Below are 221,826 nucleotides of genomic sequence, written 5' to 3'. Positions count from 1 at the left end.
ACTTTTTTATTCAAATCTTTTTATTGAAATCCAATAAAATATACAAAACAATTGCTTGGTCTATATTTTTTTCCTTATGCACATCAAGCCACATGAGCAACGCATAACACTATTCCCCAGTCTAAGATCATTCTCCCAACTATCGGCACTATCAAGAAACCACCAACTGATACAATGTACCTCTCTCCACCCCCTGCCAAAAATCTAAACCCACTTCCCCCTTTTGCCAAATTTAATAATATATAATATTAGGCAATTGTATTTCTTGCTCCATTCATTTTGGCGGTTCACAAATGAATGGTGTGCACATATGTAGTCGGCAATAGATGAACACACATACCGTTCATTTTGTGCACCTACTATCCATTCCTGTGTAGCTCCGAAACAAATGATACAAATGGAAAAACAAATGCACATCCATATAAAATATTAGGGATAAAAGAGAGTGAGTGCACAGAAATGTCTTTATCACTGAGCTAGGCATGATCATGAAACCCAAACCGTAACAAAAATATAACGCTGTCTCCTACATATATTACTTTGGGCATTTCATATAAATTACCGACTCCCTTTCCTTCTCCACTACTTTGTTTTCCTTTCTTCTCACTGCAAGCCGTTCCATTTCCATCATATTACAAACTTCTTCATGCCAATGGCGTATCATAGGTGAATTCTCTTTTTTTTCAGTTTCTTAGTACCACCCTCTAGCACTAACCTCTTTGCTATCTTCACTTTCCCAGACCTCCCATACTGTTCAAGAAAATGAGACAACACACTCTGGGTTCATTAGGTATATCTATCTCCAATATTTCCTTAACACAAATCTTAATAATGCTCCAGTTATTTTTAATGCTGGGCAAGAATATACGATATGCAACAAGTCTCCCCTTTGCCCACAATTTCTCCAACATGTCCCCAGATTTGCAATATTTATAGCTTTCAGTCTGTTAGGCTTTAAATAAGCTCATATATATATATATATATATATATATATATATATACACACACACACACATATATACACGAATTGTTGTTCTACTATTCCTGCCAAAATTGGACTTTTCCATAGGTCATCTACTACTTGTTCTCACATCTCTGGATCAGTTTTACTACCCAAGGGCTAGATTTTAAAAACCCTGCGTGCCTATTTTGCATAGGCCGCCGGCACGCACAAAGCCCCGGGACGTGCGTAAGTCCCAGGGCTTCGTAAAAGGGGCGGGAGGGGGGCATGTCCAGGGGGCGTGTCCGAGGGTCAGGGGCGGTCCGGGGGCGTGGCGACTGTTCGGGGGCAGACCGGGAGGGCGGTCCCGAGTCCCCCGGCACTGTGGCCTGTGCTGGGGGATGCCGAGGGGATGCCGAGGCGGCGCGGGACTTGCACAACAAAAGGTAGGGGGGGGGATTTAGGTAGGGCTGGGGGATGGGGTAGATAGGGGAAGGGAGGGGAATGTGGGGGGACGCGGAAGGAAAGTTCCCTCCGAGGCCGCTCCGAAATCGGAGCGGCCTCGGAGGGAACGGAAGCAGGCTGCGCAGCTCGGTGTGCGCAGGCTGCCGATTTTGCGCAGCCTTGCGCGCGCCGACCCCGGTGACGCGACCCCGGTGGCACGAACAAAAGTACTCGCGCGCGTATGTTTTTAAAATCTACTTCCAAGTCTTTATCTCAGATTTTCCAAACATTTGGGGGCTTCTCATCCTGCAGCCACTGCATAGTCTTATAAATCCTACTCATCCTGCCTCTACAGGTTCCATCCTTCAACACCCACATTTCTAGCAATGTTCTCTTAGGCTATCCAATTCTTCCCTTTTCAAGGGCATAATCTCAGACATATTAAAATTAATCTTATATCTTGAGAGTACCCCAAACTGATTCAACTCTGTCGACAATGTTAGAAAGATATAGCAGTATATAAAGACATTTTCATTAGATTTGTAACATAGAAGTTTATATTGTAAGCTTGATCTCTTCATATTTCAAGGAAGTTGTGATTGTAAATAATAGATTCAAATAGTAAATTTTCAAGTATCATGTTAAATTCATTCAGTATTGTTGTCTTGTAATTTGATATGCACAGATGAGTCCTATGTACCAAGCATTTCTACTATAGATACAAAATGGGAGAAAACCTTTAATATATAGGCCTTTTAAAATTGTAATAATTAAGAGCTGAATTTTCAAATCCATTTACACACATAAAAATCTGTATTTTATACATGTAAATGAAAGGAGGCATGCTAGACAGCAGAGTTAATTTCCATGCATATTTTCTGGTTTTACAAATTATGGGCCCGATTTTCAAAATCATTTACACGCTTAAAAATGGGTTTTATTTGTGTAAATGCATTTTACCCATGCATGTGGGCTTTTGAAAAAATTGCTACAATATATGCCATTTAATTGTCCATAGGATTTTCCTGAATAAGTGCACTTTACGCAAACAAATGACTTTTGAAAATTGCTACAATAGTAGTTACATGTATACACGTAAATCCTTTTGAAAATTTTCTTCTGGGATAGTAAATTTGGTACAGTCACACAGGTGCACCTGTACGTGCGTATGCTGGCTTGCGCCAAAGGATGCAGCCATATTATAACATAAGCACATATATGTGCGCATGGCATAAAATAAGCTGTACACGTGTACATGTGCGCACAATTTTATATGAATGCGCGCATGTGCACACAAATGATGCCTCTACCGCATAAGTGGAAGGATTTTAGTAGATACGCATGCCAATGCAATTACCAGTTTCCCCAGTTCATTCCCAGATCGCCCAGGTAAAGGATAGGACTTCCTACCCCCCCTAGTTAATTAGCCTCCCTTTTACCCTGTTAGCCTCTACCCTTAAAACCCCGCTGACTAGCCTAATTTTTTGGTCCTGGACTTAATGCCATCCATAGCAGAAATAAAGTTCTGTGATAGGGGACCCTGGCGCGCACTTGTGCGCGTAAATACCTACATGCAGATTTCATTGAGAAATCTAGGAATGCCCACGCCCCAACCCTTTTATGCAAAAAAGGTTTTGTGCGCACACTAAGAGATGCGCACGTACTAGCACCCTTTTTAAAATCTGTGCAGCACACGCCAGCCAAACCTTTGCACTTATTTCCTGGCTTTGGCGCACATAAGGCTTTTAAAATTCACGTCTTAGTGCATTAGTTAACATGGACAAGTTAATACCTCTGAAGAGCAGCTGTAACTTTGTACGAGTTACTCTGGGCGCATAGCAGGCCAATTACCTACAAATTTTCAAAAATGTTAATAATTCAGGGTAAAGTTTGCGGATGGAAGTTACACGCAGACTTTACTGAGCCATACACAGTTATAAAATTACCCTACCTATGCTCAAGAATTTGAATAAAAAGAAATGGCATTTTAGAGAAGTAATTTTTTAAACCTATTAAAAATATTTATTCTGTTTAAAATATCGAGATGAAAGACTCAGGGATTAGTAATAAAAAAAAACACATTTCTTCCTGGTCTATTTATTAAAAAACAGGCTAGTGAGATTGAAAATTATGCTCCAGTTAAGCATTTCCCTGGGCTTCTATTAAATATTTGTATTATTCTAAAAAGATTTGCTGGCATCTTCACATTTGTTTATTCTCATTGAAAGACAATGATAATGTTTGCTAAATACTTTGGATAGCACTCATAAACATGGGGGTAAATTTGTAACATCACATATGAGTTAGTCAAAATCTGCTTTGAAAGTTATCCCACCAAAATCAATCCACACACATTTTTTGTGAAAATTTTAAAAAGCACATACATTTAAAAATTCAAAATGTATGCACTTAAGTCCAAACCCCTCCCTAGCTCCGTCCCCAGAACTGCTCTGCTCAAGCCAGGTAAATTTATGCACAAAGCTGCCATTCACACCCAAGTTTACTCACATATCAGGTGGGCAGTTTTACAAAAGGCTGTGGAAATGCTTTAGAAAATTACACTCCGTATGTCTGTAGTGAAGGCTTTTCATTTTATTCAAAAGAACATGTGTTTATATATGCGGCACCGGGCTGGTACGTGGATGCCGCCAATAACATGGCTAGTGGGCGGGCGGGGAGCCAAGTCACGCACTCACCAGGTCCAGGGGACCATCCTACATATCTCCGGCAGGCCACATGGCATCGACAGCATGCTCGATGATGTCACTGGTGCAATGGCAACATCCAGCGCCATCATCGCCGCAACACCCCCGGAGCATGTGAATAGCCCGCTTTTTCTGGGAGACGACCATGTTACATGGGACATTTGGGGGAAGAGCTGGGCCGGATGGCAGGTCCGGAGGAAGCGCCAGCTAAAGTTGTAGCAACCTGGTAGCTCAGGGAGCACTTTGAACCTGTGGGGTGGAGGGGGGCTGGAGCCTGTAGCGCAGGGAGGTTAGGCTTGGGACTCTAACTTAAAGCCGTCCCTTTTGTTCCTGCTCCCTGCACTGCTGCTGCCTCATTTTGTCTGGTGAGTGTGCTTCTCCCATTGGCTGCCTTAGAATCACGATTAGCATTTAAATAATTTTCTGCAAGGTGATTCTTGGCTTAGTTAAAAAAGAAATTACACATAGGGAGGGGAAAGTGTGCATTGCAGCCCTTCCTTTAAAAAAACAAAGAAAAAAAAAAAACCCCAAAAGAAAAAGAGACTAACCGGCGAGCAGGGTCATAGACAGATTTGCAACCTGTCCCAGAGCACCCAGCTGTTAACACGAGAGGCAAGGCAACCATGGTCACCAGATGGTGGCCTTGGCCAGTTGCTTATCCCAGCAGGGGGGGGGGGGGGGGGGAGATGAACTGCTGAGGAATCAAGGAGTGTGCTGCCCATGGCTTCCTCTGGAAGGGGTGAAGGGCAGGGAGAGTGCAGGCCTGCTGGAGAGAAGGTAGGGATAGGCCCCCGTGTTCTTGCAGCCGGTATGGCTATGGGGGGAACATGCTCAGACACGGAGGGCGCAGCAGGAGGAATGGGTCTGAGGCTTAGCAGGGAGCTGAATCCCACGAGTGGCGACTGCAACCCTCAGCCCCAGTGTCCGGCCCTCTAGCCAGCCAGTTGGATGCTGTTACCAGGGGAATATGCCTAAATCCAACCCAGGAGTTTCACTTCATCAGAGAGTGGATTGGGAGCCCAGCCGTGCAGCTATCCAGCGTCCCATTACTTGATGCCATCTGGCCAGACCTCAGCTTAGAAGCCAACTGAGGCCGTGCTGCCCAGTTGACAAGCCTGGGCATGCACTAGTCCCCCCTTTGTTTGTACATTAGCCTCCAATCACAGGGTTAACAAATCAGGGCTATTCTTAATTCTGGGTCTTGGTCTGCACAGATCAGGTGGCCTCAGCCCCAGTGAGGGGGGGGTCCCTTGACATCTGATCCACAGCTCTATGGGGGCCTCATGGCATCCACTCCGCAGCTCTCTGGGGGTCCCAAGGTGTCCACTCTGCAGCTCCTTCTGGTTCCTGTCGCTCCTGCGTCATGCAAGGAGGTCCTCACTGTTCCAGCCCTGGGCCCGGCATCAGGAGTATCTGCAGGCCTAGGGGCATCTTTGACCCCAGATGCAGTTCCAGACCCCTCAGCTGATCCAGAAGTGGCGACACAGGCAACAGAGGCCAAGTCTCATGTCACTACTGCTGGGGTTGAGGGTGTCGAGTCTCAGGTTGCTGCTGCAGTTGTTTAGGGTGTTAAGGGTACGGGGTGCAAGCACAAGCGCAGAGGCAGGATGCTCTCCCGCTGCTACAAATCAGCAGAATTCCTCCTCAGTGTTCTCATCTGGTTCCCAGGGTTCCTCGGTGGTGGAACTCTGTTGCAGTAGGTGCGGGGCTGCCTGTACTAAGCACCTTGAAGCAGTTGTGGCAAGGTGTTCCATGTTCCCTCCGGCACCGCATCAAGCGCTGTCAATACCTAGACATATTTAGTTTGTTGGAGAGGTGCAGAAGGGAGAACTCTTGGAAAGGGCGCATGCGGCATGATCCACCAGCAGATACGGAAAGGGTAGAAAGGAACATCAACAACTGGATACATTCTTTCACTCACTTGGCATTGAGAGTGGGCAGGGCCAATCCCACTCAGCACATGGCTCTGTGGTCCTATTTGGACACAATTGTTAGCACCCATTCGGCATACAACGGATTTGCCTGGCTCAACTATGATGAGTGGTTCATGCCATGGGGCTCCCAAGATGTGGAGTTATGACTCATTCACATGACTACAAGGAATGTGGATGTGATGGCTAGTAGCTAGTCCTTTCAAAAGCAAGGTAACTCTCAAGGTAAAGGGTACTGAGGGATGAAGTCATGCCGTGGAGGCATGTTGGTTCTTCAATAAAGGGGGCTGTTCAGCACAAGATTGCAAGTATAAGCACATCACCACTTGTACCACAGCCACCCAGCCACCAAATGTCCCAGGAAGGGCCCTGGCAGAAGAGGGAACTAATGCTTTCAAGAAGGCTCCAACCCCACTCCAGCGACCCCCTTCTGGAGAAGAGCCTAAGGTTTTACCCGGACCAGCAGGCCGCACTACGGGAAGGTTTCAGGATATGTTAAGGGGCCTGCAGAAATGCGCTTTCTGCAACCTGGTTCACTCCTGTGGTGAACTAGAAGTTTGCACCTGAGCTGAGCTTGGGCAGGATAGCAGATCCATTCCCATGGCCACCCTTTTGGAGATGGTTGTGTCACTCTTGCCATGGTTCCCAAAAAAGAGCTGGCTAATATAGGTTGATTCACAACCTCTCTTACCTGGCTGACAGAGTTGTCAATGACTTCATCCCTCAGGAGTCATGCTCGATGCAGTACGCATCATTTGATAGCACACTGGGCCTCCTCAGGGGACTTTGGGGAGGGAGCCCTCATGGCAAAAGCAGACATAAGGTCTGCCTTCTGGCTCCTCCCCATGTAACCAGATAGCATTTCATTGCTGGGCTTTTCCTTTGACAGTGCAAATTATTTTGATAAGTGCATGCCGATGGGCTGCCCTATCTCCTGTGCTTATTTCGAGACTTTCAGCACCTTCCTGCATTGGGAGCTGTTTCATTGCATAGGCTTGATGAGCCTAGTCCACTATTTGGACATCTTTCAAAGTATGGCATGGGTCCTTGGTGACAAATTGGAGCCACTGACCAGGGTTTTTGTTTTACATTTCTTGGCATAGAGTCGGAATCCATCCAGATAATTTCCAGACTCCCTGCTAACAAACTCCAGAAGCTGTCTGCACCCCATGCCAAATCTGCAAGGTGACTCTGGCATTTGCGCAGACTCTCATTGGGAGTTTGGCATTTGCATGCAGGGTCATGCCTATGGGGAGAGTGTTTTTGCACCTTTGGGCCATTGGAACGAGGATGCACTTGAGCTGCTGCACCAATCCATTGCACCATCCACTGGGCAAGCCTATGTGAGAGGCTACAATGCGAGCATGGAATTCCTGGTCACCACGGATCTGCTGCAAGGTCCCGTACATTCTCACTAGACAGTGCAATATGTTGTACAGGCCCAGCAAAATGGGAAATCCAGGGGCACGGTTCAGGCCAATCTAGTGGGCTTTGCCTTTTTCACCAAGGCGCAAGGTTGGCCCAACCTGGTCAGACTTCATGGTGAGGTGAGTTCTGACAGGTTGGGCTAGGACAAGACCCTGTGCTCCGGACGACAGACCAATCCAGCATGATCACTTGCTGGAGGCTATGGTGTGCTTTGCCATCAGTAGTGTCCAGCCCATTTGAGGTCTCTCTATTTCATGCTTTCACTGTGTTTCTTTGGGGGGTTTAGAGTTGTTCAGAATTGTTAAATCACAAGAAGATTGTGATAAATTGCAGGAAGACCTTCTGAGACTGGAAAATTGGGCATCCAAATGGCAGATGAAATTTAATGTGGATAAGTGCAAGGTGATGCATATAGGGAAAAATAACCCATGCTAAAGTTACACAATGTTGGGTTCCATATTAGGAGCTACCACCCAAGAAAGAGATCTGGGCGTCATAGTGGATAACACATTGAAATCATCAATGCAGTGTGCTGCGGCAGTCAAGAAAGCAAACAGAATGTTGGGAATTATTAGAAAGGGAATGGTGAATAAAACAGAAAATGTCATAATGCCTCTGTATTGCTCCATGGTGAGACCACACTTTGAATACTGTGTACAATTCTGATCGCCGCATCTCAAAAAAGATATAGTTGTGATGGAGAAGGTACAGAGAAGGGCGACCAAAATGATAAAGGGAATGGAACAGCTCCCCTATGAGGAAAGACTAAAGAGGTTAGGACTTTTCAGCTTGGAGAAGAGAAAGCTGAGGGGAGATATGATAGAGGTATTTAAAATCATGAGAGGTCTAGAACGGGTTAATGTGAAACAATTATTTACTCTTTCGGATAATAGAAAGACTAGGGGGCACTCCATGAAGTTAGCATGTGGCACATTAAAAACTAATCGGAGAAAGTTCTTTTGCACTCAACGTACAATTAAACTCTGGAATTTGTTGCCAGAGGATGTGGTTAGTGCAGTTGGTGTGGCTATGTTTAAAAAAGGATTGGATAAGTTCTTGGAGGAGAAGACCATTACCTGCTATTAATTAAGTTGACTTAGAATATAGCCACTGCTATTACTAGCAACAGTAGCATGGAATAGACTTAGTGTTTGGGTACTTGCCAGGTTCTATGGCCTGGATTGGCCACTGTTGGAAACAGGATGCTGGGCTTGATGGATCCTTGGTCTGACCCAGTATGGCATGTTCTTATGTTCTTAAGTACACAAGCTAGTGGTGGCAGCAAGCTGCAGGCATGACAGTTCTGGCCTCTGCGCATTGGATGTCTCAATCTGTGATGGTAGGTGACTGCTCATAGGAGGTCCAAAATAGATCAAAGGGGTCACAGTGCATCAGTCACCTTGGCTGCCATGCAAGGACTGCCCTCATTCCCGGTGATGAATGCCTTATACTATACCGTCCTTAGGTCGGCCGGAGGGAGGGGGGGGGGCAAGTTCCTAGTACATGCAAACTTACTCCCACTGAGTAGGTATCAGTTCAATGTCATACTCATGTGTGTGCTGGGTGCGGCTGAGATGCAGGTGTAGTAGTTCCTTCAGAATTGGGGTCACCTCTAGCACAGCCACATCTGGTCTCCCTAGCTCCTTGATTCATTGCATTTCCAGGTAGCATTCCACCACTTACTTGTCCTTTATCAGACAGGTGGACGGCAACCCGGGTCATTGTCCATCCTAAGAAGTTAGTTTATGGCAGCAGTGTTTCGGGTTTAGGGAGCGCTAAATGCTCATGGTTGCACATATTAATGTTGTCATGTTATTTTGGGTTTTTGCTGGCAACAATGGATGGTATGGATTGCAGGACACTCATTTGTGTTCTGGGCAGAGCACTGTGCAACGAAAGGTGTTCTTGGCATGCACTTGGGTTTCACACTCCAAGATATGATGGTTTGATGGCTGGGCAGAAGAGGAATGCATTGGAATCAGCTCGTCCCATTTCTGCAGCATCTGCTAATCAGATCCACTCCATCTGAGGTGCTAGTCATTCACCTGGAAGGCAATGATCTGGGGGACATTCCCGACCAGCTCCTAATCGACAACATTAGGAATGACATCGTTCAAATTTTTTGCTGATGCCCTGCAAGAGGGTTATGTGGTTCAAAATCATCCCCCGTTGCTGGTTTCTACATGCACGGCTGGGATGTGTAAGCTGAACAAGTAGATAGGCAACTTCCCAGATCATCACAGAGATCATCAAATTATCTCATCTGTGTTGAGTCCAAAGACCTGGTCCACAAGGACAGAGTACACTTATCGGACATGGCTCAGGACCTCTTTTTGAGTGCTTTGAGATGGACCATTCATAAGATGCTGTTCAGGGCTTGAGCCAGAAATTGCAGCTATATGGTGGGGAGGGTCCTAGGGAAGCTGCTCCGGCTACCTGGGCCCTTTGGTGGGGGTACCCGAGCTGGGAGGGTTGTTTTGTTTTGTGTTTTTGTTTTTTTTAAGAGGCAGTACACTATATGGCCAGTACGCTCAACTATTCCACTAGGGACTGACTGCAGTCAGGGCTGGATGGCCACGGTTTGGCAGCAGACCAGATGTTCCTGTCCGATTGGGCAGTCACCTTGCTTGTGCATGTCAGGCTGATAGGATTGCCCATGAGGAACACTTCTCAGAAGGCCAAGGCTTTGTTTGCCAGTGGCGAGCCTGGAGGTCCCGAGATGACACACTGCCTGCTGGCTGATGTTTGGTTAGTTTAATCTGTTAAGAACATAAGAAGTTGCCTTACTGGGTCAGACCAACAGTCCATCAAGCCCAGCATCCTGTTTCCAACAGTGGCTAATCCAGGTTACAAGTACCTGGCAAGTACCCAAACAAACAGATGTCATGCTACTAAAGCCGATAATAATGGATGGGTAAGAACATAAGAACATGCCATAATGGGTCAGACCAAGGGTCCATCAAGCCCAGCATCCTGTTTCCAACAGTGGCCAATCCAGGCCATAAGAACCTGGCAAGTACCTGGGTCTTCATTGTATTGCTGTTACCTACGATAAAGCTATAGCCATTTTACACCAGTTTGTTGTCAGTCTCAATTGTTGCATATGATTCATTGAGAGTGCATGGCCTCTACCTTTGCAACAAGCTGGTCATGGCTACACAGGTTAATATGTTTCTAAGTATTTTTTGTGTTTAGTAACAGGGTTTCAGATTTGTAACAGCTAACCTCATGGTCATGGTAAACTTGACATTTAACTAAGCTTATAAATTAGGACTTTTAAAGGAATCTTTAATAGTTCAACTTGCCATAAGAATTAAAAAAAACTGATAGGAAATCCTGATATGGTAGTAATTTACCTAAAAGTATTTTACAATCTCTCTCTCTATGCAAACCTCTTTTAACTTTAAATAATGAGGTAAAATCACTAGCATTAGAATACAGCAATTCAATTTCCCAGAGCCAGTCCCAACATTATTCAGCTGTTGATAATTTGCAAACAGCAACAACACAGAACTTTCTGCTGGATGCACAGCCAAAACTTTTGTAAACCTCCAAACCTCAGGCTATCCCTTCCATATACTTTATGGCTGGTGATAAACTGAGTAAAACAAAAGCAGCTTTTGAGATGTTGCACACTGTCAAAAGGTCCCTCCATCACCACAAAAAAATGACTGCTGGCAGGGAACCTGAAACCTCACAGAGTTGCAGTCCCTGAAGGTATTAAGAACAGAGAATTGTCGTTCAACTAAAGAAATTAAAATGGAGGTGGCTTCCCTTGCATCACAATTCTCTCTTTTTAAATGAGTGGATGAACTGGAGAAAGGGACTTCCTTACTGGAAGATACTGTGACACTTCTACAGAACAAAGTCAAAATCAGAAATGAACAAAAAAGGGACTTGATGCAGATAATAGTTGGTGAAACAATCTGAGAACTATGGCAATTTCAGAGGAATTAGAAAGTGATAGTCCAGTGAAATATACATAAGACATTTTTGTCAGAGCTACAGGAAATTCAGTTCTCGAAGGACTTCGAGACTGAGAATGCAGTGTGCCTTCCCATACCACCACCAAAACATTTCTTGATTTTTGATTTGTACTGCAATTATAAATCGCAATAAAGAGTCTGTATATGAGAGTTTGAGAATAAGTAAGATTAGAAATTACAGTTGTACTGTGAAAAATCTGTGAGTATCTGAGAGACTTAGTTCATGTGAAGCTTGTATAGTTTGAGCATTTTGGGTCTGCAGGTACATTTTTCATTGGAGACTGTGAAATCTGATTATGTGCAAGAATTTACTATAAAAAAACCAAAAACAAGAAAAAGCCCTGTAGTACCTCTATCCAATGTGAAAAATCTTCCAGAGATTTCCTGTAAAACTTAATGGGCATTAAGGAATATATGGAAATTTTGCAGATAGGTACCGATACCTCATTTAACTTTAAATGTGAACAAGTTAGTTCTGCCAATGATCTTTACTAGATAAGGAGATGAAGATAGGAGAATACATGAAGTACAGAGATCATCCAGGGGAATCTGTGTATGGTACAAGGATGTGAAAATACGTGCATCGACCTAAAAGTGATCATCTAAATGGGTGTCAACCATTATGGAGAATCATATTTTATAAACAGAGGAAAAGGAGGCAATCAGAATTCCAGAGAGAGAGAGAAAATCAGTCTTATCTGAGTAGTTAAATCACAAGTGGATTGTGTTACATTACAAGAGGATCTTGCAAGACTGGAAGATTGGGCATCCAAATGGCAGATGAAATTTAATGTGGACAAGTGCAAGGTGTTGCATATAGGGAAAAATAACCCTTGCTGAGGGGGGATATGATAGAGGTCTTTAAGATCATGAGAGGTCTTGAATGAGTAGATGTGAATCGATTATTTACACTTTTGAATAATAGAAGGACTAGGGGGCATTCCATGAAGTTAGCAAGTAGCACATTTAAGACTTATCGGAGAAAATTATTTTTCACTCAACACACAATAAAGCTCTGGAATTTGTTGCCAGAGGGTGTGGTTAGTTCAGTTAGTGTAGCTGGGTTCAACAAAGGTTTGGATAAGTTCTTGGAGGAGAAGTCCATTAACTGCTAATAATCAAGTTTACTTAGGGAATAGCCACTGCTATTAATTGCATCAGTAGCTTGGGACCTTCTTAGTGTTTGGGTAATTGCCAGGTTCTTGTGGCTTGGTTTGGCTTCTGTTGGAAACAGGATGCTTGGCTTGATGGATCCTTGGTCTGACCCAGCATGGCAATTTCTGATGATCTTATGTTCTTAAGGAGATTTAATACCTAAGAACTGTATTTTTTAGGGAGGTTTCTCATTTATTTGGGGGGGAGGTTGTATTAAGAATACTGGTAATCTGAATGTTACTTGTAAACAAAACTACTGTATTTCAGAAGTATGTTCTAAAATATACATCACAGGCACAGATATAGAAATATATCTGTATATCTATACATGTACCTGTGAGATCACTGCTAATGGACATATGAGTATTTACATGATATATACATGTCTCAGTGTGTAGCTGAATATCAATTTTCTAACAAAAACAAATCAGTCAAAATTAATTTTTAAGCTTTCCAGTAATCAAAGCATCCAGCTGCTGGTATATGCAGATATGGAGATGACTGGAAGGTGTGTAAACCCATCATATTGCTTTTTCTATTGATTTTTAGATTCATTTTATAACAGAAAAATGTGCTGGTGTGGATAGACAGATTAGATGGATTGTGTGATCTTCATCTGCCATCAAGTTCTGTGTTTCTATCTTTTACTAATTTATTTGGAAATTTTTTTATGCAATGCTCTACATTACATCACTTCAGGAAGTTAGCAAATGTTTTGGATAAATGACTCTGTAGTTTAGTCATTCTTAACAGATAAAGCAAAATGCATATTTAAAATAATGAATTCTTGAAGTACTTTATTTCACATTTGGAATGGGGCCTGCAACATTGTTATCAAAGCACTTAGAGGCCAGTGTGATAAAAATGGGTAGGAAATGTGCTCTAAAACTTAGCACGCTTTTTAACTTGCGTATTAAAAAACACGTCAACTCCAGATACAGTAGGCGTACTGTTTGTTAATGAATTGGGGGTTTAAAAAAAAAAAAGCAAAGACAAAATGTGCATTAAAAATGGTAGTAAAGTTAAAAAAGTGCACTGACTCTACTACCTATCCCCCCAACCCACCCACTCACTATCCTACCTACCTATCCCCTCCCAGCCTAGAGCAGAAGGTCTCTGGATACCCCAGTGCTTTGCCTATTTTTTTTTTTTAGGCTTGGACCCAGAGGTAGAATGAAGTTAACTCACATCTCTAGGGCCAGTGTTTAGTCTATGGTGCTATGCTAGCAATGGCTCCAAACCTAGGGTTCCCAGGAGTGATGGTCCATCCCAGATCCAGGAGACTCAAGGCTAGGAGCCCCATACTCAAGAATTTCAGGTCCGGGACCACGTCGGTACAGCACGATAAATTAAACACTAGCCCCAGAAATGTGAGTTAACTGTACTCTACTCTGACCCAGGAATTAAAATTCCAGCATTAAACAAACATGAGCTCAGCCTTCAGAGCTTTAATGCTCTCCTAGCATTGGGGAGTAATAGTTAATACCTTCATTTAAATGGGATTGGCATAGAGATGCAATCATTTTAGTACACATTTTTTTGAGTACTAAAAACCTTATAAAAAAAACTGTGAGTATAGTTTAGCTCACAAATATGTGCGCTAAAAAGTGAGTAAAAAGATGCACTAAGCTTATCAAACCTTGGGGCTAATGCAAAAAGTGTGCTCAGCAGAATGCACAGTTTTGCCTGCAGTTGTGCATGCATTTTTTTGAGCATAAACTTTACTGCCAGTGCAGCAAGGAGTTTTACATGCATAAAATGTGCATGTAAAACTGTGCATCCTGCTCAGTACCCTTGCATGTAAATCCCCCAATAATGGTTAAGGAGCTGGCTTAACTCTTGTTTTCTTAGCACTGGTCTGAGATGGACTAAAGTTTCCAGTGTAGTTATGCCCTTAAGCCCGAATTTTCGATGGCCCGCGCATAAAATTCAGGGGATTACGGGCGTGGCTGGGCCCTGTGCGCATTTTTTAAAGGGCCCGGCTACCCGCATAACCTCCGATACACACAGAAGTGCTGGGCCATCAAAAACGGGTAAGGCAGTGTCTGGGCTGGCCGGGACAGTGGCCATTAGGCCCTGTCCTGGGGAAGCACGCGCAGGTAGCCGGCTGGCATGGGTTAACTTATACCAGCTCCTCGGAGCAGGTAAGTTAAAAAAACCAAAAACATTCTAGGGTACGTAGGTAGGGGCATAGGTTAGTTCCCTCCCAGTTCACTCCTTAATTGGAGCGGACTGGAAGAGAACTGGGGAAGCCCTACTCACGTCACTGCGCTTTGGTTTATAAAATCCCCCCCCCCCGCACGTACGACTCCCAACCCACCCGCACATGCGTGCGTGGATTTTAAAATCCAGTGCGCATGTGTGTGCGGGAACCGTATTTTATAATATGCGTGTGCTGACGCGCGCATGATATAGAATAGCCGCGTCCATGTGTGTGTGCCGGGAACTGTGCGCATACGGACGCATGCATGCTTCTTTTAAAATCGACCCCTTAATGAGCCAGCGTGAGAGCTTTGATCCTTTGTGCTTTTCCAACCTCTAGGGAGTGCTCTCAGTTGATTTAGGGAGGATGAGAAATATCCTAGAAAGAACTATGAGCGATGCATAATCTTTTTTGTCAGCATTTTCTTTGTCTGAAAGTGATTGTTTTGGATGATTATGCAGAGCTGTGATTCATGTGTAGTGCTCAGATCTTTCAAGGAATCCACAGGTTTTTGAGGCTGAGGGATAAGGTGCAGACTGGCCATTCTTTCTCTGTGATATAAACTACTGCTGCGGCATTTTAAAGGGTGGGGTGTCTTACCGGTCACCAGGAGTGGTGGCGGTACAGGGTCTACTCACAAGCCTGCCCTCGGGGGATGTGCTAATAGCTCCTGTGCCCTGAGTTCTCCAAAGCCAAGCCTTGGTCTGGACATGTCTATTGGAAGATGTAAAGGACCTTAGTGCCATACACATTTAAAATGTGTTTTCAGCCCATGCTGAGTGCACTTTTTTTTTTTTTAAAGTCTCGATATGTAAGCATGGTATTAGCTTGCTGCATCAGGAGTTAAAAATACATTTAACCTGTGCATTAAGAAATAGTTTTAACCCACAGGTTACTGCATCGTCCCCCTTATTATATCAGCCTCAGTCAGCTATACAAGGCAGCATACATTACGATATTAAAATATTCCAGTTAGTAGCTTGTGGAAAATATTTGGTAAGCTAGGGAAAAAATAAATTAAGAAATGTGGGTAAGAATGAAAAACTTTATTTTTAGGAGATGCTCCAGCACAATTAACAAGGGCTCAAACTCTTCCATATTATTTTATTGAGCCCACTATTCCGTAGAACTGATAAACTCTGGGGGGCGGGGGGGGGGGGGGGATGATAAAAAGGGAGGGTGCAGGGACCCCTTTTCAACACCTAAAAGTTTAGGGACCCCATCCCATTCCCAACAATCTCAAGCCCCTCCTCCCAGCTTCTCCCCTCTAGGATCTCGCTCTTGCCCATCTCTTTCCTCCAACTCCAGCCAACCCCTCACCACAGTCCCTTCTCCATCAGCATCTCCTAAGTCTCTCTCTCACAATCAGACTTCCCAAGTCTCTTTCTCTCCACTCCTAACCCACCAGTCTCTATTTTTCATCCCAGCACTTGCTTACTAATCTCTTTCTCCAGCCCCCCCCCCACTCCACCCGCCTCTCTTTCTCCAGCCTCTCCCCGCATTGCACAGGAAACTGATATGCTATTATGTACTGCTCCTGCTGCCGGCGTGAGGGGAGAAAGAGAGAGGATTGAGAAGACAGGCTAGACAGCTGGTAGAACCAGGCACCTCTTAAAAGGTACAGTGTGGGATCAGGCAGCAGTGTTAGAATAGACAACGATCTTTTTTTTTTTCCTCACACAACTGTACTTCCGGCAGAGCCCTTGGGATGGTCTCGCAGACGTTTAGGAGTCCGTAGACTACAGGTTGGGAACTACTGTGACAGACTACATAGGATGTAGGATAGCTCGAACAAGATTTTCCTCTGCCCCCTTCAGAAAAATTGGTACAAAGGGCCTGCCCGTAACGCTGCTCTTTGAGAAACTGTCCAATTTAAGAGCCTGAAAAGTGGGCAGGTATACTAACACTGGCACAGTTGATAGAAAATATGATCTTCTTAACTGGAAGACCGGGTATTACAAAGTTTGAACCCTACACATTAAACACACAATATTCAAATATTTACATGCTGTATAGTAGAGCTGGACTTTGTCCCATTAAATGTAACATTATATCAGTACTGTAAAGTATCATTAGGGTTATGCATTTATTGCACCAGAAATTAACCAATTTCAGACTCTAGTGTGCCATGTCAGACCATAAATCTGTCCAGCATTTACCAAAGTCACCATAAGCAGGGCACTTTGCATCCCCTGCAATGTTCACGCCACTCATGCCAAGCACCGGGCCCTAATTTTCCTATACTGCACAATGGGTTCAATATGAATAATTTCCAATAAGTCAACAGGTGACCATGTAATTCTCTCTCATCCTAACACTATACAGATATGCACCTTGGGTTGGACTTATAAAAATACATATAATAAGAACATTTCGAGAAATCAAGTACTATCAGTTTCTTACAGTAGGTTGCAAACTTTCTAGGGATTTCTCCCAGTTAGTACTCAGTGGAAAATCCCTAATAAGACAGAAAGTCCTATTTTAGTCCCTAAAAATAACATTTCAGTAGGGTCCCTTTTAATAGATCTTAAAAACTGTTTACTTGCATATGTAATATTTCATCAACTACTGTAAAGTGTGTAAAAATTATCTTCCTTGCCCCACACTGTACTCAGTTGGTACTTCTTTTCCTGGTGTCTCATGGAATAGCAGTTTTCTGAGAATATTTGCATAGAATGGTCCATACACTTGTTTGTTGAAATTCACAATGCTTGCGTACTGTGCTCCAATTGACTCCATTTCTATCTGAACTGGTGCAAGGCCTCCCGGAAGAGGGGGCAGGTTCCTTTGAGCACTTGGACGACAAAGGAAACTTTTCATGTACAGCAGAACTCGTTTATCTAAAAATGAATGAAAAAAAAAAAAATAGGACAGATTACATAACCCATGGTATTTCAACTTAGATTTTCAAAACTACAGCAACTCATTTTAAAGACATTAGTTCCTTTGGTTGAAAGATGATCTAAAATCTGTTGAATTCAACATAGTCTAGGCCCCAGGATCAAGAACTTTAATCCCGGACATAAAATGGGAGAAAACTAAGAAAAATTAGAGAGCTCTAGCCAATAATGTTCCTAAAAAAAAAGTCTAATTCAAAAAATGCAATCTAAATAAATCCCAAGATGAGTTCCTGTTCCATAAAATAATGGTGTCCAGTCCTTTATTTACATGAAATTCAAACATTTGTAGAAACCAAAACACAAATATTAGAACATTTCGTCACCCAAAATGTTATTACTACTACATAAACACTGTCAAACTCCTGAGATTTTTCACATTCCATATGGTATTATGTTAACTTTAACAGATGGGCAGGGATATTCATCTGGACATGTGTGGTGGTGAAAAGATTTTCCATATGATTTAATGATAGGCCACTTGAGCAGAACCACTGTGTACCACTGAGGACATCAACACACGTAAGAGAGACCATTCTGAACAGTACTTGAAGATACATAAACCATGCTTTCATTTCTGTGGCGGTGTTTTCCTGCTTCCCTAGCATTCAAACTCAGCTGGAACTTGCCTCATCTGCAATGACAATGCCATGAAGACATTATTTGTAACGACCCATTTCTTCTTCCATTCTCTTTTTTTGCCTGCCATCCAGCCACAATGACCATCCTCTGATAAGCCTGGATTAACAGATCTCTCTCTCTCTCTAGATCCCCATACAAATATTGGTATGCTCTTGAATTAACTAGCAAGCAGGGACTCTCTCCCAAGAGGGGTCTGTGATTCTGCAGCATTCTTAGTCCCAGCTGGCTCAGAAAGCAGGAGCTGAGTCCAGAATCAAACCTGGTCTCCTACATTAAAAACCCCACCCATCAATATTCTAACAGACTACTCTGGGCCAGCCAAACTGCATTAATCCATCTTGGATCTATCTTACATATATATAGTTAGCCAGGATCACTTCCCAGAAGAGGAAGACTGAAATAAAGAAATAAGAACTTAAGAAGACATCCTCCTGAAGAAGCAAGAAACTGACTTTAGAGACTGCCTGTAATTGCAGATCTCATTAAAAAACAAAACAAAAAAAAAAACAAACCACTCTTGAAAGGCTTTTTAAATTAAGACCTGGTGAATTTAAGACATTGACTTTTCTATCCATATTTTTTCTCTTTTACTTAAACCAATGGTAGATGCTCTTACAAACCTTGGGCCAGATTCATTAAGGCTTTTCTCCCATTTTGTATCTATAGGAAAAATCCTTAGATGGTAACTTTGAAACAGCCACGCAGGCGCGCATGTACGCGCATTTGCCAGCTCGTGTCCACCGATGTCTATTTTATAACATGTGCATGTATTTGGGCGCATGGTATAAAATACGCTGAACGTGTGCACATGTGCAAGCAATTTTAAGTGGGCGCACGCATGTGTATGCAAATGCCACTCTATCGCATAAATGGGCGGATTTTAGTAGGTGCATGCAGATGTAATTACTAGTTTTCCCAGTTCGCCCAGGCAAGGGATAAGACTTCTCACCCCTCCCGGGTTTAATAGCCTCCCATCCTCCTGTTATCCCCCAACCTTAAAACCCTGCTAACATACCTAGAATTTTTTATTTTATGACTTACATGCCCATCCATAGCAGGAGACCCTGGCATATGCTTGTGCACTTAAGTATTTACGCACAGATTTCATTGAGAAATCCAGGCACTCCCATGCCCCGCCCCTTTTTTCAGAAAACAATGTTGTGCCCGTAACAGGAAACAGTGCATACTTGGGCATCTTTTAAAATCCGCTTGGCGCATGCCAGCCCAACTTGTGCACGTATCTCAAGGTTTTTGTGCACACCAGGCTTTTAAAATTCACCTTTTAGTGAATTAGGTACTTTAAGTGTTAAATAACACAAACTTATAAAGAAAAGTATGAATACAGTATGGCACTTTCACATGCACTATCTCCCCCATGAAAGAGCAGCTGTTTATACAAACCAATCAGGTTGCAGATAGGATTGTCCTCTTCACCAATGCTGCAAATCTGACCCATTAGACTGGCCTGAGTCTCATTGGTAAGTGTTGGAAAGCCTTTTTCAGTTAAGAAATTGTTGATTTCAAAGCACATCTTAACACTTATGGTATTTAGAGTCCCTTTCAGATCAAACGTTCTATAAAAAAATAAAATACAAAAATAACTATCCACGGGCACTACTAAATCACAAAATCAGAAGGCTAGCATACACAGCCCAAGTCTCATACTGCACCAGTCTCCTGCTTCATCAGGGATCAGATTGTCTAGGTAAATCAGCGATGAGATAATCCAGACAGCAGCCTGGATACAAAAATATAATCAATAAATTATCCTATCTTGCTGTTTGCAAGGTCTTATGGATTATGGTATATCTTAGGTTATAAGGGTGAAATAGTGAATACCATCATTTAAATGGGATTGGCATAGAGGTGCACTAATTTTAGCACTTTTTTTGATTACTAAAAACCTTATTAAAAATTGTGAGTATAGTTAGTTCACACAAATGTGCACCAAAACACGAATAAAATGGTGCACTAAGCTTAGCAAACCTTAGTGTGATGTTTCCCAACCTTTTCAAGCCTGAAGCCCACATGCACTAAAAAAAAAAAAAATGTTGAGTGGCACACCAACCTCTACGGAGCAGGTGGTGCAGACATGGAGAAGACTCATTTGGGCTAAAGAAGAACTAGTAAAGAATTGAAAGACTTCAATCTCTTCTAAATTTTAAAACAAAGGGAGAGAGGGGATGAGACACATTATGAACCCATCACAATGAACCACTTTCCTCTATATAGATACAGTAGAAGAGAGAAGTCCATGTGATGGGGGCAGCTGGTTCGGTTAGTTACCTTGACTGCCACAGTTGTTCCACTTCGCTGCTCCTAGTATTCAGAATGAGTCACATCCAGTGCTCATTGCATACAATCCCTATCTCATTCAGCCTAGGGATAAGACAGAGACTGGAAGAACTCAAAGGAGGCGGCTCAGGAAGGGAAACACGAGTTGGCGCTGTGTATATTATGTGTGCTGCACAAAGCAGGGTCCAGCTATTCATGCCCTGCATGCTGCCCGTTAATTACCACACGATGCTGTAGCTAGGATGAAGAGGCATGCATATTATGCATGTTCTCAAAAAGGAGTTCCTGCATGTTTAAGAGCCACTGCTGGTGTCTCTTGTTGCTTCGAGTTGCTGAGAGCAGAACCCAGAGGCTGGTCTTGATCTGAGCAGCAGGCAGGTGAGTTTTTTTCCATGGCACACCTGATGATGTCTGAAGGCACATTGGTTGGGAAACAGTGCTTTAGTGCATCTTCCTCAAACTCCCAGCAGTCTATGTATTTCAGAAATCCATTATTTCCCTGGCATGAGTCTCTGCAGTAAATGGGAATTTTTTTTTTTTAATGTAATCACTCACCTTTCCAAATCAGAGCTCAAAGCGAGTTACAAATTCAGGTACAGTCCCTGCCCCAGAGGACTTAAGTCTAAGTTTGTAGATGTGTAGGTCAGAAACGTTGTTTAAAATTTAAATAAATGGATTTGTTTAACTTTATTTTATTGTTGAAGTCTCTAATAGTAATAAGGATTTTCTGTTTTAGTATTTCCTGTGGATTATATCCTGGCGGAATAGGAGCCCTCAGTTTTGCCTCAAATTCTCCTCTTCCCTCTGGTGCTGTGCATATTATATATGTATCACGTAAATCACAATTTCTGTAATTTCTTGATGCAACAATATGGGAAAATTGGTTCTTACCTGCTAATTTTCGTTCCTATAGTATCACAGATCAGTCCACCCTCCTGGGTTTTGCCTCCCTTCCAGCAGATGGAGACAGAGAAGGTTTCACTGACACTGTACATAACCTGGTGTGCCACCTGCAATCCATCAGTATTGACCTGTACCCATACCCAAGCCAAGATGGAAATGTCTCTAAAAACACAATCAGGCCGACACAGTAAAAATCGCGGGAGAGTCACTCTCCCGGCACGCGCATAGGCCACTCTCCCGGCACACGCGATTCAGAAAAAAAAATTATTCAAATTAGGGCCCGTGGTAAAAAGAGGTGCTAGGGAAACTACCGCGTCCCTAGCGCCTCTTTTTGGACAGGAGCGGCGGCTGTCAGCAGGTTTGACAGCCGACACTTAATTTTGCCGGCAAAATTGAGCGTCCGGTTTTCAACCCACGAGCCGATTTAAATTTTTTTTTTTTTTTTAATTTTTGATTATTTTTAACTTTTGGAACCTCCGACTTAATATCACCATGATATTAAGCCGGTGCTGGCAGAAATTAGCGCCTACCTTTGGGTAGGCGCTAATTTCTGAAAGTAAAATGTGCCCTTAGATTCTGCGAGTAACTTCACCAGCTGATCCAGTTCCTCCCCAAATAGTAGCTTGCCTTTAAATGGCAGATTGCACAGCTGAGACTTAGAGGACAAATCCGCTGCCCAATTCCTCAGCCAGAGGAGTCGGTGCGCTGAAACCAAAGACACCATACATTTTGCCGAGGTCCGCACCAGATCATAAAGCGCATCCGCCACATAAGCAATTCCTGCTTCTAATTGAGCAGAGTGTAAAGCCCTGCCGGCTGCTGTACCGGGGCTGGCAGTAGTCTCCTGTACCCAACACAGGCAGGCTCTCTGCATCAGGCTAGCACAGATTGCTGCTCGCAGGCTCAAAGCTGAGACTTCAAAAGCCCGCTTTAGCTGGATCTCCAGTTTCCAGTCCTGCATATCCTTGAAGGCAGCCGCTCCCGCGACCAGAATCGTTGTCTTCTTTGTGACCGCAGAAACCGCAGCGTCCACCTTGGGAATCTTTAGCAGATCCAACACCTCAGACGATAGGGGATATAATTTCGCCATCGCCCAGCCCACCTTCAGTCCTGCATCAGGAGCTTCCCACTCCCGAGTCACCAGTTTACGGACTTTCTTCGGCAGAGGGAAGGCCGTCGAAGGACCCCTAATGCTATCCAGGACGGGATTAACGCCCTCATTATCAGATTCTTCCTGAGCAATCTTCAGACCCAGAATCTCCAGGACCTGGGGAATAAGAGGTCTGAGCTCCTCCTTTTTAAATAGGCGCACCATGCTGGGGTTGTCTCCCTCCACCGGGAGGACATCGGAGTCATCCGGATCATTTGTATCCATGTCCGGAGTACCATCGTCTGCCCCCGCATCCAGCCCTGCAGGAAGATCTGCTCCCGGTCCGGCAGGTGAATCATGCGGCCCCCGGGAGCCCTCTTCCATCAGAGAAGGAGGAACCAAGGGACATTGAACAGGTTCCGCCCCTCGAACTCGCTTCTCAGGCGGATCTGCCCAGTTTGCTGGGGCCCCGGGGCCCTGCACCGCCGAGCATTTTCGCTAGAAGAAAGCCTTGTGCATCAAGAGAACGAACTCCGGGGAAAACTCTTCCGGGTCCCCCTCCCTTCGCGGGAACTCCGTTGGAGACCCCCTAGCCATTCTTCCCAGGGGAAGCGCTCCCCCCCGATCCCACCACAGGAGGCGCAGCCTCTACCTGTGGGACAAGGCCCATATCGCCCGATTCCCTCCCCAGGGAGGGGGTCAGCATCCCCAATGAACCCTCCATCCCCGGGGCACAAGCGACACATAAACCATCGGTATTCAGGGCCTGACCGCATTTCCCACAGGCGCGGCAGGCCTGTGAAGTTGAACACGGCTCCATCGGGGACGCGCGTCGCCATGCAGTACAACGGTGCAGGCACAGGCCTAATCCCAGGAACCGTTACCACTGAGACGCGGGAAAAGGTTCCTAGACCGCCCGGGACGAAGGAAGTCTGTGCCGCAAAAAGTGCGCGCAGCCGCGGCGCTGTCAGAGCAGAGGAAAAAAAAAGGGCGCAATCCCGGCCTAACCGCCGAAGGCCCGGCCAGGCGAATTGGGAAAGCAAATGTTGCTTACCTGATGTAACAGGTGTTCTCACAGGACAGCAGGATGTTAGTCCTCACAAATGGGTGACATCGAGGATGGAGCCCTGTACGGAAAACTTTTCTGTCAAAGTTTCAACAAGCTTTGACTGACACTGGCACACTGGGTGCACTGAGCATGCCCAGCCTGCAATTATCCCTGTGAGCCACAGGTGTCTCCCTCAGTCTCGTCTTATAGCTAAAAAGCGCAAGCGAAACTAAAATAAAAGTATACAGACCCAACTCCGCGGGGTGGCGGGCGGGTTTCGTGAGGACTAACATCCTGCTGTCCTGTGAGAACACCTGTTACATCAGGTAAGCAACATTTGCTTTCTCACAGGACAAGCAGGATGGTAGTCCTCACAAATGGGTGAGTACCGAGCTGAGGATGCCCGGGAATGCACCAGATACACCGCAGATGCGCAAAGGCGTAACGACTGAGGTGGAAATGGGAACGGAGGGCATCCGCAACACCATAATGGGTTCGTGGAAGGATGTTGGGTAGTGAATTGAAAAAAGTAAGAGTAGGCGGACTGGCCAAACATGGAGCATGCCGGCTAGTCAAATGTAAGCAATAATAGGCTGCGAAGGTATGGAGAGGACTCCAGGCTGCAACCTGATAAAAAAGTACAAGCAGCAGTAACCAAAGGGAAGCTGTTAAGGCTAAGACGGACACAACAGTATGTGGATACCCACAGTGTTGTAGTGAAATGTCTGCTTGTTGGTAGGAAAGGAAATATAGACCACTTAATCAGAAGGATTAGGTCTGTGTGGCCACTGGAAGTAGCAGCTTGACCCTTGCATGAAGGAAAGAGTCAAGTGGAATTCACATGGAATGCAGTGCAATGTAGATAGAATGTAAGCGCAGCATTACTGTCCAGGAATGTGGAAAACCCAGTCTCTCCCTAGGGCGAGAGAGAGAGGTTAGGAAAAATTAATAGAGTATTTCCTGAGGAAAGGAGATACAACATCTACCTGAAAAGGATAGAAAGTTGAATGCGTAGAACTACTCAGTGGCAGAGGAACGGAGTCAGGTGAGTATGGAAAGAGTGCATAACTCACGGACCCTGCTGGCAGGAATGACATTAAGAGGGAAAGAAGTTCCCTTGCCAAACTGTGGAAGAGAGGAATGGAAAGGCTCAAACGTAGAATGTATGAGACTTATAAGGAGAATATATATGTTCATTCCGTGATTAGAGAAATAGAGGCGGCTTGATCAGTGGATAATCCATGGTAAGCCGACTCAGAGAGGATTACCGAAAACGGGAACCCAACTCCCAAAACGATACACCTCCTAAGAGAAAGGTGTATCTATGTGGAGGATGTCTAGAGAACAGAATCCGAGGGAGTAAGAAAAAATGGTGGAAAAGTAAAAGGGGTAATACCTCTTTTTTTTTTTTTTTTTTTTTTTTAGCGTCAGGAGGTAAAGCCTGCCATATTAAACGGCAAGATTTATGTTTAGAAGGTTTTGTGACGCTACCAGAACCTAAGAACATCAGTAAGTCTATGATTTGGGACTGACTGGTGAGAGAATAAAAGGTTACTGATATGATGGATTGAGAAGTATGGGAAAGCATACTGATCTCAGTCAGGGAGTGGGGAAAAGAATACTGAACCCCATCCCAGTTCAACATTAGAAGAATGCTGGCTACGAGAGGCAGCAGAAGAGATATATTGAAGAGGCCTTTGATGGAAGAAAAGGCATCTAAGGGAACGCATAGGAAACATGTGCAGGGAGCAGAACCTGTGCAACGTATGGAATGATGCAGACGCCGAGGAAAGTTTAGTTAAACTCAGCGTTAAAAGATTTGCCCTGTACACATGTAATTGAGACCATTCGAGAGGATAGAACCTACGTGGAGAAGGTCTGATAGAGCGTTCATTAAATCTCTTAGATATGTGGCCCAAGGACGCATGAAGTGAACAAGGGCCAAGGGTAGAGCTGCGCAGCTGTCTAGCAGAGCAGCTAAGAGGTAATGCGTGCTTATGAGTTGGAAAGCACATTGTCCCTATGCTGTCTGTCTGTATGCACAAAGAATTGTTGCAAAAGCAGTATTGGAAGGCATAAGGGCATAACTCATGGGTGCAACGTCCAGGAAGTTTATGAGAAACTATGCTGGAGTGCAATAGATGCATAATGGGTTGACAGCTTTCAGGAGAAACTTTATAACCCTAAGGAATTGCGAGCATGAGTCGAAGGAGACTAGGTCCTAGTTCGAACTGGGATAAGAATCAGGGACGAAAGCAATGAAACCACTTAGGTCCATTGAGTATAGAATGTCACTGAATATAACCCATAGCAGTTTTGAATTATGAGAAAAATGCATAGTGGGAAGAAACCCCATAGCCCAACCATGAAAAGTTGAAAGGCTGAGGTTATGGAAAATATGCGCAGGGACATATAACAATGTATCAGAATGTCTGTGCGCATGCTGGACAAGAGGGTCTTAAGACTGTGGTGTCCAGAAGTGTTACAGAAGGGATTTATGGCAGTGACAGTAATCCCAGTTAGTAAATGTATAGTGAGTCCTGAAAAAAGTGAGAGCTCCTTGCATGTACTGAAAGTGGTTAGCAGTAGTCTATGCAAGGAAAGTGAATGATGTTACACTCCGCAGAGAAAACAGCATTCACCAACAGTGATGCAAGAGACAGTTCACTTACCGAAGCTGGTGCCAGCGGCAGAGCTTGGGGTTGTAATGTTGACTCACCATAAAGCACATAGAAACATTAAAATAATGTACTTACTGCAGTATGGAGTGATGGTAACCAAAGATACCATTGTACCTGTGACGTCTAAAGAAAGTTGGATTTTCTTAGGTCCAGGATGTGCGGAGAGTAACTATTTTCTGTTAAAAGAAAGAATAGTGCAATTAAAACTCCCCAACCCCCCTCCCTTCTCCCCTCGTAGCGCCTGGGGGAGTGTACCGGGACTTTGGTACAAGGTGGGGTGGCCGCTCTGATATCTGACCAGATGGGAGACCAGGAGGTGTCCCAATGGAGGATATCATGTAGGCTCCTGCAGGTGTGTGAGCGGTAAGTGGTACCCGCATTTCTGTATGCTGTACAAGGAGACACTGAGACCTGTGGCCAGGCCTCAAGGTGGACTTGTACATGGGGCAATGGTTGCTGAATCTCATGTTTAGCAGATCAGCCAATGCAGCTGGACCTTGGTTGGGAGGGAACCAAGAGTCAGAGCATTGGTCGGCACAGGGACTTGTTACTGACAAGAGAAGAAGCCCTGCTGCAATCCCAAGAAGATAGAGGGGTTCTCCTGATATTGTGGCTAACATAGCTAACATAGCGATATGTGACACTAATACAGTTCTAAAAGGCACATGACCCAGAACTTTTCGAACCACGGTCCGAATGGGAGAACACAACTCTATGGGAATGCCGCCGAAGCGGGTACTTACCATCCGACGTGGATCGCCGCAAGACGAGCCGGTGAAGATTGTTGACTCAGACGGTCTCCGGAGTCCTCGAGGGTAAGGCCGGGGACGTAAACGTCCATCTCGCTCTGAAACCCGGTATGGTGGCACAGGTACAGAGGAGACAGGCCAGGCGTGAGTGGCGTTTAGACTGCTAAGTGTAACAGATGGCCATAGTCCCACACCACTTGACGGTGGGGCACGCCAGGAACAGAGGAGCCCTAACGGAACTCATGTTCCCTTCCCTCGTCACAGCGGCTCGATGTGTCGTGACGCCAATGCAGAAGCTGTCGGACCTGGATCCGGAAGTTCTGGATCACCAAGGACTGCCAAAACTGTAGGAACAGTGCTGATGGCAGTGGTGATGTCGCTCTGCCCGAGCGTTGTCCAGCCTGGAGAAGGATGGCACCGATGTGCTGGATGGCGTCAGCGGCGGACGATCACGATGTCGGCGATGATGGGTGCCACGGTGCTCGGCCCGGTCTTTCCCCAGCGCCGAGATGGAAGCCCTCGTCGTCCTGGAAGGCGATCGATGACGAACTGTCAGCACGCCTGCTCTGCTCCTGACACAATGGAGTGTCTTAAGCTAATACGGGGCTTAAAAAAGAACCCAAAGCGTGGAGCAATGTGAGGAGGCGAGGGTATTATGTGGCGGTGCTATGTCGGTATTGACGATATTGAAGGCAACCTAAGGGGCTTCGAGGATATCATCAAAATGGGTATGAAAAATCGTCGATGACTGGCCAGGAGAATGATGACAGTGACGGGCACTGACAGCAGTGGCATAGGTATCTTTGAAACGATGTGGAATCGAATAATCGAAAAACATTGCCGTTATTGAAAAAGATACCGGCATCGACTGAGTCGAAGTCGAATCAATAGGGCGTCAAGGACACCGAAGGAAAACGGAGGTGTCGAGGGCATCGATGCATGGAGGCGGGCATTTATGCCGTTTGTGGCATGGCCACGGGTATCAACTATAGGGCCACAGACGTTGACGGTATCGATTTGGACAGACTCAGATTTCCAAGTGTACATGGCATCGGTGCCCCAGACACGTGTGTCGGTGGCATCGATATGGACACGTATGGAATCGATGGCATGGATCTCCCAGTCGATGAATTCCATCCCGGCATCAACGCCAGTCCTGGAATCGGCATGGGCATCGATGCCAGCCATAAGGCTGGCATTGGCATCAACGCCCATCCACGGAATCGAGCCGGCATGGATACCCACCGATGGGACCCACCTGGGCATCGAATTTCACCGATGGGAGCAGCCTGGCATCGACTGCCCTCGATGGATGCATTCTAACATAGATGCCCATGGATGAAACACCTGGGCATCGGTGTCCATCGATGCAAAAGGACCTGGCACCGATGCCATCGACGGACGGCCATCCGGCACCAATGCCATCGACGGACAAGCCATCCGGCACCGATGTCCATCGATGGGGACCATCCGGCACCGATGTCCACCGATGGGGACCATCCGGCATCGATGCCCACCGACGAATCGATGTGGCACCGATGCCCACCGATGGAAAAGGGCTGGACATCGGTGGGGAGGATGGGGCATTGATGGCATCCCCAAAAGGGGGGGTGGCATCGATGAAGTGACCCTGGGATCGTTAAAAAGTGTCTCGGGCAGCGGTGGCGGCGACCCGAGTATGCATGGCAGTGACTAACAGCGTGTGCGTCAATGGCATGCATCCGGGTAGGGACGGCACCGAGGAAGCCCAAGGAAAAAAAACAGTGCGTAGGAGGAAAAAGCCTGGTAGCACTGAAAGCAAAAAACATGGATAAAGGCATCAGGGCACCGTGGGGGGAGGGGCGCTGATGACATATAAAAGCCCAGGGCGGTTTAGGAGGGTCCCGGTGTAGCGATAGAGTATCGACTGCGTGAGGGTACCAGGGAACGAAGGACTTGAAGCTACAGAGGTCCTAAAGTTAAGGAAAAAATCCCTACCCCACTAGCATAAGCAAGCAGAGTGTCACAGAGATACTCGCAAGCTGTTTAAAGCTAACTGAAAAATGGGGGAAGGGAAGGCTTCAGTCAGTTAACAGCCTTAAGATAGTGACAGGAACCGACCGAAAAATAAGAATTAGTACTCACCGAGCGTCGTAAAAACGTACGCGGAGGGAGACCTGTGCAGGGAAAAGTGTTTTTTGAAGTGAAAAGTTAAGTGTTTCCATGAGGTAATTAGTTAAAAAATCCTCACAGAGCTCCAACCGCTATGCTGACTGCAGAGCGGAAAAAAGAAGACTGAGGGAGACACCTGTGGCTCACAGGGATAATTGCAGGCTGGGCATGCTCAGTGCACCCAGTGTGCCAGTGTCAGTCAAAGCTTGTTGAAACTTTGACAGAAAAGTTTTCCGTACAGGGCTCCATCCTCGATGTCACCCATTTGTGAGGACTACCATCCTGCTTGTCCTGTGAGAAAATAACTTACCACGTTGCCCCTGCCCTACAAAGTACCCCGGAGCCCCGGGAACTGAGGGATCCGAGTTGGCAGGCTCCCCACACGGCCCAGTGGGTCCAGCCCTTCGCACCGATTCCTTACCTAGACCCCAAAGCAGTCGGCAGATGCACAGCTCCACAGCTGACCTTTTTTTTTTCTTTTTTTAAACTTTACTGAAGAAATCAAAAAAATCAAGAAAGGCTCTTGCAAAGGTGGAGGAGCAGCTGCAGCTGTCTTAAAGGGGAAAAAAAAACCAGGAGCCCCTGGCCATCACCCTCTAAGTCGTGGCGGATGAGACCCTGCCAGGGATATCTAATCCCCTGGACGTCCGGCTTCCACTGAGGGATGGCCCACGAAGGTGCCTAACACCTCAGGAAGCAACAACGATGAAAAGAAAAAAATGCTATCTACCTAGCTGAAAAAATTTGAGTAAAGACTGCAGGAGTGTATCTCTACTATCTGCAGGGACTGCAGATGGCACTCTAGTATATATGGCAGTAGGGATGTGAATCGTTTTAGGACGATTAAAATTATCGTCCGATAATTTTAATATCGTCTTAAACCGTTATGGAACACAATACAATACAGATTCTAACGATTTATCGTTATAAATCGTTAGAATCGTGAGCCGGCACACTAAAACCCCCTAAAACCCACCCCCGACCCTTTAAATTAAATCCCCCACCCTCCCGAACCCCCCCCCCAATAACTTAAATAACCTGCGGGTCCAGCGGCGGTCCGGAACGGCAGCGGTCCGGAACGGGCTCCTGCTCCTGAATCTTGTCATCTTCAGCCGGCGCCATTTTCCAAAATGGCGCCGAAAAATGGCGGCGGCCATAGACGAAAAAGATTGGACGGCAGGAGGTCCTTCCGGACCCCCGCTGGACTTTTGGCAAGTCTCGTGGGGGTCAGGAGGCCCCCCACAAGCTGGCCAAAAGTTCCTGGAGGTCCAGCGGGGGTCAGGGAGCGATTTCCCGCCGCGAATCGTTTTCGTACGGAAAATGGCGCCGGCAGGAGATCGACTGCAGGAGGTCGTTCAGCGAGGGTTCCGGCGCCTCGCTGAACGACCTCCTGCAGTCGATCTCCTGCCGGCGCCATTTTCCGTACGAAAACGATTCGCGGCGGGAAATCACTCCCTGACCCCCGCTGGACCTCCAGGAACTTTTGGCCAGCTTGTGGGGGGCCTCCTAACCCCCACGAGACTTGCCAAAAGTCCAGCGGGGGTCCGGAAGGACCTCCTGCCGTCCAATCTTTTTCGTCTATGGCCGCCGCCATTTTTCGGCGCCATTTTGGAAAATGGCGCCGGCTGAAGACGACAAGATTCAGGAGCAGGAGCCCGTTCCGGACCGCTGCCGTTCCGGACCGCCGCTGGACCCGCAGGTTATTTAAGTTATTTGGGTGGGGGATTTAATTTAAAGGGTCGGGGGTGGGTTTTAGGGGGTTTTAATGTGCCGATTTTTCGATTTTTCGATTTTTAACGATTTTTAACGATTTTTCACGATATTTTACCCCCCCAAACGGCAACAATACGATTCCCTCCCCCTCCCAGCCGAAATCGATCGTTAAGACGATCGAGGACACGATTCACATCCCTATATGGCAGTGCCCAAAGTTTTGGTTTTCTGACTCCATCTGCTGGTAGGGATACACAACCCACTTTCCTGGACTGATCCTGGTACGTACAGGGAAAACCCTTTTCTCTCAGGTGCCTCCTCTCAAAAACCAAGCAGTGAGAGAGAAGCTATCCACCCAATCCAAAAATATGGAACCCTGGCACAGTAGATTGTGAAGATGAGCAAGATGCAGCGGCCCATCTACTGCGAGATTGATTAAATCCGCGAACCACAGCCAATGAGGCCATTCCAGCGCCACCAGAATTACTTGCCCCGGATGAACTTCTATCCGTCGCAAGACCTTGCCCACTAGCAGCCACGGCGGGAACACATATAGGAGAATTCCCTGTGGCCACGGGAGGAACTAAAGCATAGACTCCTTGTGCCCCGTGCTCTCTTCCTCAACTGAAGAACTGTGGAGCCTTAGCGTTGTTCCGCGTTGCCAACAGATCCATGCAAGGGACACCCACTGGCAATGAATCAGGAGCATGGCCTCCTCTGACAGCTCCCACTCTCCGGGATCTATCTACCGGTGACTGAGGAAATCCACCTGCACGTTGTCCAACCCTTCTACATGGGAAGCAGCCAGCACTTTCAGATGCCGCTCTGCCAAGTGCACTAACCTCTGGGCCTCTTGTGCCACTGCCTGACTCTTGGTACCGCCCGCCCTGTACAAGAGCAAAAGGCTTGCAATACTAGATGCACCACTCTCGTCTCTAGATGGCTGATGGACCACGATGCCTCCTCTGGAGACCAGTGCCCCTGCTTCACTTGAGTTTGATACATAGCCCCCCAACCGGTGAGGCTGGCATTGGTTGTGACTACTATCCAACTTGGGACTTCCAAGGCTACCCCATGGCTCAAATTGTCCCAACACAGCCACCAATCCAGACTTGACCTGGCACTTTCCGTAAGAGGCAGCAGTAGATGAAAATTGTTCTGATACTGAGTTCCACCTGGAGAGCAAGGTTGACTGAAGTGGCCACATATGAGCAAACGTTCAAGAGGCCAATTCCAACATGGAAGCCATAGACCCAAGAACCTGCAGATAATCTCATACCCTGGGAACCGTATTGCTCAGCAGTCTGCAAATCTGTCCCTGGATCTTGCCTATCCACTTCTTTGTAAGAAGCACTCACCCGAGCATGGTATCGAAGAATGCTCCCAGGAGATCAGTTGTTGGCAGTGAAGAGGCAGAAAAATAATGGCAGTACAATAAGGTTGAACTATAGAAACAGCTGGAATGCTAAACTATACAAAACTCAGAGTCAAGCATTGAATTCATGAAAGAAATACAAGATAAAGAGCATTCAAAATAAGATTCAATTGCTTTTTTCAAAAGAATAGCAGAAAGGTGGACCATCATAACATCCATGTTGAGGATTTTTTAAAATTTTCTTACAACATTCTCGGGTCATGAATATTCATTGGTCCATAGTAGTAAAGTGAATTTATTTTTTTAAGAAGATTTTTTTTGCTTATTAGCAATAATGGTTAATTTCCTTTCCTTATTGCTAATTAGTGCTTAATATGAATATTTTTATTTGCAAAAATATCTTCTTGAAAAAATCATGACCTACAAGAATTCAGTAACATTTTTATTGTAAGTTGCCAAAAACATTGGACTGCTGTGACATATAACTATTTTAAATAAATATGTTACAGTTACTAAAACTAACTAGTCAGATTGGAACGGTCAGTTGGTCTTTTTCTGCTGTTATCAACTCTTGCTATGTTTTTTTTATTTTATGCTATTAAAAACAAGCAAATTTATATCAATAATCATATTAAAGAAAAAAACAGAATTCTAATGCTTACTTTTTATTCATGCCTTCAAGCAGAATAGTCGTAATGCTTTTTAACCTTTCCACAAACTTGGGTATGGCTGCAGTTGCAACACCTACAGTGTTATGAGTTATTAGGGAAATGCAGGCTACAACCTTCACTTGATTCAATTTTTCGTTCAGTTCTTGAAGCCGTGTTTCATCTGTCATCAGTGTCTGGGGAGAGAGAGAGAACAAAACAAAACTGCAAATGAATAGCAAGTATGTTGTACTACAGATCTGGAAAAGCTGCTTTAATAGCATAACAAATCAATCAATAATGCTTGCTATTATGCATAAGAAAATATCAAAGAAATATAATGAAAAGTTGTACATTAATCAAGACAAAGTTTACTATTTGAAGTATCATTTAACAAAAACCTAATCACACACGCACATATTAAAATGAGTTTCACACTTTTGTCTCAGGTACCCATTTAAGACTGTGGCTAGGACTTTTACCTGTCTATAATTTGTTGCTAAGTGCCCTGGTGTAATATGCTCAATAAATGGCAAAATAAATATATTTTAAAATAAATCTCACTCCACGTGCAATTACCCGACTCTCCTCAGTTAATGTAAAGCATATATGTGAGGCAAATAGAGAAGAGAAAACAGATAGAGATAGGATGAAGGAAAAAGCTGTCCAGGGAGGAGGGTGGAGACCCATGGCTAAATCATCCTGCTATCTATAGAAAACACAGTTTACAGTAAGCAAACTTGCTCCCCCCCCCCCCCCCCCCGGATAAACTGGCTGAATCAGCCATGGTCTCTGGGAGTCCCCAGCTAATAACTTCTAGAGCACACCTTTAACTGCGATGTCCTTTGAAGGGGTAAGGAATGGTGTGGACAGCTTATGTATGAGTAGCGAAGTGCAATATTGCCTCTCGCATTGCTGCATCTGATTTAGTCTGCTGCTGGAGGCAATAGTTCGATGTGAAGGTGTGCAGAGAGGACCAAGTAGTTGCCCTGCATATATCCAGAATCTGTACCTCTCTGAAGTGAGTTATGGAGGTTGCAGTGGCTCGGATTTGATGTGCTTACACTCCATCTGGGAGTTTATCCTTGTGCCATGAGTAACACTGGAACAATGAACTCGCCAATGTGCATTTGCGCCATGCTTGCCAGTCTCTAATCAGGTTGAACAAGACAAACAGTTGTGAACTAGGTTTCAGGGACTGAGTTCCTTGAACAAAATAAACTAAAGCTCTTTTACAATCCAAGGTATGAAGGGTTTTTTTTAACTCTCCGTAGCATGCAGCTTCGGGAAGAATGTCAGTAAAGTAACTGTCTGGTTCAAACGAAAGGCTGAAACTATTTTAGAAAGAAAAGTCGGTTTAGTTCGCATGGTGACTTTATCATGGTAGAACTGTAAATAAGGAGAGTAGTGAATTAAGGCCTGTAGTCCGCCAACTCGTCTGGCTGACGTGATCGCTACTAGGAACAAGACTTTCCATGTCAGAAATTTTAATGAGGTGGCGTGGAGTGGTTCAAAAGCCAAGTGCATGAGTCTCTCCAAAACTTAAGTTGATATACCAAGGAACTGCTGGTTTGGTGACCGGGGGATGGAGTCTTATAGCCCCTCTCATGAATCAAGATACCAAGGGATATGTTGAGATAGATTTCCCATGTGAAGAGAGGTGGTATGCTGCAATAGCTCTGAGGTGTACTTTAAGTGATGACACCGCCACATCAGAAGAATACAACCAATGGAGATATTGAAGAATTTGTTCTGGAGAGCTGTGAAGCGGGTCTATCGATGATATGGTACACCACTTGGAATATCTTTACCTGTATAATTGCTTCTTGTAGACGGTTTCCTAGCAGAAATGAGAATATCTTTAATGTCTTTCAGTAGTAGGTGACCTAAGGCTTGCCTTTCAACCTCCAAGCCATCAGATGCAGAGAGGAGTGGAGGGGGTGAAGAAACGTGCCTTCTTCCTGTGATAGAAGGCTTTCCCAGTTCCCTAGATGAACCAGTGCCTGAATGGTTCAAAAAGGATTGGATAAGTTCTTGGAGGAGAAGTCCATTACCTGCTATTAATTAAGCTGACTAAGAAAATAGCCACTGCTATTACTAGCAACAGTAACATGGAATAGACTTAGTTTTTGGGTACTTGCCAGGTTCTTATGGCCTGGATTGGCCACTGTTGGAAACAGGATGCTGGGCTTGATGGATCCTTGGTCTGACCCAGTATGGCATGTTCTTATGTTCTTATGAGGTAGGCATACCATGGTTGTCAGAGCCATGCTGGTGTAATGAGGATGAGGTCTGATTCGTCCGCGATGCATTTTTGTATCACTTGCCCCAACAAGGGTATTGGTGGGTATGCGTAGAACAGGTTCCCCGACTAAGTTAGAAGAAACGCGTCCTGGAAGATCCTGTATTTGCTGGAATAGAGGGAGCAAAACCGTGGTAGTTTTGGGCTGGTCTCCCATGCAAAGAGATTTATGCAGGGTGTTCCCCACTTCCTGAACAGATCGTTCTCTACCTTCTGATTCAACACCCACTTGTGGGGGTGGAATATTCTGCGGAGCCTGTTGGCGTCTGTGTTCCATATCTCTGGCAGATATGTTGCTTGCAGCTGGATGGAATGATTTAAGGCCCACTCCAGGATTAGTACTGCTTCCTTGCAATGAGTCCTTGAACTGGACCCTCCTTCTTTGTTTATATAAAACATGGCTAATTGGTTGTCCGTGTAAACTATCACCCACTTCCCTGTGAGGATACGTATGAAGGTATAGATTGCATTCCAGATAGCTCTCAACTCTAGTACCGTGTTTCTCCGATAATAAGACAGGTCTTATATTCTTTTTTATATCCGGAAAATGGCTAGGGCTTATTTTTAGGGATCGCTTATTTTCAGGGAAACACGGTACTAGGTATCATATGGCTGACCGTGTCGATTTTATTTCGGCTGCCTCCCCCCCCTGAAACGATACCCAAAACCCACCCCAACTCTTCAAATTTACTTCATTGCACCCCCCCCCAAGACTTACCGAAAGTCCCTGGGGGGGGGCCCGAAACCCAGGGGGGGCAGACGGGGGGGGGGGGGGCTGTAAAAACAAAAACAAAAAAAAACCCCAAATCCACTCCAACCCTTCAATTTTACTTCATTGCACCTCCCCCACCCACCCGATCCCCCCAAAAACTTGCAGATATTGCCTGGTGGTCCAGCGGGGGGTTCCGGGAGCGACCTCCTGCTCTCAGGCCGTCGACTGCCAACAATCAAAATGGCGCCAATGGCCCTTTCCCCTTTCCATGTGACAGGCTATCGGTGCCATTGGCTGGCCTCTGTCACATGGTAGGAGCAATGGGCGGTCCAGGCACCGATAGCCTGTCACATGGAAAAGGCAAAGGGCAGCCGACGGCCCGAGAGCTGAAATCGCTCCTGGGACCCCCGCTGGACCACCAGGCAATTTCTGCAAGTTTTGGGGGGGCGGGTGTCGGGAGGGTGCAATGAAGTAAAATTGAAGGGTTGGGGTGGATTTGGGGGTGTTTTTTTGTTTTTACAACCCCCCGTCTGTCCCTCCGGGTTTCGGGTCTTGGGGGGGGGGGGGGGTTGGGCAAGTCTTGGAGTGGAACCATGCATCCACTTAAAAGCTAGGGCTTATTTTTGGAGTAGGGCTTATATTTCAAGCCCTACTCCAAAAATCCTGAAAATCAAGCTAGGTCTTATTTTCAGGGTAGGGTTTATTATTGGGGAAACACGGTAGGTTTTATCTGGAGATTCTTCTCTTGTGGTGACCACACCCATTGGGTTTTTATGTGTAGCACGTGCGCTCCCCAGCCATGAGTGGATGCATCTGTCGTCATGGTGATCTGGTACTCCGGATTTTGAAATTTTGCTCCCATTTCCAGAAATCAGGAGGAAAGCCACCAATCTATGTCTAAGATCATAGAGAGAGATATGAGAATTCAACAAGACATTGGCTGGCTGTGTTGAGACCATTGCGTCTTCAACCTCCACTGAAGGCAATGCATATGAAGACAGGTGTACAGTACGACATATAGTGATGCCACCATATGACCCAGTACTTTGAGAATTTGACGGGCAGAGACTTTCACCTTTAAAAGTAGAAGCTAGTTTGCGAAAAGTTTGGATCCATTCTGCCGGCAGGAAAGCCCTGCAGAGTTTAGTGTTTATCAATGCCCCGATAAACTGGAGGACCTGAGTGGGAATTCAGTGCGACTTCTCATAATTGATTATGAATCCCAATTTCTCTAAGCAGGCTATGGTCTGCTGAAGATATAGAACTTAATATAAATACCCAAAATATTTAACATGAAACAAATTCTGAGTAAATGTATGACCTGTTATACAAGGAAATTCTGTGTGAGATCAGGTGTACCTTCATACGATGCTATTAGTAATATAGCTATCGTGTCTGTAAGCCATACCATTGGGCTTCAAAAATCATTAGGTACCTGAGTCTCTTATCTCTTGTGCTGATTACTGTCCACTTCCACTCTCAATGCTGCTCTTGCATTAAGCCTGGCCAAAATAATAAGGCCTTTTACATCCAATTATGTCACTTATCTTGTACTGCTATTATGGTCCGTCTTGTGCAGCCAACATCTAGACATTTCGGAGCTGCTAGGCTCCTTCTTCAAGGGCTGGATGTTGACAAGAATAACCTGTGGAACGCTGTATATATACGGAAGTGGCACTGTACTGTAGAAAAGGTTTCCTTCTGGCAGATTATGAACGATGTGCTGTCGCTGCGGTCAAATCTGCTCCGCAGTGATTGCTTGTGTTAATTGACCAAAAGTCTATTCAGATGGCCAGAAATTGCATTTCTATGAAAAATAACTATGCTTATATCACTGAAGTTCTGGGTGATGTTCCTGGCTGTCGCCTACAGAACGTGTGCGATTGGTGGCGGCTCTCAGTGGCGAAAAGTGCTACACCTTTAACTGGCCTAGAACTAGCATCATTGGTTTTGAGGAAACCAGGAGCCAATCATCCAGGAACCAATCATCTTGATGCCTTTACTGCGAAGATGGGCCACAGCCACCACTAGGCATTTTATGAACACTCTGGGAGCTGAAGATAGGTTGAATGAAAGTACTTTGCACTGGTAGTGTTTCATGTTCATTTGAAAGCAGGTACCACCATGAGGACGGGTGCATGGGAATATGGGCATAAGCATCTTTGAGATCCAATCGTTGGGCTGAAGGAATGATAGAACGGTTTTGAGAGATGTCATCTTGAATTTCTCCTTCCGGATAAACTTGTTCATAAGAAAATAAGAACATAAGATATGCCATACTGGGTCAGACAAGGGTCCATCAAGCCCAGTATCCTGTTTCCAACAGTGGTCAATCCAAGTCACAAGTACCTGGCAAGTACCCAAACATGAGATAAAACACAAGCTACTGCTGCTTATTAATTATCGTAATAGTTTATGGATTTTAACTCTAGGAACTTATCCAAACCTTTTTTAAACCCAGTTATACTAAATGCTGTAACCACATCCTCTGACAATGAATTCCAGAGCTTAACTATGTGCTGAATGAAAAAGAATTGTCTTCGATTTGTTTTAAATGAGCTACTTGTTAACTTCATGGAGTGCCCTCCTAGTCCTTCTATCATCTGAGAGAGTAAATAGACAATTTACATTAACTTGTTTAAGTCCTTTCATGATTTTGTAGACTTCTATCATAACCCCCCTCAGTCGACTCGTCTCATAACTGAACAGCCCTAACTTCTTTAGCCTTTCCTCATAGGGCAGCCATCCATGACCCTTATCATTTTGGTCGCCCTTCTCTGCATTTTCTCCACTGTAACTATATCCTTTTCGAGATGTGGTGACCTAAATTGCACACAGTATTCAAAGTGTGGTCTCATCATCTAGTGAAACAGAAGCATTACGACATCCTCCATTTTATTTGCCATTCCCTTCCTAATAATTCCTAACATTCTGTTTGCTTTTTTGATCGCCACAGCACACTGAGCCAACGATTTTCAATGTACTATACATTATGACACCAAGATTTCTTTCCCGAGTAGTAACCTAACATTGTGTAACTACAGCAAGGGTTATTTTTCCCTATATGCTTCACTTTGCACTTGTCCACGTTAAATTTCATCTGCCATTTGGAAGCCCAATCTTCCAGTCTCGCAAGGTCCTCCTGCAATTCAACACAATCCACTTGAGATTTAACATAATTTTATGTCCTCCGCAAATTTGATCATCTCACTCATCATACCCCTTTTCAGATCATTTATAAATATATTAAAAAGCACTGGTCCAAGTACAGATCCCTGAGGCACTCTACTGTTTACCTTTTTCCACTGTGAAAACTGACCATTTAATCCTACTCTCTGTTTCCTGTCTTTTAACCAGCTTGCAATCCACAAAAGGACATCGCCTCCTATCGCATGACTTTTTAGTTTTCTTAGAAGCCTTTTATGCTGGAATTTGTCAAAAGCCTTCTGAAAATCCAAATGCACCACATCTACCGGTTCACCTTTGTCCACATGTTTATTTACCCCTTCAAAAAAATGTAGATTTGTGAGGCAAGACTTCCCTTGGGTAAATCCATGTTGACTGTGTACCATCAAATCATGTCTATCTAAATGTTTTGTGATTTTATTCTTTATAACAGTTTCCACAATTTTTCCTGGCACTGAAGTCAAGCTCACCAGTCTATAGTTTACCGGATCACCGCTAGATCCCATTTTAAATATAGGGGTTACGTTGGCCAACTTTCAGTCTTCAGGTACATTGGATGATTTTAATGATAGGTTACAAATAAATAGAAATAGGTCTGAAATTTCATTTTTTAGTTCTTTCATAACCCTGGGGTGTATACCATCCGGTCCAGGTGATTTACTGCTCTTCAGTTTGTCAATCAGGCCTACCATATCTTCCAGGTTCACCATGATTTGGTTCAGTTGATCTGAATCATAATCCATGAAAACCTTCTCCGGAATGGGTATCTCTCTCCAACACCCTCTTCAGTAAACACTAAAGCAAAGAAATTGTTTAATCTTTCTGTGATGGACTTATCTAAGTGCCCCTTTAACCCCTTGATCATCCAACTCGACTCCCTCGCAGGCTTTCTGCTTTGCATATATTTTTAAAAGTTTTTATTGTGAGTTTTTGCCTCTATGGCCAACTTATTTTCAAATTCTCTCTGAGCGTGTCTTATCAATGTCTTACATTTAACTTGCCAATGTTTATGCTTTATTCTATTTTCTTCTTCTGGATCCTTCTTCCAATTTTTGAATGAAGATCTTTTGGCTAAAATAGTTTCTTTTACCTCACCTTTTAACCATGCCGGTAATCATTTTGCCTTCTTTCCACCTTTCTTAATGCGTGGAATACATCTAGATTGTGCTTCTAGGATGGTATTTTTTTTTTAACAATGTCCATGCCTGTTGCACACTTTTTACCTTTGTAGCTGCACTTTTCAGTTTTTTTCTATTTTTCTCATTTTGTCAAAGTTTCCCTTTTGAAAGTTTAGCGTTAGAGCCGTGGATTTACTTGCTGTTCCTTTTCCAGTCATTAATTCAAATTTGATCATATTATGACCACTATTGCCAAGCGGCCCCACCACCATTACCTCTCTCACCAAATCCTGCGCTCCACTGAGAATTAGATCTAAAATTGTTCCCTCTCTCGGTTCCTGAACCAATTGCTCCATAAAACTGTCATTTATTCCATTCAGGAACTTTATCTCTCTAGCATGCCCTGATGTTTCACTTACCCAGTCTGCCCCCCCCTTTCTTGGGGTTGAGGAATTATTGAGAGTAAACCCCTCCCCGATTGCACTGACCCTGAGGCAGTTGTTGAATGACATGTTGTTCGAGAAGTGCTTGTTCTTCCTGCCGAAGAAGAATCTGATTTGATGATCTCCAGGAGACTGAGATTGGGCAGGTGGGGGGTTAAGCGGAAATTCAGTTGATAACCATTCTGTACCTCACTGAGAACCCAACGGTCCGATATTATGGAGGACTATTCCTGGTAATAGAAGGAAATTCTTCCACCCATCGCTGCTGAGGGCTGTAGCCTTGTCTTCCTCAAAAATTTTTGCTGCGGTTTTTGGTTTGGGCCCTGTGACTGCTTCTGCTGTCATGGGGCTCTTGGGCAATTCCCTGGCTATGATGTTGAGGCTGTTGCCTCAGGGTTTGATGTTGGAGGCTGATAGGGAGGAAACAACCTGTACTGGCACCGTTGGTAGAATGGCCTTTTATCGGTCTGATAAAATCGTTTGGAGGGATACTGTTCCATAGGAGACGTGAGCGGAGAAACTTCTGTACTTTGTTCTTTTAGCTGCGACACTATTTCACACAGGCTGTCTCAAAAATTGTCAGAACGTTCACATCCCCTTTTGAGCCTGGTGGACTAAGATCTTGGCCGGTGGTACCCTCTACACCCTCATCCCCGAGGGGGGGGGGGGAAGGGGGGATGGAAGGGATCGCGTGGAGACATTGTCCTCTGATTTGTCCGAGGGAATGTCACTCTGAGGGGTGGCTGGCATAGAAGCAAGGAAGTTCTTCAGGGTATCTGAAATCTGAGACATAGCCTGCGAGGCTGCTCCACCACCCTTGGGAAGAGGAGGATGTCTGTCTGTCCATGTGGCCTTGGAGCTTGTGGCCGGCTAATCCCAGATGGGGTCTTCCATCCAGTTGTAAATGATGACAGTGCTGCCAGAAGGATGGAAGAATCTGGTCCCCTTTGTCGTGATTGGACATACAGCCCTGAATGGAATTTGTTCTGCTTCATCAAGAGTTCTTGCAAACTGAGGCCATTCACATCTGCACTGGGACACCTGCAACAGGCCTGTACATATACTATCCCTTGATGAAGGAGAGGAAGATCTCCCTGAAACCCTGAGGACTTCCACCTTGGAATTAACTTCCAGCTCTTCAGGAGTGACTACCACTTGTAGATTTTGATGCCACTGGGTCTGGGTATCACCTTTGGAGTGCCTCTTATCCTTATGTTTCATATGCATTGGTGACTTCGATGAAGGACAGTCCGATGAAGAGCAGTCATCCTACTTTTCGACTTATGCGTCGATGATAATTTTTGGATCAGTGCCGAATTGTGCTTCGTTGTTCTTCCTGCGCCGGACGCTTCTTTGCGTTGTGTGCCAAGCGACTTGGCACCAAGCGTCCCTTTAAGTCATGCGTCGATCAGCGCCGTACTTGGACTTTTTTGGTGGATCCAACTCCAGCACTGCTGTTCTGGATTTCGACTATGCAGAGGGTCATTTGGGGGTTTATCTCACGAAACCATCATACCCAGATCCTTATTAGGGGTTTCCACTTGGCTACATTTGACCACGGGTTCTAGCGATGTGGATCTTTTACCTGGTGCTGGTTTCCAGGATTTCGATGCTGTCAATGACTATGTGGAGCGGTGAGTCAGGGCATACGATCCCAACGGGTCACTTCTCAACTTGGCTATTTTTTCAGCTCGCTGCCACTGGGCTCGTGGGGACATCCTGCCGCAGTCGCGACAGGATGCCTGGTCATGGTCCAGTCCCAGGCACAGGTAGCAATAATTATGTCTGTCTGTGACGAGCATAATTTTGCCACACTGACAGTATTTAAATCCTAGGGCTTTCAGAGCCATGTTAGCATTGAAAATGCTGTTTGGGATACACAAAGCATGTAGGAATTAGAGAAAAAGCCAGAAAAGAGGCACGAGAGAGATTTAGCCGTGACAGTGAGCTGCGCAGGAATAACGAAAACTGAGGAGAGTCTGGTAATCGCATGGGAACAGCCACGCAGGTGCGCAAAGCACAGCTCTGTATTCTTGGAGAGAGTTTCCGCTCAGGCCGCCAGGGGGACATCCCAGAGAGCATGGCTAATTCAGCCTGATTATCTGAGGGAGAAATAAAGCAATATATATATCTGTGGCACTTGCTGTGTGTATGTGTGTGTATATATATATATATATATATATATACACACACACACACACACAGCAAGTGCCACAGATATATCCAGAAGATATCAATACCCATTCACTCACTGCTGTATATATATTTTTTTAATGTTACATGTTTTTTCTTCCTAGACAATTATATTTGGGGCAGGCCTGTGGTTTCCTCTGTTTCTGTCATTCTATTTACCATTTCCTGGGACTCCTCCCTTCCTCTGCCATATTTAGATAATGGAAATTTTCATTCCATAAATAGATGAAAGAGTTTGGCTACCAACAGGGGAAAAAGCAGAGTAATACCCTGATGACCATATTTTAAACTACATATTGCAAAACTATTTTTAAAAGCATTTTCTATTAATTCTCTAAACTAGAGAGGTACAAAAAAAAAAGTCAAATTGATTTCAGAGTCATTTTAAAAGAACATTAATGAAGACCTTATTCAACTTTGGCATTTTATTTTAATGACCTTTTTTTTTTTTTAATTATAAGCATGAACTAGTAACAATGAAACGTTCATAAAAGATGACGAATGAAGATATATAAATACAATTTATAGACAATATACAATGTATTTATCTAAAGACAGCCTATAAACCTAGGAAACAAAAGTTTAGCAGTGTCTGAATGTAAGCTGCTTCTCAAAGTCTATTTTGTTACCTCTGGTAGTGCTTTTTTCTGATAATCCCCCTGCAGCAGTTTCAAATAACCATTATTTAGCACCTGTGTTGGACTCAAGTTGCTACCAGAGCTTTGCTCAGCACCAGCAGATGGCAAAGTTGACAATACATCTTCTATAGATTCCTTTATCCATTCAGTTGTTTGAGCAAGAGCATCTGAAAATGAAAGAAAAGTTTACTGCTTATATTAACCAGGATCTGTGTGTTCTCCGAGTATAAGTATAACCTGCCCTCCAGAAATGAAGATGCGCCAAAATATTCTGTATTAATCAGAAAAGGTCCTTAAAAATCACAGTCTGATAATCACTGGGTGAGAACACAAAAAACTAACATCAATTGGGGAATACGTGTGAAGAGGTTTATAAATCTTGAACCATGGATATGAAATCTCAGTTTTTATTTTCTGAATGACATAATATCACTTAGCACTGATATATTTCTGATGTGTGATCTCCACATCCATTTTAGAAATGACAAATCACGTCTGAAAAAGTATAAATTGCAAGGTGATGCTCCTTCCTCCTATTTTTACTATTCTCTTCACCCTTTCATCTGCACCACCTTGTGGCCCCTTGGTCTCCCTCTCCATTCTCAGGTCAAAGTACAGATGCACTAAGCTACTGTTCCCTCCCCCAGTGAGGGCCAAAGACCACAGATCCTTCTCGCCCACACTCAGTGGGGCTAAGGGTCCCAGAACGAGAAACAGCTGGCAGTTTGCTAAAAACCCAGAATTAAAGCTTTCAAATCAGAAATTCCCAGGTCTGCCTACAAGTAACTCAATAAACCACGTTTCATGCTACGAAACAAATATGAAGGAAATTGATTGTGGAGGTAAGGAATGGGAAGGAGCCCTTTTTAATATAAGGACCAAAGTCTTGGATCTCATGAGATGTGCCAGCAATGAAATGCTTGCATTCTACAGTGAACCAGAGAGACTTCTTGGGCATTCAGCCTCTTCAGGCTCGATATTATACCTACTTGGTGTTTTATCTAGAATTTCCTGGAACTTTGTTCTTTCATATTCAATTATTTGCTGTTGAAGATGGGGTCGAAGGTTCTGAATAGTATAATTGATCATATCCATTTTCATTAGATCCAATACTTGAAAAATGTCTCTGAAAGGTAAAAATAAATATTTCAAAATATACAACAGTGACCTGGAAACACCTGACCTGATTTTGAAGGGATTTACGCACGTAAATAAGCTTCTGAAAATTTCCTGGGGGTTTGTGCGCGTAAAAGTATATGCAGAAACAATTCAGTGTGTACTTTCCTCGCACTAAAAAGAGGCATTTTGGAAACGGAGTTGCAGTGTGCAGAACTTTGATTTTTGAAAATGAGCACATATTTCTATGTCTACCCATTTACACTTGTTAACAAGCAGGTGCAAATATGTGCATGCATGCAGCGTTGGGTTCCACAAGGATCTGCTAGTTTTCTAAGCAGCCTTATTCATGAATCCACTTGGAAAATTTGGGCTACATCGTACATGCAATCTTTAGCCCTCCGCTAAAATCAGAATGCTGTACACAGCCACATATAAACTAAATTAATTGCATTATCCGTAAAGTCTCCTTAACATGAAGATGTTTAGGAATGTGGTTCAGAATTATATAACTACATGCTTTTATTTTTAGTTATTTATTTTTTTAGTATTTATGTCATAAAGCGGTACTTCACAAACTTTTCAAATTCACGGCACACCCACATTAACAAACATGTTGTGTGGCACATCAGCTTCCACAGAGCAGGCATTGTGATCATGTGGAGGACTCGTACGGTCAAAAGAAGAATTACGGAATTACTGTAAGCCTCACTAACCTTTCTTCCGAATATAAAAATAAAGGGAGAGAGGGAGCAGAGATACACATATAGACCCGTCATAACGAAGCAGTGTTCAAGTGATTTTTGAAAGTAACTGATAACCTTGTGTCAGGGTAGGAGGTTCTGACGGCTTCCCCACACTACCAGCTTTAAGCAAATACAATTACATACAATGTTTCTGCTTTGTCCTGCACACAGAAGGAACCGGAGTCCAAGAGTGGGGCACGTCTAGATTTGCCAATAGGCACACTAGGCCTAGATGGATAAAAATCTGGGGGACAACAGAATTATTGTCTCCCAGTTGTGCTGAATCTCACTCAGCAAGAACAACCCTCTGCATCCTGCTCCCTCGCCTTCCATCTCAGGCAGTGTGCAGGGAACAGGAGAGGACGAGATGAAGATGGAGGACAGGAAAGAGCAAAGAATAGCTCTTCTGCTCCTTAATCCAACCCCACCCCTCCCAGGCAGTATGCAGAGAACAGGAGGGGAAGGCAAAAGCCCAGGCAATAAAGCAGAGCAGGGAAAAAAACCCAAAAATTATTCTGCTCCCTAATCCAGCATCATCTCCCCTCCTGTCCCATTACTACCATTGTGCTCCTTTACCCAGATGACTTTCTCACTTGCTGGCTTACTTAACATGGACCTAAATTTTTATAATTTAATGTAAAAAATGGTAATCTTTTCCAATTCGTCCTGCAGAATCTACCACTGAGCTGTTTCTTGAAACTGTGGGGCTATGCCTTAGACCTCTTTTCTGACTCTGGGGTGGGGGAAGGAGTGGGGACAGTTCCAACAGTGTCTAGGCCAGCCAAAAACCATTGCTGGAGTGGGAAGGTCTGTTTACGGCGAGGGACTGAGGGCATGGAATACAGAGAGGAGTCGTCCATCCATGGTGAGGAATCAAAGGAGCAGAAGTCTCCAGGCAGTGAGGAAGGGAAGGAACAGGAAGATCTGCATGGCAAAGGAAATGTATGGGTAATGAGTGGGGGAGCAAAACTAATATTTATCTGCATATTATGATTCCTCTAACTACACCTGCTTAAAGCTCGTAGTGTGGAGCAAATTGGGGTGGGAAGGTCACCAGAGCCTCCTATCTTGGCTCACACATGCCAGTTAATTTCAGAAATCACCGGCATGCTGCTCTATTGTGATGTGTCCATTTATGTCTCCGCTCCGTCTCTCTTTCTCCACATAATTAAATTTGAAAGAAAGATTGATAGAGTGTCCAGTGCTTCGTAGCTCTTTTTTTTAGCCAGAAAAGTCCCCTCCATGTTCACTCCGCCTGCTCCGCGGTGCGGCACACAACATTTTTGTTACTGAAGGGGTGTGCCTTGGACTTGAACAGGTTGGGAAACACTGGTGGAACACAAACAGTAAGCCACGGCCCCAGTTTACTAAATATGGTAAAGACTGGCAGTAACGCTCGTAATATACACTACCAGCTTTACTTTTAGAGCACTGGAGGATGCCACTGAGAGCACAGCAAAGACACTAGAGGCTCCCCGCATGGTCTGGGGGGAGGGGTTCCAGGTAGGGTGTGAGGGCGGAGTTAGCAGTGCCCCCCATATATAGGGGGGAGGCATCGATCACTTTGGCCCTTGATATTTTTTTCAGTTCTTTTGGGGAGACTCGATGGGGAGTGAGGGACTGGGTGTTATGCCCCCATATGCTTTTAATTCTTTTGGGGAGGTGAAAAGTGGTTGGGCCTGCTGACTGAAGCTTTTTCCTTTTTTTTGGCTTAATTAGCTCTATACTTAATATAACAAGTTAAATTCTAAGTTATTGAAGTAAATACCTACCCTGATAGCTTAGGACTGCTCTCCACCATAACCAGACTGAATGCCAGCAGCATTACCTGTCTAAGTTTAAGCCCTGCCTTCTAATTGCCCCAGCATTGCTTCTTTTTTAATCCGGCTACGTTTTAGCCAGGTAATGACTTATCCAGCTACAACTTAGCCAGGCAGTGGGTAGAAATCTTAAATGCACAGTTTTGTCCAGTTAAGTCACAATAGCTTAGTCAAACAAATCCTTTTGAATATTGACCTTTATGCATACATATACATGTGTGTGTTTGTGTATGTATATATACACACACACATACACACAGTGTGCAAATTATTGTTGCTAGCTGGATTGCCCAGGGGTTTGTATAAAGACTTCTGCAATTTAGCATATTCATAAATGATTTGAAGAAAGGAACGATGATGAGGGTGGTGACCAAATTTGCAGACGACACAAAACTGTTTAGAGTTATTAAAACAGTAGAGGACTGTGAAGAATTTCAGAAGGATTTTGTCAGATTAGGAGACTGGACTTCTAAATGGCACATGCAATTTAATGTGGACAAGTGCAAGGTAATGCACGTAGGGAAAATAATCCCAACTACAGGTACATGATGGGGTTCCATGTTGGGGAATCACCACCTAGGAAAAGGATATTGGAAAATACCTGGAAATCTTAGGTTCAGTGTGTGCTGGCGGTCAAAAAGGCAAATAGAAAATTACCGGTAGGTACTTTTTGGAAAGGAAGAGAGAATAAAACTGAGATCATCATAATGCCTTTGTATAGATCCATGGTGCGACTGCATCTTGAGCACTGTATACAGTTCGGCTCACCCAATCTCAAAAAATAAAAAAATAAAAAAAGATATAGCAGATATAGAAAAGATACAGAGAAAGGTGAAAAAAATGATAAAGGGAATAGAAAAGCTCCCTTATGGAGAAAAGCTAAACAGATTAGGGCTCTTTAGCTTGGAAAAGAGATGACTAGGAAGGGATATGATTGAAATCTAGAAAACCACAAATGGGGTGGAATAGGTAAAAAGGACTAGGGGGCATTCCATGAAAATAGCAACCAGCAGATTTAAAATAAAATTGTAGAAAGTATTTTTTTCACTCAGCGCACAATCAAGCTATGGATCTGTTGCTGGTCATGGTAACTAACATACGGGCCGATACAGTAAAGTCCGCGGGACAGCGGACAAACGCCTGCTCTCCCGGCGTGCGCACTGGCCCCTCGCCGTTGCGCGCGATTCACTATGCAAATTAGGCGGCGCGGTAGAAACGGGGAAAAGGAGGCGCTAGGGACACTATCGCGTCCCTAGCGCCTCCTTTTTGACAGGAGTGGCGGCTGTCAGCGGGTTTGACAGCCGACACTCAATTTTGCCGGCGTAGGTTCTCGAGCCCGCTGACAGCTACGGGCTCGGAAACCGGACGCCGGCAAAATTGAGCGTCCGGTTTTCCGCCCGACAGCCGCGGGCCGAATTCAAATTTTTTTTTTTTTTTACTCTTTGGGACCTCCGACTTAATATTGCCATGATATTAAGTCGGAGGATGCACAGAAAAGCAGTAAAAGCAGAAAGTGTGCACTTTCCCGGTGCTGGAAGAAATTAGCGCCGACCTTTGGGTCGGCGCTAATTTCTGAAAGTAAAATGTGCAGCTTGGCTGCACATTTTACTTTCTGTATCCCGCGCGCATACCTAATAGGGCCATCAACATGCATTTGCATGTTGAGGGCGCTATTAGGTGCCGCGGGTTGGACGCGCGTTTTCCTCCCCTTAGCAGACTAACAGTGCGCTCCGTCGGAGCACACTGTACTGTATCGGCCTGATAGTGGGGTTGAAAAGAGTATTGGACAAGTTCCTGAAGTTCATAAACAGTTATTAGCCAGATAGTCTTGGGAAGGCCAGCATTTATCCCTGGGAGGGAGAAACAAGGAAGAGATCAACTATTCAAGTTTTGATGGGTGCCTGTGACCTAGACAGAATGCTGAGTCAATGGGTTATGATTTGACCAGGGGCGTAGGGTGACTGGTGAAATTGGTGCTGCATCAGAAAATTTACTGCTGCCATGTGATCAACTCTCTGAGCTGCCCAGCCTGACATCAATAAATGCCAGGCTCAAAATGACTCCTTTGTCATGCTAACAAGAGCAACATTGAGCCAGCCTTTGATGATGCTGATGTCAGTCTGTGGGAGGAAGTTCAACTGTTGGCAGCCCAGAGAAGGAGCAGAGCTTTACTTTATTGGAAACTGATGCCAGCAGTTAGGAAAAGCTCAGGGCAATCTGTTGACTGAGTAAGGGATAGCACAGGATGAGATGCCTCCCCCACCTCCGTGCCACCCCAGTTAAGGTACCCAAAAAGGAATGCATTCTTTTTTACTCAACGCACAATTAAACTCTGGAATTTGTTGCCAGAGGACGTGGTTAGTGCAGTTAGTATAGCTGTGTTTAAAAAAGGATTGGAAAAGTTCTTGGAGGAGAAGTCCATTACCTGCTATTAAGTTCACCTAGAGAACAGCCACTGCCATTAGCAATGGTAACATGGAATAGACTTAGTTTTGGGTACTTGCCAGGTTCTTATGGCCTGGATTGGCCACTGTGGGAAACAGGATGCTGGGCTTGATGGACCCTTGGTCTGACCCAGTATGGCATTTTCTTATGTTCTTATGTTCTCCAAGAGACAGCCCACACCAACTCACCATACAAAAGAAAATTCAAATTCTGGTATCACCTCATTAACAGCCACATACACACCTCTCACTGCCAGAAAACTTTGAAGTAACACCTGGGAACTTTTGATTTTCAGTCACCCTCAGATTGTTGTGGATTAGTGGTGAAGAGATGGCGGGAAGCAGGAAACACACACATTTTCTCCTCTTCCACAAAACCCTTCTACCCTCTCTTCTTCTTCTTCTTCCCCCTCTTCGACTTTCTCATTCCCCCTTCCCTCTCAGTCACTCACGGCTCCCCTCCAAATCCTTCCCTCTCTCTCAGGAATACACATACTCATGCTGGCTCCTTCTCTTCCCTCCCAGTCACTCACCCCTCCCTGCCAATCACCCCATACCTTCCTTCACAGTTGCTCAACCCATCCATCCTGCTCACTATTGCGCATGGCCTCTTCTCACTGGTTATGTGCTACTGCGCAGAGCCAGTGCTAGTTTTTTTGCTGCCCTGTGCAAATAATTACCATGCTGGCCCCTCCTCAACCTGTTTTGGTTTTTTTTTACATTTAATTTATATTCTTTTTCTAATCAGGGCAGTGCAAGGGTATTAGGCATACTAAGTAAATCTTACTACTTTGTTCCCAGGCCCTCTCCACACACAATTTAAAATTATGCATTTATAATACAAGATTTTACATGAAAAAGGACATTTTTTGAAGTAAAAAGATTTTTTTTTTAAGTAAAAATATCACAACAACATATATATTATATTTACATGCACTGCTGTGGTGTCAACAAGAAAACCCTGCATAAAATCCAAAAAAGACACTTGGAACATAAGTATCAGGACTATTGTAAAGCATATTGGTTGTGGGCTTGGTCTTCAGAATCCAACAGCAAACTAAAATGGAGTGAGTGGTTAGAGCAGTGGGCTATGAACCAGGAGACCAGGGTTCGAGTCCTGCTGTCGCTCCTTGTGACCTTGGGCAAGTCACTTTACCCTCCATGGCATCAGGGTCAAATTTAGATTGTAAGCCCTCTGGAGATAGGGAAATACCTACAGTACCTGAATGTAATCCACTTTGAAGCACTGAAAAAAGTGTGAAAAGCAGAATATCTAAATGAAATACAATTACAATATAATAAACCTCTCATTCCAAAACAATACTAACTGCCAGCACTCAAACAGTTAACAACCTTACCTATGAAAAAGCAAATATTACACCAGGCCTTAAAATACAAATATACCACTTATCAGGAAAACAGAACAAACCAAGCTGCTATAGATCATTACACAGAAACTACACGCCAGCAGAATACCTCACCTCACTCACATGAAGAACCCAGACAGATCCTCACTATAATACAGAATAAAGAGAAGCATGCAGACAAAAACTGAACTGGAGATTGCAACAAGTACATACAAAGTGCACCAATGGAAAAGCAGAAACATCACTATTACTTAGAAAATATCAAGCAATAAAATCTTGAAATTAATTATAATGGTAAAACCATACTAATAAAAAGAATTAATTCAAAACAACTGATGAAAAGAATAACATCCAATAATTTAACACACAGATAGATATACATTTTTTTTACATTTTCCAAATACCAAGCAAATATTTCATAACATCATACGGATCAAACACCACCCAATTAAAATCAATAAGAATAAAAAAATCACTCACTCTCTATACCTGGGAACCTTTGACTTCCGGCTGCCCTGAGATGGTCATGGATTTGTGGGAGGAGAAGGGAGGTGCACAAACTTTCACCTCTCTCCACACAAATGTTCATTCTCATCCTCAGACATACACAAACACACTTTCAAAACTCACATAGACTCACAGATATACATGCTGGCTCCCTCCCTTTCTCTTAGGCATTCACACTTCTCTTTTAGACACACACATACACATGGGATCCCTCGCTCTCAGGTATACACACACACACACACACACACACACACATACACGCTGGCTCTCTCTCAGGAACACAGACACACACTGGTTCCCTCCCTCTTTCTCAGGCACACACATACATGCTGGATCCCTCTCACTCAGGCACACACACACACGGCTCCCTCTCTCTCAGGAGCACACACACACACACACGGCTCCCTCTCTCTCAGGCGCGCACACACCCGGTTTGCACTCTCAGGCGCACTCACACACGGTTCACGCTCTCAGGCGCACTCACACACGGCTCACTCTCTCTCAGGCGCACTCACACACGGTTCGCGCTCTCTCAGGCGCACTCACACACGGTTCGCGCTCTCTCAGGAACACACACGGCTCCCTCTCTCTCAAGCGCACATACACACACACACTAGCTCCCTCTCTCTCAAGCACACACACACAAGCTCCCTCTCTCTCAAGCACACACACACACAGAGGTTCCCTATCTCTCAAGCACACACACACACATATTGGCTGCCTATCTCTCAAGCAAACACATGCTGGCTCCCTGTCAGACACACACACACTGGCTCAAGCACACACACACATACACTGCCTCCTTGCGCTCTCTCTCTCTCTTGCACACACAAATGCTCCCTCTCCTCCAGTTGGGATGAGATCACAAGGGCCTCTTCCATTTCGGCTGCCGAGCCTGGTGCGATCCTTTGGCAACCGCAGAGCTGCTTTCACTTTGGCTGCCAGGTGGGATGGGATCACCTGGTGGCTGTGTGGACCTCTTTCACTTTGCCCGCCAGCCGAGTTGCGATCTCCCGGCAGCCGCACAGGCCTCTTTGTGAAGAACAAGGCCTTGTCACAGCAGATCCCTGAGAACTGGTAATCAGATAGGAGGGTCCACCAGGAGCCTTTGCAGATCTGCATACCACAGCATCCTGGGCCAATCTGGTGCCACCAGAAGCACCATCCCTGTGTAACTCTCAATCCTCCAAATGATTCTGCCCAACATGGGGGAAAGGCACATAGGAGCTTGCCCACTGGCCACTCCTGTATGACAGCATTGATGCCCAAGGACTTTTGGTCTCTCCTGCGATTGAAGAATAGAGAAAACTTTGCATTGTGAGATGTCGCCAGAAGATCTAGATACAGGAGACCCCAGTGGTCCACAATGAGCTGAAACAACTCGTTCCACAATTCCCATTCTCCTTGGTCCAGACCCTGTCTGCTGAGAAAATCAGCTCTTGTATTGTCTTTTCATGCAATGTGGGAAGCTGAAATCTCCTGAAGATGCACTTCTGCCCATTCCATGAGTTGGCCTATTTCCTGCAACACATGCTGGCTCTTGGTTCCTCCCTAGCAATTAATGAAAGCCACTGTTGTGGCAATGTCCAATATCTGGACCACTCTACCCTGCAATTGGACAACAAATCATAAGCATACCAACTGGATGGCCTAGGTTTCCAGGTGTTTGATGCTCCAGAGAAATTCCTCTGTACTCCAGCACCCTTCTGCCATCAATGCCTGTCAGTGGTCCCCCAACCCTGGAGGCTCGCATCTGTCATGAGTACTAACCAGTCTGGTAATCGTGGGGAAACCCACTTTCTTAGATGGTCCACTTGCAACCACCACTGTAATTGTATGCCAGTTTTCACCAGAAGGTGAAGCCAAATCAAATAGTTTTTTAGACTGAAGACTCCATCGAGCCAGCAGGGTGTGCCAAAGAGGATTCATATGCACCCTCATCCATGAAACATCAATCCAAGCACCTGTAGATAAGACCACCAAGTAGGACGCATTGACTCTATCAATAATCGCACCTGCATCATTAGCTTCTGAATGTGGCTATCCAGCAGGAACACCCTGCCTTGCTTCGTGTTGAAGCGAACACCTAGGTACTCCAGCGTTTGGAATGGCTGCAGTTTGCTCTTGGCCAAGTTCATCACCCAGCCTAGTTCCTGCAATAAGGAGATCACCTTGTGTGAGACCTGAAGGCTCTCTTCCAGGCTCTTGGTGCAAATCAGCCAATTGTCCAAGTATGGGTGAACCAGAATTCCATCCTTTAACACTGCCGCAACCACCACCATAACTTTGGAAAAAGTTCTGGGCATGGTGGCCAGATCAAAAGGTAGTGCCCTGAACTGATAGTGTCACTCCAACATAGCGTAACATAGAAATTGCTGATGCTCCAGTTGGATGGGAATATGAAGGTATGCTTCTGACAAATCCAGTGACGCCAGAAATTCCCTCAACTGTACTGCCACTATCACTGAGCATAAGGTTTCCATGCAAAATCGAGTCACCCACAAATGACCGTTGACTCCCTTGACAGGATGGGGAGATAGGAAGCTTCCTTCTTCGGCACAATGAAGTAAATGGAATATCAGACCATATTTTTTTTTAGACCTGGGCCCTGGAACAGCAGCCCGCAGGCTGAGGAGTCTTGATAATGTACACTCCATTGCTTGTCTCTTCTGCAGACATTTGTATGTTCCCGTGGAACACTGAGAAACTCCAGAGCGTAACAATCTCTTATCACCTCCAGCACCCATTGATGACATAATCTCGACCCACCTCCGACAAAATAGAGAGAGGCGACCCCCTATCTCCTGTTCCCGGGGGTGGGTCTGCACACCTTCATTGAGCGGCTTGGGGGGGTACCACCACCTAAGCCTGCACTTCTGGGTTGTCTGGGACAAAAGGACTAAGACCTGCCCAAGGGCCGAGTCCTCTGAGAAGCTGCTCCTCTATGGGGAAGAAAATGTCTGAAACCCCTCGCACGACTCTCATACCAAAGGAGCATGGCATCTGCTTCTTGTCCTCTGGCAACTGAGGAATCTGGTCTTCACCTCACTTTTGGCCATTTTATCCAGCTCACTCCCAAACAAGAGGGATCCTTTAAAGGGCAATTTAGTAAAACTAGATTTTGAAATTTTATCGGTCGACCAATTCCGCTATTACTGAAGTCATCCCTCTGGCCGAGGTGCGGACCAGGTTGCAGCCCGCATCTGCCAGAAATGCGGCTGCTGGTTCCATCACTGCCCTGGAACTCACACTAGATTTGTTGACTGCTTGAGAGAAAAGTAAGCAAGAGATAGCCATCAGGGTGCAAGAGAAAGCTATCTGCAAATTCATTGCCATCACTTCAGAGGCTTGCTCAAGGATGGCCTCAAGTCTTCTATCTTGAGCATCCTTCAATACCACTCCCCCTTCCATGGTAATAGTTGTGCACTTAGTGACAGCACACACGGGCGCATCCACTTTCAGAAAACACAACTGCTCTCTCGCAGCCAGATCCAAGGGGTACACCCTTCCAAGGTTCATCCCCCTTTAAAATTAGCTTCCGGGGTGCCCCATTCAAGAGCAATCAATTATTGAATAGTCTCCATAATAGGAAAGAAACACAAGGTTTTACACAAAGAAGGCAAAATGCTATCTTTCTTTGGCTCAGACACGGAATCATCCCCCAGTACTCCTAGCATCTTCAATGTCTGGGAAATCAGAGCCGGTAACTCATCTCTATGTACAGCTCTAGCCTCAAGGACATTTTCCCATCTTCAAGGAATAAGGATCGGTTTCATCATCTGTGCCATCCAGGCCCTACTGGAGCGACCCATGGCAGGCCTAGACTTATTCCAATGCTTACCTGCAACACCAGGTGCGTGGGGATCGGAAAACTGCATTCTTGAATCGCTATTAACTGGGGCCAATGACTGTGCCTGAAGAAAAGATAGCAGCCCTTGAAAAAAATGCTACTCAAGAAAAGGTAGATGGATCCAGGTCAAAACCAGGTGGCTTTGGTAGTGCGCCCACTGAGCTACCCTCCCCCACTGAGGAACCAGTTAGGGGAGTCCTAATTCCAGGTAAGATCTCTGGCAACTCTTTTCCCACTCCTGCAGCAAGCTGGGAAGGCCCAGGCTTAGGAAAATCAGAGGGAGACAAGTCCCCTTGGGCCTCCAAACAGTGCTGACACAAATTATTGGGATTGCCAGGCTAAAATGGCCAAATATGGCAAGCAGCACACAGGACAAGGCACTTAGGCTTCTTTGCTATTGGTGCCATAATAATTCACACACTCTAAACTGACTGAGAAGAGTGCATGCCCGGCTGAACTCATCGCTTGAAAAGGACTGGACACCCAGAAATTAGGCGTCCAAAAATTAGGCGCCCAATATATCCAATTAACTGGATGCCCAATTTCTCGTGCGTCCAGCTCTTAGGCGCCCTGAAGCGCACCACTGTGCGTCCAACTAGGTGCCTTCAGGCGCACTACCAAGCGCTTCAGAAGGCATCCTATGCGCCCAACTGGGCACCCAGCTATATGCACAACCAGGCATTGAGCATGAACCAACATCCTGAAAAGAGCAGACTTACAAGCCGTGGAAAAGCATGCGAATGCCATCACAGCGTACCACGTGGCAAAATTCTGAGCCTGAGAGCAGGGCCTAGCTAGGGTGACCAACTGCCCAGTTTTGGACCGGACAGCCCAGTTTTACAGGCTGTTGTACTGTAAATTCCGATCGAACAAAGGGTGAAGTCGTTTGCAGCTAAAGAAGTTTGCAGCTGAAGATGAGGGAGGCCCCAGTGGGCTGCGAACGGAACCCATCCTGTTCATGGCTGAAGGAGGCCCTAGTGGGCCGCAAATGGAACTCATCTCGTTTGCAGCTGAAGTCGAGGGAGGCCCCAGTGGGCCACGAGCAGAATGCCGCGAAATGGAAGGAAGTCCCAGTGGGCTGTGAAGCCCGCTCAAGGCTGAAGACAAGGAAGGTGCTGATGGGCCACAGCCGAGGAGCAGTAAGCAGCTTATGACCTTGACGCGGCCTGTGAGTGTGTGTGTGTGTGTGTGTGTGTGTGAGCGACGAATGACAGGCACAGTGACAGGAGTGTGGATGTGTGATTTAGAGCTTCTGTGCCTGAGTGAGGGTGTGTGTTTGTGTGTGAAAAATAACCCATGTGAAGGGGGGTGTATGAGTGAGAGAGAGAGCCTTTGTGCAGGGGTGTATGAGAGTGCAAAAGAGAGAAGGAGCCTGTGTGAGTGTGTGTTTGCCAGAAAGAGATGGAGCCTATCTGAGGGTGCATGTATGTGTGTGAGAGAAAGGAAGCCTGTGTAAGGATATGTGTTTGAGAGAAGGACAGAGGGAGCCTGTGAGGGCTAGGGTGACAAACTGTGATAGAGCAAGCCTGTGTGTCAGTGCATCCATTGAGAGAGAGGGAGTGTGTATATGAGAAAAGAACGTTTGTGCATCTCCCTCGTCTCCCTCCACTCCCCAGTAATCCATGACAATCTCAGAATGATTGAAAATCAAAAGTTCCCAGGAATAGAGAATTGGAGGTTTTTAAATCCTTAACTATTGGGTGTTATTTGATTAGTTTGCTGTTTTAAATATTTTATTGGTGGTTGGGAAATTTTATAAAGTTTTTAAGTTTAAATGAGCTTTTAAATATTAGAGGTTCTGTTCATCAGATGTTTTGAATTATTTACTCTATTTATTAATATGGTTTTACTATTACAATTGATGTTTTATATTTCTTGATGTATTAGTTATTTTATGAGAAATTGTGATGTTTCTGTTTTTCCATTATTGCACCGTATGTAGAGTTGTGTTTCCAGTTCAGTTCTTGTCATATGTTTTTACTTATACTATGGTCTCTTTATTCTGTTTCTGGCAAGTGTCTGACTCTGCATGTGTGACTGAGGTGAGGTAGCTAGCATGCAGCTTCTGTATAGCAATCTATTGCAGCTTGGTTTCTTCTTTTTCCATAGGGGTAGATTTTCAAACCGCGCGATTTGGCGTACTTTTGCTGGCGCATCAGGCGCAAGCAAAAGTACGCTGGATTTTAGTAGATACGCGCGGAGCCGCGCGTATCCGCTAAAATCCGGGATCGGCGCGCGCAAGGCTATGGATTCTGTATAGCCGGCGCGCGCCGAGCCGCACAGCCTACCCCCGTTCCCTCCAAGGCCGCTCCGAAATCGGAGCGGCCTTGGAGGGAATCCTCTAACGCCCTCCCCTCACCTTCCCCCTCCCTTCCTCTACCTAACCCACCCGCCCGGCCCTGTCTACACCCCCCCTTTACCTTTCTCCGGGGATTTACGCCTCCCGGAGGGAGACGTAAATCCCCGCGCGCCAGCAGGCCTGTTGCGCGCCGGGACGCGACCTGGGGGCGGGTACGGAGGGCGCGGCCACGCCCCCGGATCGCCCCGGGCCGTAGCCACGCCCCGTACCCGCCCCCAAAACGCTGCCGACACGCCCCCTAAACGCCGCGATGACCGGGCCCGCCCCCCGACACGCCCCCCCTCGGAGAACCCCGGGACTTACGCGAGTCCCGGGGCTCTGCGTGCGCCGGTAGGCCTATGTAAAATAGGCTCACCGGCGCGCAGGGCCCTGCTCGCCTAAATCCGCCCGGTTTTGGGCGGATTTAGGCGAGCAGGGCTCTGAAAATCCGCCCCATAATAGGAAGTGTGTTTTAGGGTCTGGTATAATATTTGTAGTGTTTCCTTTTTATGAGTAAGGTTGTTACTGTTTGAGTGCTGGCAGTTCATCCTGTTTTTGTCTGGGAAGTTTACCAATTTGTAATAGCAATTTAATTTATTTATGGCTTTCTGAGGGCCAAGCCATGAGGCCTGATACCATGAGATCAAGGTGGATGATCTAAAATGTATGCAAATCACTGCAAATGAGGGGGGAACAAACACACTTCCTTGTGATTCCTCTCCCCCCCCCCCCAAGAGTACTCAAGTGTTCAGTTGTGGTCTGTGGAAAAGTTGGCAACCCTAGGCCTAGCCCAAAAGACTGCTAAACCCGCCAGGCTGCCAGAGTTCCCAAATACCCCAGAAGCAGGAATGGACATTGGACTGGCGCACTGAGCACAGACACAGGAGGGGAGAGGAATCCCTAAAATCAACTCCCCCTCTTTCACTTCCTTTTTTTTTTTTTAATTCTTTACCTAAGCTCAGCCTGTCCCAGCTGAGAATGGAGTCTGTATCTGGCTGTCGGGGAGAGGGCATGTACCTTGACTGTTGTGCTCGGCTTCCTGTACCTGCTTGCCTTTCAGCTGTTGCTTTTTTTTTTTTCTTACAGCTAAGTCCACGCTGGAAAAACCAGCTACTGGACCAAGGCACTCATGTGAGGGAGAATCCACCAAAATCACCTCAGGAAATCTTGACTAAGTGAGGGACCATAAGGTATTACCACAGAAGAGCGAGGCAATGAACTTCTATCCTTCTTTCTTCTATTAAACTTCAATGCAATCCCCAGTAGGGCGATGCACGTCCACTATCTGCTAGAGACAGAAAATACTGGCAGGCTGTCAGTGCAGGGGTATATATACTGTGACGTCAGCTTTGCTCTGTCTCCATCTGCTGGTAGAGATGCATAACCCACTGGTTCTGGATCCACCTGTCTGAATGCTAAGAAACACTGTCTTATAGGATATCATGATCCCATTCCAAAACACACTAGTCTTCTGAGAACATATTTTTCAGCTTTCATAATATCTTGTTGCACTGAAATCCAAACAAAAGTGGAAATCCTTAGCATATCATTTTCTTGTTACTGAATATAGCCTTCTTACTCCCCTCTACCTCAAAGGAATAGCACAAGCCATGAAGAAGTGGAAATCCAAAGTTCCATAAGGTTCAAATGTAAACCAAACAATATCCGAGAACTACCTAGAAAGTAAACTAATGATTTAATTCTAAGTTTTTCAGAGATCAGTTCTTTTCCTCTAGAACCTATTCATCCTCCTCCTTATTTTCACCCCTTTTGCAGCCCCATCTAGTCGGTTGGCTGCAAGTTTTCCTCTGTTGCTGTATCCATATTCTGTTTCTAATGCCTTCACTCAAAATAAAGTAAGACACATTTAATACGTATTTCATTCACTAGCTTGCTTTGTAAAACGAGGTTTAAAGTAGGCAAGCACTTACCTTAATAACTGCACAATGCTTCCAGTTGTTTGTAGCTTTTTTACATTTTCATCTCGTACAGGTGCACACAACTTTCCCATAGTGTTAATAACATAATTAGCTAGTCCATGTATGTCTACAGCATTGTGCTCAGCCTGCTGTCTTATTAAATCCATATCTAAAACTTCACAGATTTGATTTCGAAGTCTATTTGCTCCAGGAGTCAAAAAGGAAAGCAGAATCTAGAACAAGAAAAATTAATACAAATAAATAAAATGTAAAAAAAATAAATAAATAAAACCAAGACAAAATCCCACTCTAAAAAAGTAGTGTGCCTCAACTCTTTAACAAATAATTTAAAATGCAATATCACATGTTCACTCAATTTTATCAGGATTTTATGTCTGAAGTAAATATTGTTTTGTATTTTTGTGTTTTATCTTTACATATTTGATTAATCGTGTTCCCCACTTCTAACCTTTGCATGGAAAAGAGATCTATAAAAACCCATAAATAAGGATTACATGCAAGGCACAGAGACTTGTTAACAATACGAGCACCCAGCTACCATGTACCATTAATTCCACCTTTTTCCTAGCATTCTAGTTGCTCATGGTTAGGGACCTTCTTTTCAATTTTTATTTTATTTTCCCTGGGAATTTTAAATGTCATAACAAAAAAAAAATCTGTAGAAAAGTGACATAATACAGTAGAAAAGTCATTTTTCCACAGGTTATTTTTTATTTTTAATCATAACATTAAAATCCCCAGGGATTTTAATGTTATGATTAAAAATATACTCATAGTATAAGGAAAAGAAAGGAAAATTGGTTCTTACCTGCTAATTTTCGTTCCTGTAGATCAATCCATAGATCAATCCATAGATCAATCCAGACTCCTGGGTTTTGCCTCCCCTCCAGCAGATGGAGACAGAGAAAGTTTTACTGACACTGCCACCTGCAGCGGCAGTGTCAGTAAAATGCAAGCCCAAAAATCAAAACAAATACCAAAAACCAACTAACATCCCCTGAACGAGTAATAGGAAATGGAAAAACTGGAACAGAAAACCGAGCCCACACACAACTCTGTGTAGGACTAAAAAAATCTGTGCAATTCTTCAGAGTAATTACAAAAAAACAGATTGAGCGGAGTCTCCAAAACTCCCTTTTCTCCAGTGGGCGAGATTCTGGACTGTCCTATGGTACTACAGGAACTAAAATCAGCAGGTAGGAACCAATTTTCCTTTCCCTGTATGTACCCAGATCAGTCCAGACTCCTAGGATATACCAAAACTTCCCTAGATTGGGTAGGACTGCGAGAGTCCTGCTTGAAGTACAATTTCACCAAAGTTCATGGCTTCTGGAGCCTGGACATCCAAATGGTAGTCCCTGGCGAGTGTGTAATGATTTCCAAGTAGCCACCCTGCAGATCTCTTGTAACGAAACTTGCTGACACTCGGCCCAAGAGGGCACCTGGGAATGGGTAGAATGTGCTCATAGCCACTCCAGAATAGGGCGACCTCAACAGATATACGCAGAGCTAATAGCCTCTTTCAACCACCTCGCAATCGTGGCTAACACTTTATGCCCCTTTTTTGCACCACTCCAAAGCACAAAAAGATGATCTGACAAGAGGAAGCCATTCGTGACCTTCAGGTACTGTAGCAATGCACGCTTCATGTCCAAACAACGCAACTCTCTTGCCTGAGGCGCCGAAGGATCCACAGTTGGAAAAGATGGGAGTTCCACTGACTGCTTTAAGTTGTTGTGGGAGCGCTAGGGAGCGATCCCGCTTCCGGGGACAGTGGTGTGCCCTTGGACCATGACGCGACTGCAGAGAGGAGCTCCTTAGAAGCGCCGAGGCAGGTGAGATGTATCCCAGCATAGGCGGACAGGCAGAAGACCAGGGACTCGCACCTCCGCCGAACCTGACGCATCAGTAGAGACCCAACAACGCAATTCTGGTCTTTGGGATAGCCCTCCGGCCACTCGATAGCCCTTTCAGACCTGCCGTACGGGAACAGCAAATGCGCCAGGACGGACGGAGGTCAAGGGCAGACAATGGAACTGGAACAAGACGAGACTTGAAGACAAGGATAAGATGAGAACTTGATAAGGATGAGGCAAGGCTGAAGAGAAGAACATCAGGGACACTGATGAAGAATGAATGCTGAATGAAAAGACGACAGAAGAGTTAAAACTCAGTATGAAGGTATCCGACCATGACTCGTAGCAGCACCCATCCTAAACTGAGCTTCGGGGACCAGGCGTAAATCGACGCACCTGACAGGTCAATCGAAGGAAGACGAAACTTCCGACCCGACATGGAAGATGCATCCGAAGGTCATCCGAAGTTAAAATGAAGACGGCTCACTAGGGGGTAAAATCCGGAACCAGGACATCCAAGAGGACGGCTAGCCTGACGAGGGTGCCAAAGAGTCAGAAGGCCTCCTTGACAAAGGAGCCCAAAGGGTCTGAACGCTTGGCAGCGAAAAGGACTGAAGACGAGGACTACTTGATACGAAGACGTCTGGAACATCAGGACATCTGGACTTTAACCCCCAGGTCACTCAACGAAGAGCAGAAGGCGGCTCTGAGAGGCAGAACAACAGGATATTGGACTTCAGGAAGGACAGGACATCAGAAGATAAGGACTTCAGGAAGATCTGAAGGTGAAGACATCAGGAAGGTCGGAGGACAAAGACTCTGAAGACAAGGACTTAGGATCCGGTGAGAGACTAAACATGGAACGAAGTTGCAGCAAAGGATCAGGAACCACAAAGGAAGACAAGGGAATTCCTACGAAGAACAGAGTGCCTTGAAGAAGCGGAGGAGGACATCATCGGAGACTCCTGGACCGAAGAGCTGGAACGGAGGATCCAGGCGCAGTCCAACTCCAGAACTGACTCCTTGTGAAGGCGAAGAGGAACTGAAGGCTGTGGTGACCGTCGCTGCCCAATGTCCTCACTCTGCCCTCCGGGTCTGATGGACGGCTGGCTGCCGCGGCGTCTCCATGCAGTCTCCCTCCGGCGTCCCCGGACCGACTCGACGTTGCAGATCCGCCATGTTGCCTGAAGACTTAGGGCGCGCGCTCTGATTGAAGTACCAGCAAGGGCGCGAACCTCAGGGGCATCCCCCTGAGATGACGTCATCCGCTTCCAATATTTAAAGGTCTCTATTTTGCTGACAAACTGAGTTAGCAAGGACTCGCTTTGGCTATCCAAGCTACTCTGCCTCCTCGGACTTACCAGAGGTACCCGCTCCTCGGGGGCCTCGCTCTTTTTCTTCACTTTCAGATTACAGATAGGTACCGGTACTCGCTCCTCGAGGGTCCATGTTCCTGCACACTCTGAAGATTCTCTACTGCTTGGAAGCTATCGCTGCTACAAACAATTGTGAGTTACCACCGCTCTCTCAGAGCTTTCCCTGGAACCAGGTACTCGCTCCTCTAGGGCCTAAACCTTTCCAGCTCCTGAGCTTCCTTGAGACCTTATGTGAGTTTTGTCATCTAGCTCTGTTCATGAACTCTGCCTACTCACTTTTCTACAGTTTCTCAACAGCTCAGCCATCCTGGATCGCTGTTCCAGTACCTGAGGGACTACAGCCTTGCCAGGCATATCAGCTCACTACTGCCACCTCTGGTGGTTTCAAAAACCTGTTTAATAAAAGAACTAATGTGTGTCTGTCTCCATACTCAAGCCTAGCCGGTGGTCCCTCTCGGGATATCCTCCCGGGGGTGTGGTCATCTGCCACTGGCCCAGGGATCCACCCACAACTATAACAGAGCCTGCTAACCCCTAGCAGTTTCTGAACAGATTACTAACCCCTATCTGTTTGCTCCTTCCATCAGACAGCAAAGTAATAACAGATTGCTAACTCCAGTGGATCCAGCTTAAAATATGGGATGTTGTTAACTCCATGGACCCAGCACATCTCTGCCTTGCAGGCTATTCCGGGCCTGGCCCAACGCATCTCAGAGCAGCAAGAAACTTTAGAGAAACTTACTACAGCATTTCATCAGCTACACACACAGAAGATACAAGGCACAGCTTCTAACCAAGAAGGTCAGTTACAGGAGGTAACTTTAAAGACTACTGTACCACTGGAGGCTCCTATCCGCTTTTCCGCAGAAATCCAGACGACCTGGGGCTTTCTGAACCAGTGCTGCATGCACTTCACCTTACAGCCAACTTTATTTCCCACGGCTCTTTCAAAGACCACCTACATCCTGTCATATTTGGATGGAAGAGCTCTGTCGTGGGCATCTACCTTGTGGGAACGCAAGGACCCTATTTTGCAGGACATAGAAGGATTTATGGACTTGTTTAAATCCGTCTTTGATGACCCTGCTCGTATTTCTGTTGCCGGGTTTGCTTTGGTGGACTTGAAGCAAGGCAACAGATCACTGGCTGAATTCTCCAAGGAATTTAAGACTCTTGCAGCGGATCTTCGCTGGGACCCCAAGTGTCTCAAGACTCTCTTCTGCAGAGGCCTGGATACCTGTTTAAAGGATGAGCTGGCCACTCGCCAGACACCTGACTCGCTGGACGAATTAATAGCCTTGGCCACTCGAATTGATCACCGGCTCCGAGACAAGGTGAAGGAACTCCGGCCTAAGGTGTTATTTGGGTTGAAACAGGCTAGTACTACCACTGCACCTCAGATGATTCCAGTAACGTCTGCTGCTGATAAAGATGAACCAATGCAACTTGGTCATGGACACTTGACCTCCAAGGAGAGAAGATTTCGGAAGAAACGCAGCTTGTGCATGTACTGTGGTCAGCCTGGCCATGATGTCCTTACATGTCCCATTTTGTCCGGGAAACGGATGGGCCTAAGTCCCGCGGGAGGACTGTTCTTGGGCCATACTGCGTTTTCTCCTCCGCCCTCTCTTCCAGTTTCCGTGATCTGCGAACCGGCTATGGTTCAGATTCCTGCCCTGATGGACTCAGGGGCAGGAGGCAACCTTATTCTCAGACGTCTAGTAGAAGACCTGAGGAGTCCCTATGTCAAATTAGAAGATCCATTATTGCATCACAACTTGAAGTGGGCTTTTGGACGTTCCTTTACATCGCCACTTCTCCTGAAGATCTCAGTGACGTCCACGGCAGTTCAACTCTTGGCTGCTGATATTCATAGCGCCTTCTACATTCACTTTGGCTCAAAAGCGTTCAACATCTATCCGCATTCACGGATTATAAACATAGAGATATCTGTCATGTTCCAGCCATTCGGAGGATGTGTCTGATGAGCTACAGCACATATAGATCCGAAGAAGATATCTCTGGCAACCAGCTAGTTTGTTCAGCTGGTAATGCCATCATCTTTAGAAGTGGATCTTGGACGTATCCTACATCGCCACTTCTGCTGAAGCCTCAGTGAAGTTCATAGCAGCTACTTATTACTGCTGAATTCTACACCATCTCTCATTCAGCAACTTCTACTGGAGAGTCATCTTTAGAAGTAGATTTTGGACGTACCCCAACATCGCCACTTCCGCTGAAGCCTCAGTGACGTCTATAGCAGCTACTTATTACTGCTGAATTCTACACCATCTCTCATCCAGCAACTTCTACTGGAGAGTATCTTTAGAAGTGGGTTCTGGACATACCCCAACATCACCACTTCTACTGAAACCTTCAGTGACGTCCACAGCAGCTCAATCCATTGCTGCTGATATCAATAACACTCTGCAAGATTCTTCCAAATCTCAAGATCCACCTATCATCAATGCAGAAGATGACTTAGAAATTAAGATCAAAGAGATTCTGGATGTTCGTAACAGAGGCAAGACTTTTGAAAACCTTCTGATTTTGGAAGGCTTCGGCCCCAATTTAAACTTTTGGGAGCCTCAGACCAATATCTTGGACAAAGAGATGCTTCATCAGTTCCACCTTGCGCATCCTTCCAAACCTAAACCTGGTACCCGAAGAGATTGCCCTTTGAAGGGGGGTACTGTTGCGACCGTCGCTGCCCGACGTCCTCATTCTGCCCTCTTTTACTCTGTGGTGACTCCCTCCGGGTCTAATGGACGGCTGGCTGCCGCGGCATCTCCATTCCGTCTCCCTCCGGCGTCCCCGGACCAGCTCGACGTTGCAGATCCGCCATGTTGCCTGAAGACCTAGGGCACGCGCGCGCTCTGATTGAAGTACCAGCAAGGGCGTGAACCTCAGGGGCATCCCCCTGAGATGACATCATCCGCTTCCAATATTTAAAGGTCTCTATTTTGCTGACAAACTGAGTTAGCAAGGACTCGCTTCGGCTATCCAAGCTACTCTGCCTCCTCGGGGGCCTCGCTCTTTTTCTTTACTTTCAGATTACAGATAGGTACCGGTACTCGCTCCTCGAGGGTCCATGTTCCTGCACACTCTGAAGATTCTCTACTGCTTGGAAGCTATCGCTGCTACAAACAATTGTGAGTTACCACCGCTCTCTCAGAGCTTTCCCTGGAACCAGGTACTCGCTCCTCTAGGGCCTAAACCTTTCCAGCTCCTGAGCTTCCTTGAGACCTCATGTGAGTTTTGTCATCTAGTTCTGTTCATGAACTCTGCCTACTCTGACTACTCACTTTTCTACAGTTTCTCAACAGTTCAGCCATCCTGGATCGCTGTTCCAGTACTTGAGGGACTACAGCCCTGCCGGGCATTTCAGCTCACTACTGCCACCTCTGGTCGTTTCAAAAACCTGTCTAATAAAAGAACTAATGTGTGTCTGTCTCCATACTCAAGCCTAGCCAATGGTTCCTCTCGGGATATCCTCCCGGGGGAGTGGTCATCTGCCACGGCCCAGACATCCACCCACAACTATAACAGAGCCTGCTAACCCCTAGCAGTTTCTGAACAGATCACTAACCCCTATCTGTTTGCTCCTCCCATCAGACAGCAGACATAACAAAGGCTGAGCCCTTTTGTAGGGCTGAAGAGGAACACCCAGGATGACATCACAAGGAGGACTGGCCCTTTACTATATATTACTATATTGTTATGTTATGTTCTGTTCTTGTTTATTTTAATCTTTCGCTTCCATACTGCCTCTTGTTTATCCACCCCCTTGTTCATTTTCCCCTGTTAATATGTACTTTCAATTTCTTTTGTTCAACTGTAAACCGGTATGATGTCCCCACTAATACCGGTATATAAAAGTTTCTAAATAAATAAATAAATAAATAAATAAATCTGAAGAGGAGGCGTGACCCCATGCCTAAGGAGGCAGGACCAGGGACAGCGACAGCCCACTGCAGAGGAGTAGGCCCGAGGCGTTAGAGGTGGCTCCTGCCGCGAAGAGAAGCTGCAGCCGGAAACTTCCCACGCAGGGGAGGATTCGGCGTCGGCGGCCTCCAGGCCACAAAGAGGAGCTCCGGAGCGGCCCAGCCACGAAGAGGGAAGCAGTGGCAAATCCATGCTGCGCTGGGAAGTACAAGATGTCAGCAGCCTCTGGGCCGCATGGAAACGGCATCTGCAGCCTCCCGGCCGCGGAATGAAAAGGAGACGTCACGGCTCCTGCTGTGGAGACAGGATAATGGTGGCATCGGTATACCGGCAGGCTGGAGGTGAGAAGCTGCTCGCAGCCTAGCCGCAGGTAGAATCGTAGCATAAGTGGAATGATGACACCACCTTCGGCAGAAAGGAAGGAACCGTTCTCAAGGAAACACCTGACTCCGAGATTCTCAGAAAAGGCTCCCTTACAAGATAAGGCCTGAAGCTCCGAGATTCGCCGAGCAAATCGCCATTAAGAAAGCCATCTTCAAAGTGAGATCCTTCATCGTCACCCGTCTCAGAAGTTTGAATGGGGCTGCACACATGCTCTTAAGGACTATGTTAAGGTTCCAAGAGGGACAAGGCTTCCAAACCCGTAGGCCGCAAATGTTTTGCTCCCTAGAGAAAATGCACCACATCCAGATGGGCAGCTATTTTGGCTCCAATTTTTGCAAAATCGATTAACATTTCTCTTAGCGAAGGTTACATTCTTCTCTCTTTAAAAAAAAAAAAAAAAAAGCCATCGTCCGGCCACTACTGAAAAAGAGCTCACTTGACCCCTCTGATCCTAGTAACTACAGGCCCATCTCCTCTTTACCATATTTATTCAAAATTCTAGAATCTGCTGTACTCTCCCAATTGACTGAACATTTGGAATAATTTGAACTCCTAGATCCACATCAATTTGGTTTTTGACATTCTCTCAATACCGAAATTCTTCTCCTATCTTTCACTGATTTTTTTGAGAAGAGGTTTGGAATCTGGCCAACAGTTTTTACTCATTTCCCTTGATATTTCTTCAGCTTTTGACACCACCGATCACAGTATCTTACTTTATTGATTACAAGAATTTGGTTTGAATCGTATCTTTCTAAAGGACTCACTCCATCAAATTTAATAATAAACTTTCTGCCATTTCTGCGATTAAAACAGGTGTCCCCCAGGGGTTTGCATTATCGACTTCTCTCGTTAACATCTCTTTCTCTCCTATATATAAAATTCTCTTGATTCTAACAGGTTGCTATAAACTATGTGCAAAGGCATCCAGGCTTATTGGTTAAGGGTAGTAAAGCAAAAGTTGCTTACCTGTAACAGGTGTTCTCACAGGACAGCAGGATGTTAGTCCTCACATATGGGTGACATCACAGGATGGAGCCCAATCACAGAACACTTTTGTCAAAGTTTCAAGAACTTTGAATGGCACTAACGCTGCAACCAGCAGGGGTCCCCCTTCAGACTTGTTTAAAAGCTAAAGTGCAAAAAATAAAATAAGAAAACGTAATGAACCCAACACCATGGGGTGGCAGGTGGGTTTCGTGAGGACTAACATCCTGCTGTCCTGTGAGAACACCTGTTACAGGTAAGCAACTTTTGCTTTCTCACAGGACAAGCAGGATGGTAGTCCTCACATATGGGTGAGTATCGAGCTAAGGATGTCCTATAAATGCACCAAATGTACCCAAAACGTGCAACAGGCACAAAAACTGGGGCGGAATTTGGTAAAGGACATCCTGAACCCTAACGGGTAGGTGGAAGGGTGTTGGTACATCAAGTTGCAAATAGGTTGCGCAAGACAGACTGGCCGAAGATGGAATCTTGTCTGCCAGCCTTGTCTAAACAATAATGGGCTGTAAAGGTATGGAGAGAACTCCAGGTAGCAGCCCTACAAATATCAGGAAGCGGCACCGAGCATAGGTGCGCTACTGAAGTTGCCATGGCCCTGACAGAGTGTGCTTGAAGTGGAATGCCTGCTTGCTGACAGCAAAAGGAAATACAGTCCGCTAACCAGGAGGAGAAAGTCTGCTTACCCACAGGTTGACCCAATCTGATGGAATCGAAAGAAACAAACAGTTGAGTGGATTTTCTGTGGGTAGCTGTGCGGTCTAGATAGAATGCTAGAGCTCGTTTACAGCCAAGGGTATGCAGAGCCTGCTCTCCTGGATTGGAATGGGGCCTGGGAAAGAAGGTGGGTAGTATGACCTGCTATATGACAAAAAACCTAATTTTATAGCAATAATAGAATCATGGCTAAAAAAAATCAGATCTAGTCTTAAAAAATCAGTTACCAAGCAAAAGCTATGAGGTCTTCTCGATCCCTAGAATAAATAAAAGAGGGGGTGGATTAATACTGATCAATGAAAAGAAATTCAAAACTAAACTGCTCTCAATCAAGACTCCAGCAAATCATGAAATTGCCTTTTTTTGACACCAACCATTTTCAAATCTGTCTGATCTACTGCCCACCCAGTCTACTCGAACTAAACATCTCCCCACTAATAGAATTTTTTACAACACATCTAAACCCAACTAAACCTACATAATTTTAGGTGACTTTAACCTTCACATGGACGTTCACCCCTTATCAAATACCTGCCAAATGCTAATTGATGTAATGACTGCACTAGGTTTCAAACTTATCACAGATAAACCAACACACAAAGCAGGCCACTCATTAGACCTAACATTCATTAAGAGTAACCTCCTAGAAAATATAAAAACTGAATACAGACAAATCCCATGGTCAGACCACTTCCTCATTAATTCTCAGATCAAACACACAGGCCTAATAAAGCAACAAAGCATAGAAGCAGCTGAATTCAAATACCGCTCACCCTTTAACACAGATATTCTAAAAGACAAATTACATGAGGAATTAACACACGTCAATTACACAAATAGCCATACTGCAATATCCGATTGGATAAACAAAACGACGACTTTGGCAAATGAAATAAACCCCCCAAAAAAAGGTCCACATTAAAGAACCAACAGAAAAAACCATGGTATAATGAGCAAATCAAAGAAGGGAAACGGATCCTTAGAAAGAAAGAAAAAGAATGGAATAAAAACAAAACAACTGATAATTTAACAAAATACAGAAAACAACTGGCTTACTACGAAAAGGTAATTTTAGAAACCAAAAGGAAATACTTCAGCTCAAAAATAGAAAAGTTTGCAAATAATGCTAGAATTCTATTTAACATAGTAAAAAACCTCACCAGTGACAATACAAACAATCATCAGAACCTACAAGAAAATCAATGTAATTAAGTAGCTCAAAAATCCCTAACACAACCAAACAAGAGATTAAGATGCCCAAAAGGGATGTCAACATATGGTCAGAGTTTGAAGAGATATCATACATTGAAGTCGAGAACATGATAAAAAAAAAAAACTGAACCCTGCTCCTCACTCAATTGACATCATACCCATAATGGAATTTAAAAAACTAGCCAACACAGTACCTCCAATATTAACTAAGATCATCAACCTTTCCCTAGATGAAGGATCAATGCCAGATATACTGAAAGGAGCCATAATCAAGCCAATCATTAAGAAAAAGAATATTGACCCCCTAAATGTGAGCAACTATAGATCAGTCTCCAACTTACCCCTAATATCCAAACTAATTGAAAAAACAATTCAAAAACAACTATCAAACCACTTAGAAAGTAATAATATATTATACCCTGCACAACATGGTTTCTGCAAACACTACAGTACTGAGACATTATTACTAGCTTTATCAGACAATATCTTAAGAGGCTTTGATACAGGAACACATTACATTCTGATTCTATAGGATCTCTCTGCAGCATTTGACACTGTAAATCACAAAATACTAATCAATAGATTAAAGGAAATAGGACTCAATAACAAAACAATAAACTGGTTTGAGTCATATTTAAACAACAGATTTTTTTCAAGTACAAATCAAAAACACACTATCAGACAAAGTTAAACTACAAACAGGAGTCCCACAGGGTTCAGCCCTGTCCGCAACACTCTTTAACATTTACCTCCTCCCGGTATGTCACCTACTCGCTGGACTTTTAATAATACACTACATATACTTGAATGACATACAACTACTGTTACCAATCGTAAACACAATCGAAGAAACAATGAAACTGGCTAATATGTATCTTGAAATAATCAAACAACTCCTAAACCAAATGGAACTGGTAATAAACATTGATAAAACTGAATTCTTACACCTAGAACGAAAAAATATGCACCTTACACAACCCACAATCGCAATCAAAAATAATCAAACCGTAGAGTTAGCAATAAAAGTACGGAATCTAGGGTAATAATTGACCCTGAGCTTAACATGAAACAACACATTTCACGGAAATTAAAAGAAGGTTACGCCAAACTAATGGTCCTTAGAAGACTGAAACCCTTGCTAACACTGAATAATTTTCGCACAGTCCTACAGACTACTATAACTCTCGCACAGTCCTACAGACTACTGTAGCTCTCTGCTATTAGGACTACCTCAAGTTACTATTAGACCACTCCAAATATTGCAAAATTCCGCTGCTAGAATTTTGACAGGCAAAAAGAAAAGAGACCACATCACAGGTACACACTTGCTGAACTACACGGGCTTCCAATTGAACAAAGAATACAATACAAAGCACTGTGTATAATTCATAAACTAATCCATGATGAAAAGGCCGACTGGCTTAACACAGCACTGCGCATACATGTACCACACACACAGAAGCCTTAGATCTGCTAATAAAGCTCTACTAAATATTCCTTCTGTTAAATCAGCACGCCTCACTCAGGTAAGGGAGAGAGCACTGTTGCTTGCTGGACCTGTTCTATGGAACTCCATGCCACTCGAAATAAGGCTACAGAGAAATTTGAAACTATTTAAAACTAGTCTGAAAACCTGACTTTTTAAACAAGCTTTTTATAAAGACAAAGAGAAGGAGGAAAACAGTTGAAAGATAAGGATGCATCAAGTAATCAGTTTTTTTCCTCTAATATCTCCAATTGCATATTAATGCTAGATTTGAACCGCTTGACAGTTTTTCAACCGACATATAAGCCTTAATTAACACATAGTCCTTTCTTATTAAAATGTTACCGTTCTTTGTTGGCACATGTATAATTTGTAATTTATACCAATTATAGTTTTTCCTTATTGTGCCTTTCTGTAAACCATTGTGATGGTGAATTAACTTAATGACGGTATAGAAGAGTTTTTAAATAAATAAATAAATGATTAATGTGAAACTCTGACACTACCTTAGGCAAAAACTTAGGGTGAGTGCGGAGTACTACCAGGTCGTGCAGAAGTTTAGTGTAAGGCGGGTAGGTGACTAGGGCCTGTAACTCACTAACTCTGCGAGTGGATGTGATTGCCAAAAGAAAAATCACTTTCCATGTGAGATAGCGAAAATCACAGGATTGGAGAGGCTCAAATGGTGGTTTCATGAGTCGACCCAAAACCAGGTTGAGGTCCCAAGAGGGGGCCGGAGGGAGCAGTGGAGGCTTGAGGTGGAACAAGCCCTTCAGAAAACATGTTACAAGGGGTTGTACTGAAATGGGAACATCTCCAACACCTTTATGGAAGGCAGCTACCGCATTGACATACACCCTGATGGAAGAAGTTTTTAGACCTGATTCTGACAAGTGCCAGAGATAGTCTAGAAATTTCATAGTGGAACAAGTGAAAGGATCAAGGGACAGGGAAGAACACTATAACTTAAACATGTTCCATTTGTAATAAGATTTTCTCGTGGAAGGCTTTCATGAAACAATCAAGACATGGGAAACTGGCTCTGAAAGGTTGAGTGGCTGAAGAATTAACCTTCCAAATTCCAGGCAGTCAGGGACAAGGCCTGAAGATTGGGGTAGATAGGCACCCGTCATTCTGAGTGATCAGAAGCTGGTCCATTCCCAGGGGAATGTGCCTGCGAATGGAGACGTCCTGAAAAATTGGAAACCAGACTTGGCTTGACCAGTGAGGGGCTATCAGGATCATGTTTCCCTTGTCCTGACGTAACTTCACGAGAGTCTTTGATATAAGTGGAAGTGGAGGGAATGCATATAGGAGACTGGTGGCCCATGAGAGGGAGAACACATCTCTTGGTAGCGAGTGTTGGCTGCGAGTGAAAGAGCAAAAGTTCTCTACTTTGCGGTTTTGAGGTGACGCAAAGAGGTCTATGTGAGGGTAACCCCAACGTTGGAATATTGAGTCCGCTACTGTGGGGTTGAGGGACCACTCGTGCAGCTGAAAGGTGCGACTCAGCTTGTCTGCCAACACATTGTCTACTCCCGGCAAGTAGGTGGCCTTGAGGTACATCGAGTGGGAAAGGGCCTCTGCCCATATCTGTGCAGCTTCCTGAGACAGGAGGTAGGAGCCCGTGCCCCCTTGCTTGTTGATGTACCACATGGCCACCTGGTTGTCTGACTGAATCAGGATAACCTGGTTGGAAAGGCGATCCTGAAACACCCTGAGAGCATATCTGATTGCTCTTAGTTCCAGGAAATTTATTTGGTGTGTGGCTTCCTTTAGAGACCAGGTCCCTTGAGTTTGTAGATTGGCAACATGTGCTCCCCCAGCCAAGGTTGGAGACATCAGTTGTAAGGGTTATTTGAGGATCTGGAGCTTGGAAAGGAAGGCCTTGGAGAAGATTGGACTGATTTTTCCACCAAGCCAGAGACAGGCGAAGTGGGTTGGTGATGTGAACAACAGCTGACAGTGGTTGAGATGATTGAATCTACTGTGACCTTAGGGTCCACTGCATGACTCTCATGGCGAGAAAAGCGATTGGAGTGACATGTACCGAGGATGCCATGTGTCCCAGCAAAATTAGGAAGTGACGTGCAGTTGAGCGTTGTCGAAACTGCAGTTGATGGGCGAGAGTAGTGAGAGTGAGAGCTCGTTCACAAGGAAGAAATGCTTTTGCTTTAAAGGTGTCCAAGTCTGCTCCTATGAACGACAGGGTTTGTGATGGGACTAAGCTGGACTTTGGGTAATTGATGAGAAACCCGAGGGAGATCAGGGTATTCAAGGTGAGACGTAGGGACATCAGAGCAGCTTGCTGGGTGGGAGCCCTGATCAACCAATCGTCGAGGTAGGGGTAGACGTGGATACCTTGAGTCCTGAGGAATGCTGCTACTACTACGAGGCACTTGGTGAAGACTCGTGGTGCAGATGCCAGGCCGAATGGTAGCACTCGGTATTTATAGTGCTTTGGGCCTACCAAGAATCGCAGAAATTTGTGATGAGATGGAGTTATTGTGATATGTGTGTAAGCGTCCTGGAGGTCTAGAGAGCAGAGCCAGTCTTCCCTTGGCAGAAGGGGAAGGAGGGAACCCAAGGTTACCATCTTGAACTTTTCTCTTTGTGGGTGCTTGTTTAAGGCACGAAGGTCTAGTATCGGGCGAACGCCACCTAACTTTTTTGGGGTTAGAAAGTACCGAGAATAGAATCCGGGGCCCTGTTGGGAGTAGGGCACTGGTTCGATTGCTCTGGTTCAGAGGAGGAGGGAGACTTCCTGATCCAGGAGTGGTGAGTGGTCGTATATTCCCCAGGTCAGCTGAGGTGGGGAGTCCGGCGGGATGGAGAGAAAGTTGAGGTGATAACCTTGAGTGACTATGGTAAGTACGTAAGAACATAAGAAATTGCCATGCTGGGTCAGACCAAGGGTCCATCAAGCCTAGCATCCTGTTTCCAACAGAGGCCAAACCAGGCCACAAGCTCCTGGCAATTACCCAAACACTAAGAAGATCCCATGCCACTGATGCAATTAATAGCAGTGGCTATTCCCTAAGTAAATTTGATTAATAGCCGTTAATGGACTTCTCCTCCAAGAACTTATCCAAACCTTTTTTGAACCCAGATACACTAACTGCACTAACCACATCCTCTGGCAACAAATTCCAGAGCTTTATTGTGCGTTGAGTGAAAAAGAATTTTCTCCGATTAGTCTTAAATGTTCTACTTGCTAACTTCATGGAATGCCCCCTAGTCCTTCTATTATTCGAACGTGTAAATAACCGATTCATATCTACTCATTCAAGACTTCCCATGATCTTAAAGACCTCTATCATATCCCCCCTCAGCCATTTCTTCTCCAAGCTGAACAGCCCTAACCTCTTCAGCCTTTCCTCATAGGGGAGTTGTTCCATCCCCTTTATCATTTTGGTTGCCCTTCTCTGTACCTTCTCCATCGCAACTATATCTTTTTGAGATGCAACGACCAGAATTGTACACAGTATTCCAGGTGCGGTCTCACCATGGAGCGATATAGAGGCATTAAGACATTTTCCGTTTTATTAACCATTCCCTTCCTAATAATTCCTAACATTCGGTTTGCTTTTTTGACTGCTGCAGCACACTGAGCCGACAATTTTAAAGTATTATCCACTATGATGCCTAGATCTTTTTCCTGGGTGGTAGCTCCTAATATGGAACCTAACATCGTGTAACTACAGCAAGGGTTATTTTTCCCTATATGCAACACCTTGCACTTGTCTGTATTAAATTTAATCTGCCATTTGGATGCCCAATCTTCCAGTCTTGCAAGGTCCTCCTGTAATGTATCACAATCCGCTTGTGATTTAACTACTCTGAATAATTTTGTATTATCCACAAATTTGATAACCTCACTCATCGTATTCCTTTCCAGATCATTTATATATATATTGAAAAGCACAGGTCGAAGTACAGATCCCTGAGGCACTCCACTCTTTACCCTTTTCCACTGAGAAAATTGACCATTTAATCCTACTCTCTGTTTCCTGTCTTTTAACCAGTTTGTAATCCATGAAAGGACATCGCCTCTTATCCTATGACTTTTTAGTTTTCTTCGAAGCCTCTCATGAGGGACTTTGTCAAATGCCTTCTGAAAATCCAAATACACTACATCTACCGGTTCACCTTTATCCACATGTTTATTAACCCCTTCAAAAAAATGAAGCAGATTTGTTAGGCAAGACTTCCCTTGGGTAAATCCATGTTGACTGTGTTCCATTAAATCATGTCTTCTATATGCTCTACGATTTTGATCTTGAGAATAGTTTCCACTATTTTTCCCGACACTGAAGTCAGGCTCAGTGGTCTTTAGTTACCCGGATCGCCCCTGGAGCCTTTTTTAAATATTGGGGTTACATTGGCCACCCTCCAGTCTTCAGGTACAATGGATGATTTTAATGATAGGTTACAAATTTTAACTAATAGATCAGAAATTTCATTTTTTTAGTTCCTTCAGTACCCTAGGATGCATACCATCCGGTCCAGTGATCTGCTACTCTTTAGTTTGTCATCTGGCCTACTACATCTTCCAGGTTCACAGTGATTTCATTCAGTTCATCTGACTCATCACCCCTGAAAATCATCTCCGGAACTGGTATCTTCCCAACATCCTCATTAGTAAACACAGAAGCAAAGAATTCATTTAATCTTTCTGCAATGGCTTTATCTTCCCTAAGAGCCCCTTTAACTCCTTTGTCATCTAATGGTCCAACCGACTCCCTCACAGGTTTCTTGCTTCGGATATATTTAAAAACGTTTTTATTATGAGTTTTTGCCTCTATGGCCAACTTCAATTCAAATTCTCTCTCTGCCTGTCTTATCAATGTTTTTACACTTAACCTGACAATGTTTATGTTTTATCCTATTTTCTTCAAATGGATCCTTCTTCCAATTTTTGAAGGATTTTTTTTGGCTAAAATAGCCTCTTTTACCTCACAACCATGACATTAATTGTTTTGCCTTCCTTCCACCTTTCTTAATGTGTGGAATACATATGGACTGCACCTCTAGGATTGTATTTTTAAACAATGCCCATGCCTGTTGAACACTTTTAACCTTTGCAGCTGTACCTTTCAGTTTTTTTCTATTTTCCTCATTTTATCAAAGTTTCCCTTTTGAAAGTTTAGTGTTTGAGCTGCAGATTTACTTATTGTCCCCCTTCCAGTTATTAGTTTAAATTTGATCATGTTATGATCACTGTTGCCAAGTGGCCCCACCACCATTATCTTTCTCACCAAATCCTGCGTTCCACTACCCACTAGTCTGAGGTGATTGTGTGCCAGATGTTGGTGAAGTGGCACAATTGACCTCCCACTGGTACATGCAATAGTGGAGGCTGAATGCTGCTCTCTAGGAAAGAGTCAAAAACCAGATGCTGGACCTGGCTGAGGGGTTGTCTGTGTTTTTTGCCTACAAGGTTGCCTGGACTGCCCTTTCTGGTAAGGCTTAGTAGAGCGACCTTTGGACGGTGGAGGATATGACTTCCTTTGGCGGTAGAAAGACTTTTTGGAATCCTCTGTGAATGTTTGCTTAGCAGGATATTCAGAAGGCAACAAGGAGAGTTGGTGAAGAGTCTCATGGTGATCTTTGAGCTGTGCCACTGCTTGCTGTATCTGTTCACCAAAATGATTGTCACCAGTGCAAGGCAAGTTGGATAGTCTGTCCTGGACCTCAAGTCGTAGGTCTGAAGACTTTAGCCAGGCCCACCTCCTCACAGAAATAGCTGCTCCTGATACTCTGGAAGCGGTGTAAAAAATGTCATATGCTGATCTTATTTCATGTTTGCCCACTTCTAATCCTTTTTGAGCCAGGGCATGTAATTGCTCTTGGAACTGCTGAGGTAGAGACTCAGCAAAGTCCTGCATTTGCTTAAAGAGGACCCTGTTGAACTGGGTCATATAAAGTTGGTAAGAGGCAATGCGGGAGATCAGCATTGAACCGTGAAAGACCGCCGACCTATTGCATCCAGGAATATTTGCTCCTTCCCTGGAGGGAAAGAGGAATGAGGCTTGGAGCGTCTGGCCTTCTTTTGGGCTGACTAAACAACCAATGAATGGTGATCCAATTGAGTTTTCTGGAAACCTGGAGTTGACTGGACTAGGTATGTGGTGTCTGCTTTTCAGTTGACTGGTGCTACTGAACCAGGGTGCTCCCAATTCCTCTTTAGAAGATCCAAGAGGACATCATGGATAGGGATAGATGTGATTGTAGAAGTTCCATCATCTGGTGTCTAGCATCCTGTTCTATCTGAAGTTGGAATGGAACCAATTCAGACATTTCCTTCACAAAATTAATGAAGGACAAGTCCTCTGGAGGCAAACGCTTCCTGCTTTCAGTAGGCGAGGGTGGTGATGGCAAGTCACTGGTATCCTGGGACGAGTTATCGGTCCATGGATCATAGGGTTCATCACCGGCCCCCCTAGGATCATCAGGGGGACAAAATGTTGGCACACGTGAAGGTCCTGGTTTAGGCACCGAAGGCATCGAGGGAGTCACCGGAGGCACCGAGGGCATCGATGGACAGATCGGAGGCACCAATGGCAGCAAAGACACTATCGGTGACATCGATGGCTGAGGCATCGGTAGGACTCCTGATGGAGGAAGGAATAACAGTGTTTCTCCTTCTCCTGTCAATGAGAGAAGAATTGGGGAGGAGGGCACCAGGGCCATCGGTGCCCCCGGATCCATCGGAGAAAAAGCAGTGAGCAGCACTTCCATCCTTGTTAGTAGCGGTACCAGCGCTACAGGAACTGGATCGGTGGCCGGTTCAGGAATCGGCACCGGTATCTGAGGAATCTTGAAGCCTTGCATCGCTCTGCCGATAGCCTCTTGAATCATGAGATCCAATTCCTCATGGAAACCTGGAGCGTGAAAGCCCCGATGCCAGAGGAGGCGGAGGCATAGCCGGGACCACTGTTGAAGGTGGAATCGCAGCTCCCAGCACCTGTCCAGGTGGGGGTTGACTCGGTGGCCCGGACTCAGAGAGGGCGGTGCCTTCTCTGGACGGGCTTTCTTCGGTGGCGACTCAGACGATGGTAACGTCGAGGGCTTGCCTGCGTCGATGGTCTGAGGTTTTCGGTGTCGATGTCGATGTTTTCCTTGACGATCTCCTCGGTCCTTTTACTGAGGAGGAACGGAGGGGGTCGACAGCCATGGAGTCGTCGATGCTGGTCGGACACCGGTCGGTGCATGATACTGGTGCGACATAGATGGTGTCGGCTCGGACGACGTCGAGGCAATGGACGGAGTCGGGGTTTGTGACCGAAAGAGAAGGTCCATTTTCTCCATTCTAGCTTTGCGACCTTTTGGTGTCATTAGGGCACATTTGGTGCAAGTAAGGACATCATGCTCGCGCCCTAAGCACATTACACAGACCGTGTGAGGGTCTGCAATGGACATTGTGTGAGTGCAGTCAGGGCTCCGACGGAACCCCGATGCCATGGCCTCTCAAAAATTTAGCCGCGCTAGTCGACAGCCAGTAGGCCGTGAGGGCAGAACTCGATGGGAATCGACCGGAACCGGGTAAAAAAACTTTCCGGACCACTGTGAATGTGAAAAATCAATAGGGGGACCCCTGTGGGGTATCAATTTACGAAGAATAGTGAAGAAGTTCCATGAGGAAAATTCCTGTCAGAAATCTCTTTAGAGCTCCTTAACCCGCGTGGCTACTGCTGTGCGGAAAAAAGAAGACTGAAGGGGGACCCCTGCTGGTTGCAGGGTTAGTGCCATCCTGGTCATGCCCAGTAGGTGCCAGTCAAAGTTCTAGAAACTTTGACAAAAGTGTTCCGTGAATGGGCTCCATCCTGTGATGTCACCCATATGTGAGGACTACCATCCTGCTTGTCTTGTGAGAACAGCCGCATCAGCAAGTTACTCTTTGCTTATTAGTTTCCCCAGACTGTAAAAGTCAGGGTTCTTGTTGGTTGCTGTCTGAATAGACTTATCTAGCTATCTTACATAACTGGATAAATCATAAAAGCGCTACTTAGACAGACAAGTAGCGCTTTTCAGACTTATTCAGCTAAGTAGTGCCTATTGCTACTTAGATACATTGGAATTAAGCCGGATAAGCATATACCCTAGGGTTGCCAATTTTCAACTGAAAAATTCCGAACACCGACTGGCTATAGTGCAACTCAGCAGGGGGCGGTAGTGTTCCTCCCTGGAGTGCTGCAGTGGATCTCCTTCAGAGGTGCCACAGGGACTGCACAAGTTGCAACCCCTGCATCCTGCCCTGTCTGAACAAATGGAACTGGGTGGAGAGAGGGAATTCATTCTTCATTTTGTGGTACGCATGACAATCATGGAAACTGCTGTGTAAACTGCCACTTCTGCATTATCATATGTACCAGAAAACACAACAATCTCACTTCTATGCTCTGACAAATTCTTCTTCCTCATCACCATTTCCTGCTTCCTACCCATCTTTCCACTGTCTTTTCTTTCCCTCTGCAGCTTCTCTTACCACATTCAGGTCTGCTTGTGTTCCTCTTCCTTCATCTTTTACATTGCTCCTTAGCTTTTCCTATCTCTGCTGCTTTTTCTTTTTCCCTTTTCTCCATGTCTCTCTCTCTGTCCTCTCTTTTCACTAATAACAACAAAGAAGATTACCGCACCAGGGTACAAGAAATTGGAAAATTCTGGAGAAAAGATTCAGAAAAAGACTCTAACATAGATGAACCCCTAATTAGTAAAGAGAAGCTGAAGGGTCTATATTTGAATCACTATTACTCCTTATGCGTTTGGCATTTCTATCAAGGTTGGGACTATTCTGTTGTCTTTTCTCAGTTCTATCATAATTATTATGCATCCTGTTGTCAACTTTATTCGCATTATCATATTTCTGTTTGTGATAATTGGATTTATTCGTGTATTGCCAAGAGTACACACGATTATTACTATAATCTCCCTCGTCACGTCTAAATTTCTCAAATTTTGTTGCCTTTAAATCCTTGGTAAAACTTTCCACATTGCTTTTATAATCTTTATGAATGATATCAAAGCATAAATCATGTTTCTTTAAATAATCCAAATGTTCATCTAGTTCACTTTTTAATTTCTCTTCTCTTAGTCTAGAGGTCTTAATAATTAAAATCATTAAGTCCAAGGAACATTTATTGAGAATTGCTTCCCAGCAATTCATGAATGTGGAATCTTCTCGAAACATACTTGGAGCTTTGTTGACCCGTAGACCTCTCGGAATTCTTTTAAAACGACAATAATCCAACAGCGTGGATGCATGCAGAGAGCTTCTAATCATACTCTTACTGATGCTTATGGTTTGTTCCCATTTCTTAATGAAATCGTCAAACACTTCATCTTGTTTGAAGAAAGGTTCTGAAGGCAAAAGTTCATTCAACTCACCATCCGTGAAACTTAATACATCTTTCCAAGGCGAAAAAGACATGGCCCTCAAAAGGGATGGTCCAAGAAAACAAAGAGGTAGGCGATCTATGATAGCCGTCAGGAGAACAAAAACACAATAGATGCCTCAGTCTTATTTCAGTATTTATTAGAACAGAGATGTGCTCAATAAATGCCCGACTCAGGCCGAGTTTCGCAGCTCGTTGGCCGCTGCCTCAGGGGCTTGAACACTTCAAATTCTAGGTGGAACTTCACACAACAAGTTTCATCAGACGTACAGCAAATGTATGATCAATGTTTCGGGTGGTATACCGCACTCAGTTTCACATTGAACCTCTAGCACCCAACAGTCTGAAGTAATCCTGGTCCATTCTATGTAAAAGTTAGACAAGTTGCCCCCTTTTGGCTTCTATGCCCTCCGTCGATCCAGCTGCCTCGTGGGGCCCCCCAGACCCCTCGGCCGCTGACACCGACGTCCCCCTGAACAGCAGGAATTCCGCTTCCCTCGATGCGCTCCTGCTGAGGAACCCTCCTCTCCAGAAACGCAACCAGGACAGAGGAAGCGAGAATTCAAGCGTGTAGACTCCAGCCCACATACACAGCACACTTCGCTGCTTGGTTCGGGCGCCATACCACATGCTCCTGCACCGATGGCCACCCTGTGGCCTGCAAACACAGCCGGCCTGAATCGCAGCTCTGATGCATGCCTTTTTTTTTTTTTTAAACCACGCTGCGCCATTTCCTGTAGTGTGGAAAAATCAGCCAGGCACCACCGTGGAAAAGACTGCTGCTCTCCAGCCTCAGCATGAGGCTGGAGAGCAGCCTCATGCTGCTCTCCCCGAGAAGCAGGGGAAAACAAATGCAGCCGCACTAACTGCTTCCATGCGTCCTCCGCTACAAGCCTGGCCACTAATGCCGCTCCCCTGGGGCCCCCTGGACACACTTTCTGTCTGCCGAGGCCTGCAGCCCTCACTGCCTCATGGCCGTGCCTTCCGCCCCCCAGAAACCAGCTGTTTGCCTTTCTGCTTTCTTTCTTTTTCTTTTAAACTTTAAAATCACAGATACAAAGGCAAAAAACACACACGGGGTACTTCCCTGATTCCGGGACCTTGCAGAGAGAGGCCTTGGAGGCCCTGAGGGAACCAGTCCCCTGGCTTTCAGGGCCCCAGCACGATGCAGGCGACCATAAGGCAGTGGTTCCCAACCCCCCGGATGCCCGGCTCAACCTGAGGGATGGTCCACCAAGAAGCCTAACATCTCCAAAGAAATTCTCCTACTTCAATTTCTCATCTTTCTTAATCTCAGTCTACATCGTTGCACTTCTACCATCTGCTGGAGTCAGAGAAATACTAATGGGACTGCAGGTGGCACTCTCTGTTATGTAGCAGTGCCTCAAAGTTTTGTTTCTCTGACTCCATCTACTGGTAGGAAGGCAAAACCCACTTGTCTGGACTGATCTGGGTATGTTCAGGAATCAGTTGTTTATTCTTTCAAAAAGTACAAAAATTAGGGGACACAGAATGAAATTACTAGGCAATATATTAAAACTAATAAAGAGAAAATATTTTTCACTCAATGCATAATTAAGCTCTGGAATGCCTTGCCAGAGGATGTGGTGAAAGCTATTAGTGTAGCTGTGTTTAAAAATGGTTTGGACAAGTTTCTGTAGAAAAAGTCCATAAACCATTATTAAGGTGGCATTGTACATATTCACTGTTTATTCTTGGGATAAGCAGCTTGGAATCTATCTATCCCTTGGGATCTTGCCACATACTTGTGACATGGATTGGCCACTGCTGGAAACAGGATACTGGGCTTGATGGACCCTTGGTCTGATCCAGTATAACAAGTCTTATGTTCTTATTGAGCAGGTCTAACTTGTCCAGTTAACATAGCTGGATAAGTCCGAAGATTGCTACTTATCCAGCTATATTAACTGGATAAATAGTTCCTCCCCGAAACGTCCAGTTCCCCCCCCCCCCTATTTATCCAGATAAGTAGCAACCACTAAATGCAGCCAGATATAAGTTCTTACTTATCTTGCTATATGGCATTGAATATCAACCTTATTATTTCCCCAAACTAAACCATATATGTCAGAAAGTCTATACCATATTTAAAATCACTTTTACATTTCTCATCTTAGGAGCATAATCTTTTAGTTGCTTCTACAAAGGACACAGATGTTTTGCAGCACATCGATCAGCATATGCAGTAGAAATCCTCATACAAACATGTTACATCATTTGAACCCAAACTACTTCCATTCCACTGCGGTGATATGTTTGCTTGAGGATTTCTACTACACATGCTGAGCAGTTTGTTGTTCATGGTTTATCATCATCACCAATTACAAAATGGTACCCACCCAGTAGTGCACCTATAGTTTACATTTAGGCTTGGGGATGGCCTGCACAGAGCAGCAACGGCTACTACCCTAAAACCAGACTAAAAAAAAAAAAAGATAAATAAAAAATAAATTGTTGGGTGGACTGGATGGGCCATTTTGTTCTTTATCTGCTGTCATTCACTATGTTACTATATATACACTAAAATTCAACAGTTTCCACTATGAAAACTCCTGTACTCTTCAGTACAGGAGTTTCAAAAGTGGAAAAGACTGAGACTTAGCACATCTATTGGACCAGGAAAGTTGCTCAGCACCTCTTCGCTGCTTAAGTCTTTTTCCTTGGTATTCTCTACTTCATGAGGCTGCATGGGAGTAAGGGGTGCCCTGGCCATGGTTGTGATGGCTCCTCCATGGTACAACCTGATACCAGATTATTCTCTCCCCCACCTCAATCCTAGATCCTCTCCTCTCCTCACATTTCCTGGCTAGCTGCCACCTACATCTCAGGTCTTCTAGGAGCACTCACTCTACAGCATATGGGAGGGGGGGAGAGTAAATGAAAACTGTATGGGACTAGGAGAGCAGGGGACCATCAACAGTCCACCTTCCCTGCAGAAAGCAGAGCTCTGGACCTAGCTCTGCAGAGCCCCCAACACTTACAACTAGCCACCCTCATTGTGAGTCAAGCCCCTGCCTACCATTCCTATCTGAGTAATGGACACTCTTTGGGCCATATTGTGGAGCTCAACAGCCTGCCCTGCTTGGCCCAGTCACCTTCAGGGCCTGGCTCCTCTTGGTGTTCCCAAGGCAGTTTGCATTGCTCCTTGCCATGTTCATCTATCCCCTACCGCATTTTATTTCCCCCTCAACCCAAGCTGGAACAATCCCTCTGCACTCAAGGTTCTGAACAGGCCAACAATCCCAGCAGTGCTCTCATCTCCCATCTAATGCTAATGCAGACATCATGTATGCAAAGCTCCTCTATGCTTCCACTCTCAGGCCTGCCTGCAGTTCTCTAAATCTGAGTCTCTGGCAGGCTAAAGCAAACAATTCTGCTAGCCTGACTATGGTTTGAACCATACAGGAGCTCCCTAGGTGAAAATACAGTTTCAACCACAATGTGGCTGCCAGAATCTTTTGTTTGAATATGACTCTCAGGCTCCTTGAGGCTCACCACAGACGGAGAAGTGACGATGCAGTTTTGTTTAGTAAATAGTTTTATTTTCCTTTTTAATGTGAGCAGCAGGTTAGCACAACAGGAGCAAGCGAGTGAGGTAGGTGTGCTTTGATCAAGTGCACAGTTGCGGGCAGGCAGCAGATGGCCAACGGCAGGAGTCTCCTGCTGCTTTCAGGAACTCACAGGAGGACATGGGCATTGAAAGAGGTGTCAGCCTCGGCATAGCTGAGCGTGTCCGGGCAGGCACCCAGAGCAGGAGAAAAAAACCTGGACCCCTGTCCCGACATGTCAGGCTCTGTCTCCAACTCCTCCATTGGAGAAGGCATTGGGGATTGGGAGGGTTACAGGCAAACTGCAGCATACCAGCAGCAGAGCACAGCTAGAGGGAACTTCCACACATATTAAAGGCACACATGATCTGTGAGTGTGGCTTGCATATGCAGCATGTACACTACTATAATCAACCTATCGGCACACAGCAGGTGCTGCAGTGCCAATAAATCATTGGTTGAGCTGTTCAAACCAGGGAAGGTTTAGACATGGGGACTGCACAAGTTGCAGGCTGCAGTCAGAGCAGGACTCTTGAGAATAAAAATCTGGACAATTTCCAGTTCTATAGAGCTGCTTCTAGCTTCTGGATAGAAAAGCCAAAATCTCAACAGTCCGGAAAAAATCCAGACAGTTGGCAACCCTAACATACCCGCATCATTTTACTACAAATTTTAAAGGGATACGCGAGTAGATTTTACACTTGTTATTTAGCCACATTTAGCCCCCTGTAAATCAGCTTTTAAACTCAGACTGAGTATTGTTCGATCCTGTTAAGCTTATGTTTTGGGTTTTTTTTTACCCCAAGCTATGTATAGCAATGTTGCTTTTTAGTTGTTTTTGGCATGTTTATGTTTTGTGTTGATTAAGGTTTTGTTATGCTTTATTATGTATGCTGACTGAAATCCACTGAGATTGGTGGCGCAACAGAATAGAAATTGTGGAAATAAATAAATGTATGAACTAATCAGTTTTACCAATTAGTCTACCCTGCCCATCTGCAGCTCGTGAAGATCCTTCTGGCTCTTCAGCCAGAAGTTCTCCCATTTCATCCCAACCCCTCACTCTTATTTAACACCGTAAAAGTTAAAAATGATCACTTACTCCAAATACTGAGCAGGAGAAAATATACGCAAGTAAGGCACCAAATTTACATGTGTAAATTGCTTATAAAATAGCAACTTATTTGCATAAATGTTGGCCCCTTCCTGAACGCCCCTCATCCAACCTTTTTTTTTACTTGACCCCTATTTCCTCATATATGTTGAAATTTCTAAAGTAGCATATACTTGAGTACATGCTATTTTATACACGTACAACTTTTGAAAATTCACCTTTAAACCTTTAAGAGAGAGTGGTCCATTCGATGCCGCTGGATAAATCACCCAACGTAATGGTTAATTCAGCACTGTTTATCAATGGAAAATTTAAGGAAGTATTTCTTTAGAGAGAGAGTAGTGGATACATGGAACAGTCTTTCTGTGGAGGTGATGGAGACAAGGACAGTATCTGAATTCAAGAAAGTTTGGGAGTGAGGATCTCTGTAGGAGTGGTAGGAATTGCATCAAAACCTGAGACAAGTCCCTGAAACAGGGCTTTCCATAATATGTATCTTTACTTGATTTATTACCATTGTGTAATTTCTTTCCTTTTTTTCCTACCATTTTATTTTAATTATTCTGTATGTTACTTTGGCAACACATGTAAAATTGTCATGCCAATAAAGTTATTTGATTCTTGATTGCAGAGCCAAGTAGTCAATGTGGCCAGGCAGACTTGATAGGCCATATTGTCTTTTTCTGCCATCATTTTTCTATGCTATCTGCTCCAGGTTCACTTCCACCTCTGTTCCTTACAGCTAGATAAGGAAGCAGAGAACTGCTCCTTGTTGAGTAAGAGTCAGCACAGCAGGTGTCCTGTCCCCACAGATGTTTTCCTGTTTACTGTGTCCTGCTTCCACAGCAGCTTTGTCTGATCTGTTTGCTAATGCCCTGTTCATGCTTTTATTCTGCATAAAGCTTCTTGTTACTTGTTATACTGACAACTGGTGGTCAGCCTGCACATTCACTGCTTCTCCTGTATTCATTGCAGCTGGCTCAAAAGAGTTAATCTCAGACTTAAAGGAAACCTCACCGGTTTTCCTTTGTTCATGTGCTGGAAGAAGACCGAACAGCAGTTCCAGGGACAGCACCAGCAGCAAGCCTCTGGAGAAGGTGATTAAGAGGAGTAGGGTTAAGACTAGCTGAGATGGGATTGGGAGAACCTGTGGGAGAGATGGGCTGAGGGGGAGAGAGTTAGCGGGGGGCATCAGATTTTTATAGTTTTAGTTTCACAAGTGTGCTGTGGCTGCACCTGAGTAGCCAAGCAGGGCCACATCAGAGAAGAACACCTACCTTCCCCAACCATGCCAACTGCATCATTGGAGGGGGGGTGGAGACACCATCCACCCCTTCCGCACCATGCTCTCTTCTGCGACTGAAGAACCGCGGAGCTTTTGCGTTGTGGGAGGTGGCCATGAGATCCAGGTGAGGGGTCCCCCAATGCTGGATGAAGAGCTGTATCGCCTCCTCGGAGAGCTCCCACTCCCCTGGGTCGAGACGTTGTCGGCTCAGGAAGTCCGCCTGAACGTTGTCTACCCCTGCGATGTGGGAGGCTGCCAGCCGAGAGAGGTGGGCCTCTAACCACGCCATCAACTTGCCTATTTCCAAGGAGACATGACAACTCCTCGTGCCTCCCTGGCGATTGATATACGCTACTGTGGTCGCGTTTTCCAAGAGAATCCTGACCGCTCGATGATGGACGAGAGGGAGGAAACTTCTCAGCGCCAGACGAACCGCTCTGGTTTCCAAGCAATTGATTAACCAAGTAGCTTGAGACCTCGTCCACTGCCCCTGAACCGAGCTCATTTGGCAGACTGCCCCCCAGCCGGAGAGACTGGCATCCGTGGTAACCACCACCCAGTTCGGGATGTCCAAGGGCATTCCCTGCGCTAAGTGGAGCGGGTCCAGCCACCAATGCAGGCTGTCTCTGGTGGGCTGCAGGAGTGGAAGGATGGCTTGGAACTCTTGCGACAACGATTTCCAGCGGGAGAGTAACGCTCTCTGTAGAGTTCGCATATGCGCAAAGGCCCAGGGTATGAGGTCGATCATGGATGCCATGGATCCCAGGATCTGTAGGTAATGCCAAGCCGTGGGCGAGGGGAGGCAAGAGAAAGCAAAATGTTGATTACCTGTAACAGGTGTTCTCATAGGACAGCAGGATGTTAGTCCTCATATATGGGTGACATCATCAGGATGAAGCCCAATTACGGAAAACTTCTGTCATCCCGTCCCTTGCCGGTCTACGGCCTCGAAAAGGACGGGACCAAGACTGAGAGCTGGAAGAGGGCATCGTAGGCATCGCCTGTCTAGTGGTGCAGAAGCGACGTTTACTGCGGAACCGGCTTCTGGAGGCAGTGAACGATCTGGTAGTTCGCGGCCGATCTTCCGGGAGCCTATGTACCATGTTCTCTCCGAGAGCTTTGATGATCTGGTCCAGATCGTCCCCGAAGAGGAATTTCCCCTTAAAATGGAGGGATCCCAACCGTGTCTTGGAGGAGGAATCCGCCGACCAGTTGTGGAGCCAGAGGAGACAGCGGGCCGAGACTGCCGCTACCATTGATCTAGCCAGCACTTGGAGGAGGTCATAAAGTGCATCTGCTCTGTAGGCAATAACGGCCTCCAGATGCTCAGCCTGGCGCGCTTCCTCCAGGGGTAGATCGTGAGAAGTGAGGAGCTGCTGAACCCAGCGAAGTCTCGTTCTTTGCGCCAGCGAGCTACAGATAGTTGCCCGGACTCCCAGCACGGAGACCTCGAATACCCCTTTTGAGGTACATAGGAACATAGAAACAACGGCAGAAGAAGACCAAACAGCCCATCCAGTCTGCCCAGCAAGCTTCGCACTTTTTGTTTTTCTCATACTTATCTATTACTCTTGGCTCTTAGTAACCCTTTGGTTCAATTTCCCTTCCACCCCCACCATTAATGCAAAGAGCAGCATCTAATTGAAATATCTAGCTTAATTAGTTAAGGGTAGTAACCGCCGCAATAAGCAAGTTACACCCATGCTTGTTTACCCAAACTATGTGATTCAGTCCTTGTTGGTTGTTGTCTGTATATAGATCCACTTTTCTACATTCCCCCTGCTGTTGAAGCAGAGAACTATGCTGGATATGCACGAAGTATCAGACTTTCTCCCCTGCCGTTGAAGCAGAGAGCTATGCTGGATATGCACGAAGTATCAGACTTTCTCTCCTGCTGTTGAAGCAGAGAGCTATGCTGGATATGCATTGAAAGTGAAGTATCAGGCTTATTTGGTTTGGGTATTAACCGCCGTAACAAGCAAGCTACTCCCCGCTTTTTGTGAATGCAAATCTTTTTCCACATTTCCTCTTGCCGTTGAAGCTTAGAGCAATGTTAAAGTCGCATTAACCGTGTGTATGTTTATTGAATAAGGGTAGACCTCTAGCTTTCTGTCCTGTAGATCCCATAGCGCTGTGCCTCCCATCACCGGAATAGTTGTTCGTTTCATGACTGCCGAAACCGCCGAGTCAACTTTCGGGACCGTAAGCAGCTCTAAGAAATCCTCAGGGAGAGGATACAGTTTTTCCATTGCCCTGCTGACCTTGAGGGAGGCTTCGGGCGAGTCCCATTCCCTAGCTAACAGTTGGAGAAAGGTAGGATGAGTAGGAAAGGCCCTGTTCGGAGGGCGGAGCCCCGCCAGAACGGGGTCCCCCTTCTTCCCCAACGGAGTGGGACCAGGTGGATCCAGAGGCGGCTCAATGTCCAGTTCTTGTAGGATATGAGGGATAAGAGTGTCCAACTCGTCCCTTTGGAAAATCCGCAACACTCTGGGATCATCCCCTTCCAATTGCGAAGCAAGCAGGGGATCCTGGGGATCATGCAAGTCTGGGTCTGGCCCCTGATCCAACCCCCCCCCCCCCACAGGGGGGAGGTTCAAACGCACCTGAGAGGACCCCCGAGGGAACCCCGGGGCCTCCACCCCTGGGGCCCCTACTCCCTGGGGGTCTCCCACGGGAGGAGGGTCAGCCATCCTGGGGACCTTGGGCGGCGGGGGCCCAGGGAGAGGATCCGAAGGCTGTGACATCCTGGCCAGATAGGCATTGTGCATGAGGAGCACAAAATCTGTAGAAAACGGGGGCGGGCCCGAGGGGGGCAGAAACGAAGGACCCCCCGCAGGTAGGACGGGCTCTAGAGGGGAAACCGGTGTTAGAACCGGGCCTGCCGGCTCTGCATCCAAGATGGCCACCATTCCCGCGCTAAGCGGGATCGGGGCCTGCTTCTGCCTGTGCGAGTGTGCTTGGCTGCGCAAAATTGTACTTCCTGCCGACTGCGAGGTGCCCTCCCCTCCAGGGAGGCACCTCATGCAGATCCCCTGAAGAGAGATCCATGACCCGGGCTCTCCGCATATCGAACATTTGAAGGCCCTCGGCATGACTGGGGGGAGGGGAGGGGGGGCCGCGAGGAAAAGGCAGGTAGTGCCGCGGAGGATGACCTCCGCTTCAAAACTCACACTGACCCTAGGAGCTCCTGCTCCCTTCTGTCAGGCGCCGCAGAGGAATGTGACATCTCTGCGGCTGGCAGCCCTGGGGAATGCGCGTCTCGGGGCCGCGGGTCGGAACGCGGCAGGGTGGGGAGAGATTGAAACCTCCAATGTGCATCCCCGGTCGGGCTGTATCGGGAAATAACCTGTAGAAACCAAAGTATATACACTTACCCCGTACAGCCAAAGATGAAGAGAAAAACAAAAACCAGACAGAGGGAGAAGGAACAAATCTGTCTGCAAGTCTGAAAGAAGAAAATATCTTCTTTTTTTTTTTTTTTAAACTAGAGAGCTTGATCCATCCAGAGAAGCTTAGTAGAGGTAAGAGAAAAGAACAAGTACACTGACAATGTACTGGGGAAACAAAGGTTCCCCTGCTCCTATCTGCTGGAGTCAGAAAGATACTGAAGAGAAGCAGAGGGTGCACTGGTTTATAAGGCAGCACCCTCCGAAGCTTTGTCTGACTCCATCTGCTGGACGGGGTACATAACCCACCATCTGGACTGATCCTGGTACGTACAGGGAAATGAAAAATATATGGATACAAAAAGATACCTGACCCTCTAGCTAGACAACTAGATAAATTCATGCAGCATCAACTCAGAGTTCTTCATTTCCTTGGCAGTAATGCCTTCAGCTGGGTCTATCCTTTTCTGCTGTCAGCCTTGGTGTCAGTCTATATACTATCCTTAAAAACTACATATATCATGGAAGGCTATAGCAACGCACTGCATCTTGTGCCCCCATTGTTGGGTACATGGTAATTATACCACTTACTCATATCTACTGACTGAAATATACGATATTGGAAACACAAAAACTTGCCTCTTTAATTTCTTCAAAAAGTTTAATAGCATGCTCATATTCTGGAGGATCTTCATTCAGTTCTGATTCCAATTGATCCCAGAATGCCTTATGAACAATTTCCTTCACTCTGCCTTCTATACTGTAAAAAGGAAATAAAAGGGATTAACAAAAAGGTCATTGGAAGGACTTCACCTTACTTGGAAAAGATATTATGCTGTAGAAAACAAATCATAGTATTGCATTAATAGAACTCCTTGCTGTTTCTAGCACAGATGCTATCAACAAGGATGCAGTCATCTTCTTTAAGTGGGTAGACTCTCTTCCACCAGTCTCACTCTTGCTCTCTCCCTCCTTTTCAGCCCTTTCCCCCCTGCTCTCTCTTCTTTCTCTTAGGTACGCAGCACGATTTCTCAGTTCCTTCTCTTATCTCTATCCCATAATCCATCCTGTCTACCTTATTCACTCTCTCCCAGCCCAGGCCAGTTTGGCCCTCGATCTTTCTTCCTCTCTCCTCGGCCCAGCATGTCCCTCTAACGTTTCTCCTCTCCTCCCTCTTCCTTCTCCCAGTTATCACTCTCTTCCACTCCCTGGTCTGCTTTCTTCTATCCCATGGCTGGCTTCCTTCCATCTTCTGCTCATCCCCTGCAGCCAGATTCTTTCCTTATCTCTTGTTTTACTCTTTTGTTCACTCACTTCCGTTTCCCTCCTCCTTGCTTTCCACCATAGCTCTGCCCTCCTTCGCAATGCTTTCTTCTGCAAGTCTGCCCTCCTACTTCCTCCATCAATTGGTTCCCCTCTCATACTAGCCTCTCCTTTCTGCTTACCTATCAGCAGTTCCTAAAATTGTATAGCTCAACAGAATAAGGCTGAGTCACATTCTGTGCTGGTCTTGCGATGCCAGCTTATTTCTTCAGAATGGACATTCCAGCACTGCAAGTCTAAAATATATTTTAAAAATTATGCTGATCTGGGGGTGTGAGGAAAATGAGGGAATGGTAGGAGACAGAATGCGTCGAAGAGGTTACAGGAGAGTGGAGAAGGGACATGAATCAAGAAGGGCTGCTGGGGGTGAGGAGGTACACAAAAGAAATAAAATAAATTGAATCTGTCTGGCAGGGGGAGAAAAGAGTAGAGAAGGACGCCGAACTGGAAGGTGGGAGAGAGGGGGAAAAGAAGGTATATTGAAAGAAAAAGAGCTGCACCAGGGAATGGAATGGAAACTGGCTGCAGCAGCAGCAGCAGCAGCATTAGAATGACCTCACTCTTGGTTCATCTTCTTTTCAGGATGTGCCAAGCCAAAGTCAGTTGCTTGGCTCAAGCCTTCTAAAGCAGCAATTCCCAAACCCGTCCTCAGTTACCCTCAAATTGGTCAGGTTCTCAGGACATCCACAAGAAATATGTATGAGGCATTTGCATGTTCTGTCTCCATTGCATGAAAACCTGACTGGCCTCCGGTTACATCAGGCCAGGTTTGGGAATCACTGTTCCAAAGGTGATCCAATTCTATCACCTTGAAGTCTGTAGGTTCACCTACTTTGGGAAAGTAAGCATGTGGATGCCCACATCTGACTGCAACCCTGATTGCTATATGAATCTCACTTATGATGCTTTCTACAATTTTTAATTTTTCTGCAATGTAAACAAACTGTTTTGATAAGCTCAACTGCAACAACTGTAGTGCACTAAACAGTTTGCATACTATACCTATAGTATCTTCTCTAACCTATGCTAACTGCATTTATCTGAAAACTGTTATTATAAATGTGTGAGGTCTTAAAAGGAGTTAGCCTTACCTCTTCTCAGGGAGATCCAGATGTTCCAAATGAAATTTTTCATTTACAACAATTTCATGAGCAAGAATTAGGTTTGAAAGGTCACTAGCAGCTGCCATTAGTTCATCAAATGTAACCATTTTGGGGGGGCTTGCTGTTAGAACAAAAAGCACAGATTCATAATATGAATTACTCTGTATTGCATAAAATCATTGACTATGCTCAAGTGCTTTATGATGACTTTCCTTTTAACTACAAACAAGTATATACTATGGGAGAGAACATCTGTCCCCTAACCCCCAATTTGTGTCTTAGCAGAATATAAACATCTCATAGTACAGTAAAATTCACATACATGCATGTCTAACTGCGTGATAATGAATGTCATATGTACAACTGAAAAACAGGCAGATGATGATGAAAGTTCAGAGAGGTTGAGTAGCTGAAGAAATTGAGAGATGGTCATATCAGCAGAGTGGTGGTGGACCTTGGTCCAAGCTCTGTGTGTTTCTAGCACTAACATACAGACAATTCACATTCTAAGAGAGTTATTCACAAAGCCGCGCCAAGGCTAGAAAGTGCAAAAAACAGCATTTATCATGCAATATCCCCATATCGCAGCAATATTACGCAACAGCATGTGATATTTTGTTATAAAATCTGCCCCTATTGAAATTAGCTGCTTTGCATGCATAAAACTAATGTATGCAAAGCAGCTAATGCATAGGTAATCCTATGCTAATAAAATAACATGGATTGCCACAGCTATGTTATTTGATGAAAAGTTATCTACAACTTAGGAGTTGTAGTAATTTTTCACTGGGAGCACTGGGATGTTAATGCAAGTCCAGATGTTCCCATATTGAAATTAAAGGGCCACATGGTTCAAAACATGCTCCCTCTAACCAATTCCAAAATACCTTAAGGGGTCTATGCAGACCCCTGCCCACCCATCCACCGCTGCCTGTCAAGGCAGCCCTATAGTTATTAAGATATAGATATATATATATTTGTATATGAGAGTATCTCAATCAAAAGCACATTTGTAATATTCAATATACAAAAATCTTATTATAAAGTACACTAAAGCAATAACATAACACACCATATTAAAACCACAAGAACAGGTTCTCTGTATTACCAGTATTTTCTACACACCAACCATAATGTGAGCTCAACACGCTATTTACTCATTCATCCACATAAAAATATATTACATTCTCTTCCTAGTTTTACAGAAAATTATCATCATAGCTGTTTTACCTATGGAACAGGAACTGTTATATATTTTTCATTGTCTCATTTTCCAACCACATATTGTAATAATTCACTTTTCATAAGCAATCTCATCAACATGTTGTACCTTTGCCAAATCTTATAATTAATATTGTAAAAGAATATTAAGAACCCTAGTAATGTTTCTTGAATCAGTTCCCCATATATATTTTAGGTCAATTCCCAACAAGATCTTTGTTTCACTTCTAATAGGTATCATCAGCGGATTCCTTATGTAAACAACAAAAAAAAGGATCCGTAGACGACCTGTAGTCCTTTAATAGGGTTCTCCTCAAATTTAACATATTAGATATGGTGGGTGTCTCCAATCGTAAATGGTTTGGGCTGGTGTTTATGTCTCATGATGTCACTATCTTTCTACGTGTTTGTTATTCATAAATGTTTCACTTCACTTTCATATGTTCTTGCCTCCCCTTCAGATCCTCCTGATAATTTATTCTCCAGGACTCCCCTTCAATTCCTGGTGTCTAGTGCCCCCCAGCCCACGCCCTGGATCCTCCACATACCTTTAGATGTAATCCCTGTCTGAGGCAGTCCGGGCCGGTCGACATCATCTTTCAAAATGGAAGTGATCGGCCTCTGCCCCATATGATGGGAGAGGGGGTATTTGAAATAGGGGGATGGAATATTTTATTTAAAGAGGAGCAGTTTTGGAAAGGAGGCAGAGCATTGCCATGCAGCATTAAAAGTTTTCATTTCTTTTACTGCAGGGCTGCCTCGAAAGGCAGAGGAGGGGTGGGCAGGGGTCTGCACAGATCCCCAGAGTGTATTTTGGCATGATGAGAGGGAATATTTTGGGCTGATACTGGCTCTCTTAGAAGATGTTGGCTCCATGTGAAAGGTGCCTCCATTACACATTTTTGCCCTTTCCCTGTAATATATTTTCTCACAGAATTTTTCCATGAGAAAAAATATCGCAGGGGACCCTGAAATATTGCAGAAACTCCCCCTACACACAATATTTTGCACACATACCCTCCCCCCCCCCAATAACATATCACAGCTTAGTGGCAGGATTTCAACCCTGTTCTTCCTTGTTCTCAGTCCACTGCTTTAAGCACTAGTCTACTCCAGACTTACATAACTCTGCAGAAATATTACCAACACACGTGATTAAGTTATGCAATGGTATGTACTATTCCACAGAAAGGCCCAACAAAAGAAAAATTGGGGTCTTTGTACATTGTTGCCTCCTAGAAACTGACTTCATAACATAAGGTCCTCAACTAAGATAAAGCATCAAGCATTCAATTTAGAAGATGCAAAGTAGAAAGAATATTTGCAAATACAAACCCAAATTACTGAACAATCTCCCAAAAAACATGTTAATACACTATCTTTTTATGTTGATATGGGTTGCTCTCCAAAAAGTGCATAATGCTACCACATATTAAATAGCGGAGTGGAGGAGTAGCCTAGTGGTTAGAGCAGTGGGCTATGAACCAGGAGACCAAGGTTCGAGTCCCACTGTTGCTCCTTGTAACCTTGGGCAAGTCACTTTACCCTCCATTGCATCAGGTACAAACTTAAATTGTAAGCCATCTGGGGATAGGGAAATACCTACAGAACCTGAATGTAATCCACTTTGAAATGCTGAAAAAGTGTGAAAAACGGAATATTAATTAAAAGAAATAAAAGAAAACTAGATGCTAAAGTACAAAACATATGATTATGTATTTCCCACTTCTCTGCTGGCTGAGTGGAATCCTGAAAATGTGGTGACATGCTACAGTGATCCTATAAATCTCACATTCAAAGGAGCAGGTCAAAAAGTACAGAGGACCCATAAGAGCCCAGAGAGATGCTGGCAGTTTCAGTGTATTTCTTTTCCAGTTATTTCCAGTAGCTACGATATCGTTCAGAGAATTAGACAAAAGGAGAAGGCTGGCTGTACAGGAAATCAGGAAAGATGAGAAAGTAAAAACACGTTTGCTTACTGTAAACGGTGTTTTCTTAGATAGCAGGATGAATTAGCCATGATCTGTGGTAGCAGCAATTAGAGTTTTGCTCTACTGAGCATGTGTGGGCATTCCTGCATATGGGCATCATCAGCATAGCTCCTCAGTCCATTCCAAAAGCAGTAAGAAGAAGGAAGAGTCTGCTGTCCAGGGAGAAGGGTGGGCATCTCATGGCTAATTCATCCTATCTATGGAAAAAAAACATTTACGTAAACAAACTTACTTTTTTCTATAGATAAGCAGGGCTGAATTAGCCATAATCTCTGGGGAATCCCATAGCTGAGGGTTGATATAGAATTATTTCCCCTCAATTTCTCCAAACTTTTTTTTTTTCGAAACCTGGACCATGCTCTGGAAAGCAGATTACTTGAGCGGCTAGGAAATCCAGACAGTAGTGAGCAATGAAGGTATGCACAGAGGACCAGGTGGCAAATATCTTTGATAGGCACCCCTTTTAAGTGGGCTATGGATGCAGCAGTCATTCGTACCTGATATGCCCTGACTAGGCCAGCAAGATCTAGGGCAGCTGCTGCATAGCAAAAGTGAATGCAAGCTGTTATCCAATTCGACAAAGTCCTCTTTCAGCCAAGTCTAATAGGATCATAGGACATGAACAGCTGAGGCGTCTTACAATATGTTTGTAGTATACTAATGCTTGATTGCAATCAAGCATGCAGAAGTTTCTCACCCTCATGAGCATGAGATTTGGGGTAGAAGGTAGGAAGAGTGATAGCCTGATTCAAGTGAAAAGCTACCACCTTCAGCAGAAACCTTAAATGTGTTTGCAACACCTCCTTGTCATGGTAGAACTGTAGGTATGGTGAAAGGTGAACCAATGCTTGAAATTCGCTCACTCAGCATGCTGAAGTCACTGCCATAAGGAACAACGCTTTCCATGCGAGATATTTGAGAGAGTCCGATTCCAGGTGTTCAAATGGTGACTTGGTAAGAGTCATAAGTACAGCATTAATGACCGAGCGCACCAGAGGCCGTAATCATATCAATCCCTTCATAAACTTTGAGACCAAAAGGTGACTAGAGATGGGATAACCATCCTTCCCATAGATGATCTGCTGCAATGGCACTCAGCCTGATACTTTACTTGGAATAGATATCCAGTGCAACTCACTGCTTCAACGGCAGGGGGGAATAAAGGAAAGAGGATTTATATTCAGACATCAACAGGCAAGGACTGAATGGCACAGGCTGGGTAAACAAATAAACGTGGGAGTAGCTTGCTTATTGCGGCAGTTACTACCCCTAACCAATTTAAGCTAGATACTTCACTTAGATGCAGCTCCAGCACTGCTCTCTACATCAATGGCGGTCGTGGAAGGTAACTAAAACCAAAAAGTTACTAATAAGGGCCAAGAGTAACAGATAAGTATGATGGGAAAAAAAAAGTGTGAAAGCTTGCTGGGCAGACTGGATGGGCCATTTGGTCTTCTTCTGCCGTCATTTCTATGTTTCTATAGATGAACTATAACTGAAGAAGTTGCCAATCTGGATTGAAATAGGTGAAACAAGTAATTTAGCAACACCAGTGGCTCACAGGTAAAAGGATACATCCTTCGTGAAGAACACTATCATATGTAATGGTCCCATTTGAAGGAGTAATTATATCGGATTGAAGTACTTCTTGAATTGACTTCAATATTGCAAAATGACTTAGGACTGCATGCTCAACCTCCACGTTATGTTGAAGAGATTGCAGCATTGAGTGTAGGTGTTGTCCATCCTCCTGTGTCAAGAAAGTGGGGCGATAAGAGGTTTGACAGAGAAAATAATTAGAAAAGTGAACCACGGTTGTCTAGGCTATGTTGTGGTGATTAGTACTATTTGGGCTTGATCTCTGATGAGTTTTTGAACTATGCAGGCAATAAGTGGGATCAGTGGAAAAGCATACTCAACACCCTCTCCCCAGGGCAGCAGGAAGACATCCAAGGTTTATCTCCATGGACTGAATATCATGAAACAGAACCAATCCAGGTACCTGTTGGCATCTATCTACAGTGTTTCCCAACAAAGGAAAAGATGGTTGACCAATCGTGAGGGCGGAATATTCTGCTAAGTCTGTCCACTTCCATATTGTGTATCCCCTGGATAAGCATCGCTTTCAGACGACTATAATGTCAGATGCATAGGGTCTTTTGGCACAGGCTTCAAGACCCCATGCCTCCTTGCTTGTTCACGTAGAACATAGCCACCTGATTGTCCATTTGTATCACTATACTCCTTCCACTAAGCACATGGCTGAAGGCTCTGAGGGTGTGGTGAATCGCTCATAGTTCCAGTAGATTTATTTGCAGCTGCGACTCTGATACCGACCAGAGACCCCACGTCTTTAAGAGTCCGGTGTGAGCTCCCCATCCTGTCATGGAGGCATCCAGGTAAGGATCAGCTGATAAGGGATGGGATGCAGGAGAGCACCCAACTCATAGTGGCTTGACTGCGGCCAGCAACAAAGCTCCTAAGCTATCTCTGCAGACATTTATTTTGATCTGGAGGGTTAGAAATATTGGCTCTATTCAGTCCCCAGCCCCCATTATAGTCATCACATATGCAAGCGGGTGAACAGCACTACATGAATTGCCACTGCAAGGTGACCCAACAATCTGAGAAGCAGCCGGGCCGTACTGTGATGAGTGTTTATTTATTATTTATTTATTTAGGACTCTTATATACCGATATTCTTGTAACAAGTTACAAATCACTTCGGTTTACATTATAACAAAAACCTATGCAAAAGAATGCATTACATTAAAACAAGGATGAGCAAACTTGGATCAGTAACATGGTTTAACATGTGGGTTTAACATGGGGATGTTTAGCAGAGAAGCAGCCAAATCTGAAGATTGGAAATTCTGTCCAGAGATAGAAAAGTGCTGGATAGGGAGGTTTCTACGAGAGATCCTATGAATTGAAGCCTCTGTGTCAGAACCAGGACCATCTTCTCAAATTTGATTAGGAATCCTTGTGACTGAAGGAGGGCAACCATGGAAGCCATGCGGTTGCGGAGGGCCTTTTGTGACAGGCTCACTATAAGCCAAATCATCCAGGTAGAGAAACACTCAGATCCCTTGACGTCTGAGGTGTGCTGCCACCACTGCTAAGCACTTTGTGAAGACTCTTGGAGCAGAGGAGCAGCCAAATGGTAGTAACTTGCATTGGTAATGGTGGTCTGCCAATAAGATGGCTGAATGGGAATATGAGCATAAGCATCCTTTAGATCCAGGGTGCACATCCAATTTCAGAGTTGAAGAAAAGAGAAGATTATTCCCAGGGAAAGCATTCTGAATTTCTCCCACTAGATATGCTGGTTGAGGCTGCGAAGGACCAATATTGGGCACAGCCCCCCTCCGTCTTCTTGGGGATGAGGAAGTACTGTGAATAGAATCCCATGGGGACTGGCAATACTGGAACCTCCTGTATTGCATCTTGGTGCAGGAGTTTCTGAACCTCAAGACCCAGGAGAGGCATCTGGCTCAGGTCGACCAGAGGGAGAACTTGGCGTGGAGAGGTGGGGTCGAGTTGAAATCTAGCCGGTAACCGTGCTCCACTGTGCTCAATACCCATTGATTGCTGGTGACTAGCTTCAAGGCTGAAAGGAAGAAGCAAACCCTTCCTCCCACTTGAGAAGTTGGAGCTGGTGGTAGGGACATTAAAAACTGTCTGCCAGCTTTGTGGGCTGTTGCTGGTGTGGCTGCCTTTGCTGTCCGCGTTCCCTAGGATGAGCATGGGGTGCTGGACCTTGTGAAGGTTGCTGGTCTGGGGTAAAGGAGAAAGCTGATATTGCGGATATGGCCTGTATGGCTTTCTGGAGAATTAAGGCCTCTTGTAGGAGAAATATAGTTGTCTGGCTGAAGCCTGAGAGTCTCCAGAGGATGACAAGGTTTGGGCAGCCACATTTTGCTCTTTAATCTGGGATACTGTCTACCTGAGTTTCTCCCCCAAGCATGGAAGTTCAACCAGCGTTTTGTGAATGTTCTCATGGATGGTGCTGGCCCGCAGCCAGGCCATGTGGCGAGCACCTATGAAAGCTGCTGATGCTCATGCAGATGTGAAGAAGGCCTTCTACACGGAAGACAGCAAGTGCCATACCGCCTCCTCCAAATCATGTAAGGGCGTGGGAGTTATTGGCTCACTTGACTCCCCTCTGATGAAAGACTTGATGTTCTGTATTCATTTGTATATGTACTGGACCATGTAGAATTGCTGTTGAGTTATCCGGGCTGTAACCATGGATCCTTGGAAAATCTTTTTGCCAAATTTGTACAGCAACCGGTTTATCCTTCTCCAGAGGTGTGTTGAAGTGAAGTCAGACCTTTTTTGTTCACTTCAAAGTGAATTCGCAACCAAAGAGTTATGAGGGAGTTGGATGATCCCGTACTCGAGACTTTTTCTCATGTGGAATTTTATGTTGAGTTTCCAGGCCGCTATGGACCCCATGAAGGGTGTGTCTCACATTTTTAGCAGCACTGTATCAAGCAACTTATGGGTGGGCAGCACTGTCAGCTCCGAAGGGATATCCAAGGTTTTAAGGATACCCAAGACCTCCGACCTTGGGTCTGGATTCTTGCGAACCTCTGCCTTCAGCGCCGCACCCATCTTTTCCACAAAGCAGGAGTAAGTGAGATCCTCTGGTGAAGAAATGTGATCAGGCAGCTCCGGTGCTGGGTTCAAAGGGATCCCTGTGGAGTTGCTTGGGGACTCCTTGGGCAAAACTGGAACAGACCACATGGGTAAAGGTGATCTTGTTGGACTTCACGGAGAGGGAAGATGAGGCGGGTAAATTTTCGGACCTTTGTAAGAAGATAATTTTAGGCAGCTTAGCTAGATCCCTGGAAGACACTATACTGTGAATAGAGAGCTATGGACCAGAACAGGCTCTAATGATTGATGAGTATGGATCAGAATTTTGCATATAATTTAAGTACAAAGATTGTATAAAGGCATGACACTATCACATCTTTCCTGGGACATCCTGGCAACAGGAGAGCTGGGATGGCCTCATCTGGTGTCTTTGAGGACATCAAAGACTAAGACATTTGATATCTTTTAACACCTGGGAAGATCAAATGCTAAAGACTAGTACCAATACCAATGAGCTGATAATGAGTTAAGACATTTGGTGTCTTTTACCAAATGGGAGATCAAAAGACTAGTACTGAAATACCTTCCTGGATAAAGTGTAAATTTATTTTATTTATTTATTTAGTGCTTTTCTATACCAGCATTCGAGATAAGGATCACATCATGCTGGTTTACATTTATCAGGGGGTGAAAATGCAAAGAAACTCAAACAGTAACAAGTGAAGGGAAAACTGAAGTTACAATAAAACAGGGATGTTCTAAACTGGGAGGAGAAGGAAAGGCAAGAGGAATTTAACGGAACGAGCAATTGTTTGCAATGTTCAGAGAGTGTCTAACTGTAGATGTTGGTGAATTAATGGTCAGGTGGGGTCTGGAAAGGCTTGCTTAAACAACCACGTCTTAAGCCTCTTTCTGAACGTTAGAAGACACGGTTCCTGTCGAAGATCTGGAGGAATGGAGTTCCATAACGAAGGTCCAGCGGTAGAGAGGGCCCGGTCTCTGAATGTTATATGTTGAGAGGTTTTGGTGTGTGGAACATGAAGTGAATCTCTGTAGGCTTCTCTGATGGGTCTGATGGAGGTATGTTTTCTAAATGGGATTTGTAGGTGGAGTGGAGCAAGTTGATGTATGGATTTGTATATAATGGTGATCGACTTATGAATGATTCTGTAGTGAATTGGCAGCCAGGGTAGGTCTTTGAGAATGGGAGAAATGTGGTCTTTTCTCCTCGTGTTTGTCAATATTCTGGCTGCCGTGTTTTGGACCATCTGGAGAGGTTTGGTGTAAGACGAGGGGAGACCTAATAAGATAGAGTTGCAGTAATCTATTTTAGAGAAGATTATTGCTTGCAGAACCGTTCTGTAATCATGAAAGTGAAAGAGTGGTCTTATTCTTTTAAGAACATGCAGTTTATGAAAACAGTCTTTCATTGTTTGGTTAATAAATGATTTTAGGTTTAGACAATTGTCAATGATAACTCCTAAGTCTCTTGCTTTGGTGATGTGAAGGTTGGCTGGTGAATTCTTCGTGATGTTACTGTTTTCCGGTGATATGAGAAGGAGTTCACTTTTTGATGAATTTAGTATTAAGTTTAGGCTGGTGAGGAGGCCGTTGATTTCTTGAAGGTAGTTTCCCAAAGTTCAAGTGTTTTTGTGATGGATTCTTTAATGGGGATCACGATCTGGACATTGTCTGCGTATAAGAAGTGTTTAAGGTTCCATTTGGTTAGCAACTGGCATAGTGGTAGAAGGTAAATATTGAAGAGCATGGGGGATAGGGAAGAACCCTGGGGAACTCCTATGGAGGAAGGATAGCGAAGGGATTCTTTATTGTGGATTTTAACCTTGAAGCCTCTGTTCCCAAGGGATGTTTTGAACCAGGCCAATGCCGTTCCTGTTATGCCGATGTTCGCCAGCTGGTTGAGGAGGATGGAATGATTGAGTGTGTCAAATGCTGACGAGAGGTCGAGGAGAATCAGTAAGAAGGCCTGACCTTTATCAAGGCCCATGATGAGGTAGTCTGTACTTAATGCTTTTCGGAATCCATATTGAGTGGGGAACAAGATGTTGTGGTCTTCAATGTAGTCTGATAGTTGAGTATTAACTAATTTTTCCATGACCTTGGCTATAAATGGTAGGTTGGATATCGGACGGAAGCTGTTGGGATCTAAGGGATCCAAGTTTGGTTTCTTTAGGAGAGGTTTGATGGATGCCAGTTTGAGATTGTCTGGATAGATTCCCTGGGATAAAGAACAGTTGATGATGTCCGCCAGTGTTTTGGCAATGGTGTCGGGGATTAGTAGTAGCAGTTTAGTCAGGATTTGGTCGAAAGGGTGTGAAGATGGTTTAATTTTCTTCAGAACTGCTTGGATTTCTATGGATGTGATGGTTTCAAAGGATTGGAGAGATATGTCACTGTTGGGGTGGCGGTATGAGCTGGAGGGCGATAAGACTTTGGGAGTAAGCTGTGTTAGGAGGTTATTGACTTTATTACGGAAGAAGAGGGCCAACTCCTCTGCTTTGGATTGAGCATGGTTAAGTGGGATGTCTGGAGCGTTGATTTGTGTTAAATTGGAAATGTATGTAAAAAGGGCTTTAGAGTCGAAGATGAGGTCATGGATCTTATGAGCATAGAAGTCCCTTTTTGCTTTTAAGGTGGATCTCTTATATGTTTGAAGGGCGAATCTGTAGGCAGTGATGGTATTGGGGGGATGGTGCTTTACGCCATTTACTTTCTTTCTGTCGTAAACTCTGAATTTTCAGAGTTCATTAGTGAACAATGGTTATCTTTTGGACGAGTTGTGGTTGAGGTTTTTTGTTGAAAGTGGACATAGTTTGTTTGCTAACGCCTGTTATTTTAGACCAGGAGTGGATGGCAGAGTTGGGTGTGGAGACATCAATGTGTGGGAGTTCTAAGGCCAGATGTTCACTGAGGGTGTCAGAGGAGTAGGATTTCCTGTAGATAAATGGTTGTTGAGGTGGTTGGATGTTACTCTTATGAGCCAGCGTGATGGAGGTAGAAATTAATGTGTGGTCTGACCAGGGGACCTGCTTGCATGAAGGGAGTGAGGAGTGTGAGATGCCAGAGTTCACAAAGATGAGGTCGAGGGTGTGACCCGCTTTGTGGGTGGGTTTGTTGATTATCTGCTTGAAACCCATGGCTGACAAGGCAGATAGGAAAGCTTCGCAGCTAGTTTAGAGTGAGGGGTTGTCGACATGCAAGTTAAAATCTCCTAGGATGATGGCTGGAGAGTCCAGATTAAGGTGTGACGCTATTATTTCGATAATGGGTGAGGCATCAGATTCTAGGAGGCCTGGCGGTGCATAGGCAAGGAGGATTTGTAGATGGTCTGATTTGAAGAGGCCTGTTTCTAGTTTGGGATCTGTATTGACTGGGTATTGTGTGAATCTCAAATCTTTTTTGGCTGCTAAGAGGATGCCCCCTCCCCTTTTTTTCCTTCAGGGGATGGAGAATAAATCATAGATCTGAGTTGGTAGTTGATTTATTAATACTGTGTCCGTGGGTTTAAGCCATGTTTCTGTTATGGCGCAGATGTCCGGGTTCGTGTCTAGGAGAAGGTCATTGAGGATCAGGGATTTCTTGATGAGTGATTGTGCATTAAATAATATCAGTGAAAATAGAGCGAGGCCTAGGGTTTCGGTAATTGGTGAGATCAGGATAGGGAGGAGGGATTTGTAGTTGTGGTGACGGGGTAGTATGGTTGATTTTCCTTTGAAGAATGAACTGTGATGGAGAATCGGTATTGGGAGACCAGGCTGCATTGTGGACTGTTGAGTCAGAAGCGTTGGTTGTTATGGTGAAATTTATTGGATCTGGTTCAGGATGGCTGAAGGCTGGGGTGAGAGGTTGCTAGGATGAGGTGGATGAAAGGCTATAATGGATGAGTGTTTATCTGGTTAAATTGAAACACCCAACTTGCAGAAGAATATATAAAAGGCATTGCATTTGCTTATTTTAGCTGGATTAGCTGAAAAAAACAGAAAGCAACTCGTTCTTTTTCAGAGTCCCCAGGCCCATGTCTTCCAGGTTTCTATAAACACTGGCTTATATACAAGGAGGACATATAAGGGAAGTGTTCTTTTGTGTTCTTTGTTGTCCTATCTTTATTTCTATCTGTCTCCTATTTACCTGTATTGATTTATATACAGCTTACTGTGTTACTGTATTTAATTTTGATATTACTTTGGTGATTTATTATCCATACATTTACAACATTTAGTAAACTACGTTTTGCTTTACTAGATTGTGTGTAGAGTGTTCTATGACATAATATAAAACATACTCCCATACGGCCACTGTGCACAACTTTGGAGGGTGAAGAGCAAAGTTCTGAGCAGGGGTTGGGCATCCAAGGCGGATCCCCAGGCATGACCCATTCTGGAGATGCTGATATAATTGGATAGGCTGGAGGGAATGTTGGAGGCTCCAGAATTGGAAACAAGAAGGAAAAGAATGTACAAATGATGTCCGTGATCTGGTCCAGGGCCTATTGCAAGTGCTGCCCCAGGGTTAATGGCAGGGCATCCTCCTCAGAGCCCAGTATGTGCTCTCCCTCCAGAGACAGGAGTAGCAGTATACAATGCAAGAGGTCCAGAGTTTGCAGGCAGAGACCCTGATAGAAGCTACAGGAGGTCACTTCAGGCTTGCACAGTGGGGCCATATAGCCCTTCATGGGCAAAGCTGCCCAGAGAATCTCTCTCACTGCTTCCTCGCTCAGGTGACCTGGCAGTACATGGTAGCAGAGGTCTCCTCGTCATGATCCTCGTGATATCCCAGAACGTGGTGATGAAGGAAAAGGGACCTGAATCATTGTCTAAACTGGTGGCGATGACCAGTGGCAGTTCAGGAAGTTGTGGGTGAGAGGCCAACTCACTATCTGCGATTAAAGAGAGATCTGTCATGAAAAGAGCTGAGGGCTTTGACATTTGCTTGGGGTTCACTGTGGGTTTTGTGGATGAGTGTGTCACTTGTTTTTGCGCTGATTGCTTCGACGATTGTGTCGACTTCAACAAGGTACATGGCCGCACTTCGATGTGCACCAGTGCATGGGTCTTTGACGCCTTCAGTGCCTCATACGTCGGGCACATTGATGTTTCATGCTTTAGATGCTGCGAAGGTTGGTGACATGATGCAATCTGTTGTTGTGGGCCCTTTCGAGTAATGTTGCAATGACTGTTTTACCTTTGCAGTTGGCATAGACACCATTTGCATAGGGGCATTCCTATGCTTCGACTTAGTAGGTGAATTTGAATCCACCCAGATGCATCCTGATGAAGCATCAAGGATGTGTGGGTCCTGTGGTTCTGCTTCTGGCCGCAAGTGTCACAACCATTGAATAACTTACTTTTCTCACTCCCAGATGTAGAAGGAAACTGGGGCTGGAGTTGCAGAAATTCGATCTTTGCACCCATGGGGACAACTGTCCCCGGGGGCCACAAGTTGCCTGGTTGTGGTTGGGATCGAGGCACAGGTAGCAGAAGTCATGGCCATCCATCAACATTATTATTTGGCCGCAAGAGCAGGCCTTGAAGTCACTGGCAGTTCTCTTTGCCATTTGTCTTCTTTTTTTTTTTTCCTGATTCCATCGGGAGTAGCACTGAAAAGTACTGTTTTGGGGCTCACAGAGTGAGGGAAAAAAAGCAACACCTGAAGAAATCAAGAGAGTCAGCAAAATACCATTCATGCAGAACACAGACAAAAAGAAACCAAGGAACTACGCTGATGATGCCTGCATGCAGGAATCCTCGCGCATGCTCAGTAGAGCAAAGTTCTAATAGCTTGGAGAGAGACAGTTTCCGTCCAGTGCTCCCAGGGTGCATACTATCACAGATCGTGGCTAATTCAGCCCTGCTTATCAATGGAAAAATAGCTGAAAAATACATAACAGTTTATTGGTATAGCAAACCAACTGATTTTGTTAAATATGCCCAAGTGCTGTGACATATCTAATATTCTGCAACATGCTTAAGTTGGACATTTGCTGCGCTACCATTTCTCTTATTGAGAATCTCAGAATTTGGACCTGTAGCCTTCCTGCTTCACACCAGCCAAGCTAGGAGAACTCTACCTACTGTAGCCTGGTTGCTTACATCTTTTTCCTTATCACTCTACTCTGACTAATAGAACCCTGTAAAACCTTCACTCTTGTAAGAATGGATTCATGTACATTCTCTTAATGTGAACATCATGAGTTTAAGCTAAACAATGCTTGTATTGAAAGGCAATGGATTAACTTATTCTGATCAGGATAGGAATCTCGTACTTCACAGTGTGCTAGAGAAGCTTGGATGTGGAGGTACAAAGGTCAGAAATAGGAAAAATACTGATGAATTTCTGTCTGTCTGTTTCCCATGACCAGTTATGACAAACTCTTATAGGGACTGATTTATTAAGAATTTTTCCCTCCAATTCTGTCTCTATGGGGAAAATAGTTTAGCAAATCAGACCCATAGACATATGAGGCTCTCAACTATAAAGTGCTCATGTTTTCTGATCCATCAAAAGAATTCATATTATAGATCTGAAACAAACACAGATCCGCCCAAATACAGATGTTTATGACTAAAAAAAAACTTACAGGCAGGAGAGCTGTGTTTGCTTGAAGAGTCACTATTAAAACTCTGCCTGGAGCTGTCATAATCACTGGACGATGCTGCACTTTCAGACAGTCCCGATGAGTCAGAATCACTAATCAGGTCATCACTTACAGAATTCTTTTCGTTGCTGAGGGGCATTTTGATTAACTTCACTTTGGTAAGTATATGGAACCTGTGAAGACAGATGCAGTTTATTTATTTATTTATTTATTTAAATGCTTTTAAAATATACCGACATTCATAGGACATATCATGCCGGTTCACAATCAACATTGTAAAGGAGGAAGAGGAAATTACAAATAACAGGGGGGGGGAGGTGGAGCAGTGAAGGAAAAAGGAGAGGATGGGGGTCAGGTGACAGTAAGCGCAGAGGTTGCGGGAAGGAGAAAGGTAGTGAAGTGCTAGGGGAGTGCTATAAACATAACAGTAACAAAGCTGAGCCTCTGAGTTTAAGTGAGCATACTTGGGATTGTTTTCATATAGTGAAATTACTTCTTACCTGATAATTTCCTTTCCTTGAATCCAGTCAGACTCATCCAGACAAATGGATATGCTCACCGACCAGGAAATGGAGACAGAGATCAACAGGTTCGCCGACGTCATTCCTTATATGCATCCGTGCTTACCTTAGCCTGCCAGTATCATCTGTAACAAGCCAACTATGGACAATGTCAAACCAAATCAGGTAACATTATCTTTTTTTTCCTTCTTTTACCAATGACTTCCAAAAGAACAAGAAAGCAAAATAGAAAGTTTGATAAATATTTGAAAAATCATTCACTTGCTTAGAAGCAGAAAAAAAATTTCCTCAGCTCTTAAGAACATCTCACATTGCAGAGAAATGCAAGTTTGGCAACACAGGGAGAGTCCTGGATTATGCTGACTGGACTCAAGGACAGGAAATTAACAGGTAATCAAGAAGTAATTTCATGTACCTCTTCATCCAGTTGGACCAATCCATATGAATGGGGTGTACCCAAGATACTCCTGAATAGGGCGGAGTGCTGCCAAACCCTTTATCACATTCTCAGAGATGAATGGAGACTTCCTTCATAACATTGACATCCAAGCAATAATGCTCAGAGGTGGCGCAAAGATGACCAAGATGCTGCCTTACAAGTCCACAAAGGTGAACCCAACTCAATTCTGCCCAAGAAGTAACTTGAGCTCTCTTGGAACTAAACCTCACCAACCTAGGCAAGGGTCTGCCAGACCTACTGAGGCATCATAACAACCTCATCAATCTAATGCACCACTGCAGCTTTAATTGCCACCTTAATTTTCTCTAACATATAGTACAAAAAGATGACTGGACCTCCTGAAGGCAATATCGACCATGATGTATCTCAAAAGTATACCTCCCATCTCCAAGGCATGGAGGAGCCTATATTCAGCCCAGATCGCACATTGCTAACAAAGGTAAACAGACTGTCCAGTTCAGAGGGATGGCTTAAGCATTTCAGAAGACAAGAAGGAAACAACCATATCCCAGAAGACCAGTAAAAAATAAAAAAAAAAAAAAGACAGACAAGAAGTGTTTGCAACTCCAAAAGTTGTTGAGCAGACCCAGTAACAACTAGAAACAACAGTTCTTGAAATAAGAAGCTTTAAGAGACCTCCATGAAAAGCTCAAATTGCGATCCCACCAATTACAAAACCAAATTTAGGCCCCAAGATGAAAAAAGGAAAAAATCTCAGCAGAAGCCCATTAGGTTTGACACATCAAGATGCGAAAAATATGTCCCGAGCTGCTACCAGAAGCTTCAAGGTAACACGATTCGAGTGCAGGAGGTCGTTCCCGGACCCCCGCTGGACTTTTGGCAAGTCTTGTGGGGGTCAGGAGGCCCCCCCAAGCTGGCCAAAAGTCCCTGGGGGTCCAGCGGGGGTCCGGGAGCAATCTCCTACGCTCGTGACGTCGGGGGATAGGAACCAAAATGGCGCCGTCGCTACCTTTGCCCTGTCATATGACGGGGCAAAGGTAGCGCCGGTGCCATTTTCTATCAACGCACCCGTAGCCCGAGAGTGGAAGATCACAATGGGACCCCCCCCCCCCCACTGGACCCCAGATAATTTAAGACATTTGGGGGGAGTTCGGGAGGGTGGGGGATTTATTTTAAAGGGTCGGGGTGGGTTTTAGGGATGTTTTAGTGTGCCGGTTTTCCCGCCCTCCCCGATTTACGATTTACACGATATTTACAAAAACAAAACCGCGACGATTCGATTCCCTCCCCCCCAGCCGAAATCGATCGTTAAGACGATCGATCACACAATACACATCTCTAATCGATAGTTTAAGTAGGTAAGCGTACAAAGATTGCCTGGGCCATGCTGGTGCTATTAAGATGAGGTTCGCCCTGTCTTGTATGCACTTCTGAATGGTTCGAGTGAGAAGAGGAATTGGTGGGAAACCATACATTAGCTTTTCTGTCCAAGGAATCAGAAAGGCATCTTGGCAATCCTGTGAGGACTGTGTCGTAGTGAACAAAACCAGCGCACCTTCTTGTTGTGGTCCATGGCAAACAGGTCCATGGATGGTATGCCCCAGAGTCGGAAAATCTTGTCTGAGACTTGCTGGTGCAATGACCACTCATGTGGATGGAAAATACGGCTTAACATGACTGCCCAAGTGTTGACTATTCCTGGTAGGTACGTCGCTTGGAGGTGAATGGAGTGAAGTGCTGCCCATTCCAGAATGAGGATCGCTTCCTTGCAAAGGATCCATGAACCTGACCCTCCTTGTTTGTTTATGTAGAACATGGCAACTTGATTGTCCGTGTACACCATGACACGTTTTCCCTGCAATTGTAGAAGTAATGTTTTGAGGGCATTCCTGATGGTTCTAAGTTCTAATAGGTTTATTTGGTATGTGCTCTCTCACTGGGACCATTGACCCTGCGTTTCGAGATGAGCTCCCCAACCCTTGTGGGACGCGTCCGTTGTGAGAACCGCGTCGTGAGGCAGTGTTCGGAAAAGCGCTCTCTTGGTGAGTGTTCGCTTCCATAACCACCAGTCTATATCCATAGTCATCTTGTGCGTTAGCGAAATGACTCGCGATAGTGGCTGATGGTGTTGTGACCATTGTTTTTTCAAACTCCATTGTAGCCTGCAGATGTGGAACCGAGAATTGTGGACTGTATAGATGGCTGCTGACATATGTCCCAGGACAGTTAGAATTTGACGAGCTGTCGGCCGTGCTGTGATCTTTAGCTTTCTTCATAAGAACATAAGAACATAAGAAAATGCCATACTGGGTCAAACCAAGGGTCCATCAAGCCCAGCATCCTGTTTCCAACAGTGGCCAATCCAGGCCATAAGAACCTGGCAAGTACCCAAAAACTAAGTCTATTCCATGTAACCATTGCTAATGGCAGTGGCTATTCTCTAAGTGAACTTAATAGCAGGTAATGGGACTTCTCCTCCAAGAACTTATCCAATCCTTTTTTAAACACAGCTATACTAACTGCACGAACCACATTCTCTGGCAACAAATTCCAGAGTTTAATTGTGCGTTGAGTAAAAAAGAACTTTCTCCGATTAGTTTTAAATGTGCCCCATGCTAACTTCATGGAGTGTCCCTAGTCTTTCTACTATCCGAAAGAGTAAATAACCGATTCACATCTACCCGTTCTAGTTTTTTTGAGCGTGGTTTTCCTGTCCTGTGGAAGAAAGGCCCTGCTTTGATACGTTACCAGCTGAGCCCCAATAAACTGAAGGGATTGTGATGGGGTGAGGCTGGATTTTTGGAAATTTACTACCAGCCCCAATGTTTGGAGACACTGTATTGTTTGGTGAACCTGGGACCGAAGAGTCTCCGGGTCTGATGCTACCAGAAGCCAGTCATCCAGGTATGGAAATACTTGGATCCCTTGTTTCCTGAGGTGGGCCACCACCACTGCCATGCATTTTGTGAAAACTCTGGGTGCAGCCGCTAGTCCGAATGGAAGTACTCTGTATTGGTAGTGTTGGCCATTGAATTGGAAACACAGGTATCGCCATAAAGTAGGATGCATCGGAATGTGAGTATGTGCATCCTTCAGATCCAGTGAACACATCCAATCATTGGGCTGGAGGAGGGGGAAGGATGGATTTTAGGGAAACCATCTTGAATTTTTCTTTCACTAGATATTTGTTCAGTTCGCGCAAGTCCAAGATAGGACGTAGACCTCCCGTCTTCTTGGGAATGAGAAAATATGGGGAGTAGAAACCTGTGCCCCATGATGCATGGGGTATGCCCTGTATTGCGCATTGTTTGAGTAGTTGAATGATTTCCTGTGCTAATTGCAAGTGGTTTCTCTTGCCTCCCTTGGCATAGGATAGGGAAGGAAATGTTGGGTTGGATGAAAATTGAAGGCGATAGCCCTGATGTATTATATCTAACACCCAGCAGTCGGAAGTGATCTGTGTCCAAGCATGGAAGAAGGATGTTATTCTGCCCGCTATTATATTGGGTGGTGGTGGCCTTGCTATATTCCATAATAGAACGGAGTTTTAGGAACAGATGCAGTTGCTTGACCTTGTGTGCGCTGGACTCTAGGCCTTCCGCGTCTGTTCTGTTGTTGAATCTGCGGTCACTGTGGTTGTTGATAGGAGGGTACCCGATATCGAGGGAATGGTCGGAATTGCCTCCTCTGGTATGGCTGTCGACGAGGCGGTGCATAAAAATGCCTGGGAAAGGTAGAATATGCTAGAGGGTTGACTAGTGACTGAACTGCCACTGATTGCTCCTTTAATTGCGATAGTCTCCTGTAAACGGCTTCCGAAGAGATTATCACCACGACAGGGAAGATTCACTAATTTGTCGGGCACATCCTCCCATATGGCACTGGATCAGAGCCATGCAATTCTATGCACCATTATTGCAGATGCGGAATTCCGGAAAGATGCTTCGAATGATTCGTACACCGTTCTTAGAAGGTGGCGCAAAGCTTCTTCTATATCCTGTATTGGTTGAGGGAGACCTAAGGTTGAATCGGAAGTTGAAATTAGGGTCTTAACCTGTTGTAAACAGTCGTATAAGTACTGGATAATGTAGAATTGGTGTTGCCCAATACGAGCTCCCAGCACTAATGACTGGAAAGATTTCTTGGCAAAATCATCCAAGAACTTATGGTCTTTCCCTGGGGGGGGGGCATTGGAGTGCACTCTCGTCTTTTTTGCAAGTTGCATTGCTGACTCAACCACTATAGATTGGTGCGGTAATTGTGGGGATGAATAAAATTGTGACTGCTTCATCTTATATTTAAGGTCTATCTTCCTAGACACTGAAGTGATGTTAAAAGAAGTTTCCCAAGATTTTTCTAGGAGAACGATGGTAGGCTAGTAGGCTCAGTGGGAAGGTCAAAAATCTTTAGTAGACCTAGGATCTCTGATCAAGGGTCTGGTACCTTTGTATCTCTAAATGTAGAGCTGAACCCACCTTGTCAATGAATTTTGGGTAGGTAAGATCTTCCGGTGGTGAGTATGGTTCCTGTGGTTCCTCAGCAGGATCTGATGGATATCCTGTTGAGGAGGTAGGAGAAGATGGTATAGAAATTGGTTGTTGAGGCACTATTCAAGGACTTAGCTGTGTCGGTTGATCTGGCGCCGGAAAGGTTGGAGCAGGTGACAGTGGAGAAGTACTTCTGGGCCATTGAGGAGACTTTTCTCTCGACTGTGATGGAGGCCTTATCGCACTTTGTGGCGGAGGCTGAGGAAGCTGACATGCAGATTGTATTGAACTAAAAAGACCAGTGAGTGCAGTGGAAATCTGTGCTATCGCTTGTTGTGCCATATCCAGCATCTGAGGAGGTAATTCTCTAGGTGGAACTGATCGAGGAATGGCTGCGAGTAAGATATCCGAATCCAGAGGTTCTGGTTTGTCAGGTTGTGGTAGTATCCTGTCGTCTAGTCTCCGGTCCCGGAGAAGAATGTGCTTCGGGGGGGGGGGGGGCATAAGAGCCCCGAGCTCGTTTTAAGTTCTCTATTTTCTCTGTCCTTTGGCGTCGTGCCCTGGGTGATATTCTGCCACAGTGTTTGCAGGTTGCCTGTTCATGGTCTGGGCCCAGACACACATAACAGGCAGAGTGGCCATCTGTTATAGACATTATTTTGCCGCAGGTACAAGGTTTAAACCCCGATGGCTTGGGCACTTTTCCCTCTTTCATTTTCTTACTGTTTTACGTTTTTGTCGCTGAAGAAATTATTTCCCTGAGAAGATCCGAAGCTCCGCGTGCGTACCCGCACGCGTAAAAAAACAGACTGAGGAGAATCTGCTTTTCCTGCGCGGGAACTCACGCGCAGCCGCATAGAGCTGAGCTTTGTGTAACAGCCTTAAGAAGCTCCGCCTTCCCGGGCCTGACGGACAGCCCAGACAGCATGGCTGATTCAGCCCTGCTATTGACGGGAAATACGACCTTCCAGTGCCCCAGCTCTCAAAAACTGTTCCAATTCACATACAAACTAACAAAGTGGAACTTTATAGCCTGTAGTGAAGCCACCACAGCTCAGAATATTCTTCTTTAACAAGCAAACCCTGTCAAGGGCCAGTCTGTAAGGCTTAAACGATATGGGCCTTTGAGCAGAACTGAATCCTGTAAAGTAATACATCGAGGAGCGGAAGCCTTAAAGCCTTTTGAGCTTCAAACATATGAGATCTGCCTATCAAGGAGGCTACAGGCCAGCTAGAGCTACCAGAACCACCAGGCCTGATGTTCTGAGATTGCTGGAAGCACTCCCCCCACCGAGAGTCATGAAGAAGGGGCATACCGGGCTGTTCCTGATGGCCAAGTCAGACCAAAAGCACCTCTTCCACAAGGAAAACCATCTTTTCAAGCGAAAAATGTGCTGCACCTCCATCTACTTAAAGGCCATCAGAAGATCCATCATTGGAATTTCCCTCTAGCCACTATATAATTAAAGGCTATTTGAGACATAAACCATTCCCGAGTCAATCCCATTGCAACTGAATTAGTCTGCTTGAATGTGTATCGTTGACAAGCCTTCAAATTCTTCCCTAATCAAGTGAAAAGAAAAACCATCTGCATACTTTTGGTTTGGTTCCACATGAATGACTTATATAGGCCACCACCGTGGCAGTATCGAACATTATCCTGTCTAATCCATTAGCAGAGGTGAAAATTTCCAATTTTCCAAATTTCTCTAGTTTCTTTTTTTTTTTTTTAATCAAATTTAAAAAAAACAAACACAAGATTAATTTGCACCAGTAATTGAGATACAATCAACAACAATTACAATTACAGCTTATATAGCAAGAAATATATAAATATATCTCTTAACCTTCAAAGGAAAATAGAAGGGGAGAACAAGGGATTTTATGAGCGACAAAGGAGAACATAAGAAGAAGAAATCCTTTACTAAACAAACTCCCCCCCCTATATTAACAATAATTGCCAAAACCCCCACAGAAAGCTTTAGGAATGGGAGCCCAGGAAAGCTCTTAACTGAGACGGCACAAAAAACAAATATTTGGAAGTCTGAAATTTGATCAGACATTTACAAGGATATCTTAAATTGAAACTCGCTCCTTGTGATATTACTTCTGATCTCATAGGAAGAAATTTCCTCCGCCGTTCTTGAGTGGCTCTTGTAACCTCTGGAAACATCCAGACTTTTTGTCCATAGAATAACTGAGATCTATTCCTAAAAAAGAATCTCAAAACCGTCTTTCTCTCTGGTGGGAAAGCAAAGGTTACCAATAATGTTTTCCAATTATTGATGTTAGTTTCTTGAATAAGTTTCAAAATGTCCGATATATTTAAAGAAGTATCTTGTATAGCATCTTCAGAAATTACTTCAGTAGAGGAAGGTAGGTAAAAGATTTATGTTATTGCTGGAATAGCTTCCAACGGAAACTTGAGAATCTGAGTCAAATAATTCCTTTAAGAATACCAATTTAAGGTATGGAAAATTCAAAACCCTCAGGTTCAAAAGTCTCAAGGAATTTTCCAGATTTTCCACCTTCTTTGAGTAAATAATATCTGCATGAACCAGTTTATTTTGAACCACTTCAGCAGTTGTCCATCGCGCATCCAAATCTCTCATTTTTTCATCCAAAGTAGAACTATCAGTCTCCATTGTCTGTGATCTGGTATTGGTCTCTGTCAGAACTGCTGTTAAGGAAAAAATAGCTTTTTCTAACATTACCAGGGCATTCCATATGGAGTCTAAGGTAATAATCGGTGGTTTAATCAGAGAGATTTGTGATAAAGAGCATACCTTAGAATCCCCAGTTCCTCTTTCTGAGGGTTCCCAATCCCCATAGCAGTAGAAAGTGTATCCAAAACACCCAGGTGGCCTGTAGAGTCCTGCAAACGAGGACTCTCTGAAGGCAATGCCAAAATGGTATCCCTTCTAGGGGCTTCAGACATCTGATTCCAGGTCCTTTCTGCCTCAAGAGAGGTCTGCTCGGCGAAATTAACATCAGAAATTGCATACGTAGGTAAGGGAGTCGTCGGCACGCCAGTACTTAATGATATTTCATCGGCCTGTGGGTTCACTGCTCTTCACTGACATCCACTGCGGCCATAGTATCCGATGGCGTCTGCAGGGGGTCCGCAAAGAATGGCTCAATTTGCTATTGTCGTTGATTAGGTATAGGAGATGAAGTTGAAACTTCTCTTAAATTTAGCTTTCATTTTAGTATACGGCATTATCAGGAAAAGGAAAATTGCTTAAGAAGAAAATTGTGGAGAGAGCTTCTAGGCGTGTTGTTTAGACGGCAGACATCTTGTTCTCCCTGAAAATCTCTCTAGTTTCTAACTGATTGATAGCCCATTCTGTTACTTCAGGCTACCCCTGCTGCCAAGCCAGCTGCTTCAGATAGCGTGGTCCCCAGACGGTTAGACTAGCCTCCACCCTTACCATTGCCCAGACCAGGATCTCTAGATCCGCTCCCATGTTCAAGCTTCTGCAATATAACCACCATGCCAGAATAATCTGACAGATTCTGGCACCTGCAATGGTTCTGAGACTGGATTCCATCTGGAGAGCAAGCTCTTGAAAAAGACCTCTGAGTATCCTTGCCCAGGGTCTCAGGTCAAACGCCACTGCCAATGAGTCAAGAAGCTGAAGATAAAACCATACCTTTGGACTCCTGGAGGATAAAAAATGCAAGGATTTGGAAGCCCAGTTCCTGGATTCCTTGCTCTGGTAGCCGAAAATAGCCTATCTTGTATCAAACATGCTCCCCAATAATCCAGAGCCGGATATTGTTGCAGACAGGTCTTGGGGAAACTGACTCACAAACATTGAATTATTCCTGAACAGCCAGCACCTTGTCATGCAGTGACTTCACCTTTATTAATCAGTGTTCCAATGAAGAACACCTGCAATTTCGAAAGGGCTTTTGGGAGATTCGATTCAAGGAAATTAGAAATTCTCCCTTTCCCCCAATTATAATTAATTTTGCTCTTAGCCCGTTGGAAATCCAGAATGGAATAGAAGAACCCTTCCTTCTTTGGAACTATCAAGTAAAAAGGATCAACACCTAAATCCTTCCTGGTCCCATGGCACCAGAACCAGAGCCTGCAACTTAAGAAACCTGCATAAAGCTGTTCCTACGGCTACTTTTTTCCAGGTGGGCAACAGGGGAAAACCATAAAAGCGCCTAAAATGGCTGGAAGAAGTTTCAGAGCATAACCATCTGGCATAACATCCAGTGCCCTCTGATCCAATGCAAGTTGGCACCAACTCGGACATAATTGGAAACAGAATTCTGGAAACAGAAATAGGGCCCTCAAGCACTTGTTGCATGGCTTGAAAGGATCCCATCCCTTAGGATCTTACTTTGTGTCCTTTCATAGGACAAAGGATTGGTATTCAACCAGGTCTGAGATCACTAACTACCAGAATTTCTTTCTTGTCGAACTTTTGCAGTTTTGAAAAAAAGCTTTGGGATAGGAAATTATGAAATGGAGCCTTGTTTGTTCTCTCGAAGTCTCAGCAACTTGGACTGACCCAAAAGGTCCTCACCAAATAAGGGTTACCTTTTAGAGGGACGTTTTAATAAGACAAACTCAAAGATGAACTCTACTGACCAGCTCTGCAGACAAAGTGATTGTACTAAAACAAAATAGGCATCTGCTATCACACTGCTCCTGGTTCCAGATGCGATGAGTCCTTCACTGAAAATCCCTCTTACATGCTGCATTAGTTGCAAGCCAGGCCTATTACATTATAACTACAAGCTGCAATCCGCAGTGCTCTGCTAACTGCCTCCAAGGCTCATTTAAAAACAAACTGAATGTTTGGCCTGAGAAACCATAAATGCAACACCTTCATATTCTAGAACTAAGGATCTCTTGGTCCCCAAACAGACCAACATGCCCATTCTGGGCAAAAGGAACCTCCCTTGTCTAGGAGGATCTTAGGATATGTTTTGGATAGTTACAGCTTTCCTGAAAAACAACCCCTGGAAACATCCACACCAGATCAATCAATTCCTTACAAAGAAGAAGTCAGTCGACTTTCTTGCACTGACCATAACAGGGTCCTGTGAAGAACTGGGAAACTCCCCCATTTTCTCCTCTGCAATGAGAAACATCAGCAGAGAAGGGAAATGGAGAAATTACTTACCTGATAATTTTGTTTTTTTTAGTGTAGACAGATGGACTCAGGACCAATGGGTATAGTGTACTCCTGATAGCAGTTGGGAGACGGAGTCAGATTTCAACCTGACGTCAGCCTACATATACCCGTGCAGGAAGCTCTGCTCTTCAGTATTCTCCTCAAAAAGCGATTGTGTGTTTTAATTTGATTAATTTGGCTAACTTGATTAACTTGGACTGGCTGAACTTATTTCCAACTGGAAACCGCCAGTGCACAACGAAAAACATCAACACCCGGCAACTATGGGTGTCAAACTATTTTCTTTTTATTTTTATATACCGACATTCAATCTCAATTGAGATATCACACCGGTTTACATTCAGGTACTGCAGGTATTTCTCTATCCCCTGAGGGCTTACAATCTGTTTTTGTACCTGAGGCAATGGAGGGTAAAGTGACTTGCCCAAGGTCACAAGGAGAGACAGCAGGACTTGAACCCTGGTCTCCTGGTTCATAGTCCACTGCTCTAACCACTAGGCTATTTCTCCTCCCTTTGTTGATGTAGGTAACTAGAGGTAAAGCCTTGTTTACCAGTGCTTGTCCTGCTCTTGGGGATTGTCACCAGAGGTTTCCGGATTCTGGAGCAGCCGTGGGCGGGATGCTGATTCCATCTGTCTACACTAAGAAAAACGAAATTGTTGTGGTCTTGGTCGCAAGACTTTGTCCCCGGGGCGCCGACGTCGGGCTCTGGTGTTTGGACCTGCTCCTCCTGCCCCACTGCAGCGACGACGAAACCCGCTGCTGGTTGGGCCTGCTTGGGCTGCCTCGCGGCGGCGACTCCGCAAGGGAGATGCTGCCGAGTCTCGAGGCTTGGCTCCTCCCCTTTTGGACGCGTGCGCACGCGGGGAGGGGTGTTTTGAACGGCCTTTACTGTTTGAATGTGGGCCGTCCTTTGAGAGTGACGTCAGATGCCGGTAATGTTTTAACCCGGCGTCTGACTGAGTCTTGTTGCTTGGCAACAAGATTTCTGCCGGTACAGGCTGCAGCGTTTTGATTCTGCTTGTCAGGATCTTCAGTTAAAATTTTTTGTTGTTCTTGTTCCACTCCAGTTTAGATTTTTTGGCTTCAGTTCCAGCTCAGAGTCTTCTGCTTGTTTACTTGGGTTCTGACGCTGGCCTGTTTTTGTTTCTTCACACTTGCTGCTTGTCTCGACCAAGGTTAGTCATATTCATCCATCTTTCTCTCATTGATCTCCTAAGTCCCAGCGGTCCGGTACCTCAAGGGCTCCTCCCAGGGGGTTCTCGGACTTCCAAGGTGAAGACGTCTCTTCAGTTCCTTTGGTTTCCTAAGTCCCAGCAATCTGGGATCTCACGGGCTCCTCCCGGAGGGTCCTCGGACTTCCAGGGTGAAGATTTCAGCGCTACGTTCAACTTGGCACCGCCTCCCAGCCTGCGTTTCTTCAGCAGAGTGTACTTCTCACACCATCTCACTCTGCTAGGCTGGCCCAAGGGTCCACCGCTATGCTTGCAACAGAAATTATCAGGTAAGTAATTTCTCCATTTCCTTGCATGTAGCAGATGGACTCAGGACAAATGGGATGTACAAAAGCTACTCCCAAATCAGGTGGGAGGCTGCCCGTGGCCCACTTAGTACTGCCCTTGCAAATACTATGTCCTCCCGGGCCTGAACATCCAGGTGGTAGAACCTCGAGAAGGTGTGAATGGAGGTCCACGTCGCCACCCGACAGATCTCGGTGTGTGAAAGCATCTTGGTTTCTGCCCAGGATACTGTCTGGGCCCTTGTGGAATGGGCCTTGACTTGTAGCAGTGGAGGCTTTCCTGTCTCTATGTAGGCTGCCTTGATTACTTCTTTGATCCAGTGGGCTATGGTTGCCCGTGAGGCCGCTTACCCTTGTTTCTTCCCGCTGTGAAGGATGAATAGGTGATCCGTCTTTCGTACGTATTCCGATCTTTCCAGGTATTGGAATAGGAGTCTGCCGATGTTAAGATGGTGAAGAAGGCATGAGTCTTCCGAGTCCTTATGCTCGTCTGGAGATCGCAGCGAGATGGTTTGGTTTAGATGGAAATGAGAAACCACCTTTGGAAGAAAGGAGGGGACAGTGCAGAGCTCTATGGATCCCGGTGTGAATCTAAGGAACAGTTCCCGACATGATAGTGCTTGAAGTTAGGAGATGCGACGGGCTGAACTTATTTGCCACTAGGAATGCAGTCTTCAAGGTAAGGAGCTGTAGTGACAGACCGCATGTAAGTCTGAAGGAAGCTCCTGCCAGGAAGTCTAGTACTAGATTGAGATTCCATAGGGGCACCGGCCACTTTAGTGGTGGTCGGATTTGCTTGACCCCTCTCAGGAAACGGGAAACGTCTGGATGGGATGATAGACTAATGCCGTCCACTCTGGCTCTGAAGCAGGCCAGCGCGACCACCTGAACCTTGATGGAGTTGAGAGACAGCCCCTTCTTCAAGCTGTCCTGCAGAAATTACAGGATCATGGGGATTTTGACTGTCCGCAAAAGGATGTCGCGGTCCTCACACCGGGCTTCGAATATTCTCCATATTTGTATGAAAGTTAGAGACATGAAAAACTTGTGTGCTCAGAGCAAGGTGTCAATCACTGTCCCCGAGTATACGCCCTTCTTCAGGCGAGTCCTCTCAATGGCCAGACCTTAAGAGAGAATCGAGTTGGGTCTTCGTGGAGGATCGATCCTTGCCAGAGCAGGTCCCTGTGTAGGGGTAGACACAGAGGGTTCCCCACATGTCTGTGTACCATGGCCTTCTTGGCCAGTCCGGGGCCACTAGAAGTACTAGCCCCCTGTGGTGCTCTATCGTGCGGATGATCCCACCCAGTAGTGGCCATGGGGGAAAGGCATACAGCAGGTCTTCCTGTGGCCAGGTCTGGATGAGGGCATCGATTCCCTGGGATTGTGGTTCTTGCCTGCGGCTGAAGAACTTGGGAACTTGGGCATTGGACCGGGTTGCCCGAAGATCCATGGCTGGTGTTCCCCAGCGGTTTACTATCAACTGGAAGGCTGTGGTCGACAGCATCCATTCCCCTGGGTCTAGACTCTCTCTGCTGAGGTAATCCGCAGTGACTTTGTCTTTTCCTGCGATGTGGGCGGCTGAGATCCCTTGTAGGTTTGCTTCCGCCCATGCCATTAGGGGATCTATTTCCAGGGACACCTGTTGGCTTCTGGTTCTTCCCTGGCGGTTGATGTAGGCAACTGCTGTGGCATTGTCAGAGATGACTCTGACCGATTCGCCCTGGAGTCTGTGACTGAATTGAAGGCAGGCTAGTCCGCCTGCCCGGGCTTCCAGTCGGTTGATGTTCCACCCTGACTCTTCCTTGTCCCATTGCCCCTGGGCTGTCAGTTCCTAGCAGTGGGCTCCCCACCCTCGTAGGCTTGCATCCATGGTGAGCAAGACCCAGGTCGGTGGGGATAGCCTTACTCCCTTGCTCAGATGGTCTTCTTGTAGCCACCATTGGAACTGGATCTGCACCTCTGCCAGTAGCTGGAGGCGAACGTAGTAGTTCTGGGACATCGGGTTCCATCGCGACAGTAGGGAACGTTGTAGTGGTCGCATGTGGGCCCATGAGACGACTTCTAGTGTTGATGTCATGAGGCCGAGGACTTGGAGGTAGTCCCATACCTTGGGACGAAAACAGGTCAATAGGTCCATCAGTTTCCTTCTCCTTGTAGGGGGTAGAACGACCTTGTCTTGTTTGGTGTCGAACCGGACTCCCAGGTATTTGTTACAACTGTCGCTGCCCGACATCTACACTCTGCCCTCCTTACCTCTCTGGCGACTCCTCCCGCGGTTGACAGATGTTTGGCTGCCGCGGTGTCTGCCTGCCGTCCTCTTCGGCGTCCCTGGTCCAGCTTGGGCACTACCTTCCGCCATGCTGTCCAGCTGCCTTAGGGTGCGCTTGCTGCGCAGTCCTGCTTCAAATACTTTCTTTGGCGCAAACCTCAGGGGCGTCCCCCTGTGATGACGTCACACATCCTGGATACAAAAGGCCTACACTACTGCTAGCTAATAGAGTTAGCAACAGGTATTCATACTAGTGAACTCCTTAAGGATGGGATTCGCTCTCCATTACTGGACTTACTCTATTTGGGGTACCCGCTCCTCGGGGGTCTCTCTCTTCTCTTTCAGATCGCTGTCTGGAACCAGTACTCGCTCCTTGAGGGCCCATGTTCCCGGACTCGCTTCTGCCTGGAAGATACTGCTGCCTACAGCATCAGTGAGTTACTATTTACTTCTCTCTCAGAGCTGTTCCCTGGAACCAGGTACTCGCTCCTCGAGGGCCTGCCTCTACTCCAGCTCCTGTGATTCCTACCGAGAAAAACCACTGTGTGAGTACTCAACCAATGAGGCTCTATTCCAGAACCCTGAATACTTCATTGTACTCACTATCTCAGTTTCTCTTCACTACAGCACAGCCATTGTGGGATCGCTGTTCCAGAGACCTGAGGGACTACAAGCCCAGCCGGGCTTCATCTCTGCTCACTACTGCCACCTCTGGTGGCTCCTCAATACTGTTAATAAAAGATCTACCTGTGCTGTGTGTCCTAAAGCTGAGCCTGACCTGTGGCCCTCACGGGACTTCCCCCGTGGGTGGGGTCAGCAGCCACAGTGTCCAAGGGTCCACCCAAAACCTTACAAACAATAACAGTATTCTAGTGATTGGGAGGGCTGCAGGCAGCTCTTGGTTGTGTTGACGACCCACCCGAGATTCTGCAGTAGATTCTTGATTCTGGTGGTCGCCTGGTGACTTTCCTCTGGAGATTTTGCCCTGATCAGCCAATCATCCAGATATGGATGTACGAGGATTCCTTCTTTCCTCAGTTTCGCCGCCACTACAACCATGATTATGGTGAAGGTCCAAGGCGCAGTAGCTAATCTGAAGAATAGCGCCCGGAACTGGTAGTGATGGTCCAGTATCATGAAGTGTTGAAAGTGCTGATGGTCGTGATGGACCGGGATGTGGAGATAGGCTTCTGACAGATTCAGAGAGGTCAGAAATTCTCCCGGCTGTATTGCCCTTATGACCGAGCATAGAGTTTCCATGCGGAAGTGTGGAACCCTCAGGTAGCGATTGATGGACTTGAGGTCCAGGATGGGCCAGAACGTTCCCTCTTTCTTGGGGGCGATAAAATAGATGGAATAGTGCCCAGTATTTTGTTGGTGCGTGGGCACCGGTGTTATCGCCCATAGAGCGAGTAGTTTTCTCAATGTGGTTTCCACTGCCGTCCTCTTGGAGGGGGAATTGCACGGTGATTTCACAAATTTGTCTGGAGGGATACTGTGGAAGTCCAGGTAGTATCCCTCTCGAATGATGGTTAGGACCCACTTGTCCGACGTTATCTCGACCCATCTTTGGTAGAATAGGGCAAGCCTGCCCCCTATGGCTTCTTCCTGTGGATGGGTCTGTTGATTCTCATTGTGGAGTGCGGCTGGGGCCTGGACCTGAGCCAGCTCCCCTCTTGTTGTGTCTGTTCCGAAAGGACTGGCCCCTGCCTGTGGGACGAGGTGCTTGGTATGTGTTTTTGTATTGTCTAAAACGCTGGGATCATCTGCCCTTGGATCTTCGGGGAGAGGGGCATTGGTTTCTTAAGTTCCTGTCCTCCAGTAACCGAGGTACTGGGGATTTGCCCCATTTGTTGACTAACTTCTCCAGTTCGCTTCCAAACAGGAGGGCTCCTTTAAAGGGCATTCTCGTGAGTTTCGTCTTGGAAGTCAGGTTGGCTGACCAACTTCTGAGCCAGAGTTGCCTTCTGCTGCCACTTTGGATGAGACGCCCCTGGCTGAAGTGCGCACCAGGTCGGAGGTCGCATGCATAAGTAAAGATATCGCCGGTTCTAATGTTTCGACGGACGTGGTTGCATCCCTGAACAGAGACAAGCAGGCACGTGTCACCACGGCACAGCAGGCAGCAATCTGCAGGGACATAGCTGCGACATCAAAAGACTGTTAAAGGATGGATTCCTGACGTCTGTCCTGGGCATCCTTGAGTGCAGCTCCTACTTCGTCTGGAATGGTAGTGGGCTTTGAGACAGCGCAGACCATGGCGTCCACTTTGGGGAACCCCAAGAGTTCTTCGGCTGAGGGTTCCAGGGGGTATAGGGCTTCTAGGGCCCGTCCTCCTTTGAAGCTGGCCTCCTCGGCATTCCATTCCAGGTCAATCAGTTGTTGTACGGCCTGCAGCATTGGGAAATGGCATGAGGCTTGTCAGAGCCCGACCAAAACAGGGTTCGTCTTTGGCTCCGCTGCGGTGCTTGCTGGGATGGCCAGCACCTTCGAAACGTGCTCCCAAAAATTCCAAACACTGACTCGGAACCAGCTGGCTCTTTGCAAAGTTGACTACCCAACCTAGCGACTGCAGTTGCTGAACCACCACCTGGACTGCTCGCTTGCACGAGTCCTCCGACTTCGCCCGGATAAGCCAATCGTCGAGGTAGGGATGCACCAATACTCTCTGACGGCGCAGGAAGGCTGCGACTACGACGAGAACATTGGTAAACACTCTCGGAGCTGTGGCTAACCCGAATGGGAGGGCGCAAAACTGAAAGTGTTCCCCGAGCACCATGAACCTCAGGTACCTCTGGTGGCGCTCCCTGATCCCAATGTGAAGATACGCCTCGGCCAGATCCAAAGAAGCCAAAAATTCTCCCCTGTGGACGGCCGCAATAACAGATCGAAGAGTTTCCATGCGAAAACGGGGAACGCGCAAGGCCCTGTTTACTCTCTTCAAATCCAAAATTGGCCAGAACGTACCTTCCTTCTTTGGAACCAGGAAGTAAATGGAATACCGACCTGTTCTGGTCTCGTCCGGCGGAACGGGCACCACTGCCCCCAGGGATTGTAACCGGTTGCTTTTCCGGAGGACCGCAAGGAGATATCATAAAAAGATCCCGGAGGGGCCGAGCAAAATCCAACTCGTAACCGTGACGCACCACGTCGAGGACCCACTGGTCTGAAGTGATCTTGACCCATTCCTCCCAAAACTGGGATAACCGGCCTCCGATGCGTGGGAAGGAGGAATGGGTCCGCGCGCCTTCATTGCGCAGGTTTGCCTGTGGCCAAACCCTGCGAGGAACCCATTCATTGTGGTCGTCTGCCTCGAAAGGAAGGAGTCCAAGACTGAGACCTGGGGGGCCCTGCTGCCTTTGGGGAAAAGATCCACCCTTTCCCGTGCAAAACCGGCGTTGCCCTCGAAATCGGGACCGCGTGTTTCCGAAAGACCGCAATTGTCGGGGCTTGTCCTCCGGCAACTTATACACCTTATTATCTCCCAAGTCTTTGATGAGTTGATCCAACTCCTCACCAAACAACAACTTCCCCTGAAAGGGAAAAGAAGCTAGTCGTGACTTAGAAGAGGCATCTGCCGACCAACGACGGAGCCACAATAGTCGTCTGGCCGCAATAGCCGAGGACATAGTGCGGGCCGAGGTCCTTAGCAAATCATACAGGGCATCCGCTGTATAAGCAACCGCCACTTCCACACAATTGGCCTGCTCCGCCTCTACCGGCGGGCGTTCTTGGGTGGTTAGTAATTGTTGCACCCAGCGCAGTGTGGCCCTCTGGACCATACTGCTACAAGCCACAGCCCGGACTCCTAAAGCCGCTATCTCAAAAATGCGCTTTAATAGGACCTCTAACTTCCGGTCCTGGAGATCTTTCAAGGCTACTGCCGAGTCCACCGAAGGGACCTTAAAAATCTCTAACGAATCCGAGGGCAGAGGATATAATTTATTCATTGCCCTGCTAACGCGCAGGGATGCCTCTGGAACCTCCCATTCCTTAGATACGATCTGTAATACCTTAGAGTGCAAGGGAAAGATTTGCGGGGGGGGCTCTCAGACCCGCCATAGCTACGTCCCCAGTGGAAGTATCCGTGTCCTGCTGCGGCGCTGGGATCTCCAGCTCCTTCAAAACATGAAGAATCAAATAGTTCAGCTCGTCCCTGCCAAACAGGCGTAAAACCAGGGGGTCGTCCCCTTCGAGAGACTCCTGAGCGTCGGAGATGTCGGCCCCTGCCCCATCCGGTGAGCCCTGGGTGAGATCCGGGAACCCCGGATCGTCGGCACCCCCAAGGGAACAAGCTCCTGATTTGCCCGGAGCTTCAGCCTTTTCCTGGTCTCCCGATTTGTCCTGCACCGAGGACACCTTAGGCACTTTTAGAGGGGGGGGGTTCGTCTGGTTCCCAGCCTGCTTCTGCCTCCAAAAAGGCCTGCTGCATCAACAGCACAAACTTGGAGGAGAAAGGCACCTTCCTTTTAATTGATCCCCCCACGGGATGCACCGGAGGGGGGGGGGGGGCTCTTGGGGCATCAAATTCGGAGCCACTATGAGGACTCAAAGCCGGCGGTGAAAGCGGAGGAAAATCCTCCTCCTCAGAGGCAGAATCAACATGCTGTCTCGTGGACAAGATGGCCGCCGGCTCCCCCTCACTGGGAGGCGGGGCCAACAATCGCGGCGCCGACAGCCTCCTCAGCCGCGCCGAGGAGGACGGATCCGCGCCGCTGTGGGCTGCGCTCGGCCCCCGGGAGGGTCCCTCGCCCCCGGGAATGCAGCGGGAGCAGAGACCCTCCCGGGAGAGTCGCGCCCCGCCCTACCGCAGGCCGTGCAGGCCGAAGAACGCGGCATCGAGGAGGCAGAAGAAAAGCGCACCAAAAATAGGAGCCCTGTGCAAGCGCCTCTAACTCCGGGTGAAAACCTCCACCCCCTCCGGAGTCCCTGGTCAGGCTAATTACCAGCGCGGCAGGCTAGGGCTGGAAATGAATCACTGCCTGCTACCAACAGGGCTTATGTGTCCTGCATCCACTTTTTATTCACTCTCTTTCTTTTTTTTTTTCCAAGTAAAGCCCTCTTCAGATCAAAGTCTGGAATCACTGTACTTCTGGGGGGAAGAGGGTGACCGGCCCACCAGTAAACTTTCCCCCAAGACCAAAAGGGACACTAATCCGGGTAAAACAATGAGAGCCAAGCTCTCAGTGCCTGCCTGTACGCTGCGCTAGCAAAACCAACAAACAACTGCTACAAAAATATCAACTTTTTTTTTTTTTTTACACTAAGCAAGGAAGAGAATAAAACCAGGTGATCTAGCCAGCACAGTTATAAAAATAATAAAGAACACCTGAAAGATTGTTTTAGTCAGAACAGACAGGACCGCAGGTTATGCCTCTCAATCTGCTGGAGTCAGAGGAAATACTGAAGGATGGCAGGTGGCACACCAGTATATCTAGGGGGTGCTTTCAGTTTTCTCTCTGACTCCATCTGCTGGAGGGGAGGCATAACCCAGCAGTCTGGACTGATCCTGGTACATACAGGGAACGTACGGCTCTCAGTTCCAAGAGGTTGATATGCAGTGTCCATTCATATGAAGTCCACTGACCCTGCGTCTGTAAGTGGTCTAAGAGTGCTCCCCATCCTGTGGAGGATGCATCTGTGGTTAGTATGATCTGATGTCGTAAGGGGCGTAAGGGGAAGCCCACTTGTAATGTTCCTGGAAGTAGCCACCACTCCAGGTCCCGTTTCATGCTGTTGGTCAATGAGATGGGAGTAGACAATGGTTGGAGAAATTGGTCCAATTGATTCTTCAATCCCCATTGCAGATGGCGCATATGTAGGCGCATATTTGGAACCACGTAAATGGATGCAGCGATATGTCCAACAGTGAGGACCTGGCGCGCTGGTACTGTCGTGATGCGAAGAAGAATTGTAGCTAGCGTCAAAGGGTTAACGCTCTCGGATGCGGCAGGAATGCCTTGTCTTGGACTGTGTCTATGAGGGCTCCTATGAACTGTAGAGTTTGAGTGGGTTCCAGATTTGATTTTTCGTAGTAGATAAGAAGGCCGAGATTGTCTAGGCACGAAATTGTTCGAAGAAGATTGTCTCGTACTAGTGCTTGATTGCCTGCTACTATCAGCCAATCATCTAGATAAGGAAATATTTGCACCCCCTGTAGTCAAAAGTGTGTCACCACCACTGCTAGGCACTTGGTGAACACTCTTGGGGCAGAGGAGAGGCCAAATGGAAGGACTTTGTATTGGAAATGTTGATTTTTCATCTGGAAACAAGGTAACATCTGGAATTGGGATGCATTGGTATGTGTGCATATGCATCCTTCAAGTCCAGTGAACACATCCAATCCTTGGGCTGAAGAAAAGAGAGAATGGATTTGAGAGAAGTCATTTTGAATTTCTCTGTCTGAAGATATTTGTTGAGTGAGCGGAGGTCTAAGATTGGCCGTAGTCCTCCTGATTTCTTGGGAATTAGGAAATATTGGGAGTAGAACCCTAGATGTTTCTCCGGGTAAGGTATCTTCTGAATACAATTGTTCTGTAAGAGAATTTGTATTTCTTGCAGAAGATGAGATTTGTGAGATGTGAAAGGTTTTTGATGGATTCGGTGTGGAAGGGTAGGAAGGGAGGAAAAATGGAGAGAATATCTGTGTTGTATTATGGATAGTACCCATTGATCTGATGTTATTTTGCTCCAGGCTGGAAGAAAATTGGATAATCTCCCTCCTACTGGTGGTGGTGGTGGCAGAACAATCTTTAAAAACCTGATGTGGGTTTTGCTGATTGAGGATCAGTTGTCTGTCAAGGTTGACGGGCGGGTTCTTGCACGCTGGCGAGGTGCTGGTGGTTGATATGGTTGTTGCCTTGATGGGTAGTATGTTTGAGGTTTGTAATATGGTTTATAAGATTTGAAGGTTGATTTCCTGTAAGGAACAGGGGTAGTGTATTGATGTCATGCTGTGGTGGAATGCTGAGGTGCTGTTAAAGAAAGAACTGCAGTTTTCTGCTCCTTAAGTTTTGTAACAGTAGCTGTAAACTGGTCCCCAAACAAATTATCTGGGTGACAAGGTAAATTTGCGAGTTTTTCGTGGACGCCATCACGAATGGCACTGGAGCATAACCATGCAAGACGCCGTGCATTTGCTGATGATTTTGCCGATATATTGAAGCCCTCATGAATCGATCTTAAAAGGTGCCTTAACCCTTCCTCCAAGTTATAGTATGGAGTAGGTAATGTGTCATCCGGAGACCCTTGTTGTAGAGGTGTGGTTTTAATGCCTGCAAGTTCTCAAATAAATATTGGGCCATATAAAAATGATGATTTTGGATCCTAGCATTGAGCATTGAGGATTGGAAGGATCTTTTAGCAAAATCATCTAGGGACCTATTTTCCTTAGTTGGAGGAGTGTTAGAATGTTATTTTTGCCTTACGAGCTTTCTGCATTGCAGATTTGACTATGACTGATTGGTGTGGAAGTTGGACTAAAGCATAAAAGGAAGAATCTTTCATCCGGTATTTAATGTCTACCCTCCGAGATGTTGAAGGGGTAGATAAGGGAGTGTCCCATGCTGTTTTCCATTAAGGTTGTTGGGATGTCAAATATTTTCAGGATGCCCAACATTTCCTGTCGGGGGTCCGGGATCCTCTTGGTTTCAACATTCAATATCTGACCAACTTTCTCAATAAATTGAGAATATGAGAGGTCCTCTGGAGGGGAAGAAGGTTGTGAAGGTAAGTCTGGTGGGTCAGAGGGGTAACCCATTGAGGAGTTTGAGGAAGCATCCGAATCCGAAATGTCCTCTATTATTGGTAACTGTGAAGGTGGGAAGCTTTTTGGTGCTGTACCAGGTAATACTGGATCCTCCAGAACAGAGAATGGTTGTGATGGAGGTCCTGTAGGTGATAACGTCTATGTTCCTACCAACTGTAAAAATTGATTACAAATGGTGGTGATTTGAGCCATTGCCTGTGTCGCTAAGGCTGATGTAGATGGCTGTGGAGATGGTGCAGGCATTGATGGTGGCTGTGAAGGCAAAACATTCCCTGGAATCTGTGTACCAATGGATGATACAGAGGTAGAAGACGATGATCCAGGTGATAAAGATGTGTCTGAGAGGCGTAATGGCGATATCTCTCCCTTGGCTTCAACCCGCAAGGGTGTTGAAAGATCTTTTTTCCTTTTATGACCAGAATGGTGCTTTTTAGGTAATTTAAAAGTTGGCTGCGTCGGGTTAAACCCCGGTACGTCGATAGGAGTCGGTTGCGTCGCAGGTGTGTCACTTGAAGCAGATTGCGTCGCAATGTCCTCTCTGCGCCGTCGGATGTGTCGACGGTACGCCGGGTCGATGCTTCTTTGACTCAGTACTTGGCTTGCGTCGATGCATCGGTAATTCTACTCTTCAATATGGTGTCAGCTCTTCTATCTCCAGAGCATCAATGCGGCGATTTAGTCGAATGCGTCGGTGAAGCATGCAGCCATGATGCCACCGAGCATCCCCCACGCCTTGAACTAATTCTCGGCTAACAGTCAAAGGGTCCTGACCTGGAGGGGGTGTCAACTGAAGAGGCTCTCCTTGATGACGGGTCCTTCTTTCTTCGCTTAGGACCTGGAGAGGAGCGAACAGAGGCTTCAGAAGGGGCATAAGAGCCTGAAGCTCTGGACTACAAGTCTTGGATCTTTGCAGCTCACTGTCTTTGAGCCCGTGGGGACATGCGTCCGCAGTCCACACAGTTCTTTTGGTCATGTTGGGGTCCGAGACACAGGTAACAAGATGAGTGCCATCTGTAGCCGACATAATTTTGCCACATGAGCAAAATTTAAAACCTGGACGAGGCATAGCTCAGCAGACCTCAGTGATGTTAAACTGCTGCTTTTTTTGATCTTTTAACTTCAGTAAAACTTTCCTCACAATTTCTGTTTCTCTCAGGAGAGGGAAGCTCCGTGAGGCTGGTCGCGCGGAAAAAAAATAACTGAGGAGCCTGAGGCAATCCTGGCAATATGCAGGAGGGAACCCCTAGCTGAAAGATTTTACTAGACTTAGAGAGAGCTCCGCCACCTAGTGGCACGGAAGACGTACCCACACAGCATGGCTAATTCAGATGCTTATCTACGTGAAAAGCCTGCATTCTGGGGAAGGGACATGCCAAGCAATGCCTCTTCAGGGAAGGAGAGAGAATAAACAAAATCCTGCTGGCCTATTCGGTCCTGCCTCACTTCTTGAACCCTATCTCTATCAGGCGGGCTACCCCCTTAGCCTATTTGTAGCGTTGTTAGGCAAGAACTAAGGAGGACCCAGGAAACAGGAAAAAAAAAAGTCTCTGTTTTTCTTTTCCTTCTGTATTGTTGCTATGGATCAGTGCCTGTGATTCACTCTTTAGGCCACCGAAACCCACTGCTGTCACCATGTGTAGCATTCTGGGCTGGTCACAATGTCTGGAACAGCCAAGGAAGACAGAAGATTTGGCTGTTCTGGTCAAAAACAAAGGTTTATTTACAGACTTCAAAGAAACAGCACAACAAAATAGTAGCTTACCTTGCTTTAAATATCAAAAAGCAGTTCAGGAACCAATAAGAGAGGGAGCTATTTTAGATTTAATTCTTAGTGGAACGCAAGATTTGGTGAAAGAAGTAACGGTGGTGGGGCCACTTGGCAACAGTGATCATAACATGATCAAATTTAAACAAATAACTGGAAGGGGGACAATAAGTAAATCTGCAGCTCTAACACTAAATTTTAAAAAGGGAAACTTTGATAAAATGAGGAAAATAGTTAGAAAAAAACTGAAAGGTGCAGCTGCAAAGGTTAAAAGTGTTCAACAGGCTTGGACATTGTTTAAAAATACAATCCTAGAGGTGCAGTCCATATGTATTCCGCGCATTAAGAAAGGTGGAAGGAAGGCAAAACGATTACTGAGGTGAAAGAGGCTATTTTAGCCAAAAAAAATCCTTCAAAAATTGGAAGAAGGATCCATCTGAAGAAAATAGGATCAAACATAAGCATTGTCAAGGTAAGTGTAAAACATTGATAAGACAGGCGAAGAGAGAATTTGAAATGAAGTTGGCCATAGAGGCAAAAACTCATAATAAAAACTTTTTAAAATATATCCAAAGCAAGAAACTTGTGAGGGAGTCGGTTGGACCATTAGATGACAGAGGGGTTAAAGGGGCTCTTAGGGAAGATAAGGCCATTGCAGAAAGACTAAATGAATTCTTTGCCTCCGTGTTTACTAATGAGGATGTTGGGGAGATACCAGTTCCAGAGATGGTTTTCAGGGGTGATGATTCAGATGAACTGAATGAAATCACTGTGAACCTGGAAGATGTAGTAGGCCAGATTGACAAACTAAAGAGTAGCAAATCACCTGGACCGGATGGTATGCATCCTAGGGTTCTGAAGGAACTCAAAAATGAAATTTCTGATCTATTAGTTAAAATTTGTAACCTATCATTAAAATCATCCATTGTATCTGAAGACTGGAGGGTGGCCAATGTAACCCCAATATTTAAAAAAGGCTCCAGGGGCGATCCGGGTAACTATAGACAACTGAGCCTGACTTCAGTGCCGGGAAAAATAATGGAAACTATTCTCAAGATCAAAATCGTAGAGCATATAGAAAGACATGATTTAATGGGACAAAGTCAACATGGATTTACCCAATGGAAGTCTTGCCTAACAAATCTGCTTCATTTTTTTGAAGGGGTTAATAAACATGTGGTTAAAGGTGAACCGGTAGATGTAGTGTATTTGGATTTTCAGAAGGCGTTTGACAAAGTCCCTCATGAGAGGCTTCTACGAAAACTAAAAAGTCATGGGATAGGAGACGATGTCCTTTCGTGGATTACAAACTGGTTAAAAGACAGGAAACAGAGAGTAGGATTAAATGGTCAATTTTCTCAGTGGAAAAGGGTAAAGAGTGGAGTGCCTCAGGGATCTGTACTTGGACCGGTGCTTTTCAATATATATATAAATGATCTGGAAAGGAATATGACGAGTGAGGTTATCAAATTTGCGGATGATACAAAATTATTCAGAGTAGTTAAATCACAAGCAGATTGTGATACATTACAGGAGGACCTTGCAAGACTGGAAGATTGGGTATCCAAATGGCAGATGAAATTTAATGTGGACAAGTGCAAGGTGTTGCATATAGAGAAAAATAACCCTTGCTGTAGTTACACGATGTTAGGTTCCATATTAGGAGCTACCACCCAGGAAAAAGATCTAGGCATCATAGTGGATAATACTTAAAATCTTCGGCTCAGTGTGCTGCAGCAGTCAAAAAAGCAAATAGAATGTTAGGAATTATTAGGAAGGGAATGGTTAATAGAACGGAAAATGTCATAATGCCTCTGTATCGCTCCATGGTGAGACCGCACCTTGAATACTGTGTACAATTCTGGTCGCCGCATCTCAAAAAAGATGTAGTTGCGATGGAGAAGGTACAGAGAAGGGCAACCAAAATGATAAAGGGGATGGAACAGCTCCCCTATGAGGAAAGGCTGAAGAGGTTAGGGCTGTTCAGCTTGGAGAAGAGACGGCTGAGGGGGGATATGATAGAGGTTTTTAAGATCATGAGAGGTCTTGAACGAGTAGATGTGACTCGGTTATTTACACTTTCGAATAATAGAAGGACTAGGGGGCATTCCATGAAGTTAGCAAGTAACACATTTAAGACTAATCGGAGAAAATTATTTTTCACTCAACGCACAATAAAGCTCTGGAATTTGTTGGCAGAGGAGGTGGTTAGTGCAGTTAGTGTAGCTGGGTTAAAAAAAGGTTTGGATAAGTTCTTGGAGGAGAAGTCCATTAATGGCTATTAATCAATTATACTTAGGGAATAGCCACTGCTATTAATTGCATCAGTAGCATGAGTTCTTCTTAGTGTTTGGGTAATTGCCAGGTTCTTGTGGCCTGGTTTTGGCCTCTGTTAGAAACAGGATGCTGGGCTTGATGGACCCTTGGTCTGACCCAGCATGGCAAGTTCTTATGTAGTCTGTACAGACATAGCATGGAGTCGAAGCAGCTCCCTGGGGCCTTCCTAACTCTTCTAGGCCCTGATCCTTTATACTGTTAGGTAGGGGTCCACCCAAGATCCAGAATCCTTTGAGGCCCTATGCCTTAAGGTGGACCGGGGCAGATGGCTCTAGCCTGTGCTTAAAGTGGTCTAAGGGAGTCTTTTGTATACTCCCTTACACCCATGTAGTGGAAACCCAACTCCATGGGGTGGTGGGCAGGTTTTGTGAGGACTAACATCTTGCTGTCCTCAGAGAACACCTGTTACAAGTAAGAAACTCTGCTTTTTTTGAGGACAAGCAGGATGGTAGTCCTCACACATGGGTGAATTCCTAGCTACAGGCTTTCCCCCAATGGAAAAGGTGACCAATAAAACACCCAAAACAGGTGTCGCATGTACTGTACAGGGGGCAGAACTGAGGAACCTTCCTGTTCCAAGGCAATGCAAAGAGATCCACATGCGGACTTCCCCAGTGGCTGCAGATCCGATTGGAGACCCCTTTGTCCAGAGACTATTTGTGGGGGTCTGAAGGCTCGACTCAGTCTGTCTACTACTACATTCTCTGTTCCGGCCAGGTACATAGCCCTGAGAACCTTCCCTTGGGGACAGGGCTCATGACCACATCTGGCCTGCTTACTAGCACAGGAGGTATGATCCTGTACCTCTCTGCTTATTGACATACCACATTGCTACTTGGTTGTCAGTTTGGATCAGGACAACTTTGTTGGACAGCCATAAGAACATAAGAACATAAGAAAATGCCATACTGGGTCAGACCAAGGGTCCATCAAGCCCAGCATCCTGTTTCCAACAGTGGCCAATCCAGGCCATAAGAACCTGGCAAGTACCCAAAAACTAAGTCTATTCCATGTAACCATTGCTATTGGCAGTGGCTATTCTCTAAGTGAACTTAATAGCAGGTAATGGACTTCTCCTCCAAGAACTTATCCAATCCTTTTTTAAAACACATCTATACTAACTGCACGAACCACATTCTCTGGCAACAAATTCCAGAGTTTAATTGTGCGTTGAGTAAAAAAGAACTTTCTCCGAAAGCCCATAGCGTGTACCTGATCATCTGGAGTTGCATGAAATTGATCTGATAGAGATGTTCCTAGGCGGACCAGAGACCATGAGTGCTGAGCCCATCTATATGAGCTCCTGAACCCAGGGTGGACACATCCATAGTGAGGACAATTTGGTCAGGAGGACTTTGAAAGAAGATTCCCCATTCCAGATTTGAAATACTCACCACCAGGATAAAGAGTCCCAGAGAGACGAGGTGACTCGGATGTGATCCTGGAGGTTCTGAATGGCCTGATGACACTGCAACCTCAGGGTTAATTGGGCCTTTCGGATGTATAAACGAGCAAAGGGAGTGACATGAACTGCTGCGGGCATATGGCCCAACATCCTCAACATGTGCCAAACCTGCTGACTCTGTGGAATCCCTGCCACGATGGTCATTGGAAAGACGGCCCTTTTCGAGGCTGGAAGGCCTTGGCCTGAATCTTTCTAGCAGGGCACCAATGAACTCCAATTAAAATGATGGGCTGAGATGGGACTTGGGGTAGTTGATGACGAATCCTAGTGTCTCCAACACCTGAATGGTCGAGCGCATGGACCTGTTGGCCCCCACCCAAGAGGAGCTCTTGACCAGCTAATCATCCAGATATGGGAAAACATGAATTCCCAATCTGTGAAGTTGCGCTGCCACCATGACCAGGCATTTCATAAAGACAAGTGGGGCCAAAAGCAGTTTTCCACCACAAATCGTAGATACTTCCGGTAACTTGGGAAGATCTCACTGTCAGTGTATGCATCCTTCAGATCGAGGGAGCCTAGCCAGTCCCCTTTTTGCAAGAAGGGGGATCAAGATGCCCAGGGAAACCATTTATTTTATTTATTTATTGATTTATTTATTTATTTATTTAAAGCTTTTCTATACCGGCATTCATGATACAATCATATCATGCCGGTTTACAAAGAACAGGGGGTGCAATAACTTTGTTCTTTTAACATGTGCAGAGGAAGCAAAAGTTACAATATAACAGGATTGTTGAAACTGGGGAAGGAAGAAGAGAAGAATAGACATGAATAATAGAATCTTTACAGAAGTAAATTAATTTACATTGTGCGGAAACCATCTTGAACCTTTCTTTTTTGATGAATTTGTTCAAGGCTCTTAGGTCTAGGATTGGGCAGAGTTCTCCTGTTTTCTTTGGTATCAGGAAGTACCAGGAGTAAAATCCCCACCCTCTTTGCCCTAGTGGAAAGGGTTTGACCACTCTGGCCTTTAAGAGGGAGGAAAGCTCCGTTAGTAGAACCTCCTGATGTGCTACCGGGCCTCAAAAAGAGTTCAGGGGGCAATTTGGTGGGGCATCGAATAAGTCCAATCGGTACCCTTGGTGGACAATGGAGAGAACCCACTGTTCTGATGTTACACTAGTTCGCGAAGAACTGCAGCCTTCCCCCGACTGGCAGTTCCATCATCCCAGGTATAGGTGACTGGGCTACACTACCTATAACTTAGCATGATAGACATGGTCCTTGTGCACCGGGGGCATCGCTTAAATCCCGACGTAAACATGTCGTCACAAAATAAAAGGGACACGACATTGAAATTAATGGCGGCAGCAGTCGATGGCTGGCGGGCAGCGAACGCACCGTCCATCCCCCCTCCCCAGGGGTATCAATACAAAAAGAAACATACCAATAACCCTTGAAAATCCTATCTAGGATACTAAAGAGAGAACTGGGGAGGGGGGGGGGACACGACCTGTATCAACTTTGCGAGACAACAAAGAAAAATATCACAAAAACGATTTTTCCAAAAATAGACAGAGTATACCCAACAAGTTCAACAAAGTAAGGCTCTTACCCAATCGCAAAACAACAGGCTACGCTGAAGAGAGTGAAGAGGACCCTGCATGGCCGTGTGGTATAATTCATGCTGAGAATGCTCAATGAGGCTCAGTCAAATTTCTAGAAACTTTGACATAAGTTTTTCATGCCTAGTTCCATCTGATGATTTCACCCAAGTGTGGAGACTACCATCCTGCGTGTCCTCGGAGAATAGCTTTTAAACTGCTGGTTTTGAACTTGTGCCAGGCCATGGTTCAGAAAATAAATAGACTAGGCTGGCTGAATTCTGGCCAATTGGCAACCCTGTGTATGAAAATCAATTCAACAAAACACATTCATGCTAATATTTTTCAGCTTTGCAATAGTATGTTCCATTATAACAGCACAAAATGTTTGCTTAGAAGAAAACAAATCCAAATTAAGAGATAATACTGCATCTGCTGTTAGTCATATTAAGTAATATCAAGTATTTATTCAGATAGCAGTTTTTTTGCTGTTGTTTTATTTCAGAATTCTCAGTCATCAGAGTTCTCAAACAGGAGTAAGGAAAAGGCATATGTGTGACCTTTGTAGATCATTATAATAGTCATAGAAATTGAAGGAGGCTTCCATGCACATCAACGTACTTATTTCTTGCATCTCCTTCTACCTCTGACTATCAAATTAAAGCCTAAACTTGGGCATCTCTGCAGCTTTACTAAGCATTTTTTCCATAAGTTACAAAATAGAATAAACCCCAAAGCACATCTGACTCCAAATGGTGTAGGGACCAGCCCAGCCTCTATACTGATCAGAAAGCCAACTGAAAAGCATCTACTGCAGTTTTATGGGTAGAAGGCTTCAACTGTACCCTAGCTCCAAATGTCCTATTCCTTTGATAGAGTATGTATATATTCACAGATTATGTTTTAACGCACAAAGATTAACAGCCACTCTGTTTCAAAACTGTTCCACAGCTTCTCAACGCATGTCATAAGCAAACCACTCCCATTGTTTAGTAAGTATGCAGAAATGTTATAGTGTATGAAAACTAAGTCTCTACAGTCATCCTACAATTAAATGCCTCAGGAAATTTTGTGAGGCACAAGACAAAAAGCTGTAATACTTGACTCCCATAAAACATATCATTAAATCTAAAAGATGCATCATCAAAATATAAAGAATTGTTGCCTTGCTCAAGGCATCCTGCTGGAATTTGGTCCTTTTCCCCAGATAGTAACAGGAAGCGATGGGAAAAAAGGATGACTGCCCAGCGCATCAGATGGAGAGGCATACGGGGGGGGGGGGGGGGGGGGGCACCCCTCCACTGTCACAACTACATGATAAATAAGCTCCTGCATGGCTGCATTACTGAAAGGAGATTGGCCCCACAAGCTGACTATGTCATCAAAGGGCCAGCTCCTTCTTCCAACTGCCATGCTGGAGGTGGATCCCCCTCCCCTTAACTGCCCAGGGCACCATTTAGCATGGCAACAGATTCTGATGGTGATATAGTAAAAAATATTAGAAATCATTAGTCACATGGGGAGCTGGGGCACAATTTTATTAATTTTCAAAGTGAAATTAGGATTTTATCACCCTTTTAGGGTGGCATACAGTCAAATGTATGTAAAAAAAAAAAAAAAAGTTTGAATTTTTCCGAACCTCTTTTTATAACCAGGGGATAAGGGACAAAACTGTCTGCACATATAGCGGCATACCATGCAAAGGATTTCTGAACTTCTGATGGACACCTAAGAATTTTACTAAACTTTAGCACAGTTTCCGACTTCAAAACAAATTGCGGACAAGCTTTAAAAACACTTTGGATGGTATTAGAGGAACACCGCCAGGGTGGGCAACGTCTGGCAAATTAACAATAATGAAAATTACGAATATTTTGGAGTTTCCAGAACAAATGAGGTTCACCAAACTTGGTCTTTATTACGTCACATGATGAAAACCAAAGCTAAGGATATACCCCACCTGACAGCCATACAAGCATGAATATCAGCAGGAGATCACTCTCTCTCTTTTTTGCCTTTAGCTGGGACATGAATAGAGAACGATCGCTAAGTTGCCACACTGTGCTTTTAAGATCTTCCATTTGGGCCTCTCACCTATGGGCACCCTGACAATTATTTGTAGATCACAGACCCATGTCTGACATCATGCCTAGCAACATCCTTAATAACATGGGCACCATGTTATTAAGGCATGATGTCCATTGGCATCTGGTATCATATGCAAATCAGCGTGGGAGAGTCTTACAACCACTTTAGCATCCTTCTCCCCCAACCCAAATTCCTGATCTTCCCCATTTCGCATCTTCCCCTTTCCTAGTCCTTTCTCCCTTTCCTCCTCAGACATCCTTCCTTTTCACACTCCTCCACCCATCCCCACTCATCTTGTCTTCTGCTCACTGCAATCCTGGTTCTCTCATGTTCCTCCTCTTCTTTTCCCATCCCTAGGATCTCCTCCCTGAACTTATACTTGAGATCCCTTTATCTCACCCAATAAAATTAAAATAAATTATACAGACACAAGCAAGGTTGGAAGACAAATGTATTGTTTATAAAGTAATGTAAAATAAAAGATGGAAAAGTTTGTCAGTGTTTCAAAATTTTGCCACAGAACTGCTGCAAAAAACTGGGGGGTTGTGCCTTAGACCTCCCCCTCCTAGTTGTTCAACCTTATCTGGTGGTGGTGGCATGATAGCATCAAAAGGTGCCTAGTGGTGGTAAAATTCTAAACCTGTCATTATCTCAAAATCCATATTGATTAGTTGTGCATATCTGTACTACAATTTCAATGCTCAACAAGGGTTTCTATTTGTCAGCTAGAACTTATTTTTAAATGCACCTATTTGTTGTAATATTTGGTGTGTACATGTTCTACAGCACTTATTGATATTACTGCAATTACATTTAAATTAATTTTAATTATGTTATTGAAGATGCTCTTATTATTCTTTAGGCACAGAGTGAAAAATTGAGCAGTAAACACATTTTTTATGGTCTGCATTAAATTATATTTCTTCCTGATTATACTATAGAATTGAAATTTCATGTTGATTAATCACTTAAAATTGCACGTGCCAGGTAAGACACTAGGATCACAGTCTCAGACACGGTTAGTGGCTCCAGCAATTAAAGAGGCTAGGCCATCCCAGACCGGAAATAGGGCCTTTTGTGCAGAGCTAGATTTATGAAATAAGCTGCTTAAGAATTTGCAGTCTATTCAAGACTATATGACCTATTTAAAAAGAATCTCAAAACTTGTCTGTCTGTTCAAGCTTCTCCAGAAGATTAAAGTTGAGGGTTATTGGTTGAGCTACAGTATCTGAAGATGTATGAATAGAGGATTTGTGAGGGTAGTGTTTGGAGTGGGAGGCACATGATTAGGGATGAGAGGGCTGGGTGTAGGGTGTGATATGTGGGAAGGTTTTCGGAGGTTTGTTTTATATTAGATTATGGATTATTGACTGTAATATGGGAAGGGATGTTTTGGCATTTGTTTTGCTGATTTTATGTTATGTTGTACCATGCCTTGAACACCTTTGGCAAGAAAGCATGTAAGAAATACATTTTATTAGTTGTAACTACACTATCTAAATATATTGCTGTCTTGATATATTAATAATTCATATTTTCTTTACAGTAAATATAGTGACTTTTTCTATTTATTAATTCAAAACTGTTGCTTCCTTTGCTCAATAATTCAAGCTAAAAGGACAAAATGGTAACTTGAAGCAATTCCTTGAAATCCTTCTTTTGTGGGTTACAGAGGAATGCAAATGCCTTGAAAGACAATGGGAAGGATAATTAACTGTGTTTATAATAGATTGTTAAATGAACTGATATCCTTGAGAAATCTGTCACAGCAGGGGAGGGGGGGGGGATTCCTTTCAGACTATACTGACAGCAAGTGGAGGACATTAGTGGACAGGGGAAGAATTTATTATAATTAATTTTTCTTAGTCAGTCCATTGAACACTATTTTAATTCAAAAAGTCCAACTGTAGGCTTTTGCATCAGATTTGGAGTGGGCAAAACCTACCTAGAGCCAAAGGAGCAAGGGATCGATTGCTAATGAACCTTAAGTATAAAAGGTGAGGCTGCCTTTCTTTAAGGAGAGATAGATGGATGTAGTTTGATTTGTATCTAATGCAAGAAGATCAGTATATAAAAACGAAAAATAAATAAATAAATAAATAAATAGTCATGAGGTGAGGCTTTAATTTTAGCTTTTCAATATAACAAAAGAAAAACTAGTTTCAGGTAGTTGGACGTTTTCTTGTAGTACTATCCTAAGAAAATGACTTAGTACTGAAATAGATCATTTGTTTTGTAACGAGGAAAAGGAAGGTGATTTTTAGATATTCCCTGATTTTATTTTTATTTCAAACTAGAATATTAAGAATAGTATTAGACTATTAAGTTTCAAAAACTTTTGGAAGATTTATCATTTCCCAAACATCAGCAGCTTCAACAAATCATCCAGATGACAGAGAAGTTCAGCTAAAATATTCTATAATCATGTAAGATTAAACTGAGAATTTATGCTAATGTTCTGGCCAGAATTTAGATGGGAATTTTGAAATTTTTTTTGAACTGAACTGAGTAGTAGGGCAGCATTGCGGTTTTCTGTTATAATATACAAAAACTAGTTTTCTTAATTTTCCAATGCAAATACATTTTTCTTTTACTATATTCCCATGTGCTTCTGTTTCCTACAGAGTATGAGAATCTAAATGTTTTATGTAAATGTGCAAGCACTGATTCTGCTCTATTACTTATAGTAGTAATATCGTGTTTATTATATTTTGTGCTCCAGCCTCTCCTCCCTATCCCTGGAAGAACTTTTAGTTGGGTGAGCGTGTTACACATGTCCATTCTAAATTACATAGTTAAGTGAAGTCACTTATGTGGTTCCCTTCTATAGGTGATGGTTAACAGTAAAGAAAAATTGGTTCTTGCTTGCTAATTTTCTTTCCTTGACTCCTAGACAGACCAGTTCAGACATAGGTTTTTTTGCACCTCTCAAAAGTTGGAGACAGAGAACAAAAGTCTATTTGTACTCTTGGTACCGTATTTTTCGGACTATAAGGCGCACCGGATTATAAGGCGCATTATCAATGAGCGCCTGCTAAGGCGTCCAGATTCATATAAAAGCCGCACTGGATTATAAGGCGTAGCAGTGGCGTAGCGAGGGGTGGGCGGCTGCCAAGAAAAAAATCGCGTTTAAACGCGCTGATGCTCCTCCTCCTTCCTGTCTGTGCGTCCCCGGAAGTAAACGTTGCCGGAACCGCGTGGGCATGAAGGAGGGGAAGCATCAGCACGTGCAGACGTGGAGCAGCACTTGTGTTTACGGACCGCTGCGAATCTCAAGTCGCAGCGGCCCGAGAAGAAGAAGAGGCCCGGTAGCAGGGCCACTGCAGAGCCCATCCTGCGGCGACCCGCGAAGAGGAGGCCTAGAGGTGAGTGAGAGCCTGTGCTTGAGCAAGACAGCATGTGGGAGTGAGAGACTGAGTGTATGAATGATTGTATGAGACACAGCATGTGACAGTGAGAGCCAGTGTGTGTGTGTGTGTGTGTGTGTGAGAGAGAGAAATGCATGTGAGAATGAGAACCTGTGTGTTTGAGGGAAGAAGATGGAAAGAAAAGAAACAGAAAAAAAGACAATATAAAAGGAGTGGCAGCAGAAAAATTCATATATAAGCCGCACCGGATTATAAGGCGCACTTCCGATTTCTGAGAAAATCGTAGGTTTTTAAGTGCGCCTTATAGTCCGAAAAATACGGTACTTACATTACTGTTCAATTTGTGGTCCCTAAGTAAATATATGCTAATACAACCCCCAACTTCAAGCAGGGGAAAGCCAACTCATCAGTGACCCCAAATTTATGGTTACTAAAATTACCTAATGCCAGAAAACCACAACTAGAAAAATATTGATAAAAGATACATATATATATACATAAGACTGGTCTTCTTAACCAAAGGGCAAGATTCTGGACTTCTCTGGTAGGACTCAAGGAAAGAAAATTAGCAGGTAAGAACCAATTTTTCCTTCCTTATTGTCCTCCAGAACAGTCCAGCCAGATGGAATGTAACAAAGCCACCTTAAACTCAGTGGGAACTGGAAAGATCACCTCTCAAAACTCTTGCCCCAAAAGAAGCAGCATCTGGGGTTCGAACATCCAGTCTGTAATGGTTGGAAAAAAAGTGTGCAAAGGAGACTAAGTCACTGCCCTACAAATATCTTGCAGCGAAACAGGTGACATTCAGCCCATGAAGTTGCTTGAGCCTTGGTAGAATGAGTTCTAAGATCTACAGATATCTCTAGACCTGCACAAATATATGCTGACATAACTGTCTCCTTAATCCAACAAGCAATGGGCACTTTAAAGGTTGTTTTCCCCTTTCTGCAACCACTGAATCAAACAAAAAGATCTCATCTATCTCAACAAAATCATCTGTACATCTAGAACAAGAATATACCTAGAAACTCTCCGGATTTGACCTGGAAACTCAGGGTCTCCAGGACAACACCCAGGATCTCCAAGTCTTAAAGATCCTCCAGCTCTCCCCGGCATGGCTTTCTCTTTTTGCTAGCATTTGATAAAAAGACATGGCAGACACTAGAACGGCAGCTGAGGCAGGAAGGAGCCAGCAGCAAATAATCTCTCAGCCTTGCAGGTACTTTTCCCACTTCTCACTATTTATTGGCTTATTTTGCTAACCAGAGGCAATCAACAGTGAGAGGAGAAGAAGCAATGGCTCACTATTAGGCAGCCTTTTCCCCTGCTGGTTTCTCCTGCTGTTTCAACCCTTACAGTGAAAGCACTAACCAAGGGGATGAAGAATAAAAGAGAACTCGAGAAAGAGAGCTATGTGTGAAAGTAGTGAGAGGAGAGAATAAAAGATGGGGGGAGGCCAAGAAGACTGTGTGTATGAAAGATCAAGAATGGGGGAGGGGGAGAAGAGCAGAGAAAGAGCCTGAGTGGGTAAAAAAAGGGCAGAGCAAGATAAAAAAAAAGGGCAGAGCAAGATAGGGGATAGCAAGCATAAGGAGACAACAAAGAGTGGATAGAAATAAGAGCAAGTGGAGGAGGGAGGAGGAAGAAAAAGGGGAGAGAGAGGACCAAAAATGGCAGGAGAAGGAAAGGACCCTGCAATGTGGGTTGGGAGCCAGGAAGATAATGTAAGAAGAAGAGGATAAGGAATAGAAGAGCAAGTGCAGGAGAAAGAGGAAGAGAGAAGGCAAAAAAGCAGAAGAGGATAGAAAAAGGAAGAGAAAGTATTACTGCTGAAGGAAAGGGACAAAGAAGGAAAATAAAGATCAGAAAGAGAAAAGGAGGTATAAGTTTATATTTCTGAAAAGCAAATTAAAAAATAACAAAAGGAGGGAGGACACCTGAGAGAAAAAGAAAACAAAAAAAAGGTAAAGAGACAAAGGAAAAGAATGAGAAAAGTGAAATGCTGAGCCACAAAATCAAGTCAGACACACCAAAGGTTGGAAACTATTAATCTAAAGAGAATATTAGTTAAGCAGAAAGTAGTTCCCAAGGGGGGAAGGAGAAGTCTTTCGTGCAACACCCTGTTCCCACACCTTGCTAATCTCAAGTTCACCAGATCTCAACAGTTCCCAGATATGAACATGAAGTTTCTGAGAATCTTCAACAAAAGATCTGGACCCTGACCTCCTAAATGTAGGCGATTGCACAGACTTGGATGAAAAGCAGAAACAATCCTTGGCAAAAAGGATGGCACCATTTTAAGAGAAACCCCATCCTCCAGAAATTGAAGGAAAAAGGATTCCTAAATAACAATGCCTACAACTCAGAAATACACCATGCCAAAACAAATAAGCACTAAAAACATCGCTTTCAGATTAAGATCCTCCAAAAACACCCTCTTAATAGGCTCAAAGAAAGGCTTGCACAAGGCATTCAAGACCAAATTGAGATTCCAAGGCAGTAATGGATGTAAATGCTGCAGCCTTTGGTAAAAACCTCACTTTGTCCAGGTGTGAAACCTATGGAAGATTTTTGCAGCTTCCCCTATAACAGGGCAACGCTACCACAGTGCCTTAAGACAATTCAAGGCCAATCCCTACTGTAACCCAGGCTTGCATAAATGAAACAAATCTCTGGAACAGAAGCCTGAATCGGAGAGACTTCCCTGACACCAAGCTTCAAAAACCTTCTAGACGCGAGCATATGCCAAGATGACCTGAACTCACCAATCCTGTGTTCCTTTAAATATATTTTGACTCCCAAAGGCATTGGAATGGGGTGGGCCCACCAAAACCCTGGACCATCCAACTTTTCATCCAGGGCAGGCCATCCCAGAAGTGCTCACTGCTGGCTCAATTCCAGGCAACTCTCTGCATGCTCGCACTGATCTTATGAGACATGTAGATCAGTGCAAAGTTTTTGCACATTGATCTGCATGTCTTGCAAGACCAATGCAAGCATTCAGAGAGCTACGCAGCATCAGGCAGGAAATGAGCACTTTGGGGACAGGAGATACTGCATACCACAAGGTAAGCTGCTGGGGTGTGGATTCCAAGGCTGCTGGCTGGAGAAGGAAGGAAGGGTTCGAGCCTTAGGAGGGGTCCAAGGCTAGGAAAGGAGGGAGGGAGGAAAGGAAGGAAGGGTCTGAAGCTGGAGAGTGTGGGAAGGAAAAATCTGAGACTGAAGGAGTAAGGGAAAGAAGGAAAGGTCCAAGACTGGGGAGGGAGGGAAGGAAGGAAGGATAGGTCCAAGGCTCAGGATGGAGGGAAAGAAAGTTTTGAGGATGGAGAACAAAGGAAGGAAGGGTCTGAGGCTGTGGAGGAAGTGTCTGAGACTGGGGAAGGAAGGTCCATGTTTGCTTGGTCTCTGCATCTCTTGGTACTTTGATGATGATGATCACAGTACACAATAGTCACTTAGTATCGATTGATTTGATTTATATTCTGCTTTTTGGCATTTCAAAGTAGATTACATTCAGGGACAGTAGGTATTTCCCTATCCCTAGAGGGCTTACAATCTAAGTTTATACCTGAGGCAATAGAAGTTAAGTGATTTGAACCCTGGTTTTGCTTGTTTGTAGCCCACTGGTCCAACCACTAGGCTACCTCTCCACTCCACTGACGCTTCTGTTAGTAATGCTATTTTTGTCATTTTCCCAATGATAAGCAGACTGAATTAGCCATGCTTTTTGGGGTGACGTCTTATGGCGGCACAGGGCAGAGTTTTCTCTTAGTGTACAGAACTTTACTCTGCATTCATGCGCAGTGGTTTCCTGCACGAACCCATCTTCTTTTCAGTTTTTTTTCTTTCTGTGCAGCTGGTTGGTAATGCAGTCAAATTTCTCTTCACCTCCTTGTCACTTAAAAGTGCTAAAATGGCACCGAAAACATCGAAGTTCAAGTATGGCCAATACGGTAAGATAATGTCCTTAACGGATGGCCATAACTACTCCTAACTCTGCCTTGGCCCAGATCATCAAACAGGAATCTTGCGGGGACTGTGGACGGATGTCCCCTGAGAACCAGGAGGCAGAGGACAGCCATAATTGAGAGGCTCTGGCAAGGTGAGGTGTCGTCAGGCTCTTATGCCCCCATTCCCAAAGGCCTGGCATCGGTCCGTTCATTGTCTGGACACAAGGTGCACAGAGCCCCCCACGAGAAAAGAGCGCATCAGCGAAACACATCAGCACCTCAATCAGGCACGGTCAGTTGGGAACAACTTCAAGAGAGCTGGATCCAATACAAATGGGGGACAGAGGCCAAGCAGCGCTGCATACACAGCCCAAAGTGCCATCAAAGTCTAGCCCATGGCCCTTGACGTACACTGAACATAAAAGAGAATGGGCGCCATCACACAGGACTCTCGATGTGCCTCCACATAAAACCCAAGAAAAAAGTGTCGAAGGAAATGAAGCAAATGTTGATGCCGACACACGCAATGAAGGAGACGCTCAAGTCGAGATCGAAGTAGTTTTCGAAGCCGACTCAACCCTTCAGTCGGTCAACGCACTCATTGATGCAGATGCCTCATAGCATGAGGAAAAGGACAGACAAGTCTCCACTATTACTACTGAGGGAAACTCATTCCTCCAAACCTTACACAGATCCTCAGATAGTGTTTACGCCTGAGGAGCTCATGGGGGTTCACCTTTTGGATGACGAGGAAGTCTGGTCTTCTCAATCGGAGGTTCTCTCAGAGAGATCCTCAGCATCTTCCCTCAGAGTTTATTCTGATTTGTATCACTGTCTCATAAGAAGAGACTCTCTTCAGTTACAGGAACCAATTGTTAAGAGGCAAAAGGTAGCCCTCCCGAGTTTGCCACCGGATGAACACCATAGAGGACCAGACTACTGCATACTGCAGGCATCTCTGCCTGTGCCTCGTGCGGAGCACAGGAGATCTGCCCCCAAAACACAGTCACATGCGGAGCCAACTTCTACTCTGCAGCGGGAGAAGTACCCAGACACGCGGCCTCACAGGCCATGCCCCAAATATAGCACATACTTAAATCATTCTTCTCCTCACTTGACACTCAGCAAAGCCATTTTCTGTGCCCTAGTCCACCAGCGGAGGAGGAATTCTCACCCCCTAAAATCTCATTCATCCCTGGAGCGAGAACCCAATAGCTCTCTGGATGAGAACGCAGGCTGAGAAACAAGTCCTTCCCCAGAGCTAGATGTCAATATTGTTTCTTCACCAACTTCTCCGGGAAGCTCTACTGGTATTCCATCTGATCCCCTGAGGGTCCTCTGTAGCAGTCATCAGCTCCAGAAGATTTGACATTCTAAATTTGTAGACAAGGTACGGCCGGCCTTGAAAATAGAAACCAAGAAGCTTCCTGATCCAAGGTCATAAACACTGGTAATTCTAAAAAAATTTTATTTCCCTGTGGAACCGATGGCATTGCCATTCCATCCAGTATTATATGTGGTCATGGATAAGTCCTGGGAGGCCCCGTTCACAGGGCAAGCAGTTTCCCAGAAGACAGACCTAAAGTTCCAGATACACAAATCTAATCACTACAGAGTAGTGCAACTCTCCCTTACTTCAGTAGTGGTGGAATCGGCGATGCATAAAGCCAAGAAATATTGTCTCCACCCTAATACACCTCCTGGGAAAGATAACAAGATCCTTGATGAGTTCGCCAGAAAGGTTTTCAACAAGAGTCGATGTTGAATGCTAGGATTCAGCGGCATCAATTTTATTTCACGCAGTATTTATACGAATGCATGAAAGCCTTAAAGCCACCTATCTCAGGGGGCGCAGGTGATCAATCCCCCCATCCCCAACCCTTGGCAGACCTGGAGGAAGTTCTACGGCACTTAAGAACCATATATGAGGCCTTTGAAACATCTGAATGCACGTCCGCAGCTTTGATAGTGGCTAGAAGAATAGCCTGCTTCATGTGAGTGCCATTAGGGAAGATGTCCATAGTAAGCTAGCGGACTTACCATGAAAGGCAGTCAAACTTGGGGAAACTGTCTTCCAATTTAAGGATCAAAATGTGGCAGTTCTCTCCCTGAATTGGGGCACATGGTTACAGCATCCTGCATACTCACCTTCATACGTGTCACCTGCAGTGGGGCCTTAAATCCCGATGGTTCCAGTTCCCAACAAAGTGGCATTAATGAAAGCTATATAGCTGGACATAGCCTGGTAGTTAAGTCTATCAACCCTAACAGTAGAGGCACCATATCGCACCCCCCCACCAGTACATCATCTTAAACTAACAACGGACACATCAAAGAAAGGGTGGGGAACACATATGCACAGATTGAAAACCCAGGGCTTATGGTCTCAGTCTGAGAGTAGATATCAAATCAACCTGCTGGAGTTAAGAGCGATAGGACATGCTGTTCACATATTTACCCCTCAGCTCCAGGGACAAAGAGAAATGATACACACGGACAACCAAGTTGCAATGTTCTCCGTAAACAAGGAAGGAGGGTCAGGCTCCAGAACCCTCTGCAAGGAGGCGGGCCACATTCTACAATGCACAGAGGCTCAACTCATCATACTGAGGGCAACCTACCTGCCGGGAATTACAAACAGAGAAGCCAATAGACTAAGCAAGATATTTCATCCCCACGAGTAGGCCCTACCAGTCTGTAGTGGACTACCTCTTCGCCAGGTGGGGGAGACCATGGATAGATCTGTTAACAACGGAGCACAATTTGAACTACGCCTTTTCTGCTCAGTTCATCCAAGCCCCAGGATGTGTCCTCTCCGTTACCCCTAGTATCTCAGACAGTACAGAAGTGCATAGCAGACGACACAGATCTCATACTAATTGCTCCGGCTTGGCCAATACAACTGTAGTACACTTATATAGTTCTACTTTCCATTCTTCCTCTGTTCCATTGGGAAACAACACAGACAACCGCACATAGGAGGACGGCACCCTGTCACATCCAATGCAATCCTCTCTCCATCTGACAGCATGGAGGTTGAGAGGAGGGTATTAGAACATTTCAGTCTGCCACTGGGCATTCAAGATATCCTTGTCTCGGCTAGGAAACCGTCAAAGAGAAAAAAAATATGCTTGAAAATGGCATAGATACCACAATTGGTGCAGGATGAGAGACATCAATCCTTTTTCCTGCAGCCCTGAACTCCTGCTGCACTATTTGCATACATTATTCATGTCAGGACTGGCAACTTCTTCAATCAGAGTTCATTTAAGTGCGATAGCGGCATACTGCACTCCGAAGGAGGGGCTCATCATTTCAACTCATTCATTGATCTCTAAGTCATGAAGAGGGGTTCATTCACATCCGTCCTCGAATCACCAAGCGACCCATTCTGTGGGACTTAAATGTCGTTCATGAAAGGCTCATGCTAGAAGGTGGCCATGAAGTAACTTACATGGAAAGTAGTGTTCCTGATTGCAGTAACTTCAGCGAGACAAGTCAGTGAACTACAAGCATTAGTTCATTACCCCCCCTTACTTGCAGTTTTACCATGACAAAATCACTTTATGAACACACCCATCCTTCTTACTGAAGGTTGTATCAGCCTTTCACCTGAATCAAGCAATCACTCTGCTTACATTTCGTCCAAAACCTCATACCAATGAAAGGGAAACATTATTGCATACATTGGACTGTAAAAGAGCATTGGCTTACTACAAAAGAATGCATGCAACTAAACAAACTTCTCAGCTTTTTGTTTCATTTAACCCTAATGCACCAGGTCTCCTGATGGCAGAAAGAACGATAGCAAATTGGATAACTCAATGCATTCAGTTTTGCTACTTTTCCCTTTCTCCGCAACTTGCGGACTCAGTCAAAGCACATCAAATGAGAGCCACAGCGATATCCATGGCGCACCTCTTCAATGTACCACTTCTGAATATCTGCAAAGCAGCGACCTGGTCGTCTGTACATACCTTTACATCTCATTACTACCTTGACCAGAAAGCAGCCTTAGACAGCAACCTGGGTGCAGCAATATTGCGTAATACAGTTGGAGGTCGAAGTGGTCCACACACTGAGTCGGTTGCACGCACATCAACTACGGACTAATCTCTTACCACTTTTGCATCTCTGGAACGACCAGGTGAATTGTGGTTTCCTGCATACATTAGCAACCTGCGGCTGAGGACTCCCAGAAAGCACAGCTAATTCAGCCTGCTTATGGATGGGAAAAAAGCTATTTGCTTACCGTAAACGGTGTTTCCGCAGATAGCAGGATGAATTAGCCATGCTGTCATGGGACCGTCAGTCTGGCATCGGAGGCAGAGCTTCCCAAAGTTTATACAGAGCTTAACTCTGTGCAGCTGCGCATGTGTTCCCGCGCAGGAAGACAGATTCTCCTCAGTCTGTATTAAAGCAGTAAGATAAAAGGGGCTGTCCAGGGAGGTGGGTGGGTCAGCATGGCTAATTCATCTTGCTATCTACGGAAACACCGTTTACGGTAAGCAAATTGCTTTTTTCCCCATCCATAAGCAGGCTGAATTAGCCATGCTTTCTAGGAGTCCCTAGCTCCTAGTCACGCCCAATCGTGTCTCAATGTTTACGCAGTATTCTTTTTTTTTTTTTTCCATGACTTACTCGACGTGGACAGGCCATTAGAAGATTATGAAGCTAATGCATCAGCTTGGCATCCTGAGATGTTTGCTGGTCTAAACAGTAATGGGATATGAAAGTATGTAGAGATGACCAAGTGGCCGCTTTACAGATGTCAAGAGGTGGAACCTGACCTAAGTGGGCCAACGAGGTGGAGACTGCTCGAAGCTGATGAGCATTCAGTTTAACTTGTAGTGCTATGTTTCTCTTGTTGTAACAATTGAATGCATTGTGCTATCCAGCTAGAAATTGTCCTTTTTGCCACTGGCAGACCAGGGGCATTCGGGTTAAAGGAGAGGAATAGCTGGGATGGTCTCGAGTTGGTCTGCATCCTAGTTTTATAGTAGGCCAGCAGCCTTTTATAATCCAGGGTGTGGAGCAATTTCTCTCGTTCATTGTGGTGTGGCTTTGGAAAGAACGTAGGGAGTTCTATAGACTGGTTGATGTGAAAAGCTGGGGCCACCTTCGGAAGGAAGGGTGAGTTCGTAGCACTGCCTTGTAATGGAAGAACTGAAGATAAGGCTCGTAATGTACGAGTACTTGTAGTTCACTGACTCAGCGAGCTGAGATTACAGCAATGAGGAACACTACTTTCCATGTGAGGTATTTCACATGTGCCGAGTCCAACGGTTCGAATGAAGGGAGCATTAATTGTTCCAGGACTAGGTTGAGATTCCAGGCCACTGGTGGCTTGGATATTGAGGGTCGAAGATGGTAGAGGCCCCTGATGAATCTAGAAACCTTTGGGTGTTGAGATATTGGGTGGCCGTGGAGTGGCCTGTGGTAGGCTGCGATGGCACTTAGATGTACTCGGACAGAGGCGGTCGCTAACCCCGCTGAGTATAAGGTGAATAGGTAATCTAGTAGGTTTGTTGGAGCACAATCAAAGGGATCGTAGCAATTAGTGGTGCACCAGGACTCATAACATTTCCATTTTAATTGGTATGCTTTCCTGGTAGAAGGCTTTCTGGCCACCAGAAAATATTTTGGCTTTCTTCTGATATCCCTTGTTCTCTTAGTATCGTCCGTTGAATCTCCATGCTGTCAGGTGGAGCAAGTCTTGCATTGGGTGGAGAAGAGCTCCCTGCTCCTGGGATAGAAGACCGTCTCTGTGCCCCAATGGATTGGGGGTATCGATTGAAAGGCGAAGGAGGTACGCATACCATGGTTGCCTGGGCCATGCTGGGGCAATGAGGATCAGGTCTGCCATCTTGGCTATGCATTTCTGGAGCATGCGTGTCATAAGTGGAATTGGTCGGAATGCGTACATCAGGCTTCCCGACCACGGGAGTAAGAAGGCGCCCTGAGCTGTTCAGAGATGACTGGGAAACAGTGAGCAAAATTGAGGTACCTTCCTGTTGTGTTCCGTGGCGAAGAGATCCAAGGACGGTGTCCCCCATCGAGTGAAAATGTCGGCCACCTGCTGGTCTAGAGACCACTCGTGAAGGTGAAAAATTTCGACTTAACCTGTCCGCCTGTGTGCTGGCTATGCTAGAAATATAGGTCGCTTGTAGATGGATTGCGTGACGAGTCATCCAATCCCATATGAGAAGTGCTTCTCTGCAGAGTATCCATGAACCTAACCCTCCTTGTTTGTTGATATAAAACATGGCTACCTGATTGTCCATGTATATCATGACTCTTTTCCCTTGCAATTTTGCACGAAAGGTTCTAAGGGTATAGCGAATCGCTCTGAGTTCGAGAAGACTGATCTGATATGACTGTTTGCGAGGTGTCCATAAGCCTTGTGTTTGTAGGTAGTCGAGATGCGCTCCCCATCCCTTGTGGGAAGCTTCTGTCGTGAGGACTATGTTGTGAGGTGGCACTATGAACAGAGCTCTTCTTTGTAGCACTTGCGGTTTTAGCCACCAATTCAAGTCTATGATCATGTCTGGAGTCAAGCTTTATTTATTTATTTACAGGGTTTTTATATAACGATGTTTGGTTGGAGTACCATCACCTCGGTTCAAAAGCATACAATTAAAAATTAATTCTACATACATCAATAAAATATCTCAAACAATAAAAATTACAAAATTAACTACTCATACAAATATAAACAAGATTTCTGCATTATAGCTTTCAGAATATATCTCTTAGCTTGAATTGGTATTAAACGCCTGGTTGAAAAGCCATGTTTTTGTGATGTAATTTTAGCTTATTCTTACTAATTAAACTTTTCCTCCAATCACTGCTGGGGAAGGGTTTCTCTGTTTTATGTATGTTTAGGTGCACTTTTAGATTATTCTTCTGACTGAAGCTTTTCCCACATTTATTGCATAGAAATAGTGTGTGGCGTGGGTAGGATTTCTGGTGCAATATTAAATGTGATTTCTTACCAAAGCTTTTACCACAGGAGTCACACGGTAAGGATCTCTTCCCTTTCCCCTCCCTCTGGTGAACATCAGAAGTCTTTTGATCACTGTTATTGCTCTGGAAGGGTCTCTCTCTGCTCACATGACTCTGGTGCTCAGGGATGACTTTGACCTCCATCTCATATGCAGTGACTCCATCCTGTGAGTTTCCTGCAGGCTCTCTCTGCTTCTTCTCAGACTCCTGCTGACTATTCCTTGTGTTTCTCCTCTCAGCCCCCTGCAAAACATTTACAAAGGCATTTCCTGATTCTCTTGGGATCAGTCCTTCTTCCATAGGATGTTCTTCTTGATTTTCCTCCTTTATGAGCTGTGTGACCTCATCACTTGCTAGGGAGATCAGAGTCTCATAATTCTCCTTCATCACCTCCCTGTAAAGCTCCTTCTGCCCTTCATCTAAATACCCCCACTCCTTCTGGGAGAAAGGAGACTGCGATGTCCTCAAACGTCATCTGCACCTACTGAGCAGAAAGCCCTGCAGCCATTCTCCTGGCCCTTCTCCAGAGCAGGATTTCCAGTCCTGGCTCCCTCCCTGCACCGAGGCTGTGAGTGTTATGTCCACTGGCACTTTAGTCCTCATTGGAGCCGGCGTCATGTGAATGGCTGCCACCATATGACCCAATACTGATAATATTTGGCGGGCTGTTGGTCTTGCCGTAGACTGTAGGTGTTTGGTAAGCATCTAAAGCAATAACCTTCGGTCTTTTGGAAGAAAAGCTCTGCTTTTGGTTGTGTCCAACAATGCTCCTATGAACTGAAGTGTTTGGGAGGGTTGTAAGTTTGACTTTTTGTAGTTTACAATAAGGCCTAGGCCTTGAAGACACGAAATGGTCTGTTGTAGGTGGGTTAGTAGGGCTAGTCGATCTGATACTACTAGGAGCCCGTCGTCTAGATAGGGAAATACCTGGATTCCCAGTTTTCGAAGGTGGGCCACCACCACTGCCATTCACTTTGTGAATACCTGAGGGGCTGCTGAGAAGCCGAAGGAAAGTACCTTGTATTGGTAATGTAGTTTCTTGTAATGGAATGTTACAATTCTTACTCGCGGTGACCATCCCGCAAGCAGGCTTCTCCACCTATCTCTGCTGACTTCTCCGCTGCTGCCGCTCCAGTGGCCAGCCAGGCTGCTGACATCCCCGATGCTTTCCTGCGGCTTAGAGCTGCTCCTAGACTTCCCAGTGCAGCAGGAGCGGCCGCGTCACCACTCCCACCTTCGCAGTAGGGATGCAGACGTCTTCATCTTCTCCGCGGCCTGGAGGCCGCAGTTCTCAGTGTTCTTCACGGCATGGAGCCGCCCTGCATCCTCTTTGTGCAGCAGGGAAGCCGCCTCCTCCTGTAGGGGCCTGATCCTCCATCTGCTTCCTGTGCGGCAGGGACGCCGCTGTCCAGGGTCCTGTTTCCTGTCCCTTCCTAGGCGCCGGCACGCACCTCTTCAACTCCATTTAAAGGGCCAGCGGCGGGAAAAGCCCACAGCCCCACCAGAAGCCAACTGATCTTCATTTCCTGTTCCAGCCCTATAAAAGGGCTTCTCTTCAGTCAGTTCTGGCCTTCGGATTGGGTTCCACAGTTGTCTGTGCTTCATGACCGGTCCAGGTCCTCCGTGGTCTTCATCTGTGTAGATGGCTTCGTGTTCAGTGTTCTTCATTTTCCTGGTCTTGTCCTCTGTCGGAGTTCCTTCATTCGTATTTCCAGAAGTTCCATGTTCCTGGCTCCTGGTGTTTCTTCCTGATGCCTTGTCTTCACCTCTGCATCCAGTTCCTTGATGCCACCCTTCCTGGCATGCCATGTGGTGGTCTTGTCTCCTCGTGACACATTGCCTGTCTTCTCGTCTGCAGCTCTAGTCTCCGGAGGGTCAACCTTGCCCGAAGCCAAGTCTCGTCTTGGTCCTGCGTTCCCTGTTTGAAGCCAAGTTTCGTCTTGGTCCTGCATTCCCTGTTTGAAGCCACGTCTTGTCTTGGTCCTGCATCCTGACTCTCGTTCCAGCCCCCGGATGTTCTTGGGGCTGCTTCGTTCATTCCTAAGACTCTGACTGAACCTGTTCCATTTCAGCGTGGTCCGTGACCAGCCATGGGTGGCTGTGTAGGGCATGCCTCGATACAGGCTTCTATTGAATCTTCGCCATGTTACCAGCTTCATCTTTCACATATCCATCTGGAGTCTGCCTCACACTCAAGCGTGGTCAGCGACCAGTCCCGTGGGTCCGCCCTGTGGTGGGCTGTGTAAGGCATGCTGCGTCGCAGCCTCAACCCAGTCCTAAACTTTGTTCCTGAACCTTGTTCCTGAGCTTTCATGCTCCAAGTTCTTCGTCTGAGCTTCCATGCTCTAGCTTCACGTCTGAGTCTTCCCTTCTGAAACATCTTGTCTCCAAGCTTCACATCTGAGTCTTCCATGTTTCAAGGCCTCCGTCTGCCTTCGTCCTCTGTCCGGCCTGTCGCTTCTTGCCTTTACCCAGCAGCAGGTCCAAAAGGGCTTGGAATGGTCAGAGGACCATTCAAAGACCACCATTGCGTTGTTGGTCTTCCTGAAGCATGCAGGTCCAGTAGAGGGTCAGACCTTCAGTCATTCTTGTCTTCATCCTGCCTTGTTCTGCTCCGCCCGTGCTTATTCAGCTCACCTCTCGCTGTGCTCTCAGGGCTCCTCCCTGAGCGGCGTGGCGATCCAAGGGCTCACATCTCCTGCCAGAAGCGACCGCGCCTCCACATTAGCAACAGAGGTATTCCATGAAGAGGGCTGCATTGGAATATGAGTGTAAGCATCCTTCAAGTCTAGAGAGCACATCCAATCGTTGGGTTGAAGAAGGGGAAGAATAGTTGTCAGGGAGACCATTTTGAATTTTTCTCTGACTAGGTGTTTAAGTTACGTAACTCCAGAATCGGGCATAGACCTCTGGATTTTTTGGGTATTAAGAAGTAAGGGGAATAAAACCCCATATTGTGGAGTTTTGATGGTATGACATGAATTGCCTGTTGTTGCTGTAGAGTTGATATCTCTCTGGTTAACCGAAGATGATTTGAGCACATGCCCATGCTTGAAATGAGATGTGGAAGGGAAGGCCTGGAAAGGAAGTGTAACTGATTGACTATTTCTAGAACCCAGCGATCGGCTGTAATTTGTGACCAAGCTTGGCTGAATGCTCTGATTCTCCCTCTCACAGCCGTGGGGGGTGGTGGCCCTGCTGGAATTAAAAAGAGGGTGGTGCCTTTGAAGCAGTGGAGAGTGGTTGACCTTGTTGATGTGTGTGTGGTCTACCTCAACATTGTTGTTGGTGTTGCGATGGTTTTTGAGGTGGTTGAGCATAAGAAGGCAGCCTATAGGATGGATAGGTTCTGAACGGTCGTCTGTGGTATGGCGCTCTTCTAGCCAGTGCGAACTATCGGCGGGAGAAGGTTCCATAAAAGTATTGGAAGATGTTAAGGCTTGAACCGCTACATTCTGCTCTTTTAATTGAGCCACTGTTTCTTGAAGTCAATTTCCAAACAGGTTGTGTCTCCTTGGCAGAGGATGTCTTCTCGTATAGCGCTAGCTCTGAGCCACGTCAAACGTCTGGCCACTATAGCCGATGCTGAGGCTCTTGAAGATGTCTCGAAGCCTTCATATACCGTTTGCAGAAGGTGTCGAATGCCCTCCTCCATGTCTTGTACTGCTTGTGGTGGTGGAGTTCTAGGATCTGTGCCTGGAAGGAGTCCTTTCAGCTGTTGTAACGATTCATACAGATATTGTACGATGTAGAACTGATTCTGATGTATTCGTGCCCCCAACATTGAGGATTGGAAGATCTTCTTTCCAAAGTCATCAAGATATTTATCTTTCCCCGGTGGTGTATTAGAGTGCAATCTGGACGTTTTGGCTCGTTGCATGGCCGACTCCACTACTATGGATGTGTGCGGTAGTTGAGGTGAGGAATAGAATGTAGATTGCTGCATTCTGAATTTCATGTTGGCTTTCCTAGAAACTGGGGTGATAAGAGTATGGTGTTTCCCAGGATCTTTCAAGTACTGTATCTAAAACTCGATGTGATGGAAGCGCTGTTGTATCCGATGGGAGATCGAAGATCTTCAAGAGTCCCATTGTTTCTGATCTTGGGTCCGGTAGCTTGTGGACTTCCACATTAAGGACCAAGCCCACCTGGTCTATAAACTTGGGGTATATAAGGTCCTCCGGTGGAGAGTAAGGCTCTTGGGGACCTTCTGGCAGGTCCTACAGATACCCTGTAGAGGAGCCTGGCGATGTTTCGGCAATGGAGGGGAGTTGGTAAGCCTAGGTGTCGAAGGCTGGGGTGAATGCTGCGTAATCACTGAAGGCACCTTCTGAGGTGTAGGTTGTGGGAGTAATGGTGATATGTCCGGTGAAGGCTGTGGTATCTGTGGACATTCTTCACCTGGACTGACAAGAACCGGCACACGGTTAGGGTGACCCAACTGTAGGGAGGCTAAGAAGCCTGAAAAAACAGATAATAATTGGGCTATGGCTTGTTGCGTCCCTTCCGGTATCTGTGAGTGAATAGGAATTGGAGAAGGTTGATGTGGTTGATGTGGAATTGCAGCCAATAATATGTCTGCACTTGGTGCAATAGGCTGGTGCATATATATTTCCACAGGTTGTCCCAATCTTTGGCGCTTTGCCAATGGTTCCTGTAGCTGAGGTAAGGCGCCTTTCCTTCTGGAGACTGAAGAAAGGTCTGAAAAAATTTGACCTGAGAAAGAAGGGGAATAGGACGATACTCGTATCCACTCGTCCTCCGAATCCAGAGGAGAATCCAGTCTGTGAGTGTCCAGCATATGGACGGATGTTCCTGTTCAGAGCGTGGAGTGTGCTCCTCTGGAACTGTTTGGCCCTGTGATATGGAAGGCCTGACCGTAGTTCTTGGGGTCGAAGTATGTTGAGATGAAGTCTGAGTTAGCCTCGATTGAGGTGTTGTCACTAGACTGGGTTGCGTTGATGGTTGTGTAGGCAAAAACTGAACTTTTTATGGAAAAATGCCTTGAGTGCTGTACCGTTGAATGCTTTGAGGGGGCGTGTCGTTTGCATCAGTTCGTGCGCCAGGATTTGCGCCAGTTTGCGCGTTGAGGTATGTGCGGGGTATACATCGAGGTATGCACCAGAGCTTGACTCGAACGATGATCCGGTGCTTGCTTCGAGCGATACATCGATGGTTGCATTGAAGGTTGCTCTGATCAACGCTTTTGGGGCTTTCTAGATGGTTGCGTCAAATGCGTCAATGGGTGTTTCTCCAGAACCTGAGTCGATGAAGCAGCTTCGGTCAGATTGACGCTTTGTGATGTCACGGTTTTCGGCCTCGACGCATACGGGGACTCGCCCAAGTCACGGTGGTGATGCCCCAATTTTTTTGATGACTTCCCTTTTTTCACTTTTTGTGGGCCCATTTGCGAGGTGCCCGGTTCCAATGACGTTGCCCGTTGAAGCGGAGGGGCATGCTGTGGCCTCAGCCCCGGGGAGGAGTGGGCCTCCGAGGGGGGGGGGGGGGCATAGGAACCAGTGAGGGAAAGTTTTAATTTTTCAATTTTTGCAGGTCTTTGGTGTTGCGCCTGCAGCGACATATGCCCACAATGTTGGCATTTCGACTGGTTGTGATCTGGGCCTAAGCACAGATAGCAGGCCTCATGTCCATTGGTAATGGACATTATTTTACCACAGTTGCAGGGTTTAAAAGCAGATGGTCAGGGCATGGTAATGGCGCTGAGTGGATTCGTGGTCCTCCAGAAAATTTTTTATAATATTTGTTCTCTTTTTTAAATGCTGAGGAGAGTTGTAGCTCCGCGTGCGTTCCCGCTCGCGGAAAAGACAGACTGAGGAGAATCTGTCTTCCTGCGTGGGAACACACGCACAGCCGCACAGAGCTAAGCTCTGTAAAAGCTTTGGGAAGCTCCGTCTCCGACGCCAGACTGATGGTCCCATGACAGCATGGCTAATTCAACCCTGCTATCGACTGGAAAAGCAAGTTTCTTACTGTAAACGGTGTTTTCTGAGATAGCAAGATGAATTAGCCATGAGGCCCACCCACTTCCCTGGGCTGCCTCTCTGCAAAAAATAAATAAAAAACCGCTTTGCTTAATAGCTTGAATATCAACTGAAGAGAAGATGGGCTTGTGCAGGAAACCAACCCACATGGGCACAGAACAAAGCTCTGTACATTAAGATAAAGTTCCACCCCATGCCACCAGAGGACGTCACCCCAGAAGGCAATGCTAATTTAACTTGCTATCTATGGAAAACATCGCTTATGGTAAGCAAACTTGCTTTTTTCACTACATTTGGTTTTCCAGCATAACTATTTATGCTCAATGATTTATGTAAAGAAAGTATGTAAGAAAGAATGCCTAACTGTGAAAACAAAAACAGGCCGATTTCATAAAAAGTGCGGGAGAGCCGGTGCTCAGTGTTAAGCACCCTCTCTCCCGACATGCGCCCAGGAGAGGTGTCGTGCTAGAGACAATAGCGCCTCCTTATTAGCGGAAGAGGCAGCTGGTCAGCGGTCCGACAACCGGCATTCAATTTTACTGGCATCGGTTTTTTAACCCGCTGACAGCCACAGGTTAGGAAAACGGATGCCCGCAAAATTGAGCATTCTATTTTTTAACCCTCTGACCGGCGGGCAGATTTATTTATTTTTTTATTTTTGGTGCCTCCGACTTTATATCGCTAGGATATTAAGTCAGAGGGTGTACGCTTTCCTGGGTTGCTTAGATCTTTTAACACCTGCACTTGGGCTGGCGTTAATTTCGGATAATTTAATGTGCGGCTTAGCCTCACGTTTATTTTCAGTATCCCAGGCAACTATAATAGGCTCATCGACATGTATTTGCATGTGATGAGCGCTATTAGTTTTCGCGAGGTTGGTCGCGCGCGGAGCACATCGTACTGAGTGAATCAGCCTGAAAGTAAGGAAGTGGAAGCGGAATTCGTCTGCTCCTGCTGCCTCTTCGGAGGACTCGGGCACAGACTAACTTTAATATAACCGATATAATTAGTTTAGCTGATTGGCTGCAAGGGCTACCTACGCCCCCAAACTGCCTGACGTCACGCAAACCGCTAGTTCGCGCAGCCCCAAGAAGACCCAGTTGGAAAGCGAAGCCGTTGCCTCGGCACCGAAGAGCTAGTCACGTCACCGGAGCACGTGACCACCAGAAGCCATCAAAACAAGACCAGAAGGGATTCATTAAAAATAAAAAAAAAACACAAACCCCCTTAGTCCGCACGCACCAAGCCGCGGAGGAAGAGGAGAAAAACAATCTGAGAACGAGGCTCCAAACTGTACAGAGACCAGTAACACTGTATTGAGGAAGGACCCCCGCAGCTGCCACTTCTCACCCCCTACCCCCGGATCAAGGGGTTTATTTTTGGAAATGACTCTAAGCCAAAACCCTTTGCATCGACTCCTAGAGAATGTGAAACGTTCGTGCCCCCGTCCCATCCGCTTGTCTCTCTCACTGTAGGGCACATACAGAGGGGCAGCTCCTCTCTCGCAGACGTCGCTTAAAAAACATGAGCGCTATTTATTCTACGTTCAGACGATGCCGTTAACACAGTATAAGGAATCAAATTTCAACCACTACAGGCTACGGTGTGGCCATGAGATGTGAGAAAGGGAGGCCCACTGGATTTCCCCCCACCGTCGGGGAGCGAAATGGCTACTTGACAGTAACAACCGCAATAAAACGAGAGAGGGGGCACTCACCGAAAAGCAGACTCTTCGCTGTGTATCTCGCCGACTGTATTTTTCCCTTCCTGAATGTCTCTCACTTTCTTTCCAGTCCCGTGTCTATGTCTGCTCCCTTCGCTCACGCTCTTTACCTCACTTTTTCTGATTGAATCTCCCTATCCCGTGTCTTGTCTTACTACGTTGGTGCCTGTAGGTCTCTCTCTGTGTCAGGTTTATGTTTTTGTTTTCTACCCTCTTTTGTCTCAAGTATTATTAGACTGGCGATGCTTCCCTCCACACTGGCTTGTTAAAAAGGCTGTAGCACTTCCTTTTCCCTCCTCTGTTTATCTTGCTGTCACACTCTTTAAAACCGAAGTCTCGGTGGGTGTTTGTTTGTCTCTCTGGCAGTTTAAAGGGCTGCTTTCTCCAATTACTCTCACCAACTGGACTGGACCAAAGAACGCTCTCCTGGATCCGTGGGGGGGAAAACCTAACCATTGTGAGGAACATGTTGCACACTTAAGATCAGCTGGACAAAGCAAACCACAAGGCGCTTGGCACCAACACGAGGCCTTTCGTTTCCACAGATCGTCTTTTAAATGTAGCTATTAGAGCTCGCAGCTCGACAACGTGTCGCAATGGTATAGCCCGATACCCTACCTCACATATTTACGGAAGTGACGCCTCCCGCCGGAATGGCTAGTTTTGGTGCTGCTGTGCGTGGTTCAGGAAGGGGGCGGGGCCATATGTCTTAACTACCAAAAGGAGAGGCTGAGCTGAGCACTGACTATATGAGAAGTTAGAATGAGGGTAGATGCTGGACAGAATAGTGCATAGTGGCCAACGCCAGCACTTCAGAGTCACAAACGGGCCAGGTTTTCAGGATATCCAGAATGAATATGCATAAGGTAGGGTTGCATGCAAGTGCCCGTTTGTAGTTCTGAAGCTGGCCACCTCAGGCTTAGGGTATGCTTTGTTTTTGGCACTTTCCATCCTTTGGGCTTACACATTGACTTAAGAGGGCAGCATGCTACCTCCACTGCCAGGCATCCTAGGTGGTTGCCCTGGCTAGAGTTTGTGACTCCTTTAATGAACCTAAGCAGTTGAATTTCTATTGCTGTACAGCCTCTGCCTCTCTGGGGCTGTAAGAAGAGCTCAAGGGTAGTGTCTCTGTACCTCCCTGCTGGGACTTATGTGGCCAGAGCTCAGGGGAATTAGTCTGTCTCTCCCTTTCACAGCCCAGCGGAATAAAACGCACACAAAAAATATGAGCACCCGTTTTCCTAACATGCCCTCATCCACATCCTCTGTGCGCCCGATGCAATATTCAAATGAGAAAGATGGAAGCGATGTACCAAAAGGGCACACTAAGGAAAAATGTGCATTTCTGGCGCTGAAAAGTATATTGCATCAGGTGCACAGATGTCTAAATTGTGCGTTCTTAGCAAAAGTGCATCGCTTACATCAAGTTATAGAAATCTGCAATTGTGTTTACCAAAAGGTGGTTTTGTTTTTTTAATGTTGTCCTTTAGCTAATCATGCTCAACTCCACTACTCACTATATACATTTTTGTATTTTTTGTTCTAACCCCAAATAACTAAATCTTATACTAATCTCTCTAAACAACCCTACCTACAAAGGGACATTTTTCACAACAGAGGTCCACATTTTTTATGTTTCTCATTAGCCCTTGATTGCGAGTAAACTTTACTCCACCTCCAGAGCTGGGGTTAATTTTCCAGCATTAAAAATGTGCATTGGGTGCCCAGCCTTTGGGCACACTTTCCTGCATTTGGCGGTAATGTCTTCTTTTCCGTATAATTTTTATGTGTTGAGCACTGTCAGGTACGCATATTTTAGGGTGTGCGTTTTGGACATGCTAATTTTACTGCATTGGACGCTATTATTATGCATCCAACCGTGGTGTGAATGGGGCCTGGCAGGGCAATTGGCCCGTCTCTGAAGTGATGACTGGAGTTCAAGGGTAGTGGTACTCCTACAACCAGAGATCACCTCAAATCTGAGCAATGAGGCTGCTTTCTTCCTCCCAGTGAGTCCAGAAAGGCACTTAATCACCTCTTACTATACAAACAGTTGGATGCTGACAATGAGAAAACTTTCATGTTACAAGTGACCTGATTCTCAGAACAGCTTTCACTGTAGCAACCACAGTTTTTCCCATTCGCATACTTGCTAATCTTTGGCCACTCTTAAAAGCAAGTTAAGAAACAGCAAGAGATTTAAATTCACTACTGAAATATAGAAAAGGAAAAGAGATTTTACAGAAAGGTGGAAAAATCATGCAGGTTTGGTTAGCTGAGTGTCTTCCTCATAAAAAAAGCAAAAATTGGTACTGGATGCTCACTGAGACTCTTCTCTATTTCATTTTGTTGATATAGTTTCCTACAAGTGTTTAAATCTATTGTAAATGTAAGTTGCCCAAATTAATTTTAATATAAGAAATGTATTACAAAATGATAAGCTGCCGGCCTCGTGGCAAGATGCCACAAGGTTCTACTTAATATCAATATCTTAGCATAATGGTATGGTGGAATTCAAACATGACTTAAAAAATAAATGATTTATAATAATCACTAATCACATTAGGGTTATATTATAATCATAGCCCTCAGTTTCCTGCAGAAGCTCAGGCATAGATTCTGTGGTAAAAAGGCAGCAAATTCTGCAGCAAACATTCTGAAATTTTGTGGCAATTATGCAGAGCATGTACATACATTTGAATTATTTTGCATATTAAATCATTTAAATTTATTTCATATAATGAACAAAAGTGGTTCTCCAACCTTGCTTTGTATCTGTATAATTTAATTTGTTTTGTTCTTGCAAATTTTATGAGTGAGGAATTTTAGGTATCAATGTGGGAGAGGAGATGAACAGCAGAGTTCAGGAATGGGGGAGGAGAAAAAGGAGGGAAGATTGGAGATGTGGTTGGAAAAGGGGTCCCCAAACTACAAGTTGCAGAGCAAATTTTTCCAGCTCATTAAACTCTCACTGCCCATGGCCAAATTAGCCCATGGAATGCAGAATTGCTTACTTGTAACAGGTGTTTTCCAAGGACAGAAGGATGTTAGTCCTCACACAGTGGATGACATTAGATGAGCCCCAACACAAAAAACTTATGTCAAAGTTTCTACAATTTTGACTTGCCACACTGAGCATGCCCAGCATGCCCTATACCAAGCGTCCACGCAGGAGTCCCTCTTCAGTCTTATAACACAGAATAAGACATAAATCAAAAAACAGGAGAAACCCAACTCCACGAGGTGGCGGGCAGGTTTCATGAGGACTAAAATTCTAATGTCCTCGGAGAACACCTGTTTCAGATAAGTAATTCTGCTTTCTCCGTTGACAAGCAGGATGGTAGTCGTCGCACATGGGTGAATCCCTAGCTAGAGGCTGTCCTCCAACATAAAAGGGGACCAACAAATACCCAACCAGATGCCAATGGGCATAACAATGGTGTTGTTGGTAACAATAAGGGGAGACAACTTGAACCCAAACAATGGGCCCTAGGTGGGAGAGAGTTGGGTTCTACACCTCAAACAGATTCCGAAGGACAGATTGTCCAAACCTACTATCACATCAGTCATCCCTATCCAAGCAATACTGAGATATGAATGTGTAGAGAGAATTCCATGTCACAGTTTTGCAGTTCTCCTACACAGGACCTGCTCACAAGTGGGCCACTGATGCTGCCATGGCTCGGACAGAATGAGCCTTGACATGACCCCCATGAAGCAGTCCTGCTTGGGCATAACTCTGGGCTTCTGTCCGCACCAGATAGAAGGCTAAGGATTGCTTGCAGTTCAAACTCTGCAGGACTTGTTTGCCTTGGTGTGAATAGGGCATGGCAGGGCAATGGACTGGTTAAGATGGAAATCCATCACTATCTTAGGCAGGAACTTAGGGTACGTATGCAAGACTACCCTGTCATGATAAAACTTAGACTAAGGTGGATAAGTCACTAAGGCCTGGAACTTGCTGACCTCATGTGCTTATTGCCCATATAGCTTCCTACATGAGCTACTACTCGTGGGACATCTGGAAGCAGGTGCAGGAGGTGGGCAAGCAGTTGCCTCAGCAGCAGCAGGACACCCTCATGTCACTAGGGCATAAAGGCCTGGAGTGCAGAAAACACGAGCGAGCTATGATGTTTTCGAAATGGCATCAAGGGTCTCTGCAGCAGGAACTGGCACCCACAAAATGGCATTGCTGTGGGCCTCGGATCTCCAACCAGAGGTACAGGAAAGACTCGCTGACTTTCTGTATACCGGGGAGAATCTCTTTGGAGATAGGATGAGGGATGCAGGGACCCAGCTCTCTACACCCTCCCTCTATTCATCAGGCAAGTCACCTTACCTGTGCCCTTCCGACTCCACCACCAGCTCCCGACTCAGCACTTTCCACCTTGCTATGCCATATGCTTAGAATAGACTTCCTGAGTTGGAGTGTCATACTTCCTCTTTGGCATATTCAAATCTAGTCTTAAAAGCTCACCTTTTAGAGCAGGACTTCCCAAACATTTAGCCAATGAGACCCTATTTTAGTGCCTGAAAATGTACATGACCCCAGAGGATAACCAAAACTAATTAGCAGGGGCACGGTCCCCCTCCAACAATTTCTCTACTCTCACCCTCTCTGCATTCCAGTTGATCATCTCTCAACTGCCATCACTTCCAGAGGACATCCTGTCTTAACTTCTCTTTTCTAGCTGACCCCTCCTCAACCTCCAGTCCTCTGACTGATCCCCTCTTACATTGACCAGCTCTTCTCATCTTTTCCAGCCCTTTTCACATTTCCCCAGCTGATCCCTTTTCACTCCCTTCTTATTATCCCAATTGATCTTCTATCATCCCCTCTCTCATCTCCCCCTCATGTGATGCCCTCTCACCCCAAGCTCCTCTCATACATTGCTCAGTCAATCTTTTGTCATTCTCCTTCTCTCACCTTCCAGAGCGAGTTTCTCTCTGATTGATACAAATCCTAAACCAGGGCCGGTGCTTCCATTAGGCAAACTAGGTGGTTGCCTACAGCGCCAAAGTCTGAGAGGAAACAAAATCCTGCCAGCAAAAGGCCTGCAGGGGTGCTATGCCAGAGCTAATACTGCCAAAAAAGGATAACTCTTCTGGTGCCACTGCCTAGTAGAAGCGAGAGCTGTGCTAGAGGTAAGTTGGGGTGGGGGGGGGGGGGGGGTGCAAGACTGAAGGTTTGCCTAGGGCACCAAATACTCTTGCACCAGGCCTGCCCCAAACCTTTCCTGCATCTGATCCCTCCCTTCAAACACCTTACACTTCCTCCTCCTCCTCCAAACATTCCTGTGGCCAGGATCAGCGACATTTTCCTTTGGGCTCCAGCCCAAAGATGGCTGATAACAGGGACATTTTTCTCTTGAGTAGGTTCAGTGGAGGGTAAGGTGAGAGGAACAGAAGCAATGTCCACTGGCCTGTGCACACTTAGCCCTCCCCTTCCCTCACAGCTGGTCCCATAGCCTGACAGTGATCTGCAAGCGGCAGCAACATTAGTACTGAAAGTCAGCATGGGAGCTGTGAGCCAGTGAAAGATCACAGGACCTGCAGGAGCCCTGATTCCTTCTCTCACAGAGCTTCCTGTTGCTACAGAAACTCATGAAATGGCAGGGCTGCTGCAGGGCCTGTGAATACATGCTGTCTCACAGACTCTGTACTGATATCCACTACTAATGCTGCCAGCTGAAGGGCCTGTGATCCCAGTTGAAGAGCTTGTGACCCCATTTGAGGTCCTGACAAACAGTTTGGGAAGCCATGTTTTAGAGGCTGCTTTTAAATCTTAACCACTTCTCTACAATAAATATAATTCCTATAAACTCTTATTTGTTCCGTTATATGTTTGTCTTGACATCATTGTAAGCTCCATGGAGCAGCGACTTTCTCTTAACTTTACAGCACTGCATGTTTCTAGTAGTGCTTTAGAAATGATAAGTGGTAGCAGTAATTTATCTTCTCTTTTTTTAAACAAATGTTATTCAAATATTTTTCTTTCTTTTATTTTTAATTCTTATCAAGTTAGTATTTTTTGGATAAATACTTTTTTCTGATTTAAAGTTGTAAACAATACATTTTATTTTTGTGCAGTACTACACTGCAGACAAGATAATTATTTTAAGTAGGAGTTTTACTGAATTTTTAGATAATCACTTACGGGCCGATACAGTAAAAGTCGCCGGCGCGCGCACAGGCCACTCTCCTGTGTGCGCGATTCTGTATTCAAATGAGGGTCCACGGCAAAAAGAGGCGCTAGGGACACTAGCGCATCCCTAGCGCCTCTTTTTGGACAGGAGCGGTGGCTGTCAGCAGGTTTGACAGCCGACGCTCAATTTTGCCAGCATCGGTTCTCAAACCCGCTGACAGTCACGAGTTCGGAAACCTGACGGTGGCAAAATTGAGCATCCGGTTTTCAACCAATGAGTCGCGGGCCAATTTCAAAATTTTTTTTTTTTTTAAACTTTCGGGACCTCCGACTTAATATCGCCATGATATTAAGTCAGAGGGTGCACTGCTTTTCTGTGCACTTTCCCCGTGCCCGGAGAAATTAACGCCTACCTTTGGGTAGGCGCTAATTTCTGAAAGTAAAATGTGCGGCTTGGCTGCACATTTTGCTTTCTGAATCGCATCGGAATATCTAATAGGGCCATCAACATGCATTTGCATGTTGCGGGCACTATTAGGTTCGGGGGGGTTGGACGTGCGTTTTCGACGCGCTAGCTTTACCCCTTATTCAGTAAGGGGTAATAGCACGTCAAAAACACGCGTCCAACCCCCCTGAACCTCCGCCAGAGCACGCTGTACTGTTTCGGCCTGTTAGTAATTAGAACCAAATTATCGTATTAAAATTGTAGTACCTTTTTGTTTCAAAAATTAGTTTTGCCACTACCAGGATACTAAGGATGGAAAGGAAAATTAACATAATTCCCTGATGAAGCCCTACTTAAGTAATTATCCAGTTTCTGAGCAATAATACTTATTTATAGTTCAAATTTCAACTTTCCTGTGCTTTTTTATACAGATTTTGTTTCATTCTCACCTCCTTCACCTTTCATTATAGCTTAAAGGTTTTATTCTTTCCTTTCTGATAAACAGGTAAGGGTTTTGAAAGGTCCTCCTACAGAACTACCTCCATGCTAATACTGATTGATCAGGAATATTTTTATCTAGATTAATTTATCACCTATCTTTTATACTAGCACCATCCCCAATAGCATAGATGGATAGTGCATTTTAGAAAGCCATCCTGAAGATGAATTTTCCCTGTACAATATGACAGCAGAAAATGACAGAAGGTTCATCTAACATGTCCTTTTTTCCTTCCTGATACTATACCACAAACAAAGGGCAGTCTAGGGTGTGGCAGATGGTGTGATTACTTTTGGTCTTGCATATGCCACTGTGGATGAAAATAAAATGTAGGATCAAAGTGCTAAGGTCTATACTACATATAGCTGACAAATGACCCAGTTCAATGAGATTTTTTGACCAGTCCTGTTTTTGAACTTACATCCCAATGCATTGTGCTATTTGTAGTTCCTGCTTTAAAAAAAAATTATTTACAATGATCTATACTATAGTCTGCCAATTACCAGACTTCTGTTCTAAGCAGCTTACAAAGTTCACATATACAATAAAATACTATTTGAAATCAGTGTGTGGCAGATATAATGCATCAGATGGGATTGTCAGAAATCCAGAATGGTCCTAAAATAACTTCTTGAACTGGGTTACTTAGCATCATAGGGTACATGGAGAGGAACATGCAGCAGCCTTGCTTGGGCAGCAGCTTGTGCTTTGCCATCAGCCTCTTCTCAGATATACTCCTCCCATCAACTGATGATCACCCTCTACTTCTTGACACATTGTCCTCACTTGGATTTTGGGACTCCGTTCTATCTTGATTTTCCTCTTACCTTTTCCATTGCACTTTTAGCGTATCCTCTGGTGGATCCTCCTCCACCGCTATCCCATTATCAGTCGGTGTGCCTCAGGGTTCTGTCCTGGACCCTCTTCTCTATACTTGTTCCCTTGGTGCTTTGATCTCCTCCCATGACTTTCAGTACCATCTTTATGCTTCTAGATCTATCTCCCTGCACCAGAAATGTCACCATGAATCTAGGCCCAAATCTCAGCCTGCTTGTCTGATTATCGCTGCCTGTATGTCCCACTGCCACCTTATATTTAACATGGCCAAGATAGATTTTGTCCTTTCTCCCAAATCATTTTCCCTGCTCTCTTTTTTAATCTCTGTGGGTAACACTGTCATTCTGTCAGTCCTCTCAAACTAGGGTCTTCTTTGACTCTTCTATGCACACGTCCAAACACTGCTAAAATGTGTCCTTTCTCTATATCATCAAAATCCATTCCTCCCAAAACCCTACAAAAACTTCTGATAGTTTTTGCCTCTACCATCTACATTAGAAGGCTGTTCCATGCATCTACCACTTTCTGAACACTGCTAGCTTAACATCTAAATAACTTCTTATGGGTCTAAACAGTTAACAACTTTGCCTAACAGGGGTGGAAACATTCTTTTCCAACTCTGGCAATTTGTTTACTTTTATTTGTATAAAAGTTCCCTTACTTCAGCGCATGTATACATGAAATTCCATTTCCCTTCTTTCTCCCCCAGAGCTCCCTCTTACAAGGTTTCAGCTGTAGCCATGCACAAGATTGATTCAAAATCTAGGACCAGAAACTGTGAACTGTGACGCGAGTTGACCCGTAGCTCCGCCTCCTCATACCCCTACGGGCGGAGTCAAGGGCTTCAACTACGTAGCTCCGCCCCTTTGCAGGGAAAAAAAAACCAAACCCCTAGCTGTGCCGTGCTTATACCCTTCCCTCCTCGAACGCCTTCAGTTTCCCAGCATGCACTCGGCTGGCCGCCGTGGCGCACCTCGAATCATCCTATTGCTTGCCCGCCTACGGCTTTCCTCCCGGTGGAGGGAGTTTTATGCGGGAACGGAATTACCGGGAGATTTATGAGGGTTACAGTCGAAGTCTACGATGACCACCTTGGTGCTGGATAACGGGGCCTATACCTCAAAGATCGGCTACAGCCACGGGCAAGTGAGGTAAGTGCAGCGGAGGCGATTAAACAGTGTTGTAATAGCGGCTTGGGGATGCTGCCGGAGGTCCTTAGTGTGCTCTCACCCGCTGCCTATCTCTGTCGTTTTCTCGTCTTTCCCTTCCCATAGATCACAACTTTGCGGCCAGAAGCGCAGCCTACCTTATACCTTGCCTTAATGGTTGATGTGCTTGTCATTAGTCTTTTTTAACTCCCTTCAGTATGAGGATCCTGTTGCATCTTATATTTGGCTGTTTCGCGTTCAGGCTTTTGTCAGTTTAGCGCCTGAGTTCCCTATTTGTATGTTTTTAATAATGAAAACCCTTTTTGTAGCTATAAAAGTCAAGTCATGCACTTCTCAGATGATCTGTATCTATCCAAGAGCCACACTATGACTAGATGCATTAAAAGATTTTATCCCATTTTGTGCCAAAGACGTTGGAAATCTGTGAACATTATATATATTTTTTAATTGCAAATATTGTTCAGACATTTTCCTAACATGGTGCTTGCTGTTCCTGTATTAGTTCATTTGGATTCATAGAAATAAAGAACAACAACAAAGTTGTAGGTGGCATTTTGAATTGGAGTAACAATGCATTTGGAGAGCGATTTTGCACTGATCTGATGAAGTCAGTATTGCTCCCCAAAGCTAGTCATAAATGGGTTAGTCCAATTAAATGTCATCTACAACTTTATTTTTTTTTTTAATTTTATTTCAGGTTTTTGCCACAAAGTTTTGCAGTTGTTTTTAAGAATGCCATTGGTAATCATTTTATTTGACATAAATGATCTTGTAAATTCTTGCATTTTGTCTATTCATTCAGAATCTGTGGAAATCTTTAATAAAAACTGAAGAAAATTTCTATTTTTGCTTTTGTACATAATTTGTAATATTTATTGAAAGAAAACTATTACCCTCACTTGGAATATCCTTGCTTCTAGCACTCTATGTAGGGAATAACTCAAAATTTGTGGAGCTTTTTCACTTCTGAAACTCATTTAGGACATCAGGTATTTGTGGATGAAAGAAAAATGTAAAATACTTGTTTGAAATATTTGCTCATGTCACTAGAACTGTACAGATCGAGATAATATTTTAGTATAGACAAAGCCTCTAGGTTATCTGGATGCCATAGCAAGTGCTGCATAATCTCTCTCTCTCATGAGATCAGATTTTTGATCTGGACTATGCACCTCACAATAAGCAGAGATGTATGTCACCTCAAGTAAGCAGAGATGTGTGGACTAGACTTACTGTAGTGGAAGCACTTCAGTAAGAAATTAGACAGTTGGGGAGGTGGAGAAGGCTGGCATCTATCATGAGTAAGGGTGGAGGTAGAGACCAGGGGGCTGGTGTCCAGGTGGAGAAAAGAGGAGAAGCTGTTTCCTGCAATTTGGTGGCAGTAGCTGTCAAATCTCAGGAAACCAAGGGCTATGAGTTTGGAGATATTTTAAAATGAGACAGCCTCCTTGAAATCACTTGTTAGTTCTTTCTAACTTGTCTTGTATAAAATGTATTCTGACTTATTGCATAATACAAATAAATAAAAATGTATATGATTGTTTGTTTCTTTTACAGTGTAATCCCCAACTGCCAGTTCAGATCTAAGACTGCTCGTTTGAAAACATTTACTGCTAATCAGATTGATGAAGTAAAAGATCCATCTGGCCTTTTTTATATTCTACCTTATCAAAAGGTAAATAGTTGTACAGTGTAGAGGAGTGACAAAGTTTTTTGTTTTTGTATTATCCATCTGTTCCCAAATATTTACTGGTTGACCAAAATCCATTAAGATAAAACTGGTTCCCCAGTGCAGATCCCAATTGGGTGAAAATGGATCTGGTAGAATAGGCAGAAAAGACCTTAGTTGCTACATATGTATACCACACAGCTTTTTTTTTTTTTTTTATGATACCAAACTGTTTTTTCTAGAGGGCTCTCCATGAAGTTAGCAAGTAGCACATTTAAAACGAATCAAATTTCTTTCACTCAATGCACAGTTAAACTCTGGAATTTGTTACCAGAGGATGTGGTTAAGGCAGTTACTGTAATTGGGTTTAAAAAGGTTTGAATAAATTCCTGGAGAAGTCCATAAACTGCTGTTAATCAATAGGGAATAGCCACTGCTTGTTGCTGGCATTAGTAGCATGGGATCTATTTAATGTTTGGGTACTTGCCAGGTACTTGTGACTTACAGGCTGATACAGTAAAAATGCTCTCCTGTGCGTGCGATTCTGTATTTAAATGAGGCCTGGTGGTAAAAACAGGCAAAAGGAGACTCTAGGGATACTAGTGCGTCCCTAGCGCCTCCTTTTGGACTGGAGCGGCGGCTGTCAGCGGGTTTGACAGCCGAAGCTCAATTTTGCCGGCGTCTGTTCTCAAGCCCGCTGACAGCCATGGGCTCGGAAACTGGACGCCGGCAAAATTGAGCGTCCGGTTTTCGACCCGACAGCCGTGGGCCGACTTCAAATTTTTTTTTATTTTTTTTTTTACTTTTTTTACCCTTCGGGACCTCCGACTTAATATCGCCATGATATTAAGTCGGAGGGTGCACAGAAAAGCAGTTTTTACTGCTTTTCTGTGCACTTTCCTGGTGCCCGAAGAAATTAGCGCCTACCTTTGGGTAGGCGCTAATTTCTGAAAGCAAAATGTGCGGCTTGGCTGCACATTTTGTTTTCTGAATCGCGCAGTAATACCTAATAGGGCCATCAACATGCATTTGCATGTTGCAGGCGCTATTAGATTTGGGGGATTGGACGCGCGTTTTCAGTCCCCTTACTGAATAAGGGGTAATGCTAGCGTGTGAAACTCGTGTCCAATGGCGGGTTAACAGTGCGCTCCGTCACACTTTATCGGCCCGTTAGATTGGCTGCTGCTGGAAACGGGGTACTGGGCTTGGTGGACCCTTGGTCTGACCCTGTATGGCATATCTTATGTTCCTGTTGCTTTTTCCTTAAAACACATCCTCTTCTGTGTGTGTTTGGTAAAAAAAACAAAGCAAGATCCACAGTAACTGAATGCATTTCTCCTCCTCTGAGGCTGTCTACAGCAGCCCTCAGTTCATTATAATGGGTGCATCTTTAATGCTGAATATCCTGTAGTTAGGGTGTGAGGCAGAGAGCAGCTCTGCAACATTATAGTTTTCTAAAAGCCTAAAGTAATTTTTGGGTTCATTCTTGTCAAAAACCCTGTAATAGAAAATGTAAGTTCTGAAAGCTGGCAAAAATATCATTTGTAGTAATTTTATTTATTTGTTTTTTATTAAAACATTCCAGCTCCTTAACCGAGTTTCTTTTTAATTGACTTAGGGTTATCTGGTGAATTGGGATGTTCAGAGACAAGTTTGGGATTACCTCTTCGGAAAGGAAATGTTTCAGGTAAAATAAATTGTATTTCTTGAATTTTTTTAATTTTTTTAAATTTTGTTTTGTGTAGCAGTTTCACATTTGCTCACATGTCATTTCCTCCCAAATGTATTAAGTTGTTGTATCTGTAAACCAGAATGAAGGCAGCCAGCTAAATTCCGCTATATAAAAGCTTTTAAATAAATAAATAAATAAAATAAATGTTTTAGGCTTCCTTGGTTCCTTAATGCCCAGGTGTACAAATCTCAAGGGCCATAAAAAGGTCTGGCTTGCAGAGAAACCAAAATAAGAATGTTCACTGGGTTCTTCGTGATCAGGTATGTGCACAAACATCACAGGTATTCATTGTGGGTTTCCTGAGACCCAGACTGACTTGCAACTCTTCAGAAACGTGTTGTGCACACTGTCACTCCTTGTGACCTGGGGCAAGTCACTTCAATCTCCATTGCCTCAGGTACAAACTTACAGGGTCATTTATCAAATTGCATTATGGCGTTTACACATGCGAAAATGCCTTAACGCACGCGATAATCACCATAACGCATGGTGCGATGCAAATTTTTAAATGGGGAGGGGTTTGGGGTGGGATTTCTGGAAAAGTGCAGTTTGCAAAGCCATAATGCACAATATTGCACGGTTTTTTAACGCTGAACATAACTACACCTTTTTAGAGATAGGGAGGGAGAGAGAGAGAGAGAGCACCTCTGGGGGTGGCACCATAGTAAACAGCTATTTATGCTACTATAGGAGGCCCACCTAGTAACTCTAGGTGAGGTTTAGGTAGTAGTGTAGGGGTTAGGGGCTACTTTTACATGCAGACTGAGACGTACAAACAGAACAGTGCACTCGTGTGAAGATTGATGTCATTCGGAGTGAGGAAACTCACGCAAAGATGAGATTTGTACAATGTTCTCTCAACCCAGGTAGATGATGGCAGAAGGATCAACTGATCCATCCAATCTACCCAGGTATTCCTGTCTGCATTGCTAAAGATATATCTCAGCTACCAGCCATAGAAGTATCAGCTCTTGTAGGTTATTGTGTCTTATCCAAGTTAGTTTTTGTTTTCTTTCTCTTTGGTGCTCTACCATCCATGGTAGATGAGCATACAAATTCCCAATCCAAATTCAGCACTCAGTTTATTACCCCCCCCCCCCCCTACCCACCAACTAAGTCTTTTAATAATCTAAACAGCTACCAAAACCAGTGAAGCTGTTATCTAAATATCCAGCTTCCTAAGTCCCTGTGGTTCTGTTGGAGGGTTCCTGGCCACCATTATTTTGCTGGCATCAAACCAGTTGTTTTATGGAAAATTTGGACTGTGGTATCAAACTGGCTACCCTGTGGCCTGCAGTATTGCTAGCCTGTACTTCCTTTATTCACCCTTTGTTTGGTCAATGCAGACTCTTTAGTATAAATCTCTTGTCATGGATTCCTATTTGGGGATTATGCTCTTTAGAAGAGACATCCTAGAGCTGCTGCAGAAGTGATTACTGAGTCTGTGGACTACCATGATTTGAGTTTTTCTTTGTTGTAGTGTAGACAGGATGCTGCAAAAAAAACCCCAAAACAAAACAACCCAATCTTGCTGCAAGACCCTATTAGTCTCAATGCTACAGCCTCCTGAGCAGATTTCCTTACAAAATGTATGGATTATGATGGCCAAGATTGAAGGTTCCCTAGTAGGGAATTGTTATCCAGCTGTGCAAGTTCTCTGCTCATGTGGAACATAACATTACAGCTCTTTAAGAAACTCTGGAGGCATGTAGGTCCAAGCCTGGAGATTCACAGAGTCAGATCTCTGTATTATAAAATACTAAAGCCAATTTGGTGGAATATGTAACTTTTTCGAGAAGCAAGATAGTCTCTCTTGAAGACATTGCTAGATATGAGAATTTGTGTATAATTACATTTTCTCAATCTAAATTGATATCTCCATATGAGATGTTGAGAGATTTTCTTGATTTTGAAACTTTCTCTGTAGGCAATTCCACCTGTTTCTCGTGTTTTATGTGCTTACTTTAAAAAAAAAAAAAAAAAAGTGAATGTGCCATTAGAAGAGGCGGTGGGATTTGATGCCCTGACACCTGTTGCCTCAAATATAAATTTAACTGACTTTGAGTCATCAACGGAAGAAGTTGGAACTAAAGCTACTCTCATTGTTACCTTTGCCGAAGAGCTAGATAGGGACTTGATCCTATGGGTATTCTTGAAGAATAAGAATATTCCCTTTTTGGGGCAATTAGTTAAGATATTTTCCTGACTCATCTCTAGTATTCCCAGAATACTAGAAATAGATTTATTACCTTACGTCACCAGTGTTTTGATATTGAGGCTACCTTCTTTCTTAAGTTTCCTTGCAAGTCTATTGTGGGGTATTTAGGCAAGCAATGTTTGTTGATCCTGATCATCTCATGTCTTTTCTTACAAGTGAACCTAAGGCCTAACCTCAACCCCTATCAACAAGAATTAAGATCTAGATGTTCCCAAGGGCTGATCATATTTGGCTAGCTAATATCAATGTTATCTTTTTTCCTTTATCATATTTACTACTTCTATTTCTTGGGTCTCTTTTGATGGATTAGGTTTCAAGTATATGCAATGTTTTGTGTGACATTTAAATTTCCTTTTTGTTGCATATTATGATGACTTTCTGAAGCATGAGATTTGTATTATAATTATAAAATTTGAATGAAAAACTATAGTAGCTGAGACAGCCAGTGGTCGCTGTTTCTTTATAGTCTCTAGTCTACAGTGTGTTTTGATTTGAAATGGTTGTGCAGATCATCAGAGCAGTTTACAGTATTAATAAGTGGGTAAGGACAAAAATTATAAGATTTATTATAAATAAAAATTGGTACTAAAAATTCTCACAAACATAGTAAAGTAAAATATCTTAAAAACAATAAAACAGAAATTTCAAATTTTTCTTTGCTCAAACTGAGAGGTGAAGAGTATTCCACAAGCAAGGAGCTGCATAAGAAAAGGCAGATCCTTAAGCATGTTCTAGCCTTATGTGACTTGGTGAAGGGATAGTTAACAATTCCTGCTGGGAAGATCTTAAGGTGTGAGAAGCCTTACAAGGATTTAGTAAATTAAATGGGTATGGAGTGTGGCCAGTGAATAGAGCTCTATATACTAACGGTAATGAAATCTATAGAAGATGGTGGTTCCTGTTTCCATCTGCTTTACTCTAAAGAGAGCAGTCTAGCAGCAGTATTTTGAAGGCACTTTAGAAATGTTCTTGTGCACCCTAGGTATAAAGTACACCTATCCCATAAGCCATTGGGCTGTCTCTTAACTTCTCCTTCTCTGTCTGCCCCAGTCTGATCCAGGGCCTTCTCAATGCTGCACATTTGCAGTCCAACAAATTTATTTATTTATTTATTTATTTATTTATTTATTTAAGGTTTTTATATACCGGCATTCGAGATCGCAGTCCCATCATGCTGGTTCACATAAAACAAGGGTGCATCGTGAAACATAAACTAGAACAGTGGTGCAGAAAATGCAGTTACATATAACAGGGTAATTAAAAACTTGGCGGGGAGGAAGAGAAAGGACAGATTATAATTCAAACATGTAAAAACGATAGTGGAGATAATTGATTATAGTGTGGGCGGAGATAAGGAGGCGTGGATGAGATAAATCAATTGGAGTCCGGGAATGCTTGTATGAATATCCATGTCTTTAGTCTTTTTTTGAAGGTTGCGATGCATGTTTCCAGTCTGAGGTTTGTAGGGATGGAGTTCCATATTGGTGGAATGGCTGTGGAGAAAGCCCGATTTCTTAGCGTGTTGTGTCTGGTAGATTTAGGCGGTGGTACCTGTAGCGATCCTTTGTATGCCTCTCTTGTCGGTCTTGACGAATTATGTAGTTGGAGAGGGATTTGTAGGTCGATGGGAGCCAGTAGGTGGATATTTTTGTATGTAGTAAGAATGGCCTTGTATATTATTCTAAAGTGTATGGGTAGCCAATGGAGGCTTTTTAGGATGGGGGTTATGTGATCCCTTCTCCTAGAATTTGTCAGTATTCGAGCAGCTGTATTATGTACCATTTGGAGCGGTTTGGTGTATGAAGCGGGAAGGCCAAGTAGGATGGTGTTACAATAGTCTAATTTAGAAAATATGATAGCTTGCAGAATGGTTCTGAAATCATGGGCATGGAAAAGAGGTCTAATTCGTTTCAGTACTTGTAGTTGGTAGAAACAGTCTTTAGTGGTTTTGTTGATAGTGGCTTTGAAATTCAGGTGATTGTCAATTAAGACTCCTAGGTCTCTTACTTGTGTAATTGTTGTTGCTGTGCCTTGCTGTGTCGAGGTGATGGTGCTGTTCTCAGAGGTGATGAGCAGGAGTTCAGTTTTGCTGGAATTAAGTACTAGGTTAAGGTTGGTGAGGAGGAGTTGAATTTTTTGAAGGCAGGAGTTCCAGTAAGCTAGCGTTTTTGTAAGGGAATCCTTAATGGGGATCAGGACCTGGATATCATCAGCGTAAAGGAAATGTTTGAGGTTAAGGTCGGTGAGAAGTTGGCATAACGGTAAGAGGTAAATGTTAAATAAAGTAGGAGACAGGGAAGAGCCTTGTGGGACTCCTACTGATGAAGGATGTTGTGTGGATTCTTTGTTCTGTAACTTTACCTTGTATCCTCTGTTGCTGAGGAAGGACATGAACCAAGAGAGTGCTGAGCCTGAGATACCTATGGAGGCCAGCTGTTTAATGAGTAGGGAATGGTTGACGGTGTCGAAAGCTGAAGAAAGGTCCAGTAGGATCAGTAAGAAGGCTTGTCCTTTGTCAAGGCCTAGAATGAGGTAATCTGTTAAGGAGATGAGGAGGATGTTGGATAACTCAAGCTGTGTTCCTTCTTGCTGCAGGTGGATTTTGTAGATTCCAATATTATCATCACTGAGCCTTATTTTAATTTCTCTTCAATACAAGAATCCATGAACGAGATCCTGTTTGAAGAATATCAGTTTCAAGCAGTTCTCAGAGTAAATGGTGAGTGAGCACAAATATTTAGTGTTAATCCGTCTGAACAAACATTGCTCCCTGGCCAGGCAAAGGGTAGTTCAGAGAAATCTAGGTGTGTGATATCATTCCCAGGAATTTAATAAATGATGTGAAATATTTTTATTATAAAAGAATGCAAAGATAAACTGAAAATATTTGATTTAATTGATCAGAAAAGTATTTGGATTTGGATTTAATTACTTGCTTTTCCAAATTCAAGCTCAAGCAAATAACAAATTCAGGTGCAGTCGGTAGGTCCCTGTCCCAGAGAAATTACAATTTCCCTGTACATACCAGGATCAGTCCAGATGGTGGTGGTTCAGCAGGGGCCTCCCGGGTAGGCCTGGCGCTCCCCCTGGGGGGGGGGGGGAGCCCCACCAGCCCCTGATCCCGTTTCCCCTGATTCCCTGCTGGGTCAGGACGATCCTCTCCTGGCATCTCAGCTAGAAGGTGACGACCCTAGGGTTTTGCGCATCTTCCAACGGGAAGAACTAGACGACCTCATCCCTCATATAATTCAGGAGCTAGACCTCGACACACCACAAGAAGTGCCAGTGCCTTCCACATCCGGGAAGAAGGGTGATCCGGTCCTAGCAGAGCTCCGTCCCTTGGCGAGAGCTTTTCCGAACCATCCCACGTTTATGCAGTTAATTTCCAGGGAATGGGACACACCTGAATCCTCTCTGAAAGTCAGCAGGGCGATGGACAAGCTCTATCCTTCGCCAGGCCTACCTGGGAGGCCCCTGCTGAACCACCACAGTCTGGACTGATCCATGGTACTACAGGAACGAAAATTAACAGGTAAGAAGTAATTTTCTTGTAAATGTTGTCCCTGCGGCAATGAAGGGTGCAGGGAGTTGTCCAAAATCTCAGGAAGCATCAGCGGGCGAAGTGAAATTCGAACCCTAGCTTCCCTGGTTTTGTGCTCACTGCTTTAACCACTAGGCTGCTACTCCACTCTGTCTGAACTAGACTGGCAGAGGCAGTGACAACTAAAATCATGACGAGTTAAATTTACTTGGAACAGACTCTGAGCACAGTGGGGAGGGAAGGTGGGGGGGCGGGGGGAAGAGAAGAAATGAAGAAGTGGGTTTGAATGTTTGCTTAAAAGGGGAAAACAAGCCACTAGGTAGAGTGTGGAGGTGCAATTGAGTCGGGTTTGGTTGCAACCCTAACTGCTTATACGGCTGCATTAGGCTGTCATGCTGACAGCTCTGGGGGAAACCCGCAGGAACTGGCAGCTACGTCCATACCAGTAGTGGTATAACTGCATCGAGCTTCCAAAGGGGCTGGGGGAGCCTGCAGGGAAAGGTGGTCACAACCCAGACTGCAGTGGTACTGCTGCACTTGGGCATCCGAGAAGGATGGGTTAGCCTGCATGAAGCAATCGGGGGTTAAAACCAAACCTGGAGCGGCCGGATGCTTTTGGACAAGAACCTCTCACAAAGTTTTGGTGGCTGTGCGGAAGAGGGCCTGGATGTTGGGTGACTTATTGTAAGAATCAAGAGACGACAGCAGTGCCTGAAATAACTTAACTTATCAGTGGAAGTAATGGAGGCCAGTACTGTAGCAGACTTTTGTCATACTGAGACAATTATGGAGGGTAGGGGGAACTGATGTTGGTTTAAGCATGGGAATTTATATATCCATCAACTCAGTGGTGGAGAACCAGGGAAGAGGAATCAAGCCTGGGCAGACTAGAGGGACAAATTTAGACTTTATTTGCTGCCATTTACTATGTTATATTTTTTAAAAAATAAATGACGTGAAAAGGTGGGGGAACAGTTGTTTTGTACGTTCTTTCACTAGAATGGAGAAACCCATTGTCGGAGCTAGAGTAAAAGTAACTTCCTTAAAGATTTTGGGGCTGATGCAATATTTATGCACAGAAAGCGGGCGCTGAACAGTCAGCGCCTGCTTTCCTAACGCGCCCCTCCTGGGGGTGCCATGCAGTATTTAAATTAGGGGTCGCGTTATTAAGGAGGCGCTAGGGGCTTGCGCACCCCTAGCGCCTCCTTGATAACGGGAGCCTGAGAGCATCAGCTGTCTGCCGGTTAGGAAAACTGATGCCAAATTTATCTGGGTCGGTTTACCTAAACACCGCACAGCCAGGGGTTCAGAAAACGGACGCCGGTCAGTTGAGCATCTGTTTCCTGCACCTGACTGCTGGCGCTTTTTTTAAAATTATAGTATTAAAGATTTTTCCTCCTACTTATCGCAACGATATTAAATAGGAGGCAGTACAGAAAAGCCGGGTTTTTTTTCTGCTTTTCTGTACTAGTTTTAGGAGCACTCAGCAATTCCTCTGGGCAGGTGTTAATTTCTGATCGCAAAATTGTGTGTCCTAGACGCACTTTTTTTTTTGCATTGGGAGTGAATAGTTAATAGGCTCATTCACATGCGTTTGCATGTGATGAGCGCTGTTAGTTTCACTCCCCATTGGACGTGCGTTGTAGAGGCGCTAATCCCCTTATTGCATAAGGGGAATAGTTAGCGCCTATACAACCTGCATCCATGGGTTATACAGTGCGCTCGGCTGAGCATATTGAGAGCTTTGTGCAACTTCTGCCTGGAGGAGTACATTTTGGAGCATTGTCTTTCAGCTGGGGCTCTGAGTGCACACAGATATTTTCGGGATAATCCATCAGAGTTATGCTGCATCATTGTGGATAGTGGCTATTCCTTTACACACATTGTACCTTACTGCAGAAGTAAAAAGAAGCAGGAAGGAATTATTAGGTAAGAAATATTGCTTTATTTGTTACTGTGTTGCTGGCATTTGTTTTTTCTACTTGCTTTGTACTTGGTTTATCTGTGCAACTCTTTGCCATTATTCCTCTCTTCCCTTTTAGATCTTACCTGAAAACCTGATCCTTCAAGGAAGCCTTGTATTTAAAAAGCTTTAGCTGTTGGTGTCCTGTGCTCATGTTACTGTGCTTGTAGCAAGTTCCCATAAGGTTGAGATGTAAAATGTTAAATAGTTAACCCACATATAGTCATCCTAGTTATTTCATTAACCATCAGTTGAGGGAATGAGTCCCACCGCAGCTCACTTTAGTACTTCCTCTCTTGTGGTTGCATGGCTTACTGTGGCCGCTTCCAGAATGGGGCAGGCTGGGTTGCTATTGTCCAGTCTAGGGTGCATGTGAGTGCCTCAGTGTGTTTGGTAGGGAGTTGATACAGCGACCTTCAGCCTTATTGGTTAACTTTTTTTAGATAATATTTCCATGCTTATTTCCCTGGCATGTGTTGGGTTTTTTTTTGTCTATTACTGTAAACTTTTTATGATGGGAACCTATAATTGATTATTAATTATCAAATGTCTGCTGTGTCATTTTTCTGTTTTATATCTTCATTTCTTTTGTATATCACTGGATAAATGGATGATGGTTTTTTAAATAATTTGTTTCTAGGATTAATGTGGGAGGAAAGCTCTTGACAAATCATCTAAAGGAGATCATCTCTTACAGGTAAAATATACGTATTTATAGCTTTGTTTTGGCAGGCTGGATACATTTTATCACAGGCATCATTAGCCTGATTTTTGAAAGAGGCTTTGAGCATTTAAGTTGTAAAGATTGGAACAAGCACCATGGCACCTTCTAGAGAATATCACATGCCATGAGAATTTATTTTTTTTAATCATTCGAGACAGTGCCATAAGTCTGCAAAATGATTTTAGATTTTTTTCCATTTGAGTTTACTGGGTTCAAATTGTTATGAGATTAAGGGTCTGATTTGCTAAAGCTTCTCTTCCCCCCCCCCCCCGACTCAGAATGGGGGGAAAAAAGGCCTAAGTGGTTATTAGCTGAACTGAAGATGAGTTTTAAAGTTTTTAGATCTGCTCCTAGTTTCTACTTAGCAGCTGCACCCCCAGGCTGATGCTCCAGCTGATTAACAAATCTGCATGCAGTCACACATTAGGCTATTGGGGAGTTCATGATCAGCTTACATTTTAGCCTGGGCTTGTACAAGCTCACATGCGTATCAAAAATGTGTTCTGGAGCTGCAGTGCAGCTGAGCTCTAAGACAAGACACAGATGGAGTTTTAAGGGCTTAAATGTGAAGTAAAACTCACAGGAGCAATGCTGGAAGGTCAGGAGGGATCATGTTAACAATGCCAGTGAAAAGCAGAGAAGTTGGAACTGCAGTGCTAAAGAAGGAAAGGGTTGTGCAAGCAAAAACATCTGCACAGAGCCATAGCTAGGCCATTTGGCACTTATGGCCAAGTGGAAAAGTGCGCCCTCACCCTGATCCCAACATATAACACCATGAGCTGGGAGACTGTTAAATGTAGGCGCTTTAGTTTCTGTCTTTACTCAGCAGTGTCCTCCTCCTTTGGGCTTCCAGTTCAGTCAGAACCAATATGGGGGATCCTGGAACCATGAACGATATTGATTTATTTATAAAAATGTATAACCCACTCTAGCCACAGTTCTAGGTGGTGGTACAAATTTACCTACATATTAAAACTTATACCCATCAACAGGTTCACAAATGAAAATATTTATACATCAAATATTGTTCACCATATTAAATTATAGGTTTCTAATATTGAAATAATGAGCATAGAAAATATTTTTATCAGTATCTTTTATGGGTAGATCAGAGGATTCAGAATCATCAGACATATTCAATATGCCTAATATAAAGAGGCTGGGAAACTGCTGGCCAAGATTCTCTTTGAATATGAGGGAGCCAGTTGGATCCCTGGACACACTGACACACTGCTTGGTAGAAGGTACAAACTCCACACCATAAAGCACACGCAGGAATTTCAAACTGAAGTCCCAGAATGTTGCTTCCCCTTAAAACTTTGCGCTTCCCACACTACCAGTCATACCCTCCTCACACCCAATTAAAAATTATGCATTTAGAATGCATGAAAAAAACCATTCAGTCTTCTGAGATAAAAATATCAATTTCAACATGATGTATATTATATTTCCTGAACATACCCAGATCAGCCCAGACAAGTGGGTTTATTCATCCCTACCAGCAGATGGAGGTAGAGGACAAAACTTTGGAACACTGCTACATATCTGAGAGTGCCACCTGCAGTCCCTCAGTATTGTATTTCTCTGCCTCAGCAGATGGTAGCGGTGTCAACCTGCAGTCCTGTGTGATCTGGAGTTGTGGAGATTAGGTACTCCCCAAGGTGCCAGGTTCCTGTAGAGGGCCATCCCTCGGGTTGAGCTGGGTGAACAGGGGTTTGGCAGTTTTATCCTGAGAGCCCCAAGGCTACTGATAGCCAGGGGACTGACTCCCTTGGTGGTCCCTGGAGTTCTCTCCTGTCTGCTTTGGCTTGCTTCAGGGAAGTATTCCCCTCTGGGGTTTCTTTGTTCTTTTTGTTGCTTTCAAGTTTGAGCTAAAAAAAAAAAAAGAAAAAAAAAGTAAAATAGCTAGTGCAGCCTCTCACAGGCTTTGTGCTAAGCAGCCAAACAAGCGGCCTGCGCGGCAGTGCTGACAGCAGTTGGATCGGGGGGGGGGGGGAGAGACACACGGCTGGATTTGAAGCGACAGAGACCCGGTGGGGAAATTTCTCTTTTCGGGCGGCAGTTTGTGCACACGTGTTTTCACGCGCCGGCAGGTACTTCTCTGTGGAGCGTCTCTCTCTCAACTGTGTAACTGAGACCGCATGGTGTGCCCCTCCTCTGCGAATTCCCTTGTCTCCATTGGTAGGCGGGAATAGGCCAGCCCAATGTCTGACAAGCCGTGTGTAGAGGTCTGTCGGGCCTGCGGCGTTTTGGTCTGCTTGCTTAAACTCCCTATCCCTCTGCACGGTTTGTGCATTGGGGAGAGGGTTCCTCGGCAAAAAATCCTAAACCCCAGAGGGCCTCTTGTTCATCGGGGGCCATGGTGGGGCCCCAGGTGTCCATTCCCTTGAAAGTGGAGGGGGACCTGGGAAAGGGGGCACAGTCCGCCCGGGGACCTTCCTCCGCCTCTCCCGCAATTCAGCGGCTCGAGGAGGCAGAGTTGGGTCCCAGTAGTCCAGGGGGGGGGGGGGCCGAAGGGGGTTTTTCCCTCAAATTTGTCATCCTCATGCACAAAGCTTTCCTGGCTTGGGAAGAAGGAAAACGGAGGTTCAAGGAGAGCCTCACGGGTTCCGCCAGAGGCCTCGGGAGTCCCTTGCAGGCCTCTCAGAAACAGATGTGTGTAGCCTTGGGGGTCCCATTCTGTGTGCATTGGCGCAGGCCAACGAGATCTTGAGGACTGCAATGACCTACAGCGGCGGATCTGGATGGAGACCCTGATGAGACACAGCCCCCAGACCTGGATGGGTCTAGGGGTGATCAGGTCGTGGTCGAGGGACCTGATGCAGAGGGTGATTATCCTTGGGTGGTCCACCTTTTCAAGAGGGAGGAGCTGCAGCCTCTCATTCCCCAGATGTTGGAGGAATTGGGTGTGAAACTCTCAGGAGGATTCGGATAGCAAAGATATCAATCAGGTTCTAGCAGTCTTTGGGGGCCACCCAGCGCTTTTTCCCATCCTGAAGAAGATCCAGAAGCTGATTAACTGGGTGTGGGGCTCTCAACGTTCAGGCCAGCTTCCTGAGAGAGCAATGGCAAAGCTTTATCCCTTGCTGCAGGAGCATTTGGATAACCTTAAAACGCCAAAGGTGGATGCTACTGTCAGCAGTCACAAAGAAGACCACAATTCCGGTAGCAGATGCTGCCGCTCTGAAGGATGTTCAGGACTGCAAATTGGAGGTTCAGCTCAAGCATATGTTTAAGGTGTCAGCACTAGGTCTCTGCCTGGTGGTCTGTGCCAGCCTGATGCAGCACACTTGCTTATGATTGGATCCAGAAGCCGCAGGAGCAGGTATCCTCGGGAATTCTATCCCCTTCTCAAGTGGCTCGTCTTGAGGCAGATGCCTTGTATGACCTGGTGCGCACCACAACGTGGAGCATGGTTTCAGTGGTGGCTGCGTAATTGGTCGGCAGATATGTCGTCCAAATCACAGTTATGTAACCTTCCTTTTAAAGGCAAGCATCTGTTCGGGGAGGACCTCTATCAGCTTATGAAATCCCCAGGGGAAACAAAGGGCAATAGGCTACCAGAGGATAAGAAAATTGTGAAGAAGCCCTTTTCCTCTCTGCCCCGGTTTTGCGAGATGAGGAGGTTTCGTTCCACGAGGGTCTCTGGGACCTCTGTTTCGAGGCAGCCTTCAGTTAGACAGCTCCAGGAAAAGCCCTGTAAAGACAGTGCCGGTCAGGAGGCCGGTGGAAGCAAATCTGCTCTATGAAGTCAGGCCGGTCTATTACTTGCAGTCAGCGATTGGAGGCAGGGTGTCTCCCTTTTATTAGGAGTGGACCAAGATTACCTCCGATCAGTGGGTACTGGAGATAGTCTGGGACAGTTATGCCTTAGAGTTTTCTCACCCGCTCAGGCAGTGTTGGGTCCATCGATGTCTGACGTCTCTGCTTCGCCCACCTTACCTTGTTGGTGACTCCCTTCGGGGTTGATGGAAGGCTAGCTGCTGCAGCGTCTCCAGGCCGCTGTCCTCCGACGTCCCTGGACCGGCTCGATGCGGCAAATTGCCATGTTGACCAGATACCTAAGGGCGCGCGCGCGGCCCAACTGATGTACCAGCGTTGGCGTGAACCTCAGGGGCGTCTCCCTGAGATGACGTCATCAGCTCCAGATATTTAAGGTCTCAGTTTTCACTAAGAAGACAAGTTAGCAAGGGATAGGTTTACCTAGCTTCCTCCAGGTCGCTGCGGATGGGATTTGCTCTCCGCAACCCTAGCGGTTCCGGATAGCGGTTGGACTTCACTAGAGGTACCTGCTCCTCGGGGGCCTCGCTCTCTCTTTCTTTTCAGGTCGCAGTCCGGAACCAGTACTCGCTCCTCGAGGGCCCACGTCCCGGACCAGCTCCTGAATACCACTTCTGCTAAGAAGTCATCGCTGCTTACAACATTTGTGAGTTTCCATCTATCTCTCAGAGCTTTCCCTGGGACCAGGTACTCGCTCCTCGAGGGCCTACTGCATTCCAACTCCTGGGCTGCCTCGAGACTATGGTGTGAGTGTTATCTACATATCCTATCTACTCACTTTCTAAGTTTCTCTACAGCTCAGCCACCTTGGGATCGCAGTTCCAATACCTGAGGGACTACTGCCCAGCCGGGCGCTTCCAGCTCACTACTGCCACCTCTGGTGGTTTAATATATTGTCTAATAAAAGAACTAGTGTGTGTCTGTCTCCTACACTAAGCCTGACCAGTGGTCCCTCTCTGGATCTCGCCCGAGGGTGTGGTCACCTGCCACTGGTCCAAGGATCCACCCACAACTATTCTAAATAATAACAGATTGCTATCTCCAGCAACTCCGTTAATAACAGATTGCTATCTCTCAGCTTTAACAATAGAGCTTTAATAACAGTCAGGTCTTTCTGGAGTCCCACTGTCTTTCCCGAAACAAGCGTGTTGCGATAGAGGAGATGCTTTAAAGATAAGTCTAGAGGCTATGGTCTCTGTTCCGTGGTGTGAACAAGGGCAGGGAAGGTATTCCATTTATTTTGTAGTTCCAAAAAAAAGAGGGCACCTCTTGCCCCATTTTGGACCTGCGAAAGATAAATTGGAGTTTAAGGGTGCCTCGCTTCTGGATGGAGATGTTGTGCACCGTGATTTTGGTGGTCCAAAAGGGAGAGTTTATGGTGTCTCTGGATCTCACCGAGGCCTCTCTGCACATCCCCATTTGGCAGGACCACCAGATGTTTCTCTGGTTCAAGGTGCTGGATCAGCAGTTTTAGTTTTGGGCTATTCCCTTCCGGTTAGCCACAGCTACTCGAACCTTCACAAAGGTGATAGAGGTGGTAGCAGTGGCCCTGAGAAGGGAGGGAGTGTTGGTGCACCCCTACATGGACAATTGCCTCATCTGGGCGAAGACGCAAAAGGAGTGCTTGTGTTAAGTGCACCGAGTGATGTCTCTTCTGGAATCATTGGGCTGAGTCATCAATTTGGCAAAGAATCACCTGGTGCCTTCTCAATCCCTGGAGTACTTGGGGGGGCTTGGTTTGATACCCAGCAGGGCAAAGTGTTCCTGACAACTGACAGGGTGGTCAAACTACAGGGTCAGATAAGTCACTTGCTCCACCTCCCTGTGCTAAAGGTTTGGGATTACTTGCAGGTCCTAGGCTCAATGGCCTTGACGTTTGTGCTGGTTCCATGGGCGCTCATATGCGCCCACTGCAGAAGGCATTATTAACCTGCTGGAACCCTCCCCCCCCCTCCCTCCCTTGCCTCTTCTGAGGGAGGCCAGATCCTGCCTAGCATGGTGGATGTCTGTGAGCAATTTGGAGAAAGGAATGCCCCTCGAAGTCCCAGAGTGGGTGGTAGTAACCATGGATGCTAGTCTCAGGGACTGAGGAGTGGTGTGTCTAGGCAGGTCGACTCAGGGCCTTTGGTTGGTGCCGGAGCAGTCCTGGTCCATCAATTGTTTGGAGATGTGGTTTCTACCTTTTGGTCCACGGTCAGATGGTGTGAGTGTTTTCGGACAGTGTGACAACTATAGCCTACATCAACCGACAAGGAGGAACTAAGAGTTCTGCTGTGGCTTGCAAGACACAGCTCTTGTTTGTGTGGGCGGAGCTTCATCTCAAGGGCATTGCAGCCTCCCACGTCGCAGGAGTAGACAACTTACAAGCAGATTATCTCAGTCGACAACATTTGGATCCAGGAGAGTGGGAACTATCCCCGGAAGCCTGGAATCGCATTTGTGATCCTCATCTGGACCTCATGGCAATGTAGGCTAATGCCAAGAAAGAAAGAAAGAGGTTCTTCAGTCGCAAGCAAGAGATGAAGTCGGTGGGACTCGATGCTCTGTTGTGCCTGTGGCCTATGGGGAATCCTTCTCTACATGGCCTCTCATAGCGCAAGTGCTCAGGCGAATAGAAGCCCATCCAGGATCGGTGGTGCCAGAGTGGCCGTGTCATCTGTGGTTTGCCGATCTTGTTCATCTGGCAGTGGACAAACCTCTGCGGCTGGCTCACTTGCAGGGATTGCTTCGCCAAGGACCCAAATGTTTGGATCGGGCGGATCGCTTCTGTCTCACAGCCTGGCTTTTGAGAGGCAGCAATTACGCCTGAAGGGTTATTCAGAGCTGGTTATTGCTACTTTTCTTCAGGATAGATGCACTGTGACTTCCATTGTGTATTCTAGGGTGTGGAAGGTTTTTGAGACCTGGTGTGGTCAGCAGAGTTTAATCCGCTACTGGTTTCAGTCCTACACGTTTTGTCCTTTTTTGCAGCAAGGCCTGTCCAAAGGTTTAGCTTATAGCTCGTGCTGGGTACTGGTTTCAGCCCTAGGTTGTTTCAGGGGTAAGGTACAGGGCAAGCCTTTGGCCTTTCATCCCGATGTTGTGCGTTTTCTGAAGGGCATTAAGCATCTGTGTCCTCCTCCTACGGGAACGTGTGTCCGGCGTGGAATCTCAATTTAGTGTTGTGGGTTCTCTGTGAAGCTCCCTTTGAACCTTTGGGTCATGCTTCTTTGAACGTTCTTACCTTGAAGACAGTCTCTTTAGTTGCCATTTGCTCGACCAGGCGAATCTCTTAGCTACAAGCCCTTTCTTGCCGCAACCCTTTCCTGTGAATTTTCAATGACCAGGTTTCTTTACATACATTGGATTCGTTTCTACTGCCTTCCATGTGAATCAGACAGTGGAATTGCTGGGGTTTCCGGACTGGTCTCGAGATCCTTCAATGGGTAGGGATCTCCATTTCTTGGATGTAAGGCGAGACCTGTTGCGCTATTTGAAGGTCACCAATTCTTTCAGGCGATCTGATCATTTGTTTCATTTGGTGGTGCAAAGAAAGGAGAGAAAGCATCTAAAGCTGCTTTGGCCCGCTGGTAGAAGGAAATTATTAGCTCAGCCTGTGTTTGTAAGAGCCGCATGGTTCCAGTGGGTCATAAAGCTCATTCCACTTGCGCTCAAGCAGCTTTGTGCTGAGTATCAGTTGGTGTCTCCCCAGGAGATATGTAGGGCCGCTGTTTGGTCCTCACTTCATACTTTCACTAAGCATTACCGGTTGGACGTGAGTGTGTCGGAGGCGTCGTCGTTTGGTGAGTGTGTCCTGAGAGCGGGTCTTTCATGTTCCCGCCCAGTATAGGGTTGCTTTGGTATATCCCACTTGCTGGACTGATCTGGGTATGTTCAGGAAAGGAAAATTGGTTCTTACCTGCTAATTTTCATTCCTGTAATACCACAGATCAGTCCAGAAGCCACCCTCAGTGTTGCTGCCTAAAGATTGCTTGTCCTGCTGCTAGGCCAGTGTGTTTATAAGAATTTGTTAAAATTGTTCATTTTCTGGAGTTTTCCAAAGTTAACTGGAGGTTGTAGGTACTTCACTTGTTGGCTATCTAGTTCAGGGGTATCCATCCTGGGGGATTATAGTTTGCCCTGTTTTAAATGATCTTGGCTTGGGCATGGTCAATACTGAGGGACTGCAGGTGGCACTCTTAGATATGCAGCAGTGTCTCAAAATTTTGTCTTCTGCCTCCAACTGCTGGTAGGGATGAATAAACCCACTTGTCTGGACTGATCGGTGTTATTACAGGAACAAAAATTAGCAGGTAAGAACCAATTTTCCTTTACGTGCACTGCTGTGGGGCCAACCCTGCAAACAAGATGATTGAAATCCATATGGTATTATGCCTATGGTAGCGCATGTTGGGTGTGGGCTCTGCCCCGAGAAAGCCATAAGTAAACTGAATTACAATATAGTAAACCTTTCATACCAAAGCGGTATTAACTGCCAGCACTCAAAACAACAACAATCCTACTCATGAAAAGGCAACACTGCAAATATTATTAGGAATAATAGAATTCCTAATAATAATAGAATTATTAGGAAACTAGAATAAACCAGGCTGCTACAGATCCCTACGCAGAAACTACACAGTAGCAGAATACTTCACCTATGTCATAAGTGCAGAACACAGACAGACTCAAACGTTTTTTTGCATACCTTCAAGCACGACACTATTTTGGTACTTTTAAATGGGAGCAATTCGTTTTTATGAAAGAGGTCATGTGCTTCAGGAAATATCTGCCAACCAAAACACCATTGCTAAGTGGTACAAGCTAGGTAAGCAACAATGGCAAGATCAGCATCTTGCCTCTTTCTGCTTACTGGAGTGTTGCCCTAGAGGTAGATATTGCTAATGCATCTATGTCTAAATATTTCAAACTGTTGTATGTCAGTGCCGTTGATACTAGCCTGCGGGACATGAAATTTAAACTGCTTCATTATGCATTTTTGGATGATAAGAGATACCACATGAAGTTGATACATACTCCTTTATGTATAAAATGCTTTGAGGACACTGGATCCTTAATTCACAGATTTTTTCATTATAAGAAACTTGATGCTTTTTGGGCTGCCGTGCTTGACTTCATTAGGCAATGTACGGGGTTGATGATTATTACTGGGTGATATTGATTTAGTTTTTCATCAGGGTGCAGGGGAATGGCAACAATTTGTAGATGTAGCTCTCCAGTTAGTGTGCAAATGTATTCTAACACACTGAATAAAGAGACCATAAAGTATAAATAGAAATGTGCAGACAAAAACTGAACCGGAAACCACAGCAAGTCAGATTCATTATGAAGTGGAACAATAGAAAATGGAAACATCGCCATTCCTCATAAAACAGACAAAATCAAGAAATATAAAACATCTATCATAATTGTAAAGCCATACTAATAAAAATTATAAATATTTCAAAACCGCTGATAAATTGAACATCAAATAATTTAAAAAAAATCATAAAATATTTCCAAATGTCAATAAAATAACAGCAGGCACATCAGATATCACCCCAAGTTGCGCACTTGCTCTCCATTCTCTCTCTCTCTCTCTCATATCCGTAAAGGCTTGAAGACAGGGATGGGGTGACCTGCATGGAGCGCCAGTTAATGGCAAGGGCAAATTGTGGGGTAGACTGGATGGACCATTTGGTTATACTCTATCTCTGTCTCCCACGATCAGTCGCATACACAGAAATACACACAGTCTCTCTCTCACTTTCTCTGTCTTAATCACACACACACGCACGCTGCCTCACTCTGTCATACACACAGAAAAGCAAGTTTGCTTACCGTAAACGGTGTTTCCGTAGATAGCAGGATGAATTAGCCATGCTGTCATGGGAACTGTCCATCAGGGCCCGGAAGGCGGAGCTTTTGTAGCAGAGAGTTGATTTTGGTTCCCTCTGCGGCTGCGCGGCTGTTCCCGCGCAGGAAGTAGCGATTCTCCTCAGTCTGTAACATAGCTTTATTATTAAATTACTTCCGACTACCAGGGAGGTGGGAGGGTCAGCATGGCTAATTCATCCTGCTATCTACGGAAACACCGTTTATGGTAAGCAAACTTGCTTTTTCCCGTCGATAGCAGGGCTGAATTAGCCATGCTGTCATGGGAGTCCCAAGCAGTTGTGCACTCCTATGGATAAGCGTGCATCCTAGACATTGTGGTGGTCGGATGATGTGTTGTGCAAAGTATGTAGAATAGCATGTCCCAATGCTGCATCTGTAGCTGATTGCCCATCTATGCAATAATGGGATGTAAAGGTGTGCACTGACGTCCACGTGGCTGCTTTGCAGATATCCTGTGGAGAGACTTGTTGTAGATTTGCTAGGGATGTGGCTGTGGCTCGCACCTGATGAGCACATGGACGTGTTGACAGTGGAAGGTTCGCATTGGTGTAACAATACTGAATGCACTGCGTAATCCAACTGGATATAGTCCTTTTCGCGACTGGTTTCCCTATTGCTTTTGGATCATAGGAAACAAATAATTGAGAGGGTCTGTTAACTGCAGCAGTTCTCTGGAGATAAATTTGTAACGCTCGTTTACAGTCCAAAGAATGAAGGGATCTTTCCCTGTCCGTAGCGTGTGGAGGTGGAAAGAAGACTAGTAATTCCATCGATTGGTTGAGATGAAAAGACGAGACTACCTTAGGTAGAAAAGACGGGTGAGTGCGCAAGAGGACTTTATTTGGATAGAACTGCAGGTAAGGTGCATAATGGACCAGTGCTTGTAGTTCACTTACTCTGCGAGCTGAGGTAATGGCTATTAGGAATATGACCTTTAAGGTCAAATACTTGAGGTGAGCAGAATCCATAGGTTCAAAGGGAGGAAGAAGAAGATGTTCGAGAATTACGTTAAGGTCCCAAGGGACCGTTGGTTTTTGGATCGGTGGTCGCAAATGGATTAATCCTCTGAAAAACCTGGAAAATAAGGGATGTTCTGCAACCGAGTGGTTATTGAGTGGTCTATGGTATGCCGCAATGGCACTGAGATGAACTCGGATAGAGGATGTTGTTAATCCAGACTGGAACAACGAATGAAGGTAGTCCAGTAGTTGTGCCGGTGCACTGTCCACTGGTGGAATCCCCTGTTGTGAGCACCAGGAGGTATATCTTTTCCATTTGAAAGAATAGTTCCGTATAGTAGACGGCTTCCTGGAAGCAAGGAGCACCTCCTGTGCTGCTGGTGAAATTCCTTGAGAGGTTAGCAACGTCCTTTCAACCTCCATGCAGTCAGGTGAAGAGACGAATGGAGAGGATGTAGTAATGATCCGTCGTTCTGTGTCAGAAGATCCGGTCTGTTTGGTAAAAGGATTGGGTCTTCGATTGAGAGACGTAGTAGAAAGGTGTACCACGTCTGTCTGGGCCAGGCTGGGGCAATGAGGATTAAGTCGCTGTTGTCCCGGATGCACTTTTGAATTGTCCTGGTAATCAATGGAATTGGTGGAAACGCATACAGTAGATGCGTCGTCCATTGTAGCAGAAAAGCATCTTGAGCAATGCGGGAGGTGCTCGGCCTCTCGGAGCAGAATTTGGGTAGATGTGTGTTTTGTTGTGTGGCAAACAAATCTATCATCGGCGTTCCCCAACGTTGGAATAGTTGCTGTGTGACTTCCTTGTGAAGGGACCATTCGTGAGGCTGAAAGATTCGACTTAATTTGTCGGCTCTGGTATTTAGGATCCCCGGAATGTACGTCGCTTGCAAGTGTATTGCGTGTTTGTTGGCTTGCTGAAATATTTGCAGTGTTTCGTTGCATAGGGGCCATGATCCCGATCCCCCTTGCTTGTTGATATAAAACATGGCTAATTGATTGTCCGTGTATATCATCAGTCGTCGGCCTTTGAGTTGGGAATGAAAGGTTTGGAGGGCATACCGGATTGCCTTGAGTTCCAAGAGATTGATATGTAAAGATTTTTCCCTCAGTGTCCAGAAACCCTGAGTTTCTAAATCGTTCAGATGCGCTCCCCATCCCCATGGAGAGGCATCCGTTGTAAGGACTGCGTTGTGAGGAGGGGGGTTGAATAATGCTCCCTTGTCCAATGCGTAGTCCTTGAGCCACCAATTGATGTCTTTGATCATGGGTGCTGTCAGGGTGACACAGGTTCGTAGGGGTTGTGTATGTTGTCTCCACTGACGCTTGAGGTCCCATTGTAAGTGTTGCATGTGCAGCTTGGCGTTTGGTACCGTGAAGTTTGCTGCTGCCATGTGACCCAATACTATTAAAATTTTCCGAGCAGTGGAAGTCTTGGAATGCAATAGCGAGGAAAGCAGAGTCCGAAGTGTTTCCTTCCTGTCGGTCGGTAGGTATGCCCTGTACTGGATGGAGTCCAGGCGAGCACCTATGAACTGCAGTATTTGTGTGGGCTGCAAGTTGGATTTTGGGTAATTGATAAGGAGTCCTAAGGATTGGAGGCAATTGATTGCTAGATTGAGATGGGAGCTCAGCAGATTGGGGTCCGCTGCTGTGAGTAGCCAATCGTCCAGGTAAGGAAAAATTGTTAGACCTTGTTGCCGTAGGTAGGCCACCACCACTATCATGCATTTCGTGAATACTCTGGGGGCTGAAGAAAGGCCAAAAGGAAGAACCTTGTATTGGTAATGGCCCGTGTGATATTGAAAACAGAGGTATTGCTAGGAGGACGGATGGATTGGGATATGCGTATAGGCGTCCTTCAGATCTATGGAGCACATCCAGTCCTTGGGTTGTAAGAGTGGGAGAATGGATTTTAGTGAGACCATCTTGAACTTTTCCTTCACGATGAATTTGTTGAGGTCTCTGAGGTCCAGAATAGGTCTGTGCCCTCCTGATTTCTTTGGAATTAGGAAATAGGGGGAGTAGAAACCTCGATTGTGGTCCCTTCGTAGGAGAGGTTGTATTGCTCCTTGTTGAAGTAGAAGGGTGATTTCCTGCGACAATTGTGGTTGCAGGGTGTTGGGTTTCTGTTGAGAGTGATGTGGAAGGAAAGGTGGGCGAGTGAAGGGAATGCGATAACCCATCTGGACAATGTCCAATACCCATTGATCTGATGTTATTTTCTTCCATTCTGGCCAGCGGGCTGTGATCCTGCCCGGTGGGTTGCCCGAGATTAGTGGTGGCGGCCTGGATCTTAAAAAGAAGACGTGGCTTTTGGCGCTGTTGCCGTATGTTGTTGTTGTTGAGGCTGCTGCGATCTTTGACCTCTGGGTTTACCCCTCCGTTGTTGATTGGATGGAGGTTGAGCCGGCTGGCGTTGGTAGGTATTGTACGGCTGCTGTCTGAAGGATTGATAGGTTCGATAAGGACGTCTGAATGACTGACGACGATTTGGTGTATAAAACCTCTTTGAGGAAGAAGGTGTAGTCAAGGATTGGACTGCCAGCGCTTGGTCTTTCAGTTTACCAACTGTGTCTTGGAAACGATCTCCAAAGAGATTATCCCCCAGACAGGGAAGGTTAGCCAACTTTTCGTGTAAATCTTCCCGGATAGCGCTTGCTTTCAACCACGCTAGTCGTCTTGCTGCAATCGCTGTAGCAGATGCCCTCGATGAGGTTTCAAAACTCTCGTAGACAGCTCGTAGTAGATGGCGCGAACACTCTTCCATGTCTAAGATGGGTGTTGGAGTAGTATCTCCAGATGCAGTAAACATGCCTTTTGTTGCTTGCAAGCATTCATACAGGTATTGAACCATGTAGAATTGATGATGTTGGATTCGTGCATTTAGCATGGCATTGTGATAGACTCGTCTGGCGAAATCATCCAGACACTTGTTGTCTTTGCCTGGGGGATTGGTGGCATGCGTTTTTGACCGTTTTGATTTCTGTAGTGCTGATTCGACCACGATGGATTCATGAGGCAGCTGTGGTGTCGAATATGTAGATGGCTTCTGTAGTTTAAACTTAAGATCCGTTTTCCTAGAGACTGCTGGAAGAGTAAATGGGGTCTCCCACGATTTTTGGAGAACCCCATGCAGCATGGTGTGCGGGGGTAACGAGGTGGGTTCACCCGGTGTGTCAAAAATTTTTAGAAGCCCCAGTGTCTCTGCCCTAGGTTCTGGTAGCTTCTGGACTTCCACCTTCAGAATAGTACCCATTTTCTCTACAAACTTTGGGTAAGATAAGTCTTCCGGTGGTGAATATGGTTCTGCCGGTTGTTCGGGGGGGTCAGAGGGGTATCCAGTGGAGGATGAAGGCGAAGACTGAGATGCCAAAGATTCAGACAGGGAGTAGATTGAAGGAGTCGGTGAAGTTGCATGTACTTGCCGCCGTTGTAGATCCTTCTTTGATTTTTGAGGTTTTTTGGTAGATGTATCCTCCTTAGGTTGGTCAGGCAAATTAAACGTCGATTTTACGGAATCAAAAAAGCCGGAGAGCGAGTGGGAAAGATCCCAAAAGGCTTTTTGTGTGGCCGGTGGCATAGTTCTGGTAGCATCCGCCTCTTGTGGCTGTATGGGAGTTAGTGGATCCGGTGTGGAACCTTGAGGTTCTGCCACGGTGGGTTCCATGAATTGAGAGGCCACTCTGGATGAACTTGAGGAAGAAAAGGTCCGTGGTGTCCCAGGAGATCGGGTAGAGGCTCTTGTGGAACTATGCACACTTCTGTGTGAGGAACTATGATGTCTACGACGCTTTGAATGATAAGAGCCGTCCTTATCGCTAGAACTATGTCGTTTGGAGGAATCAAAGGTGTTTTTTGAGTGAGAGGAATGAGAGCCGGAAGAACGTTCTTTGTGAGAACTATGACTTGCATCACTGTCCTTATGTTTTCGTTTTCTACTAGTAGAGTGATACTGACTTTTAGCTTTTGTTTTGAGCGTCAGCTGTGAATCTTGCTGGCTTGCAGTTTCAGGCATACAGTATTCTTTAAACTTATGCCCCTCGTCCGGCACAGTACCTGTTGTGCGTTTTTCCACTGCTCTCTTTGGAGTGCGATTGGCCGGCGCCGCTCTTGACACGGTTGGCGCCGCTCCCGGCGCGCGATTAGGCAGTATCGCTTCTGGCGCGGTCCGCGCCACTTCCGGCGCGCGATTCTTATGCGCCGTTCCCAGCGCGGTCGGCGCCGCTCCCGGCGCGTGCGTTCTCGGCGCCGTTTCCGGTGCCGTTCTCAGTGCCTGGGTCTTCGGCGCCGCTCCCGGTGCGCGACCCTTGGGCGCCGCTCCCGGCGCGCGGTCCTTGGGCGCCGTTCCTGGCGCGCGATCTTCGGGCGCCGCTCCCGGCGCGAGGTCTTTCGGCGTTTTATGTGCGCGGTCCTTCGGCGCCGATTCTGGCGCCTTAGACTGAGCCGCCATTTTGTCTGCTTTGAGGGCTCCATGTCGTCTTTGCTCCGTTCTCGGCGCCTTCGATCTAGGAGTCACCGAGTGAGCGGAATCCGATGGCGAGATGGTCTATACCGATTCGGAAGATGGAGATCTATGGCGACGACGTTTGAGGGGCTCCTTAGTAAAGGACCTACCTCTTGATGTATAGGAAGAAGATCTTCGTTTTGAAAAAGGAATCCTCTTTTCTTGTCCTGGAGAAGAATGTGTGGTGGAAGGCCTATCTGTAAGTGAAAGTTCCCACATTCGATAGGCCCTGTGTCTCCTTGCTCGGGGCGACATCCGAGCACAAAATTCGCAATTGTTTTGGTCGTGCCTCTGTCCCAAGCAGCGATAGCAGCGGTCATGGCCGTCAGTAACAGACATAACCCTACCGCAGGGACAGGGCTTAAAACCGGATGGCTTTTTGGACTTTTTTTTTTTTTTTTTGAAGAGAATCAAACTCCGCGTGCGTATCCGTGCGCGGAAAAAGACAGACTGAGGAGAATCGCTACTTCCTGCGCGGGAACAGCCGCGCAGCCGCAGAGGGAACCAAAATCAACTCTCTGCTACAAAAGCTCCGCCTTCCGGGCCCTGATGGACAGTTCCCATGACAGCATGGCTAATTCAGCCCTGCTATCGACGGGAAAACACATACACGCTGGCTGTCTCTACCAAATTCTCAATCACACAAATACACTCATTGTCTCTTTCTTACTTGTTCCTCCCCTCTGAAAGCACAAGGAGCAGCAGCCTTTTCCTTTAGCCCCACAGCCCCTCCTAGCCTCGGGACACGCTGCTCTTGCTGTTTCTCGAGGAAAGGCTGATGCTGCACCTGCAGGCTGACGGCTCTGCTGCTCCTGACTGCAGGGAAAGAAGGAGAAGTTTATTTTTCTTGCAGTCCCACGGGCCGCGCTGCTCTAACTGCAGTTGGTCAGGCTGGGCCAAAATATCTTCTTCCAGCCGGCGAGCTGCGCTTCCTGCTTCTGATTATTCTCGCAGCCCCAAAGACCCCCGCTGCCCCTGACCTCAGAGGGGGAGGGGATTCTGTGCAGGCCACCTCCGCTGAACAGCAGGGTTTGTATTTTTGTTCTGATTTGTTTCCTCTCCCTACAAAGACAGCACTGAGGGGAGGGGGACACGAAGAGCAGATACAGCAACTCATTTTCTCCCCCCCCCTCCCCCCCGGCAGCAGAGCTTTTGAGGACCAAGGGCTGTATTGGGGGAGGAGGAGAGGCACTTTTCAGCCACATTGTATGAAAGAGTGTAATGGGTGGTGGCGTGCGTCATGGTCATAGGCTAGAAACGCCTCTGAATCTGCTGTGAGCCACTTGTTTGAAAGTGCTATGTTTAAGAATTGGGCACAGGTTCCTCACTGTCTTCTGCATGTATTGTTTGGCTTTTTTTGCACTTGCATGACATGTTCTGTAGAAGTTTTTCCCCTTCCAGCGACTATAGGAAGTGAAATCCTTGGGCAAAAATTGGGCCAGACCAAAGCTGCAAGCAGGTGAACTTGCAGGCTTTATCTATTCCCATGGCCTTACTTTTGCCTGAAATTAAAATCTGGCCCTTAATATAGTTGTTCCTCCACAGGGGGAACAGTTATCATAATTTGCCGGCATTACTGAAATTATATTGATGTTTGCAGATGCCCAAAATCCAATTTCAAATCTCTCAACATTTTCTGTTTGTTTTTTTTTTTCTCTATAGGCAACTGCATGTAATGGATGAGACACATGTAATTAACCAAGTGAAAGAAGATGTATGTTATGTGTCCCAAGATTTTTACCAGGACATGGAGATTGCTAAGTAGGTAGAGTACATGACTGGTGCTAAAAATCATTATTCCCAGTGACAAATTGTAATGAAAATGTTGCAAGTCTGTATTTTTTTTTTTTTTTCAGGTTGAAGGGGGAAGACAATTCAGAAATGATCGACTATGTTTTACCAGACTTCAGTACTATTAAGAAAGGGTTTTGTAAGGTAACTTTTTGTTTTGTGTTTGGGTTGGTTATAAATCTGTGTTTTGTGGTGTGTGGTTTTTGTTTGTTTGTTTTTTTTTAAACACTAACATCAGCCTCCAGGACCTGATCTATATTAATACAAAATTATAAAGACATTAAAAAAAATGTGTTTTTCATGAAGGAAAAACATTTGGAAAGCTACCATACATGTATCATTGGAATATCAGAGCAGGAGAAGGCTATGCCTCTCTGCCCCTCCCCTCTTTTGTTCACATTCCTCTTGTAGCAGACTCCTCTGTCATTGTTACAGACTGCTTTCTCCTGCTGTCATGGGCTCTCTGACTTTGGTCAGGGCTCGATGCCACAGCAGCCTCTTGTTTATGGCGACATGTGGGTCACAGCAAGTTTTGCTGCTGGGCCACTGTCACAGGCTCTTCTCCTTCTGGAGAGAAGTGAGAGCTGCATGCACTAACTAGAAGAGCCTCCTTTTCTTGCTGAAGTTTGTATCTATACATACAAACATACATAGACTATAATACTTTAGCAGGGGAAAAATAATTGTTTAAAAAAAAGTGCCATTACCATTTTTTTTTTTATTGCGATATCGTGCCAGAATGCTGGTTCCTTTATCAAGTGGCTTAATGATTCTTGTTAGATTTTATTAGTGAACTGGCTCTTCATGAGCTGCTTTCAGGTAAGATCAGGCTAGAAATCACTGGAACAGCACCAGAAAACTACAGAGGTAATGTTTGCATTAAGAGCTTATTTTCATCCCAAAAAGTTGGATTTGGCATGTATATATTACCACTTCCTCAGACTCTCTATATGCATGTATTTTTTTCCTTATCTAGTCAAAGTAAAATGAGGAGGTATGTAAATGGCATTCCTGTTGATAGATCAGTCCAGACAGGTGGGTTTATGCATCTCTACCAGCAGATGGAGGTAGAGAACAAAGCTTTGAGGCACTGCTACTTAACTTAGATTAGTGTAGTTTGAGGAAAAGAAGGCTGGAACTCCCAGAGGTGTTAGGCACCTTCATGAGCCATCCCTCTGGTTCAATATCTCCAGCCAGGCTGGACCCTTGATTCCAGGGGGAGAGAAAGCCAGGGGTCCTGGTTCCCTTGCTTCCCCTGAGGGCCTTCCTCTTTAAGTGGCCTGCTGCAGCTTCCTGGAGCCCCAGAAGCAGGAGAGTATCCTTTTCTGTTTATCCTCTTTGTGGCAGGGGAGTCTGGGTGACTGTCAGGGCCTTAAAAGTCTCTGTTTTTTCCCTTCCTGTGGTGTGTCTGCTCTGCATCAGGGGAGGAGAGGCTTGTGCTGTCCGTTCAGCAACGCGGCTACAGTGCTTTGTTTTTCTCCTGCTCTCCGGTTTATTTCTAGCTGCACGTGCCATGCCAATGCCCGCTGCGTGCAGGAAATCCTGTCGAGCTTGTGGGGGGAGGCGCTTTCACCTTAACGTGGCCCTTCTCTGCCTGGCCTATGTGTCTGGAGGGGTGGGAATCTCCACACAGGTAACCAGGAGCAGGCCATGCACTCGTGCTGCAGGCCCTGGAAGGGGAAGGGGGGGGAAGGAGTCGGCAGCCATTTTAGTTCCAGTTGGCAGGAGTCCTACCTTGATGGGGAAGGCAGGGACTCCCCTCCCCTGCTTTCTTGTGTGCTGCCCATGGAGCAGGGGGACCGTGGTGGTTTTTCCACAGACTTTATTTTGCTTAGGCCTCATGCATATCTCGCCAGGCAGGAGCTGGCAGCTAAGTATCCAGTCTCTCGGCTGGCCCGAGGTGGGGTTAAGAAGCCTCTGGCTGAGGTGCCTCAGAGGAAAGAAGACATTTTGTGCCTATTAGGTCTGGAACATGGTGGGGGTGATGTTGCCTCAGATTTGGAGGGCCTGATCAGACTACTCATGATCCGCCCATTGACCAGGCCACTGGTCAAGGCGCAGACTCGGGGGCTGGATTGCTGGGGGACCTGGATGCAGATGAGATTCCTCTGGCAAAAGGGGGTCAGGAACTGGGGATTAAGGTGACTCAAGAAAACTCTGATAAAGGAGGGTGTAAACCTGGGGTTGGAGGGACTGCGTGGACTGCCAAGGACATTCCCCTTGTTGAAGCAGATGCAGAAGTTGATTGACAGGGAGAGGGAATCCTGAGAGGCTGGATTGCGGGTGGCCAGGGCTACGGCCAGATTGTATCCCCTGCCCGAGAACATCTTGGAGCGGTGGAGAAGGTGGATGCACAGTGTTGGCGGTGACCAAGAAAACGACCATTCCAGTGGCAGGGTTGGCGGCTTTAAAGGATGTTCAAGATCGGAAGCTGGCGATCCTGTTAAAAAGGCCATTTGAAGTCTCTGCTCTGAGCCTTAGTGCTGCAGTCAGCACTAGCCTTATTCAGAGGGCTTGTCTCTGCTGGGTGCAGAAAGCGCAGGAAACGGCTGGAGCAGCTCCTGCGGCAGATCAGGATGCTTGCTTGTAAGTGGGCGTGGCTTAAGTGGCGGATGCCCTCTATTATATCCTCCACACTTCAGCTAAAAATATGGTCTCCACAGTAGCTGCGAGCAGGCTTTTGTAGCTGTGCAATTGGTCGGTGGATGTTTGGTCAAAGGCGCAGCTGGCTAATATCCCTTTTAAGGGTCAGTTATTGTTTGGTGAAGACCTGGAGAAGCTAATGAAGCATCTGGCAGACTCTAAAGGAAATAGATTGCCTGAGGATAAGAAGGGCACTAAGAAGACCTTTCAGCCGCGGTCTCGCTTCTGTGAGATGAGATTTTGTGCCAGCAGAACTTTGTCCGGTTCCTCGCAAAAGCAAGCATCAGGATGGCAGCAGTCCTTTCAGGGGACCTGCAGGCCAGACAGAGAGGGCTCTGGGCAGGGGTCCGGAGCTGTCAAATCTGCCCATTGAAAGCAGGCTGGTCCACTCCTTCCTCGGGGTGGTTGGAGGAAGGTTATCCCAATTCTACGAGGAATGGACCAGGATTACTTCGGATCAGTGGGTGCTGGAAGTAATAAGAGACAGCTACGTGTTAGAATTTTCTCGGACCCTCAAGGATGCCTTTGTGGTGTACCGGTGCGCCTCTCATACCAAGCGAGTGGCAGTGCGGGACACTCAGTTGCGACTGCAGTGATTGGAAGCCATTCTTCTGGTACCACAAGGGGAACACTGTCAGGGAAGGTATTCCGTGTACTTTGTGGTTCCCAAAAAGGAGTTCTCATTTTGGCCCATCCTGGATCTGCAAAAGGTCAATGCGGCATTGCGGATTCCTTGGTTTCAAATGGAGATATTGCGGACCGTGATTGCGATGGTACACAAGGGAGAGTTCCTAGCCTCTCTCGATTTGACGGAGGCGTATCTTCACATTCCTATCGGAGTGGATCATCAGAGGTTCCTGCGCTTCACTGTAGTAGGAGAGCATTTTCAGTTTCAAGCTCTACCTTTCGGGCTGGCTACAATGCTGAGGATGTTCATGAAGATGATGGTAGTAGTGGCAGCGACCCTCAGAAAGGGGGGGGATACTAGTCCACCCATATCTCAACGATTGGCTCATATGGGCAAAGTTGGAAGTGGAGTGTCTCTCTTCCATTCGGCGAGGGATGGAGCACCTGGAGTCCCTGGGCTGGGTGATAAACTGAGCGAAGAGTCAGCTGATCCCATCCCAGTCCTTGGATTATCTAGGGGTGCAAATCAACACCTGGATAGGCAGGGTTTTTCTCACCCCAGAGAGGATCCAAAATTGCAGTTGCAAGTACTGTGATTGCGGAACCTACAGGTTCCCAAGGTCTGGGATTATTTGCAGGTTCTAGGGTCCATGGCTTCTATGCTGGATCTGGTCCCATGGGCTTTTGTGCACCTGTGTCCATTACAGAAAGCTCTCCTGTCCTGTTGGGAACCTGGTGTCTGAGGAATTTCAGCTACCATTACCGCTCCAGGATCGTCCGTGGTTTGCAGATCTGGTCCAACTGGCGATAGTCGGGCCCATTCGATTAAGCCATATGGAGAGTCTGCTGCATCAGAGACCCATCTTGTCGGAACGGGCGGATCTCTTTTGTCTAGTGGCTTGGCTTTTGAAAGGCGATGTCTCCGCTTTAAGGGGTATTCCGAGCTGATGATTTCTACTCTGCTTCAAGCTAGAAGATCCTCCACTTTGGCTTATATCAGAGTTTGGAGAGTGTTTTGAGGCCTGATGCGGGGTCCATAATGCTGAGCCCTTACAGGCTAGTGTGGCCCAAGTCTTAGCATTCTTACAGGACGGGTTGTCTAAAGGTTTGGCTTATAATTCGCTCCGAGTCCAGGTTGCAACCTTGGGCTGTTTCAGAAGAAGGTTGCAGGGATGACCTTTAGCTTTGCATGTGGATGTTCTGTGTTTTTTATTTTATAAGAAATTCCAAAGGGAGAGTGGTGTGACTCTGAACCACTATCCCCCCTCCCCCCAACAGTAAGCACAAATAGTTCAACTATCACTTTTCTCCCCCAACGCAACCTCCCCCCAACCCATCACCCCCAGTCGTTCTGCGGTTTTTAAAGGAAGCAAAGCATTTGCATCCTCCAGTCTGTAGACTTTGTCCGACTTGGAATCTTAATTTGGTTCTGTGGGTACTATATGTTCCTCCTTTTGAACCATCGCACAGAGCTTCACTGAAGGATTTTACTCTGAAGACAGTTTTTCTGGTGGCGATTTGCTTGGCTGACGGATTTCTGAGCTCCAAACCTTTTTGTGCAGGGAACCTTTTTGTGGATTTCCGATGAGGGAGTCTTGTTGCGTGTGATTCCTTCCTTTTTGCCCAAGGTGGTGTCTGCTTTTCATCTTAGCCTGAAGGTTGAGTTGCCGGAATTTTCTCATCTGACGCCCCATTCTCCCCATGCGAGGGAACTCATCTTTTAGATGTGTGTCGGGTTCTGCTAAGATATCTCAAGGTCACTAATGAATTTTGGACCTCTGACCATTTTTTTGTGTTATGCATTGGACCAAAGAAAGGTGGCAAGGCGTCTAAGAGTACAGTTTCTCATTGGTTGAAGGAGACAATTGTTTCGGCCTATATTTGTAAGGGTCGGCTGATTCCTGAGGGATTGCGAGCGCATTCCACTAGGACACAGGCAGCCTCATGGGCGGAGTGTCAGTTGGTGTCGCCTCAGGAGATTTGTCGGGCAGCAACGTGGTCTTCTTTGCACACTTTCACTAAACATTACTATTTGGATGTCAGGGCCTCTGAGGAGGGTGCCTTTGGGGGAAAGTGTGCTGTGTACAGGTCTTTCAGGATCCTACCTAAGGTAAAAGGGCTTGGGTTCATCCCACTTGACTGGACTGATCTGGGGTATGAACAGGAAAGGAAAATTTGGTTCTTACCTGCTAATTTTCATTCCTGGAATACCACAGATCAGTCCAGACTCTCGGCCCATTCTGATTATGATTATTTTTTGAAAGACCTCTCCTGATTCTGGATGCTGCTGGTGATGTAGAGTCTAAAGTTTTTTTTACATAAGATAATTGTATATTCTCATTTTGTTGGAGATTTAAAAATTCTTGGTCTTGACCATAGTTCAAGGTTCAGCTTGGTTAGGATTTCCAACTTGTTACCCAGATTTTTTAGGGGAGGAGACTGGTGTTTTGGAGTTATCCATCTTGGTTTGGGTACAGGTCAATACTGAAGGATTGCAGGTGGCACACTCGGTTAAGTAGCAGTGCCTCAAAGTTTTGTTCTCTGCCTCTATCTGCTAGTAGGGATGCATGAACCCACTTGTCAGGACTGATCTGTGGTATTCCAGGAACGAAAATTAGCAGGTAAGTACTAATATTTGTTTTTATCTCGCCCCATGTGACTCTGCCATCCATGATGTTGTAACACATTAAATGACTTGTATTAGGTTGGAACAAAAAATCTAATACTGTGTCATTTTGCCTGATTTTCTGTGGTCTGAATAATCTGATCAGTGATTCTTCATGCCTGCAAATATCCAGATTATTGGTGGGAGATTGTAACATCCTTTATTGATCAAGAGTAGATTGCTAGCTTTGGTACAAATGCTGTGAAATTGCCCCAAGTGACGGTGAGAGTTGTCAAGGTGCCTGGCTGTAGGTCTTATCTGTTGAGGAGTGTGTGTGACATACATTCTTAGGGATTAAAAATTCTTAGAACCATAACTGTTTTGGTATTACCGGCAGGAATGCAGGTATGATTCATGTAGAATTGCTGTTTGGCAACTATTGAAAGGAGGAGAGAAGTCAGCTTTTACATGCATGCCTTCTCAGTTCAAGTTTACAAATTTTGAAAGTATTTTTCATTGTGATGTGGGCCTGCGGCCCTCTGTCTTCAAAGTACAGAAATTAGCAACTATTAGGGACTTTTATTTTTCATTTTTTATTTTTCCTGGGAATTTATCATCATTTATTAGAACAAATAAAAAATGGGAGAAAATCAGTGGGGGAAAAATAGCCTTTTTCTACTGATGTTTCTCCCATTTTTATTTGTAATAAATGCTGATAAATTCCCAGGGATAATTAAAATAATTGATAAATGAAAGTCCCCAGCAACAGTGAATGTCAGAATAGACCTTCTAGTGTGCAAGAAATGTGGTCTAATAAACCCCTAGTTTTATTGGTTGCATTTTGTTTGTTTTGCACGTAGCCAAGGGAGGAGATGGTGTATAGTGGAAAATACAAAAGTGGGGAACAAATCCTTCGTTTGTCCAATGAAAGGTTTGCTGTTCCTGAGATACTTTTCCATCCTTCGGACATCGGCATCCAAGAAATGGGGATTCCCGAGGCCATTGTTCATTCAATTCAGAACCTGCCGGAAGGTACACAAGCTCCAGTCTTTATGCAGCCCTAGCCCCTGCGTATATGAATATGCCGCATTCACTTTTTGGAGTGGGTATATTTTATTTTTGTATATTTTGAGAGTGAAACTCCTAATCATGTTTTTGTTAGGTATGTCTGACAATTCAGTTTTAAAAAAATTTAAAGTATATGGTTTTATTCTCCTTATTCCTAGAAGATTCATGTCACAATAGTGACTTTTCAGTGCGTTTCAGACTTTTGAGGCAATGGAGGCCCAACACAAAGGTTAAGTTAACCAGTAGGGAAACGGATTAGATTTGGTATGGGGAGGGGAACTCTGAATTTAAGCCCAAATTCCTTATCTGTTGTGCTCCTATGATCTTTGGTTCTGAGTAAAGATGTAAATATCCTTTTTTAAAACTGTCCATTTACACAACTGATAAAACCGTTTAACTGTTCACAAACTAGAAGAGGAGATGGGAGGGCGCAATGGCTGAGCTAAGCCAGAACCCAAATACCATAGCGAAGCTACAGCTGTAAGCCTGAGGGGGAGAAGCAGCAACCGTCAGAGATTGTCTGTCTGGCCTGGTAGAGCTGTGTCAGCACCAGGATACCAATAGTGATGGCAACTTCCCTTCTGCCCCTGGATCCCTCAACCTGGGTTGCAGTCAGGAAGCGCCAGAACCAACCTAGGCCCAGCTCGCCTTCGTGTGTCCCTTCAACAGGTAGCACCAGCCTCTGTGGCAAATTCCTCCAGGGTCCTACTCCTACAATTATAAGGGAAATAATATTTTAAAGGGTTAAGCAGCAAGACTCGAGACTAAACAGTAGGACTATACTTATCTGTTAACTCTCTTCAAAATTGTACATTCCTAGTCCTGAGCTTTCTAATAAATCACATTATAATATGCAAAGAGGCTAAATTAACCTCTTAATTTGATTAACCACTTCAAGAGAACTAAGAAAAGGCTGTACCATTAAAATTTTTCAAAATAGGTTTGTCCATATTTGCATCCTACATTTCGTATCCACAAGTAAAACGAAAATTTGTATTAATATGACTTTTTTTTTTTTTTTTTAAAGAAATGCAGCCTCATTTCCTCAAGAATATTGTCCTGACTGGGGGAAATTCTCTTTTTCCTGGCTTCAGAGATAGAGTGTATGCCGATGTTCGATGCCTCACTCCCACTGAATATGAGGTTGCTGTTATACTACCCAACAAGTGAGTTTTACTGTTCAACTTTGAAACGTGATGCTTGCTGAAAGGAGAACATTTCATGATTAACCTACCACTAGGTGAAAATAAAATGATAAATGTGCATTATCCAAACAATGCAATATATTGTACAACAGGAGTCAGCAAGGGTTTTGGGCAAAGTGCTTTTAAAAATAATGCAGCAACTTCTTGTAATGTGTTGAAGTGAAGGATCAATAAAATGGGGGTGGGGAGGAGCAGGTTAGGATTTCTCTCTCGTCCCTTGCTGTCTCAGGCTGTTGGGAGTTTTCTTAGCAGTCTCACTCTTCCTCAGGCAATGCACCTTCTTTCCTTTTTTGTATAGAACCAAAGATTTTTTAAGGAGGCACCAAGACAGGCTGGCCTAGTGGCTCTGGAAAGACACTTGCCACCCTATTCCAGCCAGAGTGGCCACACAGAGAGCAGTGTGTGCTTTTGACAGAGGACAGGGCTAGGACCAGGCTGCTGCTGCCTCCTTAAGGCAGTACTCCCTGGCTTTGAGCAGCAGAAGGCAGGGTGTGGAGCCAAATGCTTTCACCTGCCAGTCTGGCACATCTGCCAGGATTATCAGCCTCTGCTATACAAATATATAATGGTTACAAAAGTCCCTTTTCAAGAGCTATCAGTCCTGGATGTGATGTGAAATAAGGTAGAGTTTGAACTTTGATCTTCTTGTTTAACCTCTTCTTGTGCCAGATTTATTGTACTTGCCAGATGAATCAATAAGCCGTCCCTAGACATATTCTCTTCTCAATAACCCAAAAAATTCAAATTAGATCTGAAGTAAATGAAAGCAAAAAACCAAAAATAGCATTCCCTGTATGTCCTTGGATCAGTCCAGACTTCTGGGTTTTGCCTCACTGTCAGCAGATGGAGGCAGAGAAAGTTTCACTGACACTGCACATAACCCAGTGTGCCACTTGCAGACCTTCAGTATTTCTCTGTCTCCAGCAGATGGTAGATGGTGTTAAAATATATATATATATATATATATATATATATATATATATATATATATATTCTCTAGCTCTCTATCAAAAAGCGGGGGAACCCAGCGCTAGACAGATGGATAAATGAGTCTCGCAGGTGACTAGGTCTAGCGCTGAGGCTTTCCCAGTCAATGCGGGAATGGTGGCCATTTTCGATTCCCTAGCAGTGTTGGCAGGAGAGACAGCGGAATCCCCTCTTCAACTACTACCAAAGGTTCCCTGTCCCGCGGAGGTGCAGAGAGCCACTTGCGCAGGGGAGGAGTCTCTGGTTCTGGTAAGGTCTTCTGCCAGTTTTAATTTGCTTATGCACAAAGCTTGTTTAGCAGAACAGGCAGTGGAGGATGCTGGCTCTCAGCCTCGGTCTCCAGGGATTCTTGGCTGGAAAAGAGGCCTGAGCTGTTGAGAAGCTATTCGGGCCTGAGCTGATTTTCAGTGCCGGATGTTAAACGGATCCGGGCCTAAATGCGCTGAAGGTGTTTGTAGGCCTTGCTGCGGTGTGGCTTTTTTTTTTTTCCCCCATGCACATAGGCATGTGTGTGCATTCTCGATGTGTGGCGGTTGCATGTGCGAGGACCTGTGTGTGTATAAGGCCATGGCCTAGACATGAGCGCGAACGTCTGTGACCTAGAGAGGAGCGCATATTTGCGCGGGTAATTGTGCGCATAAGACCGTGCCTTAAATTTGAGCATGTATTTGTGTGGGTACTTGTGCACGTACGACAGAGACCTAGACGAGCATGTATTTGTATGCGTCCTGGAGGGGTGCCCGCATTGGTGCGCGTGCAGAAGGCCGCCCAGTTCCAAGCACCTTGCTATCTATGAGGCTTACTGTCTGAGAGCAGTTCAGTCCTCACACTCTCCATCTGTGTCAGGGCTGTTTAGATGCTCAAATCGATTTGACTACTACAGCTTTTGCCTATGTTGGGACATCTCCCTTGGCCTATAGTGTCTCTGGAGGGGAGTGGAATGGGAGGCGAGGCAACAGTTCTCCTCCTCCTCCTCCTCTCTTGCTTCCAATGGCAGAAGCTTCCCCGAGAAAGAGGTTGGAGAGAGCAAGGTTGGGCCAATGGGCTCTGGTATAGATCCATCCTCCTCCTCCTGAATTGAATGTTTCCAGGGCCTGCAGACCTTTCTGCAGGGACGCCCAGCGAAGGCAAAGAAACCTACTATGTAAGGATCGCAATCTTTGGCCTCCCATTTGTCAGTCATGGTGGGGAAAACGCTGCAGGGAGGCTGTCCCTGGCAATGTTCGAGGGGATGTGGATCATGATACATCGGAGGATTCCGATGGGGAATTGGCTTTCTCACCTCTAGAAGAGGGAGAAATTACATCAGAGAGCCCTATCTGACTCTGCTCAGATTTTTTTTTTTCCTTTTCTGCAGAGATGTCTTGCTGAGTGTGTTGGCTCAGACTCCGAACATGCTTGGTGTGGCCCAAGTCTGTTGGCTTACACCCTGTGAACACACTTTGTGACCTGAGGTCAATTTAAGTTAAGCATCCTATTTCTTTTCCTCCTGTATCCAATTCAAGAGTTAATTGGCCTTCAGTGGAATGCCCTGGAGGCAAGTTTTACAAAGGGAGAGAACCAATTTTCATACATTCCATCTATTTTGTGGTCGGGAGGGGGGGGAGAGGAAGGGACATTTCAGCCAATATTGGATTTAAAAAAAATAAATGCAGCCCTGGAGGTTCCCCATTTCCCTGTAGGTACCTGGATACACAAAAAAAAAAAAAAAGAATTAAAGGCAAGTGACCGCGAAGGCAGTGCACAGATCAGCTCTGTTTTTACCTCCGCGGGGGGGACCTTCATTCATTGTTCAGGCTTCTACCTGTGTTCCTCCAGGCCGACCGATGCCGCGTGGTGCGGCCTGCTGCGTGTGTGTCAAGGGAGGGCCTATGCTCTGCGTGCCTACCCAGGGGAGAGGGCATGTCGGATGGAGCTGCGGAGGCCGCGATTCAGCCATGCCAAGTGTTGGGGAGGAGCTGGCGCCAGAGGCCTCCCTCACCAGACCAGTTTCCGCTTAGCACGGGAACAGACGCCATTTTGAGGAATTTTTGCGCGGTGACGCAGCTTGCAGAGCAGGGAGGGTCGGATCCCCCTCCCTTGTCCCCGCAACAGGCAGCTTACAGGGGGGCGGGCTGTTGTCAGGAGCAGCAGGCACTGAGGAAGATGGCCTTGAGGAGGCCGCCTCCTCCTCATCTGATTTTATTATGCTACTGCATAAAGCTTTTAAGGCAAGAAAAGCACATGAGACATCTGTGCTTCCTGATACACACATCTCCAAATGGTCTAGACCCCTGGAACAGGGGTCAGGTCCACGGGGTAAGCATCCCCTTAGGTCCGGCTTGTCTCATTCTAAAGGTGAACCTACTTCAGAGGAGTCCAATCCGGAGGACCAGGGCCCCCGAACAAACCCGCGCCAGGGGCAGACCTCGGGGATGATCAGGATCATGAGTGCCGCCCTAATTCTCTCTCACATGGCAGACGGGGATGATCCCAAAGTGGTCCGTCTTTTTTGTAGGGACGAGCTGAGTCCCCTTATTCCAGCGATTCTAGAAGAATTGGGCATTGAAACCCCGCAGAAGGACTCCCGGTTGGGGGATATTGATCCCATTATGATGGGCCTGCGGGGTCCAACCACCTCCTTTCCCTTTCACCTTTCTGTCACCGACCTGTTCCATGAATGGGAACATCCCGGATTTGGGTTTGAAGGTCAGCAAAGCGATGGACAAATTGTACCCATTGCCAGAGGAGGCTTTGGATATCTTGAGGATCCCAAAGGTGGATGCCACTGTCTGCAGTCACCAAAAAGACTACCATTCCAGTGACGGAGCCATGGCCCTTAAGGATCTTCAGAACCGGAAACTTGAAGTACAGCTCAAGAGAATTTTTTAAGTCTCAGTCCTGGGAATGTGGGCCGCTATGTGCAGCAGCTTTGCCCTGCAGGCTGGGCTTCGATAGGTACAGCTCTTGCAAAGCAATCTATCCCTCTCGGAGGAGAAGGCTGTGCAGGCCGGGTGCTTGGAGGTGGTGGTGGCCTACAGCGCTGATGCCTTATTCGACCTGCTGTGGACTTCGGCCCAGTCCATGGTGTTAGCGGTTTTTGCCCGTAGGCTTCTCTGGTTGAGGCACTGGTCGGTGGATGTCTCCTCCAAGGCGCAGCTCGGCGCTCTGCCTTTCAAGGGCAAGCTCCTTTTTGGAAAGGACTTGGAATATGATACAGTCCTTAGGGGCGAATAAAGTCCATAAGCTGCCGGAGGATCGCCCTAGGGCTCTGGGTTCCTTTCCCTCTCGATCTCGTTTTAGGGCAAATCTGAGGTTCCGCTCTTCTCGAACATCGGATCCCCCTTCGAGACAGCCTTCAGGCAGACAGCAGTCTTGGTTCCAGTCCTTTTGTGGAATTCAATTTGGAGGAGGAGTTAAATCTTCCCAATGAAGCAAGGCCGGTCCATTCCTCTGTTCCGGTGGTAGCAGGCAGACTCTCTGTTTTACGGGGAATGGACCAATTGGACGTTGGACCAGTGGGTCCTCAACGTGACAAGACAAGGTTACGCTTTAGATTTTGCTCGGCAGCTTAGAGAAAGATTTCTCGTCTTCCCATGTTCCTATGAACAGAAGCGTCTAGCACTGCGGGACATGTTGCAGCGCCTATGCAATCTCAGTGCCATCATTCCAGTTCCTCTGGCAGAGCAGCGAAAGGGTCGTTACTCCATTTACTTCATTGTGCCAAAAAAGGAAGGCACGTTTCGGCCCATTCTAGACCTCAAGAGAGTCAACCGATGTCTCCGAGTCCCGAGGTTTTGCATGGAGACCCTCAGATCGTCATTGCTTCGGTACACAAGGGAGAGTTCCTCGCATCGCTGGATTTGACAGAGGCGTACTTGCACATCTGCATTCGGCCTAATCACCAGAAGTTCCTGAGGGTCTGCATCCTGGGACAGCATTTTCAGTTTCGAGCACTATCATTTGGACTTGCCACGGCTCCCAGGACCTTTACCAAGGTGTGATGATTGTGATGGCAGCACAGCTCCGGAATGAGGGACTTTTAGTGCACTTGTATCTAGACGACTGGCTAATTCGGGCGAAGTCTGAGTCTGTTTGCCGTTCGGTACACTGAGTGCTTTATCTCTTGCGATCACTGGGTTGGGTGTTCAACCTCGACAAGAGCCACCTGACTCCCTCCCAGTCACTGGAGTTCTTCAACATGCGTCAGGGGAGGGTGTTTCTTACAGAGGACCGCATTATCAAGCTGCAGGGACAGGCTTTTGAGAATTATTGTCCAATCATACTCCCAGAGAATGGGATTACTTGTGGGTCCTCGGCTCAATGGCTTCCACCTTGGAGTTGGTTCCTTGGGCCTTTACTCATATGAGGCTGCTGTAGTCAGCGTTACTTTCCTGCTGAAACCCGGTCTCCGAACAATATCACCTTCCCCTTCCGGATGCGGCTCGGTCAAGTCTGGATTGGTGGCTACTTTCGGACAATTTGAGACGTGGTATGACCCTGGAGGTTCCCAACTGAACAGTGCTCACCACTGATGCCAGTCTCTTCAGCTGGGGAGCAGTTTGTCAAGGAACATCTGTTAAAGGTCAGTCGTCCATGTCAGAGCCCCAGTGGTCGATCAATCGCCTGGAGACCAGAGCTGTGCATTTGGCGTTGCAGGCTTTTCGGCCCCTCCTGCAGGGGAAGTCTGTCTGGATTCTGTCCGACAATGCGACCGCAATGGCTTATATCAATCGACAGGGAGGAACCAAAAGCCAACCGGTGGCATTCGAGGCTCAGCAGCTGACTATTCTGGACTGCTGCCTGCCACTGACCCCTTGCCTAGTCATTGATCTACCTTGCTTACTGCCTGCCTCTGACCAGAGGATGTGGTTAGTGCAGTTAGTGTAGCTGTGTTTAAAAAAGGATTGGATACGTTCTTGGAGAACCTGCTATTAATTAAGTTGACTTAGAAAATAGCCACTGCTATTACTAGCAACAGTAACATGGAATAGACTTAGTTTTTGGGTACTTGCCAGGTTCTTATGGCCTCAATTGGCCACTATTGGAAACAGGATGCTGGGCTTGATGGACCTGTGGTCAGACCCAGTATGGCATGTTCTAAAAAAAAGTATACTGTGGATTGAGTGCCCCCTCACTGGTCCAGAATACATTTAAAATTTGTAGTGTGGGCCAAGCCTTCCCAATATCTTAAAAAAATTGTGATGGCTGAGTGGCACTGTATCCTGCTCTCTCCATCTCTCTCTCCCCACCCTGACCACCACTACCGCTAACTTCACAAAGTTTGGGGCAAAACTTCCCAACTGCAAACCCCAAAGTGTGTCCTCCACAGTAGGAAGAGGAAGGCGGAAAGGCTCTTCCCATCTTCTCCTCTGCTGAATACTAAATGCTGGTACAGTTGATAGGTATTGGCATTTAGCATTCACTCCAGGTTGTAAAGAACTTAGAACTGAGCAGAAATTGGCTGCCTCCCTGTCAGTGAATACTGAATTGGGGGTTAGTCTTTACGCCCCAGAGTGAGGTGAATAAATGAATACTAAATGCTGCTACTGGTTATCTGTACCAGCACTTATAATTCAGTGGAGCCAGAGGTGCAAGAGCTTCTCCCGCTCTGCTTTGGCAACACTTTTGAGGGTGCGGGAGGTGGACATTTTTGCCCTCAATTTTTTTGAAGGTAGGAAATTTGGAGGATTAGCACCGTTCAGCCCAACAATTTTTAAGGTACTGGAGGTGAGAAGATTGCTATCAGCCTGCACTACAGTTTTTTAAATGTGGGGTTGGGGACTGCCCACTACTCTGCCGTTTGGGGTATTTTGGGTTTTTGTTGGGTTTTTTTTTTTTTTCAATATTCAATAAGCCAATGAGTGGCAAAGTTTCCCAGATAATTTTAGCTAGGGATGTTCAGCAGAACACTTGTCTGGATAAGTTCTGCTGAATATTTGGCTAAAATTATCTAGGTAGCTTTATCTGAATTTATTTGTTGTCTTCCTGAATATAGAGCCTGAAATCTTAAATTGACCACAGTATTCAATCAGAAGCCAATGAAACATTTTCTGGGCATGGAAACATGATCCCAAGGGTGCAAATTCAGCAATAATTGTGCTGCAGGATCCTGACATTTTTGTAATTTCTTCAAGTTCCTGTTGAATAGCTCTGTCATCCAAATTCTGTAACTTAATGGTATAAGTGACAAGGATATGGATAAATGTCCCCAGACCTCTGCTGTCTAAAAACAGTTGTAACTTTCAAAGTTGTTGAAATTGAAAAAAATCAAGCCTTTCTTATCGCTGCTCTTTGGGGCCATATTCTTTTTTTTTTTTTTTTTTTTTATATAAACAATTTTTATTGCATTTTAGCATAAAACAAAGGAACAAGTAGCGTGTTGAATACAGGCATCCTTCAGCATCCAACAAGCCCCAACAATGACAAATGCAATCCCCCAAGAAAAATAAAGGGCCACATTCTTAATTGTAACCTTGTAAAATTCTTACCTGGTCATTTCTCTCCCATCCTCTGCCCCTTTAACTGAGAGATGGACTCATTGCAGCTCAGGATGGTCTTACCCACAGGGTTTTTATCTTAGAGGGATTAATCTTCAGCTTATTCGTAAGCCAATAAGTGTTTAGTTGTCTAAGGCTTCTTGTCTATTTAGCCCTATTCTGTATATGGTTGACTATAGTCTGCATACATTTAAAATTTGATCCCCAAGAGGCCTAGTATAGAGATTAAAAAATAAGGGAGAGACGATCAATCCTTGTGGAATCCCATAGGGTAAAATCAAGGGAGAAGATAATACTCTGATTAAAAAATATAAAAAAGAATTGAATCATGTTAAAGCTATCCTTTTGATACTGCACAACTCTAGGTCGTCCTGTATTCTGTTATGTTGAAGGTGGATGTTAAACCCAGTAAGACTAGAACAGAGTCTCTGCCACTGACCAAATTATGGTGTAAGTCTAGTATTCCCACCCTTTCAGGGAATATGGACCCCTTCTTAATTTCAAAAAGTTTCATGTACCCCTCACACACTTCTCTTTACGTTTTGCATGACATAACTAAAGAAATAATGATATGCCCTCCAGAATCATTCATAATGTATAAAGCTTTGATCTAAACTGAATAGCAGGGAGGGCAGTTTCCAAAGCTATTTAAAAATTCCCTGCATAATTGAAGGTTGAGGCCATTCTACCTTCCAATCCAGCAGCAATGGGGAAAAAGGCAGCAAGTTCAAAAAAGTTCCAGGTTAGCAACTTGTGCAACCTGACAGAAAATCAGCAGCTGTACCTGCAGCCCTGCAATCTAATTTTCAAAGGGAAACTGCCTGTGGAGTTTCCTTTTGAAAATTCGGGCCGGCGAGGGAAAGCCATTAATTTTTGTTCCTGCATACTTTTCATCTGCCTTTGAAGCAGGTGCAAAATACATGAGGATTTCAAAATTAAATCTCTGCATGTACTTTCCCTCTCCCAACCTAATGCTGCTCCTTCCCCCCCCCCCCGTAAAAGTATGTATGCTGTTGACAACATAGGTAACTTTACCCTCTGTGGTGAGGAATAGTAATTTTCACAAAAGCCTTTTTGCATGGGTAAATGAGTGTTTCCTACATATTAAGAAAGCCCACATTATGTAACAACATATAGATTTCTTATATGCTGTTAAAACAAGCTCAGATATAGGCCAACATCTTTAATGGTTTCACAAGAAGATGTTGGGCTACATTATTTAATCATCACTTGCCCAATGTACTCAACATGAATTTCATCTTATTTTCTGTTTGTGCTGAAAAAAAGGTTTAATATTGTTGCAAATGTTTACCTATATAAAAAGTTTTGAAACTTACCCTCCCTGAAAATTGACTCCCTTTTTAGCCTACTTTTCTTTTATACTTTCTTTTACTTTATGATTCTTACAAACGCATACAGAAAATGTCACAAAATAATTTCTATTATCCCAGGCCAAGGAGGATGCTAGTCCTCACATATGGGTGACATAACTGACAGAGCCCTATCACGGAAAACTTCCTGTCAAAGTTTCTAGAAACTTTTGACTGGTACACTGATGCCACTGAGCATGCCCAGCATGCCATAATTCCCTGATCCACAGGGGTCTCCCTTCAGTCTTCTTTTTTCCACACTGCTGTTAGCCTTGTGGGTAAGGAGCCCTGTGTGGTAAATTCACACTTGGAAAAAATAAAAAAATTTTCGGAAAAAGTTATTCCACCGTAGGGGTCTCCTTTCATCTCCGGTGAGTGAATTCATTTTTCTGGTTGATACCGTTAACAATGAAATCCAGTCAGAAGGTCGTCGACGTCTGTCTGGCCTTCGACATGGCTACCATCTTGGTTTCTCCATTGCTAAAGGGCTCTGGTGCAGTTTCTCCACTGCAGCCACTACTATTCCAGCCACTCTCAAAATGGACAGCACTTCTTCCTCTGTCTTAATCCGAGAGGTGACCCCCCCCCCCGTAAGGACAGTGGAGAGCCCTGAGAGAGCACAGCAACTGAGTGAGTCACCAGACTGCCATTCAGTCCTTCAGTGGGACTGCACTCCAGAGAGAGTTAAAAGCAGCAATGGGGCTGAAGCCAGAACAGATCCTGAGTGGCAAGAGCCCACAGAGAGGAAGGCAACGGAGGAGTACCAAGGGACTGATCCTGCAGTGACTGAGTTGGAGAAACTATAAGTACCGTATTTTTCGCTCCATAAGACGCACTTTTTTTTTTTCTCCAAAAGTGGGGGGAGAATGTCTGTGCGTCTTATGGAGCGAATGTAGTGTCACAGATGGTGCGAAACCTCTCCCTCTGCGGTTAGCCCGGTTCCGGCATTAAAAAAAGCTCACTATTTCGTCGCAAACTGGATCCGTTTGCCTAAATGTTATATTCAGCCCATACAGTTATTATTAAATTCTGCTGCCAGGCTAGTTTCCAATTCAAAACGTTTTGAGAGGATTTCACCAGTTTTGTGCAATCTTAACTGGTTGCCAGTTCATGAACGGATTGTTTTCAAAGTAGGGATGATAGTTTTCAAACTTCGTACATCCAATTCCCCTTATTGGTTTAATGCACTTTTGAGGATCCATAAACCTGCTAGATGCTTGAGATCGTCACAGTTGAATTTGCTGGAGGTTCCTTCTGTCCGTCAGGCTCGTTTATTTATCACTAGAGAGACGTCTTTTTCGATAGCGGCACCCTGTCAATGGAATTTTATTTCTTTGGATTTAAAATCTCTTGAAGATGTCAAGAAATTTAAAACATCTTTCAAAGAATTTTTGCTTGCCCATGCGTTTAATGTCTAAAAATTGCGGAGAGAAGTTTTGCTACATGACAGCTGATGATTCAGTAATTGGTCTTATTTGTTATTATGATGTATATTATTATTGTTATGATTCATGATTTTTGGTTTCTGTGAAACCATGTGTTTGTAATGATTTGATTTTATGTATGTAATTATGTTCATCGCCTAGGCCTTTTTGTGTTAGGCGTTTAATAAATTCTTTTAAATGAAAAAAAAAAAAGTTTTTGGGCGGGGGATGGGCGTGCAGCATACCAAACCGGGCATTTAAAAAAAGCTCATAGTTTTGCTGCAGACTGGCTCCATTTTTGGGTGTGGGACATACTGTGATTGACAAGTCAGCATGGCATGCTGACTTGTCAATCATGGAAAGTCTAACACCCCCCCCCCCCCCCCCCCCCCCCGCCAAAAGGTTTCACTTTTTTTTAAGGTCGACTGGCCAGGGCCTTCTGCAGATACCCACTATTAAAACAGCCCAATTTCAGATAACTTGTCAGAGCGTTTTATGTTATTTGCCCTAGCTTCTGAAATGAGCTGCCACAGGATTTACTGGATATAACGGATTTTTTTTTTTTTTTTTTTTACAAAAAAGCTAAAGGCTCACTGTTTTCAGATACTGATTTCTTGAATCAGTCCTGTTATTATTTATACTGTCTTTGGTTTTAATTGTTGAATGATGTTGTGAAATGTTCTGTATTAATGTATTTGTACACTGCTTAGCATTGCATGTTCAAAATAAGTGGTATATAAGCACTTTCAAATAAATATCTGGCTTGCATGCATTTAAATGAGGATTTTATTTTTCACTTAACACACTATACAGCTTTCAGGGCCAACATATACATATCCAATTGTTGGAATTCAGTTTTGTTTATAAGTCTCCATTCCCCTGGGTCAGTACTTTGTGGAAGCACCTTTGGCAGTAATTACAATTGGGATAGGTCTCCAGTGACTGTCTACATCAAAATTTGCCAATATTAGACCATTCTTCTTTTTAAAAAAAAAAAAAAATATTCAAACCCTCTCAAATTCCTTGGAAAGCGTTGGACAGCAATTTTCAGGTCCTGTCACAGATTTTTTATTAGATCAAGGTCAGGGCTTTGAGTCACTCTAGGACATTTACCTTTTTGTTCCTTATTCGGAGTAACTTTGGCTATGTACTATAGGTTATTATGCTGAAAGGTGAACCTCCATTCCAGTTTCAGCTTTCTTGCTGGGGGCAGCTGGTTTTCCAAAAGGATTTTTCTGTAAATTTCTCCATGAAACACAGTAGGGATGGTATTCTCTGGGTGATGTGTTGTGTGGGGTGTGTGTGCCAGATGTAACGCTCTGCATTTAGGCCAATTTTAGTTTTGTCAAACTGCAAAATGTTTTGCTACATGGCTACAGTACCCCTTAAATGTTCCTTTACATACTTCAAACAGATTGAACATGGGCTTTCTTAATTAGTGGCTTCCTTTTTCTCATCCTAACATACAGGCCAGATTTGGGGTGTGCTTGAGATATTGTCACATGAACCAGTCTTGGATCATGGAAACCTGTGGCTCTTTCAAAGTTGCTATTCCGTTTTTGGTTGCCTCCCTGATCAACCACCTCCTAGCTTAGTCATCCAGTTTGAAGGGATGGCCTGATCTAGGCAGGGTCTTGGTCATGTCATGCAAACTCCATGTCCTAATTATCATGACTGTGCTTGGAGAGATATTAAAGTATGTTGCAACAGTTTTATACCTATCCCCACGTTTGTGTCTTTCCATAGCTTTGTCCCAGAGTTTTTCTGACAGCTCCTTGCTGCTCATGGTTGAGGTCTTTGCTTTGAAATAAAACTAACCAACAGAACTTGCTGAATTTGTCCTGTCATCATGTGAATCAATACAATTTTAACACAGGTGACGGCCAGTTTACTTGGTGTGTGCTTTTGAAGGTAATTGTTTACTGTTTACCCCAGAGCTTTAAGTATTTAGGTTTGCTAGAGAAGTACAAAGGGGGGGGGGGGGGGGGAGTGGACACTTATCCAATCAAGCTATTCCATGTATTTATTTCTACTTCAATGTTAAGGAATTCTGGAATATATTTTTCATTTGGCAGTTGTGGGGTAGGATGTGCAGGCTAGAAGGCAGCAAAAAGAAGTGAACATTTTGGAAGGGGGTGTAGACTTTCAGTAGCCACTGAATAAACATATGTGGATGTGCATATACATTATTTGTTTGTTTGATCTTTGTCATCAAGAGCTTTCACTAGAAAACTGAGATGTGGTCCTGCTTGCCAACTGGTTTAATTCTTTCAATGCTGGATCATAGTCCCAGCAAGTTCTGGGGATGAGCATGGAGGAAACAAAGTCCTGGTGAGGCAATACTAAGTCATTTCGATTACTCCAGATCTCTTTTACTAGGGCTTTCTCAGAGATCCTCAAGTTTTGACAGGTCTAGTGTAATCCATGGTGCAGATGAGTGGTGAGCACTTTGGGGAAAAAAATGTAATTACCTGTGTTGTACTTACAATATTGTACAATACTGGGATTAATACTTGGCACTGTAATGTGGGTTTTATTAACATAAGTGTTTTGATAACTATTTTAAAAAATATTTTATTGCTGTTTTCAGCCCTATTACTTATTCGTGGGAAGGTGGAAAGCTCATATCTGAAAATGATGATTTTGAAGACATGGTGGTAACAAGAGACGATTATGAAGAAAATGGACATTCTATATGTGAAGAGAAATTTGATATTTAAATTAAATTTGTAGATTTATACTTCAGGTATTTGAGCTTTTATTTATAACTGTATTTCTCCTGTATGGAAAATAAATTGTCTTATGGCATTGGTCTTATAAACAGACAGGAAATTAATGCCCTGAATTAGTCAGTTTAGCCCGTGCCTTCTCTAATGCTACTTTTGCCATATTTTAATGACTTGTGTCTAAATATGTTTTGCTGCTGTATAAAGTTGGACTGATTTAATACAAAGAGGTTTGAACGAGTGATTTTTAGCATTTTCTTTGAGTCAAAGCATAACATGTTACTTTTGAACAGCTATTCCATTCTCAGGTGCTATTTTTTCTTTGTGCTGGGGAGAGGAGACTAGTTCTCAGATTGACCCTAATTTTTATACTAGGTGATGAAGACCATGGTTATGCCACCACCTGGTGATCCACATTTTGAGTGTGGAGGAAGTTACTTTTGTAATGTATTCATCTTTGAACTAAATATATCACATTCTTTATCTTCCTGCTAGACCAGACCTTACACATGGGAATTCTCCCTCCACTGCTGCTGGAGACTGGCTGATTTGAGTATTAAAAAGTTAATTTGTAAAGCCCCTTGTAGACATTAATACATCATTTCAAGAGGGTTTATTACCTGTTTCTTTGAAAATGGTACATGTTTGACCAGTGCTAAAAAAAACAAAACCCCATCAGCACACACTAGGGAGCTGTTTAATTATAGACCAAATTCATATCTGCCTCATCTGTCAACGATGGTCAGTAGCCAGGGTCAAAGCCTTGATTGGCGTTAGTGCTCACAAGTTTCAAATTTGTGCTAATTCAACCCCTTTTTATGATTTGTTACCATGTGTCCAATATATGCCCATCATACTAGTTGTCAAAAGTCATTGAGAAATGTGCCTTACAGTTGGAGAGTTTCCTTGTTGATAATGCCATATTGGACCTGAACCAATATTGAGATTACTTACCTGGTAATCTCCTTTTTCCTTAGTGTAGACAGATGGACTCAGAACAAATGGGTATAGTATGCTCGTGCTAGCAGTTGGAGACTGATCTGACGTCAGCACGGGTATATATACCCCCACAGAAAGCGTAGCAACTCAGTAATCTTCCTTGCAAAAGCTGTTATGGATGTGTGTACTGACGCTCAATGAAAATAGTGAAACAGGATTCCCCTGACCGATTGATAGTAGCTGGAGACCGCCAGCATTCCCAACCGGAAGGCGTCGCCACCTGGCAAAGGGGACGCTCTTATGTAAACAAATGACATGGCTTACCTTGAATCGGTGAAACCCATGTACACAGGCAGCTGGGCGGGATGCTGAGTCCATCTGTCTACACTAAGGAAAAGGAGATTATCAGGTAAATAATCTCAACATTTCCTGGCGTGTAGCCAGATGGACTCAGAACAAATGGGATGTACAAAAGCTTTACTCTCAGCCTGGGCGGGAGGCTGCCTGAGGACCATGTAGGACCGCCCTTGCAAATGCTGTGTCCTCCCTGGCCTGGACATCCAGACGGTAGAACCTGGAGAAGGTATGGAGGGAGGACCACGTCGCTGCTTTACATATTTCTGCAGGCGACAGCATCCTGGATTCTGCCCAAGATGCCGCTTGTGCTCTGGTAGAATGAGCCTTGACTTGTAGAGGCGGAGACTTCCCGGCCTCTACGTAAGCTGCTCTGATAACTTCTTTAATCCAGCGTGCGATGGTGGGCCGAGAGGCCGCTTCACCTTGTCTTCTCCCGCTGTGCAGGACGAACAGATGGTCCGTCTTTCGTACTTCCTGTGTCATTTCTAGATATCTGGGCAGCAATCTGCCTATGTCGAGATGGCGCAATAAACGCCCTTTTTCAGATTTCTTCAAACCCGCCGTGGTAGGTAAGGATATGGTTTGGTTAAGATGAAACTGTGAAACCACTTTAGGTAGAAAGGAGGGAACCGTACAAAGATGGATAGCCTCAGGAGTGATTCTGAGAAATGGATCACGGCAGGACAGTGCTTGTAGCTCTGAGATGCGGCATGCTGAACAGACAGCCAGCAAGAACACCATCTTCAAGGTTAGGGAACAGAGACAGGGTCTGAAGGTGGATCCCGTGAGAAAATCCAAAACTATGTTGAGGTTCCACAAAGGCACTGGCCACTTCAGTGGCGGACGAATGTGCT

The 221,826-nt window shown here is 45.2% G+C and overlaps 2 protein-coding genes across 3 annotated transcripts; one reads left to right on the top strand and one right to left on the bottom strand.

Moving 5' to 3' along the window:
• Window positions 1-15,821: 15,821 nt before the first annotated feature.
• Window positions 15,822-169,343, bottom strand: TCP11L2 (t-complex 11 like 2). Of its 2 annotated transcripts, none has more exons than XM_029599741.1 (10): window positions 169,268-169,343; window positions 107,272-107,462; window positions 92,848-92,980; window positions 91,073-91,193; window positions 59,695-59,915; window positions 44,565-44,701; window positions 43,567-43,742; window positions 32,999-33,180; window positions 19,733-19,905; window positions 15,822-17,632 (listed from the first exon to the last, which is right to left on the bottom strand). In XM_029599741.1, exons 2-10 carry the CDS (start codon window positions 107,426-107,428, stop codon window positions 17,379-17,381), a joined length of 1,554 nt encoding a protein of 517 aa, XP_029455601.1. In that variant the 5' UTR covers window positions 107,429-107,462; window positions 169,268-169,343; the 3' UTR covers window positions 15,822-17,378. The 2 variants fall into 2 exon arrangements, with proteins under 2 accessions (XP_029455601.1, XP_029455600.1); XM_029599740.1 differs by lacking the exon at window positions 169,268-169,343 and adding an exon at window positions 160,675-161,070.
• A 165-nt stretch (window positions 169,344-169,508) lies between these two features.
• Window positions 169,509-219,903, top strand: ACTR6 (actin related protein 6). Its single transcript, XM_029599742.1, has 11 exons — window positions 169,509-169,757; window positions 171,333-171,450; window positions 173,063-173,131; window positions 177,990-178,113; window positions 180,729-180,864; window positions 181,539-181,595; window positions 198,414-198,512; window positions 198,608-198,686; window positions 205,278-205,449; window positions 206,513-206,651; window positions 219,541-219,903. The coding sequence occupies exons 1-11, from the start codon at window positions 169,690-169,692 to the stop codon at window positions 219,668-219,670; spliced, it is 1,191 nt and encodes a 396-aa protein (XP_029455602.1). The 5' UTR covers window positions 169,509-169,689; the 3' UTR covers window positions 219,671-219,903.
• Window positions 219,904-221,826: the final 1,923 nt, after the last annotated feature.

This window comes from Rhinatrema bivittatum, chromosome 4 (genome assembly GCF_901001135.1).
Source record: "Rhinatrema bivittatum chromosome 4, aRhiBiv1.1, whole genome shotgun sequence".
Taxonomy (NCBI): domain Eukaryota; kingdom Metazoa; phylum Chordata; class Amphibia; order Gymnophiona; family Rhinatrematidae; genus Rhinatrema; species Rhinatrema bivittatum.
The sequence above is the reverse complement of the archived record's forward strand: the minus strand, read 5'-3'. Positions and strand labels throughout refer to the sequence as shown.

Bases quoted from the DNA above. Each gene is read 5' to 3' on its own strand.
- ACTR6 (XM_029599742.1), top strand. From the start codon at position 169,690: ATGACCACCTTGGTGCTGGATAACGGGGCCTATACCTCAAAGATCGGC. The intron at 198,687-205,277 runs GTAACTTTTTGT...TTTTGCACGTAG, and splicing joins TTAAGAAAGGGTTTTGTAAG to CCAAGGGAGGAGATGGTGTA. The intron at 205,450-206,512 runs GTACACAAGCTC...TTTTTTTTAAAG, and splicing joins AATTCAGAACCTGCCGGAAG to AAATGCAGCCTCATTTCCTC.
- TCP11L2 (XM_029599741.1), bottom strand. From the start codon at position 107,428: ATGCCCCTCAGCAACGAAAAGAATTCTGTAAGTGATGACCTGATTAGT. The intron at 59,916-91,072 runs GCAAGTTTTTGT...TTCTTGTTCTAG, and splicing joins TTTTTGAAGAAATTAAAGAG to ATTCTGCTTTCCTTTTTGAC. The intron at 19,906-32,998 runs GTAAGCATTAGA...ATTTTTTTATAG, and splicing joins CTTGAAGGCATGAATAAAAA to AACGTTTGATCTGAAAGGGA.